Here is a 259,076-nt window from a genome sequence, read left to right as displayed (position 1 = left end):
CTTCAGAAATAATCCCTGTCGGGCGCCCCATCTCTTCCTGAACAAGGCTAGAAGCTATTGCTGAAACGACAAACACAAAGTACTGCAGATGTTGGATATCTGAATTAGTAACAAAGAACAGAAAACACTGGAGAACAGAAATACACTACAAAACCATGTAGGTTAGGCAGCATCTGTGAAGAGTAAAACAGAATTAACTGGAAAACCACGGATCCCCTGAAATGTTATTATACTGTTTAAATCATAATGCTGGCTTTGAAAAACTGTTCCAATTTACTTCCTGTCCAAGATATTCTGCATTCCTCCACATCCTTCGGTCAAAACACTGTAATCTTCAAGTAGGTGACATTGTCTATTATTCCACTGGGTATGCACTCCATCACCTCTCCTGCTCAGAGAAACCTACTTATTGAACACATCAGTGGGCACCGATGGGGATAAAAAGGGAGGTGGCTACAAATTTCAAGCATTTATTTGTAGGAAGCTGGATGAGCCATTTACTAATTCTTAGGTTTGAAATAACTGCCCCAAGCACCTGAGTATTGGATGACAATTAAATGTTTAGCCATTGCGATATGTTTCGCCATAAGAGATAAGTTATTATTTTCTTTATATTAGTTTCATTGGTGTCAGCATAGCTCAGTTATTTAACAGTACCTTGACTTTTGGATCGAAGGCTGATGTTTCATATTCCACTAACATCTGAGTGTGCATTCAGTGCAGTGCTGAGTGAGCATAGTATATTGGTACATGCTGCTTTTCAGATCAAGAGAGAGGAAGTCAAGAGTGTTTTATAGTCATACCAGACCAAGTGGGACCCGTTGGGTCCCATCCCCCTATGCGGGGGTGGGGGGGGGGGGGGGCGGCATCACAGGGGAGGGCTGGTCCTCAAATGCAATATTCCACCACACCCATGGGTCCCAATACTCATAGAAGCATAGAAAATAGGTGCAGGAGGAGGCCATTCGGCCCTTCAAGCCAGCACGACCATTCATTGTGATTATGGCTGATCGTCCCCTATCAATAACCCATGTCTGCCTTCTTCCCATATCCCTTGACTCCATTAGCTCCTAGAGCTCTATCTAACTCTCTCTTAAATCCATCCAGTGACTTGGCCTCCACTGCCCTCTGTGGCAGGGAATTCCATAAATTCACAACTGTCTGGGTGAAAAAGTTTTTTCTCACCTCAGTCTTAAATTTATTTTAAGACTGTGGCGCCTGGTTCTGGACTCGCCCAACATTCGGAACATATTTCCTGCATCTAGTTTGTCCTGTCCTTTTATAAGTTTCGATAAGAACCCCCCTAATGCTTCTAAACTCCAGTGAATACAAGCTAAGTCTTTTTAATCTTTCCTCATATGACAGTCCAGCCATCTCAGGGATCAATCTCGTGAACCTACGTTGCACTGCCTCAATCACAAGGATGTCCTTCCTCAAATTAGGAGACCAAAACTGTACACAATACTCCAGATGTGGTCTCACCAGAGCCCTATACAACTGCAGAAGAACCTCTTTACTCCTATACTGAAATCCTCTTGTTATGAAGGCCAACATTCCATTAGCTTTCTTCACTGCCTGCTGTACCTGTTAACAAACTTTCAGTGACCGGCGTACAAGGACGCCCAGGTCACGCTGCACCTCCCCCTTACCTAACCTAACCCCATTGAGATAATAATCTGCCCCCTTGTTTTTGCCACCAAAGTGGATAACCTCACGTTTATCTATATTATACTGCATCTGCCACGCATCTGCCCACTCACTCAACCTGTCCAGGTCACCCTGCAACCTCCTAACATCCTCTTCACAGTTCACACTGCCACCCAGCTTTGTGTCATCTGCAAACTTGCTAGTGTTGCTCCTAATTCCATCTTCCAAATCATTAATATATATGGTAAACAGTTGCGGCCCCAACACCGAGCCTTGCGGCACTCCACTCGCCACTGCCGGCCATTCTGAAAATGACCCGTTCACTCCTACTCTTTGCTTCCGGTCTGCCAACCAATTTTCTATCCATGTCAACACCCTACCCCCAATACCATGTGCTCTAATTGTCATCACCAGTCTCCCGTGCGGGACCTTATCAAAGGCTTTCTGAAAGTCTAGATACACTACATCCACTGGCAACCCTTCATCCATTTTACTTGTCACATCCTCAAAAGATTCCAGAAGATAAGTCAAGCATGATTTCCCTTTCATAAATCCATGTTGATTTGGACTAATCCTTTTATTGCTATCCAAATGCCCCATTATTACCTCTTTAATAATTGACTCCAGCATCTTTCCCACCACCAAAGTCAGGCTAACTAGTCTGTAATTCCCTGTTTTCTCTCTCGCTCCTTTCTTGAAAAGTGGGATAACATTAGCTATCCTCCAATTCACAGGAACTGATCCTGAATCTATTGAACATTGGAAAATGATCACCAAAGCGTCCACTATTTCAAGAGCCACCTCCCTGAGGACACTGGGATGCAGACCATCAGGCCCAGGGGATTTATCATCCTTCAGTCCCATTAGCCTACCCAATACTATTTCTCACCTAATGAAAATGTCTTTCCGTTCCTCTACCCCCTTAGATCCTCTGTCCTCCAGTTCATCTGGGAGATTGTTTGTGTCTTCCTTAGTGAAGACAGATCCGAAGTACCTATTCGACTCTTCTGCCATTTCCTTGTGGCCCATAATAATTTCACCCATGTCTGCCTTCAAGGGACCCACATTTGGCTTTGCTACTCTTTTTCCCTTAACATATCTAAAGAAGCTTTTACTGGCCTTCTTTATATTCCTGGCCAGCTTCCCTTCATACTTCATCTTTTTAGCCCGTATTGCCCGTTTTGTTTCCTTCTGTTGTCCTATGAAAGTTTCCCAATCCTCTGGCTTCCGGCTACTCTTTGCTGTGTTATACATCTTTTCTTTTAGTTTTATTCTATCCCTAACTTCTCTTGTCAGCCACGGTTGCCTCCTACTCCCCTTAGAATCTTTCTTCCTTTTTGTAATGAAATGATCCTGCGTCTTCTGGATTATGCCCAGAAATTCCTGCCATTGCTGTTCCACCGTCATTCCTGCTAGGATCCCTTTCCAGTCTACCTTAGCCAGCTCCCCTCTCATGCCTTCATAGTCCCCTTTGCTCAACTGCATCACTGATACTTCCGATTTAACCTTCTCCTTCTCAAATTGGAAATTAAAACTAATCATATTATGATCACTACCTCCAAGCTGTTCCTTTACCTCGAGTTCTCTTATCATATCTGGTTCATTGGACAACACTAAATCCAGAATTGCCTTTTCTCTGGTCGGCTCCATTACAAGCCGCTCTAAGAATCCATCTCAGAGGCATTCTACAAACTCTCTTTCTTGGGGTCCTGAACCAACCTGATTTTCCCAGTCTACCTGCATATTGAAAACCCCAATCACCGTAGTGGCATTACCTTTGTCACATGCCAGTTTTAACTCCTGCTGCAACTTACACCTTACATCCGGGCTACTATTTGGGGGTCTGTACATAACACCAATTAGTGTCTTCTTGCCTTTACAATTCCTCAACTCAATCCATGGTGACTCTACCTCATCAGTCCCTATGTCTTCCCTCGCAAGGGACTGAATTGCATCCCTCACCAGCAGAGCTACCCCCCTCCTCTGCCCACCTGCCTGTCCTTTCTATTGGATGTATAACCCTGAATATTAAGTTCCCAGGCCAGAACCTCCTGCAGCCATGTCTCAGTAATCCCCACAATGTCATATCTACCAACCTCTAACTGAGCCTCAAGCTCATCTACTTTACTTCTTATACTTCGCGCATTCATATACAATACTTTTAATTCCTTACGCATCTCACCTTTCACATCGATCCCTATTACACTTGGCCATACTCTCCTATCCCTTTGTGAGCTTACTTTCCCATTAATTCTGGGGTCATTAACCATCCCTTTACTTTCTTTCCCTTTAACTCTATCCTCAACTATCCCATTTGACACCCCACCCCTCTTATTCAGTTTAAAACCACCCGTGTAGCAGTGGCAAACCTGCCTGCCAGAATGCTGGTCCCCCACCTGTTAAGATGCAATCCGTCCCTTTTGTACAGTTCTCCCTTACTCCAAAAGAGATCCCAGTGATCTAAGAATCTAAATCCCTGCCCCCTGCACCAGTTCCTCAGCCACACATTCAGGTCCCGTATCTCCCTGTTCCTGGTCTCACCAGCTCGAGGAACTGGAAGCAAACCGGAGATAACCACCCTGGAGGTCCCGGTTTTCAGCGTTTTTCCGAGCTCTCTAAAGTCACGCTGCAGAATACTCATCCCCTTCTTTCCAACATCATTTGTGCCGACATGTACTACAACCTCCGGCTGTTCACCTTCGCCCTTGAGGATTTTCTGCACTCTGTCCATGACATCCTGGATCTTGACACCAGGAAGGCAGCACACCTTCCTCGAATCCCGTCTGTTCCTGAAGAAACCCCTGTCCGTACCTCTTACAATGGAGTTCCCAACTACAATGGCATTGCCTGACATTGGCCTCTTTGGTTTTGGCTCAACAGCCCTTTTTGCTTTGCAAGCCAGACCGCCACTCAGTGTGATAACGTCTTCTGTCCTGACAGCTTCTAAGTGGGTGAACCTGTTCACAAGAGGTACAACACCCGGGGACCTTTGGATTCCATGTTTCCCTCCCTTTCTCACTGTCACCCACCTTCTCTCTTCCAGCACCTTAGGTTTAACAATCTTACTGTAGGACTTGTCGAGGAATGACCCCGTTTCTCGGACGAACCTGAGGTCATCCACTTGCTTCTCCAGTTCCCCAACACGGTCCTTCAGAAGCTGTACCTGGATGCACTTCTCACATTTGTAGCAGCCAGAGGCACCAGCAGTGCCGTTGACCTCCCACATACTGCAAGCATCACACTGAATCAGCTTGCTTCACATCTCCTTCTTTCATCTCTACCTCTCCAGCATTTTACGTAGCCTCCTCTCCTCAGCCTCCTCACCAAAGACTCTTGTGCCAAAGACTCGCATTTTTCTCACAAGGCTGCTCCCTCACTGCCACTCCCTAATAGCCATCCTGCTTATATTGACTGATAAATTGCCTAATTTACAAATTTACAAACCAAATTCCTCAGTTTTAAACTGTTTCTCCCCTCTGACTCAATCAGTGCTTTTTCCTCCTTCTCTTTGCTGCTGTTTCTTCAAAATCCACAGGAGCTCTGAGTTAAATCTGCCTGTGCTATGCCTCTCTTTTTAAACTGTTTTCCCCCTCTGACTCACTTCTAACTCTCCTCTCACTCGGGCTAGAGCCAATCAGTGCATTTTCCTGCTTCTCTTTGCTGCTGTTTCTTCAAAATCCACGGGAGCTCTGACTCACAACTCCCTAGAGTGGGAGGGGGTTAGACAGGGAGGGGGAGGAGGTAGAGAGGGAGGGGAGGGGGTAAAGAGGGTGGGGAAGGTGGAGTGGGTAGAGAAGGAGAGGGAGGGGTGTAGAGGGGGAGGGTAGAGGGAGGGGGAGGGGGATAGAGAGGGAGAGGGGCTGAGAGGGAGGGGGATAGAGTCCCTCCCCCATCTCCCTCCTCCTCATTGCCCTCATCCTCCTCCCCTCACTCACTTTCCCTGCCTCAGGACCTACCCAGGTCGTAGAGCAGCACCCGGGCCTGGACAGCTTGAGAGCCCATTGTGATTGGTGCACTGTGAGAGGCAGCCATCTTGAGAGGCCATTGTTACTGTTGGCAACAGTCATTGTGGCAGATGGCAGCCAGCTTGAGAGGCCATTGTTACTGTTGGCAACAGTCATTGTGGCAGTTGGCAGCCAGCTTAAGAGCCCATTGTGATTGGTGCACTGTGAGAGTCATTGTGACATCATCATTGGACGCTGTCTGAGAAAACGGTTTTGGCTTTTTTTGAAACTTTAAATCATGAATAACTTCAGAAATATAGGTCGGAATGCGACGGGAAGATGTTTATCGTTTCGACGGGAAAAATGTGAGTAGAATATGTGAAAATGGGAAGGCTGTGGTATAGCGTTTGGAAGAAGATAGCAAAAAGCAGAGCAGATTGACACATTGCCAGCACAAACAAAGAGTTTTAGTAATATAGATAGATGTCCCGAAATGGAACAATTAAATTCTTACTTGCAGCAGCATAATAACTATGTAAAATATATATCCATCATTTTATGCTGGAGTTTATATTTATATAAATAAACAATACTAGTGTCAAAGTGAAAAATAATACCCCTGAGTCTATGTAGTTCAGAGCCTATTTAAAGCTTGTAGTGTTTAATAGCCTGATGGTCGTGGGGGGGGAAATGCTCCTGCATCTGGACGTTACAGTTTTCAGGCTCCTCTATCTTCTTCAAAATGGCAGGAGTGAAATGAGCACATGGCAGGTGATGTGGGTTACCGATGATGTTGGCTATCTTTTTGAGACAGCGACTCTTATAGATCCCTTCAATGGTGGGGAAGTCAGTACCTGTGATGGACGGCAGTGTTCGCCACTTTTTGCAATCTTCTTCATTCCTGGGCATTCAAGTTGCTGAACCAGGCCATGAAGCAACCAGTTAAGATGCTAAGCTAGGTTGTTGCAAGTCCCATGAGATTACTGCAAAGAGGAATGGAGGATTTTTCATTGACTGATGCTGAGCCTTCTCTCTGAATCATTAATCAAATTGTCTTGTCATTTATCACTTCTTGTGACAGCTTTCTGCTCACATACTGGCTGTCAGGTCTCTTATGTTAAAACTTTGAGAGATAATTAATTGGCACTTTTGGACATCCTCATGCCATGAAAGGCACCATCTGAAAGTTTGCCTTTCCTTATTTTCTCCTATTCACTTTTCCATTTCCTTCTTGTCATCCTATCTACATTTAAATAAAACAAGCATCTAATCAATTAACATATTGTAACTCTTTTAAATAACTTTCATTTTTCATAAATGTTATGGAGATAAAAATCAGCTCCAATGCATGCCTCTTAATTATACTCCATCTCCAGCCTACCTCTTAATAATACTCCTCTCCACTGAATTCAACTTGATACACTAATTCTTTAGCCCACTCTGCATCTTTATGGAAGTGTATTTTACTTATTAATTGACTCGTATATCTGCTACATATTGTGTGACTCAGATAGTTAAATACTATGTATCCCTATTACAAGATCATATGTTACGTCATGATCAATTATTTGACCAGAGATCAATACGATCAAGAGCACTTATCTATTTTCACTGATTTAATATATATCATTATCAATATTAAAATTAAATTAAAGCTGTAGTATCAGTTTCCATTATGGGGTTTAACCTTTTATTCAAACATGATATTCCTTACCTATGATTAATATAAGACAAGAGGAATATTGTGTTCTTTGCATTGTGGCCACATTGATTTTAACCGAGAGAACTGATGAACTGCATAGGACCATTAATCATTACCACATCAAGAGGCAATTTCGTTTTTAGTGTGCAACAGGACAACTTTAAGCTTATAAAAAGATCTGAATTATTTCTCATATCACCATCGTTCAAGAGAAACATGCAGCAAAGTTCCCATACAGGATGGATTAACTGGCTAAACCTGCCAGTGGTGTCTTAATTCACAAGTCAGATTGGCTTCTTTTCAGAAGATTGACACAAAAAGCTGGAGTAACTCAGCATCTCTGGAGAGAAGGAAGGGGTGACGTTTTGGGTCGAGACCCTTCTTCAGACTGGTTATGGATAAGGGAAACAAGAGATATAGACGGTGATGTGGAGAGATAAAGAACAATGAATGAAAGATGCAAAAAGGAAACGATGATAAAGGAAACAGGCCATTGTAAGCTGTTTATAGGGTGAAAATCATAAGCTAGTGCGATGCGTGGGGGAGGGAACCAACCGTTAGACCCAATTGACCTTCAGAATGGATTTTTCTTCTTTTTGTTAATTTTGAACCTATTTTGTTTTGCTGATTGCTTTCTTCGGTTCTTTTGTTTTTGCCTGATTGTTTTAGCATGCTTGTCAGATTCTCTCTGCCTTATACTCCATCTGCGAGAGATTGTTTAGCAAAGGTTTATAGATAATAGATACCATTGTATGGTACATAGTGATTACTTAATCCAGTTTAGATTCCATCATAGACCATTAGAGTGAATTTTCAGAATTTACCATTAATGTTAATTTGAAACCTTTAACTGAGTCACTTCTATTATATTTCTCAATAACTACTAATGTTGGGTACAATTTGTTTCAATTAATTTTCAATCCAAAATGTCTTCTTTTCTGAGATTACTGCAGCATGAAATTAGACAGTAGGTAATGAAAAGGTATTCCAACAATTCGTTTAATTTGAGGTGATTGGACTGATCATCTCAATGCATGCAACATAATTGAGAATGTTGTAGTGCGTGGGACCCTTGGGAGCCGCCACAATGTCCTGATTAGCCAAAGAACATGATTTAATAGAATAATAATGATTAATCCAAGTGGTTGGTAGAACATGTAGATCCACAACATAAACTTGTAAGAACCACTAATTTCATTAATTCTGGCAGCATGTTTCCAGCAAATGGCAGAGGGCAGAATTATGTAAGAATTAAATAATTCTCAGTCAAGCCACATAAAGTTATATTCTAATGTGGTGAGCAATTATGGTTCAGAGAAGAGACTACACAGAAAAATATCATGTACAGTTCAGGGAAATATCTCACAAGGTTTACACGATATGCACATTTATTTCTGTTCCTTGGCATTGTGTACAAGGACAGGTAATAGTTACATGAATTAAACAAGAGCAGGAATAGGTTATGAAAACCTTGCTTCACCATTCAATAAGATTGTGATAGATTCTGTATCTCACAGTCAATTTCTGATTGATCAGCATATCCATTCAGTAACCTACTTACGTTAAACTTTTAATTACATTTTCATCTGGAATTGTAACATTTATTGTAAATATTTAATGTTGTAACTAAAATGGCAAGTTTCACAATCCAGTCACAGGTTTTAAACCTAGTAGCTAATTCTGATCACTCATAAAGCTGGGTGAAGCAAAATTAACCCCAGATAAATTATGTAGTTAACCCCTCAAATTGTTTCTTCGGTAGCAGTGAATAGAAAATCTAACAAAATGCCAAAAACCTGTTAAACTCAAAAAGTATCCTCAACAATGGAAAATCTAAAGTATCCTCAACAATGAAAAATCTAATTGCATAAATTCTTAACATAACGTAACGAGAAATTATAGCAGGTCCAAAATGATCCACGCAAATTATAGACCTTTTCTTAATATGCTGCAGTGAAATTCACATTGTACCGGGCTCTATTTAGACTGACACCAAGTTAATAAAAGATATATTATGAATAGTGAATAAAACCTTAAATGGTTCTGAGTGCAGCCCAGTGGTGCAGCGGTAGAGTTGCTGCCTTACAGCACCAGAGACCAGGGTTTAATCCTGACTCTGGGTGCTCTCTATACACAGTTTGTACGTTGTGAGGCTGTGTGGGTTTTCTCCGGGAGCACTGGTTTCCTCACACATTCCAAAGACGTACAGGTCTGTAGGTTAATTGGCTTTGGTAAGAATTGTAAATAGTCCCCAGCATGTAAGATGGTGCTGGTGTACAGGGTGGTCACTGGTCGGCACTGACTAGGTGGGCCAAAGGTCCTGTTTCCGCGCTGTAACTCTAAACTAAACGTGGCCCCATCAAGGAGCTGAAGCAATACGGGCAAAATTATTTAAAAAGAGAATTTTAAACCAGGAGGCTTAAGGCAAACCCACCAAATGAATAGCATATGTTTGGAATCAGGAGAATAAGGTAATATGGTTCAAAAGTGTGTAGAAGACTGCAAATACAGAAAGGGACAATGTAATGTGAACATAGCACCGGGGTGGGAGCAGGATTGGAACTGAATGAGCAGAATTCATAGAAAGAAAAAAATTGGAGTTCTCAGCAGCAGACAAAATGGGTTGGCAACGTAACAGATCGGATGAAACAGCTTCCGCACTGGAGGCTAAGTCCCAGATTAAATACATGAATAAAATTGTAAGTAGTCTGTTTGAGACAGAGACATTGTAAATGTAGATTACATGTCAAGTGTCTGATATTTATGGCTGGAGATAAAATAGTGGCTGTGCTCATCCCCGTATGTAACTGGAGGAAATTAATAATCATCTAAGGTTCCTTGTCCAATCACACAGAAGCACTCGAGTTGTTACCGAATGATAGAGAAGAGTTAAAGCTATGCAACATCACTGTTGAAAGCTAACGACAATCAGGATTGTATTTAAGGAAGAAAGATTTCAGTGCTGTATCTTATTACTGAAGCATAACATACAATCTAATGCACATATTATTCATAAGTACCTTGCCACATGTTGCATTTATACATTGCATGCCTCTTATCTGGGTAAATGCAGCACCAGGCACCAACAAAGCAATCCTTCAACTCTTGTGGTTTGTGCTGGATTAAGAGCTATTCATTAAATGGACATTAATTTGAAGATGACAAATTATTACATAAAACAAAAAAACCCGATTGTAAGGGAAGGAACATGATTTGATTTTACAAATGAGGTGTACCTATTTTGGATTGAAAAGAGGAAGAGAGATGCTAAATCACTTATTTTAGTAAAAGAATGCCCTCAGACATTTCTCATCAAAGCACACAGAGCAGCAGAACCAACTGTGTTTCGAGAGATAAACATTAATCACCAATAATTTACTTAAATGCCTGCCAGACCATGAGTAAATTATATTATCCATTATCTCGCAATGCATCTATGCTGTTAATGATCCTGTTGACACTTACCATTTGTAACCAACCTAACCATTAAAAAAAAAATGCGTTAAACTTTATACATAACAATCCAATGCTAACAGAAGGTGCAGAATTAAGAACAACAATTTTTATGGAACTATTTTTCACTGAGAGTGTTAGAGCCTTGAAAAATGGTTGTCAAACATGTTGAGCTGATCTAGGTACATGGCATTAGTCCAATTCGCAGTTATTTATGAAACAGTCATTTAGATTGCTACTTAAGATTTCTGGCACAAAATGGGGCAAATATGCATCTGTTTTCAGGAGGGCAATCCTGTATTGGTTGGCATGGGCAATACAGACACTGTTCAATGCTGCTCATAGATCTTAATGGTCTGACAGACGAGCCATATGTCGGGAATAGGGAGCTAAGATTTAACAAAGTACCTTCAGGAATAAAAGGAATGTAATCGAGCATTTAAGAGGAAATCAGGAAGACAAAAAGAGGACATGAGATAGCATTGGCAGATAAGTTAAAGGAGAATCCTAAGAGATTCTATATACATGTTAAGAGCAAAAGACCAACTGGGGAGAGAATAGGTCTCCTTAAGGGTCGATATAGTTATGTCTGTGTGGAGATAGGCAAGGTCTTAAATGAATGGTTCTTGTCAGATTTTTATTGGGGAGAAGGTCTTGGAAGCTCAGAAATATACGGAAGAAAATAGTGAAGTTTTGAAACATATTAATATTTCAGAAAAGGAGGTGCGAGTTGTCTTAAAGCACCTAAAGCTGTATAAATCTTCAGGCCTAGACTGTGTATCGTAGGGCCATAGGCAAGGACTATGCAAAGACTATCAGAAGACAGGGGTGGTTAATAGTGTCCCTTTATTTAGGAATGGCTGCAAGTGCAAGCCAGGGAACTATGGGCAGAGAGCCTAAAATCAGCAATAGGAAATTAGTTATATTGTTAGGTGCACTTGCTATGAGACAATCTCAGATATATCAGTTTTTAATATTGCTGCTTCCTCAGTGGGCCTCAACCCAAAGCTGTGAACCTCCCTCTATTAAGTTTCTTTGCTCATTTCACCTGCCCATCGATCCCTAACTCCTGAGTAAGGAATGCTTTCTTGCAAGAGGCAGGGTGGGAAGAGGCGAGTCAAGCTAACTGGGGCAGTTAGTGGTTTGTCGTAGACATCAATACATAGTCTATCATCTGTGATGGATACAGAGAGATTGAGAAAGGGGAGAAAGGTGTCAGAGGTAGTCCAAGTGAATTTGAGGGCAGGGTGAAAGTTCGTAGGAAAGTTGAGGAAATCAATGAGTTCTGCATGGGTGCAGATTCAGCCCCGATGCATTTGTCAATGTAGCAGAGAAAGAGTTAGGGAATGTTGTCAGGGTATGTTTAGAAAAGGAGTGTTCTCTATATCAACAAAAAGACAGGCATAGTTGGACTCCTTGCGAGTGCCCATGGCTACACCTTTGACTTGAAGAAGGTGATGTCCCTCCGCATATGTTGCCTGACACATTGAGGTCGTCTAGTACTTTGTTTTGTGTTCAAGATTCCACCATTTGCAGCCTCTTGTGTGTCCGCCTTTCTTTGCTGATCGGTTCACTGAATGATGAAAATGAGACACTAAAACCCCTGTCCCACGGTACGAGTTCATTCCAAGAGCTCTCCCGAGTTTGCCCTGATTCGAACTCGGAGATTTACGGTAATGGCCACTTGTCGGTACTCGGGGCTCTTGTGGACATTTTTCAATATGTTGAAAAATCTTCACGAGTCTTCCCGAGCTTAACTGCCATTAGCGAGTCTTCCCGAGTACCTGCCGTTCGCGTTATGAGCCACTAAGAGACGTCCCCGACCTCCGACATACCCGCTACGTTCATTCTCCGTGCTTACCACGAGTTTGATTTTTTTTAAACTCGGGAGAGCTCTTGGAATGAACTCGTACCGTGGGACAGGGCTATTAATTGTAGTTATTCACCCTTGACAAAAGTGGAAGGAAAACTAAGATGTGAAAAATCATGGAAGACCAAGCGGCGGCACAGTGGCGCAGCAGTAGAGTTGCTACTTACAACTTTGTACGATCTCTGTGTGACCTAGTGGATTGTTCCAGGTGCTCTGGTTTCCTCCCACCTTTCCAAAGACGTGCAGATTTGTAGGCTAATTGGCTTCAGTGAAAATTGGAAATTGTCCCTAACGTGTAGGAAAATGTTAGTGCAGAGGATAATCGCTGGTCAGCATGGGCTCGGTGGACAGATGGGCCTGCTTCCGCAATGTATCTCTAAAGTCTAAAGTGAGTCTTATTTAGTAGTTTAAGAGATGCCATTATCACTGACAATGTAGCATTTATTGTTTATCTCTAATCAGTACTGATCTCTAGTTCAATAGCAACAGTCAACCACATTAATGGGTCTGGAATCATGTATAGCCCATTCAGGGTAAGGATGGCATATTACCCTGATCTGAAATTTTTGTTGTGCAGTTACAGAGACTCTTACTGTTTAATTCCAGAGGTGTTCAATTATTTGTATTGAAATCCCCCAGTGCCATGCAGAATTTAAACTGGTGTCTCTGCATCAATAGTCCAGAACACTGTCTCTTAACTACTCTGCTACAGTTTGATGGTTATCCAATATCAAGCAGGCAAACACTTAATTTTGATTGGCAGGGAGCATGGCCGAGCAGCAAAGAATGAAAAGAATACAAATAAATCAACTTTGATCACAAGAATTTAACAGCACTCATTAAGTGAACAATGATTGAGTACGAATACGAATTATTCAATGCAGCTTGGTTCTTCTAAAGCTGGTGTGACCTGATTCACTTGTTTCTGAATGGAATACTGAAACCAGTATTTTTGATTTAAGATATTTTCAATCTATTTATAAATTCTCGGATATGCTTGAGCTTATGATTTCCTGATATTCACAATGAGTGAAAGCTAAGAATAAGTGCTTAATTGATTAGATTTCCATTAGTGTGACCCTTTCAACCTTATCTTCAAGGTAGTTAGATTTCCAAAGATTTTTGTTTCATTTTAGTGAATATCTTACCAGTGGAAGCATTGTTCAGCCCAGATGAGCCTTGGTGCTGGGGAAGCTATACTGAAAGTTCTGTCATCATCTACGTGCCCAGTTTCCAATGAAAACCCAGAAAGTTGAGAACAAGTTAACGCAGTGAATATATAATTAATATGATTAAATTGTAGAGTGAAAATTGGTTGTGGACCTATTGCAGTTAAATTCAAAAGTGTCAAGACTTCCTGAATGGTCTTAGGCACTTCACTTTGTGTACTGTCCATTCCAAACCATTGAAGAGAAATTATCAGGTCACATGGTAAATTCAAGGTGGTCACTTGGAGAAAGAGGGCCAGGAGTTAGGGGGAGTAGGTAAGCAAGGAAACTTTTCTGAGTGAGGTTTACATTGAGGCCCATTCAGAAAGCAACAATATTAAAAGCTAATTACTCAGATCCACCTCCGGACAAAATATGACCTAATTTCCCAGAAATCATTGAGGAATAAAAGAGTATCGCAGGGGGCCTTATGTCATTCCATGCATATTTTGTGTCAAACTTCGATTATCCCTGCAAGTGGAAGCATTTGTTCAAATTCCTAGCGTGGCATATTTCCACTTGGAAATGATCCCATTCCTCATCCATTCTAGAAATAACCAATTTTCATCGGAACATCACCGAAAAAACCCGGCACTATTTAAAAATTTCTACATTTTGTTCTCTGATGAGTTTGCAGTTGGGTTTCTGTGTAATTAATTACTGTCTCTGGACTATAATGGATTAACATGATTATTATGTAGAGTGAAATTCAGTTCCTGCTCCAAACCTTTTGGTTCAATACAGAAAACAGAAAGGCTTCCGACATCATTCACTCCATTATCCTTCTTTCTTCTCTCTTGCATAATTTGGAATAATGTTCTTAGCACAGCAGGATTTCCATTTGCCAATTTAGGGAAGATGGGATTGGAATTTCAATCATCCATCACCTGCTGAAAGTAGCATGCTGCTCTACTCCCAGCTGTGATTGCATGCTTGTCTGAGTTACATTAGGAAGGCTGAATATGAATGGAAAGATCATGACCCATTCAACAAGGTCACCTGCTGCTCAGTCCAGTCAAGTGGGCAGAATGGAACAACACTGCCAACATTGAATCGCACTGAAAAAAGCTTTGAAAAACCATTAACATTGAATAAATTATTACATTTAAACATTATTAGAGATTTAACAAATCGGCCAATAACATTTGTATATAATTAAAAGGATCAAAGCAAGTATAAACAATTTTAGAAATGTACCTTATCTTAGTCTTGCCTTTTTTCCCTTGAAGCTATGAAACCATCGTTCAAATAGGACCTGCAAATCCTGCATCAGGTTTAATTGGGAGCAGGCCCTGTAGTAGATGCCCCAGCATAAGTGCTGGAAGGCCTGACACATTCATGCAGAGTTTCATGTGGTGGGGGAGAGGGGAGGCAAGGGAGGCAGGGGAAGGGGGGCAGGGGAGAGAGATGGGGGGGTTGGGGGGTATGCGGAGGTGGGGTGAGATTGGGCCCTTCGTGAGTTTGGGGTTGTCTTGTTCGGGGCTGTTTGTGCGGTTTCTTATTCGACGTCGTTCCTGGGGCTGGTTGTCGTTTCTTGTGGCGCTGTTCTGTGTGGGTGTCTTGTTGTGCTTTTGTGTTGTGGCGTGCCATGTGGGTGGAGCCTGTTTGGGGGTTATAGGGGGAGTGTGCTGAATTACCAGTAGCCAGGACAGCAACCTTAAGAGTATCACAATCAAATGTGAGGCATTAGAGGGACTGTGGTGAGTGAGGGTTGGTGGCAGTGGGAAATATGCATTTCCATCCACGCTTCACTGAAATGAATAATGTTCTTCCCCCTCCGACCCACAGCGTCAAAAATCAGGACTAATCAATGCCTGGTGTATGTTGACCTGTGCATCAGTGAAATGGTCAGCCCTCAACCCCCATCACATTAATGTTATTATATGGGATCCAGCTTCAAGGAGCATGAATCCAGTTGCAGCCTTTTACTAAGCAGATGGTCTCCTCAGTATTCATTTAAAGTTTATAATTGGAATGTTTTTGTTTTGAAACAATGAAGTATCAAGAATTTGCAATCTACATGTACACTATGCAGCTGATCACAAGGTTCATATAATTGGCATATTTACATTTTGGCATGAAAAATGATTGAATAAATTATGCTTCTGAGAATACACAAACAATGTGAGCACTAAAAGTTCTTTAAAAAATTTACTTTGAAAATAAACTTTATTCAGAATAAAAATATACATACAACACAAAACACTGTACAAACACTCTTCATACATTCTCAGTGTCTATGCATTCAATTAGATCATAATCAGTAGTGTTTGCAACTATCTTTAAAGAAAACATCCTTGCCATTCACGTGGCCCCGTGGGGTGATATCCTTTCCCTTGTTTGAGGGATGGCCCCACTGGACTCTGTCCTTCAATTTTCAACAGCGAAAGGATCCATGGCAATGGTGCTCCTCCACAGAGCATTCACATTGGCTGCACAAAGCTCCAGTGCATCCCCAGCATGTACTCCTGCAGTCTGGAATGGGCCAGTCAGCATCATTACCTAATGGGCATCTCGCTGTGCTGGAAGACCAACAGGTTTCAGGCAGACCAAAGAGAGTCTTTCACATCACACGGTGGTCATCCAGAAGCACCTGCAGCCACTCAGTCCTTTAAACATAATTATTTCGAAAATAACTTTTCAGAATAAAAAATACATGCAAAACGAAAACAGTGCAAAAAACCTTTCATACATCTATATTACTAAAAGTCTGTTCTTGACCGGTTTTGGCGATCTGTGCTGCGATTTCCGAGAGAACGCCGCCACCTACGGCTGTCATTTTTGGCCACCTCGCTCAGAGCCCCCCTCCGCCACATGTGTGCCGAGGACTTTTCCAGTCGATGAAAAATGACAGAGATATTAATGATTTTACAAAATTCCCCCTTCTCTCTGCTGCCCCCGCTGGCGGCAGGGGAGATGGACTAGAAAACCAGGAAGTGGTGTGCCTCAATTAGTCTGCAAGCTGGAGGAAGGCAGAGGGTCACGTCTCTCTGAGCTGTGAATAACACTGAACACATTTCCACACAACTGTGAGTAAGTACCCTTAATGTGGTTTGAAAATGAAAATATGGTTAAAGTAAAAAAGCACTGCCTGCAAATGGTTGTTTGGGGGGTTTGGGTTGAAATAAAAAGGCACTCTCTCTCCCCCCCTCTCCTCTCCTCCCCCCCCCCCCCCCCTCTCCCTCCCCCCCCCCCCCTCCTCTCCCCCCCCCCCTCCTCTCCCCCCCCTCTCCTCTCCCCCCCCTCTCCTCTCCCCCCCTCTCCTCTCCCCCCCTCTCCTTCCCCCCTCTCCTTCCCCCCTCTCCTCTCCTTCCCCCCCTCTCCTCCCCCCTCCTCCCCCTCCCTCTCCTCTCCCCCCCTCTCCTCCTCTCTCCCTCTCCTCTCCCCCCTCTTCCTCTCCCCCCTCTCTCTCCCCCCCTCTCCTCTCCTCCCCCTCTCCTCTCCTCTCCCTCTCCTTTCCCCCCCTCTCCCCCCCCCTCTTTTTTCCCCCCCCCTCTCCTTTCCCCCCCTCTCCTCTCCTCTCCCCTCCCCTCTCTCTCTCCCCTCTTTTTCTCCCCCTCCTCCCCTCCATCCCCTCCCCCCCATCCCTCCCCTAAACCCCCCTCCCCTCCACACCCCTACCCCCTTCCCTCCACCCTCCCTGCTCCCCACCTCTCCCCCTCCCCTCACCTCACCCCCCCCTCTCAGCACACCCCCTCACTCCCCCCTCTCCTCTCTCCCCGCCCCTCTCCTCTCCCCTCTCCTCTCCCCCCCTCTCCCTCTCCCCCCCTCCTCCCCTCTCCTCTCCCCCCCTCTCCTCTCCACCCCTCTCCTCTCCCCCCCTTCCTCCCCCCCTCTCCTCTCCCCCCCCTCTCCTCTCCTCCCCCTCTCTCCTCTCCCCCCCTCTCCTCTCCCCCCTCTTCTCTCTCCCCCCCCCGTCTCTCCTCCTTCTCCTCCCCCTCTCCTCCCCTCCTCCCTCCCCTCTCCCTCCCCCCTCCCCTACCCCCCCTCCCCTCCCCTACCCCCCTCCCCCTCCCCCTCCCTCCTGCCCCCCACCTCTCCCCCCCCCCTCCCTCTCCCCCCTCCCCTCTCCCCTCTCCCCCTTTCCCCACTCCTCCCTCCTCCCTCTCCTCTCCCTCCTCACTCTCACCTCTGCTCTCTCCTCCCCTCCACCTCCACATTTCCCCTCTCACCCACCCTCCCTCTTCTCCTCCTCGCCACCCCCTCTCCCTCCGCCCCTCTCTCTGTGTCTCTGCCCCCTTCTCTCTCTGCCCTCACTCTCTACCCCCCCCCCCCCCCCCCTCTCTAGATGTGACTGCAAGTTGGGGGCTATGCGTCAGTAGATAGGGTGGTTATGGGGTAAAAGGAGCAAATTAATAATATTAATATAATATCAAGGGGGGTAATTAGCGTGAGCGCGGGGGGGGGGGGGATAGTTAGTGTGTGTTACGCTGCATGCCGCCTCCCCCCCCCACAACTGCACGTTGGGGGAACAGACCCAACGGGTCTGCACTTGGTCTAGTACTCTTATACATTTAATGGTGTCGCCTTCAGTAGTGTTCTCGTCGGTCTTTAAGCAAAACACCCTTGCCACTCATGTGGCTCCCTGTGATGATATTCCTTCCCTTGTGCCAGCCCCTTGAATAGACCTCATGTGCTAAGGATACATTTCCAATCTTCTAATCTACATCGATGTTATTGCATTTTTTTTTAATCTGCAGCTGTAACACTATATTCTGTACTCTGCTTATTTCTCTTTTGCACTATCTGATGTGTTCATCTACAATCTACAGGATAACATGCAAAACAAGTTGGGCACATTGGCTTTCATCAATCAGGGAATAAAGTAGAGAATTTGGATCATTCTGTCACAGTTGTACAAGTCGTTGGTGAGGCCTCACTTGGAGTATTGTGTTCAGTTTTGGTCACCGTACCACGGAAAGATGCCATTAACAGGAAAGAGTGCAGAAATAGAAAACTATGTTGATGGATGAGATTCATTGAAAGGAGGCTCAGAAAGTCCATGAACACAGACATTGAGCTGTAGGGCTGATTGAGAGACGTCTGATAAAGGGTCTCAACCTAAAACGTCACCATCTGAAGAAAGGTCTCGACCCAAACAGTCACCTTTTCCTTTTCTCCAGAGATGCTGCCTGACCCACTGAGTTACACCAGCTTCCTGTGTCTGTCTTTGGTTTAAACCAGCATCTGCAGTTCCTCCCTACACATGCTGGGCTGAGTGCCTTTTTTTGTGATATTAAAAACTATTCAGTAAATTGTTTTACTATATTACATGCTGCGGGGAGACTTAATGATTATTATATACATTAATGGTTAGGATATAAATGTAGAAAGTAAAATTAATAAGTATGCAGACAATATGAAATGTTGTGTTGATAGAGTGATCTCGGTAGGAAGGACTGTACAAGGCATGATTGTTATGCTGCCTCAGGGAAGCAGTCAACATAATAAGGCATGATTAGTAAGTTTGCAGAAGATAAATAAAATGGGTGGTATCATAGATAATGAAGATAGTGATCATCAAGATCTTGATCAGCCGGGCAAGTGGGCTGAGGAATGGTTAATAACATTTAATGCTGAAACGTGCGAGGTGTTGGATTTTGGGAGATTAGACCAGGGCAGGACCTTCACCGTGAATGGCAGGGCTCTGGGAAGCATTGAAGAGCTGAGGGGTCTAGGAGTCCAGGTACATTGTTCCCTGAAGAGTGGGTGGTCAAGAGGGGTTTTAGTACCATTGGCCTTCATCAGTCAGGGTATTGTATAGAAGTTGGGATGTTATGTTACAAGAAGTTGGTGAGGCCGCATTTGGCGTATTATGTTCAGTTTGGTCACCTTGCTGTAGGAATGATGTCATAAAACTAGAAACAGTGCAGTGAAGATTTACAAGGATCTTGCCAGGACTTGATAGAGAGCCGAGAGGTTGTGCAAGCTAGTACTTTATTCCTTAGAGCAGAGGAGGCTGAGGGGTAATGTTATAGAGGTGTATACAATCGTGAGGGGAATAGATAGGGTGAATACACAGCGTCTTTCAGTTTAGTTTATTGTCACGTGTACCGAGGTACAATGAAAAGCTTTTGTTCCGTGCTAACCAGTCAGCAGAAAGATGAAACATGATTCCAATCGAGTCATTTACAGTGCATCGATACATGATAAGGGAATAACATTTTGTGCAAGGTAAAGCCGAGGGTCATCAATGAGGTAGATAGTAGTTCAACTCTGCTCTCTGGTTGTGGTTGGATGATTCAGTTGCCTGATAACAGCTGGGAAGAAACTGTCCATGAATCTGGAGGTGTGCATTTTCACACTTCTATACCTTTTGCCTGATGGGAGAGGGAAGAAGAGGGAGTGGCCAGGGTGCAACTCATCCTTGAGGCAGCGTGAGGTATAAATGGGGACAATAGAAGGGAGGTTAGTTTGTGTGATGGTCTGGGCTGTGTCCTCAATTCACTGCAATTTCTTGCGGCCTTGGATGGAGCTGTTCCTAAACCAAGCTGTGATGCATCCTCATAAAATGCTTTCTATGCATCTGTAGATGCTGGTGAGAGCTGTCGGGCACATGCCAAACCTCCTAAGCCTTCTAAGGAAGTAAAGGCGTTGGTATGATTTCTTGGTCGTTGCATCAATATGGGTGGTTCATGTGAAGTTGTTGGTGATATTGACTCCTAGGAATTTGAAGTTTTCAACCATCTCTATGGCACCGTCAATGCAAACTAGAGTATGTGACCCGCTTTGCTTCCTGAAGTCGATCCCTATCTCCTTTGTTTTGTTGACATTATGAGAAAGGTTGTTGTCTCCACACCAGGACATGAGATTCTCAATCTCCTTCCTGTACTCTCTCATCATTATTTGATATCCGGCCCACAATGGTGGTGTTGTCTGCGAATTTGAAAATTAAATTAGATTTGTAGATGGCTGCACAGTCGTGGGTGTACAAAGAGTAGAACGGAGCTGAGAATGCATCCGTGCAGAGCACCAGTGTTGAGGATTATTGTAGAGGGTGATTTATCCTCTATCCGCACTGATTGGGGTCTGTTGGCCAGGAAGTCGAGGATCGAGTTGCAGAGATGAGTACTGACATCAAGTCCCATGAGTTTGGTGATAAGCTTGGATGGTATAATGGTATTAAAGGCAGAGCTGTAGTCTACGGATAGGTGTCTGACATAGGTGTCTCTCTTATCCAGGTGTTCTGGGGATAAGTGTAGGGCTAGGGAAATGGCATCGTCCGTGGACCTGTTGTGGCGGTAGGTGAACTGCAGTGGGGTAATGGCGCTCGGTAGACTGGATTTTAATGTGTTCCATAACTAGCCTCTCAAAACATTTCATGATGGTGGGTGTCAAGGCCACTGGACGTAGTCGTTTAAGCACGAGGTCTTACTTTTCGTCGGCACCGAGATTATGGTGATCTTCTTGAAGCAGGTGAGTGCCTCAGAAGAGAGTTGGGATTGATTAAAGATGTCTGCAACTACTCCTGCTAGTTGGTCCACTAAGGACACAGCCAGGAACTCCGCCTGGGCCAGTTGGGCCTAGAATCTTTTATCCAGACCAGGGGAATAAAGAACCAGAGGACATTTATTTAACGTGAGAGGGGAATGATTTATTAGGAACCTGAGAGGCAACTTTTTCACACTGAGGAAAATTGGGTATATGGAATGAGGTGCCAAGGGAGGTAGTAGAAGCACATACTATAGGACAAGGACAAGGACAAAGGACATTTATTGTCACATATACCAATTGGTGTAGTGAAATTTGAGTTGCCATTTGCAGCACACCAATAAAAATAAGACACAACATTAGAGAAGAATTTAACATTAAACATAAAAACATCCCCCCACAATGGTTACCACTGTGAGTGAAGACTGCAAATTCCAGTCCTCTTCCTCTTGTTCACCCCGTGATCGGGGCCTATTTGAGGTCGCCGCAACGGCGGCCTGATGTTACAGGCCCTCTTGCCGGATGATGGAGCTCCGGCGTCAGGAGAACAATCTCAGCAGCCCGGAGTGCCTGGAACGGCCGCTTCCTACCGGAGACTGCGGCTCCCGAAGTCCACGGGCCGCGCTGGTCGGAGCTCCAACACTGGCGATCTCGGCGAGAGATCCCAGGCTCCGTGGTGTTTCAAGTCAGTGCCGCCCGCGATGTTGGAGTCGGTGGTCACAGCACACCGGAGCTTACCACAAGGCGGCCCTCAATAAGGCATCGCCGGCTCCGCGCTGGTACTTCGGCGCTGCGTCGCCGCCGAAGCTGAAGTTATGGCAAGTCCCGGCAGGAAACGCCGCTCCAGTCCCATTGGTAGGTCGCGAAGAGGGGGCGAAGATGCGACTCGGAGGAAAGACGCATCTCCGACCAGGTAGGGACTGAGAAAAAAGTTTCCCCCTTCCCCCCTCCACCCCTCACATAAAAAGACTAGACCTCCAAAACAAAACTTTTTAACATACTAAAACAAATTTAAAAGGGTGAAAGGACGGACAGCTGCAGGCTGGGCAGCCATACTCGACGGTGCCCCCACTATAACAACATTTAAAAGACATTCGGACAGGAACATGCACAGGAAAGGTTCTGGGGGATAGATTCAGGCAAATAACATAAGACAGTTAGAGAAAATCTAAGGAAGAACTTTTTTCAACCCAAGAATGGTTGGAAGCTCGAACACACTGCCTAAGGGGTTGGTGGAGACAGACACTCAACAACATTTCAAAACCATCTACAAGTAAACTTGAATTAGCAAAGCATAGAATAAAATGCCATGTGCTAGTTCATTGGATTAATAAAGATTGACCTAGATATGATGGACAAAGATATATTCCGGTGCACTATAACTCCATGACAAAAGATACAATGCTAAGAAGACGGCAGAGGAAAGTGGCTCAGTGAATGTGCATAGACCTGGCAATTAATTTATAAAGTGGAACATTGTGAAATTGTCTATTTTGGTTGGAAATAGTTAATGTGATTTTTTTTCTCTGAAGATTGTGACCCTTTGGAACACTCTTCCACAAAGGGTGGGAGAAGCGGTGACATTGACTACCTTAAAGGCAGAGGTGGACAACTTCTTGATCAGCAAGTATTAGAAATCAAGATACAAGAAACAGCACATGCTGCACATGAAAAAACTAAATGCTGGAGGAACTCAGAGGGTCAGGCAACATATGTGGAGTTTGCACGGAGTAATTTTTCAAGATAATAAATTACATGGATTCCTGTGAAAAACAATTAGGGAAATTACTGTGTTATGCTTCCTGATATTTAGCTGATTCCTAAATTAGCTATGCATTGAAAATGATTAGAAAAGTTTCTTTGAAATGGCTCATATATCCATCTAGTAAAATAATATAACTGATTCTGGGCAACTGGGCACATGGTATTGGGAGTAGAGTGCTGACATGGATAGAGAAGTGGTTGGCAGACATGAAACAAAGAGTAGGGATTAACGGGTCCCTTTCAGAATGGCAGGCAGTGACTAGTGGGATACCGCAAGGCTCGATGCTGGGACCGCAGCTATTTACAATATACATCAATGATTTGGATGAAGGGATTCAAAGTAACATTAGCAAATCTGCAGGTGACACGAAGCTGGGTGGCAGTGTGAACTGTGAGGAGGATGCTATGAGAATGCAGGGTGACTTGGACAGGTTGGGGGAGAGGGCAAATGCATGGCAGATGAAGTTTAATGTGGATAAATGTGAGGTTATCCACTTTGGTAGCGAAAACAGGAAGGCAGATTACTATCTAAATGGCGTCAAGTTGGGAAAAGGGATCTGGAGGTCCTTGTTCATCAGTCTGTGAAAGTAAGCATGCAGGTACAGCAGGCAGTGAAGAAAGCGAATGGCATGTTGGCCTTTATAACAAGAGGAATCGAATATAGGAGCAAAGAGGTCCTTCTGCAGATGTACAGAACCCTAGTGAGACCACACCTGGAGTATTGTGTGCAGTTTTGGTCCCCTAATTTGAGAAATTCTTGCTATTGAGGGAGTGCAGCGTAGGTTTACAAGGTTAATTCCGGGGATGGCGGAACTGTCATATGCTGAGAGAATGAAGCAGCTGGGCTTGTACACTCTGGAGTTTAGAAGGATGAGAGGGTATCTCATTGAAACATATAAGATTGTTAAGTGCTTGGACACGCTAGAGGCAGGAAACATGTTCCCGACGTTGGGGGAGTCCAGAACCAGGGGCCACAGTTTAAGAATAAGGAGTAAGCCATTTAGAATGGAGATGAGGAAACACTTTTTCTCACAGAGAGTGGTGAGTCTATGGAATTCTCTGCCTCAGAGGGTGGTGGAGGCAGGTTCTCTGGATGCTTTCAAGAGAGAGCTAGACAGGGCTGTTAAAAATAGCGGAGTCAGGGGATATGGGGAGAAGGCAGGAATGGGGTACTGATTGGGCATGATCAGCCATGATCACATTGAATGGCAATGCTGGCTCGAAGGGCCGAATGGCCAACCTGCACCTATTGTCTATTGTCTATTTTTGAATTGGTTATATACAGCTAACAAATGCTACGTATCCTTTTGTTTCCTCAAATAGTGACATTGAATAATTTTAAATGCAATTACATTTCATCAATCAGATTAGCTAAAATGAGCAATCTAACTAATCATATTAGGATAATGTTTCATCTAGATCTGAACCGCAGACTTAACAAATTAATTTTTGCATATTCCCGATGGGTCTGGATGTTTCAGAGTTGTTGAACTTTGAAATATTATTGCAGTATTTTTATTACTTATCCCTCAATAATAGCCCAAGGTTTTCTATGAATCATTAGCATCTAACTTGGGGTTGTACGAATAAAAACTCCATGCTTGCTCATGCAGCACTTCGTTTGATTCACTTTATTGTCTTCAAACGCCTTTACTGGGGAAAATATTCAAGGCATGTTTTCCAAAGTAAGTAATTGTGCAGTGTTTTGTCAACAGGCATAAATAGTTGTATCTCTTCTCAGAGTGCTAACTTTGGGGTGATTGGTTCAAGTTTATTAAATCAAAGCGGCACGGTGGCGCAGCGATAGAGTTGCTGCCTTACAGCGCTTGCAGCGCCAGAGACCCGGGTTCAATCCCGACTACGGGTGCTGTCTGTACAGAGTTTGTAAGTTCTCCCCATGACCGCGTGGGCTTTCTCCGAAATCTTTGGTTTCCTCCCACATTCCAAAGATGTACAGATTTGTAGGTAAATTGGCTGGCTAAATGTAAAAATTGTCCCTAGTGTGTGTAGGATAGTATTAATGTGCGGGGATTGCTGGTCGGCGCGGACTCAGTGGACCGAAGGCCCTGTCCGCGTTGTATCTCTAAACTAAAATAAATGTTGTAGATTTTTTTTCAAGTTAATTGTTTAGGGAAAATCAACAGTCTACATTTTCAGTTTAAGAAGATCGGGGGTAGTCTGGACATCTGGTAGTTGGTGTTTACACAAAGAATATTGGCTCTACAAAGCAAGCTGCCAGGTTATGCATTTTAACATATAAGTATGCAGATAACATGAACATTGATGTTGGACAGTTTTAGGCTATACAATAATGATATTGATCAGTTGGTAGGAAGGATGATTGTTATACTGCATCAGGAAAGCAGTCATCATAACAAACTGTATACGGCATGAATAATAAATGGCCTGTCCCACTTGGCCGTCATGTACGCGACAGGCTGGTAGTGACTGACGCGCGACAGTTGCGCGATGGTCACGCACGTCATTAGGCGTCCGCACAGCCGTCTGGAGCGCGTGACGTCAGTTGAAGATAGACACAAAATGCAGGAGTAATTCAGCGGGACCAGCAGCATCTCTGGAGAGAAGGAATGGATGATGTGTAGCGGCATATTTTCATATCTTTCAGATAATTAGCACCCTAGCCGCTATTTGGATGAGAATGGTTGAATGAATGAATGAATGAATACGTTTATTGTCATTGCACAATACTGTGCAACGAAATTCCATTGCATCTCCTCCGGTTAAAAAAATACAAACACGACAACCATTGACACATATGTACACTTATTAGTAAGAATAATAAATAAGTATTTAAAAAGAATTTTAAAAGAATGTTGCATTTCTTAGAATTACATTTTACTTCCCCAGTGTTCTCTGTTAGAATTAAGTTATTTCATCGCACATGGGTAGAAACTATTTTTTAGTCTACCGGTGCGAGCCTTCAGAGACCTGAATCGCCTCCCAGAGGGTAGCAGAGTGAAAAGGTGGTTGGCAGGGTGGGATGTGTCCTGCTTGATGTTTGTGGCCCGGCGCAAGCATCGGGCCCTATATATATCATCCAAGGAGGGCAGTTGAGCACCCTATCAACCAATTTTCTATCCATGTCAGCACCCTACCCCCAATACCATGTGCTCTAATTTTAGTCACCAGTCTCCCATGCGGGACCTTGTCAAATGCTTTCTGAAAGTCTAGATACACTACATCCACTGGCACCCCTTCATCCATTTTACTTGTCACATCCTCAAAAAATTCCAGAAGATTAGTCAAGCATGATTTCCCTTTCATAAATCCATGTTGGACTAATCCTTTTACTGCCATCCAAATGCCCCATTATTACCTCTTTAATAATTGACTCCAGCATCTTTCCCACCACCGAAGTCAGGCTAACTGGTCTGTAATTCCCTATTTTCTCTCTCGCTCTTTTCTTGAAAAGTGGGATAACATTAGCAATCCTCCAATCCACAGGAACTGATCCTGAATCTATTGAACATTGGAAAATGATCACCAATGCGTCCACTATTTCTAGAGCCACCTCCCTGAGGACCCTGGGATGCAGTCCATCAGACCCAGGGGATTTATCATCCTTCAGTCCCATTAGCCTAATGAAAATTTCTTTCAGTTCCTCTACCCCCTTAGATCCTCTGTCCTCCAGTACATATGGGAGATTGTTTGTGTCTTCTACCCCGCATGATCCCACATGGTAGACCTTCCCCATCGTCTCTCCAAACTAATCTAAAAACTAAACTTCTGCGTAAGCTCCAAACACACCCAAAAACACGTCATAAATCCCACCCATAATATAACGGGCAGTCTAAAATTTAAAGGCACATGCCATCACCAGTGACAAGCAAAACAGGCCAAATGGCCACTACATGATGTTTCGTGTCGAGACTCTTCTTCAGTCTGAAGAAGGGTCTCGACCCGAAACATCACCCATTGCTTCTCTCCAGAGTTGCTGCCGGTCCCGCTGAGTTATTCCTGCATTTTGTGTCTATCTCCAATTGTCTTGGCCCCGCTCTGGGAGTAGAAGTGGGGGCGGATCTGGATCCGCAACGGCCATGAGCCCCAGGCCGAGTTTGGCGATCGCTTGCCTGCTTCTGCTGCTGTTGGAGGTGAGACATTGCGCCGCGCCAGGGTGTCCCACTTGGCCATCATTTACGCGACAGGCCGGTGGCGCGCGAAGATTTCGTGCGGAACGAAATCCTGGAGCGATACTGTGCGCAACTCCACACTCCTCCACGCCACTCCAAGCGCTACCCACATGGTACCCACACGCTACCAGGTCGCGTAAATGGCGCGCAAATGACAACCAAGTGGGACAGGCCCTTATGTTAAAAAACCCATCGCGGGGCTTGTCTCAACAGAGGCCCGGGAGCCGTTACAGAGGGAGGAGCGACCTTCGTGTGGTGAGTTAAAAAACCCATCGCGGGGCTTGTCTCAACAGAGGCCCAGGAGCTGTTACAGAGGGAGGAGCGACCTTCGTGTGGTGAGTTAAAAAAACTCATCGCGGGGCTTGTCTCAACAGAGGCCCAGGAGCCGTTACAAAGGGAGGAGCGACCAAAATCTGCAACGTTCCATTCGCAGATCACACTTCAAATTAAGGGGGCTGGTGAAAGCCTCTGATTGGTCGAACGGACTAGAGGAAGCAGCCGTTACAGGACTAGAGGAAGCAGCTGATTGGCTTGTATCCCGGGTAAGGCTTTATTGTATTGGGATAAGGGGGAGAATAAGGGCCAGGGCAGTTTACTGTTCTGGATGTCAGATGTGGGAGGTCATGGAGACTTAGTGTCCTCCAGACGTCCACATCTGCGCCAGGTGCGTCGAGATGGGGCACCTAAGGGACCGTGTTAGGAACCTGGAACAGCAACTCGATGACCTCTGTCTGCTCAGGGAGAGCGAGGAGGTCATAGATAGGAGTTACAGGGAGGTGGTCACTCCAAGACCACGGGAGACAGAAAACTGGGTCACAGTTTGGAAGGGCAACGGGCAGAGGCAGGGACTGGTGAGTACCCCGGTGGCTGTACACCTTGAAAATAAGTACTCATGTTTGAGTAAGGGTGGGGTAGACAGCCTACCTGGGGGCAGCGACAGCGGCCGGGCCTCTGGCATAAAGACCGGTCCTGTTGCTCAGAAGGGTAAGGAAAAGAAGAGGAGGGCAATTGTAATAGGGGACTCTATAGTCAGGGGGTCGGATAGGCGATTCGGTGGACGCAGACAAGAGACCCGGATGATAGTTTGCCTCCCTGGTGCCAGGGTCAGGGATGTGTCTGAACGGATCCAAGAAATCCTGAAATGGGAGGGAGAGGAGCCTGAAGTTGTGGTACATATAGGTACCAACGACATAGGTAAAAAAGGAGAAGAGGTCCTGAAAGAAGAATTTAGGTAGAGAGCTAAGGAGAAGGACTGCAAAGGTAACAATCTCAGGATTACTGCCTGTGCCACGCGACAGTGAGAGTAGGAATGGAGCGAGGTGGAAGATAAATGAGTGGATGAGGGACTGGTGCAGTGGGTATGGATTCAAGTTTCTGGATCTGTGTGACACTTTTGAGAAATATAAAAGTGGATAAGTCTCCAGGTCCGGACAGGATATTCCCTAGGACATTGAGGGAAGTTAGTGTAGAAATACTAATGACAGAAATATTTCAAATGTCATTAGAAACGGGAATAGTGCCGGAGGATTGGCGTACTGCGCATGTTGTTCCATTGTTTAAAAAGGGGTCTAAGAGTAAACCTAGCAATTAAAGACCTGTTAGTTTGACGTCAGTGGTGGGCAAATTAATGGAAAGGATACTTAGAGATAATATATATAAGCATCTGGATAAACAGGGTCTGATTAGGAACAGTCAACATGGATTTGTGCCTGGAAGGTCATGTTTGACTAATCTTCTTGAATTTTTTGAAGAGGTTACTCGGGAAATTGATGAGGGTAAAACAGTGGATGTTGTATATATGGACTTCAGTAAGGCCTTTGACAAGGTTCCTCATGGAAGGTTGGTTAAGAAGGTTCAATGGTTGGGTATTAATGGTGGAGTAGCAAGATGGATTCAACAGTGGCTGAATGGGAGATGCCAGAGAGTAATGGTGGATGGTTGTTTGTCAGGTTGGAGGCCAGTGACTAGTGGGGTGCCACAGGTTGTTTGTCATGTACATCAATGATCTGGATGATGGTGTGGTAAATTGGATTAGTAAGTATGCAGATGATACTAAGATAGGTGGGGTTGTGGATAATGAAGTAGGTTTTCAAAGTCTACAGAGAGATTTATGCCAGTTGGAAGAGTGGACTGAAAGATGGCAGATGGAGTTTAATGCTGATAAGTGTGAGGTGCTACATCTTGGCAGGACAAATCAAAATAGGACGTACATGGTAAATGGTAGGGAATTGAAGAATGCAGGTGAACAGAGGGATCTGGGAATAACTGTGCACAGTTCCCTGAAAGTGGAATCTCATGTAGATAGGGTGGTAAAGAAAGCTTTTGGTGTGCTGGCCTTTATAAATCAGAGCATTGAGTATAGAAGTTGGGATGTAATGTTAAAATTGTACAAGGCATTGGTGAGGCCAATTCTGGAGTATGGTGTCCAATTTTGGTCGCCTAATTATAGGAAGGATGTCAACAAAATAGAGAGAGTACAGAGGAGATTTACTAGAATGTTGCCTGGGTTTCAGCAACTAAGTTACAGAGAGAGGTTGAACAAGTTAGGGCTTTATTCTTTGGAGCACAGAAGGTTAAGGGGGACTTGATAGAGGTCTTTAAAATGATGAGAGGGATAGACAGAGTTGACGTGGATAAGCTTTTCCCACTGAGAGTAGGGAAGATTCAAACAAGGGGACATGACTTGAGAATTAAGGGACAGAAGTTTAGGGGTAACATGAGGGGGAACTTCTTTACTCAGAGAGTGGTGGCTGTGTGGAATGAGCTTCCAGTGAAGGTGGTGGAGGCAGGTTCGTTTTTATCATTTAAAAATAAATTGGATAGTTATATGGACGGGAAAGGAATGGAGGGTTATGGTCTGAGCGCAGGTATATGGGACTAGGGGAGAATACGTGTTCGGCACGGACTAGAAGGGTCGAGATGGCCTGTTTCCGTGCTGTAATTGTTATATGGTTATATGGTTATATGTGTGCAAATGCCATTAAAGTGGGTGGCGCTGTAGACAACAAAGATGGCAATTGAAAATTACAGCAGGATCTTGATCAGTTGGGTAGGTGGACTGAGAAATGGTTCATGGAGTTTAATGCAGATAAGTACAATGTGTTGTATTTTGGAAGTCAAACCAGGGCAGGACCCTCACAGTGAATGGCAGGGCCTGGGGAGTGTTGTAGAGAAGAGGAGTGCAAGTACATAGCTCCTTGAAAGTGACATTGCAGATAGATAGGGTGGTCAGGAAGGCTGATTCACAAGACCTAGTTCTCCTAGCTGGGGCAGAGAGGATGATGCATGGCCTCGCCCGGGCCAGAATGACCTCCTGAGCTGGTTTTGATCGTCTAAATTATTCTGACAGGAAATCACAAGGTTTTATGTTCCAAAAATGACCAAAATATTAAGTACACAATATAAATATTGACATGGTTTGCCATACGGCTAATCTTAATTAAAACGTGTAATAAAAGACAGATTTTTCCTCTTTATTTACTTGATAAGCCTCCACTACCTATTTGCGGAAAGTCTGTTGGAGGCCACTGAAATAATTTTGTTTATATGTCTCTGCTTTTGCTTGAATATTTTTGCATAGTTGAAAGGAATGCTCAATGTTAAAAGCACCTCTGCCTTTCAATGCCTTGTATTAGATTTAGATTAGGCTGACACCTTTCAGTGCTAAAGACGTGAGCTTCTGTAATCTTGCCTTGACATTAAATTCTCTGACAGATTTGGAAACAACTTTTTATTTGGTTACCAAATGTTTTTCCATATCTTGGTGACTTAAGATAATCACAGCGCTCAAGACACAGTTTGACTGGGGCACTGCACAACTTCAGCAGATCATCTTCTGACTTAGATTAAGCTGATTTGAGTGTTTAATCACACATTCTGGAGTAATCTTTCCAGATGGAAAGCTAAACTGCTGTGGAAAAAAAGAGCTTAGTGCATGCGAATGCCATTTTTATTTAATGTCATAGCATTCTGTAACATTGGTCGTAATTCCTTATCTATGATAAAGTCTGTGATGAGTCCAGCATTGGGACAAGAAAAATATGCACACAAAAGATCCTTGAGAGCTGCAGACTAATGGCATGTGACCATTTAAATCGAATCAGCTCTGCAGGGAGAAACGGTTTTAATCTTTTGCAAGAATGCAAATATTTAAATTATGTTGACACAAGGGACTGCAGATGCTGGTTTACAAACAAATAGACAAAGTGTTGGAGTAATTCAGTGGGTCAGGCAGCATCTCTGGAGGACGTGGATAGGTGAAGAAATGCTGCCTTTTCATTTAAATTATGCTGTTCAATCTTATGTAAAATCTGCGAGACAAAAGAAATAGCAGCGAAAGCCATAAGAAAGTCAAATAAATATGGTGGCAGGAAACAGAAGTCTGCCCTCATGTGATGGAGGCGTGAACAAAGAGCACCAGATCTTCTGTACGTAGTGTTGTTGAATTTTATATTAAGATTAATTATTACTAGACAGAAATTATCTGAATTAAGAGGGCAAGGCAATCGGATAGAATGAACACATGGATCAGCAGTGATCACATTGAATGATGAGAGAGGCACAAGGGGATGGGTGTTCCCCTGTTGTAATGGTAGTCATATTGGGCAACAATAAAATGTTGAGTCAAAAGGAACTGTATCCACCCATCACTCTTGGCCTTCTTTTGTCCCCCGCCTCTCCTTTCCAGTTTTCTCCCCCATATTCCTATTAGTATTAAGAAGGGTTCCAATCCAAAACACTCCATTCCCTGCACAGATGTTGCCTGACCCATTCATTTCGTCCAGTGCTTTGTTTAGTTTAGTTTAGTATAGAGATACAGAGTGGAAACAGGCCTTCGGCTTACCCAGTCTGCGCCAACCAGCAATCAACCGTACACTAGTCCTATCCCACACACTAGGGGCAATTTACAAAAGCCAATTAACTTACAAACCTGCACGTCTTTGATCTGAGGGAGGAAACTGGAGCACCCAGAGAAAAACCCACGCAGTCACAGGGAGAACGTGTAAACTCCATAGAGAGGGCACCCGTAGTGATGATCAAACCCGGGTCTCTGGCGCTGTAGGGCAGCAACTCCACTGTGCCGCACTTTGCTCAATATAGTGTTGTGTTTGTTATTCATAAAGTACATGAATGCTGCAAGTAATAATTTCATTGTTCTATCTGGGACACATGACAATAAAATACTCTTGACTTGCTGCAATCATTTGATCTTTGACAACCGGTTAACAGCACAAATGATCCCCACAACAGAGGGGAAAGATGTTGAAGCTACAGTGTTGCACGTGATTGCAATCTTGATTGCCGGTCTGTGTGCTGGCTCTGCGGCCAGAACTATAAAGCACGTTGCCAGTATGTGCGGTGGATGCTGATACACATGACCCAGATCAGCTTCTGGCTGGGGAGAGATTTATCGCAGACAGGGCTTCACGTGACCGGTGCTCTCATGCTGCCAGATGAGGTAGCTCCCACCTCTCAGTGTCCAGTAGGTTTGTGCCTGGACACTTTGATGCTTTGTATCTAATAGTAAAAATAGAAAAGTTGAAAACACATAGATCATACGATCATGTGATGATTAGGATTAGGCCAATCGGCCCATCAAGTCTACTCCGCCATTCAATCATGGCTGATCTATCTATCCCTTCTAACACCATTCTCCTGCCTTCTCCCCGTAACAATCGAGTGTGGCAGCCTTGCCTGCAGTTGTTCGTCCTTCACCTTTTTTTTAATTTTTAGTTTGTCAATGGTTTTGTTCTGGAGGCCTTTTACTCTTTTTATGTGGGGGGTGGGGGTGGGAGTGGGGGAGGGGGGAAACCGTTTTTTCCAGCGTCCTCGACCTGGGTCGAGGATGCGTCTTTCCTCCAAGCCGCATCTTCTCCCCCTCCTCGCAGCTTACCACCTGGATTGAGGCAGCCTTTCCTGTCGGAGACTGGCCAGGGCTTCGAGCTGCATCTTCAGCGGCAGCACAGCAGTGAAGTACCATCGCAGAGTGGGCGATGCCTTACCCGGGTCGCTGTGTGGAGCTCCGGAGTGCTGGGACGGCGGACTTCAACATCGTGGAGCTGTGGTCTGCGGAGCTGTGGAGCTGTGGTCAGCTTCCAGCCATGGCGGCGCTGATTTTAAACACCGCGGAGCCTGGGATCTTTCGCTGAGGTTGCCAGTGTTGGAGATCCGCCCAGCGCGGCCTGTGGACTTCGAGAGCCGCAGTCTCCGGTAGGAAGCGGCCGTTTCGGAACTCCAAGCCGCTGAGCGCGTTCTTCCAACGCCGGAGTTCCATCATCCGGCGAGAGTGGTGAATCTGTGGAATTCTCTGCCACAGAAGGTAGTTGAGGCCAGTTCATTGGCTATATTTAAGAGGGAGTTAGATGTGGCCCTTGTGGCTAAAGGGATCAGGGGGTATGGAGAGAAGGCAGGTATGGGATACTGAGTTGGATGATCAGCCATGATCATATTGAATGGCGATGCAGGCTCGAAGGGCCGAATGGCCTACTCCTGCACCTATTTTCTATGTTTCTATGTTTCTATGAGACGGCCTAAAACATCGGGCTGCTGTAGCAGCAACTGCGGAGGCCTCAAATAGGCTCGGACCACGGGTAAACAGATGAAGTGGACTGAACTTTGGTGCCTTCCCTCACAGTGGGAAACACTGATCCCGCTGTGGGGGGATGTTTTCTATGTATAATATTAAATTCCATCGTGTTATGTTTATTTTATTTGTGTGCTGCAATGGCAACTCGAATTTCACTGCACCAATTGGTGTATGTGACACTAAATGTCCTTTGTCCTTTGTTACCTCTGACACCTGTACTAATCAACAATCTATCTATCTCTGCCTTAAATATATCCACTGACGGCCACCACCGCCTTCTGTGGCAAAGAATTCCACAGATCACCACTTAGCAGATTGGAAAGTTGAGTTTATTATTGTTACAGGTACCGAGGTACACTGTGCCGAGGTACAGTGAAAATATTTTGCCTGCTAACCAGCCAAAGTAAAAGCAATGCATGAATACAGTCAAAAGATAAAGGGTGCAACATGTAGTGCAAGATATAACATTAAGGTCCGATAAAGTCTGATTAAAGATAGTTCAAATGTTTCCCATGGGGTACATGGGAGGTCAGGGCCCTATTCCAGCTGATGAGAGGACTGTTCAGTTGCCTGGTAACAGCTGGGAAACTAGCATCTGTGGAAAGAGAAGCAGGTAACATTCCAGATGGAAGAGCAATCTGACCAGTTTTGGGATTGAAAATCAGGCAGAAGACGCAAACTCTTTTTTTCCTTCAAAACCAATCCTACCAGGTCCCCTGTAATGATCAGTTTTCTGGCATTTTACTAATTACTCTTAAAATGCCATTGCAGTACTGAAATTCTTTGTAATTAAGGTTGGTATCCCTGAGTACAGTCATAAACACTTTGAGAAATTTGAAACCATCGTGAAGTATTGTTATTTTCAGCATCAGCCAAAGTATTTGAAAACGGAGGACTTTCTCAGCTGAAGGAAGAAGTAAATAACATTACATTTAGTTTTTTCCCTTCTGCATTAGAGGGGCACAGGAAAGAGAGAAAGGGGGAAAAGAAGGTTACCTGTCTTCCCACCAATGACTCCATTTACACCGCGCTGTCTCACAGAGGTAGCCAACATAATCATAGATTTGTCTCACCCAGCTCATTCCTTCTTTTCCCTGCTCCCATCCAGAACAAGTTACCAGCTCGCCACCAGACTCAGGAATAGCTTCATCCTCTGTGTTATGAGGCTTCTAAGCGGTCTAAGAAGCATAGAAAATAGGTGCAGGAGTAGGCCATTCGGCCCTTCGAGCCTGCACCACCATTCAATATGATCATGGCTGATCATCCAACTCAGTATCCTGTACCTGCCTTCTCTCCATACCCCCTGATCCCTTTAGCCACAAGGGCCACATCTAACTCACTCTTAAATATAGCCAATGAACTGGCCTCAACTACATTCTGTGGTGGAGAATTCCAGAGATTCACCACTCTCTGTGTAAAAAATGTTTTTCTCATCTCAGTCCTAAAAGATTACCCCTTTATCCTTAAACTGTGACCCCTTGTTCTGGACTTCCCCAACATCGGGAACAATCTTCCTGCATCTAGCCTGTCCAACTCCTTAAGAATTTTGTAAGTTTCTATAAGATTCCCCCTATATCTTCTAAATTATAGCGAGTACAAGCCGAGTCTATCCAGTCTTTCTTCATATGAAAGTCCTGACATCTGGTGAACCTTCTCTGTACTCCCTCAATGGCAAGAATGTCCTTCCTCAGATTAGGAGACCAAAACTGCACGCAATACTCCAGGTGTGGTCTCACCAAGACCCTGTACAACTGCAGTAGAAGCTCCCTGCTCCTATACTCAAATCCTTTTGCTATGAATGCTAACATACCATTCGCTTTCTTCACTGCCTGCTGCACCTGCATGCCTACTTTCAATGACTGGTGTACCATGACACCCAGATCTCGGTGCATCTCCCCTTTTCCTAATCGGCCACCATTCAGGTAATAGTCTACTTTCCTGTTTTTGCCACCAAAGTGGATAACCTCACATTTATCCATATTATACTGCATTTGCCATGCATTTGCCCACTCACCCAGCCTATCCAAGTCATCTTGCAGCATCCTAGCATCCTCCTCACAGCTAACACTGCCCCCCAGTTTCGTGTCATCCGCAAACTTGGAGATGTTGCATTCAATTCCCTCGTCCAAATCATTAATATATATCGTAAATAGCTGGGGTCCCAGCACTGAGCCTTGCGGTACCCCACTAGTCACTGCCTGCCATTCTGAAAGGGACCCGTTTACTCCTACTCTTTGCTTCCTGTCTGCCAGCCAGTTCTCTATCCACATCAATACTGAATGTGGATAGTACATTAGACTTTGTCTATGGAACTGCACTACAATGCTGAAAAATATATTGTGCATTCTGTATCTTCCCCTTTGCTCTACCTATTGTACTTGAGTTTGCATTGATTGTATTTATGCATGTTATACCTGATCCGTTTGGATACCAAGAAAAACAAAGCTTTTCAGTGTACCTCAGAGACAATAATAAACGTAAACCTAATACTGCAATGCTTGAAGCAGATTGAGTTTAAGTGCCTCCACATGGGTTTTGTAGAAGACAGGAAACTGGCTACAATCATGGAGATGAAGAGTCAAACTTTGACATAACAATAATGTGGATGAGCTCTGGATGAGCTGAGTCAAAGAAAGATTTAGATTATGTCAAAAAGATGGGGAAAGTAAAGGCAGTCATAGTAATGCAGTGGATATCCAGTGAAGAACTCCCCTTGGGGTTAAATAAATCAACACGTCTGTAGATGGCCTGGTCTGGTTTTAGACAGTATCTATGACTGGATGTGATGGTCAGGGAGCCAGATTTTGTGATAAGGGCCAAAGAAAATGACTGCATTATTCCTAATTTTAAGTGGGGGAGGACTCCTTCTTATCCTTCATTAATTGGAGGGAATGGAGGAACATGTATTACATGCTGGGCAGAGGTTAGATTTTACTTCGGAGTCACGTGAGTGACTACGTGAAGAAGCCCGCCAGGACGCATGCGTGTCACCACGGCCGGGCGGGAGACCATTCAAATGGGGCCATTGACTTTTGACCAGTCAATAACGGCAGCAGACGGGATGGAACGACGCTCACCCGTAGCAATGATTTTAACTTGGACCTGCAGGTAAGAGCTGCGGTCTTTTTTGTATTTCCATGCTGATTGCAGGTGCAGAAACAACGGGCTGCGACAAAGCTGGTGGGCTAGATGGAATCAGCTGTGCCAGATGTCCTCCACACCGGCCATATCCACTCCACGAAAGGACAGTAAGGACAAAGCTGGAGAAGGAGGACCGTGGAGCAGCGGGCAGCCAGCAGCAGCCAGCGGCACTTGGATCACCCGTAGTGGGATCAGCTGTGCCCGATGTCGCCTCCGCACCGGCCAGATCCACGCGGCCGGGCGGAAAGGCTAGACACAAAACAAACAAAGTCGTAGACTCAGAGGAGTCCGACTTTGAATAACCGCCGGCGGCCAGCGCCCGAGAGCGCTGGAGCGGGAAGAAGCGGTGTATGGAGCTTTGCTCCAACGTGACAGACTCCGGGAGATGGAGTCGGGTCACTGTGGGCCCTATGATAAACCCACAGCAGTAACTCTTTAAGGGCTGCACAGTGCTTCTACCTCATCAGAGGGGAGCACTGCGGGTCAGTTCTGGGCTGACCTGGAAGAGGGGTCCGCAGAAGAAAAGACAAGTGTGCAGGTGGTGCAGGAACAAGAGAACCTACTGGAACCCAGCACCCCCACGCACCCACCAGCAGAACTGGTGAAAGCTCGAAGGACCGGTACCCACAAACATGAGTCTTTTAGGCCATGGCCCAGGCCGGCCTTCTTGGAAGATGCGGGACCTCCAACGCCAACCAAACCAAAAATCCAGACCCCAGTGCTACAACAGCGAAGAACCTACAAAAAGTAAACCTGCCACTGGTAACTATAGAGGTAGGTGGGTCTGGTTCCCTACAATATACAGTGGGCACGGAGATTGGGTGGAGATTACACTCTTTTCTGAATGCATGAAGCATGATTAAGCAGTATCCAGGGATATACAACAGAGTTTATACACAAGTACAGCCTCCAGTTCAACATATACTGAACCGAATGTTCGTGCTTTCTGATAAAGGGAAATCAAAAGCGCAAGCTGAACTGAAGCGGCTTCACATAAAAGGTGTAATTGAGAAAACTCAACACGAACCATTAGAATTCGTGTCCAATATATTTATCAAAACAAACAAGATGATGGTCATCGCATCATCATAGATCTGACAAAATAGTGTCAGATAAACTGCTTAACAATTAATTCCCTAAGGTTACTTCAAGGGCCAGCACCGATTTAAACGATGCTTACCATTCAGTGCCTATACGAGGTGACCACAGATGTTACTCAAAATTTAACTGGATGGGACAACTCTGACAGTATAAAGTACTGCCAAATAGGTTATCATCAGCCCAGGCTGTTCACAAAAAATTTTTAAACCAGCCCAAGCGTTTCTACAGAAACGTATACACATGGTCATGGCATATTTAGATGACACACTCATTATGGGCAAAACTTTGGAATTGGCCAAACATACTGTAACAGCCACACAAAAGTTATTTGGAAAACTGGGATTCATTTTTCATCCAGTTAAATCTAAACTAACGTCTTCCACTACTATGGACTACCTGGGGTTTCACCATTGACTCAGTTCACATGTCGGTGACTCTGCCTAAGGGAAAGGCTAGAGATTTAATAGAGGCTTGCAATAACCTCACTGACATCAGCAAACCATCCATCAGATTGGTAGCTAAAGTAATTGGCATAATGATGGCTGCCTTTCCAGCCACACAATTTGGAAGCACTCTAAACTATGCAGGTCACTTTGACAGATCTGTGAAACTACCAATCAAGCTAAAATGGAACTAAAATGGTGGATAGACAACATCTGGCCTTGTTCCTATCCAAGCATTGTCAGTAACCTTTCCATGGTACTACAAACTGATGCCAGTGCACTTGGGTGCGGCGCCACCAATACCATACCACTGTGGTAGCATACATTAACCACAGGGTGGAAACAAATCAACCTCATGTGACAATCTGGCTATACAAATCGGCAATGGTGTATCCAGAGAGATATTTGGATATCAGCCACTTACCTACCAGGAAGACTAAATTCAGTGGCAAACACCAGGTCACGCAAATTTAATGAAAAACACCAAATGGATGTTGAATAAAATAGTATTTGCTGATATCACAGCAAAACATGGAACACCAGATATCGATTTATTCGCATCCAGACTTAACCACCAGTTATCAAGTTATTTTACGCATTCCCGCCTTTTTCCTGCCTCTCAGTCGGGCATTAAGGAAATACAACAAGACTCTGCATCTGGTATTGATAGTACCCGATTGGCCTACACAACCATGGTTCCCAGTGGTATCAAACATGGAATCAGAGACATGAACATCCAATCTGTTCTGGAATATCTGGCAGGCCTCCACTATGATGAGGGGCTCAGTTACAGTGCCATCAACTGCGCCAGAAGTGCCCTATCGACTTACCTATGGCAGGGGACAGACCATTACACTGTTGGGACTCACCCACTGGTACAAAACCTATGAGGGGAACCAGATACTCCCTAATATGGGATGTGAGAATAATCCTGAAGATGCTCAGGAATTGGTCTCCAGCAACAGTTCTGTCCCTACACAGACTGACATTAAACAGTCATGCTAATGGTATTGGTCAGGGCACAGAGGATACAGTCACTGCAAAAACTAGACTGGACAACATGACTTCCTCTACAGAATATATTAAGTTTCATATTTATGAGATAGTAAGCAGAACAGAAAAGGGGTCAGCAGGCCTCAATATACAATTAGGTCATACCCAACAGATGACCGTCTGTGTATAACAAGACATCTGTCGTTATACACGAAGAAAACGAATATCCTAAGAGGCAATGAAAAGGCACTTTTTGGTCAGCCACTAGCAACCACACCAAGAGTGACGGTCCAGACCATCTCAAGATGGCTGAAACAGTTGCTAACACAGGCTGGGGTGGATACTAAATTTAAAAAATCTCTTTCCACCAGGGCTGCAGCTACATCGGCAGCATACAGTTGGATGTACCAATGGACCAAATCCTCAAGGCAGCAGGATGGTCTGGAGGGGAAACATTCCAATTATTTTGTAATAAACCAGTAATGAAACCTGGAACGTTTGCAGAAACAATTTAAGTTCTGTAAATTAATTTAAACCCATAAAAAGGGGTTATAAACTTGTGTTAAACATTTTTATGATTTCAATGTCGAATTCATGTCCAAATTATGTTAACACAATTCCTCCCACAGTCAAGGCAGACGTGATGCATGGACTCGTTCCACGGCATGAAATCACAGAGCTTTAAAATCTTCACGTAGTCACTCACGTGACTCCGAAGTAAAATAGTAAGATTAAACGAGAACTTACCAGTTTGAAGTTTGATCTGTATTTTATGAGGAGTTACGATGAGGGATTACGTGCCCTCCGCTCCCACCCTGATCATATACTTAACTGGTACCTATTCTCTAATCTTACTATGTTTAGTCATTACAGTTATCTGTGATTTCACACCGCTGCTTTGAAGAGTGACACGCATGCGTCCTGGCGGGGTTCTTCACGTAATCCCTCATCGTAACTCCTCATAAAATACAGATCAAACTTCAAACTGGTAAGTTCTCGTTTAATCTTACTATTAACTTTGCTTCGTGTTCGGTGCTTACATTGTGAGCTGAAGGGCCAGTTCCTGTACTGCAATTGTCTACAACCATGTTCTAATTAAGTGTCAGCGAGTCAACACAATAAATCTAACAGCTGAGGAATTTGAGAAGGCTGCCAGTGAGATGAACAGATTTTCCTTCTCTCCAGAGATGCTGCCTGTCCCGCTGAGTTACTCCAACATTTTGTGTCTATCTGCAATGAGATGAAGTTCAGTGTCATCAACATAAATCTATAATCTGCGAGTCTCACCCCAAACATTGCCTCATCTCCCCTCTCCCATCAGGCAAGAGGTACAGAAGTGTGGAAACGCACACCTCCAGATTCAGGGACAGTTTCTTCCCAGCTGTTATCAGGTAACTGAACTATCCTATCACCAACTGGACAGCGGTCCTGACCTACCATTTACCACATTGGAGACCCTCGGACTATTTTTAATCGGACTTTACAGGACTTTCTTGCACTAAACATTATACCCTTTATCCTGTTTCTGTACACTGTGGACAGCTTGATTGTAATCATGTATACCCTTTCTGCTGACTGGATAGCACGCCAAAATCAAAAGCTTTTTACTGTACTTTGGTACATGTGACAATAAATTAAACTAACTAACAAATTGGCCAATGGTAGAATATAGATGAAAAATAGAAGATCTGTGGGAACTGCAAAGGAGGGAGTGTTAACAATATCAACTGCTACTGGGATCAAGAAAAACAACAGTGAATATCAAGTAAGAGTTAGTCAGAATTAAAGGAGAATGCTCCCCGCACGACACCCCTGTTCCCTAAATCTCATTTGTATAATGTCATCATCAGCGAGATAAGTATAAACGAACACCAATTTGAAACCCGTAAACAAAATAACACTGAGGTTAACCTGCTCTCATTGTAGTTTGTTTCTGGAGGAGAGCTGCTGCTGGTGGAAGTCTGGCTCTTGCTTCTGGGCAGCCTCGATCCATCAGCCGCTTTACGATGGCACGATGCACTGAATCATTCGTTCAACTCACCGTTCCCGTCCAGCAGAAGAAACAGAAGCTTGAATGAGCTCATCGATAGTATCCAGAACTGCTTCTTCCCCTCAGTTATCAGCCTTCTGAATGGTCCTACCACAAACAAGAGTACTCGCTGATTCATCACTATCCCATTGCGGACATTGGACTTTGTCTCTAGAACTTGTGCACTACAATGCTGAGAACTATATCTTCCCCTTTGCTCTACCTATTGCATTTGAGGTTGGCTCGATTATATTTATGTATATTATTATCAGATTCTATTGGATAACATTGTTTCAGAGTGTAACTTGACCATGGTAAGGTGGGATGGAAGCTTAATGTTGTGGAGTGCTCGGCCTGTGGGATGTGGGAACTCAGGAAGATGGCCAGTGTGCCTGAGAGCCACACCTGCAGGAAGGTGCAGCAGCTCTTTAAAGATTGCTTTACGGAACTGGAGCTGCAGCTGGATGCCCTTAGGCTCATCTGGGAGAGTGAGGACGTCATAGATAGGAACTATTGTGAGGGGCTCACACCAAAGTTGCAGATGGAGACGAGATGGATGACTACCAGGAAAGTTAGTAGGAAAAGAGTTCAGGAATCCACTGTGACCATTCCCTTGCAAATGAGACATACTGTGTTGGATACTGTTGAGGGGGCTGACAGTTCAGTGAAGAGCAGCAGCAGTCAGGTTTGTGGCACTGGCCCTGGGTCTGAGGCACAGCGGGGTGGGATGAAGTCAGGCAGAGCAATTATGGTAGGCGGCTCAATAGTTAGGGGGACAGACAGGAGATTCCGTGGTAGCAAATAGCACTCCAGGATGGTCATTTGCCTCCCTAGTGCAAGGGTCCCGGATGTCTCGGAGCAGCTGCAGAACATTCTCAAGGGGAGGGTCATTCGGCCCACCGAGTTCCGTGCCGACCATCAAATACCAGTGCACCGGTTGCGTCCTACAGACTAGGGACGATTTCCCCCTATCCTCCCCCCCCCCCCTCTCCCCACATAAACTAACCAAGAAACATTAAAACATTAAAACATACATTTAAGTCATACTTAAAATAATAAAAACAGAGAAGGGACACGACAGACTGCTGACGAGACGCCATTATGGGTGCCACCCGGTGGTTATAGTGAGTGAAGTGTAAATGGAGTCAATGGTGAGAACTCTGGTATGAGTGTGGCGGGAGGGGTCATGTGAAGTCAGGACAGGAAGGCATAGAACAATGAGCTTTGGATGTGTAAAGAAACCATCTGACGCCTGGCACATCCAGGAACAGGGAACTGGCTTTGTTAGGTTTCTTTCTGGCACATTCTGCAATTCAAAAGAGCTCTTTTTAAATACAGCTTTATTTATTTTCTGTAGTCGATGTTTATACCATTTTCACTGATTTAACCACTTTATATGCAAAGGTCAATTAGTGTCTTTAGTGACATATATCACAGTTTTGAATCCCATGGCATTTTCTCACATTTATTCATTTCAAACCCCAACATTTATTTAAGGATTTTTCAGGTACTTCCTTGCCCTTATCTTTTCCACACACATTGACAGTTTTATAATATTTCAATTGAAGAAAATTAGTTTGCATGTTATATAATATCATAAAATCAGCATCATTAATTTTACGTGAACTACATGCCCATAAAGAGAATAATATTTGATATTTACTTTTTACATATTGTAGATTCATTGAAATGTGGATAAAAAGGTTGGCCTTTTATTGCAAACCAAGTACTGTCTTTTAAATTCACATCTTTTAACAAACTAAAGATGAACATTTCCTTCAGCAATTGTGATGACGTTGCTAAAACATGACCTTGGAAATAGCTCAAGGCCAAATTTGATTACTGTGTGTTTCTGTTGAATTGAGCTTTGAATTATTCATATTTTCTGATATCATTTGACTGTGTAATTAGGTAATACTTTGGAAAGTATAATTAGCTGATGTATTGGCACCATGAGCAGTACATGATTTGGGGCTTAATCCATAGAATATGTCAGAATTACTGAGAACTAACAAAATAACCACAGTTGCATTAATTTAGCACATAAAATAATTCTGAATTCAATGGGTGTTCAGTTTTATATAGTATACAGTGCTTCGTTTTATATAGTATTACCGGATTAAAGGTTTGGCATGAAAATTGACAATGATTTATAGAAATAAAATCATAATCTGTAAATCACTCTTCTGCTATTTATCACTGTTGTAGGATGACGATAATTCAAAGTATCATATAAATGAAATGGAACACTAATGATGCCTCATCAGTGACGTATCTGTCTTGCAGCACTCTGACCACCTCACAATTACACCACCACCTGAAGATGTGATTCAATCAGTAGGTTTTGAAAATGCAATTTGCGAAGAGTGTTTATTTCAGCATTTCCTCTACAATCAAATAGAGAGGAAATAGGAATGTTAACAATAAAGTCAAAATAATAGAATCCAGAATTCTGGTTGCCATAATACGACAAATATAAGCATTGAACAAGCTGAAAACACGAGAGAAGTTTGAACAGACTGTATATTTGTTTTCTTCTTCAGAGTAGTAGTCTGATGGATGAATATATAATTATGAGAGGAATTGACTGGGTGGACATGGAAATAGTTCCACAAGTTTAAAGACCAAAGTCAGGATCCATAAATATAATTCAGTTCCAAATAAATTCAAAAGAGAATTCAGATGGGACTTCTTTGCTTCTAGCTCGAGAAAATGGAAGCTCCCACCACAAGGGAACATATGAGGCAAATAGCACAAATACCAGTAATAAGAGATATCTAGAAAAATGCACGAGAAATAAGGATATGATAAGATTAGACGAAGAATGAGTTAAAATGTATGTTTTTTTCTCATGGTGAAATGATTGCTCGGATTTTAATTGACTATATTCATCTGCTTTGGTTCAACTTGAGTACCTTGCCTGGTTAGAAACATAGAAACATAGAAAATAGGTGCAGGAGTAGGCCATTCGGCCCTTCGAGCCTGCACCGCCATTCAATATGATCATGGCTGATCATCCAACTCAGTATCCTGTACCTGCCTTCTCTCCGTACCCCCTGATCCCTTTAGCCACAAGGGCCACATCTAACTCCCTCTTAAATATAGCCAATGAACTGGCCTCAACTACCTTCTGTGGCAGAGAATTCCACAGATTCACCACTCTCTGTGTGAAAAAAGTTTTCCTCATCTCGGTCCTAAAAGACTTCACCCTTATCCTTAAACTGTGACCCCTTGTTCTGGACTTCCCCAACATCGGGAACAATCTTCCTGCATCTAGCCTGTCCAACCCCTTAAGAATTTTGTACGTTTCTATAAGATCCCCCCTCAATCTTCTAAATTCTAGTGAGTACAAGCTGAGTCTATCCAGCCTTTCTTCATATGAAAGTCCTGACATCCCAGGAATCAGTCTGGTGAACCTTCTCTGTACTCCCTCTATGGCAAGAATGTCTTTCCTCAGATTAGAAGACCAAAACTGTACGCAATACTCCAGGTGTGGTCTCACCAAGACCATGTACAACTGCAGTAGAACCTCCCTGCTCCTATACTCAAATCCTTTTGCTGGTTGACAGATAATATTTACAAAAATTATTAAAATAGGGTCATTTCTCCCCACAAAATCACAGTTACAAAAGGTGAATGTGATTTGCCAGAGCGGCTAAAAATAAATACAGTTTTCCAGAGATTTTATTCAACAATCTTAATGACAATACCCTGGCAGAACAACTTTTAAAATGGATTTACTGATAGGCATCTTCACCTTCACAACATTCATCTGTTCTTTGCCAAGTTTTTAAAATTCAAAGTTCCGCAGTTGCTGCAAGGCTGAAATGCAAGTAGAAATATCGCAAGTGGAAACAATCTGGAGGTGAATCACGCAGGATCTGCAGAAAGGGTAAGAGTGTTAATGCCTCAGGCTGATGACTTTTCATCAGAAATAAGTTGCCGTGAAGGGTTTTTGACTTGAAACATTATCTGGTTTTCTTTCCACAAATATTGCCTGAATTATTGAGTGTTTCTAGCAATTTTCATTTTTTAATTTCATTTGAATAAGCCTGTTTGCTGCTTGATTGTCCATTGCCTTTTTCCATTTCACACTATCTAATACAATCTTCTTCCTAACACCCAATTTAAGAAGGAAATCAGGAGGGCAAAAAGGGGACAGAGATATCCTTGGCAGATAACATAAATAAGAATCCTGAGAGATTGTGTACGTACATTAAGATCAAAAGGATGCCCAGAGAAAGAATGTACCCTGAAGGTTAAGTGTGGTCGTCAATGTGTGGAGTCACGGGAGACGGATGAGGTATGACGCTTGTCCATATTTACTGTGGAGAAGGTTAAGGAAGCCAGAGAATTCAGGAAAGAGAGCAATGATGTCTTGAAACATATCAATATTACAAAAAGGATGTTGGCAGTCTTGAGGCACCTAAAGGCAGATAAAACCCTGAGTAAACTGCTGGGATTTCAGTGGGTCAGGAGTATCTTTGGATAGATACGCGTTGTTATGAGGTTGGCACCATTCTTCACAGATTACAGTAGGAATAAGAAAGTTGGAAGAGAAATAGTGACGGGCCAAATGCCACAGATGAAAAGGAGTGAAAGGTTCTGAAATAAGGAGGGAAGAAGCATGAATTGTGAGGCCAGATGAAGGGGTAGAAGGAGCTGGGGGAAAGGAAAAGAGGAGGTGGATAGTGGGAGAAATGGGTGCACATCCAGGTGTGGCACAGGAAAGAGATGAAGGAGAAAAATGAAGGGGGAGAGGGGGTGTTGGTAAGTTACCTAAAATTGGTGAAATCACATATCGTTGGGTTGTAAGTTACCCAAGCGAAATATGAGGTGTTGTTCCTCCAGTTTGTGTGTAGCCTCACTCTGGCAATAGAGGAGGGCCTGAACAGGAAGGTTGACGGAAATAGGAAGGGGAGCTGACCAAATGTATTCTATGACATGTGGGGAACAAGGGAAAAAATTCCTAGCAGTGATTCTTGCATCCACCTTAGCCAATGGTGGGGCACGGAAGACTGAAGGGTGACTAATGTTATGCCTTTATTTAAGAAAGGCTGCTAGGACAAGTCAGGAAAAGTTATTTGAAGGAATTCTGAGGGATAATATTTATCTGCATTCAGAAATGCAAATACTGATGAGATGATCGGCATAGCTTTGTGAGTGGAAGATCATGGCTCCCAAATTCCCAATTTGATTGCATTTTTTTAGAGGTGACCAAATATATTGACAATGGTGCAGTGGACATTGCCTACATTGTCTTTAGAAAAGCTTTGGACAACCCACATAGTAGGGTGTCAGGAAAGTGAGACACAGGAAGAGCTACTCAGTTGGAAGGTGTCAGATCATGGTAGTGGAGGTGTTTAAGAAGGAACTGCAGATGCTGGAAAATCGAAGGCACACAAAAATGCTGGAGAAACTCAGCAGGTGCAGCAGCATCTATGGAGCGAAGGATTAGGCAACGTTTCGGGCCGAAACCGTTCCTCAGATAGTGGAGGGCTATTTTTTAGATTAGAGGCCTGTGACATGTGTGCTACTGGATCCCCTGTTATTTGTCATATATCTTAATAATTTGGATGAGAATGTAGATTGCATTATTCAGAAGTTTGCAGATTACCCAAATATTGGTTGAGTGGCAGACAGTGAAAAAGATTATCTAAGTTTACAACATATCTATATATTGATGATCTGTCTAAACAATTGAAAGCCTGTAACACTGGGTGCGTGATTGGTAATATTTTAGTGAACCATATTATGTATGCAGATGATCTTGTGGTCTTTAGTCCATCTAGCGCTGGTCTCCAGCAGCTCCTTACTATATGTTCTGTGTATAGTGTGGAACATGACATTAAATATAATGCTAGTAAGAGTGCTGTTATGATCTGTAGAACCAAAGAGGATAAATGTCTAAAATATCCTGATTTTAAATTGTCTGACAATAATCTTAGTGTTTGTAATAAGATAAAATATCTAGGGCATATTATTACAGAACAAATGACAGATGATGAGGATATTTATAGGCAACGACGCATGCTGTATGTACAGGCGAATATTCTCTTGCGTAAATATGGTGCGTGTGCAGATGTGGTGAAGATGTCGCTATTTAGAGCATACTGCACACCACTCTACGCTGCGCACCTGTGGTCGAACTATTTAAAGACAAGTATGCAGAGACTAAAGGTGGCATATAACGATGCCATGAGAACACTGCTAAGGCAACCTAGATGGTGTAGTGCCAGTAATATGTTTGTGGCTGCAGGAGTCAATACTTTAGAAGCTATCCTAAGACACCACATGTATAAATTCATTTGCAGGATAAATGACTCTAAAAATGTGCTTATTGTGGCCTTGTCAAGCATAATGGTTAGCACTACACGCTACGAATCCCAGCTGTGGAGATACTGGTATCGTTGTCTCGTTGTAGGACATTTATCATCTTTTAATCTGGATTTTTAACTTAAGTATTGTGTGTTTTTTTAATATAAATTATGATGTTTTTATAAGTGATATACCAAGATTTTATATGTATTTATGATATTTGCTATGCAATGCATTTTTAATGTAATGTTGCCCCTTGTCTGGAGCTTGAGTCCGTAATAAAGTTTATTATTATTATTATTATTATTATTATTACAACAGGATCTTGATCAACTAGGAAAGTAGACAAAGGGACTGCAGATAGAATTTAACTTAAGCAGGTGCAAAATGATGCATTTTGGGAAGTTAAATCTGGGCAAGGCAACGTAGTGAATGACAGGGCCTTGGGAAGTGTTTAGAACAGAGAGACCTTGGGTACAAGTGCCTAGATGCCAAGATGCCAGCCTGCATGTGATCCATATCCATCTCCTTAAATATCCATTTCCCTATCTAAAAGCTTCTGCCTCCACCACCAGCCCTGGCAGTGGATGTTTTCCAAGGACTGCATCCCTGGTCGTAAAGCATTGCTTCACCAAGCCCACCGTCTAATGCAGGTTAACTTAGGAGCAGGGTGCCAGGTGCTGCCCAGGTAGAAATATCTTTCTGCTCTGCAGTTCCCTTTTTACCATTTCTTTAGAATGTAAAATAAAATTTCCTCCAATCTTCCTTTCATGTTGGAAATTCAACAAGATCAAGAAATGGTGACTCACTCATAATGGCGCAGTTGTACAGCAGTAGAGCTATTGCCTCGTAGCGCCAGAAACCTGGATTCGATCCTGACTATAGGTGGCGCCAGTGTGGAGTTTGGACTGTATGTTCTCCCTGTGACCGCATGGGTTTTCTCCAGGTCCTCCTGTTTCCTCCCACATTCCAAATGAATGCAGGTTAATTGGTTTCTGTACATTGCCCCTTGTGTACGTAGGATGCGAAAATGGGATAACATAAAACTAGCGTATGGGTGAATGGTCAGCATGGCCCATGGAGAAAATTTCCAGAATCTTTATTTATTAGCCATAGATTCTGCTCTAATTCTAATTTTCAGCAGTAAATTCAGATTGGGTAAGGACAATGGAGATGTTTCATCAAGATGCTTTGAATATAAAGTAGCCCATTTTGACCAGCTGACCCTTTTCGGCTCATCATGTTTGTATGCTTTAAAAGACTTCTCTTGGCATTAAAAAGAAAATTATAAACCAATAGTATTTAACAAATTGGATCGCATTGTTCACTCCACGTTATCATTAAGCATAGTTGAGAATATGATTTCTTAATAAAAGTGCAGACGAGAATATGTAGATATAGTGTTAAAAGCCAGTTCATTTTCAAAGAGCATTGTTGTACTTCACAGTCTCATTTTCAGAAAATGCTGAATAAAGTCTCTGAAAAGAGACTAATGAATACTCCAAAAATATACTGAGATAAATTGGTTGGAGCAGAGGAAATAAATGATCATGTTAATGAATCCTAATTCGGCTGCTTTGGTGAATGAAGAACACCAGTGATGAATATTGGGGCTTTGTTTTGTCTACGATTTCTATCACATTGTCAGAAGTAGAACATCTGAAACTGCAGCTGGTAGCACATTGCACAGGGAAGCTGGATGTTTTATCAAACATTTAAAATAGAAATATTAGCAATACAACCATTCAATAAATGATCTGGAATTCACAAATAATAGGTCATAATTATTATGGCCATAAAAGAAGAATAAACAGTACGTTGATTAATATAAGTGCTGGTCATAGTCTTTGAGTAATAGACAATAGGTGCAGGAGTAGGCCATTCGGCTCTTCGAGCCAGCACCGCCATTCAATGTGATCATGGCTGATCATCCCCAATCAGTACCCCTTTCCTGCCTTCTCCCTATATCCCCTGACTCCGCTCTTAGAATCATACAATGTGGAACTCAATGAGTAGGAATGAACAGGGTCCTTTGAATGGCAGAATGGCAGGCAGTGACAAGTGGGGTGCCGCAAGGCTCAGTGCTGGGACCCCAGTTATTTACAATATATATTAACGATTTAGACGAGGAAATTAAATGTAATACCTCCAAGTTTGCGGATGACACAAAGCTGGGTGGCAGTGTGAGCTGCGAGGAGGATGCTATGAGGCTGCAGGGTGACTTGGATAGTTTGGGTGAGTGGGCAGATGCATGGCAGATGCAGTATAAAGTGGATAAATGTGAGGTTATCCACTTCGGTGGCAAGAACAGGAAGGCAGATTATTATCTGAATAGGTTAATAATACCCAGGATGGCGGGACTGACATATGAGTAAAAATGGGTCGATTGGGCTTGTATTAGCTGGAATTTAGAAGGATGAGACAGGATCTTATAGAAACATATAAAATACTTAAGGGTTTGGACAGGCTAGATGCAGGAAACCATTTCCTGATGTTGGGAGAGTCCACAACCAGGGGTCACAGTTTAAGAATAAGGGGTAGGCCATTTAGGACTGAGACGAGGAAAAACGTTTCCACCCAAACAGTTGTGAATCTGTGGAATTCTCTGCCACAGAAGGCAGTGGAGGCCAATTCACTGGATGTCTTCAATGAGAGTTAGATTTAGCTATTGGGGCTAACAGAATCAAGGGATATAGGGAAAAAGCAGGAATGGGGTACTGATTTTGGATGATCAGCCATGATCACACTGGGTGGTGGTGATGGCTCGAAGGGCCGAATGGCCTACTCCTGCACCTATTTTCTATGTTTCTATGGAAACAGGCACCAGCCCAACTTGCCCACACAGACCAACATGTCCCATCTACACTAGTCCTATCTGCCTGTGTTTGGTCCATATCCCTCTAAACATGTCCTATCCATGTACCTGAGTAATTGTTTCTTAAACATTGCAATAGTCCCTTCTTTAACTACCTACCCTGGCAGCACATTCCATACACCCACCACCCTTTGTATGAAAAAGTTACTCCTCAGTTTCCTATTAAATCTTTCCCCCTTCACCTTAAACCTATGTCCTCAGGTCCTCGATTCACCTACTCTGGGCAAGAGACTCCGTGCATCTAGTAGCAATGTTACAATACTTACCTTCAGTGGCACTGCAGTTCTGCCACTGGCCGTGAGCGCAACTTTGGCGCCTTTGAAGGGGGGGGGGGGGTGGTGGGATTAAAATGCCGTTTTGTACTGCCTATCGGAGGCGGACTTCCTTGGGCTGCTAAGCTGCTGAAGAAAAATCAATCCGACTCCCGTTCGCGCTATATTTTTTAAAACAAAATCGCTGGACAATTTAATATTTGGATTAAAATAAAAAGTGACTTAGAACGCCCTCAATGCCTCAAACTTACAAAGAGTAAGTCGTGTATCTATATTATTAAAAGTCTGATCTTGATCGCTTTTGGCCCACTGTCTGCGATTTCCGAGAGAACGGCGCCACCTACGGCTGTCATTTTTGGCAACCTTGCTCAGAGTCCCCCTCCGCCTTCCGGGACCAGAGGGCTTTTCCCATCAATGAAAAATCAGAGAGATATTAATGTTTTCAACAGATTCCCCATTCTCTCTGCTGCCCCCGCTGGCAGCAGGGGAGAGGGAATATAAAACCCGGAAGTTTAGTCCCTCACCCAGTCTCTGCCAGACCCAGGAAGCGAGAGGTTCACGGCTCTCTGAGCTGCGAACAACACTGAACGCACGTCTACTCCTCGGTGAGTCCCCTCGATGCGGCTGTAAGGTGGCTGCTGCCCAATTGTTTGCCTCGCCTTTTTAAAAAGTTTGTGTTCACAAAATGAATTTTGGTTGTCGGGTGACTGCAGCCAAATTGTTTGCCTTGGCTTGGCTTTTAAAATCGTTGCAACAGTTGGCTGCCAGCCCATGAATCCATTCAGCCCACAATGTCTATACTAGCCCTCTGGAAACCAGTACCTTCGGCCCGCAACACCCATGCTAGCGCAACAGAAAGCCCCCCCCCCACTGGCGAGCTATATTGGAATTGGTGGAGAGGTGGAATATTGCGTTGGTGACCAGCCCTCCCGTGTGATGCTGGGACCCAATGGGTCCCACTTAGTCTAGTTTTACATATAATCTTGCTTCTTGGGATGGCTTTAATCTAATTTTACGTTGCGAAAATGTGATTTGGGCCCCATACGAACCAGCAGTGTTTTTCCTGCCGATATGGGGTTCAAATTCACCGCAAATGTAACATTCCAATCGATCGCGTTCCAGAAGCAAAATGATTAATATGCCCATATTTTTTTTAGATATGCCGTCTAAATTGTCTATATTTTGTGTTATTCTCTTTCCATGTTCATTATTTTTAAAACTAAATATTCACAACAGTTTGAGTCACATGTATTGTGCAAAAAAAATGTTTTTATTATATTTTGGGTGGAAGTTTCTAGATTAATTTATGAGAATTAAACATTAAATTCCTTCCATCTGGGATATAAATTCATGACAGTGAGATTTAAAAATCATGTTATATTGTGAATTCTTGTGTGAATGGGATTAGTTTGTTATTTGGATACTTAGGCTATTTAAAAAAAATATCCTTTTCTTAAGAAATGGGATCTACAGGACATTGTTAATGGGAAAGTAGTGGGCAGAAAGGCATGGCATGTGTGGTTTGAAGAGCAAAAACTTGTAGTTTACAAAGCCAAAATTGAAAAGTTGAGGAAAAACTAGGTGTACAGAGTTGTTTATTGGTTACAATCTGAGGAGTATGATGATGCTACTGATTATGATATGCCAATGTACCAGCTAGCAACTGAACTTCTCCATAAAGACTTGGTCTATTGCTAGAAATTATAATTTATTTACCTATCTATTACCGCATATTATACAATAATATTAAAGTTCTGATTTTGAGAATATCACATTTTTGAATTTTCAAGGCAGTCTGGGTGTTTATTACTATTTCCGTCACAACGGTGAATTTTGTAATTAGCTACAATTAGGTAATTAACTAATGATATGCTTAATTTCAGGTCATCCAAGTAAAATGCTTTATATTTGTTTTAGAATGCTTCAATCTATAATAACTGAAAATGTCATTCAGTTCTCTTAATTTTTAAGAAAGTTATGGGCTTTTGACTGTCCTCGATCACAGCTTTTGTGTTAAGTCAATGGAAAGGCAGGGAACACGATGATAATTTCTGAGTATGAAAATGGCCATTACTTTTTTAATACTGAAGATATGAAAGTGAATTAGGTGTCAAATTAAACTTCTTTTTATGCTTTATCTGATGAGATAAATTTGCAATCTCAAAATTTTGTAACATTGCTACATCTAGCCGATCTATTCCTCTCATAATTTTATACACCTCTATAAGATCACCCCTCATCCTCCTACGGTCCACCAATAGAGTTCCAGCCTGCTCAACCTCTCACTATACTCAGGCCCTCAAGTCCTGGCAACACCCTTCATCTGTAAATCTTCTCTGTACCCTATCTAAATTGACAACATCTTTCCTGTAGCATGGTGAGCAAAACTGAACACAATACTCTAAAAGGCTTCTTATATGACAATACTCACCAACGTCTTATATACAGTACATGACCACCCAACTTATACCCTGGCTAGAGTAGTCTCTAATGTGTTAATGTGCCAAAAGCCTTTTTATCCACCCTATCTACTTGTGATGCCACCTTCAAAGCTGGTACCCTGTTTTTCAGATTAAGTTGAGGGCTGGATATTACAGAATATTATCCTGATATTGAAAACAGATTAGAAAAGTCTAGAAAGATTAGAAAAGATAGCTCCAATTTTTCTGAACTGTATCAATCCAGTTTAAAAGTTAAAATACCTGAACCTAATAGTAGGTGCATAGCTAAAGCCTCGCCAACTATCAGCAACCAAGGTAAATTTTCACTCGGTAGACACAAAATGCTGGAGTAACTCAGTGGGACAGACAGCATCTCTGGAGAGAAGGAATGGGTGACGTTTCAGGTCGAGACCCTTCTTCAGACTCAAGCCGAAATGGCACCTATTCCTTCTCTCCAGAGATGCTGCCTGTCCCACTGAGTTACTCCAGCATTTTGTGTCTACCTTCGATTTAAACCAGCATTTGCAGTTCTTCCTTATATAAATTTTAACCTTCATGGTGTGCAATAAGGTCCTATATTTGGACATCAAATCGTTCATTCTGGTACATTAAGGCTTACAAAAAAACATCTTAAACATCATAAAAAAATTAGGTCCTTTAGCTTGTTACCTACCATCAGCATTCTGTCCAACTTTAATTGCAATGTCTTGAGATTTCTGTCTTCAGAGGGATCTGTATGACACTGCAGGCCTTTGCAATTATTTCATGAAAAAATGGCTACCTATGCAGTGCACCAAACTTCACAACCAACAAATTGGTTGAGTCAGGAGTCAAAAATCAAGAGTGTTTCATTGTCATATGTACTGATAATGGAATAATTAAATTCTTACTTGCTGAAGCTTCACAGGCCAGCAAAGATGCTGTTCTTGAACTTGGTTGTCCTGGTTTTCAGGCTCCTGTACCTTCTTCCTGTTATTAGTAGCAAAATGAGTGTGGCCCGGGGGGGGTGTGGATCTATGATAATATGTTGCTTTTTTGAGACATTCCTTCATTGTGGGGAGATCAGTAACTGTAATGGACCAAGCAGTGTTTACCACTCTCTGTAATCTCCATTGTTCCTGGACTTTCAAACTGCTGAACCAAGCCTTGAGGCAAGAGACAGTGGCTCTCTTCTGCATAGCTGTATAAGTTCGAAAATAATATTTGTTTCAATCTCCTCAAAGTTTGATGGAAGTAAAGGTGTTGATGATCTTTCTGTGTAATTGCATCGATGTGCTGAGCACAGAACAGATCTTCAAGTATATGCACCCAGGAATTTGAAGCTGTTGACTCTCTCCATTTCCATTCCATCAATGAAGACAGGTCCGTGGATACCTGGCTTTCCCTTCTGAAGTCCCTTTCTTCGTCTTGCTAATATTGGGCAAATGATGGTAGTTCTTGCAACGTCCATTAAGATTATCAATCTCTCTCCTGCACTCTGACTCATATTTACCCATTATTTGTCCAACAACAATCGTATTGTGGGTGAATTTAAACATGGAACTGTGTCTACACAGTCATGAGTGTATAGAGAGTATAAAAGGTGAATGAGCACGCAGCTTTGAGGTGATCCTGTGTTGATGGTTATTAAAGAGGAAGTGTTGTTGCCAATTCATACTGATTGTGATCTGCCGATTAGGAAGTCAATCATCCAATTACTTAAGAATGAGCAGAGAACCAGTTCTCTGAATTTGATGTTTAAGAAAGAACTGCAGATGCTGGAAAAATCGAAGGTAGACAAAAATGCTGGATAAACTGAGTGGGTGAGGCAGCATCTATGAAGCGAAAGAATAGGTGACGTTTCGGGTCGAGACCCTTCTTCAGACTGATGTGGGGCTGGGAGGTGCGGGAAGAAGAAAGGAGGAGGCGGAGACAATTGGCTGTGGGAGAGCTTGGAAGGGGAGGGGAAGGAGGGAGAAAGCAAGGACTACCTGAAATTGGAGAAGTCAATGTTCATTCTGCTGGGGTGTAAACTGCCCAAGCAAAATATGAGGTGCTGCTCCTCCAATTTGCGGTGGGACTTACTCTGGCCATGGAGCAGGCCCAGGAAAGAAAGGTCGGATTTGGTATGGGAGGGGGAGTTGAGGTGCTGAGCCACCGGGAGAGACAGGCTTGGCGATCGCTTCGCCCAAAACCTCCGCTCAGTTCATGTTAACCAACCTGATCGTTCGCATTAACCAACCTGGTAGTTTACACCCCAGCGGTATGAACATTGACCTCCAATTTCAGGTAGTCCTTGTTTTCTCCCTCCTTCCCCTCCCATTCCCAGCTCTCCCACAGCCTACTGTCTCCGCCTCTTCCTTTCTTCTTCCCGCCCCCACCCCCATATCAGTCTGAAGAAGGGTCTTGCTTGAAACGTCACCTATTCCTTCGCCTCACCCGCTGGGTTTCTCCAGCATTTTTGTCTACCTCTGAATTTGATGATAAGTTTAGAGGGGAAGATGGTGTTGAACGCTGAGCTGTAGCCTGATTCATGTGTGGTTATTATTCGAGTAGTCCAGGCAGTGTGCAGAGCCAGAGAGATTGTATCCTAGGTTGATCTATTGTTGCTGTACGCGAATTGTAGTGGATGCAAGTCCAGATCCTCCACCACTATGACCTGCAACAAACGATTGCAAGGCATATATTACACTTGTAATAGGAGGAAGAACTTCCATCCTTGTCTATTTAGTATCCTGTATATGAGCAGAAAAGCTATTTAGGAAGAGCGGATGCACTTGAGAAGGTGGCATTCTCCATTCTTATGTGTTATCCCACATCCATTCAGTTAGTTACATAGGACCATGAGCTGAGTATTAAGTTAACCAGGGAAAGATACTGGTAGCATTTAGGATCTGAGCACTGTGCTCTTGCCTCTGCTGAAAGCATGGAGGTTGCAGCATGTAGGAGTTAGAAAGATAGAAAATGGGTGCAGGAGTAGACCATTTGGCCCTTCGAGCCAGCACTGCCATTCAATATGATCATGGCTGATCATCCAAAATCAGTACCCCGTTTCTGCTTTTTCCACTTGCATGCTTACTTTCAGTGACTGATGTACAAAGACACCCAGGTCTCGTTGCACCTTCCCTTTTCCTGAAACCATTCAGATAATAATCTGCCTTCTTGTTCTTGCCACCAAAGTGGCTAACCTCACATTTACCCACTTTGTACTGCATCTGCCATGCATCTGCCCACTCACCCAATCTATCCAAGTCACCCTGCAGCCTCATAGCCTCCTCCTCACATCTCACACTGCCATTCAGCTATGGGTCATCCGCAAACTTGGAGTTGGAGTAGGAATGAACAACTGTGATTACGAGGATAGGCTGGAGAATCTGGGACTGCTCTCTGTCGATTGGAAATGTTTGACAGGAGATTAAATAGGGATGAAAGATACGTCAAAGAGTTTAGGTAGTGTGAATAAATCTGTTCCTATTAGCAAAAGCATGAAATACTAGAGGCCATAGGGTTAAAATGATTGACAAGAGATCCATTAGCGGCAAGATAAAAGTGTTGATTCAACCAGATTTTCCAGAGATAGTTAGATAATTAGATAAATATTTGAATATGAAGAATTTTCAAGGATATGGAACAACTATGAAGGAATAAGACTGAATGGATTGTTCAACAAAGGGCTGGCACATATTCTAGCAATGTTACAAAATTTTGAGATTTTAAAAATCAAGTCTGTAATTTATCCCATCAGATAAAGCATAAAAATAAGTTTAATTTGACACCTAATTCACTTTCATATCTCAAGTATTTAAAAAGTTATGGCCATTTTCATACTCGGAAATGAGCATCTTGTTCCCTATTGATTTTCTATGGACATAACAAAAAAGCTGTGATCGTGAACAGTCAAAAGCCCATAACTTTCTTAAAAATTAAGAGAACTGAATGAAATTTTCAGTTATCATAGATTGAAGCATTCTGAAACAAATATAAAATAATCTTACTTGGATGACCTGAAATTAAAGCATATAATTAGTTAGTTACCTAATTGTAGCTAATTTCAGACTTCAATTACTAGATCTAAACATCTATCCATTTCTTAATAAATGATTAACATTTTTAAATAGCCTAAATGTCCAAATAATATTCACAAATAATTCACAATAAAACATGATTTTTAAATCTCATTTACATTAATTTATAGGCCAAATGGAAGGAATTCAGTGTTCAATTGCTGTAAATAAATGCCCATTTAAATCAGCTTTCCAGTGGGTCCCTGTGGAACGCGCTGGTTTAGAACGTTCACATTGCGGTAGATTTGTGCCCCAAATGCCCAGAAAAATACTGCGGGATATAATGGGCCCAAAATGAGCTACTCGCAATATTAAACTTTGTATAAAGGGATCTTTAGAAGCCCTTTTTAATGTAAAAATATACAGCATACCTTCTGTGGTTTGCTTTATGAGACCCTGCGGTTGCTGGCGGTCGCGGGTTTAGAGATTGATTTTTAAACTACTATAACTATTATACGAGGCCTTTAAAACTAATAATAGCTTTTGCGACGGGGTCTTCCAGCGATTTTTCGTTAATAATTAACTAGGCTGAACATCTTCGATTTGAACAGCCTAGAGAAAATCGCGTTTTAAACCCGCCCCCTCTAAACGGCGCCAAAATCGCGCACACCCGCAGCGGCAGATTTTCAACGACGCTTCAGGTAGGCTTTGCAACATACCTACATATTCATTGGGCTGAATTACCTCCTTTGGTTCCCTGATGATTTTATGATTATTTATTTCTTGCAGGCTAAACTTCACAGTAGTACAGTATAGGCATCCGGACAATCAGGGTAGTAATGAACAAAGCTCTTCGGCACTGTCTGCATTCAGTTCCTCCGCTTCCTACACATCTTATGAAGAAGCTGTGTCATCTCATGCATGTGTCCAATCACTGCCGTGCATTCTTAAGATCCTTTCTGAGTCATATTGAAGGGGTTGGTCTACTAGTATCCTGTTTATAATCACACAAGATGTGTAATCTACAAGAACTTCATAAACCTATCAAAGAAATAGCAAAAGAATGATCCGACAGGAAACCAAGCAGAGCACATGAAAGATATTATGCTGTTTTTGAATGGAAAGAATTAAAATACGTTCATTGCAAAGAATTTTGATGCACAATAATTGTTGTATGTGAAGCAAGTTCAATGAACATTACAGATTAAGTAACTTTCCGAGTCCCTTTCATATTTTGAATTCCTCCTTGATCTCCCCATGTCCTTATAATTCCTTTGTTCTCCTTGTTCCTTTGAAAATCACTATCTTTCATCTTTGTGAGTATTTCTTGATTTGCTTTCACTCCATCTCCCCTACCAACAAGTGTAGCCTGCAATCCCTTTTTATTCATTTCACTCCAGGCTCTCTTCCTGCCAGCTCTATGGTCAGTATTTAATCCTCATTTCCTGGACTAATTATTCTCACACTGATTCAAAAATATTCCGACTATGTGACCTCCAAGACATTTCAAATGATAACAAGAACAGCGTTGGCCTTTCACTGCAACGGAGAATCCATGTCTTTGTAAGATTCCTGTTGGAATATTGTCAAGAATGGAATGGTAGATGAGACCATGAATTTGGTGGGTAGAATAGATCTGAGATGGTAGGGTGCAGAATGTTGGACCCACACTGAAAGCCATAATGAAAGAATTGAGGCAAACTATGGGTAATTAGTGAGGGAGAAAAAGGGAAGATTCGAAGCCTAGCAACTGGGAACTGCGAGTACTATTGAGTAATGTGTTTACAAACATGTTGTGCTCTTACTCCAAGTAAGAATTTCATTGTTCCATTTCGGGACATATTATAATAAAACACGCTTGACTCTTGACAACATCAGAGAGCTTACATCAAAAGATGCATGTAGCACACTAGACTGCAGTAATTCTTAATGATAAATTTCAATCCGTGATTATCTACTGGTTGACTAAAATTCGCAAGTTTACAATCTTTGTTTGTATATCTATATACTTAAAAGTCTAATCTTGTATGTGGATGCGTGTTTGTGTTTATGTGTTTGTTTGTATATAATCACATCTTCTCGAAAAAACGACTCGCTAATGTAAACATTTTTATATATTCCGGTAGAGATTTTTCCCATGGAGTCCGAAATCGTCTTATCTGAAAATTTCATGCTTTATTTCTCGAGTTATTACTGAAAATGTTCCAAAATCTGACAAAAAGTTGAATTTAAAAACAACTGTCTTTCGCTGATGACGTCACAATGGGTCTGCGTGCCCTTCTTCCTCGCGCTGTGAGTTACGTCAACCCCCCGACCTCGCCCTCCTCCCCCTCCCCCCCCCGTTATGCAAGACTCTTATTGCCCCCCGCTCCAAAAGCAAGTCAGGCCTGCCCCGCTCGCCGAGTCCACGTCACCCCCTCTCTGCCCTTGTTGAGGGGACGGGACCGAGCTGTCGGTTCCACGGGTCGAGTTCTCGGGTTGGGTGCTCGGGTCAGGTCAGGTCCTCGGGTCGGGTCCTCAGGTCGGGTCCTCTTTCTCTGCCCTCCCTCTCTCTGCCAGAAATACCTGCCATTGTTGTTCCACTATCATCCCTGCTAGGGTATCTTTCCAGTCAACTTTGGCCAGCTCCTTCCTCATGGCTCCATAGTCCCCTTTGTAACACTGGCATCTCCAATTTACCCTTCTTCCTCTCAAATTGTAGATTAAAACTTACCATATTATGGTCACTACCTCCTAATGGCACCTTAACCTCAAGTTCCCTTATCAAATACGGTTCATTACACAACACTAAATTCAGAATTGCCTTCTCCCTGGTAGATTCCAATACAAGCTGCTCTAAGAATCCATCACGGAGACACTCCACAAACTCCCTTTCTTGGGGTCCAGTACCAACCTGATTTTCCCAGTCTACCTGCATGTTGAAATCTCCCATAACAACTGTAGAATTACCTTTACGACATGCCAATTTTTTAACTCTTGATTCAACTTGCACCCTATGTCCAGGTTACTGTTTGGGAGCCTGTAGATAAGTCCCATTAGGGTCTTTTTACCCTTTATAATTCCTTGGTTCTATCCTTACTGACTCCACATCTCCTGTTTCAATGTGACCCCTTGCAAGGGACTGAATTTCATTCCTCATCAACAGAGTTACCCCACCCCCTCTGCCCACCTGTCTGTCTTTTCGATTAGGAGGTATACCCTTAAATATTCAGTTCCCAGCCCTGGCCCTCTTGCAGCCATGTCTCTGTAATTCCCACAACATCATACTTGCCAATTTCCAACTGAGCCTCAAGCTCGTCCACTTTATTTCTTATGCTTTGCGCATTCATATACAACACTTTGACCTCCGTATTCACGTCCCCATTCGCAATTGGCCCTGACCTTACTCTCTTATCCCTTCTAGAACCTGCCTTCCCATTAATTCGAGAATCTTTTGTAACTTTTCCTGAACTCACTTCCCCATTAACTCCATCTTTCTACTCCCAATTTGTCAATCCCTCCCCTCCACTATTTAGTTTAAACCCACATGTGTAGCCCTAGCAAACCTGCCTGCCGGAACGTTGGTCCCCCTTCAGTTAAGGTGTAACCCCTACCCCAGAAGAGATCCCAGTGGTCTACAAATCTAAATCCTTGCTCCCCGCACCAGTCCCTCAACCACACATTCAGATCACCCATCTCCCTATTCCTGTCCTCACTAGCACGAGGTACTGGAAGCAATCCAGAGATAACCACCCTAGATGTCCTGCTTTTCAGTCTTCTTCCTAACTCTCTGAACTCGCGTTGCAGAACCTCCTTCCTCTTCTTCCCGATGTTGTTTGTGCCCACGTGCACAACTACTGCCGGCCGTTCACCTTCCCTCTCGAGGATGTTCTGAATTCGGTTCGTGACATCTTGAACCCTGGCACCAGGGAGGCAACAGACCATCCTCGCGTCTCGCCTGCCTCCACAGAATCTCCAGTCCGCACCTCGGACAATGGAGTCACCCACCACTATGGATCTGCCCGACGTCGATCTCGCCGGTCGAATCTCATCTCTAGCAGTGCACATATAATTTAACTATTAAAGGGCTTTCTCATTGTGCGACCTGAAGCAAGACCTAACAAGATTTAACATCGTGGGAACCTTCTGCGATAGCAGTACGGCATTCGTGGACCACCGAGGACCTCCGTGGCGCACACGGCAGGTAGTCGTGTGACTTGGTAAGGTCGGGAGAAAATTCAAACATTTTTTAATTTCTCCAAGAGTGTCTTGAGCAGCGTTGCAACATTGTATGGACGCAGATGCCTGTGCGATATCCGTGCGATATCCGTAATGACACTTGCGAATACCGTGGGAACTCCTGCGAACGGTAAACCCGGAAGCTTGACAGAAGGGACATAAGGTGAGTAAAAGAGGTGGTCTCAATATCGCCAATGGACCATGTGTCCATCGAGGACGTCCCACCTAATTGTCATTGTTTGAGAATCTTTTTCACAGTAAGACTTGCAGAGATGCCTCTCAGAAAATCGCAAAGAAAGGGGTCAAAGAAAGTCGGAAAGTTTTTAGCCATGCAGGTAAATGAGGAGGAAACTCAGCAAGAGAGACAGGTGGAGAGGCAAGAGGAGATGCCAGAGATACCACTGCCTGTGGGCTCCTTGGAGCAGGGAGAAGGTGATCAGGGTGTATTTGAGATTGCCTCCCCAGTAGCTGTTGCCTCCACAATAGTCTCAGCAGACGAGAACATAAAGGTTAGATGGCAGAAGCTAAAGCCATATAACTTCAACAGGGAACAAGAGGGTGAACTGGTGGAGTGGTACCAATTCAATGAGATTCTCTATGACAAATCCAGAGAGGATTATAGAAATAGGGAGAGAAAGCGCAACCTGCTGGAGACGAAGGCTGCGGAGTATCCCGGGTGCTCATGTGAGTAACTATAACAATATATTAGTTTATGTACAGGAGAACAATTTAATGTTATCCATGATTTTAAAACATACAATGCTACAGATGTAAAAGTTCTGTTTTTGCAGTCACCTTTAATTTATCTTATAAGTCTGTCTGTTCCCTGCAGCTGCAATGTAAAAGTAGTGGCAGACAGCTTTTACACCCTCTTCGTTTGAAGTGGGAATCATATCTCTTTTAGAGCCATAAAATAAATTATGCATGAGGGCAGGCAATTTTCACTTGTAATTCTTGTCTTCAAAAAGGCCATCTGTATTGACCAACTTGTGCTCTGTTATCCAAGAAGAACAATAAATAGCACATTAAATGCGGAGGGCATGCTCTTAAACAGGCCTCTCTTTACTGACCAAAACTTTAATTTAACGGAATAGATCCAATGCTTGAAGTTCCATTTAATTCCAGCACTCTACTTTAATGCAGATGACCAACTTTTACAATGGTTCGCTACCCAGAGGACCATGTACGGGAAAATCACCGCACTTGGGACAAGATCAGGGTCAGCTGGAAACAGACAGACAGAGAGGAATAGGTGGATAGAGGAGAGGTGGCGTTTCCTATCAGGGCATATTGTGCGTGCAGTGACCAGGACTAGCGCACCCAAGGTAATTTTATTACAAAAGATATTTGAGGTCTTGAGGCTCTGGACACCATGTGTAAATGACTTCATGTAATTCCTACAGGAAAAACACATAATTGAACAGGCGTTGGATGATCCTCTGGAAGGGACTTCCACACCGAGCCCATCCACCAGCCAACAGCACCGCAGTAGGCACAGTGCTAGCATCGACCTCACCACACCCAGAGGTGCTGAAGAAGGGACAGGTGTAGACAGCATTAGTAGTGTGAGTATATAAACTTGATGCTTATTGGACAATGCACTCACCCAGCATTTTGCTGATTATTATATTTGCGCTCTGAATTTCCAGCTCCATAAAAGTATTCGAGACTGCTCGAGATTGTTGCAGGAAGGACGCATGACACCAATGGGCTTCATGCACAGGACATTCGACTTCTGTCACTCAATGATCGAAGATGAAATAAGTGATGGTCAATGGGATTTAGCATGGCATATGATAAATGGGGCGATGACTTATAGAAATAACAAGGTATAGATAAATTCCTAAATTTATTCCCTTAATTCAGCGTCTCTGCTCACATCATAAAGCAACATAGTTTTAATGTCTGGTGTTGTCTGTGCAGTTAATGGAAGCACGTGCACCTGAGGCGCAGCGTCCACTGGTTCCTCAACCTCGCCAGCCTCACTTCTATGACCAGGTATTAACAAAGAAATGTGCGCTTCCCTAACTTGATTAATAATGTGTGTTTTTTTTTTACATTGACTAATACATAACTCTGTGATTCTAAAGTACACAGACAGGCCCTATGGACTGCCCCGTGCAATGGGGGGACATCCACCATTCCGTGCTGAACAGGTAAACTATTGTGTTTTGTGCAATATAAATTTAAAAATAAACATTACCATGCGCATATGGACAACAACTTATTCATGAGTTGTGTTAATGAGATTCAAAAGAAGAACTCTGATCTTCAAAGGGTACTTTAATGAAAGGTCCCGCAATTGTAAGGTCCGTGAGAAATTTTTGACATGTACCTCTTAATTTCCTTCTAGAGACACTCAACATCACCTCTGATGTTTGCAGAGCTGCAGCCTGCTCGAAATACACCTTTGCCTGTTGTTTACGGAGAGGTCCGTGCAAAAAGTCCTTTTCAAGAAAGTGCAGCAGGCTGCGCTGACGTCAACTACCCCAGTTAACCCTCGGAAGCTGTGAAAAATCTGTGTGTGTAGATTTTTTTTGTGGTGTTTCAAATGACAGTTTGAGTTTTCGTTTATTTAATTTGTTGGCCACTCACCATTTGGTGTTACATCTGTAGTCCTTTGTAAATGTCTGTATGTTAATATATGTGCCCTTTACTCTTGTGCATTTTCTTTTTGTTGGTGGCTACACATTTTATTATATCCTGAAGTGTGATAAAGCTTTTACCTCTGCATTTTGATTGTCATTGCCATTGCTTGTTTAAAATAAACTTATCTTTTACTATCAGCTTGATGTCTGCAAATCGTCATTAATACATCACTACAAGACGAATGTCTCTAATGTTATAATCCCTCTCATGCTGAAACACAAAAGACCTTAATGGAGGTGATATTCTCACATTTTGACTCATTAACATTTCTGAGTGTGCAGGACACTGAAATGTCCAGCTTTTTAAACGTGTTCTTCACCTCTTGGTAGAAAATAAAATAAGACAATCAGCACGGTAAATGTGATACAAAGTCTTTATTCCTATTTGAAAATATAAGAAGACGACTTCTGTCACATATTGAGAGGAGATGCATCACACAAAACATTTGTCTGTAAAAGGGCCTCGCAAACACGAAATACAACAAATGAGGCACGCCAGATTATTTAAAACACATTATATCCATCAACCTCCGCAACAAGCGTCAACTCAGGCATTTAAAGGGACAATGCAATGTTCTAAACGGCAGGTTTTGCGGACGGACATCTTAGAGGAAGCACTTTTCAGAGGACAACACTAGGAAGTCAGCTTATAACATGCAGTAGTGTTCCCATGGTCGGCTACCCATCAATAATGCTGTCCTGCCACGGCACACTCCCCAATTGTGAATTGTAGTAAGCGCAGAGATGGTTTCTTTGCTCTTTCACACAGGATATGCCCGAGTTACCTTTCAAACGCTGCAGTGAGACCATTTTCAACTTGTTTGCACCACTTCTCCAAGCACCTAGTGTTACTTCCCCTGTGTCACTGTCCACTAGGTCACCGTCCTGGATGGATGTTGCTGATCCAGCAGCTGCACCTCTCATTCGGATCAGGTTGTGCAGAACACATGCTGCATATACTATACTCTCCACATTCTTGGGCTTCTGCTCCATTGTCTTGAGCAAGCATCTAAATCTGTTTGCCAAGATGCCAAAAGAATTTTCTACTACCCTCCTGGCCCTTGACAGCCTGTAATTGAAGATCCTCTGTTCCCTAGTTAGATTCCTCTGTGGATATGGCTTCATAATCCAGGGCCGTAATGCAAAGGCTTCGTCAGCAACCATCGCATATGGGATGTCCGGGCTGTCTTCTCCTGACAGTGGTTCTGGATCAGGCATGCCTGCTGTTCCACCTTCCATTTTATTTCCAAGCCAGGTTTCTTTCCAAATCCGGCCATCACCAACACTTCCAGGTGTGCCCACATCCACATACAGGAAGTTGTAGTTATAATCAACCACCGCCATGAGTACAATTGAGTGGAATTTCTTGTAATTGAAATAATTTGAGCCACCTCCGGGTGGTTTACGAATTGCCACATGCTTGCCATCCAAAGCCCCACATGTGTGAGCAAAGTTCCACCTGTTTTCAAACCCCAGTGCAACTTTCTTCCACGCATCTGGTGTACTGGGGCATTCCATCACTTCAGCTGAATAAAATTGGATGATCGCCTCACAGGTTTCTCTGACAATACCACAGATGCTGTTGGTGGCGACAAGAAAGTTGTAAGACAGACTTTTATAAGAATCGCCTGAGGCCAAGTAGCGGTGATTGCTATGCGCAACCCTGGTTCCAGTGCCTTTCTCATTACAGTGTCAGTCTTCTTCAGCAGAGGTCCCAAATTATTCTTTAACTCATTAAAGAGCTCGGGTGAAATTCTGACAAAGTTTTTGAATGCACTTTTATCCTCTTCGCACAGCACATTAAGCAGTTGCTCATATTGTCCTAATTGAGGTCTCCGTTGAAACATGGGCTTAACCCAGTGAGACTTCCTCTTAATTATCTTTTTAATTAATCTCACCCTTCTGCCTTCACGCAAGCGTTTTCGATGCTCATGTTGCGCTAATGCATACAGCGCGTCAATGAAAATAACAACCAGCCTGTACTCGAACCAACTTTGTATAGGCATGTCTGCAAATGAGACAATTCTACGAACGGAGGATATTTATATAGCGTGTGAAAAAAAAGTGACATCATTTGTGCCACATGATTAACTACACTACAGTCCACGATGTTCATTCACGATTAACGGGAAAGATCGGGAGACGGACAAGTCAGTCGCACAAATGACAGAATTGCCGAGTACCGTGGGAACTCTTTATCGTGGGAACACTTTATCGTGCGGAACTCGTGCTGGACCACGACCACTTCACTCGGGTGACATCTTGCTTCAGGTCGCACCGTGAGAACTCGCCATTATGATATTTGGACGAGTGAGGAGACTACGCACGACCATACAGGCAACACCCCGGCGACGTTTTGCCGGGTGAAGCCTGTATGGTCATGTGTAGTCGCCCAAAGAGTCGTACCTTGTTCAGGTCGCCGCTGGATTTTCAACATGTTGAACATTTTCAGTGACCTGCAACGACCTATGACGGATGCCGGTAAGTCGCCGAAAAAGTTGCGTAAGTGGGACAGGCCCATAAGAAGAACCAACTATCTCATAACTAATGGCTCTCCACAGCATGTTGCTAGTTCCAGGAGAAGCACAAAGATTTTTTTTATTGTGAGTATTGTACAGCATTAATGGTTCTAACTTTATATGATTCTGGCTTCAGAAGAAATTTCAGTACCTTGTGACCTACCCAAGATACTCTCCAGTCAGAATTCAATAGGAAATCTACCCAACTGAGATATCCTTTTGTGATAACACCACCATTTCCACAAAGAAGTTCAATATAATTGCAGCAATTTTATTTATTTGTTACTTACTATTGTTATTTTGGTGTCTGATTCGGGAACCAAACCTGATTGAATTTGAAGCTGACATAAAGTTGAGTGAGTGCAAAAAAGAGAGAATACTCAATTTATCTTGAAATTATCATCTAACACTTGCAGCTGGTGTGAGGAAGTTAGAAATGATAAATCAGTGTTAAATGTCATTCATCTTAGAGATATAGAATCGTACAGTATGGAAACAGGCCCTTCAGCCCAATTTTTCCATGCTGCCCCAGATGCTCACATTTAAACCATAATCCTCTGCACCTTGCCTGTTCACCTACGAGTCCAAATGCCTTTTAAATATTGTTATTGTACCTGTTTCAACCACTTCTTGTGGCAGCTTGTTCCATAACATGCACCACCCTCTGTGTGAGAAAGGTTGCCTCAGGTTCCTATTACCATTCCCCTCTCACCTTAAAGCTTTCTAGCTCTGGTTCCCTAACCCTCAGAAAAAGTCTGTGTACATTCACAATCTATGTCATTGATGATTTTATAGTTTAGTTTAGTTTAAAGATACAGCGCAGAAACAGGCCCTTTGGCCCACAGAGTCCGTACTGACCAGCGATCCCCGCACACTAACACTATCCTACACACACTAGGGACAATATTACATTTATACCAAACCAATTAGCTTACAAACCTGTACAACTTTGGAATGTGTTGAGGAAACCGAAGATCTCAGAGAAAACCCACACAGGTCGTGGGGAGAAGGTTCAAATTCCATACAGACAAGCACCCATAATCGGGATCGGACCCAGGTCTACTGGCATTGTAAGGCAGCAACTCTACCATTGCACCACAGTGCCGCCCTGTACACCTCTATAAGATCACCCCTCAGTCTCCTAAACTCAATTATCAAGCAATTAATCAAGCCAATTTACCTACAAACCTGTACGTCTTTGGAGTGTGGGAGGAACCCGAAGACCTCGGAGAAAACTCACGCAGATCACGGGGAGAACGTACAAAGTCCATACAGACAGCACCCATAGTCTCGATCTGTAAGGCAGCAACTCTACCGCTGTGCTACCGTGACGACTGAGACTATCAATCATCATAACATTAGATGTAATTTAGAGCGACCAATTAACTTTCCAATCCACACAACTTTGGAATGTGGGAGGACACCAGACCACCAAAAGTAAACTCACAACCCGTGCGGCCGGAAGGCTTCCCGACGGGCAGTGGCTGTGGACTGGGCACACGGCCGGAGGCCTTTATCGAGGCGCCACGGTCTCCATGCCTCCCGGATCGGCATGTAGAAACCTGGGTCGGGGCTCGGCCGGGTAGAAGTGTGGGTTGGGTGAAGCAACCGACGGAGCCCGCGGCTGGAGCCTGAGTCGGCACCATGGAGGTGTGAAGTGGGACGTTGACAGCAGTGAGGCGTCGGTGAAGCCTCGCGACAATGGGACCTCGGCGGTGATGAAGCCAAGCGGTGGTGGCAATGCCTCGTGGGTCGACGGTCGATGAGAGCGTGGAAAATCACCGTGAGGGGGGAGGGGAAGAACTACAGAGGACCCGGCGTGGGGGAACTGTTGGCGGAGGGGAAACAAAACGGGAGCCGATGTGCTTTGTAACTTGTTCAAGAAGGAACTGCAGATGCTGGAAGATCGAAGGTACACAAAAATGCTGGAGAAACTCAGCGGGTGCAGCAGCATCTATGGAGCGAAGGAAATAGGCGACGTTTCGGGCCGAAGTTGCTTTGTAACTTTGTCAGCGCCTTGGTGACTGCTATTTGTATACATTGTGTATGCAAGCAAAGAATCTCACTGTACCTAGTCACATGTGACAATAAAGTATTCCTATTCCTATTCCTAGATACAGAGAAAATGTGTAAGTACTGCACAGATGGCACTGGAGATCAGGATTGAACATGGATCATTACAGCTGCGAAGCAATCGCTCCATGAACATTGATCCCTAAGGTACTCCACTTGATACAGGCCTCCACCACCACATTCTGTTTCCTACTTTCAAGCCAATTTTGTATTCAATTAGCTGGTTCCCTCTGGAATCCATATGATCTAACCATCAAGACCACCCTACTATGCATTCCTTATCAAAGGTCTTGCTAAAGTCCATGTAGACAACATCCCCTCATCAATCTTCTGGGTCATCTCTTCAAAACACTCAATCAAAATAGTGAGATGTGATTACTAATGTAATCACAACCCACATCACTTCTGGGTGGGCAGCACGACCGACGTCGCAGCGGCCTCTGCAGTCCATCTGTCTTTTTTTATTTTATTTTCCTGTTGAGTGTATAGTTTGTGGTGGATTTTTGACTGTGAGGGCGGGGGGGTGGGTGGGGGAAACTTTTAGATCTCTTTCCTGTACGGGGACCCGACCTTTCCCTGTCGGGTCTCCGTTGCCGTTGGGGCCTAGCACCGTGGAGCGGCTTCCAACCGGAATGACAGCTCAAGTCACGGAGCCTGCGGAGCTGCGGACCTACCATCGTAGAGCTGGCCAGCTTCGGAGCGTGGAGAGCTGCGGTGGCGCGCTGCTGCGACCCGACTCCGGTGGATGGTGACACCGGGAGCTCGTGGGTCCCCGGTGGGAGACCGCTTTGCTGGGCACCGGCAACGGCGACTTCTGCCGCTCGAATTGCGGGGTTGAAAGTGACCTGGAGCGGGGCCTTACATCGCCCCGCGCGGCTTTAAATGGCCGCAGACTTGCTAGCGCCCGCCGGGGGCTCCAACATCGGGACCCGGAGCAGAGCCTTACATCGCCCCGCGCGGCTTTAAGTCGCCGTGGGACTTGCTAGCGCCCGCCGGGGGCTTTGACGTTGACTTTGGGAGAGGAATGGAGAGCAGGGGAGAGACAAGACTTTGCCTTCCATCACAGTGAGGAGGAGATTCACTGTGATGGATGTTTGTTTAAATTGTGTTGGTGTGTGTCTTGGTTCTTTTCTTGTATGACTACAGAAACCAAATTTCGTTTGAACTTCATGTGAGGTTCAAATGACAAATAAACGGTTTGGATTGTATTGTATAAATCCATGCTGACTATCCTATTCAGTCATTGCCTTACCAAATGCAAGCAGTTTCTGTCTCTCAGAATCCCCTCCTATAACTTACCCATCACAGGTTTACCAATCTGTAATTCCCACATTTTTCCTAGCAACCTTTCTTAAAAAAGAGGCACAGCAGTAGCTATCCTCCGGTTTACCAGCACCTCACCTGTAGTCGCCAAGAGTGTTTTATTGTCATTTGTCCTGAAATGGAACAATGAAAATTCTTGCTCCCAAATAGACAATTAAATCAGGTATCCTTAGAGAGCATTGGTCACCATCTGTGTAATTGTCTGGATGACAAAGACAGGGCAAAAAGTCAGATGGCAACATGCGTGTGTGTAAGCACACACGCATGCGTTGTTCATGGGCTACATTGAGAAGATTGTAATCTTGACATAGCTCAGAACAGTGCATAGGTTTCGGGAGGGTATGTAGGGCATGTGAACTATGTGCTGATCAGAGCCAATGAAGGGCATTGTTGGGGATGATGACCTGTGGAAAACCACAGACATTGGTTTGCTTATTCTGCCAGTACATCTCATGGAGACAACATTCGTAGTATCTCTTTAGTGCTTTGAGATACTTAAGGTAAGTTGCATGAACCTCAGTAATAAAGGAGGTATAAAGGTTCATACGAATGTGGTATTGTACAAACTTTTAGATTGGAACTTTTAGACACATGGATATACAAGGAATAGAGGGGTATGGATCATGTGATGGTAGAGGAGATTAAATTAACTTGGCATCATATTTGGCATGGATATAATGGGTTAAAGGACTCTTTCCTGTGCTGTACTGTTCTAGGTTTATTAATCTATGTTGCCTATCATGAGATTTCTGCCAGGTTTAAATTCTTGCTTTTCAGACACCTTTTTTTTCCTCTGGGCAATAGACAATAGGTGCAGGAGTAGGTCATTCGACCATTCAATGTGATCATGGCTGGTCATCCACAATCATTACCCCGTTCCTGCCTTCTTATCCATATCCCTTAACTCTGCTATCCCTAAGAGCTCTATCTAGCTCTCCCTTGAAAGCATCCAGAGAACCAGCCTCCACCACCCTCTGGGGCAGAGAATTCCGCAAAGGATTCAAGTATACTGAAAATGATTAATTTCATCATAAATTTCTGCCTTTTCAACAAAATTAATAACAAAGTTGCAAAGGCAAGACAAATATAATAATTCAATTGTAAAGACCTTCTGATAATATATCCACTCTCTAATGTAAATTGTTGATTTTAATTTGCATTGTGATGTCAAATACCATGGAGGCTAGACATCTAAAATAAACAGCAAAACCTGGAAATGCTCAGCTGTTCAAACATCAACTTTTTGAGGTTGAAATATAGTTAATGTTTCAGGCTAAAGCTTTTCCATCGGAAATTTAGAGTTGGGAATAGGAAACATCTATCTATCTATATTACTAAATCTCTGATCTTGACCGCATTTGGCCGACTGTGCAGCGATTTCCGAGAGAATGCCGCCACCTACGGCCGTCATTTTTGGCCAACTCGCTCAGAGCCCCCCTCCGCCGTATGAGTGTGGAAGATTTATTCCGTCGATGAAAAATGACAGAGATATTAATGTTTTTACAAAAATTCCCCATTCTCTCTGCTGCCTCCGCTGGCGGCAGGGGGAGGGACTATAAAACCAGGAAGTGTCGTGCCTCGCTCAGTCTCTGCCAGACCAGGAAGCGAGAGGGTCACGGCTCTCTGAGCTGCGAATAACACTGAACGCACGTCTACTCCACGGTGAGTCCCCTCGATGCGGCTGTAAAGTGGCTGCAGCCCTTTTTAACAAGTTTGTGTTCACAACATGAATTTTGGTTGTCGGGTGTCTGCAGTCCAATTGTTTACCTCTCCTTTTTAACAAGTTTGTGTTCACAAAATGAATTTTGGTTGTCGGGTGGCTGCAGCCCAATTGTTTGCCTTGGCTTGGCTTTTAAAATCGTTGCAACAGTTGGATGCCTGCCCAAGCATCCATACGGCCCACAATGTCTATACTAGCCCTCTGGAAACTGGTACCTTCAGCCCGCAACACCCATACTAGCGCAACAGACAGCCCCCCCCCCCACTGGCGAGCAGTATTGGAATTGGTGGAGAGGTGGAATATTTAGTTGGTGACCAGCCCTCCGTGTGATGCTGGGACCCAACAGGTCCCACTTAGTCTAGGATTTAATAATATTGAAATAGCAGTTTTAGGGGCAGGACCTTTCTTCGCGACTAGAGTCTGTCTATTTCCCTCCACAGAAACTGACTGTTCTGCACTCTGCAAGTTGTAATGATGTTTCCTTGACTCCATTCAGGTATAGTATTGTCTGATTTGATTGGATAATATGCAAACAAAAGCTTGTTGCTGTACCTCTGTACACACGACAATAATAAACCAAAACCTCAACCTATATCTAAACCAACAGCATTGAGAAAGTACCTTCATCAGAAAGACTCCAGCAATTAAAGAATGTGCTTCACCAGCTCTTCCTCAACTACAAGAATAGATGGGAAATATATGCTATGACGCCCACATCCCTGATAAAGGATGTGAAGAAATGAAGATACAGATGATGGCAGCATTTTAAGAATATTGTGGTTAATGACCCTTTTCTCAAAGAAATGTCTTCCATCTCTAGAAAATAATGTTTTGCTGACATTAGTTTTTTTGATAAATTTTTGTTACCCATTTATTTCTGAAAAATAGCTTTAAGTTCAACATTGGCAAGCATTTTAGAGGAATCAGCCAGATCAGCATGGTGGCTGCGGGTGAGTACAGTAGCTGCAAATTGACAGATTATGGATCATCACTTGACCTAAACCAAACCAGGCCAATCCACCAAATGCAAATTTTAATGGAGGAGCTTGGTTGAATATTCAGCATGCACAAAGACAAGTGTAGCTGCAGTGTCATTAAAAAAAATCAACATTATTCAGAGAAATATGACTCCGCAATAAGACTCAGTACTTCCTCCTCTCCTTCACGACTGCATTGATTAATGCATTAATGTGTGCAATGACTGCACCCGTTAAACAGAGGCAACTTAAGCAAGACCCAGAGTTTAATTTGATAACTCCAAAGTTAATTGGACATGGATCAAAAATGGTAAAATTTGATCACTAATCCAAAAATTATTTTCATGGTAACTTTGATCTTTCACATTAAAAACTGTTCCTCTAAGTAATGGTTTATAGTCTTCATATTAATACCTCCAGGGGGCACCCAAGTACTATTCTACTGATAGACCAAGTAGGGCATGTAGTGGTAGGACTGGAATGACCAAATCTCAGCAGTTCCTTGATATGTGGGAATGAGGCATCAGATGCACAGAATGAACAATAATGAAAATTAAAAGGGAACATGAAACAATTTCATCAAAGTTGCATATTTATTATGGACAGGGGTCAAGTTGTTGGGAAGATACTTGAAATAGTTGGAAGTGAATGCCACAATACAGAAAGTAACAGGGATAATTAATAACCATGAGCGAAAATGTGACTTCAGCTATCTTAACTGTTCAGGACATGCATTTCAGAACTGTACCCAATGGCCCAGTAATTGCACAGAAAAACACAGGGTTATGGTGTAAAAATCAATTGAGGATTCAGAGGCACCTGTATTGTGTTGGGCAAATAATGTGGTTCTGTGTAATAATAATAATGGATGGGATTTATATAGCGCCTTTCTAATACTCAAGGTGCTTTACATCGCATTATCCATTCACTCCTCAGTCACACTCGGTGGTGGTAAGCTACTTCTGTAGCCACAGCTGCCCTGGGGCAGACTGACGGAAGCGTGGCTGCCAATCTGCGCCTACGGCCCCTCCGACCACCACCAATCACTCACACACACTCACACACAGGCAAAGGTGGGTGAAGTGTCTTGCCCAAGGACACAACGACAGTATGCACTCCAAGCGGGATTCGAACCGGCTACCTGCCGAACACTTATCCCATTGTGCCATCTGTCGTCCTGTGTACAAGCAGATAGATAGATGTACTGGGCATTCGGAATGTGTAGGGGTAATGTCAGTCATTTTCCAATGCAAATTCACTTTTCCGTGTGAAACCTATTCACCATACAGTTTGGACCATGCACAAGAAAATAGGATCAAACAATTCTGCCCCCCTCCCCCCCCCCACAATTTCAAGACAGAATCAATTACGAGAAGGTGGTGATTTTGTGGAATTTATTGCCTTGAACGGCTATGGATGTGACGACATTGGGTATTTTTAAAGCAGAGATTGATAGGTTCTTGAATAGTAAGGGCGTCAAAGGTTACTGGAAAAAGACAGGGGAACGGGATTGAGAGATAAAAATAGATCAGCCATGATTGAATGGTGGAATAGACGCGTCTAATGGCCGAATGGTCTAATTCTACTCCTATGTCTTATGGTCTTACAGCATCAACTGCTGCACCACTGTGCCAGTACAAATCATTAAAAAAAAACATCAAATTAATTAAACCATAATAAAGTTAAACAAAAATGCTTAAAATTATTAAAAGAAACTGAGTAAAGATTAAGTAATTAATAATTTCTTGGCCAATCCCCTTCACAGGAATGGCACTAAGGGATTGTCTCAGTCAGGAGCTAGCACATACATGATAGTCTGAATGGCTTCCTTTGGATTGTAATCAGTATATAAACTGTGTGCTGGAGGTTTGAAAAGAAAACCATTGCTAGCATTATCTAACCCAATTTTTTAAATGCAATGTTTCACATATATTCTGCTCTGAAACATCTTTGGTAAGCAAGTTAGTGGAGAGGATTTTGAGTGATAAAATATATATGTATTTGGATATATAAGAGCTGATTAAGGATAGTCGGCATGGTTTTGTACATGGGAGATTGTGTGTTACAAATCTGATTGAGTATTTTGAATAAGTAACGAGAAACGCTGATGAGGGAAAAGCCCAAGATGTTGTCTATATGGACTTCAGCAAGGCATTTGATAAGGTTCCACTTCATAGAGTGATACTGAGTGGAAACAGGCCCTTGGGTCCTACTTGCCCACACCGGCCAACATGTCCCAGCTACATGGTTCCACCTGCCTGCATTTGGTCCATATCCCTCCAAACCAGTCCTATCCATGTATCTGTCTAACTGTTTCTTAAATGTTGGGACTGTCCCAGCCTCAACTACCTCCTCTGGCAGCTTGTTCCATACATCCACCATCCTTTGTGTGAAAATGTTATCTCTCAGATTCCTATTAAATATTTTCCTCTTCACCTTAAACCTATGTCCTCTGGTCCTTGATTCCTACTCTGGGCAAGAGACTTTGTGCATCTGGCCGATCTATTCCTCTAATGATTTTATACAATATTCTATAAGATCACCCCTCATCCTCCTGTGCTCCAGAGAATAGAGTGCCAGTCTCCTCCACCTCTCCCTATAACTCATGGTAGGGTGCTTTGGAAGATTAGATTGCATAGGATCCAGGGAGAGTTACCGACTGAAAAGAGAATTGGCTGTATGAAAGGAAGGGGGTGATGATGGAAGGTTGTTTCTTGAACTGGAGGCCTGTGACTAGTGGTGTGCCTCAGGGATCGGTGCTGGACCCATTGCTGTTTGTGGTTCATATCAATGATTTGGATAAGAATGTAGAAGGTATGATTAGTAAATTTATAGATGACACTAAAGTGGGAGGTATTGTAGATAGCAAAGATGGTTATCAAAAATTACAACAAGGTCTTGATCAGTTGGGTAAGTGATGTGAGGAGTTGTTAATGGAATTTAACACAGATAGGTGCGAGGTGCTGCATTTTGGAAAGTCAAACCAGGACAGGATCTTCACTATGAACAGCAGGGCCTTGGGGATGTTGTTGAGCAGAGGGATCTGGGAGTGTAGGTACAAAGTTCTAAAAGTGGCATCCCGGGTAGATAGGGTGGTCAAAAAGACTCGGTACATTAGCCTTCATCAGTCAGAGTTTTGAGTATAGAAGTTGTAATGTTACAGGTGTACAAGATGTTGGCGCTGCCGCATTTTGAGTATTGTGTTCAGTTTTGGTCACCCTGGTTAAGGAAGGATGTTGTTCAGTTAGAAAGAATGCAGACTATATCCAAGGATGTTGCAAGATTTGAGGGTGAGGTTGGGCAGGCGCAGACTTTATCCCTTGGAGTGCAGGAAGCTGAGAGGTGATCTTATAGAGGTATATAAGATCATGAGATGAATCAATCAGATGAACGCACAGAAGCTTTTACCCAGAGTAGGGGAATCAAGAACCAGAGGACATAGGTTTAACATGAGAGAGGAATGATTTAAAATGAAGCTGAGGGGCAATGTTTTTACGTGGTGGGTACATGGAATGAGCTGCCCAGTTGAAGCAGGTACTATAACAATATTTAAAACATATTTGGACAGGTAATTGGATAGGAAAGGTTTAGTGGGATATGGGCCAAATGCAGCCAGTTGGGACCAGTGCAAAAGGAACATCTTGGTCGGCATAGGCAAGTTGGGATGAAGGTCCTGTTTGTGTGTTAGATTACTATTAATAAAGCATTTATGTCTTAAAGGAACTTATAAAAAATTGTTGGGAATTATTTGATGCAAACGATTTTTATGTTAATGAAGTAGTATGGTGAGGTTGTTCGGCACGGACTTGTAGGGCCGAGATGGCCTGTTTCCGTGCTGTAATTGTTATATGGTTATATGGTTATAAGTTAAACATTAATTGAGCTCAGATGCAATGCAAAAACCCACAAAGAATTCAGCGGTAAACAAAAATGCTGGAGAAACTCAGCGGGTGAGGCAGCATCTGTGGAGCGAAGGAAATAGGCAACGTTTCGGGTCGAAACCCTTCTTCAGACTGGTAGTAGATTTTCCAGCATCTGCAGTTCCTTTAAGTGAAACAAAGAATTCATCGGGTCTGGCAGCATTAGTGGAGGGAACGGGAATCCGTGGCTGTCTATTCCCCCTGCAGATGCTGCCTAACATCGAGTTCCTCCAGCAGTTTATTTCATGTGCAAATGATACAAGAGGCAATCTGTTGAAAAGTTTTGCGTTTTCAGAACTTTGTGTTAAAACATTGTTCTTCAAAGAGCCACAATGAAGTGACTTTACGCTACCGATCAAAAACATCAGCTCCCGTGTTCTAAGGCGTCCCATTCTTACCTCCCGTTTAACGATGTTTTATTACATTCACATTACTTTGCCGGTTGGATATATCAAAATGCGGTAAGAATGAAATTACACATCAGGGAAAAAGAAGCTTCAAGGAGATTTTGGTCTCGCACAGTGAGGGAGACGGAGAGAAGGAACTGGAGGTGAAGAAAAGAGCCGAGGGGGGTAAGAGAAATGAAACAAGCAGCCGAAAGCAAAGATACTGCAGAAGCCGAAAGGAGCAGCGGGCGGTGAGACGAGCCCGGGCCAGGGAGCGGGGAGACGAGCCCGGGAGCGGGGAGATTGCGGGGGAGACGAGCCCGGGCCAGGGAGCGGGGAGACGAGCCCGGGAGCGGGGAGATTGCGGGGGAGACGAGCCCGGGAGTGGGTGGCGGTGGCGGTGAGATGAGCCCGGGTGCGGGCTGCAGGAGGTCGGGGCTGCAGGAGGTCGGGGCTGCAGGAGGTCGGGGCTGCAGGAGGTCGGGGCTGCAGACGGCCGGCTGGGGCTGGGGCTGCCTTGAGGACGCGGTTGAGATGGGCCCGGGTGCGGGGCTGCAGGAGGTCGGGGCTGCCTTGAGGACGCGGTTGAGATGGGCCCGGCTGTGGGTGTGGGGAGCGGCGCTGAGCCCGGGGATTGGGCCCGGTGCACGGCCGAGCTCGACAGACACCAATGCTCCTGTATCGGCTTGTTTAGTGCAAAGATTATAGAGGAGCGCTCCTCTAGTATCCTTGGTTTAGTGTGTGTGCAATGTGCCAAGCACCTGGTGTGTGTGTGTGTGTGTGCACAAGGTGAAGGTGTGCAACTGTTGTCCTCACTTGTGCCTTCTGCGAAAGGGACAAGGTAACCTTTCCTTGACCTAGTTTTGCTCAGCCGTCTTCATGACTGGTGGGATGGTTTTAATCGTGCCTGAGAGCTGTGCTGTGAAACAAATTTATGAGTCTTAGGATGTTAGTAGTTCGATGAAAACTCAGCAGGGTGTTAGGGTTCCCCGCTGACACTTGCGCTTGGATTAACCAGTTAAATGGCTCAAATTTAATATGTTAGAAAAAATGTAGTTGATGTAAATCTGATTTAAAACAGCAACTGTTGGAAATACTCAGCAGGTCAAGCAGCATGAACTATCAACTTTACTGTTCAATTCCTCGACATGTGAACCTACCAAATGGGTGGGAAAGAACTAAAGAGGCTCCTTTTTCTCCAAAGATAGACACAAAATGCTGGAATGACTCAGCGGGCCAGGCAGCATCTCTGTATAGAAGAAATGGGTGGCGTTTCAGATAGAGACTCTTCTTCAGACTGAGCCTAGCTTCTTCACCACCCCTATGTGGCTACTTTTGAGCAATAGACTTGACCTCCAAGTAGGGTTGCCAACTTTCTCACTCCCAAATAAGGGACAAAAAGTGGCGTGCCGCGGCGGTGTGGGTCTGGTGCAGGATGAAGTGACCAAGGGGACTGGTAGATGGTAACAGGGACCTTTTTCAAAAGAGAGAGAGAGAGAGAGAGAGAAAAAAACCCAAAGACCCTGAATAGGTAAACAAATCCAATATATGAACCATATCTTCAGTGTTTACATGAAATGTAACACCAAATTATAACACAGCATAATCTGACGACCAGTCAGACATGAAATAACACCAAATAACCCTATCTGTATGTGCCTATAGAGTAGACATATAATCACTGGAAAAGAGGGAGGGGCCCACCAAGTCTACTTTTTTCCATGGATATTTCTTGCTGCTCTTGACTGATTCAAGCAGTCCTTTGTCCTTTTGCACAGCCAGAGAGGCGTTCTAACGACAAGTCACAGTTCACAGATATTTGAAGTTCATTTTTAATCAGCTCTGTGCTGCATCTGTTTCTTGAGTCTGACCATTTAATGGTCATCAGAGAGAAGATCCTCTCTACAAAGGCATTTGAGCCTGACGCACTGAGGACAAATGAGACAATCCGGAACATGTTGATCAAGTTGGCTTTCCCTATGTTTTGCTACCCACTTCTCACTGGTGGACTTTGTGGTATCCTGTCTGGCTTTCTGTGTTTCTCCTGGCTAGCACAAACTTCATAGAGTTGGTCCATATTGACGGTCTCTGTCATTTAAAGGGCAGCCACCACCTGCCACAGGTCAGTGAAGGAGAGCTCCTCATAGAGGCCGATCGGTTTCAGTTTCATCATTACATTTCTGGTGAGAAATCAAACCACTTGTCAATGTATGTAATGACACAGTCATAGAACTTCACAAAGTCCTGTTGCTGCTTGGACCTTTGTGCTGGCACTTTTTGTCCATCAGCTGCTTGGTCTGGTATCCAAAAAAGCTGTCCTGTTTCCGCTGAAGCATCGTCATTTTGAACTTTCGGACTTCCTCGTAAACATCTGTGATGCAGAGCTTTATTACTTCCAGCTTTTTTACGACTTGGTCAAAAACACACCCTGTATTTTTTACGACTTTGTGGAAACACACCCTGTGCTTTTCTTCATCCTCAAAAATCCTCGTCATGTATGACGTAGGAGCTGGCCAGCTTTGCAGGAGACATTTGACGGCTGGATGAAAGGAGAGCCATCGTGTGCAAACATGACACGGTATTTCACGCCAAATATTGAGAAGTGGCTGTAGACCTTTAGAACAATTGTCTCAATATCCACTGACAGCTGATCTCAGGCTTGCTTGCAGGCGTTAGGAGCTATGTGAGCTGGGCAATTAGCTTTCAGAATGCGATTGTTGGCACTGCTCAATAACTGGTAAACTGAGTGGTGTTTTCCAAAGTTTACATTGGCATTATTAGCTGCATAAGCTGTGACGTGTCTAATATCCAGTTCATACTTTTCCAGACAGCTCATCAGAGCTTGATGTACACCATTTGCAGTTTCATCACTGTCTTCATAAAAGTCAAGTAACTTACACTGCCCTCCATCAGACACAGAGAAATATCTCATGCACACTGGAAACATTTTTCTATCTCCCTTGTTTGAGGCATCGGTGGCAACTAGGAAATCTGTGGGCTCACCTTCTTCGGTCGAGGGCAGATCATTCATAATATCCCGCACAGTTTTTGGTCTAAAAACATTCATTGTAATCATCTCAGCTTTCATTCTTCCCAAGTGTATCTTCGTCACAACATTTGAATCATTAAACAAAGCACCGTTGAGCTTAGCAAGACAGTCGGTGCTGTTGTAGCTGAGTCCGTGTTCGCGATTTTGTCATTTTCCGCAGTGAGATTTCACGAATAATGCACCAATATTGCTTGTAGGTAGTGTGGCCTTCTTGTGCACTTCTGTGGAAGCATGCGGTTAGGTCATTCTCCCTCAATGGCCAATTGAGAATTCCCAATTGAGAATTGAGGCATAAAGTTCAGAAGGCCTTCGTCGAGTCACCGCTGACTGGCTTAACCCACGTCTTTTTGCTTCCCATTGCCTGTCATAGCTGCACAGTCTTCTTTTTTGCAAGTTTATCCGTATTTGCATATGCCAAACCAACCGAACAACACCAGACGTTACTGGAACTTTTTTGTTTTGGCAGGAATTGGCAAAATATAGCGTATAACTGATGCGCATAAGGGGGCCTGTGATTGGATGACAGGTGAATCACTCGTGCATGACGACAACAGCACATGCAACAGACACGCACGCTGCTGTATCAGATCGAGGGTCTGTCTGTAAGCGAGCCCTCTGATGATTACAGAGTAGTAGCAGCGCTCTGGCCCGACAGTCTCCTCGACCCGAGTGGTAGCAGTTTGATTTTTTTTTAAACTCGGGAGAGCTCTTGGGGAAACTCGCATTGTGGGACAGGGGCTTAACTGTCTAAATGTTTCTTAAACACGGCAATAGTACCTGCCTCAACTACCTCCTCCGGCAGCTTGTTCCATACACATGCATCACCCTATGTGTAAACAAAAAGTTATCTCGCAGGTTCCTATTAAATCTTTCCCCCTCACCTTAAACCTATGTCCCCAGTTTCTCGATTTCCCCACTCTCGGCAAGAGACTTTCCGTTTACCCGATCCATTCCTCTCACGATTTTGTACTAATTTTTAGCAAAGTTTAATTTAATACCCCTATTTTTTGAATAACATGCTCAAATTTATGCCTGCCACCTTATGGCAGTGTGCTTGCATGTGGTGCCTAGATTACATTTGATTTATGCGCATTTTTGATTTACGCACACAGTGCCAAAGCCTGACAGGCGGCACCTTGTCAAATGCCTTACTAAAGCCCATGTAGATAACATCTACTACCCTGCCCTCATCAATCTTCTTGGTTGCCTGTGCAAGGTATGTGCAAAGAGGCTTGTTCAGGACTTGCCTATTGTGTAGAAGTACTAACATTGGGCAGAAAACAAAAAGATCTGGGCAATTTAGAACATTCTGAAGGTTCCTAAAGTTTAGAAAATCTTAGAAAATCCTGAGAGTTTGCTACATCCAGAAAATTATATGCATTAACTTTGACCAGGCTTACCACATCCCCAGATATTCTCCATAATGAGTGATGGCATGGTTATGTGAGTAGTTTGTGGCACTGAGCACAAACCTTTCAGCTGAGTAAGTTTAATTGCCTATTGCTCTCCTACTGTTTGTAATTATTAGGAATAATATTAGGTATGTGAATATGATCAATATATTATTTAACAAATGCAAAAAGAGCCATGTGATCATTAATTTGACGGCAGTGGGAACTGGCTAAATGGCATGAAATAGAATTTCAAACTTTAGAGGCGGCAGGAGGGAGAAACAGACAATAATGAAATCAAGGAAAGAGCAGAAGGTAGCTGATCCTTTTTTTATGATACTTGGCTATTTATTGACAGTGGAATATTCTTTGATTCTTTCATAATTTACTGATGATCCAGCTGGTTACCGACCCATCTCCTTTTTGTGTACATCCTACAGCTGTTTGAGTGCCTCCTGCTTGGTGGATTTCTCCATTGGTAGATCCTGTTCTGCCCAGAGAGCAAACTGGCTTTAGACCTGGTAGAAGCTGCGCAGATCAAGTCCTTGCCCTCACTACCAATATAAAGGTTGGCTTGCATCATGCCCTGAAAACTGGTGTTGATCTCGTCGATCTGTCATCAGCTTATGACACCGTGTGGAGACATGGTCTGTTGCTGAAAGCTTCCAGAATCTTGAAGTGCCAAACCACCATGCGTGCCCTCTCATCCATCCTCAGCAACTGTAGATTTAGGGTTTCGCTTGAGAATTAGACCAGCTCCGTCAGGACACTGAATGATGGTCTCCTCCAGGGCTCTATCCTAGCTCCCCTACTCTTCAACATTTATGTGAGTGACATGCCAACTACCTTGTTCAGGAAGTTTACAAATGCAGATGACCTTGCCCTTGCCCACCAGGGAGCTGCCCTTGAGGATATCAGCAGAGTGCTAACCCAAGACTTGAAGGGGATGGAGGAGTACTTCACCTTCTGGCAACTTCGCCCTAACCCATCTAAGACAACTGTCACTGCCTTTCACCTCAGCAATCGGCTCGCCAATGCAAATCTCCGAGTGTCCTTTTGTGGTAAGACGGTGAAGAATGAAGAATTCCCCAAGTACTTCGGAGTTGCCCTGGATCGCACCCTCACCTATCGTGAACACCTGAAAAGGGTGGCTGATAAACTGAAAGCAAGGGTCAACATCATCAGGAAACTTGCAGGCAACAGCTGGGGATCCAATGCACACACCCTCTGTACTGCAAACTCAGCACTAGTCCACTCAACAGCCAAGTTTTGTTCAACAGCTTGGGCTAATTGCTGCCACACCAAACAAGGGTCCTTAACTCTGCAATGCGGTTCATCACAGGGATGCTTAAGTCAACGCTTTTACAATGGCTCCCTGTCCTCTCTCATATCGCCCCTCCCAGCATACGCAGAAGGGAGAGGATGTTGAAAGATTGGTGCACCATCGAGGCTAACCCTGACCTTCCCATCCATACTGACTTGAACAATCTGCTCAACATGCGCCTGAAGTCCCGCACGCCATTCTGATCATCAGTCAAATACCTGGAAGACTTTGACTCCAAGACTGAATGGCGCAGAGACTGGAAAGATGCCAACACCAACAATGGAGAGGTCATCACAGACCCCACAGTGAGACCACTGGGATTTGACCTCCATCGCAAACAATGGCTAACCCTGAACAGAATCCGCACCCTCCATGCAGGAACAGCCCATCACCTGCATCAGTGGTGGATGACAGACAGCCCTGCTTGCGACTGCGGACATCCAGACCAGACCATCCTACACATCGTGAATGACTGCTCACTGAGGCTTTTCCCTGGTGGCATCAAAGCCATCCACCCAGTAACTAATGCCGTCCTGGCCTGGATGTCTACACTTGACCTACAACTTTAGGCTGTGCACGCCATACGCAGGAAGAAGAAGAAGAAGATTCTTTGATTGGCTGGAATATTCAAATGAACATTCATACCACTCCAACAAACTGTTGAAGCTTTGAAAAATTGGTAGACTTGAAATTCAGATAGATGCGTGGGATCATTAATCACCAGGATAAGCCCTTTCCAGGTATTGACATTGGATCATTCCAAATCTCTAAAATGACAACATTTACATGTTGACAAATTTTGACTATTAAGAATCTAACCTTCCTTAGCCTAACTTTACTTTTAACACATCATCTTTTGAATGCTATGAATAGCCAAGTATTTTAGAATCAATGTCATATACAAGAGCTAGCGTTGCTCTGCTTTGTGATTTACTTAATCAGAAGGTTAATGCATTAAGGAATAGAAACATTAAAATTGTAAAATAATTGTTAATATAATGGTAGTTACAGGATTAATTATTCTTATCATCAGCATCAAGAAAATTGAGAATTCATCTGAATTAATGGGCAATTAGGTCCTATATTATAAGACGTAACATAGGACAAAGAACAGCACAAGAACAGGCCCTTCTGTTCCAAGCATGATGCCAAGTTAAACTAATCTCCCTACCTCCATTCCCTGCATATCCACGTGCCTATTAGAAATCCTCTTAAATGCCACTATTGTGTCTGCTTCCATCACCATCCATGTCAGCATGTCCCAGTCACGCTGCACTCTGTGTAAAGAATCTTGCCCCACACATCTCCCCCAGTTCGTCTGCAAACTGACAATGGAAGACAATTCACCAGCCACGCATTTAAACACTTTGCCAACCAATGGAACGCTCGCTCCCACCTGGCCAAGTCAGATGTTTATCTAGACCTTTTAAACCTTAGAAACATCTCCAGAGATGAGGTCCTGGGCTCACCAGCTCAACGCCTGATGTCCCATCAACACCACCTCCGATCCTTCAGCAACAGCTGATGCCACAGGTGCTTAAGCCAGCCGCGGTCCAGAAGCGCATTCAGGAGAAACACAACATTCAGAAGCGTTCTTATGACAAGTCCAGTAAACCACTGAAGCCGCTACTGCAGGGCCAAGTCATCCGTTTGCAGACTACCATGGGACATTCCCGTCTGGGTTTCGTTGTCGGCCCGTCTAAGGAACCTCGCTCCTACCTTGTCAACGCCGATGGTGCCCTGTACAGACGGAGCCGCCAACACTTGCTGCTTGTAAAAGAATCGCGTCCACATCCAGCCGATACCTTTGCTCCACCCCTGCTGTTTAAACCCTCTGCTGCTCCTGCTACCACTAGTCCCAGAGTGCGCTCTCCGCCAGGGACGGCAATCCCGTCTAACAACATTACCTGTACCGCATGCTCACCCCACCGGTCGCCTCAAGTGTCCCCAGCTGCTTTCTCCTTTCCGGGTTCACTGCCTCCCTCCCCCACTAACTTTTCTTGTACGGAGGGAGAGGGGTTTGTCCGTAAGTGTTCGGGTCGTATTAGTAGACCGCCTGACAGATACGGCGAGTATGTTTAAATCCATGTGTTTAACCTTTGCCTAACTATCTCTACTCTTTATGGGGAAGGATGTAGATTGGTTATTGCATGTGAACCAATCAGAGTAGTGTAGCATCATTTACCCCACCTTAATGTATGCTTTATATTAACACCCACTTCCTACATTAAGTAGTCTTGGAAGCGGTAGTGATGAACTAACACCCTGCTGTACCGCTCTGCTATATGTTATAGTTAAAGATGACTTCAACACTAGATCCGTGGTCTGTCAATCATTTCCCTCTCTGATCTTGAAGCTCTGCCTTCTAGGCTATGACATTTTCATCATGAGAAAAAAGATTCTGTCTTTTTCTATCTACCTACCCTATCTATGCATCTCATAATTTGATGTACTTCTCTTGGGTCTCTCCTCAAACTCCGACGTGCCAGAGTAACCAATCCAAGTTTGCCCAACCTCCTCATATAGCTACATCCTCCAATCCAGGCAGCATTCTGGTAAACCACTTCTACACCCTCGCCAAACCCTCTACATTCTTCCTCTAATTGGGTGACCAGAACTGCACGCAATACGCCAAATAAGGGTTAACCAAAGTTTGATAAAGCTGTAACATGACAACTTGACTCTTCCAATCAATACCTTGACCAATGAAGGCAAGTATACCACGGATTGCCTTTATCACCTACTTATACCTGTTGCTACTTTCAGGTAGTTATGGACCAAGAAATCAAGATCCCTCGGTACATCAATGCTATTAAGCGTCTTGCCATTAATTGAACACTTTCTCCTTAAATTTGACCTACCAAAGTTCAACACCTCACAATAGCTTGGATTATACTCCATCTGCCATTACTCTGCCCGTATCTGTAACTGATCCAAATTCCGTTGGAAGCAAGCTCTTAAGCCAGCATGTCAAGAAAAGCTGAATATTCGTGCATGGAAAGGAATTGATAGGATCGGGAGCTCATTTTTAAGCAAAGAATTTGAAAAGGCCATGCGGTTGGCTGCACATTAGCCTGTTGATAATCTGTTTTGGGGTGTTGATTCTTGGCACAAAGGGAAAGGAGGCAAAATGCCTGTTTAATAGAAACATAAAGAGTAAAGTATAAAAGGAATAATACTAGCGAGCAATACATACAACATAACTTTGGCATATTTATAACAGATGTTCTTTTCACAAAGCATACTAGGTCCATGAGATGTCAAATCTTATTTCAGAACATGGAGTTCAAGCAAAGAAAACTAAATTTGCTATTTTTATGCAAAGCCTGCCAGACTCTATTTTCATTTTTGATTTGACATTTATTTAATTGGAAGTGGATGAAATGAATTCATGTAGAAATAAATAGCAATTAAAAGAACACAAGTGCATAATTTTAGAAATGAACAGCAGGTCTATGTGCATTCAGAAATAGGCAAGAAATGCTTTGAATATAAAGTAATAACACAACTTGAGAGTTGCCTGCATTTTGCAGTCAATTAGCCACTTGCATCAAGGATAGCTGCCCACTAACATCGAGCAGCGTTGTATCATGGAAGTTCCCTCTTCACGGTTAATTGCTGTAATTTTCCAGTTTCATGAGTTTATTTGCATTCAGAAGCTATGATGTCTTCAAGCTGTTCAACATGCCAAAACTGAAAAATGGGTGAAATAGATTTCCCCCCCGTCATTCTTCTAAACTATAGCAAGTACAGGTTCAGTGCTGTCAAACGTTCATCCGATGTTAACCCACTCATTCCTGGGTATTTCTTGTAAACCTCCTCTGGACACTCCAGAACCAGCACATCCTTCCTCGGATATGGTGCCCAAAATTGCTCACAATATTGCAAAAGTGGCATTACATCCCTGTTATTGTATCCTAGCCCTCTTGAAATAAATGTTAGCATTATGTATGCCTTCTTTACTACCGATTCGACTAGCAGATGAACTTTTTGGGAATCCTGCTCCAGCACTCCCAAATCCCTATGCATCTCCGATTTCTGAATTCTCTCCCCATTTAGAAAATAGTCAACACCTTTATTCCTACAACCAAAATGTATGACTCCATAGTTTGCTACACTATATTCCATCTGCCACTTCTCTGCCCACTTTCCCTACCTGTCCAAGTCCTTCTGCAGAGTTCCTACTTTCTCTACACTACCTGCTCCTCCACCTATTTTCGTATCATCCGCTAACGTGGCCACAAAGCCTTCAATCCCCTCATCCAAAGCATTAATATACAACGTGAATATACAAGCGGCCCCAGCACCAACCCCTGCGGAACTCCACTAGTCATTGGCGGCCAACCCTTTATTGCCACTCTTTGCCTTCTGCTATCCAGCCTACCTGCTATCAATGCTAGTATTGAGGTGAGTGACCAATGAGCAATTAATCAGTTTTAGTAGCGATGGTTGATGTTACTAGGGCACTGTAGATTAACCTGTATTAATCCATGCCATTTATAATCTCCACTACACATATAATGCATGCCACCCATTACATGGTATAACGGTACTATACTAACGCTGACGGCCAGCTGGCATAACATATGCTGTGCTTCATGAGCACGGCTGTGTAACTTAAATGCTCTGTATTTCTGAATGGAAGAAAGACCCATGTTTTACCACGTATGTCGTAGTGGAACATTAACAAACAGGCACTATCAGTTCAGACTGCAGTTTCTTATAACAATTGTTTAAAAATATATAGAACAGGTATGTTTAAAAATATATAGAACAGGTAAGATTTAGCAGGCATCATTCCTTTAAAACATTTTTAGCAATAGAGAAAGTTGCATTTAAATCAGGCCTTTCTTCAGAAACATGTTTAAACGTTTAAATCAGGCCTTCCTTCAGACGTCGTTGCATTTCTTGTGAATCATTATTATTTTTTTAAATTCTCAGATGAACCTGTAAGAAAAATGTTGCTGCTATAAACATGTGGCATATTTTACAAAAGGAAAGGCAGACTCTAAATTGGGCTCGGCCTCATTTCTCACTCACTCTTTTTTTCCCAAGGTTCACAAACAGAAGGCCTCATCTTGTCTTGTATCACCAATGGATGTCACCAGATCGATGTGTGTTCTCACACATTTTTATTTAAGTTAGCGCAGGCAGCATTGAAAACTTAAAATAAGAGTCTGCGTAAGATACTGTTGGCTGCCTTCTTCGCATGAGAATGACAGAACCGTGCACACAAGTTAATTGCAGCACTCTTTTTCCACCAATGAAATATTGGACGAATGCCATCTGGCAGGCATATGCATTATCACTAACAATTAGTTCATTATCTGAGGCTTAGAAAAGAAGTGGATTATAAAGGGGGAAAGCATTTTTTAACTTTATTTTGTGTGTAATTATTTTTTAGATTGTTAATCATTTTTGATAACTTATATGTTACTTATATCACTTAAAAAAGTTTTGAATGTCTCTAAATATTTAAATAATCTAATGGAGTTTAATTAAATGACTGTGAGGTGTTGCTTTTTCTGAAGTTAAACCAGGACAGGGCCTTCACAATGGGATCCTGGGGAATGTTATAGATCAACGAGCACATACATAATCCCCTGAAAGTGGAGTCCCAGGTAGATGGAGTGGTGAAGAAAGCTCTTGGCATGCTGACTTTCGTCTGATAGGGAATTATGTATACAGGTTGGGACGTTATGTTATAGTTCTACAAGATCTCCAGGGTAGTTATCTCTGGTTTGCTGCCAGTACCTCATGCTAGTGAGGGTAGGAACAGACAGATAGGGGAGCTGAATGTGTGGCTGAGGAGTTGGTGCAAGGGGCAGGGATTTAGTTCTCTCCGTCATTGGGATCTCTTCTGGGCCAGGGGTGACCTGTACAAAAGGGACAAGTTGCACCTTAACTGGAGGTTAAGGGACCAACATTCTGGCTGGCAGGTCTGCTAGAGCTGCACGGATGGGTTTAAACTGAATAGTGGGGGGGTGGAGTCAACAACGTGGAAGCATATGCTACCGTTAAAGGGAAAGAGAGTGCAGGGAAGGTCACGGAAGTCTCCAGAAATAACAGGACAGAAAGTTTAAAAAGGGAGAAGAGAGTAAGGTCAGGTAAAATCGGGATGGTTGAGAGAGAGAGGAGGGTTGGTCAACACCGAATTGAAGGTATTATATTTGAATGCATGTAGCAGAAGGAACAAAGTGGATGAGCTTGTAGCACAATTGGAAATTGGCAGATATGATGTTGTAGGCATTACGGTTGCAAGGGATTCAGGGTTATACATCCTATCAGAAAGACAGAAAGGTGTGGGGTAGCTCTGTTGGTTAGGAATTAACTTCAGTCTTTAACGAGGGGTGACATGGGGTCGGAAGATGTAGAGTCATTGTGGATAGAGCTAAGAAATCAGAAGGGTAAAAATACTCTAATGGGAGTTATTTACAGGCCCCCAAACAGTAGCCAGGATTAGGGTACAAGTTATAGGGTACAGGAGACAAAATTGGCATGTAAAAAAGCCAATGCTACGGTGGTCATGTATACCATTTCAATATACAGGTAGACTGGGAAAATCAGGTTGGTAATGGACCCCGAGAAAGGGAATTTTTCTAGTGCCTCTGAGATGGATTCTTAGAGCAGCTTGTGGTGGATCCTACCAAGGAAAAGGCAATTTTGGATTTAGTGTTATGTAATGGACCGGATTTGATAAGGGAACTCAAGGTAAAGGAAGCACTAGGATGTTGCGACCACAACATAATATGTTTTAATTTACAATTTGAGAGGGAGAAGGTGAAATTAGGTGTCGGTATTGCAGCTGAGCAAAGGGGATTGAGGGAGGAACTGCCAAAGTTGACTGGAAAGGGCACATAACAGGGGTGATGGTGGAACAGCAATGGCAGGTATTTCTGGAAATAATCCGGAAGACGCAGGATCTTTTCATTCCAAAGAGGAAGAAAGATTCTAGGGGGACAACGAGGCGACGTGGCTGACAAGGGGAGTCAAGGACAGTATAAAACTAAAAGAGAAGGCGTATAACATAGCAAAGATTAGCGGGAAGCCAGAGGACTGGGAAGCTTTTAAAGAACAACAGAAGGTAACTAAAAAGGCAATACGGGGAGAAAAGATGAAATACGAAGGTAAGCTAGCCAATAATATAAAAGAGGATAGCAAGTGTTTATTCAGTTATATATAGAGTTAGAAAGAGGCAAGAGAGGAAGTTGGACCACTGGAGAATGATGCAGGAGAAGTGATAATGGGGAATAAAGAAATGGCAGTCGAGTTGAATACATTTTTTGCATCAGTCTTCACAGTGGAAGACACCAGTAACGTGCCTGAAATTCAAGAGAGTCAGGGGGTGGAAGTTAGTGGAGTGGCTATTACTAGGAAGAAGGTGCTTGGGAAGCTGAAAGGGGTGAAGGTGGATAAGTCACCTGGATCAGATGGACTGCACCCTAGTGTTCTGAAAGAGGTGGCTTTAGAGATTGTGGAAGCATTGACAATGATATTTCAATAATCACTAGAGATAGGATAGGTCCCAGATGATTGGAAAATTGCCAATATTACCCCGCTGCACAAGAAGGGAGCAAAGCAGAATAGTGGGAACTAGTAGCCGGTTAGTCTCTTTGGTGATTGATAAGATTTTAGAGTCCATTAGAAAGGATGAGGATACAGAGTACTTAGAAGTTCACGATAAAATAGGCCAAAGTCAGCATGGCTTTGTGAAGGGGAGGTCTTGCTTGACAATTTTGCTGGAATTCTTTGAAGAAGTAAATAGGACAGACAAAGGAGAGTCATAGATGGCGTTTACTTAGATTTTAAGAAAACCTTTGATAAGGTGCCACATGTGAAGCTGCTAAGGAAGATGAGAGCCCGTGGTATCAAAGGGCAGGTACTAGCATTGATAGCAGGTTGGCTGGATGGCAGAAGACAAAGAGTGGCAATAAAGGGGGCATTTTCTGGTTGGTTGCCAGTGACTAGTGGAGTTCCGCAGGGGTCGGTGCTGAGGGCGCTATTCTTCACTTTGTATATTAATGATTTGGACGAGGGGATTGAAGGCTGTGTGGCTAAGTTTGCGGTTGATACGGAAATAGGTGGAAGGGCAGGTGGAGTAGAGAAAGCAGGGACTTTGCAGAACGACTTGGAGATTGTACATCGAGCCATCCGTAGCGGCGACTGTGGAGGGTTCATGGCCCCGACCATGGATGAACAAAGGAGGAGGACCGACAAAGTTACTGCCTTCCACCACAGTGAAGAATGTTGATTCCACTGTGGTGGATGTTCAAGTTATATTCTATTGTGTATTGTGCTCTTTTGTTTGTATGGCTGCATGGTAAATCAAATTCCACTGCACCTCAATTGGTGCTTGTGGCAATAAATGTGAACTTGAACTTGAACTTGAGAGGTTGGGAGAGTGGGCAGATTTAACGTAGTGTAGCAAAGTGTGGAGTAGGAGGAATAAAGGCATCAACTATTTTCTAAATCGAGAAAGAATCCAGGAATCGGAGTTGCAAAGGGACATGGGAGTGCTGGTGCAGGATTCCCAAAAAGTTAATCTGCAAGTCGAATCGGTAGCATTTTGTAGTTATGTAGCTGCTACAGTTGAGTTTCTGGTAAAATGGTCTCAGACATGGTCATGCTCAATGAATGCCATGGGTACAGCGCCCTCCATAATGTTTGGGACAAAGACCCATCATTTATTTATTTGCCTCTGTACTCCACAATTTGAGATATGTAATTTTTAAAAATCACATGTGATTAAAGTGCATATTGTCAAGTGGTATTATGCCCTGGGCATGTATGGCTGCTGAAGGTACTGGCTCACTTATCTTCATTGATGATACAACTGCTGATGGTAGTAGCATAATGAATTCTGAAGTGTATAGACACATCCATCCCATCTGCTCAAGTTCAAACAAATGCCTCAAAACTCATTGGCCGGCGGTTCATTCTACAGCAAGACAATGATCCCAAACATACAGCTAAAACAACAAAGGAGTTTTTCAAAGCTAAAAAATGTTAAATTCTTGAGTGGCCATGTCAATCACCCGATCTGAACCCAATTGAGCATGCCTTTTATCTGCTGAAGGGGACTAGCCCCCAAAACAAGCAAAAGTTAAAGATGGCTGCAATACAGGCCTGGCAGAGCATCACCAGAAAAGATACCCAGCAACTGGTGATGTCCATGAATCGCAGACCAACAGTCATTGCATGCAAAGGATAGGCAACAACATACTTAACATGACTACTTTCATTTACATGGCATTGCTGTGTCCCAAACATTATGTTGCCTTGAAATGGGGCAACTATGTATAAACACTGCTGTAATTTCTACATGGTGAAACCCAAATGTATAAAAATAGCCTTTATTAAAATCTGACAATATGCACTTTAACCACATGTGATTTTTTTTCTATTACATATCTCAACTTGTGGAGAACAGAGGCAAATAAATAAACGATGGGTCTTTGTCCCAAACATTATGCAGGGCACTGTTCGTGGTCTGCCTCACTCTTATCAACTTATCAACCAAATTGACTGTCATTTAGATCTGAGAGACACAAGATATTGCAGATGCTTGAATCTTGTGCAAAAATCAAAGTGCTGGTGGAAATCAACGGGCCAGGTTGCAGCTACAGAGGGAATGAATAGATGCCATTGCAGGTATGAAGAAGGTTTCCGACCTGAAATACGTCTGTCCATTCCCTCCAGATGTAAAGCATTCATTTCAAACTAGAACAGAGGAACGATCCCTTCGGCTCACATTGAGAGAGACGTTTTAGGGTGACAACTTCATTGGGATAGTAGAAGCCCTGCCAATGTGTAGACAATGCCATTGAATTCCAGGAGGCTTTTGATTTTGTAAAATAGACTCTCTGGACCCAGATCAGGGTGCTGTCTCTAGGTAACAGGAGATTAGTCCTAATTATGCAAAAAACAAAGCTTGCTGTTATTTATATGGACATCAGATGAAAACATCTTTCTATTGTATAATTGTATACAATTAAACGTAGAATTTTGCCATCTCTAATACTTCCAATGATGCCTCCACCTAACATATCTTTCGTTCCCTTCAGCTTACAGTTTGTGAAAGGACCGTTCCTTGAATAACAAACTGACGACGACTTCTGATAGTTTCAAATGCAATGACAGGAAATGCAACACCTGCAATTTTACCTTCTTGCGTCTCACCATCCGAATCCCCAAATAAAAATGTCAGGTAAACCAGTGACCTACTTGCACTTTCCAATTTAGTATACTTCATTTGTTACTCATGATGTGGTCTTTTCGTCATTAGACACGGGTGATGGGCCAGAAGACTGGAGGGTGGCTAATGTTGTGCCTCTATTGAAGAAAGGCTGCAAGGAGAATCCTGGGAACTACAGACCAGTGACCCTAACATCTGTGGTAGGCGAGTTACTGTAGAGGATTCTGAGGTTTTAGAGATACATGCATTTGGACAGCAGGGACTGATTTGGGATAGTCAACGTGGGTTTATAAGTGGATGATCATGTCTTACGAAGTTGATTGAGATTTTGAAGAGATAACCGAAAATGTTGATGAGGCCAAGGTCATAGACATTGCATTTATGGACTTCAGCAAGGAAGTTCAATAAGGTTCCGCATGGTAGGCTGCTCTGGAAGGTTAGATCGCATGGGATTCAGGTAGAGCTAGCCAAGTGGAAACAGAATGGATTCATGGATTGAAGCGGTGGGTAATGGTTGAAGGATGTTTTTCAGACTGTGACGTGCTGTGCCTTGGGGATCGGTGCTGGGCCCAGTGCTGTTTGTGGTTTATATCAATGATTTGGATGAGAATGTACAAGGCATGATTAGTAAGTTTGCAGATGACACCAAAGTGGGTGGTATAGTAGATAGTGAAGATAGTTACAAAAAAATCACTGCAGGATCTTGATCAGCTGGGCAAGTAGGCTGGGGAATGGTTAATGAGGTTTAATGCAGATAAGTGCAAGGTGCAGCATTTTGGGAAGTTAAACCAGTGCCGGCCCTTCACAGTGAATGGCAGGAACTTGGGGAGGGTTGACCAGAGGGATTTGGGAGTACAGATACATAGTTCCCTGAAAGTGTAGTCACAGTTAGATATGGTGGTCAAGATGGCTTTTGACACATTCATCCTCATCAGTCAGGGTGGTGACTATAAAAATTGGTATTTTATGTTACAGTTGCACAAGATGTTTGTGTGGTTGCATATGGAGAGATCTGTTCAGTTCTGGTCACCATGCTACAGGAAGGATGCCATTAAGCTGGATATGAGATCGGTTAGGACTTGAGGGGCTGAGAGGTTGGGCAGGCTAGGATATTATTCCTTCGAGCGCAGGAGGCTGAGGGAATGTCTTATAACCATATAACCATATAACAATTACAGCACGGAAACAGGCCATCTCGGCCCTTCAAGTCCGTGCCGAACACTTATTTTCCCCTAGTCCCATCTACCTGCACTCAGACCATAACCCTCCATTCCTATCCCGTCCATATACCTATCCAATGTATTTTTAAATGATAAAATCGAACCTGCCTCCACTACTTCCACTGGAAGCTCATTCCACACAGCTACCACTCTCTGAGTAAAGAAGTTCCCCCTCATGTTACCCCTAAACTTCTGTCCCTTAATTCTCAAGTCAATGGAGGTGTACAAAATCGTGAGGGGAATAGATAGGGTGAGTGCACAGAGTATTCAGGCACAGAAATGTTAAGGAGTATCCTTAAATGTTAAGGTAGTCCTTCAGATTATCATGCTCTGATATAAACTTGGACGAAACAGCTGAACCCGAGCGGTGATGTAAAATATAGTACTCCTATTTGATCATTGTTGCATAAGGATTCCTGATAAAATCAAAAATTGATGGTACTCAAGGAAAATTTCCAGACAATGACCAAATAATCATTCACAGCAAGAAAAATGTTAACAACATATCCTTGCTCTTTAACACATTACTATCACTAAGTCTCTCTCGCCAATACCATTCTGGGCAAACTATTGATGAGGAACTCAAATGGACCAGCCACATAAATATTGTGCTACAAGAACAGATTGGAGAAGGAGTATCCTGTGGTAACAATCAACCTCCTGACATCCCAATGCCTTTCCACTATCTCTAAATAACTCAAAAGCTGTTATTGGGAATGAAAAAGTACTGCAACCGAACACGTATGTGCACGGTGCACGTTCTTAACTCAAATATTAATTCATAATAAAGATGAATTCATGACTGAAAATTGTTATTTACGAATTCATCTTTATTATGAATTAATATTTTATTAAAATTGTTATTTTCATGAACAGATAAATATTGTGAATAAAGTTCTGAAATATATGACGTGTTGTGTGTGTATTGAAGTGTTATAGCAAAGCCTGTGGGTGTATCTGAGTTGAAGATGTTCCATGTTTGTGACAAAGTTTCAAGATTGATTATAACCGAGCTTATTCTTGATGTTACTTTTTTTTTAATTGCATCGCTTTAAATAATGCCCTCCCTGCTGATTTTTGACTACAATAATATTTAATGAATAAGGAAAATGTTAACAGGAGCAAATCTCTTAAATATCACCTCATAAGATGCTTCATGAATGGTTAGTTTCATTGTTAATCATACATTTTCTGCAAGAAATTAGTTACAAATTTACTAAGTTGTAATTTGCAATTTTAGCTGATCTTATTGGTACTGTGAACATAAATTCTAATGACATGATAAAAAAATAAATTTTCAGACACTTCAAATTTAAATGTTTCACCAAAATTAGTGTTATGATTTGGTTTAATACAACTTTAATTTCTCATATATAGAAACATAGAAACATAGAAAATAGGTGCAGGAGTAGGCCATTCGGCCCTTCGAGCCTGCACCGCCATTCAATATGATCATGGCTGATCATCCAACTCAGTATCCTGTACCTACCTTCTCTCCATACCCCCTGATCCCTTTTGCCACAAGGGCAGAATGTTCAATTTAAGCTTTGCCTTTTAATTATTTCTGATGACCTATTTGTAATTATTTCATGCTCATTATCTCCCAGGCATATGATGATCCGCTTAGAATTCATAAATGGAAGGTATTCTACGATGCTGGAAATGTCGAAGATTGGTATTGGATGCTGGTAGTTTGTCCATTTCACAAGGGATAGAGCCATCCAAAACACAGGTACAATTCATCTTTAGTAACATAAATGCCACGTATCATTAGCTGGCAATAAATATATCTCTCGAAATTTAGCTTTGAGATTTTACGTGATTTTGTTTTGACTGACTTGGAGGCCTGTGAATGTTCAGCTGTTCATTTCATTCAAAACTAAAATGAGTAGAAGTTTGAATACTACAGGAATCAAAAATATATCGAGATAGATAAAGTAAATGAAGATGAGGTGAGATAACAGCCTTGATCTTGTTGAATACATTCAAATCAATTCATCACCGTTGACAACATTAGCGACACAGTGGTGCTGGTCTCCAACGGGATCGGTGACGGACGCACCACACGTCTCTGTCCTCCGTTGCTGGAAGTATATGATTTTGGTGTGTGTGCTTTATCATCATTCCTTACAATGCTATGTACGACAGTGATTGCAACTTCTACTGAAGTGTGGATGCCCATTGGCTCGCTAGAAGCTCATCCGCCCTTTGACAGGTCTTGTTTTTGGTCCTGCTGGGGGTCCACAGCCCCCTCCTCACCTGGCAAACCAAGTGGGGGTTACGGTTTAGTCGCCTACTATCCGACCATGGAGCAGGTAGCACGGGATTACATGGTACCCATGGCAGGGGGGAACTCCCCCCGACCTGTCGAATACAGTTGTAGGATTAAAGGGCTACATGCGCTTCGCTTGCTCCCATTTCTTATGAAGTTGTGTGGATGGAAGGATTATTAGTAGGGAAGCAATTTTTGTGCTAGTAATCATAATTAAATTACATTTAGCATAGTTATTTAAGAAGACAATGATGGGATAAGAGAGAAGGTTTTAAATTGGGGTAAGCGCAATTTTATGCAGGTGAGAATTGCTTTAACAAAAGTGGACTTGTAACAAACACTTAAAGGCAAATTATTCTTGAAGTAATAGGCGACATTTAAGAGGACAATTCAAGAGCTGCCTGGCTGACAAAGTACATACAAAGTAAGATAAGATCAAAATGGGAAAGTATGTGTCAGATGTTAAGAACATTTTGCACCAGAAAACCTGGAAGAATATAAAAAACTGTAGGAATGGAACTACATGAAAATATACGGGCAACAGATCAAAGAATAGCCAAAGAACAAGGGGATAACTAAGGAATGCGTGGCCTTAACAGGGATTCAATCTAAAGAGGTGGACGATATGGGTAATCTTCTAAATGAACTTTTTGTGCCTTCGTCGCAGAAAAAGAGGGATGTTGCCGAGGAATACGATCTTGCAGTCCTGGGCCTCCTCCATTGCCAGAGTGAGGCCCAGTGCAAATTGGAGGAACAGCACCTCATATTTCGCTTGGGTAGTTTACACCCCAGCGGTATGAACATTGACTTTTCCAATTTCAGGTAGTCCTTGATTTCTCCCTCCTTCCCCTCCCCTTCCCACAAGTTTACTGTCTCCGCCTTTTCCTTTCTTTTTCCCGCCCTGACATCAGTCTGAAGAAGGGTCTCGACCTGAAACATCGCCTATTCCTTCGTTCCATACATGCTGCCTCACCTGCTGAGTTGCCTCCAGCATTTTTGTCGACCTTATGTAAAATATGAGGTAAGACAAGCAAGATAAAAGAGGAAGTATAAATGGGTTTGTCATTTTTTGAAAATGAACAAATCACCAAGTCTAGATAAAAGTCTAGATTGTTTAAAAATAACAGAAGTGGAAAACATGAGACTACAACTTTACAATCCTGGTGTCATGCTGGAGGATGTTGTAAGGAAAGGGTTGACTAATGATTCCTTGCACTACCATGTCATGACTCAGTGATTTAGGGTGTGGTGAACAAGATATGGCTGGGTGTAATTGTCGCAGAAGAACAATGGGGCATTGAATAGACTATCTGCTGATCTTGCCTCATCTGCTGATGTGCACATACAAGTCGGGAATATCAACGGCCAAGGAACTCTCCAACTTTGGACTTCACCTCGTACAGAGATTGGAACTGTGCAAGGACCCTAGAGTTCTCCAGACCAGCCATCGCAAGCAGGACTCATCGATGAGTAGAAGGCTGTGAGAATTGTTACTATTTTTGGGTGAACTTTACACCTGGGAGAATGAGATGGAGAAGGAGAGAGAGAGAGAGAGAGAGAAAGAGAGAGAGAGAGGGAACGGGAGAGGAAGAAGAAGCGAGAGAGGGAGAGTGTGTGTGTGTGTGTACAGGGACCAAGATTCTAGCATCTGCAGCATCTTGTTTCTCCATTTTATTGTTTGAAGATGGGATCAGGCTGGTCAACTGTTTTTCAACAGACATGGATATGATGGGCCAAACAGAAGCCTCCCATGTCGTTGTCTTTCCATGGTTCCCCTGAGCATCCGATTCTCCTCTCCAGCTTGGGCAAAGCCAGCACTTCTATCTGTTTCTACTCTGCAGCAGTTTCTAATCTATATTGCTAAAAGTCTGATGTTAACCGCTTTTGGCCTACTGTGGTGCGATTTCCGAGAGAACGCCGCCACCTACGGCCGTCATTTTTGGCCACCTCGCTCAGAGACCCCCTCCGTCTTCCTAGACCAGAGGATTTTTCCCATCGATGAAAAATCAGAGAGATATTAATGTTTTTAAAAAATTCCCCATTCTCACTGGGGGGAGGGACTATAAAACCCGGAAGTGTAGTGCCTCACTCAGTCTCTGCCAGACCCAGGAAGCAAGAGGGTCACGGCTCTCTGAGCTGCGAATAACACTGAACGCACGTCTACTCCCCGGTGAGTCCCCGCAATGCGGCTGTAAAGTGGCTGCAGCCCAATTGTTTGCCTCACCTTTTTAAAAAGTTTGTGATCACAAAATGAATTTTGGTTGTCAGGTGGCTGCAGCCCAATTGTTTGCCTCGCCTTTTTAACAAGTTTGTGTTCACAAAATGAACTTTGGTTGGCAGGTGGCTGCAGCCCAATTGTTTGCCTTGGCTTGGCTTTTAAAATCGTTGCAACATTTGGATGCCTGCCCAAGTATCCATTCGGCCCACAATGTCTATACTAGCCCTCTGGAAACCAGTACCGTCGGCCCGCAACACCCATACTAGCGCAACAGACAGCCCCCCCACTGGCGAGCAATATTGGAATTGTTGGAGAGGGGGAATATTGCGTTGGTGACCAGCCCTCCCGTGTGATGCTGGGACCCAACGGGTCCCACAGTCTAGTTTAATCTAATTTCTTTCACCCTCTCCTTTGCCCCATTCACCAATAAGGAAAGTTCCTCTCTTTTTCTCCATATTTTAACTTACAACTCCAATTTTAGTCTTCAGAACCAAAGATGGCGAGAATTCGAAGAGAAAACTTCAGTTACAATCCTCTCAATGAGATGATAGACATGTCAGACTGAATGTTTCATAGTTTCTTCTAACTTCTGTTTGCTGTATGTTTCTTGCCTTCTTCTTCATGGTGAAGTAAATTAAATGACCTTTATTATTTTACAGATTTATTTTTTCTTTATTTTAGAATGCTGGGCAAATCAACTGTACAATTTGGCATGTGAATTTAGAGTCTGCTCCAGAGTGGATAAGAAAAGAGATAGAAAAGGTAAATAATGATGAATTTAAAATGTTGAATGCAGGAAACATAGCAGAAAGGTTTCCATTTGGAGAAGTGATTACTGCTTTGCGTGCAACATGTAATCAGAAATGGGTCAAATCTAGGCCCCTATGATCATAAGATCATATGTGATAGGAGTAGAATTAGGCCATTCGGCCCATCAAGTCTACTCCACCATTCCATCACGGCTGATCTATATCTCCCTCATAATTCCATTCTCCTGCCTTCTCCCCATAACCTCTGACACTCGTACTAATCAAGAATCAATCTATCTCTGCCTTAAATATATCTACTGACTTCGCCCCCACAGCCCCCAAAGAATTCCAAATTCGCCACTCTCACCCACTAGAGAAATGTATCTTCATCTCCTTCCTAAAAGAACGTCCTTTAATTCTGAAGCTATGGCCTCTAGTCCTAGACTCTCCCACTAGTGGAAATATCCTCTCCACATCCACTATCCATACCTTTCACTTTTCTGTATGTTTCAATGAGGTTCCCCCTCATTCTTCTAAACTCCAGCAAATATGGGCCCAGTGCTGTCAAATGCTCATCATATGTTAATCTACTAATTCCTGGGATCATGCTTGTAAACCTCCTCCGGACCCTCTCCAGAGCCAGCACATCCTTCCTCAGATATGGTGCCCACAATTCCTCATAATATTCCAAATGCAGCCTGACCAGCCCCTAATAGAGCCTCAGCATTACATCCTTGCTTTTGTATACAAGCCCTCTCGAAATAAATACTAGCATTGCATTTGCTTTCTTTACTACTTGCAGATTAACTTTTTGGGAATCCTGCACCAAGTCCCTTTGCTCCTCCGATTTCTGGATTCTCCCCAATTAGAAAAAAATCTACGTCTTTATTCCCACTACCAAAATGCATGACTCCACATTTTGCTACGCTATATTGCATCTGCCACTTCTCTGCCCACTCTTCCAACCTATCCAAGTCTTTCTGCAGACTCCCTGCTTTCTCTACACTATCTGCCCTTCCATGTATTTTCGTATCATCTGCAAATTTGGCCACAAAGCCTTCAATCCCCTCGTCCAAATCATTAATATACAACTAGAAGTTGTTGACGAAAGTTGTCTGAATGAAAATATTGCCCCTGAGGTCCCTGCTTAAATCTCTCCCCTCACGTCTCACCCTCTGCCCTCCAGTTTTAGAAGCCTCTATATCCTTGGGGAGAAAAGCATTTTCAAGGGTGTCAGTGGTGGAGATGGTCCACCATACAGTTAGTTCTGAATTAAAATTCTTGTAACTTCTTTCATCATTGACACTTTGAGTCTCGAGTCACATAGTATGAAACAGAAGTGGTGAGGACCTTCTCCACTAGAGGGGAAAGGTTATTTGAACCGTGTTTTAAACTTGGCTATTTATTGCATGCAGTAAATAAGTAGAGCGGTAGATAAAATCTTATCTGCTCAATGCTTTTTCGTGTCTAAATTTCAAAAAATAATTAGCAAAGTTTAGCAATGAAAATGAACCAGAAGAAGACGTTAATATAGCCGCAGGATTCCACCAAAATGATTAAATTGCATATTTTAATTGAAGTAGTAAGTACTAATTTTACTATTCTTAGATTTGTCTTTCTTGTGTTTATTTTAATAACTGGAAAAGAACTTCCAGCCTATAATTCAATTCCAACTTTTAATTGTGTAGGTTCTTTCATTAACTCTCCACTGTGTACCGATTTGATTATTTTTAAATAGCAAAAAAATAGTTTTTGCCGTGTTACATTCAGGACATCATTCACACAAGAATCTGAATTACCAGAACTTCTGTAACTGAGAAGTTTTCACCATCTTTAACTACAGAATAGTATTCTACATATTTACTTATTTATCTATTTATCTATCTATTTATGTATTTATTTATTTAAAACATGTCCTTTTAAAAAAATATTGTCATTGTCTCTATCAGAAGACTCCAGCTATCAGGTGCCATTCCTAGCAGGTATTTATCCTGTTTAAGTAACCTCCTGGGTTGCATAGCATTTTTCTCTTGATGCTCTTCTAATGTGAAAAAAGAGGTGGCAATAGTTTGATTATAAAAGCATTAGAAGTAGAATTGTTCAGTTATTCCAGTATGTATTCTGGAACTACTATTTAGGATGTATTCTTGTACTACTTCATATTGCACTAGTCTTTGCTACAATCTTTGCACCATTCTGTCTGTTTTGCAGTTGTTATTGTATATATTTTTGCACTCATTGTATTTATTGTTTACTCTACAAATTTCATGTGAACCATGAATTTCATTGCACCCTGGTGTGTACCACAATAAACTAATCTGAAACTAATATGAATCTGAATCAGAGTGTACCAAGTGGCATCTTGAGCATCCTCAATTTAATGTGATAGGCGACCAATTTTTAATCATGTATCTTCCCATGATCCTTTTGACTGAGACTAGGTTTGATGCAAAACTCTCGACCTTGAAGGTACTTAACAACTACAGCGCTGAGAGATTTGCAAAGATACACGACTCCGAGTGAGGAAATTGCTTTTTATCTTCATATTAAATGGCTGCGACTAAGCCTCCATGTTGCAGGGCTCTCGGCATTACCGTCATCATTTTGTTTACACATTGAGAAACATTGATTATATTTTATGAATCTTGACGTAAATGGAAACAGATTTTCCTGTTGCCTTGTATTCATTCTCCCGCAGTGCCAATATCTCTTTAATGCAATTGACGGAATTTGCTTTTGTAATCAACATATAATGATAGTAGATTTTTGTAATTTCTTGCATCATCGGTAACAAGAACTCGTACCCACTTTTCATTACGTGATGTTAATACTCACCACTTCCCAAGGATTATTTTGTTCCATAACATTTGATCTCTGAGAAAATCTTTACTGAAGTTGCAATGTGTATTTTAGGAAAACTAAATTCGTAATGTGTATTTTAGGAAAACAGGCAAAATCACTATTTAGTTTGGAGCAAGTCCCAAATTAGAATACTTAAAAATAAGCAATGTGGCAAATTTGCACCCGCTGTGATCAAAATATAATTGGTGCCATTTCAAAACAAATCACAACTTTTTTCCAGTCATCAAATGAAAGGAACATAAATTGTTTGCTTTGACTAATTAACAATAATTTTCAACAGTGTATAACATTTTTTTATCAATTCTGAAATAGCAATGGAGCATCTTTTCAGCATTTTAATTGGTGTTTTTGAAGTAGAAATCAGATACGTTTTTTAGTACTTTCAGACTACAGTTTTCAGATCATTTTGAAAGCTTAACCTTTCTTTATCATCTAAGTTCAATGGCACGTGTCTGGTCAGTGTTTATCAAGCCACTTACATTATTTGCTGTGAAAGTACTAGTGTGGAATTTTCAGGCACAACAGAATAATATGTATTTTCTAAACTGCTGCTCTGGTGCGCTGTGAACCCACCCAATCTGCCAGATCACGCTGTTGTGTGGGCTTTTCAATGAAATACTAGATTCCACATGACCCATAGAAAAGAAAAGCTGACCCTCTAAATTGAATGAAATAGTTGATGTGGTCACTTTCCCGCTTTTTCATGACAATGACCAGATTGTTGTTTGTTTCTTTCCCATAGTCATGGTGGACAATTGGGAGGCTGAACTGCCCGCGTTGTGGGGCCCGTCTAGGGGATTTTAACTTTGTCTGCCCTGCCAAATGCCCCTGTGGGCAGACAGTGACTGTGCATATCTGTAAGAGTCGGACTGACTATGAGCCGCCACGTTTAATCAGAATCAGTGAGTCTGCGGAGGTGAAATCCTTGCGTAAACTGCAATACATGCACGGGTTGGAAACATTGGGGAAGATGGAGCATGGGACAGAAAGTAGCTTGTCCCGCCACAGGCAGAACAAATTTTTACACCATTCGAGGAAGATGGCTCATGAACGAATGACTGATGCACTTTGCCTGGAGGCAAGATCATGCAACAGAGGAATTGTAGAAGTTGACAGGAATGAATTTAACTTCAAAGCAGCTTATCCACAGCCTTGCTCTTCTGCTTCACAGCCAGTGAGAGCCAGATGTGCAGTGAAAGGTTTTCATAAAAAGTCTCTCAGTCTGGATTTTAACCGCACTAACTCAAAGGACACATCTGTCAGTTTTGCTGGCATTCATGGATTGTGTCCGCGATCATCTTCTTGTGGGCTTATAATGAATCACATAGATGAGACAGCTACTCCTATGCAGCAGATTCCTCTGGCAGAAGATACTAATCTGCAACTAACTACACATGAAGCATTGAATGGGGCTCTCTTTCGCAGTCAATATGTTAAAGACTCTGATTTTGTGTTGAGCCCTCAGTCGTTCCGAAATCATCCTGCTGAAGAATACAGCGAAGATGGTGATCCTGGTCCATCTGTGCCAAGACTCCGCAAGAGCAAAACTGCTCACGTTTCCTCCGTTGTTAGAGGTTGGTCACCCGATTTAAGTACTGAGGCAAGTGATGTAGAGGAGTGGGAGGAAGGACATGAAGCAAGTACAAGTAATCCTTGTGATGATCCTGCACCGTGCGTCCCCATTTTCTCCACTGTCGGAGATAGACCATTAAGTAAACGGCAGAGAAATAAACTGAAGAGTTTGAAGAGGAAACAGCGGAGATGGCAACGATGGCAGCAGAGCAAATTGAAGGAACAAAAACAGGTCAGTGCTGAGATATTCTATATGCAGTACTGTTAATATTATAATATCAGACTGAAAATTAGGAGCCATTAATAAATGTTATAAAAATGATCAATGCAACATAATCCATATTGAAATTAGAATCAACGGGTCAGTGACAGCATGAACAAGAAATTGTCTTCGGGACCGAATGTTAGAAAAAAGGTTGTTCTCAGAATAACTGTGTTCCTCAGGGTTTAGTATTATGGCTGCTGTTATTTTCGATATTAATAGCAGACATGGCCGTTATGTAAAATTTCCAAATTTGTAATTGGCGCAACTTGGAAATATGTTAACAGTAAGGAGGTCACAAAGTAGACGTGAACACTACAGAGAGACTGGCGAAGTGTGCATTGATGCAAGTTAATGCAGATTAGTATGAAGTGAGGAACGACGAGAAACCGTTCAGACTGAATGGTGAATACATTTATGTACTTTACTGTAGCTGTGATTCCAAAAACTACGTAAGCAAGGCGAAAGTATTTTTAAACAAAATAAAAGTATTTTGATGGAGTGTAAAAGTAATATTGCATTTTATTTGAAATTACTGTATTAGATTACAATTAAGAGTGTTTTTACTATCTTTACAATCATTGAATGTAATTTATGGGTCTTGTAAAGTAAACATAAAATGCTCTGTAATTTTAAATGCTGAATGTCAGGTGTATAATGTAAAGATTGAGAAGTATATAATAGACAATAGGCGCAGGAGTAGGCCATTCGTCCCTTCGAGCCAGCACCGCCATTCAATGAGATCATGGCTGATCATCCACAATCAGTACCCCGTTGCTGCCTTCTCCCTATATCTCCTGACTCTGCTATCTTTACAGAGCCCTATCTAGCTCTCTCTTGAAAGCATCCAGAGAACTGGCCTCCACCGCCCTCTGGGGCAGAGAATTCCACAGACTCACAACTCTCTGTGTGAAAAAGTGTTTCCTCATCTCTGTTCTAAATGGCCTACCGCTTACTCTTGAACTGTGGCCCCTGGTTCTGGACTCCCCCAACATCGGGAACATGCTTTCTGCCTCTAGCGTGTCCAAACCCTTAATAATCTTATATGTTTCAATAAGATACCCACTCATCCTTCTAAATTCCAGAGTATCTAAGCCCAGCCGCTCCATTCTCTCAGCATATGGCAGTCCCGCCATCCTGGGAATTAACCTTGTGAAGCTACTCTGCACTCCCTCAATAGATAAAATGTCCTTCCTCAAATTTTGGGACCAAAACTGCACACAATATTCCAGGTGGGGTCTCACTCGGGCCCTGTACAACTGCAGAAGGACCTCTTTGCTCCTATACTCAACTGCTCTTGTTATGAAGGCCAACATGCCATTCGCTTTCTTCACTGCCTGCTGTACCTGCATGCTTACTTTAATTGACTAATGAACAAGGACCCCCAGATCCCGTTGTACTTCCCCTTTTCCCAACTTGACACCATTTAGATAATAATCTGCCTTCCTGTTTTTGCTACCAAACTGAATAACCCCACATTACTCCACATTAAACTGCATCTGCCATGCATCTGCCCACTCATCCAACTGTTCAAGTCACCCTGCATTCTCATAGCATCCACCTCACAGTTCACACTGCCACCCAGCTTTGTGTCATCTGCAAATTTGTTAATGTTACTTTGAATCCCTTCATCTAAATCATTGATGTATATTGTAAATAGCTACAGTCCCAGCGCCAAGCCTTGCGGTACCCCAGCACCTGCCATCCTGAAAGGGACCCGTTAATCCCCACTCTTTGTTTCCTGTCTGCCAACAGGTTTTCTATCCAGCACCCTACCCACAATACCATGTGCCCTAATTTTGTCCACTAATCTCCTATGTGGGACCTTATCAAATGCTTTCTGAAAGTCCAGGTAAACTACATCCACTGGCTCTCCCTTGTCCATTTTCCTAGTTACATCCTCAAAAAATTCCAGAAGATTAGTCAAGCATGATTACGCCTTTGTAAATCCATGCTGACACGGGCCGATCCTGTTACTGCTATCCAAATGTGCGGCTATCTCATCTTTTATAATTGACTCCAGCATCTTCCCCACCACCAATGTCAGGCTAACTGGTCTATAATTCCCTATTTTCTCTCTCCCGCCTTTCTTAAAAAGTGGGATAACATTAGCTACCCTCCAATCCACAGGAACTGATCCTGAATCTATAGAGCACATTAGAAAATGATCACCAATGCGTTCACAATTTCTATAGCCTATTCCTTAAGTACCCTGGGATGCAGACCATCAGGCCCTGGGGATGCTAAAAGTTCCTTCCTATAGTGGGGAAGGGGATGCACACGCGATCTCCATCGTCGTTCTGGCAGGTTGGGGTTGTGAAGAAAGCACTTTGCAAGTAAATCTCGCAGCATTTCCCAACTTCTCCTGGAATTCAGATGGTTCAATCCTGGTAGATCTAGTTGGAATGGATCTCCTGAAACAGATGCCAGTCTCTTTGTGAACCTGCTAGTTATACGCCATGATTGTGATTACCCCTTTCTTATTCCTGAAATCTACCCAGAATAATGAGATTGCTCTGTTGGTTAAGGGCATGGACCTGCTGACTGAATGGCCACTCTCTGTGTCATAATAAATGTATAAGTAAGGTAGTATGAACTGGAACTTACTGCCTGCGAAGGCAGTAGAGGCAAAGCCCCACGTTGCATTTAAAAATTACCAGATGCTTATGTTATCATGAGTTGCAATCTACTGGGTCTCAAACCTATTTTTGTCAAATGGGATTAGGGTCGGTCACCATCTTCAATCAGCACTGACGTTAGCGGTCAAATGGTTGCAGAAATGTTGTATTCTGTGATTATAATTGTATCTCAAGTACGTTAAGTTTGATAAGAAATGGAGGTACATTAAAATCAAAGCAATATTTGCTTTCACAACCTCAGCACTTTATAGCCAATGGTGTACTCAATGTAATCACCATTGTAATGTAGAAAAACAGAATTTGGTTTGGATATTGAAGTCTTTCAGTGAAATAAAAAACAAATTGTTCAGGACCAAATAAATAGTTTTGGCTAAATTGAGTGGGAGATAAACTTTCCTTCTCGACTAATTGATCCATACCGTCACAAGAACAAGGGAAGCGGAAAAAAGATTGCGATAAAGGAGATAAAAAATGATTCAAATATCAGTTAGTTCTAGTTAATGTAACCAGTTTAAGTTGGATTTGTATGAATCTGTACAAGTATGTATTTTCTTCCTATTTGTGGCACTTGGTCTGTTACATATTATTGTGGATTAGTGGATGTTTGCTAAACTTCTTCTCTGCACTGCAGCACAATGTGAACCATCCCGCAATGAAGTACATTGTCCAAATATGTAGTTAGTTTAAGAAAGCCAGGCTTTAATTGTGTGTTGATCCCTGGAGTGCTGCATACCATTTTTGTACCCTGCTTCAACCTGTAGAAATACAAATTTCTATTAAAAAACAACATGCTGTGAACCTGCCCACGCACAACATTTGATTAGTTATCAAACTTGTATTCAGATTCAGATTCAACTTTAATTGTCATTGTCAGTGTACAGTACAGAGACAACGAAATGCAGTATAATAATGTAAGTCTAACGATAGCAATCAAACTAATGTACTGTAAGAAAAGTTTGAAGGGAATTGATAAATCCTGGACATCTGAAATGATTTGACACACTGTTGGGAAGCAAAACAAGTGATAAATGAAAGAAAAAATGTTTTACTTTCAGATCGGTATCTGAAATGTGTGATCCTGCAGAATAAAATTCATATTGATCATTTTTATTTATTCCCATGCTTTGACATTTCCATACAGTCTATGATATGGTCTATTTGACCTGTGCAACCATGTGACCAGGGCACATGATATGCTAGTCTTTATCACATGAGGATTTGAATAGAAGATTAAGGAAGTCATGGAGATACAAGAAGCTGCAGGTGCTGGAATCTTGAGCAAACCACAAAGTGCTGGAGGAACGCAGAGGATCAGGAAGCATCTGTGGGGATAATAAATAAACAATGTTTTAGGTCAGGACCCTTCTTCAGACTGATCAGGAAAGCCTAATTGCATTTGTAAACTCCAGCTGTTGATAACACAGTTAAATACTGTGTGCAGTGTTAGTCTCTTTAACTATGAGGGAGTGCAGCGAAGATTCACTGAACTGGATAAATACAGTAGGAGGAGTGATTGGGTAAACAAGGCTGTAGAAACAAGGCAATGCAGGTTTACAAGAAACGCTGCTTTACAAAAAAGGACATAAAGTGCTGGAGTAGTTCAGCGGATCAGACAGCATCTCTGGATAGGTGACGTTTAAAGTTGGGACCTTTATTCAAACTAAGGACTGTCAATGGGGTCATGGTCAAGAGGTAGGTATGAGGCGGTGTCCGAGAGTGACGCCTGGTCTCAGCACCGTCGGATCAGCCTGCCAGACTACAACAGCACCAGTGTTTGGATTGTTGCTGAGTGAGCGGAGGACTGCGTTCAGAGATGATGAGATTGGAGCAGAGAAGTCAAGATGGTTGATGTCACGGCAGCAGTAGTAAATAAAAAGGTGTGGAGAGGGTAGAAGGCCCAGAAGGCTCAGGCGACGGAAGAAGAGCTCAACATAATGGTGGGCACGGAACTCAAGATGTGGGTGTAGGAGTACAAAGTTGAGTCCTTCTGTATCAAAAAGAGGGAGGTCAGGGGGAACGTTGAAATCTCGAGAGGGTTTAAGGGCTGTGGTCAGCAGTGGTAGAGGGCAGTTCTGGGGAGGTGCTGTGGGGAGATGATGGGGGCTCTGGGGAGAGGGTAGTGTGAGGGGTTGTGTGGGGATGGGTAGCAGAAGTAACATGGTTGGAATAGGGGGTTGGGCAGCAGGGCCCAGAAGAATCAGTAATGAGGTTCATTGTTGGAAAGGGGAGCAGTAGGACCCAGGATGGTTAGTCCACGCGACCTTGTTGGAACCAACAGCGCGGAGGCCCCAGGCCTGAAACGGTGACCCCGGCCCGTGGGTGGCCAGGGTACAGGTAAGGGTCGGCGTTAGTGTTGGTGGGCCCCAGCATGGGAGTGTTTGGAGAGGCTGTGAGGGCCGGTGGTGGTGTCGGCGTCAGTAGGCCTGGCCTGTGAGTGACTTGGAACGTGGTGAGAGTCTGAAGATGCGTCCTGACCCGAAATGTCACCGATCTTGGTTCTCCAGAGATGCTGCCTGACCTGCTGAGTTACTCCAATAGTTTGTGGCTTTTTTGAGTAAACCTGGCCTGTTTTCTCTTCATTTTAGAGAATAAAATAAGATCTCATTAAAAAACTTGCATTATTCTTAAAGGGCTTGTCAGGTTAGGTGCAGGGAGCGATGTTTTTCCTAACAGGAATCTGTGGCATTGGGTGACGGATTCAGAAGGAGTAAGCTTTTGAGCACTGTCAAGGAAATATTTATTTACTCATATTGGTGAACATTTGGAATTATCTACCCAGGAGAGCTGTATAATCTTAGTCATTGTGTTCAATCAAAGCAGAGATAAATAGATTTCTGTATATGAAGGGATATTGGCCATGTGCTAGAAAATGGCACTTAGGTGAAAGATGAGCCATGGTCTTGATTAATGGCAAGCAGGCTCAGAGGGCCCTGATGGCCAATTTTTGCTTCTGTTTTGTAGGTATTCTTACATTCCCTTTGAATGCAGTGCTTCATATGGAGTCTGATAATACTACTTACAATTGTTATTCCAGAGGCTATTGTAGCTGCTTTCAAATTTTAAATGATTTGCATTCCTGCATTCCCAAATCTTTTGAAACTTAATAGTTCTGGCTTCTTGCCATTTATAAAATATCCAATGTTTCTTTCTTGAATTCCAAAGCAAATGATCTCACACTTTCACACATTAGCCTGCCTCTCTCTGATAACAACTCCATTCCACTTTGTAACTTTGTACTCTTATCTGCAATATTCCCTCTCCATTCTAATCGAAGATTGTACATTTAAGTTTTGAGACAATGTAAATAGTGTGAAATGCAAAATTGTCTATGCACATGCCAACTCAGAACAGTGTAGGAAAGAACTGCAGGTGCTGGTTTTTACCAAAGATGGACACAAATTGCTGGAGTAAATCAACAGGTCAGGCAGCATCTCTGGAGAAGAGGAATAGGAGACGTTTCAGGTCGGATCTGAAGGAAGTTTGAAGGAGGGTTCCAACCCAAAACGTCACCTGTTTCTCCAGAGATGCTGCGTGACCCGCTGACTTACTCCAGAATTTTGTGTCTACCAATTCAGAACAGTTTGAATCAGGTTGGTTCAGGACCCCAAGAAAGAGAGTTTGTAGAATGCCTCCGAGATGGATTCTCAGAGCAGCTTGTAATGGAGCCGACCAGAGAAAAGGCAATTATGGATTTAGTGATGTCCAATGAACCAGATATGATAAGAGAACTCGAGGTAAAGGAACCGCTTGGAGGTAGTGATCATAATATGATTAGTTTTAATCTGCAATTTGATAAGGAGAACGTTAAATCAGAAGTGTCAGTGATGCAGTTGAACAAAGGGGACTATGAAGGCATGAGAGGGGAGCTGGCCAAGGTAGACTGGAAAGGGGTCCTAGCAGGAATGACGGTGGAACAGCAATGGCAGGAATTTCTGGGCATAATCCATGAGCCGGAAGACGCAGGATTATTTCATTCCAAAAAGGAAGAAAGATTCTAATGGGAGTAGGAGGCAACCATGGCTGACAAGAGAAGTTAGGGATAGAATAAAACTAAAAGAAAAGATGTATAACACAGCAAATAGTAGCCAGAAGATTGGGAAACTTTCATAGGACAACAGAAAGAAACAAAACGGGCAATACGGGCTGAAAAGATGAAGTACGAAGGGAAGCTGGCCAGGAATATAGAGAAGATCAGTAAAAGCTTCTTTAGATATGTTAAGGGAAAAAGAGTAGCAAAGTCAAATGTGGGTCCCTGGAAGGCAGACACGGGTGAAATTATTACGGCCAACAAGGAAATGGCAGAAGAGTTGAATAGGTACTTCGGATCTATCTTCACTAAGGAAGACACAAACAATCTCCCAGATGTAATGGAGGACAGAGGATCTAAGGGGGTAGAGGAACTGAAAGAAAATTTCATTAGGCGAGAAATAGTATTGGGTCTACCAATTCAGAACAGTTTGAATCAGGTTGGTTCAGGACCCCAAGAAAGAGAGTTTGTAGAATGCCTCCGAGATGGATTCTTAGAGCAGCTTGTAATGGAGCCGACCAGAGAAAAGGCAATTACAATTCAGTAATGGGACTGAAGGATGATAAATTCCCTGGACCTGATGGTCTGCATCCCAGGGTCCTCAGGGAGGTGGCTCTAGAAATAGTGGACGCGTTGGTGATCATTTTCCATTGTTCAATAGATTCAGGATCAGTTCCTGTGGATTGGAGGATAGCTAATGTTATCCCACTTTTCAAGAAAGGAGCTAGAGAGAAAACGGGGAATTGCAGACCAGTTAGCCTGACTTCGGTGGTGGGAAAGATGCTGGAGTCAATTATTAAAGAGGTAATAATGGGGCATTTGGATAGCAGTAAAAGGATTAGTCCAAGTCAACATGGATTTATGAAAGGGAAATCATGCTTGACCAGTCTTCTGGAATTTTTTTGAGGATGTGACAAGTAAAATGGATGAATGGGTGCCAGTGGATGTAGTGTATCTAGACTTTCAGAAAGCCTTTGATAAGGTCCCGCACGGGAGACTGGTGACTAAAATTAGAGCACATGGTATTGGGGGTAGTGTGTTGACATGGATAGAAAATTGGTTGGCCGGTAGCAAAGAGTAGAGTATACTCAGTATAGGAGTAAAGAGGTTCTTCTGCAGTTGTATAGAGCTCTGGTGAGACCACATCTGGAGTATTGTGTACAGTTTTGGTCTCCTAATTTGAGGAAGGACATCCTTGTAATTGAGGCAGTGCAGCGTAGGTTCACGAGATTGATCCCTGGAATGGCGGGACTGTCATGAGGAAAGATTGAAAGACTAGGCTTGTATTCACTGGAGTTTAGAAGGATGAGGGGGTTCTTATAGAAACATATAAAATTATAAAAGAACTGGACAAGCTAGATGCAGGAAAAATGTTCCCAATGTTGGGCGAGTCGAGATCCAGGGGCCACAGTCTTAGAATAAAGGGGAGGTCATTTAAGCCTGAGGTGAGAAAAAAACTTTTTCACCAGAGATTTGTGAATTTATGGAATTCCTGCCACAGAGGGCAGTGGAGGCCAAGTCACTGGATGGACTTAAGAGAGAGTTAGATAGAGCTCTAGGGGCTAGTGGAGTCAAGGGATATGGGGAGAAGGCAGGCACGGGTTATTGATAGGGGACGACCAACCATGATCACAATGAATGGCGGTGCTGGCTCGAAGTGCCGAGTGGCCTCCTCCTGCACCTATTATCTATGTTTCTATGCTCTACATCGGTGAGACCAAGCGTAGGCTTGGCAATCGCTTCGCCGAATACCTCCGCTCGGTTTGCAATAACCAACCTGATCTCCCGGTGGCTCAGCACTTCAACTCCCCCTCCCATTCCGAATCCGGCCTTTCTGTCCTCGGCCTCCTTCATGGCCAGAGTGAGGACCACCGTAAATTGGAGGAGCAGCACCTCATATTTCGCTTGGGCAATCTGCACCCCAGCGGTATGAACATTTACTTCTCTAATATCAGGTAGTCCTTACTTTCTCCTCCCCATCTCAGCTCTCCCTCAGTCCACTGGTTCCTCCTCTTCCTTTCTTCTTCCCGCCCCCCCCACCCTCACATCAGTCTGAAGAAGGGTTTCAGCCCGAAACGATGCATATTTCCTACGCTCCATAGATGCTACCTCACCCGCTGAGTTTCTCCAGCATTTTTGCCTACCTTCGATTTTCCAGCATCTGCAGTTCCTTCTTAAACAAAGCATTTATTTTGGTGCTTTTCAATGGAGACCTAACATCAAAGTCTGTTAACATGATTCAAAATGGACAGACCTCGGATAAAAAGAGAGCACACAGATCTCAGTATAGCAATAATTCAAAACTGATTACATGAACATTTAATCCTTTTGGTAAACTTTGGTTCAGTCCATGTTCCCTTATACTCTACGTAAATGAAAACCGATTAGCAGTTTTATTTGAGGTAGAATATTTGTTGCTGTACCTGAATGTATTCATTTCATGCAATGGAATGGTAGAATATAATTTCATTTAGTTAGGACAATTATTGGTTTAAAAGAAAGTTTGGCATTCTTTTGTTGTTATTTTCTATTACTGAACAATATTCAGTTCAGTCTTGCCCATTGTCTGACCAACTATACCCAGCTCTTTGCTGGCTCCATTCTTTACATTTATTTATTTTTTGCTGCTGCTGCAATCTGGTCATTTATATGCCACTTAAAATTATATTAATTGTGGAAAAATATTAAAAACTGCCTTCTGAGAATAGAGCAGTGCCATCCAGCTCTGAGGTAGGTCGATTACCCGCCGGAGTATGAGGTGAATTCAGAGCTTTATATATCTTGTGTCAGGACATAACTTCGCAGTTAATCTCAATTTACTTGTGAGCAAGTGCAACATTTACTGCCCAGTGCTGACTCGTACGTAGACTACATGCTGTTTCAAAGGTCACGTTACTGTGGGTTTTGAGTCCCTTATAGGCTACAGATAGCAAATTTATTCCTGTGAAGAATACATACGTACGTCGGTCATACATACCTGTGAAGAATACATACTTACTATGTAATACTATGTAATAACATGACATACTTCAGCAAATAAGTTAGTAGGATCATAAAATATATATTTTTTAATGTTGTTCACATCAATATAGCGACAAATGGTTTTAATATGACCACACAGCTGTAAGGCATTTGTTACCTAGCGGCAAGCCGGCACAGCGGTAGAGTTGCTACCTCACAGCACCAGAGATCCGGGTTTGATCCTGACTACGGGTGCTGTCTGTACGGAGTTAGTACGTTCTCCCCATGACCTGCATAGGTTTTCTCCGAGATCTTCCTCCCACACTCCAAAGAAGTACAGGTTTGTTGGTTAATTGGTTTGGTATAAGTGTAAATTGTCCATAGTGTGTGACTAGGATAGTGTTAATGTGCGGGGATTACTGCTGGTCACTGCAGACTCAGTGGGCCAAAGGGCCTGTTTCCATGCTGTATCTCTAAAACTAAAACTATTGCTTGTGGTATGTTCTTCCTCTTGGTGCAACTGTCAGGAATCTCCCATCTACTAAGATAGGTTGCAACTTCCACAATAAGTGGTATACATTCAAAAATAAACCACAGCTGAGAGATTTGTTCTGTGCAAAATAACAGTCCCTATGTCCCATATTGTAATTAATTTGCAGACAACATGAGATCAGTTAAATAATAGTACTTTGTGAAGCAAGCAATGGGGAATATCTGCCAGCAGAGAGCACTGAATCTCATTTAAATTTGTGCAGTATTAATAGCCGGCCTTAAAATACATTTCTTCATCAGGTAAATGTTAAAAGAAGTTACGTTTATTGGAATTTTTGTTGTGCATTTATACAGTTCAATAGTGCTTTATGGTTCTGCCTGCTTTTTGATGAATTTCTCAATCTCCCTTGGGTTTTATTGATTTAGTACATATTTTGTTTCTGTCTTATTTTATCTTCTATCTTATATTTTCAGATATTAAAACAAAGAGACCTGGTGACCACCAGGAGGCAGTACCATGAGCTTTAGAGTTTAATATTATCCATAGTTTTATATAAATACTAGACCAAGTGGGACGCGTTGGGCCCTGTCCCCCAACACAATAACCCACCACTAACCCGTTCCCCCAACGCAACCTGTTTCCACCGCTCACCCATTCCCCCAACTAAAATATTGCACCACTCACCCCTAGTCCCCAAGGGAGGCCTGGTCCCCCAACGTAACCCGTCAGCGCTCCCTGGAGACAATCAATCCTTTCCACGTGGGGGGGGGGGTGGGGGGTGGGGCAGTCAGCGCTTCCTGGAGCCAATGAGTGGACTCTACTTGAGTTGGCGTCAGCGCTCCGTGGAGCCAATAAATCCTTCCCATGTGATTCTGCTAATGGTGATGCTGCTGCTCAACGATTGGGCCACCAATGCCAGAGAGGGGCATCTCCAAAATTTTCTCAAAATTCTGTGGGGAGTGGGCAATGGGGAGGGGAGTAGGCTCCGGGGAGTGAGCCGTGGGGAGAGGGCTGGAGGTAAAATTCGCTAAGTCATGGCTGCCATTACCGTTGGCAATGGTGTGGGCTTGAAAACTTCATGGGCAGGTCCCATTGTGATGTCATTGTTCGACTCGGCAGCCTATGTAAATGAGAGGCCATTGTGATTGGTGGACTGTGAGATGGCATTGTGGCATCATCACTGGAAGCTGCTGGAAGACTGTCTCTCTCAGAACCATATAACCATACAACAATTACAGCACGGAAACAGGCCATCTCGACCCTTCTAGTCCGTGCGAACACGTATTCTCCCCTAGTCCCATATACCTGCACTCAGACCATAACCCTCCATTCCTTTCCCGTCCATATAACTATCCAATTTATTTTTAAATGATAACAACGAACCTGCCTCCACCACCTTCACTGGAAGCTCATTCCACACAGCCACCACTCTCTGAGTAAAGAAGTTCCCCCTCATGTTACCCCTAAACTTCTGTCCCTTAATTCTCGTCATGTCCCCTTGTTTGAATCTTCCATACTCTCAGTGGGAAAAGCTTATCCACGTCAACTCTGTCTATCCCTCTCATCATTTTAAAGACCTCTATCAAGTCCCCCCTTAACCTTCTGCGCTCCAAAGAATAAAGCCCTAACTTGTTCAACCTTTCTCTGTAACTTAGTTGCTGAAACCCAGGCAACATTCTAGTAAATCTCCTCTGTCTCTCTATTTTGTTGACATCCTTCCTATAATTAGGCGACCAAAATTGTACCCCATACTCCAGAATTGGCCTCACCAATGCCTTGTACAATTTTAACATTACATCCCAACTTCTATACTCAATGCTCTAATTTATAAAGGCCAGCACACCAAAAGCTTTCTTTACCACCCTATCTACATGAGATTCCACTTTCAGGGAACTGTACACAGTTATTCCCAGATCCCTCTGTTCACCTGCATTCTTCAATTCCCTACCATTCACCATGTACGTCCTATTTTGATTTGTCCTGCCAAGATGTAGCACCTCACACTTATCAGCATTAAACTCCATCTGCCATCTTTCAGCCCACTCTTCCAACTGGCATAAATCTCTCTGTAGACTTTGAAAATCTACTTCATTATCCACAACCCCACCTATCTTAGTATCATCTGCATACTTACTAATCCAATTTACCACACCATCATCCAGATCATTGATGTACATGACAAACAACAGTGGACCCAACACAGATCCCTGTGGCACCCCACTGGTCACTGGCCTCCAACCTGACAAACAACCATCCACCATTACTCTCTGGCATCTCCCATTCAGCCACCGTTGAATCCATCTTGCCACTCCACCATTAATACCCAACCATTGAACCTTCTTAACCAACCTTCCATGAGGAACCTTGTCAAAGGCCTTACTGAAGTCCATATATACAACATCCACTGCTTTACCCTCATCAATTTCCCGAGTAACCTCTTCAAAAAATTCAAGAAGATGTCAAACATGACCTTCCAGGCACAAATCCATGTTGACTGTTCCTAATCAGCCCTGTTTATCCAGATGCTTATATATATTATCTCTAAGTATCCTTTCCATTAATTTGCCCACCACTGACGTCAATCTAACAGGTCTATAATTGCTAGGTTTACTCTTAGACCCCTTTTTAAACATTGGAACAACATGCGCAGTACGCCAATCCTCCGGCACTATTCCCGTTTCTAATGACAATTTGAAATATTTCTGTCATAGCCCCTGCTATTTCTACACTAACTTCCCTCAATGTCCTAGGGAATATCCTGTCCGGACCTGGAGACTTATCCACATTTATATTTCTCAAAAGTGTCAGTACTTCCTCTTCTTTGAATCTCATAGTTTCCATAGCTACTCTACTTGTTTCCCTTACCTCACATAATTCAATATCCTTCTCCTTGGTGAATACCGAAGAAAATAAATTGTTCAATATCTCCCCCATCTCTTTTGGCTCTGCAGATAGCTGTCCACTCTGACTCTCTAATGGACTAATTTTATCTCTCGTTATCCTTTTGCTATTAATATAGCTGTAGAAACCCTTTGGATTTACTTTCACCTTACTTGCCAAAGCAACCTCATATCTTCTTTTAGCTTTTCTAATTTCTTTCTTAAGATTCTTTTTACATTCTTTATACTCCTCAAGCACCTCATTTACTCCATGCTGCCTATAATTATTGTAGATCTCCCTCTTTTTCCGAACCAAGTGTCCAATTTCCCTTGAAAACCATGGCTCTTTCCAATTTTTACTATTTCCTTTCAACCGAACAGGGACATAAAGATTCTGTACTCTTAAAATTTCACCTTTAAATGTCCTCCATTTCTCTTCCACATCTTTCTCATAAAACAAACTGTCCCAATTTACTCCTTTTAAATCCTTTCGCATCTCCTCAAAGTTAGCCTTTCTCCAATCAAAAATCTCAACCCAAGGTCCAGTTCTGACCCTCTCCATAATTATATTGAAACTAATGGTATTGTGATCACTGGCCCCGAACTGTTCCCCAATGCATACCTCTGCCACCTGACCCGTCTCATTTCCTAACAGGAGGTCCAGCACTGCCCCTTCTCTAGTAGGTACTTCTATGTATTGCTGCAAAAAACTATCCTGCACACATTTTACAAACACCAACCCATCCAGCCCATTTACAGAATGCATTTCCCAGTCTATGTGTGGAAAATTGAAATCTCCCACAATCACTACCTTGTGCTTACTACTAATATCTGCAATCTCCTTACATATTTGCTCTTCCAATTCTCACTCCCCATTTGGCGGTCTATAATACACCCCTATAAGTATTGCTACCCCTTTCCCATTTCTCTGTTCCACCCAAATAGCCTCCCTAGACGAGCCCTCTGATCTATCCTGCCAAAGCACTGCTGTAATATCTTCCCTGACAAGCAATACAACACCTCCACCTCTTGCCCCTCCAATTCTATCACACCTGAAGCAACGAAATCCTGGAATATTTAGTTTCCAATCACAGCCCTCCTGCAACCATGTTTCACTGATCGCCACAACATCATACTTCCAGGTGTCAATCCAGGCTCTGAGTTCATCCACCTTTCTTACAATGCTCCTAACATTAAAATATACACATTTCAGAAACCCACCCTCTCTTATTCTCTGTTTATTGTCTTTTTCTTCTCTCTCCCCCACATTTTGGGTCAGAGTGCTACCATTCTCTGCCTCCTGCCTCACACACTGACTGCTAGCTTTCCCAATTTGAGTCCCTCCCCCCAACCATAGTAGTTTAAAGTCTCCCCAGTAGCCTTTGCAAATCTCCCCGCCAGGATATTGGTCCCCCTCGAGTTCAAGTGCAACCCGTCCTTTCTGTACAGGTCGCACCTTCCCCAAAAGAGGTCCCAATGATCCAGAAACTTGAATCCATACCCACTGCACCAGTCCCTCATCCACTCATTTATCCTCCACCTCGCTCCATTCCTACTCTCACTGTCGCGTGGCACAGGCAGTAATCCTGAGATTGTTACCTTTGCAGTCCTTCTCCTTAACTCTCTACCTAACTCCCTAAATTCTACTTTTATTACCACTATTATTTTCAAAGTCGGCTTTTTAAAAAACTTTAATCACCAATAACTTTTGAAATATAACATCAGATCTGAAGGAAACTTAAAACCGACGGGGAAATGTTTCAGTAAGGTTCTGCAAATATTTCAGCGCTACCGTGTACCGTTTTGCTGAAGATACACTATAACACAATAGATAACACAAGTACACACATACACACACTCACACATAGAAACAAGATGAGACTTTTGTATATAGATAGATAGATGGAGTCTATGGTGTTGGTATTAATGTCAGCGGAGACATTATTCCTAGAGGTTGATGTGTACCTGGAATGTGGTGGATGAAACGGGTACGTTAGTGGCATTTCAAAGCCTTTGGATAGATAGGCAGGCGGGATATGGAGGAAAATGAGATTTGCAAATAAGCGATAAATTATGGTTTAGGCATTATGTTTGGCACAGACATTGTGGACTGAAGGGCCTGTTTTTGTGCTGTACTGTTCTGTTTTATGCAGATCAAGTATCATGTAACTGCAAGTGACAATGTTTCATTTAAAAAAAAATGTAAATACTATTTTTATAATAATGCGTGGATCTCCTGTGACAGTGGGTTTTATATCATTAGGGGCGCAACATGATCTTATGCTCATTGTGTTATCAGAGTCACCTATTTATTGCTAAACCATACTCATTGTGATCTCAATTATAAATAAGTTGGAATGTAATGTTAGTTGAGTTTTGCCCTTGAATTACCTTAAAGATACTTATCGAATTTCCCGGCAATGAAGACGCTATTTTTTACCCTAAAATAAGGCCCGAAAATGTACCTGCGTCTTGGAGGCCGAAGGTTAGCTTGTTAGCCAAGAAAGATAGACTTGGGCCAAATCAGTTTTAAAACATGGGATGGGGGGGGGGGGGGGGGGGTAATGCCTTACACAGGGGTCGGCAACCTACAGCTCGGATCCGGCCCGTAACCCGAACTCAACCGGCCCGCAAGCGGTTTTTTTCAACTCGTTTTTGCGCCCTGGGAACTGCAGCCAGTCCCAGGGCACCTGGGCGCTACCGCCAGCCTGCCAGCCGACCTGGGCGCTACAGCCAGTCCCGGGGCAGGCGAGCTGACTTGGGAACTGCAGCCAGTCCCGGGGCATGCAGGTGACCTGGGAACTGCAGCCAGACCTGGGGTAAGGGGGCTGACCTGGCCACAACAGCCAGTCCTGGGGCAAGTGAGCCGACCTGGGAACTGCAGCCATTCGCGGGGCACGCAGCAGACCTGGGAACTGCAGCCAGACCTGGGGCAAGCGAGCCGACTTGGGCACAACAGTCAGACTTGGGGCAAGTGAGCCGACCTGGGAACTGCAGCCATTTGCGGGGCACACAGCCAACCTAGGTGGCTGATAGTGGCCGCCGGGACTGGACAGCAGAATCGGCCGCCACCCTCTCTCTCTCTCTCTCTCTCTCTCTCCCCCTCTCTCCCCGTTTTGTGATCGCCCTGAGCCAGGAAGTCCCCGTCCCTCAGACCTGATACACACAGCCTATAGTGGGACAGACGAAGATGGAGACTCCACGGTCCAGATTGCCTCCTTGAAGGGGTTTCACATCTTCCTTTCTACTGACTAAACCAAACCCTTGATCCTGTCCCGCCAGCCTTTTTTCAACTCAAAAAGGGGGTGCATGGTGGCGCAGCGGTAGAATTGCTGCCTTACAGTGCCAGAGACCCGGGTTCGATCCTGATCTCCCTGTGACTGGGTGGGTGTACCCCGGGGTGCTGCGGTTTCCTTCCACAATCCAAACACATACACGTTTGTAGGTTAATTGGCTTTGGGAAAAAAATTGTAAATTGTCCCGAGTGTGTATGGGTTCGCTGGTCAATGTGAATTCTGTGGGCCGAAGGGCTTGTTTCTGCACTGTATCTCTAAACTAAAATGCAACTGGTAATGTGAGCACATTGCTTGCTTAACAAATATTCAGTTTCTTTAAACGTTTGTTTAAACAGATCTGTTTAGAGGAGATTGAAGCTGATTTTTCTTCTTTATAACTGATTTGTGAAAGTAAGCAACTGATAGTTAAACTCCAACTTTGAAGAATTTAGTCTTATCAAAGATGGCAAGCTGCACTGCACAATTACTTGGTTGTAATGGATCTTCATTGATGCAGAAATCCCACAGCACTCGCAAGTGAGGATGCACTTCCGAGTAACGTTCCTTTCAATTAACAGGAATTGCAAGGTTAAAAACTACTGATAATGATTTAAACTGAAAACATACAATATGACATTAATCTGCTTGCTATTATAATAGAATCATTAACTGGAATAAAAAGGCAGAATAAAAATTGCGAACAGAGGAATATGTTATTAAGTACATATTACTAGCTTAAGTAGCTATCCAGTTATATTTTCATCTGTTTTAGTTTTAGAGATACAGCACGGAAACAAGCCCTTCGGCCCACCGAGTCTGCACCGACCAGTGATCCCTGTACACTATGCTACACACTAAGGACAATTTGCCAAAGCCAATTAACCTACAAACCTGTACGTCCTTGGAGTGTGGGAGGAAACTGGAGCACCAGGAGAAAACCCACGCAGTTACAGGGGAACATACAAACTCTGTACATACAGCACCTGTAGTCAGGATCGAACCTGGGTCTCTAGTGCTATAAGGCAACAACTCTGCCACTGTGCCATTGTGATAGTTGGCTTTTACAGTGCAATCATTTCTATCCATTTTAACACGTCATACTTCAGCAAAGGAGATAGATGCTGTGGACCTCATGAGGCGCAGAACTCTAGGGTGAGGTTCTTGACCAGCAGCATAGTGTCAGGATGATGTGCAACTGGAACCATTTCCTTCAACATATTTTTAATTGGATCTAAATTGTGGAATTCCCTACCCATCCCGCGTCATGGAAATCCCTATACCAGAGATATTACAGTTCATCACCACCTATGCCAGGGCAATTATGGAAATGCAAAAAATGTTGGCCCCATGCCCAAATCGTGAAATAAAAGTTGATATTTCAAAAAGTTTGTAATGTGTCTAAACAATGTATTGTAAAATACCACCCCATCCGGGATTCTCCGCAACTCATATGTTCGCTCATTCCTTCCCACCCAACCTGACCCTCCTCGGGCATTTTTCCCTGCAACCACAGGAGATGTGATGCCCATCCCTACATGTCCATCTAGGGCCTGCCCAGATTCAGATTCAAACTTTATTGTCATTGTGCAGTGTACAGTACAGAGACAACAAAATGCAGTTAGAATCTCCTAGAAGAGCGACATAGAATATGAGCAATAAATAAATATATTTACGTGTATACATTCATGGTAGTGCAATTATTTTTTTTCCTGGTGGAAGGAGTGTCCGGGGGGGGGGGTAGTGATTGGCAATCACCGAGGTACAGTGTTGAGTAATGTAACAGCCGCAGGGAAGAAGCTGTTCCTGAACCTGCTGGTCCAGCAGCGGAGAGACCTGTAGCGCCTCCCGGATGGTAGGAGGGTAAACAGTCTGGTTGGGGTGAGAGCAGTCCTTGGCCACAGCTCTTCCACATAAAAAAGGTGATCATGTGCACTTCTTCCAACCCATTATCTATTGCATTCAGTGCTCCAGATGTGGCCTCCTTTGCATTGGCAAGTCCAGGCGTAGACTATGTGACCTTTTTACCGAACACGTACACTCTGTCCGCCTGCTGGAGCTCCCGATTGCTAACTATTTTAACTCACTTTCCCATTTCCATGCTGACCTTTCTGTCCTTGACCTCCTTTACTGCCAGAGTGAAACTACATACGAACTGGAGGAACAGTACCTTGTATTCCACTTGGGTAGTTTACAACCCAATGGTATGAAATGGAATTCCCCATTCCCCAAGTAATAGCCCCTCTACCTCTTTTTCCCGTGCCCCCCAACTCAGTACACATATCTCTTCCACAATTTCCCACCATGGCAGTCACCCTGCTCCTTTCCCTTCCTCTGTATGCTCATCTCCCATCTGAGTCCTAGGCTTCCATCAGTGCCCTCCCCCATGTCCCCTTCCAACAATATCCCTCCCTTCAGCTTTACATCACAGTTCTCTTCTTTCCTTATCTGACCCCTGTTTGTCTCCTTCTCGCTAAGTTACCCCACCCATGTGCTGATCACCCCGCTCCCCTGTAGCTACCAGCCTTGTCCCACCCCACCTCTTTTTCAGCTTTCTTCCCCCCTATTCTAATCAGTCTGAAAAAAGGACCCAACGCAAAACGTCGCTTGTCCATGCCCTGCATGGCCGCTGCCTGACCCACTGAATTCCCCAGCACTTTGTATTTTATTGCACAGCAAAGTTCTTCACAATGATTTTGCAAAGATTCATTGGTGATAGTCGTAAACCAAAATATGAGGAACATAACCTCATGTTCAGACTGTACTTTATGATGTGTTTTGGACCCACTATCATATGACACTCAGCTGCTGGTCAGTGATATCATATTTCCAACAATTACATGGTGAGTCGGAGAATGCAGTATTTCACAACACTTGGACATGCTATCAGGACATGCATTAAGTGAATACAGCAAACTCTGCTTTTATTGAATGGCATCCCAAGATTTTTAATGGTGTTTGCTATCTGTGCAATTCTGGCCCTACTGTTAACCCTTCTGCTCCTCCTAAATGCCAGATGTCACAGCCAGATAAAGATAAAGTCACCAGCTTTAAGGTGAGATGGGCAAAGTTTAAAGGAAATGTGCAGGGCAAGTTTTTTTCATAGAGGTTAATGAGTACCTGGAATGTGGTGGATGAAACGGGTACGTTAGTGGCATTTCAAAGCCTTTGGATAGATAGGCAGGCGGGATATGGAGGAAAATGAGATTTGCAAATAAGCGATAAATTATGGTTTAGGCATTATGTTTGGCACAGACATTGTGGACTGAAGGGCCTGTTTTTGTGCTGTACTGTTCTGTTTTATGCAGATCAAGTATCATGTAACTGCAAGTGACAATGCTCCCAAATACCTAATGCCTTTGTCCTTTCTAGTGATGAAGGTGATGGGTTTGGGCGGAGCTGACATGGTAACCTGTAAGTAACTGCACTGCATTTTGTAGAAGATGCACATTGCTGCCATTGTGCATCAGTGGCGGAGGAAATTAATGTTTAGTGTGATTGATAAAGGTCCAGTCAAGGGGGCAGCTTTGTCATGATTGGCATCAAATATTTTGAGAGTTGTAGGAATTGCACGCATCCACATAATTGGAAAGTATTTCAGCATGCTTCCAATTTGTGGTTTTCAGTTGGTGGGAAGACTTTGGGGACTTAGGAGGTGAGCTATTCATTGCAGTTTACCAAGCTCTGTCCATCTCATAACCATTGTACTTTTATTGCACTTCTGTTCAGTGTAGACCACAGGATGTTGATTTGTATGGTGGATGGATGGTTAGACACGCTTCGCTCTGACCTGGTTATTGCTTGACACTTTTGTAGTTTACTTTCACATGCACTTCTGCTTGAGTGTTGTCTCGGTCTTGCTGCATGCAGTCCTGGATTGGTTCATTTTCTAGTGAAGTTGAGTGGGACACTGCAATCATCAGTGAATATCCCCACTTCTGACCTTAGGATAGAAGGAAGATCATCAGTAAATTGCCTGAAGATGGTTGGACCACGGACACCTCAATAAGGACGTTGTATTGGGATGCCCCGGTATTGGGATGATTGATCTTCAATTATTGCCTTCTTCCTTTGTGTGAGGTATGACTCCAACATTTGGAGTTTTTCCCCCTGATGCAAATGCCTACAGTTTTGCCACTGTTAGCCAAATGCTGCTTTGATATCAATGGCAGCCATTCTCACCCCACATCTGGAATTTAGTTCTTTGGTCATATTTGAACGAAGGATACAATCAGTCTGGAATCAAATGGTTGTGGCAAAACACAAAGTGGGCATTGATAAGTAGCTTTTGCTTGATATTCCTGTCAAAAATATCATCCATCAGCATGTTGATTGGGTTGTTGATTGGGTTAGTCCTGCCGTTTGTGAACAGAATATTCCTGGACAAGTTTCCATATAGTTGCGTAAATGGCAGTGTTGTCATTGCACTGAAACAGCTTAGCTGTTGGTGTGGTTCATTCTGGAGCACAAATCCTCAGTGCTTCAGCTGGGATGTTGGCCAATTCGCCTGGATTGTGTCAGGCTATTTCTTGATATCACTTGGGCGGAAGATTAGTTTAGTTTAGTTTATTGTCACATGTACCGAGGATACAATGAAAAGTTTTTTGTTGCGTGCTATCCAGTCAGCGAAAAGACTATACATGATTACAATCGTGCCGTCCACAGTGTACAAGCACAGGATAAAAGAAAAATGTTTAGTGCAAGATAAGGTCCAGTAAAGTCACATTAAAGATAGGCTGAGGATCTTCCATGAAGTAGATGGTAGCTCAGGACTGCTCTCTAGATGGTGACAGAATGGTTCAGTTACCTGATAACTTCAAGCAACTAATAGGTAAACAAAGGGCATAAGTTTGTGACAAAGAGAAGATGTAAAAGGAACCTGAGATGCAGTCTTTTTCACACATAAGATGGTGGTTAATGAAACGAGCTACTGGATGAAGTCATTGAGGCAGGTATAATAACAGCAATTAAATGACACTTGAATAGGTACATAGATAGGAAAGATTTGAAGGGTTATGGGCCAGGCACAGGTACGTGGACAGGCTCATTTAGCCAACTTAGTTGACATGGACAAGTTGGGCCAAAGGGCCTCTGTGATTCCATGATGCTATGAGGTGGTTATTTAAATATTCTATTCCCATTAACGACGTTACACCATTCATGGCTAGATGTGGTTGGAAACATAACATCAATATGATATGTTGGTTGTGAGATTCCTTAGCTCCCTCTATTGCAGAACAATAGGAGTCCATATTTTTCTCCCCACAGGTCTTGCTTGGACTGCTAAGTGCTCTCCATATTGTGGGATTTCCAGTTTCTGGAGTTTTTATTTGCAGGAATTCTGTTGATTGCCTGCTGTTTAGCATGTATGTAGTTCTTTGTTGCAGTTTCATGATGTTGAGACCACACTTGGTGCTGCTCCTAGCATCCCGCTCTGCTCTTCTCACTGAACAAGGGTTTATACTTTGATAGTAATGGAAGAGGTAGGACACACCAAATTATGCCATTACAGATTATTGTGGTGTACGTTTCCACTGATCCACAATGCATCATGGACTGTCAGTTTTGAGCTGCCTAGTCTGTCTCTCTCATTTAAATAGATTGCACTGCCACATAACACCTGAAAGTGGCCATGAAGTCATTTGAGCGCATCATTCTCACTCACCTCAAAACCAGCACTTCCTCCATCATGGACCCATATCAATTCGCATATAGAGCCAACAGGTCAGTAGAAGACACAGTCAACTTGGCCATCCATCACACTCTGCAACACCTGGAAACCGCCAACACTTACGCCCGCATCCTGTTCATGGACTTCAGTTCTGCATTCAACTCCATCAACCCGGTCAAACTCTTCCATAAATTAACGGACATGAACATTGACCCCTGCATCTGTCACTGGATCCATAGCTTCCTTTGGAACAGACAACAAAGGGTGAAGATACACAACACCACATCTCACCCTCTGCACCTCAGTACAGGAACCCCTCAGGGCTGCGTCTTGTCACCCTGGTTATTCTCACTCTATACAAATCAACTCACATCCCAGTATAGTTCAGTCAAAATATACAAATACGCAGATGACACAACCATCATAGGTCTCATCTCTAACAACAACGAAACAGAATACCGCACTCAAACACACAAAGCAGTCACTTGGTGCACAGACAATAACCTCCTACTCAACACATCAAAAACCCATGAACTTATCATCGACCTCAGACGAAAGGCACAACCCAAGACCCCTCTACTCATCTCCGGCGAACCCATATCCACCACTGACTCATTCAAATATCTTGGCACTCACATAAGCAATAACCTCAAATGGAAAACCAACTCAGATCACATTTATAAAAAAGCCAACCAAAGACTCTTCTTTCTTCGCCAGCTCAAGAAGTTCAGAGTGAGGAAACATCTCCTAATCCGATTTTACACAGCCATCATCCAAAGCATGCTCACTTCATCAATAACAGTTTGGTACAGCAGTTTAGACACTCACTCCCGTAATAAACTACAGCGCATTGTCAACAAAGCATCCAAAATCATCAGCACCCCCCTCCCATCAATAGAATCACTCAATCTCAAACGGTCCGTGTCAAGGGTGAAGAAAATCATTTCTGATCCCTCCCACCCAGCTCACCACATTTTCCACCTGCTGCTGCCCTCAGGGAGGCGCTACAGCTCACTGCCCGCCAAAACATCACGATTCAAAAACAGTTTCTACCCATATGCAATTCGAACTCTGAACACTCTATGATAATATCACAAAGCCACCCCGTGCATGTACTGTATACTGTATGTCGTCTGTGTTTTATGTTATGTTATGTTCTGCTTACTGTGTTCTTCTGTACCATAAACTGTATGTCTGCATGACTGGAATCAGCTTATTGTGTAAAATCCTGTACTGAACATGAATTCCACCAGCTTGACTGTGTGGTCATTAAATAATCTTGAAACAAGGTCTTGCCGCTACATGACTGTGTTGTAGTCGCGGACAGGTGAATCTGGCACAAGTAGATTAGTGAGAATGAGGACGTTGATTTATCCCTTATGTTGGTTCACTCACCGACTGCTGCAGATCCAGTCTAACAATTATGACCTTCAGGACCTGGCCAGTTCAGGGATTGATGGTGGCACTATGCCACACTTGTACATGGACAGTGAAGTCTCCCACCCATTTTCTGTCTTGCTCCCTTCAGTGTTCATTTGGTTTCCTAATTTGAGGAAAGAACTCTTGCTATTGAGGGAGTGCAGCGTTGGTTCACCAGGTTAATTACCGGGATGGCGGGACTGACATATGATGAAAGAATGGATCGACTGGGCTTGTATTCACTGGAATTTAGAAGAATGAGAGGGGATCATAGAAACATAAAATTATTAAGGGATTGGACAGGCTAGATGCAGGATAAACATTCCTGATGTTGGGGGAGTCCAGAACCAGAAGTCACAGTTTAAGAATAAGGGGTAGGTCACTTAGGACTGCGATGAGGAAAACCTTTTCACCCAGAGAATTGTGAATCTGTGGAATTCTCTGCCACAGAAGGCAGTGGATGCCAATACACTGGATGTTTTCAAGAGAGAGTTAGATATAGCTCTTAGGGCTAATGAAGGAATCAAGGGATATGGGGAGAAAGCAGGAGCGGGGTACTGATTTTGGATGATCAGCTATGATCATATTGAATGGTGGTGCTGGGTCGAAGGACCAAATGGCCTAATCCTGCACCTATTTTCTGTGTTTCTAAGTTTATGTTTCCTCCAAGACCTGGTCAAGTAGGAACAATGAGAGAGGATGATAGGTTGTCAAGAGAAACTGTCTTTTACCTGACATTTGATACTTGGCTAGTTGAAGAGACTATGGCAAAAATAAAAAACGCGATTAATGCAAGACTAGCATAAACGGGAGATTAGCGGTAAATGCTGTATCTCTATGACTGACAAGTAACACGAGTTAGTACAGTTACTAAAACTGGATGATTAATGTGTAGATAGATGTGTGGGGTATTTATTGTGTGCCTTACTGCACGTGCTGTTATTATATCAAATTATTTACAGTCTCAGATCACAGTTAATCCAACACAGAAGTCAGCCATTCGGTCCAGTATTTGGTTTTGTTGAGCAAAAACAAACTGCTGGAGGAATATAGCAGCTCAGGCAGCATCTGTGGAGAGAAATGGATAGATCAGGTGTAGGTTTGGGACCTTTCATCCATCTCTTCAGGTAAATCAGCATCTGCAATCTCTTGTGGCTTCATGCTTGTTTTGTTTCTTTGACTGAGCTGTACCATTGTACTACTTCCTTGCTCTTTTCCTGTAGCATTTTATCAATTGATGTATTTATCTATTTATTGAATGTACACCCTGATCTCTATCACATTATGCACAGTTTTCTATGCATTTTTGTTTCTTTTGTGTTGCTTATCATTCTTGTTGTCAGTCAGCCTAAATCTGTTTGTTGTAGTTACTGACACTATGCCACTGGAGAAAAACATTCCTCTTATATTTATTGAATAAAACCTTTTAAGACTTTGAATAACCATATCAAATCTCTCCTTATCATCTGTGCACTGAGAACTGTGCACTTACAGACTATTATCTAAATGGTGGCCGACTAGGAAAAGGGGAGATGCAGCGAGACCTGGGTGTCATGGTACACCAGTCATTGAAAGTAGGCATGCAGGTGCAGCAGGCGGTGAAGAAAGCGAATGGTATGTTAGCCTTCATAGCAAAAGGATTTGAGTATAGGAGCAGGGAGGTTCTACTGCAGTTGTACAGGGTCTTGGTGAGACCACACCTGGAGTATTGCGTACAGTTTTGGTATCCAAATCTGAGGAAGGACATTATTGCCATAGAGGGAGTGCAGAGAAGGTTCACCAGACTGATTCCTGGGATGACAGGACTGTCTTATGAAGAAAGACTGGATAGACTTGGTTTATACTCTCTAGAATTTAGGAGATTGAGAGGGGATCTTATAGAAACTTATAAAATTCTTAAGGGGTTGGACAGGCTAGATGCAGGAAGATTGCTCCCGATGTTGGGGAAGTCCAGGACAAGGGGTCACAGCTTAAGGATAAGGGGGAAATCCTTTAAAACCGAGATGAGAAGAACTTTTTTCACACAGAGAGTGGTGAATCTCTGGAACTCTCTGCCACAGAGGGTAGTCGAGGCCAGTTCATTGGCTATATTTAAGAGGGAGTTAGATGTGGCCCTTGTGGTTAAGGGGATCAGAGGGTATGGAGAGAAGGCAGGTACGGGATACTGAGTTGGATGATCAGCCATGATCATATTGAATGGCGGTGCAGGCTCGAAGGGCCGAATGGCCTACTCCTGCACCTAATTTCTATGTTTCTAACTCTTGTTTCTCCCATGGTTTCAACTAACTGAAATATGTTTGTCCTATTACTATACTTGTAAGTTTCCACTACATTGTCTCTAAGGCATTGCTCCTTCCTGTAGTAAAATATTCATAATTGATCACAACATTCCATCTAAGAACTAACTGGTATTTTACAAAGATTTAATATAACTTAATAACTTCTGTTGAATGTTTATAGGCTTTTTGTGAAAAGTGCTATTTTTCAGAGGTTTACACGTCATGTACCATCTGGCTTTGAAAGACAGCAGGTTATCTTGTTTGTGATCAATAATCCATACAAAAGTAAGCTAAAACAAGTTACGAATCGTTGGTTAAACTATAAAATGTTAATCATGAGTATTCTGAATCTGGAGCATGGTTCTGATGCTCATTTTAGGTGGGAAATGGTTTAAATGGTTCTTGAGGTTGATTTACAGATTTCCCGATGCTATCTTAATTTCGAGATCTAAGGAAGAATCGAGCAACAAAACTAGAAAATACACAGAACCCTTTTCTGGCATGCCTGTTGATATTGGAGTTGCCGGTATCCTCCAGCACCAACTTATGGGATAAGCGGTTCTTTTGCCAAATGCAATATTTTTATGTACTGAGCATACTGAGTGTACTTTTACACAGAGAGTGGTGAATCTGTGGAATTCTCTGCCACAGAAGGTAGTTGTGGCCAGTCCATTGGCTATATTTAAGAGGGAGTTAGATGTGGCCCTTGTGTCTAAAGGGATCAGGCGGTATGGAGAGAAGGCAGGGATGGGATACTGAGTTGGATGATCAGCCATGATCATATCGAATGGCGGTGCAGGCTCGAAGGGCTGAATGGCCTACTCCTGCACCTATTTTCTATGTTTCTTTGTTTCTAAATGAAATTATCTAAAATCCTTTTGCTTAATGCAATCAGGTCCATTGTGCAAAGTTCACTTCTGAACCTTTTGACCTGATAAGGATGGATATCCAATGTCACTTCCGCAGGATTCTGTCCAGAACACCATAATCGGTATTTCTGGGCCTTGTGCCAAGCTTTGTTTTGGTGAGAGGTAGATAGCAATGACAGACGACAACTACTGTATGACAGAACATCATTCTGTTTCCATCAGAAAGGCAACATATTGCTGGAAGTGAGCAATGAGCTTCACATTGTGTTCCCACCTTGAGCTGTCTCAGGTCCACACAGACTTTGTAAAACAAATGTCAGGAGATTAATCAATCCATTTTGTGTAAAGTGCCTTCAATTTAAAAAAAACATTTCATGTTCTTACATGTTGGTATTTGAAGTAAAGTTCAAACTTTTGGATATTCACTTCATTTGAGTGTGTACAAGACCAGAGCAGCTTCTCAGAATGGTGAACGAAGATTGAAAGATTCCTACTGTTGTTTTTGACTGTGCATATTAGTAAGAGATTATGGCAGCAAAGGTCAGCTCTGTTTCGTCACAATATCTACAGAATAGTCACGTTGGATGCCGCATTTTGAAGGGTAAATAGATTTAGTTGACATCAATGTCCAGCACTGCCAATATTGCCAATTAGAGGTCAGTGCTGCAGCTAACAGCCTTTCTTATCTTCACATAATTGATGAAGCGTTCAGCAGCAGGAATGACCCACACCTTCCACGCTCTCTTCTACCCTCTGACCCTGAAGAAGGAGCCCAATCCGAAACGTCTGTATCCTGTGATTCCATTCTTAATCCCTCTCCGCCCAGCCGCAACAGGGACAGAGTCTAGTCCCCATCTTACACCCCATCAGCCTTCGCATACACCACGTAATTCTCCAACATTTTTGTCACGTCCAAAGCAATCCCACCATTAGTCACATCTTCCCATTTCCACCCTTTTCTGCAGAGACCATACCCTAAAAACTCCCTATTTCACTCATCCCTTTCCACCTAAATCACCCCCTCCACAGGGACTTTCTCCTGCAACTGCAGGAGATGCAACACCTTCTGAACCTTCTGAATTTTGTAGTCGGCAGGGCAGTACTCTGCATATCGCCAACTTGGACAATTTTGCATTTTTTTTATCAAGCCAATTAATCAAGCGAATTTACCTACAAACCTGTACGTCTTTGGAGTGTGGGAGGAAACCGAAGATCTCGGAGAAAACCTACACAGGCCACGGGGAGAACGTACAAACTCCGTATAGACAACACCCGTAGTCGGGATCAAACCCGGGTCTCTGGCGCTGCATTTTGCTGTAAGGCAGTAACTCTACCGCTGCGCCACCTGTCCTTATGCCTCCACCCTCGACTCCATCCCGGGTCCCCGGCAGTCCTTTCAGGTGAGGCAGGTTTACTTGTACCTCATCTACTGCACTCGGTGTTCCTGGTGTGGACTCCTCTATAATGGCGAGTCCCAGCGTAGACTTGGAGATCGCTTCACTGAACACTTGTGCTCACTCTGCCGTGGCCTATGTGATCTCTTGGTTGCCAAACATTTTAAACCCCTTCCCATTCCCATACTGAACTTTCTCCCCTGGGCCTTCTCCACTGTTAGAGTGATTTCATAATTTTAAGTAATCCCTGCATTCCCTCCCCTCTCTCCTCCCCCACTCTAGTTGTCCTACCAGTTCCAATGGTTGCATCCTTATATCCCTCTTGTTATCACACCTTCCCCAGCCAATAATGGGCCATTATGGTCTCCACCGTTCTTACGTCATCTGTTGCCAGGCCTGATTTGTTCTGGCCTTTACTCACCTCCAATTTATTACCCACCACCCCCACCTCTACTTTCAGTCTGAAGAAGGATTCCGACCTGAAACGTCACCTATTGTAGGGGGCGCTGCTCTGGCATCAGCCATGTCAGCAGCGCGTTAGTTTTTTTCAACTTTTTTTATTTTTTTAGTATGTTTTAAAGTATGTGTTTGATGTTTCTTGGTGTGTTTTATGTGGGGGGTAGTGTGGGGGGGTAAGGGGGAAACCGCTTTGGTCGCCTCCTCCATGGAGAGGCGACTTTTCCCAGGTCGCCTCCCCCGTGGCCTAACATCAAGGATCGGCGCGGCCTTTCCCGGAGACGCGCTCGGGGCTTCAGCTGCGGGCGCAGCGTGGACTCTCGTCGTGGAGCGGGTGAGCCCTCGCTGGGGCTCGCTGGAGGGAAGCGCTCCGTTTCGCTGGCCCGGGGCAGCCGGCAGCCTGAAGTCGCGGTCTGCAAAGCTCCAGCTGGTGCGGCGTCTACAGCCCGGGATCCCTCGTGGGGGACCCGGGGGGGGGAAGAAGAAGCCACCACTGCCGGCCCGCGGCCAACTTCTAACGTGGGCCCGGCGTGAACTTAACATCACCCCTGGAGGGGAGCTTCGACCGCCGGCCCTGCAGTCTACGGTGCTTCTGGCTGCGGCGGAGACTTTAAATCTCGACAGCAGGCCTGCGGCCTACACCAACTTAAAGCCGCGGTCTCCGGTGAGGAAGAGCCGATCCTGGACTGACTCTGGACTCTGGTCCTGTCCACGGGGGGGAAATGGAGGAGGACTAGCCAAATGTTGTGCCTTCCACCACAGTGATGAATGCTGTGGTGGATGTTTGTGTTACATTTTTATTGTGGTTGTGTGTTCTTTATTATTGTACCGCTGCAGACAACCCAAATTCCACCGACCCTGGTTGTGGCAAATAAATTCTATCAATTCTATTCTTATTCTCCAGAGATGCTGCCTGACCCGCTGAGTTACATGATAGCATGTTGTGTCTATCTCTGAAACTTCACTTGTTTATTTCCCACAACGGTTGCTGCCTGGCCTGCTGTTCCCCCAGCAGTTAGTATGTTGCTTAAGATTCCAGCATCTACAGTTTCCGATGCCACCAGTAGATACATTTCCGCTGCACAGCGTGAATCACTTTGAGAATGTGCAGTCTTTATTGCGGGTAAACAAAACATTCAGTACATTTGCAGATTATTGCTGGATGGTGTGTTTTACTTGTCATGGGCATTATCTTTACAGTATTTCCTGGAAAGGAGGTGCAATTTAAGTGTATTCACTACTGCAACACAAAAGGGAATACTGTTAAAAAATATATATCGATTATTTAAGAAAAGGATAAAGCTTGGGACATTTTACTTTGCACTTGATTACAGTTTCTCTAAATTCTCTAGTTGAACCAACTTGCATCACCAAAAATAGGCAAGTGTTCTGCTGTGTAGGAAGGAACTGCAGATGCTCATTTACACCGAAGATAGACACAAAATGTTGGAGTAACTCAGCAGAACAGGCAGCATCTCTGGAGAGAAGCAATGGGTGACATTTCAGGTCGAGACCCATCTTCAGATAGAGTCAGGGGAGAGGGAAACGAGAGATATGAAAAGGTACATAGAACAAATTAATGAAAGATATGTAAAAAATCAGATAGAAGCCAGCAACAATGATAAAGGAAAGGTGGGGCACACAAAGGTGCATTGTTGGCTGTGGAGAAGATAATGAGTGATACAAACATTGAAACCCTGCAGGATGACAGTGAAACTAGTACGATAACTAGGGTGGGGGAGGGATGGAAAGCGAGGGAATGTAAGGGTTACTTGAAGTTAGAGAAATCAATATTCATACCGCTGGGTTTACCCAAGCAAAATATGAGGTGCTGTTCCTCCAATTTGCATTTGGACTCACTCTTGCAGTGGAGGAGGCTCAGGACAGAAGGGTCAGTTTGGGAATGGGAAGGGGAGTTAAAGTGAAGGAAGGAACTGCAGATGCTGGTTTTACACCGAAGATAGACACAAAATGCTGGAGGAGCTCAGCAGGACAGGCAGCATCTCTGGAGAGAAGGAGTGTGTTACATTTCGGGTTGAGACTCTTCTTCAGAGGAGGGGGAGGGGGATATTAGAGATATGGAAGAGTAAGGTGTGAAAATGACATCAAAGCAGACGATGCTCAAGGACATGTAGAATGGTTCATTGTTAGCTGGGGGGAAGGCGACTGTTTTGGTCAAAGAACTGCAATTAATCACTTGTCCAGTGATGATCTTTTTTTAATGATTCTAATCACCTGAGAGGCAACTAAACCAGGAAATAAGTTGCAGTGATACTTCTGGGAAAATAAATCAATCTAATTTTTGGTTTTCTTATATAAAAAATACAAATATAATAGACGTATGGAGGATTGCGAATCCATCCGGAAGAGAATATTCTTTCTATTCAGTCGTGCATAAACGTATACACGTGTTGATTATTTTCTGGTGGACACAAAATTAATACCTTTTATAACAAATCCCAAATATCATAATAATATTATTATTTCCGATCATTCTCCTCTAACTTTCTCCCTAAAACTAGAATGAATGTACAATAAAAAAATGTTCTGGAAATTTAATCCTCAAATATTAACTGACCCAGCTTGCTGTGAATATCTGAAGCAACAGATGGAATTTTTTTATGAGACAAATGATACACCAGGTATCTCGGCTTCGTTATTATGGGAATATTTTAAGGCCTTTATTAGTGGTTCTATTATTTCATATCAAGCATATCAAAATAAAAATAATAGGATGGAACAACTGGAATTAGAAGAACAGATCAGACAACTGGATTCAGAAAATGCTATAGATCCTTCTATGGATAAACATAATAAAATAGCAGTAGTAAAATTCAAGTTAAATCAAATTCTCTCTGCAAGAGTTATCAGGTTATTTCAAATTACTAATCAGAAAAACTTTGAATTTGGCGACAAACCGCATAAACTTCTGGCACGCCAGTTGAGAAAAATGGAAAAAGATCATACTATTCAGAAAAATGTGAGTTGTTTACACTCCCTAAAGATATTAACAAAAGATTTTTACAATTCTATCAACATTTATACACATCTAAAACTTCAGTAGAAATGATAAAAATTAAAAACTACCTCCAAAATTGCAATCTACCATCACTTAACGTGGCGGAATGTGCGCAGATCACAATAAAAGAAATTGAAGAGATTATTAATTCACTGAATAATGGTAAAACCAGGCCCAGATGGGTTTAGTAATTAATTTTATTAAAAAAATTATTTAATCTCCCTGCATTTACAAGCCCTTCATATATACACATTTAAAGAACAAACGCTACCACAAACTTTAGCCGAATCAACTATTACACTGATACCCAAAAAAGATAAAGATCTTGATGAGCTAGGATCATATAGAGCAATAGCTCTGCTAAATACAGATCAGAAAATGTTAGCTAAAACCCTGGCAAGAAGACTAAACAAGTACGTTAGTAAATTAATACAATCTGATCAAACTGGGTTTATACCCAAGAGACATTCAATCAATAACTTGAGACGCTTGTTTAATATAATGCACTCACATAGAACGATAAAAGAAAACTTATCAATTATTTCACTAGATGCAGAAAAAGCATTTGACCAAGTAGAATGGAAATATATTTTTACAGTATTGCAAAAATTTCAATTAGGAGAAAAGTTTATTTCATGGATAAAATTGTTATATGACAAGCCGACTGCCAGAATACTGACTAATCAAACACTCTCACCTAAATTTCAGTTATCCAGGGGCAATAGACAGGGGTGTGGGTTATCACCTCTGTTATTTGCCCTTGCGATTGAACCTTTAGCAGAAATCATAAGAGTACATCCGAATATTCATGGCTATAATACTAAATATTCTAATAATAAAATATCGTTGTATGCACATTACGTACTACTATATATCACCATTCCCAAGTTAGCATTCCAAACATACTAAATCTTATAGAAGAATTCGGTTCCTTTTCAGGATATAGAATAAACTGGAACAAAAGTGAAATTATGTCAAAAAACCTCAAGATCCGACACAACTTCTAAAATTCCCTTTTAGAATTGCTACGGAAAAATTTAAATATCTTGGAGTTTACGTAACTAGAAAATACACTTCTCTATTTCAAGCAAACTTTCCACCATTAATTACCAAACTAAATGTCCTTACTCAATTTTGAAAAACGCTTCCGATTTCCCTCATAGGTAGAATAAATGCCATAAAGATGATATTCCTTCCACAAATCCTGTACCTATTTCAATCAATACCGATTTTTCTCACTAAAATTAAAAAAAAACTCGATTCTGTGATCACAAACTTTATTTGGGATTATAAAACACACAGAATCCATAAACGACATTTATGTAAATCCAAAGAAATTGGCGGACTGGCTCTCCCTAATTTTTTGTACTATTACTGGGCAACGAATATTAAAAATGTAATCTATTGGATGGACAATACATGCCAACAGGTAAACTGGTTAACAATGGAGAGAGAAGATTGTTTGCCTTTTAATATAGGCACGATTCTTCTGTCTCCAATAAATCTGAAGAAATCAGTATATGAGAAAAACCCAATTATCCATAGTACCATAGGAATCTGGAAACAAGTGGTCAACCCTTAAATTGAGAAATTTATCTCTTCTCGCACCAATTGCCAACAATCCCTCATTTAAGCCATTTTAGACAAGGCGTTCACACATTGGGAAAGATTAGGAATTAAAAAACTGGGAGATCTTTATGAGATGGGAAATCTCCTCTCATTTCAAAAATTACAGTTGAAATATCATCTGAAAGGTAGCCAACACTCAAATATGAGACTATCTGAAATCACATACCCAAGACTGTCAATATATGGTTCCAGACATACTAGACGAATGCATGAATAGAAACTCGGATTCAAATAAGTTAATATCGTACCTTTATAATACCCTTTTAAATATACAAATCCCATCGTCGGAAATAATTAGGCAAGCTTGGGAAGATGAATGGGGCCTAACAATTTTAAAAGATAGCTGGGAGGAAAGCCTTCTATATATACATAACTGTTTTCTTAACGTTAGGCATTCGTTAATAAAATTTAAAATACTGCATAAACGTTATTATTCAAAGTCTAAACTGAATAAGATCTTCCCAAATGTCTCCCCTATTTGTGATAAATGTCTCCTTCAGGAAGCAACCATAACCCACTCTTTTGCCTCCTGTATAAAGCTACATAACTTCTGGAGGGGAATGTTTGAATTTTTTTCTAAAATACTTAAAATAAAATTGGACTCCGACACAGAATTGATTACTCTAGGTACGTCAGAAGCCTGTTCTGAGCTAACACTATTTCAAAGACGTTTCCTTAATTATGGCCTGATAACGGCAAAAAAATTAATACTCAAATTTTGGAAACACACATCAGTCCCTACTGTAAAGGTGTGGATTACAAACATGCCCGAGACACTATATTTGGAAAATATTAGGCTTGTCTTGGCAGAAAAACCAGATCAATTTTTCAATACATGGACACCCTTTACCGAATTCTTACAAGGATAGTATGGAGCAACACAACTTTGGATTTAAATCCAACTATGGGTTGGGTGGGGGGGACGAGGGGCAGGTATATTACCACTATCTTTTTTTCTTTTTTTTCTTTTTTCCATTTCCTCTCTTATACCTTTACTCACTCTTTGGCCACACTGGTAGTCTAGGGGTCCTATTTTTCACTTTTCACCTTTTCCTTCTCTTGTTCCTTCTCTCTAGTTTTCTCTCATTTTTAGGTTAAAAGTTCAAAATTGAAGCTGTACAATAATTGTATAATTTTACATGCCGAATGTTTTATTCGTGTACAATTGTTTTATTCTTGTACAATTGCTTCTAATAAAACTAAATTTTTTAAATGTTTTTTTGTGGTCTGTACAGTAAATCCTTGTTTGAACGGATCCCTTTACAACGGATTTTGGTTATAGCGGGGTGACCTGCCGAAGCCACCACGGCTCATACCACTTCCCCCGTCCCGGCTTCCAACGTCATCTCCAGCTCTCAAAGTGCACCAGCAAACCTTCCTTCACTCTCCGCACTGTCTCATTGATGTGGCTGTTGTTGCGGCTCATGTTGTAGCCCCTGGAGCCAGGGGGACAGCGTTTTCTTCAGCTGCTGCTGCCACTGACAGGACATGCCCGTTTACGACTAACGACTAACCGCGTGGATTTTCTCCAAGTTACGACTAACTCAGTGGACTTAATGTCTGAAGAAGGGTCCCAATGTCACCTATCCATGTTCTCCAGAGATGCTGCCTGACCCGGAATTACTCCCGTACTTTGTGTCCTTTTATGTATTAACCATCAACTGCAGTTCTTTCTTTCTTTCTTTCTTTCTTGAATGAATGAATGAATAAGTTTATTGGCCAAGTATTCACATACAAGGAATTTGCCTTGGTGCTCCAACTGCATATAATGATATTTGCCTTGGCGCTTCAACTGCATATAAAAATACTCAGTTACTCAGTTATAGTGGACAATTAAAGTATAATAAAGCCCCAGTAAAGGCTGAAAGAAATTGTTCCAAGTTTTACAGTAACACTATCCTACAATTTACATTTATACCAAGCCAATTAACCTACAAACCTGTAAGTCTTTGGAGTGTTGGAGGAAACCAAAGATCTTGGAGAAAACCCACGCAGGTCACGGGGAGAACGTGGTTTGATCCCGACTATGGGTTTGATCCCGACTATGGGTTTGATCCCGACTACGGGTGCTGTACGTACGGAATTTGTACTTTCTCTCCGTAATCGCGTGGGTTTTCTCCAAGATCTTCGGTCAAGAAGGCTAATAGAATGGTTGCTTGCATTGGTCGGGGTATTATAAGATTCAAACAATGAACAGTTTTGTTAGAGCAAGTGGTGAGAAATTGTTTGTAGTGTCTCCATGAGTAATAATAAATGTAATTGACCAAAGAATAGAACTGACATGGAGATATATTTCTGATAAATAAAAATTGATAATATTCAAAAGGCCATAGATAATTGGCCAAAAGCTTGAAAGGTAAACATTTTACATGGTGAAAAAGCAATAGAATGGGATGACTCCAGCTCTAATTCTCCCTGAAATTGAAACAAGAATTCTGGAATTCTTTGAGAAGTAAAGAGCAGGACAGGCAAAGGAGAGTCAGTAGATGTTGTTCAGAAAGCTTTGATAAGGTGCCACACGTGAGACTGCTAAGGAAGATGAGATCCCATGGTGTCAAAGGGCAGGTACTAGCATTGATAGCAGGTTGGGTGGATGGCAGAAGGCAAAGAGTGGCAATAAAAGGGGCTTTTTTCTGGTTGGCTGTCAGTTCCGCAGTGGTCGGTGCTGGGGCCACTACTCTTAACGTTGTATATTAATGATTTGGACGAGGGGTTTGAAGACTTTGTGGCCAAGTTTGCAGATGGTCTGAAAATAGGTGGAGGGGCAGGTAGAGTGGAGAAAGCAGGGACTCTGCAGAAGGGCTTGGACAGGTTGGGAGAGTAGGCAGAGAAATGGCAGATGGAATATAGTGTGGCAAAGTGTAGAGTCATGCATTTTGGTAGTAGGAATAAAGACGTAGACTATTTCCCAAATGTGGCGAAAATCCAGAAATCTGAGGTGCATATGGACTTGACAATGTGGGATTTCCAAAAAGTTAATCTGCAAGTTGAATGGGTAGTACAGAAAGCAAACACAATTCTAGCATTTATTTCCAGAGGGCTTGTATATAAAAACAGGGATGTAATGCTTAAGGTCTATAAGGCACTGGTCAGGCCGCAGTTGAAGTGTTGTGAGCAATTTTGGGCACCATATCTGAGGAAGGATCTGCTGGCCCTGGAGAGGGTCCAGAGGAGGTTTACCAGAATGATCCCGGGAATGAGTAGGTTAACTTACTGGGCCAGTACTCGCTGGAATTTAGAAGAATGAGGGGGACCTCATTGAAATGTACCGAATAGTGAAAGGATAGAGTGCATGTGGAGAGGATGTTTCCACCAGTGAGAGAGTCTAGGATTAGAGGTCATTGCCTCAGAATTGAAGAACGTTCCTTTAGGAAGAAGATTAGAAGGAATTTATTTAGTTAATTCTTTGCCACAGAAGGCTGTGGAGGCCATCAATGGATATGTTTATAGCAGAGATAGATAGAATGTTGATTAGTACAGGTGTCAGGGATTATGGAGAGAAGGCAAGAGAATGGAGTTGGGAGAGATGGATAGATCAGCTATGATTGAATGGCGGAGTCGACTTGATGGGCCAAATAGCCTAATTCTGCTCACTTATGACCACATGAAATACTTTTAGTAGATGACACAAATCACAGAGATATAGTAATCAATGAAGAGGAAGTAATAGACAGACCAGTAAAATGGGCATTGTAATGACAGAAAATACAAGTGCAGAAAGATAGACCTAACAGCACAACTAAGTACCAGTTGTTCTACATGAACAAATAAAAGAAAAGCCAAAGATTGTACTGGAGGAACTGAAGCAGATTGGAAGTCAAAGGTAAAAGCAGAAGAGTTGCCAAGTTTTCCATCAAATTTTGTACAGGACAGAAAGAAAGGTGTTAGGAATCTTGCTTTGCAATTCTTCAGGCCTAAGATTTATAGTATCTAATTAGCATTAAGGGGGAAAGGCACATCAGTAAACAGTTGTGTTTTATATTGTAAGTAAATCTCTTTTCATTAAATTTGTTTGAGGTGTCAGAACTGACAGTTCATAAATCTTTGTACTATTTTTGAAATGAAGTTTCTGTCTTTCCATATCAGTTAAATTAGCTGCAGTGGAATGTTTCTGGCAGATTAATCACAATGGTTGCTACATGGTAAAGGTTGTAGCTGTGCTTCAGTGACTTCATTTTTGGATCAAGGCAAACATTGAGTTATTGTTTACTCACATTGATAGATGGGCTGCTATATTATTTTAGAATCTACCTCATTTCTAGTATCTGAAATAATATGATCTGTCTTGAAGGTCATAGGAGTAAGCTTTGCATTGCAAAGTATAATATTCTACAAAGTACATGTACAAGTTTGTCTACTTGCCTGAGAAATCAACTATTTCACATTGAACTATTTATCATTTAGCTGAATGTTGATGTTTTCCACATCACATTAAGGGCAGCACAGTGGCTCAGCTGATAGACCTGCTGCCTCACAATACTAGAGATCTAGGTTCGATTTTGACCTCGGGTGCTGTCTATGTGGAATTTATACATTCTCCCTGTGACCACAAGGGTTACCTCCGGGTGCTCTGGCTTCCTTCCACATCCCAAAGATGCGGATTTGTAGGTTAGAAACATAGAAACATAGAAAATAAGTGCAGGAGTAGGCCATTCGGCCCTTCGAGCCTGCACCGCCATTCAATATGATCATGGCTGATCATATTGAGGTTAATTGGCCTCTTTCTTTTAAAAATGGCCCTACTTTGTAGGCAGTGGATGCGAAAGTGGGATAACATAAAACTAGAATGAACGAGAAATCGATGGTTGGCGTGGGCCGAAGAATCTGTTACCATGCCGAATCTCTAAACTAAGAAAATACTTTTAAAATTGTTTCTTGAATAGTTACTGATTTTAACTTGATAAAGTGAAACTGGTGTAATATCAACCATGTAAATGAAAACATGATAATTACAAAATGTAAGCATGTTTCATTCTAATCAGTATTTGAAGCAGTACAAGTAATACGAGTGCGGTATTGCAGAATTTTCCATGTTTGTGCTAAAAATGGCATGTAGTTGATGATAATCAGGCAACTAAATGGATTAATTAAACATATTACTTCCTCCAACAATCCAAATGTTTAGAAAAATATAAGACGGTGAAAATTGACAAAAACAAATTCCCATTGTAAAGTTTTATAAAGTTATTAAAAAAACATGATAGTGCAGTTAAATTTTACAAAACTCCTCTACAAAGTGGGATTGGTATTCTATTTCACCTTCTCACTCATTACATTCTGCAATTGTTGCTGCATTCACTTTTACAGCTGGAGCATTTGGATCAAGAATAACTCCATAGTTGCTGTCAACACCGTGTGATGATCAGCAGGACATGTGCTTCTGTCAAATGGAGTATTCCTGCCTGTTGTCCTTCATTAAACAGAATTCCATTCCTATCTTGTGGCAACAGCAATTTGACACAATGCAGAAAGCACTTATTTTAAAGAACAATAGCAGGACTGGACCAAGAATGTTGAGGATTTTTTTTAAATCATTTGGTTTTTAATGCAATTCTAACTGAGGACCAGCAAAATCACAGGATTCTGTGGAAACAGCTTTGAGATGGGGCAAGATATAAGAAGGAACATCAAGTGAGCGTGTGGAATGCACAAAAGAACAAAAATGATGCAATAACACTATTGAATGTCCACTTTTGATCTTCATAAAATCCAAGGTAGAGGAATAAAGTTGTGGGCCAATTACTGACATATGCAAAGTCACTATATCGGTAATAGTAAGAGATTCAATTTTTAGATTAGATTAGATTCAACTTCATTGTCATTGCACAAGTACAAGTACAACGAAATGCAGTTTAGCATCTAACCAGAGTGCAAAGTAGTAAAATGCTGATTAAAACAATATATGCAAATGAGGATATATTGATCTATGTACATAGGCATATACATATATACAGATAATTGTTACGGTGCAAAGGATTGACATGTGCTAAATTCTGGTGAATAGAGCTTAATGTAAATTATATAAACTATAAATAATACTAATGAGAAGGGTGGGGGGGGGGGGGGGGGGGGGGGGGGGGGGGGGGGGGGGGGGGGTGGGGGGCTAGCACCGGGCCTGTGAGATCAGCAGGGTAATGGTGTTTTGGAAGAAGCTGTTCCTTAGCCTGCTGGTGCGAGACCTGAGGCTCAATTCCCTTGATTCAATTCCCTTAATATTGACTATAAAAGGCATTAAGTTCTAGAATTCCCATCTTGCATTCAAATATATTGTATGTATCAAGACCAGGAAGAGCAAGAGCAGTTTTGTATTTAGTTTCAGGCAAAGAAGCAGGATATGTATTATATTTTGAATTCTTTTAGGATATATCAAGTAGAGTCAACAAGGAGGAATCAAGTAATGTGTTTTTAGATTGTCAGAAGTCTTTTGGTAAGGTTTGCACAGGATGTTAGCCTTCCACTGCATCGAAGAATATGATTCATAATGAGAAGAATAGAAAGAGTGAATGCACAGAGTACCTTGTCCAGGGAGGGGGAATCAAGAACCAGAGGACATAGGGTGAGAGGAGAAAGATTTAATAGTAAGATTAAACGAGAACTTACCAGTTTGAAGTTTGATCTGTATTTTATGAGGAGTTACGATGAGGGATTACGTGAAGAACCCCGCCACGACGCATGCGTGTCATTCTTCAAAGCAGCGGTGTGAAATCACTAAACTGTAATGACTAAACATAGTAAGATTAGAGAAGAGATACCAGTTAAGTATATGATCAAGGGTGGGAGCGGAGGGCACGTAATCCCTCATCGTAATTCCTCATAAAATACAGATCAAACTTCAAACTGGTAAGTTCTCGTTTAATCTTACTATTTTACTTCGGAGTCACGTGAGTGACTACGTGAAGATTTTAAAGCTCTGTGATTTCATGCCGTGGAAACGAGTCCATGCATCACGCCTGCCTTGATGACTGTAGGAGGAATTGTGTTAACATAATTTGGACATGAATTCGACATTGAAATCCTTTTTATGGGTTTAAATTAATTTACAGAACTTAAAATTGTTTCTGCAAACGTTCCAGGTTTCATTACTGGTTTATTGTAAAATAATTGGAATGTTTTTTCCCCCCCCCAGACCATCCTGCTGCCTTGAGGATTTGGTCCATTGGTACATCCAACTGTATCGCTGCCGATGTAGCTGCAGCCCTGGTGGAATGAGATTTAAAATATTAGTATCCACCCCAGCCTGTATTTGCACCTGTTTCAGCCATCTTGAGATGGTCTGGACCGTCACTCTTTTGTGTGGTTGCTAGTGGCTGACCAAAAAGTGCCTTCTCATTGCCTCTTAGGATTTTCGTTTTCTCCATGTATAACGACAGATGTCTTACTATACACAGACGGTCATCTGTTGGGTATGACCTAAATTGTATATTGAGGCCTGCTGATCCCTGTCTGTTCTGCTTACTAACTCATAGATATGAAACGTAATATTTTCTGTTGAGGAAGTCATGTTGTCCAGTCTTAGTTTATGCAGTGACTGCACCCTTTGTGCCGTGACCAATGCCATTAGCATGACTGTTTTTAATGTCAGTCTGTGTAGGGACAGAGCTGTTGCTGGAGACCAATTCCTGAGCATCTTCAGGATAATAATTACATCCCATATTTGGCAGTACCTGATTCTTGGGGGATTAGTATTAAAATTCCCCTCATAAGTTTTGTTACCAGTGGGTGAGTCCCAACAGAGTAACGCTCTGTCCCCTGCCATAGGTAAGTCGATAGGGCACTTCTGGCGCAGTTGATGGCACTGTAACTGAGCCCCTCATCATAGTGGAGGCCTGCCAGATATTCCAGAACAGACGGGATGTTCATGTCTCTGTAGGTGATGTTGTTTTTATGGCAGTGCATCGCCCACTTCCTGATATAGACCAGATACTGCTTTTTGGTTGACTGTCTTTGGGCCGCCGAGATCATGTTCACTGTTCGGTCCGTCAGTCCCAGTTGTAGTAGAGGTGTTTTTATAACTCTACAAATTAATAAGTTCAAATGTTTATGGCATGGGTGGCTATCCCTTGTTACGGGATGTAGCAATAAATCTGGTCTATGTGGGATGGTGATACATGGTTCTAATACCATGTTTAATGCCACTGGGAACCATGGTTGAGTAGGCCAATCGGGTACTACCAATACCAGACGCAGAGTCTTGTTGTATTTTCCTTAATACCCGATTGATGAGGCAGAAAGGAGGGAATGCGTAAATAAACAATCCCCCCCCCCCCCCCCCCCCCCCCCCCCAATGCAGCGAAAATGCATCTGTCACCGCTGCCCCAGGGTCTGGTTCCCATGAAACATAATTTGATAACTGGTGGTTAATTCTGGATGCGAATAGATCGATATCTGGTGTTCCATATTTTGCTGTAATATCAGCAAATACTTTTTTATTCAACATCCATTCTGTGTTTTAATTAAATTTGCGTGACCTGGTGTCTGCCACTAAATTTAGTCTTCCTGGTAGGTAAGTGGCTGATATCCAAATATCTCTCTGGATACACCATTGCCAAATTGTATTAGCCAGATTGTCACATGATGTCGATTTGTTTCCACCCATGTGGTTAATGTATGCTACCACGGTGGTATTGTCTATCTGTAGTCTAACATGCTGGTGATATGACCCAGTACAATATGACTTTAGGCCATGTAATGCACCCAACATTTCCAGGTAGTTTATGCCCAGTGTGAGTAATAATGATGCCTCCTGAGCAGTCCATCTACCTCCACAGCTGGTGATGTACCTCCACAGTATTGGTGGCTCCCCACCCAAGTGCACTGGCATCAGTTTGTAGTACCATGGAAGGGTTATTGACAATGATTGGATTGGAACAAAGCCAGATGTTATCTATCCACCATTTTAGTTCCATTTTAGCTTGATTGGTAGTTTCATAGGTCTGTCAAAGTGACCTGCATTAATTTAGAGTGCTTGTATTTTTGCTCTCTGTAAGTTTAGGTAATGTAGAGGTCCAAATTGTGTGGCTGGAAAGGCAGCCACCATTTTGCCAATTACTTTTGCTACCAATCTGATGGATGGTTTGCTGATGTCAATGAGGTTATGCAAGCCTCTATTAAATCTCTAGCCTTTCCCTTAGGCAGAGTCACCGACATGTGAACTGAGTCAATGGTGAAACCCCAAATAGTCCATAGTAGTGGAAGGCGTTAGTTTAGATTTAACTGGATGGATAATAAATCCCAGTTTTCCAAATAACTGTTTTGTGGCTGTTACAGTTTGTTTGGCCAATTCCAAAGTTTTGCCCACAATGAGTATGTCATCTAAATATGCCATGACCATGTGTTTACGTTTCCGTAGAGGCGCTAGGGCTGGTTTCAAAATTTTTGTGAACAGCCTGGGGCTGATGATAACCCATTTGGCAGTGCTTTATACTGCCAGTTTGTCCCATCCAGTTGAATTTTAAGTAACATCTGTGGTCACCTCGTATAGGCACTGAATAGTAAGCATCTTTTAAATCGATGCTGGCCATGAAGTAACCTTTGGAAATTAATTGTTTAGCAGTAACAAAGGTATCCATTTTTGTCAGATCTATGATGATGCGACAACCACCATCTTTTTTGTTTTTGATAAATATATTGGACACGAATTCTAATGGTTCGTGTTGAGCTTTCTCAATTACACCTTTTATGTAAAGCCGCTCCAGTTCAGCTTACGCTTTTGATTTTTCTTTATCAGAAGGCACGAACATTCGGTTCAATATATGTTGAACTGGAGGGCTGTACTTGTGTATAAACTCTATTGTATATCCCTGGATACTGCTTAAGATGTAAGTATCGGTTATTAACATGCTCCATGCCTTCAGAAAAGAGTGTAATCTCCACCCAACCTCCATGCTCCCTGTATTTTGTAGGGAACCAGACCCACCTACCTCCATAGTTACCAGTGGCAGGTTTACTTCTTTTTGTAGGTTCTTCGCTGCTGTTGTTGCGCTGGTGTCTGGATTTTCGGTTTGGTTGGCGTTGGAGGTCCCCGCATCTTCCAAGAAGGCCGGCCTGGGCCATGGCCTAAAAAAGACCCATGTTTTGAGTACCGGCCTTCGAGCTTTCACCAATTCTGCTGGTGGGTGCGTAGGGTGCTGTCTTTGGCTGTAGTGGGTTCCAGTAGGTTCTCTTGTTCCTGCACCCCTTGCACACTTGTCTTTCCTTCTGCGGACCCCTCTTCCAGGTCAGCCCAGAACTGACCCGCAGTGCTCCCCTCTGATGAGGTAGAAGCACTGTGCGGCCCTTCAACAGGTACTGCTGTGGGTTTATCATAGGGCCCACAGTGACCCGACTCCATCTCCCGGAGTCTGTCACGTTGGAGCAAAGCTCCATACACCGCTCCATCCGGCTCCAGCGCTCTCGGGCGCTGGCCGCCCGCGGTTGTTCAAAGTCGGACTCCTCTGAGTCCACGAGCTTGTTTGTTTTTGTGTCTAGCCTTACCGCCCGGCCACGTGGATCTGGTCGGTGCGGAGGCGACATCAGGCACAGCTGATCCCACTATCGGTGATCCGAGTGCCGCTGGCTGCTGCTGGCTGCCCGCTGCTCCGCGGTCCTCCCTCACCAGCTTTGTCCTTACTGCCCTTCAGTGCAGTGGATCTGGCCGGTGCGGAGGCGACATTGGGCACAGCTGATCTTATCTAGCCCACCAGCTTTGTCGCAGCCCGTTGGTTTCTCCACCTGTAATCAGCATGGTAAAAACACAAAAAGACCGCAGCTCTTACCTGCAGGTCCAAGTTTAAATTGTCGCTACGGGGGAACGTCGTTCCACCCCGTCTCCTGCCGTTTTTGACTTGTCCAAAAAGTCGACGGCCCTATTCTGAATAGTCTCCCGCCCGGCCGTGGTGTTCTGGCCGGCGTGGGACCAAAAGTCGGCACAGCTGATCCCTTACGGGGCTTGTGCCTTCAGCTGCTGCTGGCTCCCGCAACTTCGCGGTCCTCCCCAGCCAGATTCACTCGCAGCACTTGTGGACACTATTTTGTCCAGCTTCCCCCCCTGTGAAAAAACAACGAGGGGAACAAAACTACCGCAGAGTAAATTTCTTACCTGCAGGTCGCGGTTTCAAACTTACCGCTGCGGGGGAACGCTCCCCCCCGCCTGTCGACTCGCAAGCGTGAAAGCGATATGACACGCATGCGTCGTGGCGGGGTTCTTCACGTAGTCACTCACGTGACTCCGAAGTAAAATAGGAATCTGAGGGGCAACGTTTTTACTCATTTCAGATGGTGGGGTCCTCGACCTCCTCATCAACAAAACACAATCAGTACGACTTGGCAACTACATTTCTTCATCGAAAACCATCAGCACAGGAGCACCTCAAGGCTGTGTGCTCAGACCCCTGCTCTACTCACTCTATATCCGTGACTATGTAGCTGCACACTGTTCCAACTCCACCTTCAAATTTGCTGACAACCTAACCACCTTTGTTGGACGAATTACAGATGATGATAAGGCAGAGTATAGGAGGGAGATTGATCGACTGACCGAACGGTGCCAGAACAACAACCTTGCTCTCAACGCCAGTAAGACCAAGGAACTGATTGTTGACTGTGGAAGAAGAAGGCCAAGGAACCACAGACCTGTCTTCACCAATGGGACGGTGGTGAAGAGAGTCAAAATCTTCAAATTCCTGGGTGTACACATCTGAAGATCTGCCCTGGACCCAGAACACTGATGCAATCATAAAGAAAGTCCATCAATGCTTCTAGTTCTTGAGAAGATTGAGGAGATTCGGTAAGGTGAACAGTAGAGAGCTTATTTCCTGGTTGAATCACGGCCTGGTTCGGTAACTCCAACGGCCAAGAACTAAGAAGATTGCAAAAAGTGGTGAACACTGCCCACTCCATCACGGGTTACTGACTTCCCCATCATCGAAGGGATCTGCAAGCGTCACGGCCACAAAAAGGCAACCAGTATCATCACGGACGTTGGCATGGACTAATTTCTCCCCTGCCACCGGGGAGAAGGTATACGTGTCTGAATACAGTAACATCCACATTCAGGAGCAGCTTCTTCCCAACACCCATCAGGCTTTTAAACATTACAACTTTCAAATAAACTCCAACGACATAGGCTTGGGGGGCATTGTTTTTGTCTTTGTACTATTCTTGCTTGTTTAATTTTTATATATACTGAACTCTTTTTTTTGTTGTTTATCATGGTGTTTGCAGAGTACTATGTTTACATAGTCTGGGTGGTATTGTGAACTGTGAAGAGGATGCTATGAGGATGCAGGGTGACTTGGACAGGTTGGGTGAGTGGGCAGATGCATGGCAGATGCAGTTTAATGTGGATAAATGTGAGGTTATCCACTTTGGTGGCAAAAACAGGAAGGCAGGTTATTATCTAAATGGAGTCAAGTTGGGAAAAGGGGAAGTACAACAGGATCGGGGGGTCCTTGTTCTTCAGTCAATGAAAGTAAGCATGCAGGTACAGCAGGCAGCGAAGAAAGCAAATGGCATATTGCCCTTCATAAAAAGAGGAGTTGGGTATAAGAGCAAAGAGGTCCTTCTGCAGTTGTATAGGGCCCTAGTGAGACCACACCTGGAGTATTGTGTGCAGTTTTGGTCTCCCCATTTGAGGAATTCTTGTTATTGAGTGCAGCGTATGTTCACCAGGTTAATTCCCGGGATGGCGGGACTGTCATATGTTGATAGAATGAAGCGGCCTCAGCCCACTCACCTGCCTTCCTCCAGCCTCAACCCCCATCCTTGCCATGTATTCACCATCCCCACTGACCTTCCCCTCTCTGAATCCGAACGGTCTGTCCTCAGCAGAGGCCTCACCTTTGTTCCCCTCCGTCCCCACCTCAATGAGTTCCGCGTCCGCCACGATGTGGAGTTCTTCTTCCGTCGCCTCCGCATCCAAGCGTTTTGCCATGGGAAGGAGTTCTCACCCCCTAGTGATGACCCCTTCTCCAACGGACCCCCTCTTGGACTCCCCCTCATGGCCATCTATCGGCTTTTTGACCTTTTTATTTTAATCTGCCGGCAGGACATCATCCGCCTCATCTTTTCCACTACCCTTTCTCACTCTCACCTCTCCTCCCCCGAACGTACAGCCCTCCACTCACTCTGCAACAAACCTGCCGACAAGGGAGGTGTAGTGGTAGTCTGGCGTGCTGATCTCTACCAGTCTGTGGCCAGGTGCCAACTCTCAGACACATCCTCCTACTTATCCTTGGACCATGACCCCACAGACGAGCACCAGGCCATTATCTCAAACACTATCACTGGCCTCAGCATTTCCGGCTCCCTGCCCTCCCAAGCCTCCAATCTCATAGTTCCCCAGCCCCGCATGGCCCGATTTTACCTTCTCCCCAAAATCCACAAACCTGACTATCCTGGCAGACCCATTGTTTCTGCTTGTTCTTGTCCCACCAAACTTATTTCCACATACCTCAACTTCATCCTATACCACCTGGTCAAATCCCTCCCTTGTCAAAAATCCCTCCCTACCTATGTCCAAGACACCTCACACGCTCTTCGTCCTCCATGACTTCCGTTTCCCAGGCACCCATTCCCTCATCTTCACCATGGATGTCATTTCACTCTACACCTCCATCCCCCATCAGGAGGATCTTAAAGCCATCTGTTTCTTCCTTGACCGCAGATCCAACCAATCCCCATCTACTGATACTCTCCTCGACCTAGCGGAGCTGGTCTTTACCCTCAACAACTTTTCCTTTGACTCTTCCCATTTCCTCCAAATACAAGGCGTAGCTATGGGCACGCGCATGGACCCTAGCTATGCCTGCCTCCTTGTAGGGTACGTCGAACGATCCTTGTTCGAGGCATACCGTGGCCCTATCCCTGAACTCTACCTCTGCTACATTGACGACTGAATTGGTGCTACCTCTTGCATCCATGCAGAGCTCACTGACTTCATCCATTTCACCACTAACTTCTATCTGGCACTCAAATTCACCTGGACCATTTCCAACATCTCCCTACCATTTCTAGACCTCACAAACTCCATCGCAGGTAACAGACTACTGACCGACATCAGGTCCGTACAAAGCTTTTCAAAAAGAGGGGGTGGGGGCATGACAGGATTACAAACATTTTATGTAAAATAATGTGAGTGCAGCGCACATCATGAGCGTGAAGCCCCTCGCGGCCGGGGTCCAGGGCCCGTTTAAGTGCCCTGGAAGCTCTGGGGTTTTAGATGCTCTCAAGTACACTCTGAACCTTATTTTGGAGCATTTTTGCACCAAATCTATGACCAATGTTTCAGAAATAATTTTGGTTGAGTCAAGAGTAATGAGTGGGTGAAATGGGATGAATGGGGTCATTGTTGTATACATTTTTTTAAATCACGAATTTAAATTGTCCTTGTTTGAATAATCAAGTTGTACTGTTGTAAAATGGTATGTAAACTGTTATAAAGGAGCATGCAAAAACTGCAAATAAAATACCGTAAGTTTTTGCAGTAAAGAAAACCTTTTTTTAGAAAATGTTATGTGTGTTGATTTGATTGCCTGTTACTGTTAGACTGTGTTAGTGTGTGCGGTGCACCTTTAATGGTCCTCCTGACCTAACAACTTCACATCAAATCAATTTCAACATGGAATAGTGATGTGAATATCAATTTCCGTCATGTACTATGATCGTTTTCAAACTAACCTATTTCACTGTTATACTATTATAACAAATTCTAGTTCCATGATGACTCATAAACAAGATCACAAATCACATTTTGAATTCTCAAACACAGTGTGATTGTGAATAATTGCAGAGCTGCCAAGTTCCATCGAGCATTTCCGTATTTTGATAGCTGAAAATCAATATTTTGTGGGGGAAATCGGTATTTCTCACAAATGCAATAGAATGTACTACACAGAAACTGTGTAGTACATTCGATCATATCATATCTCTATATAATTATTAAACTCTGATCTTGGGTGAGTGTGTGTGTGAGTGTACAATCCATCTGCTCGAAAAAACGACGCTCTAACGGTAACATTTTTACATATTCTGGTAGAGATTTATCCCGTGGACTCCGAAATCGTCTTACCTGCAAAATTCATGCTTTATTTCTCGAGTTATTAATCAAAACGTTCAAAAATGAGAAAGAACTTAGAAAAAAAACCCGCCTTACTTTGGCTGATGACATGATGACGTGATGACGTCACAATGGATCTGTTTCGCGTGGCCTGAGCTATGTTCCACGCACTGCGAGTGACGTCAACCCCCAGTCACTCCCTCCCGTTCTCGGTCATTGGAGCCTGGAGCCGGGAGCCTGGGGCCGGGAGCGAGGGAGTATTGCGTTCGGGAACCAACCCTCCCCTGTGATGACCCCTCACCCCCAGGCTCTGGATTGAAGCTCTGCCCCCTCTCTCTCTACCCCCCCTCTTCCCTCTCCCTCTCTAGACGCGCCTGTGAGTTGGGGGCTATGCATGAGTGGATAGAGTGGGGATGGGGTAAAAGGAGCGAATGAATGATATTAATATAATATCAAGGGGAGTGGTTAGTGTGTGTGTGTGACACCGCAGGCTGCCCCCTCCCCCCCCCCCCCGGCAACCACGCGTTGAGGGGACGGGACCCAACTGGTCCCACTTGGTCTAGTAACTTAAAAGTCTGATCTTGGATGTGTGTGTGTTTGTTCGTGTGTGTGTTTATTTGTGTATAATCACAACTTCTCGAAAAAACAACACGCTAACAGTAAAAAAAAATTACATATTCCGGTAGAGATTTTCCCCCTGGAGTCCAAAGCGCCTTATCTGAAAATTTCATGCTTTATTTCTCGAGTTATTAATGAAAATCTTCAAAAGTCTGACAAACTTTGAAGTCTGCGCCGTCTTGCTCGCGCTGCGAGTGTCGTCATCCCCCCCCCCCCCCACCCATCCCTCCTCATTTGGTTGACGCCTGCTCCCTGCTGCACGCTGTTACCCCCCCTCCTCTCCCCCCCCCCTCTTCCCTCCTCCTCTCATCCCTTGCCCCTCCTCTCCCCCCCTCCTCTCCACCCCCTCCTCTCCCCCCTCTTCCCCGCCTCTCATCCCTTGCCCCTCCTCTCCCCCCTCCTCTCCCCCCCTCATCTCCCCTCCCCAGCCTCTCTCCTCTCTCCTCTGCATCCCAGGGTGCAGAATTAACCACGGCAGCAGCGCCCCAAGAAGCAGCAGCAGGTCGTCCCAAGTAGCCGCACAAGCGGCAGGTTGGTGAATGCGGATTGTGGCGCTCGCACTCCGACCTCAGCTGCCGCTTCTCCCGAGCCTGCTCGGGCTTGGAGAAGTTTCTTCGAACACTGCGGACTCGAGCCCGATCAGATAGACCCTTTCTCGGTCATGAATATTTTTATGATTATGCATTTTTCAATACATTGTAAAGGTGCCCATAAGTGTTTTGGTGTGAGATCAATGGATTTCTTACAGAATATCCCATGATAACTTTGAAAAATGATCTTTTGTACAGGATTTTCATGTTTCAGCCATAATCATTATGACCATAAGACATAGGAGCAGAATTAGGCCATTTAGTCCATCGAGTCTGCTCCACCATTCAATCATGGCTGATCTCTTTTTCCCTCTCATCCTTATTCTCCTGCCTTCTCTCCGTAACATTGCTATCTGCATTTGTGAAATGGAAGTAAACATTGTATTCAGAAGGGATACTAAACTTGCATTACCTAATCAAGTTGTCCTTAAAGATTTAAAGTATCAGGCAAGACTCAGTGGTGGTATTTTTGCTGAGTCACAAAATCAGTGTGATTCCAGCTGATAATTCAGTGTAGTACTGAGGGAGTTAAGGGCCTGTCCCACAAAGGCGATTTTTTGGGCGACTACAGGTGAATGCCGCAAAATTTTTTGCGATAGTGGCTACAATTTTTGCTGTCGTGGGTTGATGTAGGTGCTGTCGTAGGTTGACGTAGGTGCTGTCGTAGGTTGTCGCCAGGTGTCGTAGGTGAATTCCATTAAAACTAGTCCCTGGCAGTCGCCTAAAGAGTCACCTAAGTGGGACAGGCCCTTGACACTGTCACTGCCTTTGTCTGACAGATGACATTAAACTCAATGTCCAGTGCAATGGCTCTTACAATACGGAGCACCAAAATACATCACTTAGCCCCATTGCTTCATGTTGGCATTTATTCTGAACACAAACCTCCTCTTCCCCCTCCATTGTAAAATGGGAGCAGAAGTGGGTCATTTAACTCCTGAAACTTGTTCTGGCATTCAGTGGCTGATCTATGACATTAGACCAGCTAACACTGTATTTCTTTGTTCCCTGATCATTTAATCCCCTTGGCAAACTAAGTCAATCAACCTCAGATTTAAAATTGGGAGAGTATCAAATGGTGTTTATGGGGAAACATTTCCAATCTTCTACAGTCCTTTGAAAGCAGAAATGTTTCCTAACTCCACTTAAAAAACAAACTCTAATTTAACCCTTTTTGCATATCCTTTCCCCCTGAAGTGTTTAACTAACTTGCATCTTTGCTATTAACCTCATTGACCAACCTGCCCCAACTACACTACACTATCCTAGGAGGCATAGCAAAACCCTAGACAATGATATCTTGGGACATAGGTAGACATTGATGATGTCGCTATTAACCTCATCTACTTGTGGTAGCAAGGTACATGCTGTTACCACAGTTAGGGGACAGATACTCCTGTTGTAGGTAGTCCAAGTTTTAGAGGCCTGTAGAAGGCCAGGAGTCACTGCTGCCCAGTAGACCATGAGTTTTGTACCAGGTCTGAGATCTTGATTTTCAAATAATCTTTTCCTCAATTAATCCAAAGCTGCGCTGGCACAATGAAGGCAGTGGTGGATTTCATCATTAATGTCTACCTACTGTTTATCCCAAGATATCTTTGTCTAAGGTTTTACCATGTCTCATTGGATAGTGTGATGTAGCAGTGACATCAGTTGGTAGAAAAGGACACAAAGTGCTGGAGTAACACGGCAGGTCTTCAGAAGGGTCTCAATCCGAAACGTCGCCTCTCCATGTTATCCTGCGTTGCTGCCTGACCTGCCAAGTTACTCCAGCACTTCTGAGTCCTTTTGAGTATTGACTAGTATTTGCAGTTATTTGTTTCTGCAGATTGATAGACGACCATTGTCCTGCAGGTGTTGATGTAAGGCCCATCTTGTCATGGACTTTATTGAACAAGGTGATGATGACTTGAACCTCAATCCCTGAGTAGTGTAAACACTTACTGTAGCTTGAATACTGCGGTTTGCCCATGGTCTGGAATGTAGTCATCATGGGTTGAAATTGTCCCCCATAGCCCTCATCGTTAGCTCCATTCCCATGTGAAGTTTACTTGAAGTGTTATGCAAGGTTGAGAAAAGTACTGAGGCAAGAATGCAGGCTTGTGGTCACCAGGTTTCCCGGAGATTGGTTCTGACCTTAGACTTTACTTTTAGACTTTAGAGATACAGTGCAAAAACAGGCCCTTTGGGCCACCGAGCACTCTGATCAGCCATCAGCCCGCACACACTCACTATCCTACAAACGAGGGACGATTTACAATTTTACCGTAGCCAATTAACCTACAAACCTGCACATATTTGGAATGTGGGAGGAAACTGGAGCAGCCGGAGAAAACCCACGTAGTCACAGGAAGAACGTATAAACTCCATACAGACAGCACCCGTAGTCAAATTCTCACGCTCTCACGCTGATCACAAATTTCTCACGCTGTGTGTGAGAAATTCTGTGATCAACGAAAATTTCAAAACTCAGATAAACTCCATGGGCCGCGGGTGTTGGAGAGCCAGGGCTGAGGGAAGGATGGAAGCAGAATCAGCGGCGGGTACAGATGAGGAGAGCTGGGGCTGGAGAGTGTTTGCGGGGCTGGCAGGTCGCACGCTGCAGCTCCGGCCATGGAGGAAGTGCAAGAGAACAACGCGGAGCGGAAGAGTGAGTGGCGTGAGCGGGACAGAGGATGAGGGGGAGGAGGAGGAGAGAGAAGGGAAGGAGGAGAGGGGGAAAGAGAGAGAGGGGGAGAGGAGGAGAGAGGGAGGAGAGAGGAGGGGGAAAAGAGATGGGGAGGGGGAGAGAGAGGGGATGAGAAGAGAGAGGGATAGAGGGAGAGGAGAGGAGAGAGGGGGAGGAGAGAAGGGAGAGTAGGGGGGAGAGAGGGGGAGAGAGGAGAGTGAGAGGGAGGAGAGAGAGGAGAGGGGACGAGAGAGAGGGGGAGAGGAGGGAGAGAGAAAGGGGGGGTTTGAGGAGAGAGAGAGCGGATGGAGGAGAGTGAGGTGGGAGGGATAGAGAGAAGGGAGAGAAAGAGAGGTGGAGAGAGGAGAGGGGGAGAGGGAGAGGAGAGGGGGAGAGAGAGGGGGAAAGAGAGAGAGAGAGGTGTGAGTGAGGGGGGAGAGAGGGGGATAGAGAGGCAGGGCTCCCAACTCCCATGCATTTCGCCAAATTCTCGCGCTGATCACAATTTGCATTTCGGAAAAGTCGCAGCTGAGAGGAAGACAGTAAAATACTGTAAATATTGGTGGTGAAAATCACTTCAGGACAGTTTGTTACGAAAATGAAAGAAATGGTAACAGAATACTTATACAGCTGAGTGAATATAATTTTATGGATGAGAAATTGTGTTCAACCAATTGATGACTTATTTGACAAACTAACTAGCATGTTAGATAACAAGATGTAGCAAATTTGTTATCCATAATTTGCTCTGTGAAGTGCCCCATAAAAGATTACTGTACTAGATAAGCACCTGTGGACTTGAACGTAATAGGTTAAGTCCAGGGGGTCAGATATGGGCTTTATGTGTGGGCCAGATATATTGTCAGTGCAGAGGGGCTAGGAGCAAGGCCAAGTGTGCATCCAGAGTCAAGGTCTGGAATAGTACTAGGTGTGCAGTCAAAGCTGGGACCAGGGGAGTGTTCAGCACTGGGAACCTAAGCAGGTAAGCAGCTATGATCAGGGTAGAATAGGGGGCCAGGTGTAAGGCTGGACTCAGGGACAGGAATGAGAGAAGTTATGCAACTGGAGTCAGGGCCAGGAGTAGTACCAGGTGTGCAGTGAGACCCAGGTTGGTCAACATGGGCCAAGCGCTTGATTATAATCTGATTTCCATACATGAATACACTAAAATCATACATGTGCTGCACGTGTTGATCAGAGCCTGGGCTCTACTGTGGAATGTAATTAGGAATGTAATTTAGTCTAACCTTATTCATAGCTAATCCAATTTAAAGCATAAATATTGCATTCAAGTGTAAGTTAAAAGTCTCGCTACAGTATGCACCATATTGCACAACTGCAAGCTGAAAATGCAAAAGTTCCGTACCAATGGGAGGGGGGACATCCTCCTCGCTACGCTCCCTCGGGCTTGGTCTCTCACAATTTCTCACTCCCAACTCTCACCCAATGTTGGCAGCCCTGCCTATGGAGGTTGCTGTGGGATAGAGTCCCGCGGTTCAAGAGTCACGAGTGTTTAATTGTCAAATGTACCAAAACTGAACAATGAACTGCAAACTGGTTTTGTTCAATGACCTGAATTGCTACCTTTGTCTTTGTTGTACATCTGCTGCCTGACCTAATTAGTATTTCCAGCATGTTCAGCTTTTATATTGGATTTGCAGTATTTACAGTATTTGCTTTTGTATTTTTCTAATAGAAATCTAATGTCTGAAATGCCCTCTTTTAACAATAGTCATACTGATAGGCATTGAACTATTTTGACAGTTAGATCTAAACATTTGAATAATTGCATCAACAATTAAAATTTATAAGAAAAGCTATAATAAAAACATCTTGGAAAATATTCATCAAGTCATAGCTGCATCTATTGAAGAGTCATCAATCTGACATGTTAGGTTTGTTTCTCTCTCCATATAACTGGCCTGCTGAGTATTACCAGTGTGGGTTAACGTTTAGGAATAGCATTCAAAAGCTGAGGGCCAAGAGGGCTAAAGGAACACTGCCAATGATGGGATAAAAACAATGTGGATTGTATAAGAACCTATCTCAGTAATGTGGAAACTACATATGAAGTGTGCAGAAGTGGGTCGGAATTTGAAGAGTTATCATCCTTCCTACACAGCCAAGCTGATCTGATTGCAAGTAGCACATTTCCTCACTAGGGATAGCTTTCTTATAATAAGACTTAATTGAAAGAGTGAGCATTAAATGTTTTAGAATTAGAACTTATGGGAATTGCAATTTAGGACATATGCTCATGGAAACCTATGAGCTTTGCACACACTGATTTTTTTAAATTATTCATAGTACCTACTATTTGCAGGTATTATTACAATGTTTAAGAAACATTTAGACAAGTACATGATAGGAGGGATGTGGGCCAAATGTAGGCAGGTGGGACTTGTGTAGATGGGACATGTTGGTTGATGTAGCAAGTTGGGTTAAAGGGCCTGTTTCCACATTGTATGACTCTATCACTCTCTCTGTGACTCTTACCACGAACTGCCTGTTAATAGGAATAATACGCATGATAAAGAAGCAGTTTTTCCATGTAGACGGATATCACAAATAACATACCCTCGACCCTATTCTCCATCCCTAATAACTTTAAAGGTTTTCAATTAGTTACACAATTTTTCTGAGTTTCCATCTGTTTGCTTTTGAAATTAACTTTTAAAATGTGAATTATGTTTTCATTTTAAAGTCAATAAAAAAGGATGGAGAGATGGAAGGTCAGGAATAATCGCAGGAAGGGAGGATAGGGCCAGAATTCAGAATGCCTTACATGGGCCAACAAACAAAAGCAGCAGGGAATGAAAATATAGTGCTTTGAGTCATCTGAGGTTTAACATCACCAATGTCAAAATTGGATAGTGTAGTATACTCTGGGGAATGAAAACATAGAAACATAGAAAATAGGTGCAGGAGTAGGCCATTCGGCCCTTTGAGCCTGCACCGCCATTCAATATGATCATGGCTGATCATCCAACTCAGTATCCTGTACCTGCCTTCTCTCCATACCCCCTGATCCCTTTAGCCACAAGAGCTAAACAAGGAACTACAGGTGGTGGTTTATAAAACAAAGACACAGTGCTGGAGTAACTCAGCGGTCAGGTCAGGTAGCTTCTCAGCAGAACATGGATAGGTGACGTTTCGGATCAGACCCTTCATCAGACTTATTGTAGTTGGGTGGGGGGCGCAGGAAGCTGGAAGAAAGGAGGGCCAGGACAAAGCCTGGCAAGTAATAGGTGATCAGACAAAGGCTAGAGATGAAAAGGCAATGAGTCAAAAGGATTGAAGAATTGTGAAACTAGAGGGAGGAATGCAGGTGGAAAAGGAGGGAGGGGAGAAATAGGATCAAGTCCAGGTGGGGTACATGGGGGGGGGGGGGGGGGGGGGGAGGAAAGAAAGGAGGGGGGCTGGGGGTATGGTTAGTATCTAAAATTGGAAAATTCAGTGTTCCAACTGTTGGGTTGGAAGCATTCCAAGTGGAATATGAAGTGGTGTTTCTCCACTTTCTGTGTGGCCTTACACTGGCAATGGAGGAGGCCAGCGGCAGGAAGAGTAGTATGGGAATGAGAAGAGGAGTTAAATGGCTTGCAATTGGCTTCCAGTAGGCCTGAGTCCAAATGATCGCCGAAATGGTCGCTGAGTCTTTGCTTGGTCTGGCTGGAGAACAGGAGACCACATTGGCAACACCGGATACGGCAAATAAGGTGAGAGGAGGTGCATGTGAACCTCTGGCTCACCTAGAAGAACTCTGTCTTTTCATTTCTGGCCTATGTCTAATCATCAAAACCCCCCTCACGTACATCCATCTATTACTTAAGATAGACACCAAAAGCTGGAGTAACTGAGCAGGACAGGTAGCATCCCTGGAGAGAAGGAATGGGTGACGTTTCAGGCCGAGACCCTTTTTCAGATTGGCTTTATCCTGGCCCTCTTCTCTTCCAGCCTTCTTACCACCCACCCCCCCTCCCCCCCCCCACGACCATCAGTCTGAAAAAGTGCCCCAACTCAAAACGTCACCTATCCATGTTCGCTGGAAAAGATACCTTACCTGCTGAGTTACGCCAGCACTCCGTCTGTAAACCAGCTTCTGCAGTTGTTTCTACAGTGAAAAGCTCATGCTTGCATGCCATCAAACAGTGGAAGTGGTGGCTTTCTGCTTTTCAGAAACATAGGTTTACATCTGTGCCTCAAATAAAATAACTATTAGTCTCACTAATACAGTAAATATTTAGTTTAGTTTAGTTTATTGTCACATGTACCGAGGTACAGTGAAAAGCTTTTGTCGCATGCTAACCAGTCAGGAGAATGACAATACATGATTGCAATCGATCTGTCCACAGTGTGCAGATACATGCGAAAGCGAATAACGTTTAGTGCAAGATAAAGTCCAATAAAGTCTGATCCAAGATAGCCCAAGGGTCTCAGGACTGCTCTCTAGTTGTTGGTAGGATGGTTAAATTGTCTGATAGCAGCTGGGAAGAAACAGTCTGGAGGTGTGCGTTTTCACATTTCTATGCCTCTTTCCTGATGAGAGAGAGAGTGGCCATCCTTGTGATGATTGATGGTGGCCTTGCCTAGTTGTTCCTTAGGAATGTCATCCTAAACTTGGTTATATTAAACAGCAGAATCATTTTCTTATCCTTTTTAAAAATATCTAAATAACTAAAGGTCTCATCTTGACCACTTCCTGTCTGCACTGTATATCGATTTTAGAAAAATTGCTACCATATATCGCTATGATGATTGGCCATCCTACTCAGTCCTACTCTGCTGAGGCAGCCCCGAGGATTTTTCCGATCGATGAAAAATAAAAAAGTTATGAATGTTTAAAAAATCTTGAGATGAGCTGATTGGTCCTCTGGCCTGTCAATCACCACGATGAAGGTAACGCCCCTTCCGGGGGTGCCAGGAGTATAAAGCCCAAATGCGGGCACGTGCCGTGAGTGAATACTTAGGGTAGGCAGTCAGTCAGCTTTTTAAATAAATCTTAAACCACGCATGCGCAGATTGTTCTCTCCATAAAAATTAAAAATTAAAATATGTAACAATTCAATTTGCCCAAAGCTTCCAAATCTCTTTCATTTTTTTAACTACTGAATGGATGGGGGAGGATGAAGGCAGATGGAGAGATTGTGGGAAAAACATGAGTTCCTTTCACAGCGTGTGGAGAGGTTGTGCCAGGTGTAAAGTTGTGGGGAGGGCAGGAGTGTTGAGAAGGAGGGGGTCGGGGATTATGTCAGCAAATCACTCACTCACCGCTGCCACAGCGCTCCGGGCACGGACAGCAGAACTGGCCACCATTTCTGGGGAAGGAAGCAGCTCGAGTGGCTGCGAGCGGCCGCCATTTCAGTGCTTTCTGCCGGCCCGCTCACCTCTGGCACTGCTCTCCGACTGAGCATCTCTCACCTGCCGCTCGCCGGCTTTGCTCATGTCAGCCGCTTCCCACAAATCCTTAAATTCCCACAGCCGAGTAACCTCAATTGGTCCCTTGATCGCGCTGTCTGAGTTTAAAGATTTGCCGGAAGAGGCTGACATGAGTGAGGCCGGCAAGCGGCAGGAGAGAGGATTTCAGACGGAGAGCACCAAAGATCCGATAGCGGAGCTATCGGATCCTATAGTGGTTCTTTGGAGAGCACTGCCAGAGATGAGCGGGCCGGCAGAAGGAGCTGAGGTGGCAGCTGCTTGCAGCCACCCCAGGTACTTCTGCCCCCGGCCACAATGCGGTGGCTCCGTGCCCGGAGCGTCACAAGTGGGCCTGATCCCCGATCCCCTCCTTCACAATGCTCCTACCCTCCCCGCAACTTTACCCCGGGCCAGACTCCCCAAACGCTGTGAAACGGGCCCTCCCCCCCACCCCGGGAAATACGGTATTTAAAAACATATAGCACCAAGAAATGTACTTACTACGTTATTGGTACACAAACTCCATTCTTCTCTCATTGTTTCCTAAGATACTCTGAAAAAATAATGACAATCCATATTTGAAAAACCCGCCAAGGAGCTTGTGCTGCACATGCTCAGTAGGCTGCCGCGCATGCGCATTACAGCAAAGGCAGAATTTCAGCTGCCTTCAGCCCCGCTAGTCATTGACGGCTTGAAGCAGCACCGACGGCACGTGGGCTGCACAGACCTTCGCGTGTTACAAGTGCTGCCGTTGAAAGGCACGGAGAATTATGCGTACCTAAGTCTAGATACACTACATTCACTGGCATTCCTTCATCCATTGTACTTGTCACATCCTCAAAAAATTCCAGAAGATTAGTCATGCATGATTCCCTTTCATAAATCCATGTTGACTTGGACTAATCCTTTTACTGCTATCCAAATGCCCCATTATTACCTCTTTGATAATTGACTCCAGCATCTTTCCCACCACTGGTCAGGCTAACTGGTGTGTAATTCCCTGTTTTCTCTCTCGCTCCTTTCTTGAAAAGTGGGATAACGTTAACTATCCTCCAATCCACAGGAACTGATTCTGAATTGATCGAACATTGGAAAATAATCACCAATGCATCCATTATTTCTAGAGCCTCCTCCCTGAGGACCCTGGGATGCAGACCATCAGGCCCTGGGGATTTATCATCCTTCAGTCCCATTAGCCTACCCAATACTATTTCTCGCCTAGGTTCCAAGGGCCTATTTCTTACAACGGTCATACAATATAGTGTGGTTAAGGCTACCTCGCCTTGTGGAGTCATAAAACACTGAAACAACCCCTTGGACCCAACTCGTCCATGCCGAGCAAGATGTCCCATCTAAGTTAGTCCCATTTGTCCACGATTGGCCCATATCCCTCTAAACCAGGGGTTGGCAACCTTGTAGTGCATAGGGACCGGGTCACATGTCTGTGAGCGGTTGGAGGGCCACATCTATCGCCATAGTTAATAAAGTTTGACATATTTATATATTTAAGAAATATTATGTATACTGGTCAGTTGGGGGCGTTGTGAGTCCGCTGCCCTGCCAGCAGCGTGTTCGTTATTTCGACTTTTTTTGTTTTTTTGGTGTGTCCAAATGTTTGTTTAGGTGTTTCTCTGTGTGTCTTGTATGGGGGGTGGTGGGGGGGAAAAGGGGGAAACTGTTTTTCGGAGGCCTCCTCTACGGAGGGGTGACTTTTTCCATGTCACCCCACTCACGGACTAACAGCATGGATTGGAGCGGCCTTTCCCGGAGTCGGGCCCGGAGCTTCAGCAGCAGGCGCAACGTGAACTTTTCCATTGCCGGGGGTCGCCAGAGAGGAGTGCTCCGATCGCTGGCCTACTGACTTTGGCATCATGGGGCTGTGCTCTGCGGAGCTTCTGGCCGCGGGCGTGGAGTGGACTTACCATCCGGAGTTTGGGATCGCTTGCCGGGAATCACCGGAGAAGAGCTACGACCGCCGGCCTGCGGCCTATAACATCTTGGGGCCGCGGTCTCCGGTAGATGGCGGCGCTGGCTTAACAGCTGCGGCCCACCTGCAGTCCGTCTGTTTTTTTTCTTTCGTTTTGTTCATTGTCATGTTTTAGTTAATTTTGTTTTATTAAGTTGTGTATGTGTGTGGGTGGGGTGGGAGAAACATGTTTTGGTCTCTTCCTTCGGGGGATGCGACTTTTTCTTCGGTCGTATTCCCCGTCTCCGTCTGCGCCGAGGCCTAATGGCGGAGCTGGCGACATCGGAGCTGTAGCAGCAACAGCGGCGGCAGCGGAGACCTGACTCGGCCCCGAAACTGTGGCGGCGGCAGCAGCAGCAGCGGAGACCGGACTCGGCACCGAAACTGTGGCGGCGGCAGCAGCGGCAGCGGAGACCCGGCTCGGCCCTGGAGCGGTGGCGGCGGCAGCAGCGGCAGCGGAGACCTGACTCGGCACAGAAGCTGTGGGGGCAGCAGCGGCAGCGGAGACCCGGCTCGGCCCTGGAGCGGTGGCGGCGGCAGCAGCGGCAGCGGAGACCCGGCTCGGCACAGAAGCTGTGGGGGCAGCAGCGGCAGCGGAGACCCGGCTCGGCCCTGGAGCTGTAGCAGCAACAGCAGCGGCAGCGGAGACCTGACTCGGCCCCGAAGCTGTAGCAGCGGCAGCAGCGGCAGCGGAGACCTGACTCGGCACCGAAGCTGTAGCAGTGGCAGCAGCGGCAGCGGAGACCTGACTCGGCACAGAAGCTGTGGCGGCAGCAGCGGCAGCGGAGACCCGGCTCGGCCCTGGAGCTGTAGCAGCAACAGCAGCGGCAGCGGAGACCTGACTCGGCCCTGGAGCTGTAGCAGCAACAGCAGCAACAGCGGAGACCCGGCTCGGCACAGAAGCTGCGGTGGCGGCAGCAGCAGCAGCAGCGGCGGAGACCCGACTCGGCCCTGGAGTTGCGGCGGAGGCAGCAACCACCCGCGGAGTTTGAACCGTCGCCTCGGCGCAGAGGGAGAACAAAGGGGGAGAGACAGAGACTTTAAGATTTTGCCTTCCACCACAGTGAGGAGGTGTTTGGTGAACTCACTGTGGTGGATGTTAAATTTGTGTTGATTGTGTGTTTTTGCCATTTTAAAAAATTATATGTATGACTGCAGGGAAACAAAATTTCGTTCAGACCGAAAGGTCTGAATGACAATAAAAACGAATCTAATCTAATCTAATCTAATCTAATCTAATCTAAGTGCCGATTTGGGCACTCCAAGCCGCGGAGTGTGTTTGATTGTCCCGACATCAGAGTTTGGATTCCTCCCGACTAGAGGGCCTGTACATCCGGATGTCCTTAGCGGCAACTACGGAGGGTTATGGCCCCGACCACGGATGAACAAGGGAGGAGGACTGACTGAACTTTGTTGCCTTCCACCACTGTGAAGAATGCTGTGGTGGATGTTTGTGTTAAATTCTATTGTGTATTGTGTGTTCTTTTTTTCAGATGCATGTGAAATAAATTTGACTTTGACTTTGACTTTGACTTTGAACATCGGAATTAGTTTGAGACTGGTATTGAAACAACCCTCGAGATCAACTTTGCGTTTATTGTCACATAACCAGTGAAATTTGAGTTACCGTATTTCACGGCGACGAAGACGCACCCCCATTTTGAGTTGCTAAATTTAGAAAAAAGGCTGGCGGGACAGGTTCAAGGGTTTGGTTCAGTAGAAAGGAAGATGTGAAACTCCTTCAAGGAAGCAATGAGGACCGTGGAGCCTCCATCTTCGCCTGTCGCACAATGCGCTGTGTGGTTCATGTCTGAGGGACGGGGACTTCCTGGCTCAGGGAGATCACATAATGGGGAGAGAGAGAAGGAGAGCCCAGGACGTTGCAGCCAGCCTTCTGCCCAATAGCTACCCGCCCACCACCACTTCCACCGGTTGCGCCTGCGCTAAAGGACACCGTGGCTGGCTGGCTGGCGGGCGACCGGCAGAAGGCGCTGAGGTGGCAGCCAGTTCCGCTGTCCGGTCCCGGTGGCCGCTCGCAGCGCCCGAGCTACTGATTGAGAGAATGAGTTGTTGGATGATCCCCAAACCCATCCTTCTCAATGCTTCTGCCCTCCCCGCAACTTTACCCCTGGCAACCCAGCCAAGTTTGACCTGTGCCGACTTGCGCAAGACTCCCAACACTCTGTGGAAATAAATTCTCCCCCCCCCCCCCCCTAGCAGCGCTGTCCTTTTACAGCCGCTTCCCACCACACAGTTTCAGGGTCGAATGGCAGGGCGCTACGAGAATGGCATTGCTTGTCCATCTCAACTTAAATTGTGTTCATCTTAAGCACAATTTAAGATCAACATCCATTCGGCGGCTCCGCCATTGCAACCTCCTTGCGTCCTTGAGTCACCAAGCCTGGGCGCCGTTCCTCACAGGTTAAACATATTCCCTCTTGTTTTTATTCACCTAGTCTTGTTTTGATTCAAAACTTATGTCCTCTTGTTTTGATTCACAACTTCTCCAGGACCACCCATATTGAAGCAATGGCCAAGAAAGCACACCAATGCCTCTACTTCCTTAGAAGGCTTAGGATGTTTGGCATGTACCAAACAACTCTCACCAACTTCTACAGATGCACCATAGAAAGCATTTTATCTGGATGCATCACAGCTTGGTTTGAGAACAGCTCCATCCAAGACCGCAAGAAATTGCAGTGAATTGTGGAAGCAGCCCAGACCATCACACAAACTAACCTCCCTTCTATTGACTATATTTCTACCTCACGCTGCCTTGGCAAGGCCAGTGGCATAATCAAGGAAGAGTTGCACCCTGTCTACTCCCTCTTCTCCCCTCTCCCATCACGCAAAAGGTTTAGAAATGTGAAAACAAATACCACCAGATTCGGGGACAGTTTCTTCCCAGCTGTTATCAGGCAACTGAATCATCCGACCACAACCAGAAAGCAGTGCTGAACTACTATCTACCTCTTTGATGACCCTTGGACTATCCTTGGTCGGACTTTGCTGGCTTTACCTTGCACTAAACGTTATTCCCATATCATGTATCTACACGCTGTAAATGGATCGATTGTAATCATGTATAGTCATTCTACTGACTGGTTATCACGCAACAAAAGCTTTTCACACGTGACAATAAATTAAACTAAGCTACCCTGGCTAAAAGAGTCTGTGCATTCACTCTATCTATTCTTCCTCTTATTATAAATCATATTCTTCTATACAGCAGAAGGCTAACATAAGTGGCAGAAAATCTCACTACACCTACGGCTCCAGGCGCTCTCCATTTCTGGTCTTAAGATAGAAATATGTATCATGTCAATAGACAATAGACATGTCACTACCACCCATGAAGAAAACTGCCATGGAGTTGTCCTATGCATCTTCCCACTGAATATGGGAATGTGGGGCAGGAAGATAATAAGATGCAACACAGGTAGATGGGGCGGTCAAAAAGGCTTTTAACACATTGGCCTTCATCAGAGTATTGATTTTTGAAGTTTGGAGGTAATGCTGTTATATAATACATTTGTGAGGCCATATTTGCAGTCTTGTGTTCAGCTCTGAGCACCATGTTATGGGAAAGATGTTGTCAAATTGGAAAGGGTGCAGAGAAGATTTACAAGGATGTTGCCATAACTCAAGGGTCTGAGCGGATAGAGTCATAGAGTGATACATTGTGGAAGCAGGCCCTTCGGCCCAACTTGCCCACAGCGGCCAACATGTCCAGCTACACTAGTTCCACCTGCCTGCGCTTGATCCATATCCCTCCAAACCTGTCCTATCCATGCACCTGTCTAAATGTTTCTTAAATGTTGGAATAGTCCCAGCCTCAACTACCTCATCTGGCAGCTTGTTCCATACACCCACCACCCTTTGTGTGAAAAAGTTACCCCTCAGATTCCTATGAAATCTTTTCCCCTTCACCTTGAACCTATGTCCTCTGGTCCTCGATTCCCCTACTCTGGGCAAGTGTGCATCTACCCGATCTATTCCTATCATGATTTTGTACACCTCTATAAGATCACCCCTCATCCTCCTGTGCTCCAAGGAATAGAGACCCAGCCTTACTCGACCTCTCTCTAAAGGGCCTGTCCCACTATGGCGACCTAATTTGCGAGTTTAGAAGAGTTTGCGCTCGCCACAAACTCGCAGCATGCTCGACATGTGGTCCTAGGAGGTCACTGTAACTCTCCTTCATACTCGAGAGAAGTTCCCGCATACTCGCGGCCTCAGTTTGGTTGAGGAAAAATTTTCAGCATGCTGAAAAATCTTCCGCGAGTAAAAATTGGTCGGCATGGTTCCTTTGAACTCGTAGTCGGGTTGCCATGTAGTTATAGTTAGTCGAGGTAGCCGTAGGCAATACTCCTTTGCGAAGTGCATTTTAATTGGCTCATGGGGGGAAAAACATAAGCACGAGTTTTCCGAACCAGGAAAACTGACCGGTAATGTTAATGCCCTGCGTAAACTTTATTAAAAGTTGTCTGGCTCTAAAATTGTCTCCCCCCCCCCCAAAAAAAGGAGAAACGGCGTCTGCGAAAGAAAGGCACAACCCTCAAAAACTTCATCTCACCCCCCCGAAACCAAACGCGAAAAAGAGACCCCCCTCTTTTCCCCCCCCCCCCCCCTTCTCTCACCTATTATCCCTTTCTCCCCCCTCTTCTCTCCCTCCCCCTTCTCCCCTCCCCCATTCTCCCTCCCCTTCTCCGCTCTTTTAAAGGACTTACTGTGCACTGTGCCAGCCGTCTTTTACCTTCCTGTTCATCGCTGGTATCACCTTGGCTTTGCACCGTGTAAATTTCAGACAGCGCTCCCCCGCTTTCCCTGGCTCCTGCCTTTGCGATGTGTTTGTGTGTGTGTGCTGACGGTCGATCCAGCTACCATTTTTTCAGGCACGTGCCCCCGAGCTTGAAGGTCGCAGACAGTTGCTGAAAAGTTGCGTAAGTGGGACAGGCCCTTATAGCTCACACCCTCTAGTCCTGGCAGCATCCTCGTAAATCTTCTCTGAATCCTTTCAAGCTTGACAATGTTTCCAGCTTGAGCAGGCTCGGACTCCCTGGAGTGCAAGAGGATGAGGAGTGATCTTACAGCAGTGTATAAAATCATGAGAGGAATAAAACAGGTTGATGCACAGGCTCTCTTGCCCAGAGTAGGGGTATCGAGAACCAGAGGGCATAGGTTTAAGGTGAAGGGGGAAAGGGCGGTGGGTGTATAGAATGAGCTGCCGGAGGAGGTGGTTGAGGCAGGGACTATCCCAACGTTTAAAAAGCAATTAGACAGGTACATGGATAGGATAGGTTCAGATGGATATGGGCCAAACGCAGAAAAGTTGGGCTAGTTTAGATGCAGCATGTTAGTCGGGTAGGCAAGTTGGGCTGAAGGACCTGTCTCCACACTGAATGACTCTATGCTGAGCATCCCAGGTGAAGCGCAAGGCAGTGCTGCACTCTGCCATGTATGTTCTCATGACTTCAGGCTGAAGCATGCATGACAAAGGAGGGACTTACTTGTGACTGCCAACTCAACCGACTGAGTAATGTCATATCCAAATCATATTGCTCTACAGTATTTAATAACTAAAACTATAAATAGGCAACATTTATTGCTTATTTTGTGTTTATTTATTTTCGTCCACCTTTAATTTCAAATGAGCAAATTTTATTCCATATCACAAATTTATGGATAGTGATTTGATCCTAAGAGTAAATTTCTGTTACCAGAATGGCTGTAATGTGAAGGTCATGTACTGAACCCTAACTTCTGTATTGCACTGCTTGGGTTGACATAACCTGCTAACAACAAGCTCCTTTCCACATTTAATCACTATATATTAAGATGCTCTTCAGCTATCCTTGCGACAGCAAGAAATGTGCTCTGCTTTTCACATTCCTCTGCCAAGCAGAACGTGAATAGCAGAACTTTTGTTTGCCATTAGTTTCACAAAATAAAATTTCTCACTTAATTTGCAGCAGGCTTTCATGGTTTTGTCAGTGTATAAAATGTCTTCTCTCCGTTATGTACCATCTGCTACTCCAGCTCTGATATCTTTCGCTCCAAAATTACTGACAGGCACAATTGTGCTGTGGTTTGAAACTTAAATTCTTATGCATGCCATCCCCTTGAGACTATCTTCTAAAAAAGCTTCATTATCCATCCCTTCCAAGTTTCTGAAACGGCCTTCCTATTTGCCTGTCAATTTCTTCATCATTTCTGTAGAATGTCTTTGGATTTTTGTTCCAGCATGAATAGCGTTTCAGAAGTTTCTGATTAATATAACAACATTACACATGATTGTAAGGAAATAACAAATGAAAGTTATAAACAAGTAAGCCAATCAGTCCCACCCTCCTACTCCACCATTCTGCAAGTTTATGACTAGGGTTGCCAACTGTCCCGTATTAGCCGGGACCTCCTGTATATTGGGCTAAATTGATTTGTCCCATACGGGACCGCCCTTGTCCCATATTTGACTGCTACTACTCGGGTCGAGGGGACTGTCGGGTCAGAGTGCTACGTTCGGCATCGCCCCACTCATCACGACATAGTGCAGCAGACATTACTGCACTAAGCCCCTTTGCTTTGATTCTCATTCCCATTTAAAGCCTGGACATGGAAATATTATTTCAAATTTAATATCACATATGAGACAATAGCTTAAAATTCAGTGCAACTTCTGTCATATCAGGAAGATTGTCTTTGATCTATGACAACAATATATTTTAAGTTGTCATAGGACAACTTAAGGAGTCATTATGGACTACAGAAGGTCTAGGGGCGGCACGCACACCCCCATCCATATTAACGGGACGGAGGAGGAATCAGTCTGGTGAACCTTCTCTGCACTCCCTCTATGGCAAGAATGTTTTTCCTCAGATTAGGAGACCAAAACTGTACGCAATACTCCAGGTGTGGTCTCACCAAGGCCCTGTACAACTGCAGTAGAACCTCCCTGCTAATATACTCAAATCCTTTTGCTATGAATGCTAACATACCATTCGCTTTCTTCACTGCCTGCTGCACCTGCATGCGTACTTTCAATGACTGGTGTACCATGACACACAGGTCTCGTTGCATCTCCCCTTTTCCTAATCGGCCACCATTCAGATAATAGTCTACTTTCCTGCCACCAAAGTGGATAACCTCACATTTATCCACATTATACTGCATCTGCCATGCATTTGCCCACTCACCCAACCTATCCAAGTCACCTTGCAGACTCCTAGCATCCTCCTCACAGCTAACACTGCCCCCCAGCTTCGTGTCATCCTCAAACTTGGAGATGTTGCATTAAATTCCCTCGTCCAAATCATTAATATATATTGTAAATAGCTGTGGTCCCAGCACTGAGCCTTGCGGTACCCCACTAGTCACTGCCTGCCATTCTGAAAAGGACCCGTTTACTCCTACTCTTTGCTTCCTGTCTGCCAGCCAGTTCTCTATCCACATCAATACTGAACCCCCAATACCGTGTGCTTTAAGTTTGCATACTAATCTCTTACGCGAGACCTTGTCGAAAGCCTTCGTTTTCTTCACTGCCTGCTTCACTGCGTGCAATTGTAGTTGTGGATGTAACCCAGTCCATCTCATAGAGCAGACTTCATGTGACAATAAATGTAATTTGAACTTGAACCTATTCCTTTTCTCCAGAGATGCTGTCTGACCCACTGATTTACTCCAGCTTATGGTGTCTATCCCCACCATTGATTCCATCTACACTTCACGCTATCCCACGAACACAGTCAGCATAAACGAGGACTTTATCAACCCCGGTCATTACCACTTCTCCCCCCTCCCATTTGGCAGAAGGTACAGAAGCCTGAAAGCATATACCACCAGACTAAGTTCCCCACAGTTATCTGACCTGAACAGTTCTTTCATAAGCTAGGGTACAGTCCTGTTTTTCAAAGCCTTTGCTGACATTGGTCTTTATCTCTGGAACTGGTAAGCTACAATGCTGAGAAACTATATTCTGCACTGGTATTTTTCTCTCTACGAATTACCTTTTATATTTGTGTTTGGCTTGATTGTATTTGCGTATAATATTATCTGATTTGTTTGGATAGCTTGCAAACACAATGTTTTTGCAATAACTGGGTACATGTGACAATAATACACCTAAACCTAAAGTAATCAATTGCTGCCCATTTTTAAGGAGAGAAATGCGTGTAAAAGAATGGTCCTGGTACAGAACAGCACTGAAACTAGAGAAGTGTGAAAAAAACAAGTCAGCCAGTATTAATTAAGTGAAAATTAATCCTAAAAGCATGTGAACGATGTGACATGGAAGCAATGTTCATGTACTTTCTGGGGAATCAAAGGTGTTGATGTGAGAGGAAGTATTTAGCACAGATTAATTGTTGTTGAGACTTGTAAAAGATATAAAGAAACAAATTGTTCTCGAACCCATTACAAATCATGGAATAAACGAATATGCAATGATTTACCCACTGCATTGTTGAAGAAACAGATGGCATGACCACTGATTTACACTGTCTGATTTAACTTATGAATAGAAAGTAACTAATCAGTAATTAGGAAAATAAATTGTCTGAGTTGCCAAATATTGCAATGGAAGAGGAACTTTATGAGAGTGGTCATTTCAAAGAAATCTCTGGAACTCCCTGCCACAGAGGGTAGTCGAGGCCAGTTCATTGGCTATATTTAAGAGGGAGTTAGATGTGGCCCTTGTGGCTAAGGGGATCAGAGGGTATGGAGAGAAGGCAGGTACGGGATACTGAGTTGGATGATCAGCCATGATCATATTGAATAGCGGTGCAGGCTCGAAGGGCCGAATGGCCTACTCCTGCACCTAATTTCTATGTTTCTATGTTTCTAAAGGTAGACGGAGGAACTAAACAGACATGGTTGCAGCATTGATTGTAATTCGACTGGTTGAGATTGGTGCCCCGAAACAGACACATGAATCACCACACCTTTCACACTATCTGTATGAAAATCAATTCTGTCTGGAATGGAACGTGATATCTGGGTTGAAGTGAAAATTGTCTGGGCTCTGTTGGACATGGATCATGCCTGCCCAAATAGTAATATACCAGATGTGCATACGTTATTAATAACCCATGTAACACTCAGTTAGAGCATTGTCCAGGAAATTAGGTCACAATATTATGTGATGCTTTTGCCTTTGGGCACACACAGAGCACTGCCCCTTGAGCAGTGCCAACACTAGGGTGAGAATTCCACTCAGATAGATTCCTTTACCTATCTTCTCTTCTTGAGGATTGTTTCCCTCTTCCCACTCTCATACAAAGACACCATTCTCCACCCATCATCACACCCACCAGTCTTACCAATTTCACCCCCTATCAGCTTTATCATCCACCAGCATCGCTTCCTGGACAATAGGAGAGGAAAGGACTGAGAGAGTTATGGTCATAGCAGACTCGAGTGTAAATGGAACAGTCATGCAATTCGATGGCCATGAACGTGACTGGTATGTTGCCTCATTGATGTCAGTGTTAGAGATGTCACTGCATTGTTGTGAAGCATTCTTTAGAAGGAAGATAAACAACAAAATAGAAGCAACAGAATGGTTAGATAAAGAAATTAGGTCAGGTTAACAAACTGGATAACAGACTAACAAACAGGTCTTCTAAGGTAACAAACAGGTCCTCTCTGGATTACATCCGGTGCCACAACTACTAAGTAAAGGAATAGGAATACAGATCAGAGGAATGTGTGCTCATGGAATAGTGCAGGAAGAAACGTTTTCAAGTTTTGAATCATTGGAACATATCTGGGATAGATGGTAAGTGCATAAGCACTAGGAGTTTTTCCTTAACCAGAACAGGTCCAATCTTCTCGCTGTGAGGTTTGCTCATGCTGTTGGGCAGATTTTAAATTAATTTGGCTGGGGCTTGGGACACAGTTGGAGCAAGGTTCAGTCAAATGTAGAAGCAAAACTAGGTCAGTTCAGTAGGCAGAGCAGCCATGTGTATGATTAGGTACTTGGGATGTTTGGAAGATTAAATTGCTTCACTTTTAATGCAAGGTGCCTGAGTGGGAGGGCAGAGGATGGGAGAGCATTGATCAGCATATGGGAATATCATCTTTTTGCAATTACTGAGACATGGTTGATAGAAGGGCAGGACTGACAAGCCTGCGTTACAAGATATAGAAGTTGGGGGGATATAGAGGAAGAGGAGACAAGGAGGTTGTCCAGAGCCCTAGTGAGACCACACCTGGAGTATTTGGTCCCCTAATTTGAGGAAGGACATTTTTGCTATTGAGGGAGTGCAGCGTAGGTTTACAAGGTTAATTCCCGGGATGGCGGGACTGTCATATGCTGAGAGAATGGAGCGGCTGGGCTTGTACACTCTGGAGTTTAGAAGGATGAGAGGGCTATTCATTGAAACATATAAGGTTTGGACACGCTAGAGGCAGGAAACATGTTCCCGATGTTGGGGGAGTCCAGAACCAGGAGCCACAGTTTAAGAATAAGGAGTAAGCCATTTAGAACGGAGACGAGGAAACACTCTTACTTACAGAGAGTTGTGAGTGTGGAATTCTCTGCCTCAGAAGGCGGTGGAGGCAGGTTCTCTGGATGCTTTCAAGAGGGAGCTAGATAGGGCTCTTAAAAATAGCGGAATCGGGATATGGGGAGATGGCAGGAACGGGGTACTGATTGGGGATGATCAGCCATGATCACATTAAATGGCGGTGCTGGCTCGAAGGGCCGAATGGCCAATTCCTACACCTATTGTCTATTGTCTATTATCATCACTGCAGTAATGAAGGAGGATGACCTAGAACATTCTTCAAATAAGGCCATACAGGTAAAACATAGAAGTAGAAGTGGGGCAGTCAGTAGGCTGGGATTATGCTGAAGGCAGCCACAGATTGAGGAACACATCTGTTTCAAGAGGAATAGGTTATGGTAGTAGAGGATTTCAACTTCCATAATATTAACTTGGATCAAACTTAGTGTAACAGGATTATATGGGGATAAATGTTTACAGTGCATCCAGGAGATGCTTTGTGTCAGTCTTTTGTTAGTGATCAACATGCTCTACTGCCTAGGATAAGATATAGCACTGATTTCACTGCCTTCTACACCCATCTTGGTGAAAGCAGATGCAAAGTACTTATTTAGTACCTTGTTTACATCCCCAGACCTCCAAGCACAAATTCCCTTCTTTATCCTTCAGCGATCCTACCTTTTCCCTGGTTACTTTCTTATTTTTAATGCAGGTAATCGAATTTCACTGAACCTTAATTGGTACACGTGACAATAAACAGTCCTGTGAAACCTTTGATGTAGAAAACGTTTTGGGATTTCCTTTAATCCAACTTGCCAAAACCATTTTGTAGCCCCTTATGGCCATTATAATCATCTGCTTGAATTCTTTCCTCTATTTATATTCATCAAAGGCCTTGTCTGAACATCTTTAAACCATACTCATGTTAGATGTGGACTTACCCAATAACAACTGCTCCCAGTGTATCTCCCGAGCTCCTGCCTAATAATGTTGTAGTATGGCTTATCCCAATTTTGTACCTTCCTGCAAGGTCCAGCCTTCTCTCTATTCAAAACAATCTTAAAACTTATATCTAGACACAAAATGCTGGAGTAACTCAGCGGGTCAGGCAGCATCTCTGAAGAAAATGGATAGGTAACATTTTCGATCCTGATTATGGGTGCTGTCTGTACGGAATTTGTACATTCTCCCCGTGACCTGCGTGGGTTTCTCCGAGATCTTCGGTTTCCTCCCACATTCCAAAGACGTACAGGTATTAGGTTAATTGGCTTGATAAATGTAAAGATTGTCCCTAGTGGGTATAGGATAGTGTTAATGTGCGGGGATCGCTGGTCGGCACGGACCCGGGGGGCCGAAAGGGCCTGTTTCTGCGCTGTATCTCTAAACTAAACTAAACTAAACTAAGCACCAGTCACCTGGCCAGGCTCATTTCCCAACACAAATTCCAGTATGTTCCCTTCTCGGGTTGGACTATCCACAAACTGTATCAAGAAACCCGCATGGATACACCTCACAAATTCTGCTCCATCTATGCCTTTGGCATTGAGCAAATTCCAGTTAATATTAGGGAAGTTAAAGTCACCAACTAAATGCTCTGGCATCTTTCAGTAATCTGTCAACATATATGTTCCTCTATTTCCTACCTACTATTGGGGGGGTCCTATACTACAATCTTGTCAGAGTGCTTACACCTTTAAGCTCCACCCATGTAGCCTTCAACTAGTTTCTTCTCCAAGTAACTAATAAGACTGCTGCTGTGACAATCTCCCTGATGCTACTTCTCCACCTCTTTTGCCTCCCTTTCGACGACGACTGAAACAATGAAACCCCGGAACATTGAGCGGCCAGTCATTTCTCTCTCGCAACCACGTTTCCGCAATGGCCACAACATCGTAGTCCCAAACACTAATTCAAGCTCTAAATTCTACCTTTATTCACGAAGGGCAATAGGATGAGCCACATCATTATATTTTAGTTTATCTAACATCGGTTGTAGGAAATTACTGGAACAATTTCTGAAAAATTTGGAAAGGAGTAATCTGGAAAAAGTCAGCATGGATTTGTTGATTGGAGATCTTGGGTGACTAATTTAAGCGAGTGTTTGAAAAGAAGACAAAAGATGTTGATAAGGGCAGTGAGGTTGACATGCATTTCATGGACCTCAGTAAGATAGAAACATAGAAAATAGGTGCAGGAGGAGGCCATTTGGCCCTTCGAGCCTGCACCGCCATTCAATGTGATCATGGCTGATCATCCACAATCAATAACCCGTGCCTGCCTTCTCCCCATATCCCTTGATTCCCGCTAGCCCCTATAGCTCTATCTGGCTCTCTTTTAAATTCATCCACTGAATTGGCCTCTACTGTCTTCTGTGGCAGAGAATTCCACAAATTTACAACTCTGGGTGAATTTTTTTTTCTCATCTCAGTATTAAATGGCCCCTGGTTCTGGACTCCCCAACATTGGGAAACATTTTCCTGCATTCAGTCTTATCCAGTCTTTTTATAATTTTATATGTTTCTATAAAATCCCTCTCATCCTTCTAAATTCCAGTGAATACAAGCCCAGTCTTTCCAATCTTTCCTCATATGACAGTTCCGCCATCCCAGAGATTAACCTCGTGAACCTACGCTGCACGGCCTCAATAGCAAGGATGTCCTTCCTCAAATTAGGAGACCAAAACTGCACACAATTCTCCAGATGTGGCCTCACCAGGGCCCTGTACAACTGCAGAAGAACTTCTTTACTCCTATACTCAAATCCTCTTGTTATGAAGTCCAACATGCCATTAGCTTTCTTCACTGCCTGCTGTACCTGCATGTTTATTTTCAGTGACTGGTGTACAAGGACACCCAGGTCTCATTGCACTTCCCTTTTTCCTAATCTCACACTATTGAGATAATAATCTGCCTCCTTGTTCTTGCCGCCAAAGTGGATAACCCGACATTTATCTACATTATACTGCATATGCCATGCATCTGCCCACTCACTCAACCTGTCCAAGTCAACCTGCAGCCTCCTAACATCCTCTTCGCAGTTCACACTGCCAACCAGCTTTGTGTCATCTGCAAACTTGCTAGTGTTACTTTTAATCCCATCATCTAAATTATTAATATATATTGTAAATAGTTGCGGCCCCAGCACCGAGCCTTGCGGCATTCCAATCGCCACTGCGTGCCATTCTGACAGGGACCCGTTTATTCCTACTCTTTGTTCCTGTCTGCCAACTAATTCTCTATCCATGTCAATACCCCCCAATACCATGTGCTCTAATTTTGCCCACTAACTCCTGTGTGGGACCTTATCAAAGGCTTTCTGAAAGTCTAGATACACTACATCCTGTGGCTCTTCTTCATTCATTTTACTTGTCATTCATTTTACTAATCTTCCAGAAGATTAGTCAAGCAGGATTTCCCCTTCATAATTCCATGCTGATTTGGACCAATCCTTTTACTGCAATACAAATGCTCCGTTGTAATTGACTCCAGCATCTTTCCCACCACCAATGTCGGGCTAACTGGTCTATAATTCCCTGTTTTCTCACTCGCTCCTTTCTTGAAAAGTGGGATAACATTAGCTACCCTCCAATCCACAGGAACTGATCCTGAATCTATAGAACATTGGAAAATGATCACCAATGCGTCCAATATTTCTAGAGCCACCTCAAATTCTCTCTAAACTACTTACCACTCACCTCAAATCTATAATTTCTCACCTTTGGTATCCTTACTGTAGGGAAGATTGTTAGTGTCTTCCTTCGTGAAGACAGAACCAAAGTATCTGTTGAATTCTTCTGCCATTTTCTTGTTCCCCATAATATTTTCGCCTGTTTCTGCCTTCAAGGGACCCACATTTGTCTTTACTAATCTTTTTCTCTTAACATACCTAAAGAAGCTTTTACTATCCTTCTTTACATTCTTGACCAGCTTACCCTCGTACTTCATCTTTTCACCTCATATTGCCCTTTGTGTTACCTTCTGTTGTCCTTTGAAAGCTTCCCAATCCTCTGGCTTCCTGCTACTCTTTGCTATGTTATACACATTTTCTTTTAATTTTATTCCATCCCTAACTTCCCCTGTCGGCCTCTTACTCCCCTTAAAATCTTTCTTCTTCTTTGGAATGTAATGATCCTGCATCTTCTGGATTATGCCCAGAAATTCCTGCCATTGCTGTTCCATCATCATTCCTGCTAGGATCCTTTTCCAGTCGACCTTGGCCAGCTCCTCTCTCATGCCTTCACAGTTCCCTTTGTTCAACTGCAACACTGACACTTCTGATTTAACCTTCTCCCTCTCAAATTGTAGATTAAAATGTATCATATTATGGTCACTACATCCTAGCGGTTCCTTTACCTTGAGTTCCCTTATATATTTGACAATTGACAAATTTAATTCAAAATTGATATAGTTACAGGAGCCGGAGGGTGATGGTGAACGGTTACTTTTGTGATTGGAAGCCTATGACTAGCAGCGTACTTCAGGAATCAATGCTGAGACCGTTGCTATTTACTATTTACATTAACAACATAGATATGAATGTGGGAGGCTTGATTAGTAAATTTGCAGATAACATGAAATTTGTTGGTTGTGGATGACAGTAAGGAGAATAGATGTAGGGTCCAGAATGATATTGAGCAGCTGGTAAATTGGTAGAGCTGCAGCAGGGGGAATTCAATCCTGATATGGGCAGATGGAATTTAAAGCTGGTAAGCAGGAGATAATGCATTTTATGTTCTAAACTCTCTTGGAGTAGTCACCTAGAATCTCCAATCAACAAATCCATGCTGACTTTCCTCATATCAATCCTTGCCTTTCCTAATAAGGCGCGATGTATAGAATGATCGGTAGGTCCGAGGGAGAATTGATGATCAGAGACCTTGGTGCATGTCCAAAGATCCGTGAGGGATCAAATTCCATCTGCCCATATCAGGATTAAATTCCCCCTACCAATGCTCTGCCCATTTACCAGCTGATCAATATAATTTCCCTACAGTAAGGATACCAAAGGTGAGAAATTATAGATTTGAGGTGAGCGGTAAGTAGTTTAGAGAGAATTTGAGGAAGATCTTTTCAGTGTGTTTGTTTTTATCAGCGTGAGTGTGCTTGCAACAAGGAACACACTACCTGTGAGGCAGGTACTCCCATAAAATGTAAGAGGCATCTGGTAGTGCACTTAAATCGCCAAAGCAGGTTAAAGAACAGACTCTGGTAAATGGGATTTGTATGAAAGCTACTTGATAGGTGGCATTGACGTGAGAGGCCACAGGTCTTTTTGCTGTGTGGTATGATTCTATGACTCCAATTCCCTGCAAATAAATGTGTGAAAGACATGGACTTAGTGGGTCAAAGGGCCACGCTGCTTATTTTCTGTAAAGAGCTCAAACTCACACAGGTTGAAACAATAGCCAATCAACATTTTCTAAACTAAACTAAACATTTTACATCTTCCCATTGAAACATTTTAAATTGGCCATAACCATGTTAAGAATGTCACCATTGCAGTGCAATCGTGCATATGGATCATGCATATTAATATTATGGGACCTGTATCGTTTCTATAGGAAGTTGAGTGAAACACGTATTTGCTATACTGATCATTGACTAAGCTATATAAAAGTCTGCCTTCAGGAGAGGATGGAGACAGGGGAGAAGGAGACACAATATTCCTCTTTGCGTGAGCATACCTAGCCAATCAATCATTTTCCATGATCACGTCCCATGTTGCAGCTGACCCCATCTCAATGTGAGCGAGCCTTATCAACCAAGCAGCTATTTCAGCAAGTGGCCCGAATGTGAAGTGTATAAAAAGTCTGCAATCAATGATAAAGTAGCAAGTAATGAGATTTCAAATATCCTGGGCTTTGGAAACTGAGGTTGACAGATGCTGTGCACAAACTATCAGTCAGAGCAGAATCTTAGACCCTTTGGCAATCTCAGTGCTGAGCGTGTCTGAGTTTTCTGTGAGCTTTTGATGAAGGCCATTGGCTGTATCCAAGATCTCCAATGTCTGCCAGCAGTGAGTGGAAATGGCCAGTGTACAACTTGTGATGCCATTAGATGCATAACTGAAGCCAAAAAAATGTCAATGCACCAAGATGAACGGCACACATATTCAGGCAATATCCTGATGGGCACAATTTCTGCAAGAAATGATTGCAGCTCAGCCTAGAAAGAATAAATTGCTTTTATGCACTTAAGGCTCCAACTTCTAAATTTAAATGCTTAAGAATTTCATTTAATATTTCTTTGTTTACTATTTTTATTTAAGTCCCAGCTAATTTCTTTTGAACAGATTAATATATCTACCATTATAACAGGAAAATAATTCTATTGAGTATCCATGTGCTAATCAAATAATTTCGAAGAAACGCCTCATTAAAGTTTGCATTCAAATCCAAAGCACTTTAAAGACTGATCTCCACTTTGGGTAAATGATACTGACTCCCAGTTAAGATTATTTTAGTTTCTTAATTTAAAAAAATAAACTGTTGTCTGGGATAAGATAGTTCAACGAATTGTAAAATATATAGAACAGCTTGGCAGTCCAAAGCAGATCTATGCATGTGGAAATAACATCCATACTGTGATGAATTCCTAGAATAGTACAAAGCAATTCTATCCATGGAGCAAAAACATAACAGTATAGACACCTCACAGTGTTAATGATATCTCATTAGATGGTTTCTATATTGGGAACCCTTGGGTTAGCAGAAACAAAAGCAATGTTACCAGATTTGGACAAGAAATATCAACAGAATTGCATCATCCTGGTGAAACTTTGGTGGGGGACATTTTTATATTGTAATGTATGTGTACTTGGTTCAGATTTAACACTTGTAATCCTTGATTTTACTTCGGAGTCACGTGAGTGACTACGTGAAGAACCCTGCCAGGACGCATGCGTGTCATATCGCTACACGCATTGCGAAATGTCAAACGCGGTGGAAGGACGTTCCCCCGCGGCGGCAGTTTAAAAAGCCGCTAATTGCAGGTAAGCGTTTACTCTGCGGTCTTTTTTGTTCCCATTTTCCAACTACAGGTAGGAAAATGGAGAAAACAAAGAAGACAAGGGCTGCGACAAAGCTGGTGAGGGAAGCCAGGAACAGCAGCTAACGGCACTTGGATCACCCGTAGTGGGATCAGCTGTGCCCGATGTCGCCTCCGCACCGGCCAAATCCATGCGGCAGGGCGGCAAGGCTAGACACAAAACCAACAAGGTCGTGGACTCAGAGGAGTCCGACTTTGAACCACCGCGGGCGGCCAGCGACCGAGAGCGCTGGACCCGAATGGAGTGGTGTATGGAGCATTTGCTCCAACGTGACAGACCCCGGGAGATGGAATCGGGTCACTGTGGGCCCTATGGTAAACCCACAGCAGTACCTTTTCAAGGGCTGCACAGTGTTTCTACCTCATCAGAGGGGAGCACTGCGGGTCAGTGCTGGGCTGACCTGGAAGAGGGGTCCGCAGAAGAAAAGACAAGTGTGCATGGGGTGCAGGAAAAAGAGAACTTACTGGACATGGTGGCCAATTTTATACAGCCGGAACAGACTGGACAAAATCTGGAGCCAAAGCTTGCTGCCATAATAGACTACATGTCTTTAAACCAGTTACAAGAGCAGGCTGTACTGGACACCACAGGAAGACACCTGGCACCGGGCAACTGCATATCTCTGGACGTTCCAATAGTTAACAACTGTATATGGAAACACATTGGAACAGGAGTCAGGAGCATGGATGTAAAATTGCAAAAAAGTACTGAAAGTACTGACCGCAGGGATAACAGCATTTGCCCGTACAGTGGACGACAGGGAAATGTCCCAGGACCAACAAGATGCACTGGCACTATTCTGCAACACCCAGCATGAAATAAATAACATCAGGAAAAGTGCCATACAACCCACACTGAACCCAAAATTTGCAGGACTGTGCAAACCTGGGACCACGAAACCACCCATACTCTTGTTCGGAGGCAACCTATCGAAGCAGGTAAAAGAGCTCGATGAGGAAGCAAAAACCTTGGGGTTAATAAAAGGAACACCAACAAAAACCCACTACAGCCAAAGACAGCATCCCTACGCACCCACCAGCAGAACTGGTGAAAGCTCGACGCACGGTATTTCAAACATGAGTCTTTTTTAGGCCATGGCCCAGGCCGGCCTTCTTGGAAGATGCGGGGAACCCCAACGCCAACACCAACCAAACCGAAAAACCAGGCACCAGCGCAACAACAACAGCGGAAGAACTACAAAAAGAAGTAAACCTGCCACTGGTAATAATGGAGGTAGGTAGGTCTGGTTCCCTAAAAAATATGGAGAGCATGGAGGTTGGGGGGAGACTACACTGGTTTTTGAATGCATGGAGCATATTAACAACCGATACTTACATCTTAAGCAGTATCCAAGGATATTCAAGAGAGTTTATACACAAGTACAGCCCTCCAGTTCAACATATACCGAACCGAGTGTTCGTGCTCTCTGATAAAGAAAAATCAGAGGCACAAGCTGAACTGGAGCGGCTCTACATAAAAGGTGTAATTGAGATAACACAACACGAACTATTAGAATTTGTGTCCAATATTTTTACCAAAATCAAAAAAGATGGTGGTTGTTGCATATCATCGATCTAACAAAATTGAATACATTTGTACAATATATTCACTTTAAAATGGAAACCTTTGTTACTGCTAAACAATTAATTTCCAAAGGTTACTTCATGGCCAGCATCGATTTAAAAGATGCTTACTATACAGTGCCTATACAAAGTGACCACAGATGTTACTTAAAATTCAACTGGATGGGACAACTTTGGCAGTATAAAGCACTGCCAAATGGACTATCATCAGCCCCCAGGCTGTTCACAAAAATTTTAAAACCAGCCCTAGCATTTCTACGGAAACGTAAACACATGGTTATGGCATATTTAGATGACATACTCATTGTGGGCAAAACTTTGGAATTGGCCAAACAAACTGTAACAGCCACAAAACAGCTATTTGAAAAACTGGGATTTATCATCTATCCAGTTAAATCTAAACTAACGCCGTCCACCACTATGGATTATTTGGGGTTCACCATTGACTCAGTTCACATGATGGTGACACTACCTAAGGGAAAGGCTAGAGATTTAATAGAGGCCTGCAATAACCTCATTGACATCAGAAAACCATCCATCAGATTGGTAGCAAAAGTAATTGGTAAAATAGTGGCTGCTTTCCCAGCCACACAATTTGGACCTCTACATTACCAAAACTTACAGAGAGCAAAAATACAAGCGCTCAAAATTAATGCAGGTCACTTTGACAGACCTATGAGACTACCAATCCAAGCCAAAACGGAACTAAAATGGTGGATAGACAGCATTTGGCTTTGTTCAAACCCAATCATTGTCAGTAACCCTTCCATGGTACTACAAACTGATGCCAGTGCACTTGGGTGGGGAGCCACCAATACCATCACCAGCTGTGGAGGGAGATGGACTGCACAGGAGGCATCTTTCTTACTCACACTGGGCATAAACTACTTGGAAATGTTGGGTGCATTCCATGGCCTAAAGTTATATTGTACTGGGTCATATCACCAGCATGTTCGACTACAAATAGACAATACCACCGTGGTAGCATACATTAACCACATGGGTGGAAACAAATCGATATCATGTGACAATCTGGCTAACTCAATTTGGCAATGGTGCATCCAAAGAGATATTTGGATATCAGCCACTTACCTACCAGGGAGACTAAATTTAGTGGCAGACACCAGGTCACGCAAATTTAATGAAAATACCGAATGGATGTTGAACAAAATAGTATTTGCTGATATTACAGCAAAATATGGAACACCAGATATCGATCTATTCGCATCCAGACTAAACAACCAGATACCAAACTATGTTTCATGGGAACCAGACCCTGGGGCAGCAGCGACAGATGCATTTTCGCTGCATTGGGGGAAATTGTTTATTTATGTATTCCCTCCTTTCTGCCTCATCAGTCGGGTATTAAGGAAAATACAACAAGACTCTGCGTCTGGCATTTTGGTAGTACCCGATTGGCCTACACAACCATGGTTCCCAGTGGTACAAAACATGGTGTTAGAACCATGTATTACCATCCCACATAGACCAGACTTATTGCTACATCCCGTAACAGGGGATAGCCACCCATGCCATAAATATTTGAACCTATTAATTTGTAGAGTTTAAAAACACCACTTCTACAACTGGGACTAACGGACAGAACAGCGAACATGATCTCGGCGGCCCAAAGACAATCGACTAAAAAACAGTATCTGGTCTACATCAGGAAGTGGGAAATGTACTGCCATAAAAACAACATCACCAACAGAAACATGAACATCCCGTCTGTTCTGGAATATCTGGCAGGCCTCCACTATGATGAGGGGCTCAGTTACAGTGCCATCAACAGCGCCAGAAGTGCCCTGTCGACTTACCTATGGCAAGGGACAGAGCGTTACTCTGTAGGGACTCACCCTCTGGTAACAAAGCTCATGAGGGGAATTTTTAATACTAATCCCCCAAAAACCAGGTACTCCCAAATTTGGGATGTAAGGATTGTCCTGAAGACGCTCAGGAACTGGTCTCCAGCATCAGCTCTGTCTCTACACAGACTGACTTTATAAACAGTCATGTTAATGGCATTAGTCACGGCACAGAGGGTACAGTCACTGCATAAACTCAGACTGGACAACATGACTTCCTCACCTGACAATATTACGTTCCACATCTACGAGCTAGTAAAGCAGAACAGACAGGGATCAGCAGGCCTCAATATACTATTTAGTTCATACCCTACAGATGACCGTCTCTGTATCGTTAGACACCTGTCATTATACATAGAGAAAACTAAAATCCTAAGAGGCAATGAGAAGGGACTTCTGATCAGCCACAAGCAACCTCACAAAAGAGTGACGGTCCAGACCATCTCGAGATGGCTGAAACAGGTGCTTACACAGGCTGGGGTGGATACTAACATTTTTAAATCTCATTCCACCAGGGCTGCAGCTACATCGGCAGCAATACAATTGGATGTGCCTATGGACCAAGTCCTCGAAGCAGCAGGATGGTCAGGGGAACGAACATTCCAATTATTTTACAATAAACCAGTAATGAAACCTTGAACATTTGCAGAAAAAATTTTAAGTTCTGTAAATTAATTCAAACCCATAAAAGGGTCATAATTTGTGTTAATAAATTTTATGATTTCAATATCGAATTCATGTCCAAATTATGTTAACACTATTCCTCCCACAGTCAAGGCAGACGTGATGCATGGACTCGTTTCCACGGCATGAAATCACAGAGCTTTAAAATCTTCACGTAGTCACTCACGTGACTCCGAAGTAAAATAGTAAGATTAAACGAGAACTTACCAGTTTGAAGTTTGATCTGTATTTTATGAGGAGTTACGATGAGGGATTACGTGCCCTCCGCTCCCACCCTTGATCATATACTTAACTGGTATCTCTTCTCTAATCTTACTATGTTTAGTCATTACAGTTATCTGTGATTTCACACCGCTGCTTTGAAGAATGGCACGCATGCGTCGTGGCGGGGTTCTTCACGTAATCCCTCATCGTAACTCCTCATAAAATACAGATCAAACTTCAAACTGGTAAGTTCTCGTTTAATCTTACTATTAAATCTTTCTCCTCTCACCCTATGTCCTCTGGTTCTTGATTCCCCCTCCCTGGTACCTAGCTGGGGACCGCGGCTTCCGACGCCGACAAGGCCGCGCCGGGTTGGAGTTCCCAGGCTCCCGATGAAGTTGTCTGCCCTCTCAGAATGACAGCGTTCATGCTCCCCCCAACATTGTTCTCACAATTGCCAGTCAGTTATCAGTACAGCCTGCCACCACTCATGGTGAGTCAGTTCTGTCCAAAGCCAGGCCATCAAGTTCACCTTTAAAAACTGCCTTCAATCACTACATTTATGGGAATAATTACCCTCAACTTGTGGAGACAATATGGGAGGACTGCACTGGATTAATAAGGTATACAAACGCTGCTGGAAGTCGTTAACTAAGGCAAGGCACAGGAGCATATGCTATGATTACAACCTATTACTATCTACCTCAGTGATGAACATTGGATTATCCTTGATCGGACTTGATCGATCTGACCCGCTGAGTTACTCCAGCATTTTGTGTCTATCTTCAGTTTGTATCTATCTCCAGCATCCCCAGTCCGTTCCTACTCTTGATCGGACTTTACGAGCTTCATCTTGCACTAAACATTATTCCTTTATCATGTATTGTCTTTCCGCTGACTGGTTAGCACCCAACAAAAGCTTTTCACTGTACCTTGGTACTTGTGACAATAAACTAAACTGATGAACTGATTAAAAATGCAAAATATTTAAAATGTTGCTTTCCTTATTTCTGACTTTCATGATTTGTGCAATTGTGAAAATTAGTTTGGTCTTTAAAGAGGGACTGTAATATGTTTTATGAGAAGACAGGGTTCATGTTGTTTATTGTTATGTAATGATTAGATAATATAACTTGGACCAAATTTGTTGCTAATCCTCATTTGGCATTAAGCGTGGTGCTAGCAAGAACAGCGTTGCCATTGAGAAGGCACAGTTGAGATAATAAAGTCATGTGATAGGAGCAGAATCAACCAGAACCAAAATTAGGCCCTTCGGCCCATCAACTCTACTCCACCATTATTATTCAATCATGGCTGATCTATCTCTCCCTCCTAATCCCATTCTCCTGCTTTCTCCCCATAACTCCTGACCCATACTAATCAAGAATCTATCTATCTCTGCCTTAAAAATATCCATTGACTTGGCCTCCACATCCTTCTGTGGCAAAGAATGCCACAGATTCACCACCCTCTGACTAAAGAAATTCCTCCTCATCTCCTTCTTAAAGGAACACCCTTTACTTCTGAGGATATAACCTCAAGTCCTAGACTCTCCCACTAGTGGAAGGTCTATGGTGCCGCGCAGGTTCTTTGTTCATGGAGAATTCCGTGATAGTAAACTGCAGAAAGTGATAGGTCTCTTCGCTAAGGTTAAAAAAAAGAGTGGAATATTTGAGAGTGGAATATTTTCTCCAATAAATTATTCCAATCTTTTTAAGAAGCAACTTTCAGTTAAAGATTCAACAAGTGTCACTCCAAGACTTTTAGTACCAGTCCTTGCCAGTGAGCTCAGCTTCAAATGATTCCCCTGGCAACTGCAAGTAATTGATCTCTTTAAATAGCTCCAGTGCAATGATTGCACCAGTTGTTCAGACCTGCTTTTCTGTATGTGGCCCTTATTGAGTGTTAATTTCATCAACATGAATCAAATTCACAAGGGAGACCTCAAGTGGGCATTGCACAAGGATGTTTTTGACCCCTGCATGCTTTATATGCTTTCTACATTAGTCCATTCGGTGCAGCAGATCAAAATTGCGTCATGTACGATTTTCCTGCTTACACGACGTCAATCATGTGGACCATAAAATAGACATAAATCTCCCAATGCATACGTATTTGTTTTGTTAACAAATCTCATCTCCTCTTTGCACATAAATCTCAACCACATTTTAAGGCTATTACCTACTAAAAGAGCGTTTATAATTATTACATTGTGCCATGTCGCCTTCCTGCTGTTAATTGGGGCTTTAAAAGTGTTCTTAGCTGGAGTTTTTGCCTTCTGGGAAACTGACTTCTGATCACCCAAGCTCATTTCATTTAGAAAGCAATTATTTTCACCTAACCTAATGTGAAGCAACAAAGACAAGTTGTGAATTGTTTTCGTGCAAAGTCTGAAGTTACTTATTTTGCCATAAGATTAATTGTTTTCATAGCTGTCGATGTTATGACAATTGACTGTCCTTTTACTTGTGAATTATGAGGAATAATGTTTATCTGAAGCATGGTTATAATCTTTAGTACACTTTCCCAGCTGAAATAAAAACCGTTGCGATGAAAAATCATCAACCTGAAACGTTAAAATTCTTTCTCTCTGCAGATGCTGCCTCACCTGCTGAACATTGCTAGTACAGGATTTTTTGTTTTACTTTCAGATTTGCAGCATCTGCTGTATTTCACTATGTAGTGCATCAACTGGGGAAGGGAAGGGACTAGATTACCATAATTCATTATGATTTTTGTGCAAGTAAAAAAAAAACGTATGATGGTAGAGCAATGAAAACAAAATACATAGTAGATTAGATGGGTTAGTATGGCCCGGAGTGTTCGATAAATGGATCATATCTCTGCACTGTTCTTAAGTTAGGAGAACATTTTCTCAATTCTTCCCATGAGCAATGCATTAAATAGAGAGTAATTATATATTTGCATATTTCATCCGAATGTTTCTTTGCAATAGTTTCTCCTTCACATCCTTGAAATGAGTACAATCCTGAGAAAACAAGATTTTAATAGAATATGGCATAGGAGCAAAGCCTTCTTTCTCATGATTTTAAATTTCATCCAGGATATTCTACTGAAGAGTGCATTTCCAGTTATGCTGTTTAAAATTCCCCAAAATATTGATGTCTGCCTTAAGAGCTCATTTGACTTTGAACAAGACGTTTGTATAATTCCCTTTAGTAGCCGAGCCTTAGTAAATTGCAGCAGGAAGTTATATTTGTGTTAGGCTTTGGGGTAGAATATTAGAATACTGCTTATAGGTCTATCATCACATTACCAAAATTGCTAGTATGCAAGATTGTACAAAAGACATTTACAAAAATGTTGCCCATAGAATTAGAGCTGTGAGGAAAAATGAAAAGACAACGTTTTATTTCGAGCAGAGGAAGCATTGTGGCGAGTTAATTGAAACATATAAAATTATAATGGATATGGACAGTGAATGGAAATTGACTAATTATTTTAGCAAGGGGTCCTTATTCGGGTGCATAGCTGTACTGTGATTGCACAAGAATTAGAGTGAAGACGAGAGGAATTTTCCATCACTCAGCTAGCGGGCATTGGGAACTTGCTCCCTTAAAGAATAGTAAATATGGGAGCCTTAGTATTGAACTAAAAATTAGGAAGTTTGAGAAAGATTGGGATGTGTTGTTCCAATGGATGAAAAATTGATTAGGTCAGAAAGCATATCTTTGGCCCGCACAAAGACAATCAATGATATGACCTCCTTCTGTTCTGTAAATCTCTCGTATAGAATGGTTCTGTGCAGCACCATTCAGTTACTACAGATGTCAAAGTTTTCCTAGGGATACCACACTGAAGAATCATTTACAGTTTGTTAAGTGAACAATTTCACAGAATCTGATAGGAATTACCTCCTATCAATCAAAATGGCTGTACCAAAAATCAATAAGCTCTAGCCTGATCCCAGAATTGCCCATAAAGTCCTTTGTTGTGTTAAGCCTTTCAACAAAAACTTGGTTTAAGGGAGTTTGACCTCTGCATTAGGAATCCACCATTTTGGTTTTTCAATCAATTAAGAAAGCGGAACAGTGACGCAGCAGTAGAGTTGCAACCTCACAGCACCAGAGACCCAGGTTCAATCCTGACTACGGATGCTTTCTATGTGGAGTTTGTACATTCTCCCTATGACCGCTTGGTTTTCTCCTCCCACATTGCAAAGACGCACGGGTTTGTGGGTTAATTGGCTTATGTAAATTATTCCTAATGTATGGAGACTGCGAAAGTGGGATAACATAGAATGGTTAGTATGTACTCGGTGGGCCAAAGGGCCTGTTTCCAGGCTGCATCTCAAAACTAAACAAATCTAAAAGCAAAAAAAAACAATTGAACCTGGCCCACTGGTTAACCTAAATGTATGTTTGATAGGCCTATTATAATATGCCAGATATTTGCACTCTTGATGCATACAATAAATTATTAATGTTGCGTTTAAAAGAAGATATTTCGTTTTTCAGGCTTCCAGTTCAAGTCTAACCACTTCAGATGATGATGATGAAATCAAATGTGAGAAGAAAGGCTACATTTGTGCCGTCTGTCTGGATATTTTCTTCAGTCCATACATGTGCTACCCATGCCATCACATCTTTTGTGAACCCTGTCTTCGGACCCTTGCAAAGGACAACCCGACCAGTACGCCGTGCCCTTTGTGCCGCACCATCATCACAAGAGTCTATTTCCAAACAGGTACAAAGCAAAATAGAACCTGTAATTTCAAAATATACGTTCCATGAGAGAGACTTGGAGAATTATTTTTCTTCCAATATCACAGCCTCTTGCTATAGATCAGTGAAACCATGGATAAAATGTTTAAAATATGGGTTATAGCATTCCTGCACATGTAGCAAGGAGAAACCTCACAGAAATTTTCTCCCCGTTTCTTTTACAAGTACTGTCCGCAATAGAATCTTTTTTCAGTGTCTCCATGAAATTGAACAAATATTGATGTTAAGAAACCTCCGGTCTGATAACATTGCATGGGTGCAAGTGATCACTGCTCTGAGTGTGCCAGAACATTCAGGATTACAATGAAGTTAAAGAATTTAAATATTTTGTTAGGTCACCGGTTTGTTTGAGCACCCATATACAGAGCTCTGGGTTGACTTAAGGATCATAAGCCAGAGTGATTACTATACCCTGAGTATTGTTACTTGGCCTGCATCATCCAGTTTTAAGGTCATGCGTCATAGAAGAGCATTTGGCTTAACAAGACATTTTGCTATCGTTCTTGACAAACCCGAGAAGTTACCCTGCCTCCGGTCAGTATCCAATCATAACAAACCATAGCTTTGATTCAATCAATCAATATCACATCCTCTCAAAGGTCATTGTAAACAACAGACCTGTTATTGAAAGCCACATTTCATCTGGTGCCCAGCTGTGTTCACAGACCTATTAGCAATCCCTGCATTACTGCAGAGCTTTCTTATTCTAGGAACAAGTTTGTGGCTTCTTTAATCTCTTTTGCATCCTGTGGTTATTTCAAACTCTGCCTTTCTGGAGCCAGCAGAGCAATTGTCTTTCCCATTTATCTTCATTTGTATTGTCATGGATGTTACTCCAAAGACTGCAGTAGTCCACTTGACATCATCAGAGAACATTCCTGTGGGCTGTTTGTTTGCTATTGTTTGTCACCCTCCCAGATCTGACCTCTTTAATAGGGCAGGGCTATTTGCTCTACTGCAAATATGTTTTATGTCAGCTGCAACCATCTCATGTACCACAAAATATTCTCTAATCTTTGAGGCCCACACAACCCGTCACTTCAGTTAGCTTCATGTATTACTCTATTACTGTGCTGAGGTCAAGGACTTTAAATCGAATTTCCGGTTGTGAGGAAGATTTCTTTCATTTGAAAAAAAACTCGCATTTCTGTGTTACTGATAAATTTCTATCAGTTTATTTAAGAATAAAAAGACAAATGTTGTAATTTAATCCCAAACCAAATGCATTTAAACTTTTGAATTAATACCCTCAAATATGTCTGCGAGTGGCTCTGACATACATTTAACATTTTCATTAGAATTTATTCCCATGTTGAACAGCCATTTACAAAATTTCTACTTGAGGATTTGCAACGATTGACAAATTGTGATTGGCAAAGGTATCACTGCAATTTCACAACTACTTCAAGTGGTGAAATGCTCTTAAATATTACCCCATTACTGTTAATTTCCATCAGAAAACAAATGGCCAACTGGCTTTGAGAGTTGTTTTGATGCGGGGTCAGTCTGTAACCATCAAACAGCTAACATATTACATTATAATGGTTCTTACATTCAAACCTAACTTTGAATTCACAACATTCAACTTTTGACATGCTCATCCCAGAAGTGTTTGGCTTTCAGTGTTTAGGTTTTTTAGCTTAGAGATACAGTGCGGAAACAAAGTCTTCGGCCCACTGAGCCCACAATGACCAGCGATCCCAGCACACTAGCACTATTGGGACGACAGATTGCGCAATGGGCTAAGTGTTCGGCTGGCAACCGGAAGGTAGCCGGTTCGAATCCCGCTTGGAGTGCATACTGTCGTTGTGTCCTTGGGCAAGACACTTCACCCACCTTTGCCTGTGTGTGAATGTGTGTGAGTGATTGGTGGTGGTCGGAGGGGCCGTAGGCGCAGATTGGCAGCCACGCTTCCGTCAGTCTGCCCCAGGGCAGCTGTGGCTACAGAAGTAGCTTACCACCACCGAGTGTGACTGAGGAGTGAATGAATAATGCGATGTAAAGCGCCTTGAGTATTAGAAAGGCGCTATATAAATCCCATCCATTATTATTATCCTGCACACACTAGAGACAAACCTGTACATCTTTGGAGTGTGGGAGGAACCCAGAGATCCCGGAGAAAAGCCACGCAGGTCACGGGGAAAACGTACAAACTTCGTACAGACAGCACCCGTAGTAGGGATCAAACCCGTGTCTCTGGCGCTGTAAGGCAGCATTCTACCACTGCACCACTGTGCAGCCCTTAGGGACCATATCAAGTTGATTGGAATTATTATTTTAATTGGATGTATAAATAAACAGTAAATTATGTTTCTTCCACCAACTTAATTATCACATATAAAACAGAATTAAAAGAAACATGAAATTTAATTCATTTTGAGAAGAAGAATGAGGGGAGGGAATACAAATCTTTGAAAAGGGTGTATCAACAGAAAAGCAAGTGAGTTTACATACACAAATCTTTGAAAATGGCTGGGTAGTTAAAAATGCGTAGGAAGGAAGTACAGATGCTGGTTTAAACCCAAAATAGCCACAAAATGCCGGAGTAACTCAGCGGGACAGGCAGCACCTCCGGATAGAAGTAATGGGTGATGTTTCGTGTCAAGACCATTCTGCAGACGGGTCAGTCTGAAGTGATAAGTAATAAGGTGACTAGAACAGTACAAGGAATGAATCAGCAAGACTATGATGCAGGGCTTCAGAAAATAAATGATCTTATAACAGTGGTCATGCAAACAATTGTTACATTAACCTTACACATTAATTCACATTACATAGCCCCAAAACCAACCTAAAAACAATATCTGTCACTTAAACCTTCCTAATGTTTATATACTAAATCATATCTGTGTACTTGCCATTAGGATTTATTAACATAATTTAGAATATTATTTTGATTTTCCCCATGAATCAACTGTGGACAAGTGAACTCTAAAATGATGTGCAAGGAAGAAAGTATGAAAAGAGCTGAGGAATGTGGCATTTTATAAAATATTTGCAATTAGGATGTAGATCTTAATGGCATGATCCTTATTTGGTGGATACCTCTAATGGTCTTTAAGGAAATGGTGGACAGCAGCTTTATTGGCTCAGTCACAGATTCATATAGCACAGAAACAGGCCCTTTGGCCCAACTCATCCATGACGACCTAGATACCTCATCTAAGATAGTCCCATTTGCCTGCGTTTTGCCCATATCTCTCTATCCCTTCTTTGTGAAAAAGTTGCCCCTCAGGTTCGTATTACATTTTATCCCTCTCACCTTAAACCCATGACCTCTGATTTTTGATTCCCCCTCCCTGCTTAAAAGACTCTGTGCATTCACCCTATCTCTTCCCCTCATGATTTTATACACTACCGTAAGATCACCCCTCATCCTCCACTGCTCCAAGGAGTAAAGTTCTTCCCTGCCCAACCTTTCCCTGTAACTCAGGCCCTTGAATCCTGGAAACATCTTCATAAATCTTGTCTGCACTCTTTCCATCTTAATGACATACTTCATAGAACATATGACCAAAACTGAACACAATACTTCAAATTCGGCTTCACCAATGTCTTGTACAACTGTGATATAACGTCCCAACTTCTATACTTAATAAATAAATAATTCTATACTCAATATTATATTCTTTGCATTTGTGGAGGAAAAGCCCCTCCAACTGTGCTATTAGGTTAAAAGTTATAGGATTCTGATCCAACGCCAAAGGAGAGACCCCGATATATTTCCAGATCTGGATAATATGTAATTTGGAAGTGATCTTGCAGATGGTGATATTCCCAAGTGCTTTCTGGCTTTAGTATGCTGCTGTTGTAAAAGGTGAATGCCTGTACATTGTGAGTGTATAGAGAAATGGAATACCCAAGATAGTGAATGGATTGATAATCAGGAGCATTGAAACTGAATATATGAATATGTACAATAGGTAGCCTATACGCTTGAAAATATTTATTATCCTTTACATTTAAAGACACATTTAAGCCACTGTGATTGCAACAGTGAGTGTGGTATGCCAATGAAAACCTTCTGCAACCAAATCAGCAGCGACTTTAAATTTTTTGTTTCTTTCAATGAAATTGACTTCTTCGTCCCCCACATGAAATGCCTGATTACTGTTTTATATGGTTGCATAGTCACCAATCCAACCTGATCATTCTTCCTGTATGATCCTGCATGAGGGCCAGCAGACTATTTAACAATGAAGGTATTGTTGTCCCATCTTGTCTATCGGCAAATTCATTGACACGTTCAGCAAAACTTCAGCAAAAGTCATGTTCATACTGGGAATATGAACTATGGCCAAATTCTTTTCAGTTAGTCATGGTGTCAACTCCTACTGCCATGTCCCATCACAACCACAGCTGCTGTCTACTAATTAGGACAAACTGCAGATTGACCTTGAGATTCTCAACAGTCAGCTGCTTGTTGCCTTGGCCATCTCTGACTTTAGGAGCTGAAGCAATTTCACCAACCTTCTCCATTCCATCACAAATATGGTGCAAAGCTAGACATCAGCTTTGATGAAATTCCCTTCAATTTTTCCCTTTCTATCATTTTGGATGTGGCTTTCCTTCATTGCTCAGTTCTCCACAACAGCAAAACGAAGCTGAGGATTTGGTGACATTTTAATTAACACTCTTTTTACTTCAGAGACTGACATACAAACATACATAACTTTTAATTAACAACAACTTCTAATATCCTTTCTTCTTTTCTGCTTATAGAATTGAACACCACTATGAAAAGTTTATTCTCTGAGGAGTATTTAGTCAGAAGACAAAGCTTTCAAAAAGCAAGCTGTGCAAAGTGGCCATTGCCTAGCTGCAGGAGACTGATCAAAGTCTTAGGGGGTAAGGAAATGCTTCAATGTCTCAACATTTTCTGCACAAACAACTGGGTTTTCTAAGCACAGTTTAGATCCAGTTACTGAACATTTATTTTGAAAAATTAAGGAATGAAAAGAAACAACATAGGTCTTAATCAAGAAAAAATGTTCATAATGGTTTTTATGTTGTGATTTTTAGATCAAATAAACAAGTTGTTGACTACAGACATGTATTGCAATGCAACACCATGCATATGACCACATTAAGATTTAATATAATAAATCAGGAAAATTCTGTTTTATTGAGTTAATGAAAATAAAGTAAAATATATACTTTTACAGAAAAAAGTGAAGATACACTCAAATTTTAATAATGAAAACACTTCCACAAATGCTATATTTACTGCAGACCATTTTGCAGCAATCTTAACTATTCCCTTCCATGAACTTTGTGTGAAGCTGAACTTCACAATTTGCATATATGGTGTTGCTTCAGATCACATCATTCCATCAGTAATTTAACATCTATAACCAACAGATGTTGCCCTTATGTCAACTGAAAACTTCATCTGTGTCATTGTCACAAGTAGTTTTCACACTCCTAACTGCCCTTAATTGGCCTAGGCCCATAGGCTTAAGGTCACCCAAAACACTGCAGCCTTTATCTTACTTGGCACCCCATGCTCTCTGACAAAAACGGACTCCCAGTTAAATACTATTTTTAAATGTTCAAGTTCTATCAGACTGTAGTCTCACCTTGTCACTCTATCTCCTCTAGCCCCATAATCATATGAGGGATTTGTGATTCTTTAATTTGGGGTTTGAGACCATCACCTGTTTTAATTGTTCCACAATGACACAGCATTCAGTTGTTTCACAATTCATCAGAAAATAAAGACATTGAAAAGAAAATATTGTAATTATTATCTCAAACATTTAACTTTGTTACCATTCTATGAAGAAGGTATAGAGGTCTGAAAATTAACATCCAGGTCCATGAACAGCTTCTTCCAAACAACCACCAGGCTATTGAACACTATAAACTACAACAAAACTTTGCACTAGGCCGGAGTCAGCAAGGGTTTGTGAAGGGGAGGTCTTGCCTGACAAATTTGCTTGAATTCTCTGACGAAGTAATTTCCACTCATGGGAGAGTCCAGGACTAGATAGCCTCAGAATTGGACATTTTAGGAAGGAGATGAGGAGAAATGTATTTAGTCAGAGGGTGGTGAATCTGTGGAATTCCTTGCATTAGAAGGTTGAGGAGGCCATCAGTAGATATTTTTAAGGCAGAAATAGTTATCAGAGATTATGGGGAGAAGGCAGGAGAATGGGGTTAGGAGGGAGGGATAGATCACCCATGATTGACTTGATGGGCCGAATTGCATAATTCTACCCCTATTTATTTGTTGAACAGGTACTTTGACCCCTATAAGGTCATATGACCTTATAACTTATGAAATACAAACTGCTTTGGTTGTACTGGGGACTTTAGGCATTGGTTTGTTTTTGCAGTATATTGGGGGTTTTTAATGATTGCAATTCTTCTTGTTCATTATATTATCTACTGAATACTGTGATTACAAACCTGTCTTGCTGCTGCAAATAAGAATGTCACTGTTCTGTTTCTCCACATATGACAATTAAACACAAAACTAACTCAAACTCTCTTGACTTTTAATACCCCACCATCGACACCATTGACCAGAGACATACAGGACTGGGCTTCTGTAGCTACAAGAGTAGTTAAGAGGCTGGGTTAACCCAATAATTCCACTCCAGAATCCTCAAATCCATTCCACCATCTACAAGGCGTAAAACAGGATGATGAAAAATACTTCCCACTTGCACGGGTGACTGCATTTATTATGGGGAACAAGGAAATGGCAGACGAGTTGAACAGGTACTTTGGATCTGTCTTCAATACGGAAGACACAATCAATCTCCCAGATGTACTAGTGGCCAGAGGACCTCGGATGACGGAAGAAGTGAAGGAAATTCACATTAGGCAGGAAATGGTGTTGGGTAGACTGATGGGACTGAAGGCTGATAAATCTCCAGGGCCTGATGAGAAAACAGGGAATTATAGACCAGTTAGCCTGACATCGGTGGTGGGGAAGATGCTGGTCAATTATAAAAGATGAAATTGCAGTACATTTGGATAGCAGTAACAGGATTGTACTGAGTCAGCATGGATATACAAAGGGGAAATCATGCTTGACTAATCTTCTGGATCTTTTGAGGATGTAACTTGGAAAATGGACATGGGAGAGCCAGTGGATGTAGTGTACCTGGACTTTCAGAAAGCCTTTGGTAAGATCCCACATGGGAGATTAGTGGGCAGAATTAGAGCACATGGTATTGGGGGTAGGGTACCGCAGCTATTTACAATATACATTAATGATTTAGATGAAGGGATTAAGAGTAACATTAGCAAATTTGCAGATGACACAAAGCTGGGTGGCATTGTGAACTGTGAGGAGGATGTTATGAGGATGCAGGGTGAATTGGACAGGTTGGGTGAGTGGGCAGATGCAGTTTAATGTGGATAAATGTGAGGTTATCCACTTTGGTGGCAAGAACAGGAAGGCAGATTATTATCTGAATGGTGTCATGTGAGGAAAGGGGAAGTACAACTTGATCTGGGTGTCCTTGTTCACCAGTCACTGAAAGTAAGCATGCAGGTACAGCAGGCAGTGAAGAAAGCTGATGGCATGTTGGCCTTCATAACAAGAGTTGAGTACAGGAGCAAAGAGGTCCTTCTACAGTTGTACAGGGCCCCAGTGAGACCACACCTGGAGTATTGAGCGCAGTTTTGGTCTCCAAATTTGTGGAAGGACATTCTTGCTATTGAGGGAGTACAGCGTAGGTTCACAAAGTTAATTCCCGGGATGGCGGGATTGTCATATGTTGAAAGAATGGTGCGACTGGGCTTGTCAATTCTATGGATGGCTTTTAAGAGAGAGTTAGATAGATCTCATAAAGATAGCGGAGCCAATGGTTATGGGGAGAAGGCAGGAACGGGGTACTGATTGTTCACAGCCATGACCACAGTGAATGGCGGAGCTGGCTCAAAGGGCCGAATGGCCTACTCCTGCACCTATTGTCTATTGTCTATTACACTCAACAAATACACTCAACAAGCTTAACATCCAGAGCAAGGTCACCCACTTGATTGGCACCCACCCATACATATTTGCTCTCTCTGCCACTGCCACACAGTGATTTCAAGAGTGTTTAATTGCCACATGTACTGTCAATGGAACAATGGAACAATGAAATGTTTATTTGCAGCCACATAACTGGCCCATAAACACAATACACATAGATAGTGTATAATAACCAAATAAAACACAAAATTAATAACCAGTGCAAAGATTTCCTGAAGTTCTTAGTGCAACCAAAGATAGTCCATGTTTCATAGTTGAGGTCAGTGTTGTGTAGTGTTCAAGATGGTTGTTGGGAAAAGGTTATCCTTGCACCTGGTGATCATGCGTAAAATGATATTTCTGTACTGTCCTCCTTTCAACCACCTGCCACTTAGATCAACCTTTCAGTCATTTGCTTTATTGTATACTTATGTGTCTCAGTTCAGATTGTCTTTTAGAACCCTCAGAAATGCCTTGGGCCATTTTAGTATTTTAAAAGGACAATATAAATCAAGTTGTTATTGTTGAGTCATTCTTTTAGCATATTAAATCAACAGAGTTAAAATCAGAAACCAGGCTGGTTGGTGTACACACCAATAAAGGAACCTTTGTTTAGTAGTGTTTAGTTTATTGTCCAGTGGAGAAACATTTTGTTGCGTGCTAACCAGTCAGTGGAAAGACAATACTTAATTACATTCAAGCCATCCACAGTGGACAGATACATGATAAAGAGAATAACTAACATTTGGTGCAAGATAAAGGCCAGTAAAGCCCGATCAAAAATAGTCCGAGGATCTCCAATGACGTAGATAGTAGCACAGGATTGCACTATAGTTGTTTGTCCGAGGATCTCCAATGATGTAGATAGTAGCACAGGACTGCACTATAGTTGTTTGAAGGATGGTTCAATTGCCTGATAACACTACAGATAATTTGGGCCCTTGTGATATTTCCTCCAAACCTATTCCTATTCTTAGCCCACAGAGCCCTAATACATAGAAGTCACAAAAAAAGTTTTATTTTCGTAGGACGATTTGATCGCTATCTTTATGTTACTAACCTTGTGATAATTGTGTGTCACAGTTTAACTAAGAAAGGACAAATCTCACACATTCTATGACAGTAAGCTCCGAGCTAATGACCTGTGAACGTACCATAATGGGCTAATTAGATTTGGTTACTCACTACAAGCATGTTAATCTGTGTTTATGTCAAAAACATGATGGTTGGAAGGAGAAGTCATTATCGAGCAAATAAAGGAGACCAAGAGTGAAAAACATGATCTTGTGGCTTATTTATTTTTATTTTTTCAGTGAATTGATTGCAGGTAATCTAGAATATATAAAGGCTGCAATTCTGTTGCAATTTTAAACCCTTCAACAATAACAAAAAAACATGTTTACATGAAATGCAGTAGTCTTAAGTGTTTACCATGGTACAGGCTGCTACTGCATTTATCCATAAAATATCAAATTCAATACAATGTCCCTTGGTGTGAAGTATGGGTAGACTTAAAATGCTCTTGGAGTAGCCCATCTAATGGTCCTCTGGTACTGAGGAAAAGATTTAGGTTAACGTAGACATCCATCGTGTCCATAAGACAACATGAAATTATGCCAGACACAAGGAATTGCTGATACTAGAATCTGGCGTAAAGCACAAAGTGCTGGAGCGGGTCAGGCAGCTTATATGGAGAAGATAGACACAAAATGCTGGAGTAACTCAGCTGGACAGGCAGCCTCTCTGGAGAGAAGGAATGGGTGACGTTTCAGGTCGATACCCTTCTTCAGATTTTTACAGATGCTCTCTAAGTTAAGATTATTTTTAGGTATAAGGTCACCAAGAAGCTCATCTCCAAAGCCTTTTGACTACTCAGAAATAATTAAGTCACTGTGGAAAGTGGTATGCCAATAAAACATTTGGTACTAAATTATGTTTTAAACACCATTTTCAGTTACATAAAGAGTGTCACTCACTGATGGTGAACTGGCTGTTTGTTAAAATGACTGGAGGTGCCAGATTTTTCTCATGCCTGAGATAATGAAATGAAGAAAGTCATTGAAAGAAAGAAGGATGTTGCTTCAGTGGGGATAGTTGAGTAAACTCCAAGGAATATCTTGTTTAAATACCAATTCATACTTGGATTTTGTCTATCATAATTATTGTCAAACCAAATTCCAAAAAGTACAATCAAATTTATCGGCAAATCCACTGTTCCATGAAAATAAAAAGCTGGAGCACTGAAAGTGATGTCTAAATGAATGGTTTCATTGAGGTGGCAGTAGGTGACGGAACTAATTCAATTCTGCTCTTTTGAATTAAAAAGTTGCATTTGCAAATTATTCAATTTTCCTTTGAAATTCATTGATTTGGAAAGTAGTGTCTGTGGTGAAAATACCGTATTCAGACTCTCAGTAATCCTGATTACTATAATGTGCTGCCTTCTTGAATTACACCACCTTGACACCTCAAAATATTTCATCTTTCAATGTCATTTGGTCTAAATGCGAAAATTGTGGTCCAAACAGCACAGTGGGAGTACCTTAATAATAATAATAATAATGGATGGGATTTATATAGCGCCTTTCTAATACTCAAGGCGCTTTACATCGCTTTATTCATTCACTCCTCAGTCACACTCGGTGGTGGTAAGCTACTTCTGTAGCCACAGCTGCCCTGGGGCAGACTGACGGAAGCGTGGCTGCCATTCTGCGCCTACGGCCCCTCCGACCACCACCAATCACTCACACACATTCACACACAGGCAAAGGTGGGTGAAGTGTCTTGCCCAAGGACACAACGACAGTATGCACTCCAAGCGGGATTCGAACCGGCCACCTTCCGGTCGCCAGCCGAACACTTAGCCCATTGTGCCATCTGTCGTCCCTTCATTATATGAGTCAGGCTGGTGTAAGACTTGGACTTATTGCCTATGGTGGTAGGCATAACAAGTTTGGGAGAAACTGTCAGAGTAGACTGAGCAGCAAACTGCCACGTACTTAATAGATTGTACACCATTGCAGTCACTTGAAGGTTTAGTTTAGTTTAATTTAGAGATAGAGCATATGCCCTTAGGCCCACTGAGTCGTCACCGACCATCAATCACCCATATACTAGTTCTGTGTTATACCACTTTGCATCCTACACACTAGGGGCAATTTATAGAAGCCAATTAAGCTATAAACCTGCACTTCTTTGAAATGTGGGAGGAAACCAGAACACCCAGAGAAAACCCACAGGGAACATTTACAAACAGCACCTGTAGTCAAGATCAAACCCAGGTGTCTGGTGCTGCGAGGCAGCAGTCCTACCACTGCTCACCGTGTAGATGGAATGAATGGTTAGGGCAGTCAATTATTTGGTTCTTCTTCCCACCTTGCTTCCTGCAAAGACTCTATCCCCTACTCCCAATTCCTCTGTCTATTCCACATCTGTGCCCAAGATGAGGTGTTCCATATCAGGAGATGTCCTCATTCTTTAGGGAACGGGGGTTCGCCTCTTTCATTATAGATGAGGCCCTCACACGTGTCTCCTTGGTACCCCGCAGCTCGCCCTTGTTCCCTCCTGCATAGTCGCAACAGGGACATAGTCCACCTAGTCCTTACCTTTCACCCCATCAGCCGTCGCATACAAAACATAATTCCCCCAACATTTCCAACGGGATCCCACCACTTGCCACATCTTTCCATCTCCATCCCTTTCCGACTTCCGCAGAGACCATTCCCTATGCAACTCCCTGGTACCTCATCCCTTCCCACCCAAACCACCACCTCCCCAGATACCTTCCCCTGTAACCCCAGGAGATGTAACACCTGTCCCTATACCTCCTCCCTCGAGTCTGTCCAGTGACCCCGACAGTCCTTTCAGGTTTGGCAGAGGTTCACTTGTACCTCCTCCAACCTCATCTATTGTATCCCTTGTTCAAGATGTGGACTCTTATACATCGGAGAGACCATCGTAGTCTGGGCGATCGTTTAGCTGAACACCTTAGTCCGCCTGGGCCTACCTGATCTCCCAGATGCTAAACACTTTAATTTTCCTTCCCATTCCCATACTGACCTTCCTGTCCTTGGCCTCCTCCATTGTCAGAGTGAGGCTAAATGCAAATTGGAGGAACAGCATTTCGTATTTCGCTTGGGCAGCTTACAACCCAGCGGTATGAATATTGATTTCTCCAATTTCAAGTAACCCCTACATTTCCCTCTCTCTCCATCCCTCCACCACCCGTCACTCCAGCTTTCACTCTCATCTAGCTACAGCTACAGCTAACAATGACCTGTTTCCTTTATCATTGTTACTTTTTGGCATATCTTTCATTCATTTGTTCTATACCTCTCTACATCATGGTCTATATCTCGTTTCCCTTTCCCATGACCCGAAACTCCAGAGGCTGCCTGTCCCGCTGAGTTACTCCAGAATTTTGTGTCTATCTTTGAGTTATTTGGTTGTCTCTAACAGAAATGGTAAAGAGGGGATACTTTTCCAAGTAACAACCACATGGCTATATTTAAGAGGGAGTTAGATGTGGCCCTTGTGACTAAAGGGATCAGGGGGTATGGAGAGAAGGCAGGGATGGGATACTGAGTTGGATGATCAGCCATGATCATATTGAATGGCGGTGCAGGCTCGAAGGGCCGAATGGCCTACTCCTGCACCTATTTTCTATGTTTCTATGACGTGCAGGAGATCTTGTTGTTACACCTTTCTTCCATTTGTCTTTTTTAGGGAGAGAATGTGTGTATGGGAAGTGCTGTTTAAAATGCCTCAGCAAGTTGGAGCAGTCTACTTTGTAAATGTTATTGCCACTGTTGGTTGGTTGCTTGTTTCAGTTTTGTCTATCTTTTTTTTTATAGACATTTTATCACGGGTTTAAGTCAATGGTGGTGCTGAAGTCGGCAATAAATAAAACTCATGCATCACAATTCAAAGGCTCTTTTCATCAACTAGGAACTACCACATGTTGTAATCTCCAGGAGGTTTATATTGTGGTGCATAAAATACAACCTTGTTAATCCACATAATAATCTCTGGCCTCTTCTTCAGCACATAGCTAGAAGATGCTTTTATCCCACATAATAATAAATAATCATAAACGTTATTTCGGACTCAAGGTCCAGACAAGGGACAACATTACATAAAAATACATTGCATATAAAAACATCATAAAATACATATAAAATCTTAGTATATCACTTATAAAAGCATCATAAATTATATATTAAAAAAACACAATACATGAATTAAAATCCAGAATAAAAAAGAATGATCAATGTCCTACAACAAAACAGCGATACCAGTGTCTCCACAACTGGGATTCGTAGCATGTAGTGCTAAACCTTATGTTTGACAAGGCCACAATAATTACATTTTTAGCGTCATTTATCCTGCAAATTAATAGTAAGATTAAACGAGAATTTACCAGTTTGAAGTTTGATCTGTATTTTATGAGGAGGAACGTTGAGGGAATACGTGAAGAACCCGCTTCCAACGCATGCGTGTCATTCTTCAAAGCAGCGGTGTGAGGTCACAGAAACTATAATGACCTAACATAGTAAGATTATCAAAGAGATACCAGTTTTTGATATGATCATAGGCGGGTGGGAGCGGAGGGCACGTATTCCCTCAACGTTCCTCCTCATAAAATACAGATCAAACTTCAAACTGGTAAGTTCTCGTTTAATCTTACTATTTTACTTCGGAGTCATGTGAGTGACTACGTGAAGATTTCAAAGCTCTGTGACCTCATGCCGTGGAACGAGTCCATGCTTCACAACTGCCTTGGGTATTGGGAGAGAGTATCATTAGCAATTTTAGACACACTTATACAAAGACTTGTGTGATATAACGAGAAAATAAATTTATTAATTGAAATCATAGCCCTGTAACCCTTCGGGCAAATTATAATATTGAACGGAAAATGCTTTCCGAAAATGATGATGGCTCCAAAACTGGTTTATTATAAAACCTTTGGAAAGTCCTTTCGGATGACCATCCTGCTATTCTGAGGATTTGGTCCGTGGGTACCTCCAGAATTTTTGCTGCGGATGTTGCTGCAGCCCTGGTGGAATGAGATTTAAAAACATTAGTGTCTATTCCTGCCATCTTTAGGACACATTTGAGCCACCTTGAGATAGTTTGGGTCGTGACCCTTTTGTGCGGTTTCTTGTAAGAAATTAACAAAGCCATTTCCTGACCTCGAATGCTCTTAGTATATTCCATGTATAATTGGATATGTCTTGCTATACACAGACGTTCGTCATATGGATATGCCATAAATTCAATCACTTGACCCGATGAACCTGGTCTGTTTTGTTTTATTAACTCATGTATGACAAACACCAGTTTCTCTGGTGAGATGATCAAGGAGTCCAGGCTCAGTTTGCTTAATGACTGGACTCGTTGTGCAGTAACTAACGCCATGAGCATAACCATCTTCATGGTCAGTTTCTGCAGTGATAATGCTGTTATGGGCGACCAGCTCCTCAGCATGTTCAAAACGACACCCACATCCCAGATTTTGGAGTACCTGGTTTTAGGGGGATTTGCATTGAATATGCCCCTCATAAGTTTTGTTACCAGGGGGTGCGTTCTCCACCGTGTGCCGCTCCGTTCCTTGTGATAGGTAATTGGAGAGTGCACTTCTGGCACTATTGATGGCACTGTAGCCCAATCGTTTATCATAATGGAGGTTTGTTAAGAATTCCAATACGGCCGGAATGTTCTTGGCCCTTTGGTCGAGGTTGTTGTCAAAGCAGTATATGCCCCATTTCTTGATGTGTCCGAGGTACTGCTTCCGTGTTGACAGTCTTTGTGCGGATGTGATGAGATTCATCGTCCTGTCTGACAGCCCCATGCCGTGTAGTGGGTCTTTCAGACTCTACAAATCAACAAATCCATAGTCTTATGGCATGGGTGACTGCCCCCCAGTTACTGGATGAATTAATAAATTCGGGCTATGTCCAATAATGGAACATGGTTCTAACACCATCCCCTGTATGACCGAATACCACGGTTGAGTAGGCCAATCGGGTACTATGAGAATCCCAGATGCCGAATATTGTTGAATTTTCCTTTGTACCCGATTGATGAGGCAGAATGGGGGAAAAGCATAAAAAACGCCATTTCCCCCAATGCAGTGAGAAAGCATCTGTAGCTTCTGCCCCAGGGTCTGGTTCCCAGGACACATACCTTAGTAATTGGTGATTCAACCTGGACGCAAAAATATCAATATCTGATCTACCATATTTTGCTGTAATTTCAGCAAATACATTTTTATTTAACATCCATTCCGTGTTTTCATTAAATTTGCGTGACCTGGTGTCTGCCACTGAATTTAGCTTACCTGGTAGGTATGTTGCCGATATCCAAATGTTTCTTTGGATACGCCATTTTGTAATACCATAGACGGGTTGTCAATAATGATGAGGTTGGAGCAATACCTAATGCTATGTTCCCACCACTGTAGTTCAATTATAGCTTCCGTAGGCAGCTCCATAGGTCTATCAAAATGACCTTTGTTAAATTTGAGTGCTCTAATTTTTGCTCTTTGCAAATTTTGATAATGTAATGGCCCAAAATGTGTGGCCGGGAATGTAGCCACAATCTTCCCAATTATCCGGCCTACCCGTCTAATGGAGGGTCTGTTGGTGTTAAGAAGCTCGCTGCAATCCTCCTGTAGGGCTGCGGCTTTATCTATTGGTAAAGTTTACAATTTACACTTAACTACCGTCTGTGTTCCCCTCTGATGGGTACTGTATAGTATGCATCTTTTAAGTCAATGCTTGCCATATAGAAACCAGCTGATACTAATTCTTTAGCAGTGATAAAGGTATCCATCTTAAAATGAACATATTGAACGAATGTGTTCAGTGTCTTGGCTTCTTCGTCCAATTTCTTGACCTGTTTGGACAAGTCTTGCCCAAACAAAAGGGTTGAGGTTTTAACGGCTCTTTGTTTGCAAATTGTTGCGTATTTGGGATCCAGTGTCGGCTGAATAGCAGCCTTCCGCATGCTATTCAGCTCATATTGTACATTACAAAACAGAGCTAGTGCGTCTTGGTGGCCTTTAGTTTGCTCTGTTTTGTCCAGGGTGCGGATGTAAGCTGTGATCCCTGCCGTAAGCCCCTTTAAGGTTTTCTGGATTTTGAGGTCCTGGTTCCTGATGTCCCTCCCCATATGCTTCCAAATGCATTGGTTGACACTGGGGATTTGTAATGCATCACAGTTACCAGGTGGCAGATGTCTGGCCAGTGTCTCTGTGAATATTTGTTGTTGGAGTTGATGGCCAGACATGTAATTAATACTGGCTGCCATCCTGGAATCCAAGTCTGCCCCTGTTTGACTTGGTTTGAAGTAATCAGCCACCATGTCCAGCAGTGTATGTTTTTCTGCAGATTCAGGATCATGGGAAGCTGTGTGATCAGGGTCTGGCCCATCAGGGTCCTGCCCACTCTCCTCCGAAGAGGTCGAGATTTCAGGGGGTCCCTCACGGGGTACCCATATGGGGCTTGCCTGCCCACTGTGGCTAGTCTCCACATTCATGGGACTACCACTGTAAAGGAGCTCCCCCAGCAGCTCCTTTAGACGGTCTCTATGTTGAGCTGCACTTGCTATTTTTGGCTGCTCCCATTCCTGCAGCCTTTCAGCAGTGTGCTGCTCTTCTCTGTATCCCCGCTGTTCCCGTCCCCGGTACTCACGGGTGCTGGTTTGCGGGCTTTCCTCGTCCCGCCGCTGGCCACACCGGTCCTGACTGTCGGTCCACGTCTGTTCCCGGTCAGCTGTTTCTCTTGGCTGCTCATAGCGGGTTTGTTCCGTCTCCCGCACCCGTTCAGCCCTGGTCCGATATTGATACGGGCTGGTCGCCCGCTGCTGCTCCAAGTCGGGCTTTTCTAGATGGTGCGTTTTCGTTTGAACTTTGCCTCCCGGCCGGGAAGTAAGTTTCGTCGGTGCCAGAATGATTTCTGGCCCAGCTGATTCCTCTACCAAGGCCTCTAGAGCCGACGGCTGCTGTCTCTGCCGTTCATCCACGTTTACAACGCGTTTCTCGGGCAGCTTTTTAGCAGACCGCTTCCTTTTTACTCTCCATTTGTGTAAACTAAAAATGCAGAGTCCTTACCTGCCTTTTGCTGGTCCTTTTATCTTCTCCCGTTACTGGGGGACGTCCTCCCCCCTCCTGTTGACTCGTGCAATGCGTGTAGCGATATGACACGCATGCGTTGGAAGCGGGTTCTTCACGTAGTCACTCACGTGACTCCGAAGTAAAATTTATATTAATGTGACTCAAGTTATGTGAAGAACATAAGACTCCAGGCGTTTGTTGCCGACTAATTTGATTCATGAAATTCTATAGGCTGTCTTTCAATTATTTCTGCATTTTTAAATGCACTTAAATATTTTACATCATTGCAACATATTTTGAAAATAAACATTTTGAAGTGCTCTGTAGATATTGAATAATATACACCTTCGAATGACTGAGGCAGTTCTGATGTGAAATTGTATTAACTTTAAAGTTTGTGTTGATTTGAATCAGTGAAATTGGATTTTGTTATTTGTGATCTGTGATCCAAGGGCTCAATCTCTATCAGATGAGTGAGGGGAGGTGGGTTGGGCAGCATTCCTGCTGGCCATATCAGACCACATCCAATGTTTGGAATCAAACCTCAGTATATGTGTACCCTGGCCACGCTCTCATTTCACCTGTGCCATTGGGTATGGGAGCCTAAAACTGTAACTTCCAGGTTCAGGAGTCTATCTATGTGTCTGTCTGTCTGTCTGTCTGTCTGTCTGTCTGTCTGTCTGTCTGTCTGTCTGTCTGTCTGTCTGTCTGTCTGTCTGTCTGTCTGTCTGCCTATTCTGTCCCTCTCTCCCCCCCCTCCCTTCTATCCCCCTCTCCCTATCCCTCTCTCTCTCTCCCTCTCTCTCTCCCCCCTCTCTCTCCCCATATCTCCATCTCTCTCTATATCTCTATCTATGTTTTTTGTTGTTGTTTATAATAGTGTTTACAGAGTACTATATTTACACATTTGTTGTGCTGCTACAAGTAAGAATTTCATTGATCCGTTTCGGGATATAGTTGTGAATCTGTGGAATTCTCTGCTACAGAAGGCAGTGGAGACCAATTCATTGGATGTTTTCAAGAGGGTGCCAGATATAGCTCTTAGGGTTAAGGGAATCGAGGGATATAGGGATAAAGCAGGAACGGGGTACTGATTTTAGATGATCAGCGTTGATCATATTGAATGGCAGTGCTAGCTCAAAGGGGCCGAATGGCCTACTACTGCACCTATTTTTCTAAGTTTCTAATAAAACACCCATAACCCTTCTCTTGAATCTTTGGGTCGTAGCAGTCATCCTATTGTACCCTGACCAATAGCCAGAAACACCCATGGTGCAGCTGCACCCGACGGGAAATAAATGTAGGGGCCCAGAGGCCTTCAAGACATAGCAGGTATTATTTTAAAGAGGGATGATCAAAGAGAAATGACAAAATTCATGAGATGACGTAGTAAGATCAATTTTAACTTGTTGATTTTTTAATTCAGTTCACAATAATTAAAACAAATTTCTAACTAGCATTTTTTTAAATCTGTAAATCCCGTTACTCTGAAGTAAAAAGGGAAAATGCTGGAAATTCTCAGCAATCGACAATAGACAATAGGTGCAGGAGTAGGCCCTTCGAGCCAGCACCGCCATTCAATATGATCATGGCTGATAATCCCCAATCAGTACCCCATTCCTACCTTCTCCCCATATCCCCTGACTCCGCTATCTTTAAGAGCCCTATCTAGCTCTCTCTTGAAAGTATCCAGAGAATCGACCTCTACCAGCCTCTGAGGCAGAGAATTCCACAAACTCACAACTCTCTGGGTGAAAAAGTGTTTCCTCATTTCCGTTCTAAATGGCTTACCCCTTATTCTTAAACTGTGGCCCCTTGTTCTGGACTCCCCCCACATCGGGAACATGTTTCCTGCTAGAGCGTGTCAAAACCCTTAATAATCTTATATGTTTCAATAAGATATCCTCTCATCCTTCTAAATTCCAGAGTATACAAGCCCAGCCACTCCATTCTCTCGGCATATGACTGTCCCGTCATCTCGGGAATTAACCTTGTAAACCTATGCTGCACTCCCTCAATAACAAAAATGTCCTTCCTCAAATTTGGGGACCAAAACTGCACACAATACTCCAGGTGTGGTCTCACTAGGGCCCTGTACAACTGCAGAAGAGCCTCTTTGCTCCTATACTCAACTCCTCTTGTTATGGAGGCCAACATGCCAACACATTAAACTGCATCTGCCATGCATCTGCCCACTCACTTAACCTGTCCAAATCACCCTGCATTCTCATAGCAACCTCCTCACAGTTCACACTGCCACCCAGCTTTGTGTCATCTGCAAATTTGCTAATGTTTCTTTGAATTCCTTCATCTAAATCATTAATGTATATTGTAAATAGCTGCAATCCCAGCCTCACTAGTCACTGCCTGCCATTCTGAAAGGGACCCGTTAATCCCTACTCTTTGTTTCCTGTCTGCCAACCAATTTTCTATCCAGTCAGCACTCTACCCCCAATACCATGTGCGCTAATTTTGCACAATAATCTCCTATGTGGGACCTTATCAAATGCTTTCAGAAAGTCCAGGTACACTACATCCACTGGCTCTCCCCTGTCCATTTTCCTAGTTACATCCTCAAAAAATTCCAGAAGTTTAGTCAAGCAAGATTTCCCATTCGTAAATCCTGTTACTGCTATCCAAATGTGCCGCTATTTCATCTTTTATGATTGACTCCAGCATCTTCCCCACACCGATGTCAGGCTAACTGGTCTATAGTTCCCTGTTTTCTCTCTCCCGCCTTTCTTAAAAAGTGGGATAACATTAGCCACCTTCCAATCCACAGGAACTAATCCTGAATCTATACAACATTGGAAAATGATCACCAGTGCGTCCACAATTTCTAGAGCCACTTCCTTAAGTACCCTGGGATGCAGACCATCAGGCTCTGGGGATTTATGAGCCTTCAGTCCCATCAGTCTACCCAACACCTTTTCTGTCTAATGTGGATTTCCTTCAGATCCTCCGTAGTGAAGATGGATCCAAAGTACCTGTTCAACTCCTCTGCCATTTCCTTGTTCCCCATAATAAATTCACCTTTTATTATGGGGAACAAGGGTCCAACTTTGTTGGTCTGGCAGCTTCTGTGGAAAGCAAGACAATGAACATTTCAGATTGAAACGTTGTCTGTTGCTCTCCCACATACGCTACCTGATCTACTGAGTGTTTCCTGCAGTTTCTGCTGTTATTTAACTTTCTAACCATGTTTTTCTCTGTAATGTTTTCATTACAGATTGAAAATGAACAATAATTGAATCGGCGTCACGCAGAAAGAGGTCATGTGGTCTATTGAGTGCACACTGATACTTGGCTAAGAGGCATCAGTTCTTAAATGTTATTGTTGCTTTATAAATGCCTGTTCTCTTAAGGCCTAGACTGCTCTGCTGTTTAATGTACCAGATTTACTGCTCTCATTTGTATAAGACTACTGAGTCCATATGTCATAAACGTTGTCTTTCTCACAGGTTTTGGAAGACGTCCAGATCCTGTTGCAAGAAGACAATTCCCTCATGGTGCCTACAGGCTGGATTTTGAAGATGACAATCGTGGCTGGAGATTTGATATGGACATGGTTATCATATATATCTACTCTGTCAACTGGGTCATTGGCTTCATTATTTTTTGCTTTCTTTGCTACTTTTTTTTCCCATCATTTTGAATGGGGGTTTTATAGGACTGGTAACATGATAATAATTCAACCACATCATGTTGATCAGTAAGCTTAGAAGAGATTTTCTGAAGTATTGCACAATAAATAATGTCCAGGAATATGATGATGCTTGAAGGATTGAATTAACCATATTCTTTCCAGCTGTGATTACCTTCTGTAGTTTGAACCAATAGCATTCAAATTCAAGCTACCGTAAGTGGAGTCTGCAGTGTGTAGCCAATGCAATTGATCGAGTACTGTTTTTTTGAAACTGAACTTTGTTCAAAAACTCAAATGTAACCAACTCACAACATGATTTATTTATTCAATTGATGCGGCTTTTGGTGTTTTGATTCATTGTGAAGAAGATATTATATCCAGGCTAATATGGGTAGTAACAGGGAATAGTGCAGAATGCATTCCATACAAAGCAAGAATTGCATATGGTTCCAGACAAGTGTATTAAACCGTTACAATCATTAAGCAAAAAACAATGTGCTGGAGGAACTCAGCAGGTCAGAAAACATTTGTGGAGGAAATAGACAAGATGTTTCATGTCAAGACCCTTCGTCAGACTGATTCGAGTCGAGGAGGTAAAAGCTAGAAAGGAGAGGTGAGGGTGGGACAAGGCCTGGCAATTGATAAGCTGATGAAATGTGTAGGATTGAACTGCAGATGCTGGTTTAAATTGAAAATAGACACAAAAAGCTGGAGTAACTCAGCGGGACAGGCTGCATCTCTGGAGAGAAGAAATGGGTGACGTTTCGGGTCGAAACGTCACAAATTCAGACTGAAGAAGGGTCTCGACCCGAAACGTCATCCATTCCTTCTTTCCAGCGAAGCTGCCTGGCCCACTGAGTTATTCCAGCTTTATGTGCCTATAATTGATAAGCAGATGCAGGTGGGGGAGTGGGTGAATGATTGGCAGCTAAGTGGAGTAAGTGACTAAGGCTAGAGGCGAGAGGCTGTCAGACAAGGAAAAGAAACGGAAGTGTGAACTATAAAGCCGTAAGAAAGGATATGGTTGGAAGGTGAAGGGGAGGCATAAAATGGAAATGCAGGACTCGGGGATGGGACATAAACATACGAAGGAGGGGAAAGGAGCAGGGTGATGAGGGTGGTTGGAGAAATCACAGAGGGTAGTGTGTATATGAAATGGGTTGCTGGAGGAGATATTTAAAAGACACTTGCACCGGTTGTGAACCAAAAGTGGGCAAATGGGATCAGCTTAGATTTGGATCTTGACCGGCATGGACGAGTTAGGCTAAAAGTCCTGTATCTCTGCTGTGTGACTATAACTATATCTGTGTACGAGGCGTCATTCTGGAAATGGTGGAGAGAAAAGTCGGAATGGGAATTGAAAGGAAAGTTGGTTAGCAACTGGAAACTCCAGCAGGCCTTGGAGGACATCGTGCAAGTGTTCAACGAAACAGTCGCCTATACTTTGCTTGGTCTCACTGCATTTGAACGTGTGCCTCACTTGGTAGGAGTATCGAAGTGAGAGCGCCTGTGATTACCTTTGAAAAATTCCTGGGGAGGTGCTGGGCTAGGTGCGAAGGGATGAGCAAACCAAGGTGTTGTGGAGGGAGCAACCACTATGTAAAGTGGAAAGGGGTGGAGACGGGAAGATGTGACTGGCAGAGGGATAGCGTCGAAGACGGCAATAACATCGGAGGATAATGTTTTGGATGGGAAGGCAAGAACGAGATGATCTCTTGCTCTGTCTGCAGGGAGGGGGGAGGGGGGAGGGGGGAGGGGGCAAGAGCAGAACTTCAGGACACAGGGGATACAGTTTAGGGTTCCATCCTCAACAGATAGGGTTGGGAACCACATTAACTGAAGAAAGATGACATCTCGGATGTCCTAGAGCGGAAAGTATCCTCTGGGATCAGATGTGAGAGAGACGGAGAAATTGAAAGTAACTGATGTCCTTGCAAGAGGCTAATGGGAGGAGGGCCAGTCATGGTAACTGTGGGAGTCGGTGAGTTTGCACTGGACGTCAATCTACAGTCTGTCCACTGTGATGGAGATGGAGAGATCAAGAAAGGGAAGAGAGATGTCAGAGATAGTCCAAGTGAATTTGAGGAGAAATGGTCCAATGGTCCTTCATTGTCACGTGTACCATTTAAGGTGCAGTGAAATTTGATTTACCATACAGTCATACCAGAAAAAAGCAACAAGACACACAACTACATAAAAGTTAATATAAACATCCACCACAGCGGCTCCCCCACATTCCTCACTGTGCGGGAAGGCAATAAAGTCTTATCTTCTTTCCTCCTTATTTTCCCACGGACGGGGCAGTTGAACCATACGCAGTCGGGGTGATCAAAGCTCCCGTGATCAGGGCGGTCGAAGCTCCTGTGATTGGAGCTCCCAAAGTCGGTCCCTAACCAAGGTGGCGAGCTCCATGATGTGAAGTCCGCAGGTTCCCGCGTTTGGAGCTCCCGAGGTCGATCCCTGACAAAGGGATCGCAAGCTCCACGATGTTAAATCCGCAGGCTCCTTTAGTTGGAGCTCCCAAAGCCGATACCCAGCCAGAGGCCGCCAGCACCACGATGTTAGGCCGCCATGTCGACAGAGATACACAGTAGGAAAAAAATCGCATCTCCGTCGAGGAAAGAGATTTTAAAACGTTTCCCAACCCCCACACCCCCCACGTAATACATAGCTAAAGATACACTAAAACATATATTTAATAACATACTAAACACAACAAAGAAAGAAAAGGACGAGACAGACTGTTGGCGAGGCTGCCATCGTACGGCTGTCAAAGAGTATTTCACAGGTGCAGGAGGCAGAACCAATACAGACGTCGATGTAAAGGAGAAAAGAGTTGGCGAATGGTGCCAGGGTATGTTCAGAACAAGGAGTGTTCAACATAACCCAGAATGAGCCCCCCCTCACCAATTTATACTGGCAATCTCCCCTCTACTCTTTCAGTCTAGATGAAGGGCATTGACTTGAAACATCGATTGTCCATTTCCCTCCACAGATGCTGAGCTCCACCATCCGAATGTTTGATGAATGGAGTAGGCTTCCTTGAGACGGTTATTCCAGTTATCCTAAAGATGATGAGTTCAGGGATCCTATCTGAGCTACAAAGGGCATATCAGAGATATTGTATCCTTGAGAATGGGTATAGTTACAGACGTGTTACTTTCAGATCAGCATGGTAGTAATTCAGAAACATTGGGATTATTTGCATATGCTCACGTTATTGGGTTGAAAGAATAAGAATAGGACAAGATTTTTTAATGCATAGCATCATAAAGTTATGGGTCATATTAAGTTATCGGTCATATATGAGATGCAATGGAGGAAACAAAGTTATATTAGTGTTTGTTGGAGGCGAGAATTAGAACACTGAGAGGTTACAAATATACAACCTTGGCCTACTTATCAAATGCACATGTCTATATGGCAGTGTTTTTCTTCCCATATTTCTTTAAATGTGTAAATGTTTTACTTTTCCCAGATTCTAAAGATACAGAACTGAGTATGATTATCATTTGCTATCTTAATAGTTTTCTACAATTATGTGAGCTTGCCTTACATAGTAACTCTTGTCATACGCATTTCAAGCAAGTTTGCCCATTTGGACATTTTTCATTGCACATTGCAATGGATGGTAAATATTCAAACACTTGCCCACAAACTGTATTTTGCTCTGCCTCTACTTTAGGTTTCTTTTCACTTGATTTACATTCAGCAGTTCACCCTACCTACTTCTCCCCTCAGAAAAATATATTCTCACCGTTCTTGACCTTGATATAAAAAAAACAGGTCATGTTATTGAGTGAATAATAAAACTACAGGCTCCAAAATACAGTTGGATAGGGAAAACCAACAAAAATAATTTGTGCTGGAAAATGGTGAGATAATGTTTTTCAAGCCAGAAAAAAATGGGAAAGGTTCGAAGAGGGAATGCCTGAAGTGTAAATGGTATGTCCTTGGTTTCCCAAGGCAACATGACACGTAGCTAGTATCGATAGGGGAGGAAGCTAGTTTGGGTGACCTACTGGGCTCCATCCACAACTGTGATTTATTGTGATCTTGGGCAGAATTGTTGCCAAATCAAGTTATGATGCATCCTGATAGTATGTTTTCACTGGTGCATCTGTAGAAGTTGGTAAGAGTCATTGAAGACATGTGTAGGAGGGGACATAGAAACATAGAAAATAGGTGCAGGAGGAGGCCATTCGGCCCTTCGAGCCAGCACCGCCATTCATTGTGATCATGGCTGATCGTCCCCTATCAATAACCCGTGCCTGCCTTCTCCCCATATCCCTTGACTCCACTAGCCCCTAGAGCTCTATCTAACTCTCTCTTAAATCCGTCCAGTGATTTGGCCTCCACTGCCCTCTGTGGCAGGGAATTCCATAAATTCACAACTCTCTGGGTGAAAAAGCTTTTTCTCACCTCAGTCTTAAATGACCTCCCCTTTATTCTAAGACTGTGGGCCCTGGTTCTGGACTCGCCCAACATTGGGAACATGTTTCCTGCATCCAGCTTGTCCAGTCCTTTTATAATTGTATATGTTTCTATAAAAACCCCCTCACCTTCTAAACTCTAGTGAATACAAGCCTAGTCTTTTCAATCTTTCCTCATATGACAGTCCCGCCATCCCAGGGATCAATCTTGTGAACCTACGCTGCACTGCCTCAATCACAAGGATGTACACAATACTCCAGATGTGGTCTCACCAGAGCCCTATACAACTGCAGAAGAACCTCTTTAATCCTATACTGAAATCCTCTTGTTATGAAGGCCAACATTCCATTAGCTTTCATCGCAGCCTGCTGTACCTGTAAGCCAACTTTCAGTGACTGGTGTACAAGGATGCCCAGGTCTCGCAGCACCTCCCCCTTACCTAACCTAACCCCATTGAGATAATAACCTGCCCCCTTGTTTTCGCCGCCAAAGTGGATAACCTCACATTTATCTATATTATACTTCATCTGCCACGCATCTGCCCACTCACTCAACCTGTCCAGGTCACCCTGCAACCTCCTAACATTCTCTTCACAGTTCACACTGCCACCCAGCTTTGTGTCATCCGCAAACTTGCTAGTGTTGCTCCTAATTCCCTCGTCCAAATCATTAATATATATGGCAAACAGTTGCGGCCCCAACACCGAGCCTTGCGGCACTCCACTCACCACTGCCTGCCATTCTGAAAAGGACCCGCTCACTCCTACTCTTTGCTTCCGATCTGCCAAGCAATTTTCTATCCATGTCAACACCCTACCCCCAATACGATGTGCTCTAATTTTAGTCACCAGTTTTCCGTGCGGGACCTTATCAAAGGCTTTCTGAAAGTCTAGATACACTACATCCACTGGCACCCATTCATCCATTTTACTTATCACATCCTCCAAAAATTCCCGAAGATTAGTCAAGCATGATTTCCCTTTCTTAAATCCATGTTGACTTGGACTAATCCTTTTACTGCCATCCAAATGCCCCATTATTACCTCTTTAATAATTGACTGCAGCATCTTTCCCACCACCGAAGTCAGGCTAACTGGTCTGTAATTCCACATTTTCTCTCTCGTTCCTTTCTTGAAAAGTGGGATAACATTAGCTATCCTCCAATCCCCAGGAACTGATCCTGAATCTATTGAACATTGGAAAATGATCACCAACGCGTCCACTATTTCTAGAGCCACCTCCCTGAGGACCCTGGGATACAGACCATCAGGCCCAGGGGATTTATCATCCTTCAGTCCCATTAGCCTACCCAATACTATTTCTCACCTAATGAAAATTTCTTTCAGTTCCTCTACCCCCTTAGATCCCGTCCTCCAGTACATCTGGGAGATTGTTTGTGTCTTCCTTAGTGAAGACAGATCCGAAGTACCTGTTCAACTCTTCTGTCATTTCCTTGTTGCCCATAATAATTTCACCCGTGTCTGCCTTCAAGAGACCCACATTTGACTTTGCTACACTTTTCCCCTTAACATATCTAAAGAAGCTTTTACTGTCCTTTATATTCCTGGCCCGCTTCCCTTCGTACTTCATCGTTTCAGCCCGTCTTGCCCGTTTGTTTCCTTCTGTTGTCCCATGAAAGTTTCCCAATCCTCTGGCTTCCAGCTACTCTTTGCTGTGTTATACATCTTTTCTTTTAGTTTTATTCTATCCCTAACTTCTCTTGTCAGCCACGGTTGCCTCCTACTTCCCTTAGAATCTTTCTTCCTTTTTGGAATGAAATGATCCTGCATCTTCCGGTTTATGCCCAGAAATTCCTGCCATTGCTGTTCCTCTGTCATTCCTGCTAGGATCCCTTTCCAGTCTACCTTGGCCAGCTCCCCTCTCATGCCTTCATAGTCCCCTTTGTTCAACTGCATCACTGACACTTCCGATTTAACGTTCTCCTTCTCAAATTGCAGATTAAAACTAATCATATTATGATCACTAGGTACACAAAAAAGCTGGAGAAACTCAGCGGGTGCAGCAGCATTTATGGAGCGATGGAAAAAGGCAACGTTTCGGGCCGAAACCCTTCTTCAGACTGATCGGGGGTGGGGGGCGGGGAGAAGAAAGGAAAAAGGAAGAGGAGCTCGAAGGCTGGGGGATGGAAGGAGACAGCAGGAGGGCTGAGGAAGGGGAGGAGACAGCAAGGACTAACAAAATTGGGAGAATTCAATGTTCACGCCCCCAGGATGCAGACTCCCCAAGCGGAATATGAGGTGCTGTTCCTCCAATTTCCGGTGTTGCTCGCTGTGGCCATGGAGGAGACCCAGGACAGAGAGGTCGGATACGGAGTGGGAGGGGGAATTGAAGTGTTGAGCCACTGGGAGGTCAGGTTGGTTATTGAGGACCGAGCGGAGGTATTCGGCGAAACGATCGCCCAACCTCCGCTTGGTCTCACCGATATAGATCTGCTGACATCTAGAGCACCCTCCCGGTGGCTCAACAGAGACCAAGCGGAGGTTGGGCGATCGTTTCGCCGAACACCTCCGCTCGGTCCGCAATAACCAACCTGACCTCCCGGTGGCTCAACACTTCAACTCCCCCTCCAACTCCGTATCCGACCTCTCTGTACTGGGTCTCCATAGATGCTGCTGCACCCGCTGAGTTTCTCCACCTTTTTTGTGTACCTTCGATTTTCCAGCGTCTGCAGTTCCTTCTTAAACATATTATAATCACTACCTCCAAGCGGTTCCTTTACCTCGAGTTCTCTTATCATATCTGGTTCATTGGACAACACTAAATCCAGAATTGCCTTTTCTCTGGTCGGCTCCATTACAAGCTTCTCTAAGAATCCATCTCGGAGGCATTCTACAAACTCTCTTTCTTTGGGTCCTGAACCAACCTGATTTTCCCAGTCTACCTGCATATTGAAATCCCCCATCACCATAGTGGCATTACCTTTGTTACATGCCAGTTTTAACTCCTGCCGCAACTTACACCCTACACCCGGGCTACTATTTGGGCGTCTGTAGATAACACCAATTAGTGTCTTCTTGCCTTTACAATTCCTCAACTCAATCCTCGGGTCAAGAGTCTGAGGAAGGGTCTTGACCTGAAATGTCACCCATTCCTTCTCTCCAACTATTATCTGAATAATGGCCGATTAGGAAAAGGGGAGATGCAACGAGACCTGGGTGTCATGGTACGCCAGTCATTGAAAGTAGGCATGCAGGTGCAGCAGGCAGTGAAGAAAGCGAATGGTATGTTAGCATTCATAGCAAAAGGATTTGAGTCTAAGAGCAGGGAGGTTCTACTGCAGTTGTACAGGGTCTTGGTGAGACCACACCTGGAGTATTGCGTACAGTTTTGGTCTCCTAATCTGAGGAAAGACATAGAGGGAGTACAGAGAAGGTTCACCAGACTGATTCCTGAAATGGCAGGACTTTCATATGAAGAAAGACTGGATAGACTCGGCTTGTACTCGCTAGAATTTAGAAGATTGAGGGGGGATCTTATAGAAACTTACAAAATTCTTAAGGGGTTGGACAGGCTAGATGCAGGAAGATTATTCCCGATGTTGGGGAAGTCCAGAACAAGGGATCACAGTTTAAGGATAAGGGGAAAGTCTTTTAGGACCAAGATGAGAAAATCATTTTTTACACAGAGAGTGGTGAATCTGTGGAATTCTCTGCCACAGAAGGTAGTTGAGGCCAGTTCATTGGCTATATTTAAGAGGGAGTTAGATGTGGCCCTTGTGGCTAAAGGGATCAGAGGGTATGGAGAGAAGGCAGGTACAGGATACTGAGTTGGATGATCAGCCATGATCATATTGAATGGCGGTGCTGGCTCGAAGGGCCGAATGACCTACTCCTGCACCTATTTTCTATGTTTCTATGAGATGCTGCCTGTCCTGCTGAGTTACTCCTGCTTTTTGTGTCTATTTTGGTGTCTGTCATTGGAGATATGCTATATTTTCCAAGTCTTCTGAGTAAGTAGAGGCATTGGTGTGCTTTCATGGCCTTATCATCAGTGTGATTAGTCCAGGACATATTGTTAGTGATATTTGAGCCCAAGAACTTTAAGCTTCTGACCATTTCGACTTCGGCATAATTGATCGTAATTGGACATGTACAGCACCTTGTTTCCTGAAGTCCATAACTAGCTCCTTCGTCTTGATCACATTGACAGACAGGTTATTGTCTTGACACCATGTTGTGATAAGGTCCCTCATGGGAGGCTGATTCAGAAGTTTAAGATGCATGAGATTCATGGTGATACAGTATGCAAATACTGTAGTGTTAATGTGCGGGGATCGCTGGTCGGCGCGGACCCGGTGGGACGAAGGGCCTGTTTCTGCGCTGTGTCTCTAAACAAAACAAAGAACACGGATTAGACATGTTAATCTTTGCAACCAAATGAAAAGAAAATTTTAGAAGGCCTTCAAGGATATTTTTCAGTTAATATTGATAAAAGCCAAAATAATCAAGCTCTGGGTGTCAGGTAGGTTGGAAGTTTCATGCTTCCTTTATTATCACGTGCACCAAGGTACAGTGAAATTCTTTTTTTGCATTCAGACCAATTAGGTTAATGTCAGACGTAAGTACAATCTCCGATTTAGCAACAGCCCACTGAGTCCATATGCAAGTGTCGCCAGGTTTTAGCGCCATTTTCAAGGCCCCAGTGGTAGCTGGGAATAACGGCCCATTGCAGCCGTCGCCATGAGCCGGATTGCCCACGAACCATTGTCGCTCTCATCGCCTGGCCACCTTCAGCTTGGTGTCCCAGGGAAGCCTCCCGCGGTCAACCTTGAGGGCATAGAAAGTAAGATTCCAAGTTCTTCTTACCAGCCCTTTGTTTAGCGTCCTCTGCCATCGTCGACCCTCAAGTTCAAGTTCAAGTTCAAGTGAGCTTATTGTCATGCCCTTCTCTACCCTTCTCTGCGGTTCCCGGTTTTGAGGACGAGCAGATAAGCCTCGGATGTGGCTCCCATACCATGCGGGTTCCCAGTTCCATGGCGGGCGAGCCAGGCCTGCTGCCTGCCTGGGTATGGCAGTAGTCCGCTGGTCTCCGGGAGCTTCTGCCATGCGTAATCTCTGGAAGCTACAGGTTTTTTTACATAGGAAGTTAAGGGAAAATTTCATTGTGGTGCATAAAATGATGAGAGCTAAGGTCAATACCCAGTGCAGGGAGGTATACTGTAGCTTGAATATGGGGTAGACTGTAAAAAGGTGCTAAAGGAAAATAAACAGGGATGAAGGTCTGAAGTTCATTGCCAGTAAACGGTGTGGAAACATACCTCCTTGACGCATTGAGAAGATACTGGATTTCCCCCTTTCCTCTCCACCCTGTCCCCTTTCACCCATATTCCTCCGTGAGGCTTTACTTTTCACTCTTTTTTCCTTATCCAATGTCGCTTTTCCTCAATCCTATCTAGCCTTTGTCAATTACTCTACCCATGTGTGAATCATCCCTTCCCCCCTCACCTGTATCAACCTATCACTTGGCAGGCTCTGCCACACCCCGCATCTCTTTCTCCCCTCTATGTCATTGAAGAAGTGGCCCGATCTGGATCGTCATCTGTCTATCCCCTTTATAGATGTTGCCTGACCTGCCGAGTTTCTCCAGCACTTTGTTTTTTGCTTTCCCTGTTATTTCTTTCCCTGTAATAAGTTTGGGTAATTCTATTGAGCTAAGTATCTTTTATTAGAGTAAAGACAAGTTGCTTTATTCAATGCAATTTCTTGACCTTGGATGGAGTCTGCATGAGAGTGACATATACCTTTATAAACCGAATATGGTTCATTAAAATTTCTTGAATTCCAAATTCAGCATGTTAATATCGTTTATACTAATTTTTGCCAATGTCCAACACTTTGTGGTCCTGAATTCCACATTATTTCATTCAAATATTGAACTGTATACCACAGTAAAAAGTCATTCTAACAATTATGCTGTCTGAAAGAACAATCTGGATAGTTCTATTGAGGAGTTATTTACTAATGGACCTATAAACATATCCTTTCCAGTAATTACATTTGCATTTCCATCATGGAGACATCCTTTGTGCATTTGCTTACAGTCAATGTTCCAAATAAGTTTTAAAAATTCTTGTGACATCATTAATAAAAGAATCGGATCCAAAAACATTCTAATAGTGAATGTTGATGGGGTATTTGCCAGTTCCTTTTTCTGAATTATTGCAATAAATGTGTTCATGTATTTAAAGAGCTATTGGAAGTGAAGTCATTACCAAGTAAGAATTTGTGAAGGAAACAACAATTTATTACATTAACATGAATGATAAAATCGGCAAAGTGTCAAATTTTTCTATTCACAATAATGTCATAGTGTGCTGGAAGCAGAGAATGTGGTAGCAAGCACATGCCATTAGATCCTTTGTACCTGCTCAACCATTCAACAAGATCATGGTACACCCTACTACCTGTTCCTGCCTCTCCCTCTTTGGCTTTAAGGAATATATCGATCACAATCTTTAATATATTTAATGATTACCCCCACTTTCTTTTGTGGTAGTGAATTCCATCGGTTCACTGCCTCTGAGTGAAGAAGCAGTGAACCTCTTCCCAGCCATCAGGAACATCCGAGCTGTATCTAGTCTCCTTTCTTGGATCGAATACTATTCCGTTTTTTTCCTTCATAAGTCAAGATTAAGCCCTCTTCTGTCTTATTTTTGTACCAAGCAAGAATGAATAATTAGAACATAAAACATGGAAACGTACAGCACAGGAACAGATCCCTTCACCCACAATGTCTGTGCCCAACATGATGCCAAGATAAACTAATCTCATCTGCCTGCACATAATCCATCTCCCTCCAGTTTTTGCTGTGGCCTGTTGGGGAGATGGCGCCCGTATAGCGGATAAAAACAGACTGGACAAACTAATCAGGAAGGCCGGCTCAGTGGTCGGGGCTGAGCAACGAACGGTCCAGCAGGTGGCAGAGGCCAGAACTCTAAACAAACTAGGTTCTATAATGACAAACCCCACTCACCCACTCCATGCCCTGAAGGTGATCAAGAGCAGCATCTTCAGTCAGAGGCTGATTGCACCAATGTGCAAAACGGAGAGATATAGGAAGTCCTGTTTACCAGCTGCTATAAGATTTTATAATGCGCATAAATAATTGCACTTTTTTTAAATTAATTGTATTTTAACTTGTATTTTACGTATTTTAACTTGTTAAGTATGGAAGCCATTTGAGGAAATGTGTGGTGTTATGTTTGTCTTGAAGCTGTCGTGGCACTGTAATTTCCTGAAAAGGATTATTAAAGGTATAATCTAATCTAATCTAATCTAATCCATTCCTTGTATATCCATGAATCTATCTAAAAGCCACTTGAATGTCTATAAGATCTGCCTGGGAAAAGAGTTTAGAGTTTTGATTGTCTACCCTCTCTATGCCTTTCAGAATTTTATATACTTCTATCAAATCTCCTCAACCTCAGCCAATAATTAATATTTTCTTGACTCGTGATTTCACATCATGATTTTCCAAGGCAATGTCCACCCTCATTTTTGCTTTGACCTTATTGTCTGTTCTGCATAAATGTTAAATACTCCTTGGATGCTTTGCACAGCTATATCTCCATAATAGTTTCAACGTTGTAATGGCATATATATGCTTACACATTAAGGTACAATGCCATTAGACATGTCTCATTAACAATATTAACTGTGTAAGTTATTTTTTCACCATTACCCCATTTGTCTCTCGCCCTTTCCCTTCCATTTTAGTTTCTTTCTTTTTTGTCTTTTATTTCTCTCCTTTTGTCACTGTCCTGTTTCATTGTTCTCCTCTCCCTGCTATTTTTGCTTCTCACCTTAAAACTATCCCTTGAGGTTCCACCCTAGGAACAAGATACCCAGTCTATCATATTTGTGTATACTTCTATCAGGTCTCCCCTCAAATTCCGACATTCCAGAGAAAACAATCAAAGTTTCTCCAAATTCTCCTTATAGCTAACCACATCCAACCCAGGTAACATTCTGGTAAACTTCCTCTGCACCCTCTCCAAAGCCTTCACATCATTCTATAATGCGGTGACCAGAGTGAGAGCAGCAAAGTGGCGCAGGGGTAGAGTTGCTGATTTACAGCACTGGAGGCCTGGGTTCGATCCTCACTATGGGTGCTGTCCGTGTGGAGTTTGAATGTTCTTACTGTGACCATGTGGGTTTACTCCGGGTGCTCCGGTTTCCTCCCACACTCCAAAGACGGACAGGTTTTTAGGTTAATTGGCTTTGGTAAAATTATAAATTTTCTCTAGTCTGTAGGATAGTGCTAGTGTACAAGGTGAATGAATGCTGGTCGGCGTGGACTCGGTTCACCAAAGGGCCTGTTTCCACGCTGTATCTCTCATGTAAAGTCTAAACTGCAATATTCTAAATGTGGCCTAACTAAAGTCCTATAAAGCTGTAATATGACTTCTTAATCCTTTCACTCAATACCACAACCGAAGAAGGCAAGTATACCATACACCTTTACCACTCCATCTACTAGTGTTGTCATTTTCAGGGAGCTATGGACCTGGATCCCAAGATCCCTCTATGCATCTATGTTGCTTAGGGTTTTGCCATTAACAGTATACTTTCCCCTTATATTCAACCTCCCAAAGTGCAAGACCTCACACTTGCTAGGAGTAAACTCCATTTGCCATTTCTTTGCCCATTTCATTCTCCCTGCTACTGAATGTTTGTGAATAACAAAAACATTTACAAAATGTAAACCATTTTGATGGTGTTAGTAGCCAGTAAGCATGGAAACATGGGCTAAGCTGGTTGCCAAAGTGCTTTGTAGGTGATCTACCTACAAAGAGCTTTGGCAACCAGCTCAGCCCATGTTGAATCCAACCAAAAGACTTAGATTCACAAATCAGATAAGAGCTGATTTTGTGAAAAAAAGATGCAAAGTGCCTGAGTAACAGCAGGTCATGCAGCATCATCTGGAGAACACGGTAAATGTTTCGGGTTGGAACCCTTATTCAGACTGATTGTGCTGGGAGGGAGTGGGGGGGAGGGGGAGGGGGAGAACGCTGCAAGTGGAAAAAAGCTGAAAGGAAAAGTCTAGCAAGATTCTGCTGTAACTCTACATGGTGGTGGTATAATCAATGCTTTGTTAAAACAAGCTTTCTGTGAAAATCGATGAGACTTAATTGGGTTATGGTGCATGCTCTTACTTGGAATAAATTGCATACAGATGGTACAATCACAACTGGAGAGGTTTGTATCATTCAGTTGTCACAGATGCTGAATCTGGGCAAAGAAACTAGGTGTGTTCAGGATCAGAGTTAGAGCTGAATCCACTTCATGGAGTTTTAAGTTAAGTTGGTTGAGAATTAAAACCTGTGTAAGATTGGTAGTTTAAAAGATGCACTAGTACATGGTACTTATTATAAGTTATAACATTGTTTAATTCTTTAGTGGTTTCTTTGAACATCTCTAATATTATTTGTACTAGTTTGCTGTGAATTTGTGGTAGTGTTACTTACTTTCAATAATCTTTTAAAAAGCATTCTAAGTTGTGCAGCTCTGAGTCTTCACTAGCTTTACCTTACCTTACCTTACCATGTGGGTTTAGGGCTGGATATTTGTAGTATATATCAAGTGAGACTAACTATAATGTCGAGAAATAGGAGTAGACATCAGCACCTGGCCCTTCTTCAGAAGCTAATGCGTAGTTTGCTATGTTTATTCATGAAGTGGAGTTTGATTAACCAAGATTTACCCATACATAATTTTTTATTTTATTGTAAATGAATTTTGAACAAAAATGATATTAAGCACTTCCTAAATTTTTGTTTTATATTTATAGGTTTTACAATGACCCCAGGTTACATCACTGATGATGTGTTCAGGAGCATCAAGAGATGTATTTTATCAATCATTACTGATCTTTTTGTCTAATGTTCCAGTCTGGTTTGCTTATTGTTTGGATTTTCCTTTTTTTTACTAAGCACATTACTGATTTGGATGTTTTTCCCCATTTGCTGTCTAACGACTAAACCATTTATTTTGCAAAAATAAATTGGGATAGATCCATATTTTGGCAAATAAATCCCGTCTGCCATTTCATTGTCAGACCAAATATGTGCAAGTATGTTCACGGCATACTGAGTTATGTCATCAGATTTAATGAAAATCTATGCACTTTTCTTATAAATAACCCTATAATCAGTTTTGTGTTGTCTCCTTGTATTGTCCAGCATTATCGGCAATTCAATAATATAGCAAATAATAAAAGTGCAAAGATATAATGCTCAGAAATAGTGAGCTCTTGATAAAGTTCAGAAATTTTCATATTTTCATGGATGGTCTCAAAAGAAAAAAAATAATGTTTATATTTAGATTGACAAGACAAATGAGAATAATGGATCAATAATAAACTTTTATTTTACTAAGACATTTTTCAGCCGATTTTGCATCAATAATCTGTTAAGGATTACAAAATCAGTGCTGTGAAATGACATTTACTCATCTCTATAGAGTAAAGGTTTTCTTTTATTACAAAGATTCTACATAGGAATAACAAGTAAAATGAATACTGAAAATACAAAGATTAAGTTATTTGTACTATTTTAATTCGCAACCAAGAGAGTTATTTGCACCACGAAGATCTAAGGGAAATGTCCTTTGACCTATTTCTCGTTCAGAACGTAGTTGCCTGAGGTGTGGTTTCATGTCTTCAGTTACATGATATATTCTTCCTTCTACATCAGGGACAGGCGCAACTACAATTTTGTCATCAGCTTTCTTTTCAAAATCTAAGAAATAAAAAAAACAATATTTTGGGGAATGAAAACAAACATTTTCCACTTTTTCTTGTAATAAATGCATAAACAAAATACCAAAATTCCAATTGGGGTGAAAAATGGCATTCTCCTCTTTATTGCTAAACATAATTGACTTCAGGTATTGCAAGTAAGGGGGAGGAATAAGGATGGCAAGTTAAGGGAACCTTGGAAGATCGGGCAGGTAGGCAATTTGGTCAAACAGAAAAAGGAAGCATATGTAAGGTTCAGGAAGATGAAATCAAACAAGGCCATTGACGAATATAGAGCAAGCAGGAAAGAACTCAAAACAGGCAATTAAAAGGGCCATGAAATGTCATTGGCAAATCAGATTAAAGAAAATTCCAAAGCTTTTTATTCATACATTAAAAACATGAGGGTAACTAGGGAGAAGGTAGGACCACTGAAGGATAAAGGAGGGATTTAATGCTTGGGATTGAAGGATGTAAGGGAGGTACTAAACAAGCACTTTGAATCTGTATCCATCTAGGATATTAAGAGATGGACATGGAGAATAGTGAGATCAGTACAGGATATACAAATGTGCCTGTGCAGTTTGAGATGAAGAAGGGGGTGGTGGAATGTCTTAAAAAGGGATTTTTACAAACATATTAATATACATAGTGGAATAGATGCCTGGAAAGTGGATTGAGCAGTTTCACATCTTTATACACCATGTAATTCATCTTTAATTAAATATTAAATGTGACTACCACACTACCGCATAACCGCTAATTTTCCTTTCCGATCCATGATGAGTATGCCACTCTAATGCTCGGGAGCCTGGACATGCACAGTGGCGTCTAGTAATATGTAAGGGATTGGGTGCCATTTCTGTAAATGTCATTAAAACATTTGTAGTCCATAGGCAGGTTTCTTTTAAGTCGATTGCTTACCTAGTCTCATTCAGTCACTAGCCTACTACAGCCCCTAAGCAAGATCAGAACGTTTATCCAATTATCCTGTAACAACTTGCTCCGGAGCACGGATTACACTCAAGACTACCAATCATGCTCAAATATTGATGGGACTCTGGATTACCAACCAATATTTCTAACTACCAATTGTCATTCGCAATTGCACACTCATGACTTCTGCCTTACCCATGCCTCCCTATATCTTGGTATGCTACAATACTTACCTTCAGCGGCGCTGCAATTCTGCCACTGGCCGTGTGCGCGATTTTGGCACCTTTGAGGGGGGGGGGGAGGGTTAAAACGCGATTTTCTCCTACCTTGTCCTGGATTATATTTTGTTGGAGTGCAAGCTTTTGCTGAAGAATTGTTCCGACAGCCGTTCTGTGTATTTTTTTTTTTTAATCGCCGGACAAGTTCAGCGCTGGAGTAATTTTAAAATCAGCTTCTAAAGCCGTCAACGCCGACAACGGGGACGGATTTCACGTACAGGACAGGTAAAGGAAAACCGTTTATTTTATGTATAAAAGTGCTCCTTAAGATGCCTTTAATTCACATTTTACATTGCGAAACGGTGATTTTTTCCCATACGAACCGGCAGTGTTTTTCCTGCCGATATGGGGTTTAAATTCACAGCAACCGCAACGTTCCAATTGATCGCGTTCCAGAAAAACCCACTCGCAAGATGATTTAAATGGCCATTAATTTACAGGTATTAAACATTAAATTCCTTCCATTTGGCCTATAAATCCATGACAATGAGATTTAAAAATTATGTTATATTGTGAATTCTTGTGTGAATGTTATTTGGACACTTAGGCTATTTAAAAATGTTAATCTATTCTTAAGAAATTGATAGATGTTTAGATCTAGTAATTGAATTTTGTAATTAGTTACAATTAGGTAACTAACTAATAATATGCTTTAATTTCAAGTCATCTAAGTAAGATTGTATCATATTTGTTTCAGACTGCTTCAATCTATAATAACTGAAAATTTCTTTCAGTTCTCTTCATTTTTAAGAAAGTTATGGGCTTTTGACTGTCCTCGATCACAGCTTTTGTGTTAAGTCAATGGAAAAGCAATAGGGAACAACATGTCAGCCTGAAGAAGGGTATCAGCCCGAAACGTTGCCTATTTCCTTCGCTCCATAGATGCTGCTGCACCCGCTGAGTTTCTCCAGCTTTTTTGTGTACCTTCGATTTTCCAGCACCTGCAGTTCCTTCTTGAACACAGGGAACAACATGCTAATTTCCGAGTATGAAAATGGCCATAACTTTTTTAATACTGAAGATATGAAAGTGAATTAGGTGTCAAATTAAACTTATTTTTATGCTTTATCTGATGGGATAAATTACAGACTTGATTTTTTTAATCTCAAAATTTTGTAACATTGCTACTATATCACTTACACATCTAAAACCCTCCCGTTCCAAAACCTCATTTTCACTCAATGCTATCACACCTATCTTCTGATTCCTGGCCCCCTCAGTGTCTGAATTAAATATATTATCATTTGTATAAAGAGAAGTCTTCTCAGCATGTAAGTCCTATTCAGTAACACGCCATGTGCAGCTGAATTTCTATTCAGTAACACACCATCTGCAGCTGAATTTCCCAGCATTGGGACTTCAAACAAAATATTTGTTGATCTGCCAAAAGCCAAAGACATGGGCATGGAACAATTCTATACAAGTTTTAACTGAGGAAAGTAAAGTACCTGTTATGGATGCAGAGTGTGAGACTTTGATTAAACCCATCCGATGTCCAGATTTACATTTTTTAAGTCCTTGAACAATTTTTACTGATTCAAAGTGGTTGACGACAACAGTGGAAAGACTGGGAGCCGTTTCTGTATCAACCATCCACTGACAATTACGGAACATCACATATCCGTCTTTCCCCTGTAAAAACAAAATATATTGTCTTCATGGGAAAACTATTGCCAACCTATAGCAATTAATTTCTCAAAGGTTCCGCAGTAATAATTTTTTTTTCTAGAAAAGCAATGAGTCTACTCGTTTTGGAAAACTGAAAACTAAAAGTTGTTGGTGGTGGTAACTGCTTTGAAAGGCTGCACTGCAAAAAAAAATTGCTGTTGGTGGTGGTAACGTCTTTGAAAGGCCGCACTGCAAGAAAAAAGGCTGTTGTTGGTGGTGGTAACTGCTTTGAAAGGCTGCTGCACTGCAAAAAAACTGGCTATTGTTGGTGGTGGTAACTGCATTGAAAGGCTGCACGACAAAAATAAATGGCTTTTGTTGGTGGATACTTGACAACTTCCTGTTTGCACGAATATTGATTTTAGATAAAACGCTACCACTTACAGCTGTGATTTTTGACCATCTTACTCAGTTCCTCGCCAATCAGGTGCAGAGGATTCTTCCCATCAATTAAAAATAAAAGTGGTGTTAGTGTTAAAAAATATTTTTGAGAATCTCTCTACTGTCAATCATGCCATGAAGGCCACGCCCCTTCCAGTTGGAGGGGGAGGGATTATAAAACCCGTAAGTGTGGGTGTGGCTCAGTCTCTGCAAGATGGGGGAGAGAGAGGTCACGACTGTCTGAACTGTGAATCAACTGAACACACTGAATGTCTACTGAACTGTGAATGTGGTGTTTTGTGAGGTTTTATAGTGGTTTCACCCTGATTGAAATGGTATGAAATTGAATTTGAATGTTGTTGTCTTGCACCCTGCTTGAAATGGCATGAAACTGCACTAGCATTTGGTGGCCTTGCACCCAGCTTGAATTGACATGAAACTGCACTTGAATTTGGTGGCCTTGCACCCTGCTTAAAATGGCATGAAACTGCACTTGAATTTGGTGGCCTTGCACCCTGCTTGAAGTGGCATGAAACTGCACTTGAATTTGGTGGCCTTGCACCCTGCTAGAAATGGCAGGAAACAGCACTTGAGTTTGGTGGCCTTGCACCCCGCTTGAAGTGGTATGAAACTGCACTTGAATTCGGTGGCCTTGCAGCCTGCTTGAAGTGGTCGGAAACTGCTTTTGCATTCGGTGGCCTTGCACCCTGCTTGAAGTGGTCGGAAACTGCACCTGAATTTGGTGGCCTTGCACCCTGCTTGAAGTGGTAAGAAACTGCACTTGAATTTGGTGGCTTTGCACCCTGCTTGAAATGGTAGGAAACTGCATTTGAATTTGGTTGCCTTACACCGTTTGAAGTGGAATTTCAAAGAATGGCCGTGAGTCAACTGTTAGTCCACCAGCCGTTAGTGAGCTGACTGGGCTGACTGAGCTGCCACCTCAAGAATCCATTTGGCCCACAATGTCCATACTAACCAGTCCCTTCAGCCCACAGTACCTATACTGCATCGGGGGACCAGCCCTCCCGTGTGAACATGGGACCCAACGGGTCCCACTTAGTCTAGTATTAAAATATAAATTTCTCATTTTTTGGTGTATCAAAGGTTTAAGAGTTTTGCATGATTTACTTAGAGTATATTGAGTGAGAATTTTATTGCTTTAACATGTGTGAATATCTGAGATTTAGCATATTGCATTAGGTGTGGAAATTTGTGAGTGACTAGCACAGAAAAGAGTGAGTGAGTTTAAAGACTATTACTTGTTTGTGGAACCAGTTCTGGGTGAATGTTGAATTAATCATATAATTATACTTATATATTATACTTGAATTTGACTTGATTGTTTTTATATATAGTATTATCTGATCTGAATAGATAGCATGCAAAACAAAGCTTTCCACTGTACCTCAGTATACATGACAAAAATAAATCTAAACCTAAAACCTAAACATTCTTGTTTTTCTTCTCTGCAGTTTTTCCAGCTTAATGGCATCTTTCTTATAGCAGAGTGACCAAAACTGAGCACAATACTCCAAGAGCATTCTCACCAACGTCTTATACAACTGTAACATAATGTCCCAATCAAATGTGAGCCTCATACTTGATATTCAATTTCCTAACTGATGAAGGGTCCCGACCATCCAGCACTCTGTTTTTTTTGCTTATGATTCCAGCATCTGCAATCTCTTGTGTCTGCATATTGGTAAGGATGTTTTATAATATGGCAAGGTAAAAATAGTCTCAAAATTAGTTAATTGATTAATTAACTAGCTCTATTAATAACAATACGCAGACTTAAGTCATAGATTGATACAGCGTAGAAACAGCCCCTTCAACCCAACCTGCTCACACCAGCCAACGTCCCAGCTACACTAGTCCCACCTGCCCGGGTTTGACCCATATCCCTCCAAACCTGTCTTATCCACGTATGAGTTATTGATATCGCAGTGAGTCTGAAGAAGGGTTTCGGCCCGAAACGTCGCCTATTTCCTTCGCTCCATAGATGCTGCTGCATCCGCTGAGTTTCCCCAGCAATTTTGTGTACCTCTGAGTTATTGATATGTTGTGCATTTGAAAGCTATGAGCACAAATTATCATTTCTGTTAATTGTTTTACTAACAAATTGAAGCTTTCTGTGTTTTTAATGTAAATAAAATAATCATAAAAATAAGCAAAAAATAATCATAAAAATAAATTATACATTGCAACTTACCTTGGCTAGGTATTCCTTGATTGCAAGTAAGTATGTTCTGTTTTTGTCCAAGTATTGTCCCTGTACCTTGACCGAGTCCATAACAATTCTATGTCCAGGCTCTGCACTTGGATCAAATCCAAATTCTAATCCTGCCACTTGAGGAAACCTTTAAAATACGAAACCTAAATGAAGTTTCAAATATTGAAGTAGATTTTATTAAGATATTTAGTCAGCTTTAGAATGCAAAGCTTAACTGTGTCAGGCAAATTTACTTATTCACTGTAAACATTCTTTCAACATTCAGATCAAGTTATTCTTGATAGATTAAATTACAGGATTCTACATGTATTCAAATGGATTTAAAAAAAATACGTACAGACTCTTTGTATGGTTGAAAATTAAATATTGGAATGTAAGCTAGGTTATAATTTCTGAATTCTAATTATATGCCTTGTGCCCTCTATATTGAGGCCTCATTAGGCCGAGAACCCGACCTCTGGAGTGCCCAAAGATACTAGAGCAAGATAGACACTCGACGAAAAAGTCGTAGTACGGCCATGGGCTCATGGGTAATATTTTCGCGCCATTTTAGGAATCAAATATATGAGGGTTTTTTTTTAATGGGCTTCTGTCATGGCGTCCACATCTACCAGCGTAGCGAGCCGTTCTGCTATAGTGCTCGAATCGCCGATGTAAGCGATTCGAGCACATTATAGCAGTCTTTCTTCAGGTTCCCCACTAAAGATGAAAGGTAAGAAAAAATATTATTGAGGCCTGCCCGATCTCTTCCTATAGCTCAGATCGCGGAGCCGGGGGTCACCAGAAGAATTGCTCTGATCGCTGGCCCATGGACTATACCACCCTGAAGCCGCGCTGTGCGGAGCTTCTAGTCGCGGGGCAGCGTGCACTTTCCCTCGCGGAGTCTGGGATTCCTCGCCGGAGAAAAGCTCCGACTGCCGGCCCGCGGCCTATAACATCATGAAGCCCCGGTCTCCGGTAGGAGGCGGCCGATTCGGGACCTCCAAGCAGCGGAGGTCCTGAATCGGATTGTGTTTAAGCCGGTTTGAAATAGTGTTTAAAATACAGGATAAATGGTGTTAAATATACACAATGTACACGGATCAATGGTGTTTAAAATACATGATAAATGGTATTAAATACACACAATGTACACGGATCAATGGTGTTTAAAATACATGATAAATGATGTTAAATATACACAATGTACACAGATCAATGGTGCTTAAAATACATGATAAATGGAGTTATAGGGAACAACGACATGCCACGAGGAGCACACATTAAAGCCTTAATTTCCTTCCCAATGTATGATGACTGTAACATATATAATTCTATTCTTATGTTCCCGACAATGTATTATATTAAATAAGACATATTTTGGTACATGAGCAAGTTATTAGAAAGTCTTCTTTTATAGATCTAGACTTAGCACAATAATAATTGTAGACAAAAATGCTGGAGAATTTCTCCAGCATTTTTGTCTACCTTTGATTTTCCAGCATCTGCAGTTCCTTCTTAAACAATAATAAAGCTATCCATTTTTACACTGCTGTACATTTTTGGTTTTGTTCTTGTCGTAAGGCATGCATGGTATTGTAAGCTCTTCTACATTTAAGATAAATCAAATCAAGTCAAGTCAAGAGAGTTTATTTCATGTGGCCCAGATAGGCCAATGAAATTCTTGCTTTGCTTCAGCACAACAGAATATAGTAGGCATGAATACAGAATTTATTCAGTAGGCATAAATTGACCTATTAGAGGAAAAATGCATCTTCAATATACATGTCTCTCCCCACCCCTGAAAACAATTGCATTTAAGTGACATATCATCCATTCTGCAGTTATGTAGTTATAATCAGATTTGTTCTTATAAGTTAATCTATATGATATTTTACTGTAATTTCAGATGTTGACAGTGGGTCCAGAATACTCGATACGATCTCCTACAGCGAACTATGGAGTACTTGTCAAAGAACTGCCGTCTTTGTTCTGAACACCCTGTATATCTCACACATAAATCAATAAATTATGTAAATCTTACCATAAATGATAGAAATAAAATGTGTTATCCTTGTTTATGAATTTTGATGTAGAATGATTTAAAATTGAGTGGATTGATGCAATATACTGCTAACCCCTCAAATGTTTAGTTATGAGATATTCACATTAAAAAACTCACTCAGAACTCGGGTGGCTGCGAGCGGCCGCCGGGACCGGACAGCGGAACCGCAGCTAGACCCGGGGCTCGCAGGTGACCTGGGAACTGCAGCTAGTCCCGGAAAGTCCTGGCCCCAATGCAAAAAAGGCTGTGGACCCCTGGACTAAACCAAACCCTCGATCTGGCGTCCTTTTTTCAAAATTTAACAACTCAAATGGTGGTGCGTCTTCATTGCCGGGAAATACGGTAACTCATTTCCCTCAAATATATGTAGATTTCCCTCAAATATGTTAAATTAAAAACGAAACTATGGTAGCAATGCACAGTATTCATGTCTAATGCTTGCACTTCTGCATCAATGTAGGTATGTATACACTATATTTCTTTACACTAATATAGAATGAAAAAATATCTTGGCATGTGTTCATTTATATTTTATTCACAATATTAGGATTTCAGAGAGAGGTTGAATGAAAGAATAAAAAGTTCAACAAAATTAGAGGTGATCACAAAGAAACTAGAGAAATATACATATGTGTGTGTGTTATATTATATACACATATATCACACATGTAAAAGCATCACATATATATATAATGAATATATGTGTTGAATATATATAACTAGAGAAATATGTGTGTGTGTGTCATATAATTATATACATCAATATCACATTTATATATGTGTGTGTATCATAATATAATATATAAATATAGGCAAATATATTGGCTTATGGCTTATGTTCCTTATAGGCAAAAAAATAAAGGCAAATATAATTGCCTTTATGGCTTATGCACATCATGAGAATAGCTCATGTACATCATGAGTTGCTTTAAATCAAAGTTGCTTCTGATCCTTGAGGAACTTTGAAATATATTATCTCTATCTTGCCACTCACACACAGAAACAGGCACATACCGTTCCCCCAAAACACTGATTAAACCAAAGATCATAGAATGCATATGGTCCAGATACCTTTCATTGCGCATTGTCACTCATTTTATACGCAGTTTTAAAAAATAAAATAAAAATAAGCACCTTATTTATAATAAACAAAGATAATAATGGTCTAACATAGAGGGCTAAGAGACCAAGATAAACTGCAAAATCCAATGGACTGACGTGGATTAAACTGCGAGAGGCATAACGGGGATCGGGGTTTTATTCCTAAAATGGCGGAAGTGATGTTCCGATGCGTACTACACGTCAGTCCATTGGATTTTGTAGGAGTGGTCTATCTTGCTCCTCTAGTATCTTTGGGAGTGCCCGACCTCTGGGGTGCCCGACATTGCACATGACTCCCAGGCCCCACCTCACATACCCGTACACCTCACGGAATGGCTGACTCCATTCATCGACTCCTGGGCCTGATCAGAAGCATTGGAAACATGGGGGATGTGCTGGTCTGCAGGTGAAACTAAGTCTACCCCATCTTAGCCTCTCATCATTTTATATACTTCTACCAGGTCTCCCTTCAAACTCCAATGCTCCCGAGAGAATAATTCAATCTCGCCTTATAGCTAATACCTTTGAATCGAGGTAGCATTCTGGTAAACCTATTCTGCACACTCTCCAAAGCCTCCACATCCTGTGATGAGGCAACCAGAATTTCCCACAATGTTCCAAATACGGATTAACCGAAATCCTATAAAGCTGCATCATGACTTCCTGATTCTTATACGCAATGCCATGACCAAAGAGGATAAGCATGCCATGCAGCTTCTTTTCCACTCTATCTAGTTGTGATGTCATTTTCAGGGTACTATGGACATGGACCCCCAAGATCCCTCTGTACATCAATGCACAAATGACAGAGGCCCCAGCACAGATCTCTGCAGAACACCATGGGTCACAAACCTGCAGCCAGAATAACACCCTTCCACCACTACCTTCTATCATCTGTGGGAAAGCTAGTTCTGACTCCAAACCACCAAGTCACCGTGAATCCCATGTATTTTAATCTGCTGGATCAGCCTATCATAAGGAACTTTGTCAAATACCTCGCTAAAATCCATGTAGATAACATCCACTGCCCTACCTTCATCAATCACCTTTGTCACCACCTCAACAAACTCAATCAAGATAGTAAGATATAACCTGCCGTGGACCAAGTCAATCTGACTGTCCCGAATTATCGAATTCTCCTCCAAATCTGAGTAAATCCTATCCCAAATAATCCTCTTCAATAGTTTCCCTACAAGTGATATAAGGCTAACTGCCCTATAATTTTCTGGATTATCTCTATTTTTCCTTCTTGCACAAAGGAACAACAATGGCTCCTGGAGAATAGTTTTGGACTTCTTCGCTCGTGGCCAGAGAGGATACAAAGATCTTTGTCAAGGCCCCTGCAATCTCCGCTCTTGCTCTTCTCAATAACCTGGGATAGATCCCTAGGGATTTATCTACCTTATTGCTTTTCAAGAAACCTGATACCACCTCCTTCTCGATCTTAAATTGGTCTAACATATTAGTATACCACTCACTGATGTTACAATCCTCCATGTCCTTCTCCTTGGTGAATACAAATGCAATGTACTCGTTTAGTTCCTCGCCTATATCTTCTGACTCCAAACATTAATTCTGTCCTTTGCCCAAGAGCAAAATGTGGTGAAAAAAATACATTCAGAAAAAGATTGAAAAAGGCGAACCATATTTCAAATAATACTCTCATTTGGTTATGAAATCTCATTCAGAAGATTCAAGAAAAAAGGAGATGCCAGTCTGATGACAGATAGAATGCAGTTATGGTAGGGACAGAGCATGAAATAGATTTAATTTAAAAAATAAAATTCATCAGCCCTTCATTCTGGTCAGATGGATAAGAGTGAAGGATCCAAAGCAAATTTGCTCAAGGTATTGATCAGTCATTAATTGTACCTTTGCATCAGTGTCATCCTGCTGTGAAGAAAAGTAATATTGTCAGAGCTGAGTGAGGAATACTGTGCAGCGATTCTATCAATTTTCCTTTAAACATATGCTTTCTTTTTGTACCCACGCTCAAATCCTTCCATTTACTACATAGGCATGGTGTGTTAATGTGCAAAATCCTCTCTAGTCTACCTCTGTAGTCTGATGTCTAATTTTCAGCCAACAGCGATGCTCACTGGGCGATCCCATTGGGAAATCAAGCACCACAAATCTCCAATTTGCAGTGAAGATATGTTTACAGACCATCTCAACTTCATAAAGAAATCCATTGGCACTTATATTTGGTGGTGAGCTGCAAGTATGATTATTCATTAGAATCACCCCATTGTACAGAAATGAACAAAACGTGCTTGAAGAGGAGCATTACACTACTGCACTACCTCTTTTCTACCCCCCCCCCCCCCCCCATTGTTGTATTCCCTTAGAGGAGACAAATAAAGGAAGAATTGTTATTCGGCAAGGTAGAGAAATAAAGCAAAATATCTCAAACTCTTTTCTCATTATGTTTCCTTGTCCTATTTATTCACTCGTGTAGGAAAGAACTGCAGATACTGGTTTACACCAAAAGTAGACATAAAATGCTGGAGTTACTCAGCAGGACGGGCAGCATCTCTGAAGAAAAGGAATAGGGTCAGGGTTTCGGGTCAGGTCCCTTCTCAACTCATTAATTCATTCACTTCACTTAATGAGCCCCACTTTATGGCGCGTATATTTCCTTTTCTCATTTGACAGAACTTTAGATCTCTATTGAACTGGTTGATATTACCTTCCCACAGATGCAGAATACTTGATCCATGTACAAAAGTGGGTGGGCTAGAATGTTTCCAAAGCAGTTGAACTTTTAATTGGTTCACCTCATATTTCAGCCTCAGGAAGGTCAAAGGCTACCCATGCACAAAGCCAGTCAGCCACCATATACATTCCCTTTACTAGGGAAGTGTACAAAATTATTCAACTTGGTTACAGTTCATATTAATTTAAAAAAATGTCACCATTGGAACTGCAAGAATGTCAATAGTTTTAAATACAGTGATGACAATCAGAATAAAATTTGCCATGGTTCTTCTTTGTATTTTTGCAAAACATTTGTTAGAATGTTATGCACAAGATGAAAGGTATTATTGATATTTCATTAAGTGAAAGCAATTGATGACTTTATTCCTATAGCTGGAATAATATGCAGTGTGCTCAATGAGTATATAAGGACTGACGTAGTGAGCCTTCTTTAACTGTTCAAAACTACTCTCAACTGGAACAAACAAAAAAATTGCTGGAAGAACTCAATAGGTCGAGCACATCAGCGAAGGCAAAGAGATAGTCAACAGTTCTGTTAGAGTCAGGACCGAGTGCAGAGGGAATTGTAAAGAGCCATGGTTTTCAAGGGAAATTGGACACTTGGTTCGGAAAAAGAGGGAGATCTACAATAGTTATAGGCAGCATGGAGTAAATGAGGTGCTTGAGGAGTATAAAGAATGTAAAAAGAATCTTAAGAAAGAAATTAGAAAAGCTAAAAGAAGATATGAGGTTGCTTTGGCAAGTAAGGTAAAAGTAAATCCGAAGGGTTTCTACCGCTATATTAATAGCAAAAGGATAACGAGGGATAAAATCGGTCCATTAGAGAGTCTAAAGATCTTTTGGCTCTGCAGATAGTGGCCAACTATCTGCAGAGCCAAAAGAGATGGGGGAGATATTGAACAGTTTCTTTTCTTCGGTATTCACCAAGGAGAAGGATATTGAATTATGTGAGGTAAGGGAAACAAGTAGAGTAGCTATGGAAACTATGAGGATCAAAGAAGAGGAAGTACTGACACTTTTGAGAAATATAAAAGTGGATAAGTCTCCAGGTCCGGACAGGATATTCCCTAGGACATTGAGGGAAGTTAGTGTAGAAATAGCAGGGGCTATGGCAGAAATATTTCAAATGTCATTAGAAACGGGAATAGTGCCGGAGGATTGGCGTACTGCGCATGTTGTTCCATTGTTTAAAAAGGGGTCTAAGAGTAAACCTAGCAATTATAGACCTGTTAGTTTGACGTCAGTGGAGGGCAAATTAATGGAAAGAATACTTAGAGATAATATATATAAGCATCTGGATAAACAGGGTCTGATTAGGAACAGTCAACATGGATTTGTGCCTGGAAGGTCATGTTTAACTAATCTTCTTGAATTTTTTGAAGAGGTTACTCGGGAAATTGATGAGGGTAAAGCAGTGGATGTTGTGTATATGGACTTCAGTAAGGCCTTTGACAAGGTTCCTCATGGAAGGTTGGTTAAGAAGGTTCAATGGTTGGGTATTAATGGTGGAGTAGCAAGATGGATTCAACAGTGGCTGAATGGGAGATGCCAGAGAGTAATGGTGGATGGTTGTTTGTCAGGTTGGAGGCCAGTGACGAGTGGGGTGCCACAGGGATCTGTGTTGGGTCCACTGTTGTTTGTCATGTACATCAATGATCTGGACAATGGTGTGGTAAATTGGATTAGTAAGTATGCAGATGATACTAAGATAGGTGGGGTTGCGGGTAATGAAGTAGAGTTTCAAAGTCTACAGAGAGATTTATGCCAGTTGGAAGAGTGGGCTGAAAGATGGCAGATGGAGTTTAATGCTGATAAGTGTGAGGTGCTACATCTTGGCAGGACAAATCAAAATAGGACGTACATGGTAAATGGTAGGGAATTGAAGAATGTAGGTGAACAGAGGGATCTGGGAATAACTGTGCACAGTTCCCTGAAAGTGGAATCTCATGTAGATAGGGTGGTAAAGAAAGCTTTTGGTGTGCTGGCCTTTATAAATCAGAGCATTGAGTATAGAAGTTGGGATGTAATGTTAAAATTGTACAAGGCATTGGTGAGGCCAATTCTGGAGTATGGTGTACAATTTTGGTCGCCTAATTATAGGAAGGATGTCAACAAAATAGAGAGAGTACAGAGGAGATTTACTAGAATGTTGCCTGGGTTTCAGCAACTAAGTTACAGAGAAAGGTTGAACAAGTTAGGGCTTTATTCTTTGGAGCGCAGAAGGTTAAGGGGGGACTTGATAGAGGTCTTTAAAATGATGAGAGGATAGACAGAGTTGACGTGGATAAGCTTTTCCCACTGAGAGTAGGGAAGATTCAAACAAGGGGACATGACTTGAGAATTAAGGGACTGAAGTTTAGGGGTAACATGAGGGGGAATTTCTTTACTCAGAGAGTGGTAGCTGTGTGGAATGAGCTTCCAGTGTAGGTGGTGGAGGCAGGTTCGTTTTTATCATTTAAAAATAAATTGGATAGTTATATGGATGGGAAAGGAATGGAGGGTTATGGTCTGAGCGCAGGTATATGGGACTAGGGGAGATTATGTGTTCGGCACGGACTAGAAGGGTCGAGATGGCCTGTTTCCGTGCTGTAATTGTTATATGGTTATATGGAGAGAGTCAGTATAAAGAGAGAGGGGCAAATATGGGTTGGCAGGCAATACATAGAACCAAGTGAGAAGGATAATGGGCAGATGGAGCCAGTGTGAGAGGGAGGGATGAAGTTGGGAGACATTGGCTGTTGGGTAATAGGTAGAGGCAGACAAGGAGAGAGGAAAAAAGGTAAATGGAGTCGCATGGGTGGAGGGAAGGATGGAGCAGGAGGGAATTTTCTCCATTTCCTGGATGTCTGTTCTCACCCACATCCCTGTTCTCACCCCCCCCCCCCCCCCCCCGACAGAACAGAGTACCCTTGGTCCTCACTTTTCACATCTCCATCAAGCATAGCATCAGCTATTTCCACCAGCTGTAATGGGATCCCACCATCAGTGCACATCTTCCACTCTGCACTTTTTTTTCTATTTTCTGCCGGGATCACTCTCTCTATGACCCCCTTGGTCCCTACATTGGCGAGACCAAGCTTAGATTGCTTTGCCGAGTGCCTGCACTTTGTCCACGATAACCATCCGGAGTACCTGGTTGCATGTCATTTTAACTCCCTGTCTCATTTCCACCTCGACATGTCTGTCCTCTGCCTTCCCCGTTGCCAGCATAAGGCCATATGCAAATTGGAAGAACACCACTGCGTATTTTGCCTGGGTAATTTACAAACTTAGGGTGTGAACATTGATTGTTTTCAATTTCATGCAATCTGCACTCCCTGTGCTCCTTTCTTACATCTTCATATCCACACAGGTTCCCCCACCTGGTTCCATCTGTCCATCACACACACACACTATATCTTCTGGGTCTTCTATACCTCCCCCTTTGCCCATTATCCTTTTATTTCTGATCAAAACAGTCAATCCTGATGAAACAGCATTTCATTTGCACTTCTTCCAGTCTACTACTGTATATGAGATTTAGTATTCACAATGCGGTCTAACTGCCCGCATTAACCAATTAGACTGTATGAATTATTCTCCACAAAACTCTGCCATCACATTAACATAGATATTCTCTTTGTCCTATTTATCTGCCTTGCCACCTTCCCTGCAATTTAAAACAATATTTTTTTCATATCGTTCATATTTCTGATAAAGATCTTCTAATGTGAAATGTTAACCGTGAAATTAATTGTTTTTCATCAGTTACATGCCTTGGGAATGAGAAATATTTCATCACAATTTGTAGGTAATACTAAACTATAATTTACAATTAATTCTAAGCCATTCTGTGACATGAGAAACATTTCATCACAATTTGTAGGTAATACTAAACAATTTACAATTAGTTCTAAGCCATTCTGTGACATGCAAGATATTAGCAAATTCAAAGAATGATGTATATGTGAAAAATGATTTTCACAAGAAGGAATGTACAAATGGACCCAGGGATCAGGGGTTTAGGTTACAAATTACTGTAAAATGTTTAATGTTTAATATTTAAACCACAAAATGTTAACTATGATGGTTAAGAGTATGCTTTTAATATAAAGGAATTATCACAGCACGTCTCACAGGTTTATAAGCCATCAGCAAGAGAATATGTAAGTCCCAACTACAGTCCTGGGGGGAGGACAATCGTGCAGATAACAGGTAGTGAAACTGATCAAATATAATCTTTGTCTTTACCAAAAACAAAACTAGCAAAAGGAACAATAAGAGAGAGCATGACAAATACTTGAATAAAAATAAATAAACAAAATATGACAATTACAGTAGTAACAAGACGTACACACATTGACAGGAAACTAATTGTAAAGCAATAACATACAATCGAACGTAGGAAAGCAAAAAAATGATGAAAACAAACAACTTCTTTGCTAGAATGGGAACACCTACACCGATGTAGACTGATGTAGAAAGACACATTTCAAAGTAGGTAGAATTTAGGTAGAAGCTTAAATCTTTCATCTCAGTGACTAAGTTGTTGTTTTTTGTGGGGGGGTTTTGCCTAGCACTAAATAAGCAATATTCCTGCATGATAACCTGATTTAATTTTCACATGAAAAATAAAACATGCTATTCTTACTACATAAAGTGTGAATCGAATTAAGAGGTAGCTGTTGTATCTCCAGTTAACTTAGCAATCTGACAATTTGCAAGATTCAGAAATCATTAAAAGTACGTTAATAAAACTATAAAATGCAAATAATGCAGACTAGTTATTAAGATTGAAAGAGCTATGTAAAAATTATATATATATTTAGATCTGTTTTCTCCATATTATATACTCCCTTATAGACACTGGATAGAATGGGTCTTTTCCCTGGGGCACAGAAGGCTGTATGGTGATCTTGTAAAGGTTTATGAAATCATTAGGGCCAGAGCTAAGGTAAATGCTCAGTCTTTGTCCCAGGATAGAGGAATCTACAACTAAAGGGCACAGATTTAAGATGAGAGAGGAAATATTTAACCAGGGACCTGATTGGCAATTTTCCCATACAAAGGGTAGTAGGTATGTGGGATAAGCAGCCAGAGGAAGTGATAGCGGCAGGTATTAGAGCATTTAAAAGTTCATAAGTGATGAATTGGCCCATTTGGCCCATCAAGTCTATCCGCCATTCAATCATGGCTGATCTATATCTCCCTCTTAACCCCATTCTCATGCCTTCTCCCCTTAACCCCTGACACCCAATTAACCAAATACAGATGTGCTAAGCTTGTGGCATCATACAAAAGACTTGAGGCTGTAATTGCTGCCAAAGATGCCTAAACAAAGTACTGAGTAAAGGGTCTGAATACTTATGTAAATGTGATATTTCAGTTATTTCTTTTTAACATTTATTTTAAAAATTTTAAACACCTGTTTTTGCTTTTTTATTATGGGGTATTGTGTGTAGATTGATGATTAAAAAAACGAATTTAATCTATTTTAGAATAAGGCTATTACATAACAAAATATGGAAAAAGTGAAGGGGTCTGAATACTTTCTGAATGCACTGTACCCCAAGGTAAAAAGGTTCCAGAAATAGTTACCTTCCATCAAGTTCTGGATACATGCTGACACCATTTTCTAAAGCTTCCAATAGTTGTTCTGCTGTCACCTGGACAACCAAGAGTGGATCCACGATAGGCAAAACCAACAATAGATCGTGCATGGTGAAGTTACCTGGTGGATGTAAGCGATCTGAGCGCAAAGTCCCTAGGAATTCAAAAATATTGATTACTTTTGTAGATTTGGTCCAAATTCTCAAACGGAGTCCAAGGTATTACTTTAATGACTTTATTTCTTGTTAGATATCTATTACCATGATTTGTTGGGATGTACTATTTGATGTATAAAACATTGGTGAGACTGCACTTGGAGAATAGTGTTCAACTTTGGATACCCTGCTATAGAAAGATATCATTAAGTTGGAAAGGATGCTGAGAAGATTTATGAGGATGTTGCTACAACTTCAGGGCCTGGACTATGGAGACAGATTGAGCAGACTAGGACTTTATACCTTGGAGGAAGGAAGCTGAAAAGTGATCTTCCAGAAGTGTATGAAATCATGATAGAAATAGATAGTGTGAATGCACAGAGCCTTTTTCCCAGGATGCAGGAATCAGGAACTAGAGAGCATAAGGTGAGAGGTGAAAGATTTAATAGGAAGCTGAGGGCCAACTTTTTCATCTAGAGTGTGGTGGGTATTTTGAACGAACTGCCAGCGGAAATAGATGTGACACTTACGTTAATAACAATTAAAAGACATTTGGACAGATATATGGATCGGAAAGGTTTGGAGGGACATGGGCCAAAAACAGGCAAATGCGACTAGCTTAGATGGAGCACCGTGGTCAGCATGGATGAGTTGGGCCGAAGGGTAGATTTCCGTACTGTATAATTCTATAATAATCAGGGAGTGAAGTTGGTCATTTGTTTTATTACTGAGAGGTCAAAAGAACCTCTAAAAGTTGCAGAACAGGTGAATAGAGTAGCTCAAAAGGCATTTGGCGTGTTTTCCATTATTAGCCGAGCAAAGAATAGAAGAATGAGGTAGGTATTGCTAGATTAGTGTAGAAAATCAGTTGGATAATGCATATGAAGTTCTGGTCACATTAGCGGGCAACCTGGTTACACTAGAGATGGTATAGAGGAGATTTAAGAAGGTGTTGCCAAGAACTAGAGAATGTTAGAAATGAGGAAAGATTGGAAAGGCTATGGTTGTTTTCTTTGGAGTAGCAGAGGCTAATTATTGAAGTTTAAATGAGCTGCATAGGATTATGAAATACCCACATAAACAGGGAAGACCTATTTCATTTAGCAGATGACTCGGGTGATTTATTTAAAGTCATTGGTAAAAGGATTAGTGAGGGTTTTAAGGGAAAAAAATGTAACTAAGTGAAGCAACTGCCTGAAATGATAGTAGAGTTTGAAATACTTACATTTTTTTAAGTACCTGATGTGTACTTAAAAGCTATGATCTGCAGAACTGCAGACCTGCTGGATGGTGGCATTAAGCTTAGACCTGCTGGATGGTGGCATTAAGCTTAGTCGTTCTTTTTTGGGATGGATATTTTCATGTAATTCTTCGATGATTAAATCATGTGACATAGACATCTCTAATAAACCCAACCTTGTAGGTTATATCTGTAACAGCTCCTGAAGCAAGGAGGGAATTACAAGTCATCCACTTTGATATACCTGCAGTCATACAGAATCAGTAAGGATCCCAGACTTTTAAAGTCCCGATAGACATTACAGGACCCAAGTGAGTCTTTCCAAAAATCTAGTATTCCAGAATGATTGAATCTTTTTAATTTAAATTCCACAGCTGCCATGATTGGAATTGATTCTATCTGTCTGAATCAATGATCCACAGATCAATTCAGTGTCAACACAGATTTGCCTTGTGAAAAAAAATCTGCATCCAATAAAGATAAAATTTGAATTTGCAATCATATCAACATGGTGATAATTCCTACAAACCACAGAGCAAAAACTGAAAATGCCAGGCTGAATATATGGTAACAAACGTGGGGTGGCATATATGCTAATATATAAGAACCATTATTATTCTAATTTTGCAACAGATCTGTACAATTAATAAGATTACGACTCCCATTCCACTAAACAGCAGAGATCACAAAGCCCCCTGCTGTATAAACACTAAGTTGAACGGATATACCAAATCTGATTTGTATTCTGCCATTAACAGACTATGAATATCTTACTTTTAAGATTTATTTTCAAGATTGTTTCCCTTTTCCTTTCCACCCATGAAGACATTGACATTTAAGTATGTGTTTCCAAAGACGCTTGTAAACTTCCATAAAGTGCCAATTCTTCCGAAGTGTTCCCAAACAAGCTTGATATGTAACCTCGCAGGCAGAATAACTTGAAAATAATGTTGCACTTATTTAAATACAGTAATTAAGCTTTCAGTAGAAGTCACTAGATTGTAATTAGGAATGGAATATAATATACCAAGGCCAAAAACAACACCTAATTACTTGTCTATTTCAGAGCAGGAAACAGCCTGCCATTTTCTACTGATCGATATTACATCATATTGCATTTACTCACTGTGCTATTGAGGGAAGCCTTACATTATATTACCACCTTCATTTAATTTCAGAGTAAATTACAAATATTCTTTCATCCTGACTTGTTCAAACACTGCTGAGACTGATTTCGTTGCTGTTTCTTACAATGACTAAATAAAACATGACTGCACAAGTTCCTTTTTGCCAGGGATTGTTATGATCTATGAAGGTTGGCGGCTGAATAGCTGAGATCATTAATTCAAGATACCTAATGATAAGCAAAATGTGGCTGTTTATTTTTATTTTATAGCAGTATAAAGGTTCTTTATAACCATTTTTTCTCCTAATCCTTGGAAAATTATTAAAGTGTGTTTTTGTTTCTCTTAAATTTCAAAACATGGAAATCCTTAGTCATCCACTTCATCAAAGTTCAAACTGCTCTATATTCTGTGGAGTGGTCAGGTAGCAAGGATCAGAACTTATCTCAATGTTTGAGTCCAACCTAAAGTCCTTAGACCATTCGGCCCTTCGAGCCTGCACCGCCATTCAATATGATCATAGCTGATCATCCAACTCAGTATCCTGTACCTGCCTTCTCTCCATACCCCCTGATCCCTTTAGCCACAAGGGCCACATCTAACTCCCTCTTAAATATATCCAATGAACTGGCCTCAACTACCTTCTGTGGCAGAGAATTCCACAGATTCACCACTCTCTGTGTAAAAAATGATTTTCTCATCTCGGTCCTAAAAGACTTTCCCCTTATCTGCAGTTTAGGATTCCTACCATTGCTACCCAGAAGAAAGTAGAAATACTGCATCAGATTCAGATTCAGATTAGTTTACTGCCATATACACCAGGGTGCAATGAAATTCCTAGTTCACATGAAGCTCTCAGAGTAAACAATAAATACAATAAGTACACAATAAACACAACAAATGTGAAAACAGTCGAATGGTGAAGGATGGTAGTGCAAAATGAAGTTGTATAATAAAGTGTAATAATCGAATAAATGAATAAGGTCAAATTAAGAGTACATTTGTCAGTATGTGTCAGCACCTCTGAAAAAATGTGATTGCTTCGTGAGTCTGATAGCCAATGGGAAGACGCTGTTCTACCTAATTTAGTCTAGTCTAGACATCCAGACATGGGGAGAACATACAAACTCTGTACAGGCAAGCACCCATAGTCAAGACCGAACCCGGGTCTCAGGCGCTGTAAGACAGTAGCTCTACTGCTATGCCATTGCAAGAGAAGAGTAGTTGCCATGCCAGACTGAAATGGATCCCATCAAATATTCTATAGGTCAAAAGAATCCTTGTGGACATGCTGAATTTTCTAGGATGTCTACGAAAGTAGGTACATGGATGCGCTTTCCTGAACATTGCATCAATGTGAAAGAGCCAGATTACATTGCTCATGATATGGATACCAAGAAACTTGTAGTTGTTGACCATCTATCTCTATGGTAGCACCATTGGTGAGGACAGGATATGTTTACCACACAAACCTCTCTACTCAGCCTCTTTAGGGAAAAAACGAATACTTTTATCTTGCTGATGTTGCCTTGATAGTTTCTCTGTCTATTTCCTGTATTTTGTCTCATCGTTGTTATTGATCCGACCAACAAGTGTTATCACCCATGAACTTAAAGTACAAGTTTTAGTGCCTTGCTTGGCCACACAGTCATGGTGTATTGAGAGTCAGGGTGGAGGAAAGATTATAAACAATTGCAACTGACAGAGGTCTGCCCATTAGTAAGTCAGAAGTCAGTTACAGAAAGAGGCCCCAGGTCCAAGGTCCAGAAGTTTAGGGATGAGTTTATTTAGTGTTATGGTGTTGAAAGCTATCAGTAGTCAATGAATAGCATCCTGATATGAGTGTTATTGTCAAGGCTGAATGTAGATCGATAAGTGAGATAAGTGTAGACCTATTTTTCTAGTAGGCAAATTACAAGCATTCTAGATTGGCACAGATGTGGTGATTACCAATCTTTCAAAGCACAATATACTTAATGTGTTGATTAGGGAGCTTAAGGTAAAGTAACCCTTATGAGGTAGTGACCATCTATCTATAATAATATAAACACTGATCTTGGATATGAATGTATTTATTTGTGTGTGTCTTGTTAGTCTGTGATTCACATCTCCTCAAAAACCTGACACGCTCTGCTTGAAAAATGTTTTTCTCATCTCAGTCCTAAAGGATTTCCCCTTTATCCTTAAACTGTGACCCCTTGTCCTGGACTTCCCCAACATCGGGAACAATCTTCCTGCATCAAGCCTGTCCAACCCCCTAAGAATTTTGTACGTTTCTATAAGATCCCCCCTCAATCTTCTAAATTCTAGCGAGTACAAGCCGAGTCTATCCAGCTATCCTTATTAGAAATGGTCAGATAATTCCTACTAAGTTACTGAAAACAAGGATTTATAGAAGAAAATATACCTGAATTAAGCAAAGCCACATCAGCATGCGTGGCTTCAAGCATGGCATTGGTAACAAGGTTCCCTAGACTGCTTTCTGATTTTCTTACTGTGGTGAAACGGCCATCCAGTTCTACCTCTATCTGACAAAGCACTTCTTCCATCAGGTGCTGTATAGATAAAAATGAAAGTCTGTAACTTTTTTAATTTTTTATTTATGGTGAATACTCTAGTAAATTATCAACTGGTACCCGCTTCAAACCAGATCTCAGTTCATTATGATTATATATACACTAATTTTAAGTACTGAATATTAACCAAACTAATTGCATTACATGTTTTTAAGGTCCTCTGATCAAGCTGTGTGGTCAAAAAATGAATCAGAAATCAAGAGCTGCAAAATACTCCTCCAGCTAAGTAACAATATGCAGCATAGTGGAAGATGTACCAAGTCCTTTGGGGGTGGGAGGGGTCTAAATACTGAACTGCAACTTATGGTGTAAACAATATAAACTTTAATTTATTTTATGTGTCATTTTTAATTTCATGATCCCTTTCGAGGAATTTTCTACTCAAAGACAACCCTATCAATTAGATATTGAATCATTCTACTTCAGTGTAGCATTCTCGTGTCCACTGGTCTATAAGGCTTCTACAACCAAAAAAATATCCACAGCTAGCAACATGTCATTAAAAAAATGTTAGATGCTTTAATGTACTTTCAATAGACAATAACCAATAGGGGCAGGAGAAGGCCATTCGGCCCTTCGAGCCAGCACCACCATTCAATGTGATCATGGCTGATCATCCCCAATCAGTACCCCGTTCCTGCCTTCTCCCCATATCCCGATTCCGCTATTTTTAAGAGTTCTGTCTTGAAAGCATCCAGAGAACCTGCTTCCACCGCCCTCTGAGGCAGAGAAATCCACAGACTCAGTTGAACTCCACTCAGTTGAACTAACACTAGTGCAGTGATTCCAAATGATGCTATTTGTCAGATAAACTTAAACTGCAATGGTAGCAAATATACATCTTCAATTGATAATAAAAGGTTTTATGAACACTGTAATTCTGCAAACAAATAGGTCAATTGACCCAACAAAAGATTCAAGTTAACCTGTTATGTTTTTAGATATCTGATGCCAGCCAAATCACATCAGAGGTCAGAGATATTACCCCCCAGTAGCTCAGAGATATGAAGACAGATATCAACCAGCTTTTGGCAAACGCTGTCAAAGCAAGGGTTTGTGCATTCAGGAGTGGAAAGGGGAAGGGTATTTCCGTTTCTGGATGTGTAGACTTAAAGCAAAAATGTATCCTGAGCAACACAAACAAAGAAGATACTGAAGCTAATACCTAATCTTGTGAATACAATTGCAGTCATTCACCAAAAACACCAATAACAAAGAACAAGATCTATAGTTAGGAAAACCGCACCATAGGAAATCTTAAATACATATATTACAAATATATATATATATATATATAAACTGTGGACAATATGATTAACTATGAATATATAAGTATACTAGACTAAGTGGGACCCGTTGGGTCCCATGTTCACATGGGAGGGCTGGTCCCCCAATGCAATATTCCACCTCTCCACCAATTCCAATATCGGTGGCCAGTGTGAGTGGGGGGAGGGGGGGGGGGCTTTCTGGAGCGCTAGTATGGGTATTGTGGGCTGAAGGGACTGGTTTCTAGAGGGCTAGTATGGACATTGTGGGCCAAATGGATTCTTGGGGTGACAGCTCAGTCACTCAAGCCTGATGTGCTGGCAGCTCACTCACGGCTGGTGGGCGAGCAGTTGACTCACATTCCATTTCAAGCAGGGTGCGAGGCCACCAAATTCAAATGCAGTTTCCTACCATTTCAAGCAGGGTGCAAGGCCACCAAATTCAAATGCAGTTTCCTACCATTTCAAGCAGGGTGCAAGGCCACCAAATTCAAGTGCAGTTTCTTACCACTTCAAGCCGGGTGCAAGGCCTCCAAATTCAGGTGCAGTTTCCTGCCACTTCAAGCAGGGTGCAAGGCCACCGAATTCAAGTGCAGTTTCCGACCATTTCCAGCAGGGTGCAAGGCCACCGAATTCAAGTTCAGTTTCATATCACTTCAAGCAGGGTGCAGAGCCACCAAACACAAGTGCGGTTTCCTACCACTTCAAGCAGGGTGCAGGGCCACCAAACTCAAGTGCAGTTTCATGCCACTTCAAGCAGGGTGAAAAGCCACCAAATGCTAGTGCTGTTTAATGCCATTTCAAGCAGGATGCAAGGCCACCAAATTCAAGTGCAGTTTCATACCACTTCAAGCAGGGTGCAAGACAACCAAGTTGAAGTGCAGTTTCATACCATTTCAAGCAGGGTGCAAGGCCACCAAATTCAAGTGCAGTTTCATACCATTTCATGCAGGGTGCAAAGCCACCACATTCAAATGCAGTTTCATACCATTTCAAGCAGGTTGAAACCACCATAAAACCACACACAACACCACATAAACACCACACTCACAATTCAGTAGACATTCAGTGTGTTCAGTTGATTCACAGCTCAGACAGAGTCGTGACCTCTCCCTCCCCCATCTTGCAGAGACCGAGCCATATCCACACTTCCGGTTTTTAATCCCTCCGCCATCCCACCAGAAGTGGCGTGGCCTTCATGGCGTGAGTGACAGGAGAGAGATTTTCAACATTTTTTTAAACGCTAATAACACTTTTATTTTTCATTGATGGGAAGAATCCTCTGCACCTGATGAGTGGAGGGGGACTGAGTAAGATGGCCAAAAATCACAGCCGTAAGTGGTAGCGTTTTATCTAAAATCAATATACAGTGCAAACAGGAAGTTGTCAAGTTACCACCAACAACTATTTGCAGTGCAGCATTTCAAAGCAGTTACCACCACCAACAACCATTTGCAGTGCAGCATTTCAAAGCAGTTACCACCACCAACAACCATTTGCAGTGCAGCATTTCGAAGCAGTTACCACCACCAACAACCATTTGCAGTGCAGAATTTCGAAGCAGTAACCACCAACAACCATTTGCAGTGCAGCATTTCAAAGCAGTTATCACCACCAACAACCATTTGCAGTGCAGCATTTCAAAGCAGTTACCACCACCAACAACCATTTGCAGTGCAGCATTTCAAAGCAGTTACCACCACCAACAACCATTTGTAGTGCAGCATTTCAAAGCAGTTACCACCACCAACAACCATTTGTAGTGCAGCATTTCATAGCAGTTACCCCCACCAACAGCCATTTGCAGTGCAGCATTTCAAAGCAGTTACCACCACCAACAACCATTTGCAGTGCATCATTTCAAAGCAACCACATTTTCATTTTCAAACCACATTAAGGGCACTCACAGTTGAGTAGACATGTGTTCAGTGTTATTCACAGCTCAGAGACGTGACCCTCTCGCTTCCTCCATCTGAGTGCGGTGAGACTGAGACTGAGAGCGGCACAACACTTCCGGGTTTTATATCCCTCCCCACTCCGACCAGCAAGGGAAGCAGAGAGAATGTCAACATTTTTTAAACATTAATAACTTTTCTTTTTCATTGATGGGAAAAATCCTCTTGTCCTGCGCAGCGGAGGGGGACTCTGAGTAAGATGGCAAAAAATCACAGACGTAAGTGACAGCGCTTTTTCAAAAATTATGAAACAGAAAAACAGGAAGTGGTCAAGATCTTACTTTTAGTAATATAGATGCCATTTCTGAGCTTTCTCCAATCTAATCAAACAATTAATATGAAGCCCTTATATTTCAACACTTGCAATCCATTCTACACATCCTCTTGTATCATTTATCTCTGCACCCCATTTTTGTTATCAGCTGTTGTGCCATTCATGGATCTGCATAAAGGGACACCCCCAAAACTGAATTATTCTCAAAAGCTTTGAACCACTCTTAACCAACTTGAAACCAGGAAATATGTTGGCAAGAACTAGCTTTCACGTCCCTTCCAAATTAATTAATATTTACAAGTTTGAAATCACAGAATGTAAAAAAAAAACTCACACTTTATTAAAATAGCAGCTAAAATGTTGCACAGTAGGAAATCACCTAATGCAAATCCAAAATTGATCACCTCATGGAGACGATGTGGAATAAATACTCTTTAACCACAATAAGACTTTTCATGGTAAATATCTTTAGAATGTATGTGCTTTGAACAAGAATATTTTGCATTACTAATTATCTGTTCATTCAATGTCAACAAACAACATTAAGTTATACATATGATTAAACAGAGAAGTATGTTCCATCAAACTCACTGTTCAGACAAACTGATAGAATAAAAATACATTGTTAAAATCATTAGTCTGTGGTCAACATACCTCCAAATTATATGTAAATTCATGGACAATGTTGCTCACAAAAGTATCTTCCTCCAAATCTTTTACAATGTCTACCTTTTGTGTGCTGTACTTGTAATCATTCTCAAGAGTTCTTGTAATGTCAATTTTGGTTAGGCTTCTGAAGTCTGATCCACTTTTGATGATTAGAGTTCCATTAATCACTTTAGTGCCATAGTCATGATCATGACCTCCTAGAATTAGGTTTAATCCGTCAGCATTTCTTGCAAGTCTAATATCATTACTCCATTTCATGTGTGTCAAGGCAATCAGAAGTTGTGCACCTTTGGTTTGAAGATCTTGAGAAAGTTGGTTAGCAACAACGACATAATCAATAAAGTTCACATTTGTCTTATCGATAGTTGGTAAAGTATCAATCCATTCTTCCTCCACCAATCCCATCAAACCAATTTTTACACCATTCCATTCTAATATCTTGCTTTCTATACCATGTCCTAGTGGTTCAGAAGTAAATAAGTCATATACATTGCTGAGCAACCAAGGGAAGGTCATCTCTGATATTATTTCTTCCAACAGGTCAACACCAAAGTCAAATTCATGATTTCCTGTAAGCAAAAAATCCTGTAAACAAAATGTACTGATCCATTTCTGAATGCAGCCATAGTGAAATGCAAAATAATTTCAGCAATAAAAATGGAGAAAACCACATAAATTCTGAAACGATGATACACAAGACTGCAGATGTTGAAATCTGCAGCAGTTTCTTTCTGCAGTATGTTTTTGCATAAAATCTGATATGGTAATTACAGAAACCTTTAACTATAGCAGATAAAAGTAATGGCTAGCCATTATATACATTAGATTTATCTATTTTACTGAAAGTAATTTCAATCAGAAGAAAACATAATATTTGAATGAAATATGAAAATCGAGGTAACAGATATCAACTCATAATACAAAATTACTCACCAAATACTGCACACTGTACTCCAAAAGCATTGAGAATTGGTATCATGTGTCGTCCTTTTGTAGTTGTACTTAGAAGGGAAGGATTTAAACAGTCACCACTAAAAAGGATCAGGGGATTTAGTGCTTTAAATTGTTTTAATGCTGTGGCAAACCTGTAAAAAATTGATGAGTTGGTGAAATAAAATAAATCAAGAAAACCAAACAAATACACTTGTGAAAATAAAAAAAACTGCAAATGCTGGTACTGTGAAACATACACAAAAAATCCTGTAAGCACTCAGCAGGTCATGCAGTGTCTATGAAACAGAGTTAATGGTTTAGGTCAAATATCCTTTGTCAGTCCTGGGAAAACAAGTTGGTTACAGTTACAGAGAGGATGAGGGAATATCGCTGTTAAGATGAGGTCAGGGTTGCTGGGATAAACTGTAAAAGGGCTCAGTTCGGCAATGGGATTGAAGAGGGAAAATGAAAAAAAAACCATATATCAGATTCTTCTGACTCTTCCCTTCCCTTTCTGGATATTTCTGCCTCCATTCAGGACAGGTTAGCGGCAAGTGTACACTACAAGCCGACAAAGTCCCATTCCTCTGCAGAGATGTCTGCCTGTCCCACTGAGTTACTCCAGCATTTTGTGTATATCTTCGGTGTAAACCAGCATCTGCAGTTCCTTCCTATACAAAATCCCACAGCTCTACATCCCTCAAGCTGCCTCCTGCAAAGACTCCATCCAATTCTCCCGTTTTGTTAATCTTTGTCATATTCACTCAGATAGTAAGACTTTCCATGGAAAAGTACCTGAGATGCCTTTCTTCGTCTTGAACTGTGACTTTCTGCTATCATTATTAACCAAACATTTGACTACATCTCATCTATTTCCTGAACTTCTGCTCTCACACCCTGTCATAGAGCCATACTGCTGTCTAGCAGGGAAACCTGCCCTTCGACCCATCTTTTCCATGCTGACAAGATGGCAATTTGGGTTAGCCCCATTCGCCTGCATTTGTACCATAGCCCTCTAAATCTTTCTTATCCACATATCTGTCCAAATGTCCCTTAAAGGTCGTAATTGCATCTGCTTCTACCGTTTCCCTTGGCAGCTCATTCAGAAGCAGACTACCCCTGAGTGAAAAAGCTTCCCCTAAGAACCCACTTAAATCTCTCACCTCTCACCTTAAGTCTACACCCTCAAGTTTTTGAATTCTCCCTTGGGCAAAAGACTACGAACATTTGCTTTATCTTTTTCTCTTGTGATCTTGTACACCTCAATAAGTTCACCTCTCAACCTCCTACGCTCAAAAGAAAAAAATCCCAGCCTATCCAACCTATTCCTCTAACTCAATCATGCAAGTCCGGGCAACATCATGATGAATCTTGTTTGGACCTTTTCCAACTTAATAACATACTTCCTATAGCTGGGCGACCAGGAACTGCACACTACTCTTAGATGTATCTCACCAAGAACTTGCATTACTGTGTCATGATGTCAAAAATTTGTGTATACAATACCCTTCCCAATGGAGGCAAATGTGCTGAACGCCTTCTTCACCACACTATCTACCTGGCTCACCACTTTTAGGGAACCATGCACTCGTACTCTGAGATTTCTCTGTTCTGCAATAATCTCCAGGGCTCAACCATTTACTGTGTATGTCCTGCCCTGGTTTGACATCCCAAGTGCAAAGCCTCACACTTGTCAGAGTAATATTCCATTTCCATTTGCCATTTCTTAGCCCACTTTCCCAACTGATCTAGATCTTGTTGTGAACGTTACCTTTTCAGAAATGCTGATACTCCTGCCGAGTTGCTCCAGCATTTTGTGTCTAGTCCATTTTGGACTAATCCAAATTGGCTAGTCCACTTTGGATTCCATGCAATCATTCATGAGCGATCTTGTCAAAGGCCTTGCTAAAGTCCATATGGACAACGTGCCCAGCCCTCATCCAACCACTCGGTAACCTCTTCAAAGACTATCAGATTTGTGAGACACACCCTTGGTCCTCACCTCCCACCTCACCACCCGTTGTGTTCAATGGATGAGCCCTTTCAATTTCCACCAGGATTCTTCATCTTCCCTCCCCTTGCAACATTGTGCAAGCACTATTCAATTCACAACTCCCTGGTCTGTTCTTCGGTAGCCGCCAAACACTATCCTTCTTATGACATTTTAACCATATAACATATAACCATATAACAATTACAGCACGGAAACAGGCCAACTCGGCCCTTCTAGTCCGTGCCGAACACTCTGTCTTAATTTAATAGCTTTTATGTTGCTTTGTTCATGCTCTCTATATATATATCTCTATACTTCTAAAACTCTGATCTTGGATGTGAATTTATTTGTGATGTTCGTGTGAGTTTCACATCTCCTCGAAAACACGACACGCTAACGATGACATTTTTACTTATACCGATAGAGGTTTACGACATGATGTCAAAAATCGCCTTATCTGAAAATTTCATGCATTATTTCTCGAGTTATTTATGAAAATGTTCAAAAATTTCTAATAACAGAAAATAAAGGAGATGGTCTCGCTGATGACGTCACAATGGATCTGACTGCCTGCCTCTGCTCGCGCTGCGAGTGACGTCATCTCTGTTCTGTCTTCTGTACTTCTTGGCTTCTTATCTTTCACTTCTTTAAATTTGTCACTTAGTGTTTTTAAACTGGTGCTCAGGTCGTGCTGCGCTCTCCGCTGGGCTCCTTGAAGTTCTAGAACATGGCGACGTTATCGCCGAGCGGGCGCGGGGCAGCGCGATGGGAAAGAGGCAGTGGCGGCCATTACTCCCTTTGGGAGAGGCCGTCTATGGAGACCTGCGATTCCTCCGTCGATCGCAGGGACTCGTGGAATCGTGACGCCTTTTCCTCGCTGGTGATCCTGATCCCACCTGACGATCTCTGGCCGTCACGGGGGACGACCTCCTCTCCGTCTCTCCCGCCCGATCGTCTGTCATGCGGGTGGGTTGACTTTCCCTTGCGGAAGCCACGATCGACCGGCCCTCCGCTGCTTTTCACCGTCCTCAGATCGCGCCCTCCTCCTCTCCCCCCCTTTCCCTCTCCCCCCCTCCCCTCTCCTCCCTCCCCCTCCTCTCTCCCCCTCCTCTCTCTCTCCCCTCCCCTCTCCCCTCCCTCCCCATCTGCCTCCCCTCCTCTCCCCCTTCCCCCCTCTCTACCCCTCCCCCCCCTCCCCATCCACCTCTCCCCCCCCCCCTCCCGTCTCCCCCCATTCCCTCCCCTCACTCTCCCTCCCCGTTTATGGGGGGCGTGGTTAGTGTGTGTGTGAAGCGGAGGTGTTGTGCGTCAGAGGTTCACCTGCACCTCCTCCAACCTCATCTATTGCATCCGCTGCTCTAGGTGTCAGCTGCTCTACATCGGTGAGACCAAGCATAGGCTTGGCGATCGCTTCGCCCAACACCTCCGCTCGGTTCGCAATAACCAACCTGATCTCCCGGTGGCTCAGCATTTCAACTCCCCTTCCCATTCCGAATCCAACCTTTCTGTCCTGGGCCTCCTCCATGGCCAGAGTGAGGCCCACGGTAAATTGTAGGAGCAGCACCTCATATTTTGCTTGGGCGTACCCCAGCGGTATGAACATTCACTTCTCCAATTTCAGGTAGTCCCTGGTTTCTCCTCACTTCCCAGCTCTCCCTCAGCCCACTGTATCCGCCTCTTCCTTTCTTCTTCCCGCCCCCCCCTCACATCAGTCTGAAGAAGGGTCTCGACCCAAAACGTCGCCTATTTCCTTCGCTCCATAGATACTGCCTCACCCGCTGAGTTTCTCCAGCATTTTTGTCTACCTTAAACGTTGTCCATATGGTTTTAATGTTCTCTGGTATTTAAAATGTTTCAATCAGTTAAAAGTTAAATTTTTATTTTATTTTTTTGACATTCACAAACATTCAAAACTCGTTAATACGTCTGACCATCGGTAAGCCTGTAGATATATATGGCTGTGTATTTCAGCTTGAACATCCATTCAAAACTGAGATTCCCTTATGCAGAAGGTTGGAACTGTCCAATGCTGTAGATAAACACATTTTTGATGGGCATTTAAGAAATCATTGAATCTGGAAATGGAAATAAAATAGAAATGTGGGTGTGACATGGAATTAATCTGCACTGTTAAAGGGTCAATGGTTTCTTCTGCTTCCAGTTCTAATGATTTGATCACAAATAAAAACACTGTGGAAAGAATGAGGATATGCAACTCTGCAATACTGAGGAATGCGAAGTGTGTCAAAATATGGGGCTGTTCCTGGTAATGTTATATCAGTAGGACGATCTTAAATTTGTGTTAAGTCTGGGACTGTCATCTGAACGACGCTGGGAGTTGCAGCACCGAGTCTAATGTTATTTGGCTTTCAGTATGGCCTCCTGCAGATTGTACTCCAGGAGGCTAAATGCTTTCTACCAATATCGGTGAAGGATTTGAATCCTTAAGTTGTGCACCACGGAATCCTATGAATATTGGGAAAGGGGTTCAAAATATATAGGAGCAATTAGAACAAATGACTGTAATATGAGGGAATGGTGTCCTAGCATCAAGCAAATGGAAGAAAAATGTTGGGAAAATGACAAAAATCATGATTCGCAACTGTAGAGGGCTTACTGCTAGGGGAAGGAATGTGCTGGGACCTGAAACTGTTTCGAAACGTTTTGAAATATTTCCTTTTTCAAATGTAATTCCTTTATGATGCAAAGACAGGATGCTTATTGCACTCCTTGCAGCATTCATTTGTCAGGTGCAAACTTTGCTAATAATTCATTCCAAACGTTCCCTTGCAACGTAATGCAAGGATATTGATGATGCTACTTGAATTGCCAAGTTATTTCATTATTCGAATTTGGTCATGGTAAATTGAACACATGTCACTAGATCAATATTCCAAGTCTCTCGATATTAGTATAATATTCTAATAACGATGCCACTGTATCATTAAGATTACAACTCACAAAGCGAATTTTTCTTCCCAACTACATCACCCAAGTGTTGCTGCCATTAAAAAAAACCCTCTAATCTTTGGTCACGAAGCTGTGGAAATGTTATTGCAATGGTTTTGATTTTTCTACAAATCATGCAAATGTTCTATGCTTATGGCATGTACCGAATAAACTGGGGGGTTTCCGCTCAATTCACTCACAACCGTGATAAAACTCTCAGGGCGACGGGTCCACGTGGTTTAATAACTCACACCTTACACCGTGTAAACGTGTAAAAAAGAATGACCGTAACCTGGACGCGCCCCCCACGGGCTCCTCTGCACGCGGCTGGATCTCATAGACATCATTGAAGTGGAGGATGGTTAGAAGCGGGGCCTGTGCAGCAGATGCTTCACTCGACGCCGTCGTCGTTGCCGCCGCCATCTCCTGACGTTGGCAGCAACGGCCCGGGAGCCGCCAGCAACCGCCCTGCCGTCGTTATAGCAACGTCGAACCTCGGCGGCCTCGCAGCACCACGTGCGGGGCGCCAGGCTCATTGTGACGAATTGCGCGCGCCCCGAGCTGGGGAGATGAGTCGCGCACGGGTCCTGAAAGTAGCGCTGCCACTGATGTGACTTGGAAACAAAGAGGCGAAGCGGTGTGAACCCCTGAATTAATTAAAGTGGGCTGTCAGTCACACTTATGCCCCTGTTCCACTTAAGGACACCTGAACGGAAACCCCTGGAGACTTTGCGCCCCACCCAAGGTTTCCGTGCGGTTCCCGGAGGTTTTTTGTCATTCTCCCCACCTGCTTCCACTACCTGCAACCTCCGGCAACCACCTGCAACCTCCGGGAACCTTGGGTGGGGCGCAAAGTCTCCAGAGGTTTCCGTTCAGGTTTCCTAAATGG

The 259,076-nt window shown here is 42.8% G+C and overlaps 2 protein-coding genes across 3 annotated transcripts; one reads left to right on the top strand and one right to left on the bottom strand.

The window, feature by feature from the left end:
- Nucleotides 1-76,912: 76,912 nt before the first annotated feature.
- Nucleotides 76,913-211,243, top strand: rnf180 (ring finger protein 180). Of its 2 annotated transcripts, XM_033029949.1 has the most exons (9): nucleotides 76,913-77,322; nucleotides 92,965-93,107; nucleotides 93,186-93,295; nucleotides 95,923-96,047; nucleotides 99,487-99,567; nucleotides 103,159-104,220; nucleotides 189,912-190,140; nucleotides 194,901-195,026; nucleotides 210,730-211,243. In XM_033029949.1, the coding sequence occupies exons 4-9, from the start codon at nucleotides 95,952-95,954 to the stop codon at nucleotides 210,921-210,923; spliced, it is 1,788 nt and encodes a 595-aa protein (XP_032885840.1). In that variant the 5' UTR covers nucleotides 76,913-77,322; nucleotides 92,965-93,107; nucleotides 93,186-93,295; nucleotides 95,923-95,951; the 3' UTR covers nucleotides 210,924-211,243. The 2 variants fall into 2 exon arrangements, with proteins under 2 accessions (XP_032885840.1, XP_032885830.1); XM_033029939.1 differs by lacking the exon at nucleotides 93,186-93,295 and having other exon boundaries at nucleotides 76,914-77,211.
- A 14,673-nt stretch (nucleotides 211,244-225,916) lies between these two features.
- On the bottom strand, nucleotides 225,917-258,610 carry LOC116981699 (trifunctional nucleotide phosphoesterase protein YfkN-like). Its single transcript, XM_033034789.1, has 8 exons — nucleotides 258,480-258,610; nucleotides 253,246-253,397; nucleotides 252,298-252,881; nucleotides 247,981-248,128; nucleotides 243,043-243,208; nucleotides 231,582-231,729; nucleotides 228,769-228,952; nucleotides 225,917-226,107 (listed from the first exon to the last, which is right to left on the bottom strand). The coding sequence occupies exons 1-8, from the start codon at nucleotides 258,608-258,610 to the stop codon at nucleotides 225,917-225,919; spliced, it is 1,704 nt and encodes a 567-aa protein (XP_032890680.1).
- Nucleotides 258,611-259,076: the final 466 nt, after the last annotated feature.

The sequence above is a fragment of the Amblyraja radiata genome, chromosome 1 (assembly GCF_010909765.2).
Source record: "Amblyraja radiata isolate CabotCenter1 chromosome 1, sAmbRad1.1.pri, whole genome shotgun sequence".
NCBI classification, from domain to species: Eukaryota; Metazoa; Chordata; class Chondrichthyes; order Rajiformes; family Rajidae; genus Amblyraja; species Amblyraja radiata.
The sequence above is the reverse complement of the archived record's forward strand: the minus strand, read 5'-3'. Positions and strand labels throughout refer to the sequence as shown.

Bases quoted from the DNA above. Each gene is read 5' to 3' on its own strand.
- rnf180 (XM_033029949.1), top strand. From the start codon at position 95,952: ATGGAAGGTATTCTACGATGCTGGAAATGTCGAAGATTGGTATTGGAT. The intron at 96,048-99,486 runs GTACAATTCATC...TCTTTATTTTAG, and splicing joins TAGAGCCATCCAAAACACAG to AATGCTGGGCAAATCAACTG. The intron at 99,568-103,158 runs GTAAATAATGAT...TCTTTCCCATAG, and splicing joins TAAGAAAAGAGATAGAAAAG to TCATGGTGGACAATTGGGAG.
- LOC116981699 (XM_033034789.1), bottom strand. From the start codon at position 258,610: ATGGCGGCGGCAACGACGACGGCGTCGAGTGAAGCATCTGCTGCACAG. The intron at 252,882-253,245 runs GTGAGTAATTTT...TTTTGCTTACAG, and splicing joins AGTACAGTGTGCAGTATTTG to GAAATCATGAATTTGACTTT. The intron at 231,730-243,042 runs GTAACTATTTCT...CGTATTTTAAAG, and splicing joins TATCCAGAACTTGATGGAAG to GTTTCCTCAAGTGGCAGGAT.